This window comes from Agelaius phoeniceus, chromosome 8, assembly GCF_051311805.1.
Source record: "Agelaius phoeniceus isolate bAgePho1 chromosome 8, bAgePho1.hap1, whole genome shotgun sequence".
NCBI lineage: Eukaryota > Metazoa > Chordata > Aves > Passeriformes > Icteridae > Agelaius > Agelaius phoeniceus.
The window spans coordinates 13785570-14046519 of record NC_135272.1 but is presented as its reverse complement, the minus strand read 5'-3'; the positions used below and the strand labels follow the sequence as shown (position 1 = coordinate 14046519).

Sequence of the window (260950 nt, the reverse complement as noted above, 5' to 3'; positions counted from 1 at the left end):
TGCAGTGATACAGAGATGGATCCTCTCACTGGGGCATTAGGAGAGCCACAGGAAGTGGCTCATGGCCTTGCCTGAGACAGCATTTTCTGTTCTCACTTGTCTGAGATGGACCAGTGCCCTAAGGGCACTATATAAATAGGACTGGGATTGCTAAATATGTATCCCAGATATTTGGATTTACTTTACCATTGAGTAGTAAGTAGCCAAAAATCTGTGAACAGACTACTGTGAACATAAACACCAGATAAAACATTGTCAGGAATATTGGGAAACAAACAGCCAGGCACAACAATATCCATTTCAAGTACGTGCTGAGGAGGACTTTACTCTTTCAAGGTCCAGCACTTTTGGTATCAAATAGAATTTGTGCCTTAAAGAGACACTCAGCATTCTTGCTCTGGTTTCCAGGATATTTTTGAGGTGTGGAAAGGAACAGTTTTGTGAGGACTTGCAGAGATCTCTGGAGACTGACTTTCCAGGGGAATGGTATGGCTGTACCATGCAGCCCTTTTTATCTCTTCTGAAGATGCCTGCAGTTAGGCAGAGTGCAGCTTCGATTTTGGCAATTTTTAATGGATCAACATACTCCTCATTTTGTTAAGATACAGCAGTGATTAATGTTGAACCTGTCACCTGTCACCCAATCTACTGCCAATGCATCATTCATGACAGCAAATAAGGTATTTGGGGGACAAAGAACCCCCATTTAAAGATATGAGAGGAGACAGCCTGTATGATTTTTAAAATTTAGGCTCAGATTCCTTTCTGGCTCAGTACGTTTGCTGCATATTGATTTTCCTGGAGTTATATAAGGCCTAAGCCAGCCCTTTGTCACCAAAAGCAGCACAGCTGTTTCCAGGACCACGAGTCATGTGTGACTTCTCTTTTTAGCTTCCCACTGGCTTTTTAAAAATACACTTTCAATCAGTTTTGCTTTTCAACACCAAAGAGAAAAAGCAGTAAGTTTTCCTGAGAACTGGAGATTTGGGCAAAACATTAAGTTTTCATATCTTAAGAAAGTTGTGCTGAGAAGTTGTGTTAAACTCTGGTATTGACCTGATGTTATAGAATATGGGAGATGTACATCTGATTATATGCATCTAAAGTTCATGTTGAAGGTACTAGAATTGTCTTTTTTAATCAATAGTGAAACAAATTAATGTTAGCAGCAGTGGGAAAAATTGAGAAACACAGGCTACACTCTCATTTTTTGGGAATTGTGTTCATTTCTAGTCAATTAATATTAAGGCCTATGAAAGTGGGTAAGCAAAAAAAATAATAAACACAGGTAGAGGGTGCGACTGAAATTCTCATTGAAGTACCTTGTGTAATCCCAGCTGGATCAGCAAAACAACCACTGATGACTAAACCCAGCTTTTCCTTGGCCTCTCTGTGGTGTTTCAGAGCTGTAACAACCTGGTCTCCATGTAGTTGCTTTTGAACCTTGTTTTGTTTTGCTCTGACTTTGTGTGCCAGGATCTAGCCTGGGCCAGCTGTGCCTCCAAAGGGAACTCTGTGTTCTCCTGAAGCGCCATCCTCTCATTCCTCTCCTGGGTCTCTGCCATGATCTCAAGGAGGAGCAGTTGGGCATGAGTGTGTTGTCCCATTTGTGATCCCAGCATCTCCCAGCTGAGCCAGAGCTCTGCATTACACAGAGTGTGGAGAATCCCTGCAAATTGCCCCCAGTCACCTGGCAATGTGTGCCATGCCTGGGGAATTTCAGGAGTTAAGTTTAGGGGTTGAAGTTCGGCCTATTTACCGTCAGGCTTATCAAGTCAGGAATTTATGGCACTTCTCCTCAATCCAGCTCATTCTTATGGATTTAAAGAAGCCACTGCAGTGCTTTGAGTGGCTTCCCACATGTGGTCCCAGCACCCAGGCACTGGACTTGTCTCAGGAGCAATACTGGGAGTCAGGTAACCTGTGTAAAGCACTCTGAAGAGTAAGAGCACCCCAGTTTAGGAAAAATTACTTCATGGAAATGCTGATCAAGTGTTGGAATAGGCTGCCCAGGGAAGTGGTGGAGTCTCTGTCCCAGTGGAGAGTTCAGAACATGTGTGAATGTGACAGGGGTTAGTGGTGGCCTTGTGCTGGGGGAATGATGTTCTTAAAAGAATTTTTCAGCCTGAAGTATTCTCTGACTCTAGCTTCTGGGTCTGTGTGGGATGGTAGCTTTACACCAGTTTGGATGAATTCACATTACTGATTAGATAATATACACATTTCATATCCTATTACAATTGTATTATAGATTTATAAACACTGTATATTTGCACTCATCTCCTCTAAGGCTTTTGGTCTGTTTAATGAGCTGAGAAGCAACAAGCAACCTACTGGCTGCTGTGTCCAAGATCAAATATAAAAATACAGTGAGAATTAATGAACAAAACCTCCAAACATTTCTAGAGTTTTATGCACCTCACACACTTGCATAAATTTCAATGAAAGAGATGCTTTTTAGTAAAAATAATGGCAGAGGCATGACAAGGCAAAAAAGGCTGAGACATTATTTGACAGTTTTTGTATATATTACAAAGCTCTCTGCTTTGTTTCAAAGCTTTTCACTTTTGTGTTTGAAATCTGGCAAGGAACTCAAAAATCTGATGCAAAGTTTTAAAGATGGATTTTTCCAAGGCAAAAATCAGTGGACCAGCTTCATACCACCAGCACACTTAAATTCATGCATTTAAGAAGGCAGTCACTAAGTTTTAAGTTGATTTGTACCAGTGCACCCAGAAATACACACAAGAACAAAAATATAATTTCTTTTTATCTCTCTCACACACAGATATATATGTCTGTGTGTGTTTACACATATATACCCATGTGTCCAAATTTTATCCAAGTCCAAACCAGGACACTGGGAGCTGTACACAGACACAGATTAGTGCATAGGTGGGAGGTATATCCAAGTTCCCTTCCTTGGGGAGGGAGTAGCCAGAAGCACAAGTCAGGGCAGATCAAGCCCTGCCTCTGCCTTTTATAAAGCAATGCTGCTTCTTAGCAACTATTTTCTGCCTGGATGAAAGCAGGAACCTTGCAAATCATAAACAAATATTTAGGTCTAGGAAGAGGCCAAGTTAAATAAAGTATTCTTTACCTTAACTCTGTCTGCTCCTCTTTTTTTTTCATGGTAAAAATTTCCATGAAAAATAAGAGGGAGTGTAGGATGCAGAGCCCTAAAGGAGGGATTTAAAAAGAAATAAATAGGAAATAATATGATAATATGCACAAGAAGAGTTCAGCCACTATAGGAAACAAATAAGATCTGGAGAGGAAGTAAAAATAATTTAATTCAGTCTTTTAGAGCCAAAATTTAAGTTAATTTAAAATTTTCCCTTTTTTTCCTCCATGAGTGGAATTACAAATACATGTTATTTCTTCCACTTAAGGTGGAATGGAGGGGCCTAGGATATATTTTTCAATATATCTATATTATATATATACACATTTCTTTCATAATATATCTCTATAAGGGATTTCAAGGGATATTTCAATATCTTTATTTACAGGTATTTTTGTTCATGTCAGTCAGATGTTGTCATGTACTGAAATGTCTTGAATGCCCAAGGATGAGCTTCCAACAGAGCCACAGCTAGCAGCCTGGAGAGCTCTTGCACTTGCTCACTGACATACCATGTGCTGCCTGGCAAATTAACTGAAGCCAAATTTCCAGAGATTGTTGTATCCCTAGAAATGCAGTTGGCACTCAGACATCACATTTTCAAAGGAAAATCTAAGAAAAAGAAAATGAGATGCCTAAATCTCAGTGCATCTGGATGCTGAATCTATGAAGGTACTTTTGAAAGTCCCATTAGGCATCTAACTGACATCCCAGTTTGTTTTTAGGCTAAATCCCTAGGGACTGATCTCTTTTTGTGGATCTCTCTATATTTTTTGAGTGCAATATACTTCATCATGGCCCAGTATCCATGTAAAGTAGCATAAATTCTCCCCAAATGATGAAGAAGACAGCCAAGCCCCACTATTTGCATATCCTGATGTGGAAATTTTAGGACAAAGAGACTGAACTCTGTGCCTTTTCCAAGGAAAAAGGCTGATGGATAACTTGTGAAAAATAGAGCCCTTTCATAAGCACCTGAAGCTTTTCCTTTTGTTCAAGGCTCAAATACTTCCAAACACCTGGTATTAATGATTTAATTGTAAATAAATCAACTTGGGATGCTAAAATTGTGGCTTTGCTTTGAAAATGCCATCAACAGAATCACAAAATTCCAAACTGGTCTGGGTTGGAAGGGATCTTAAAGATCACCTCACCCAACTCTCCTGCCATGGGCAGGGACACCTTCCATTATCTCTGGTTGCTCCAAGCCCCATCCAGCCTGGCCTTGGACAGTGCCAGGGATCCAGGGGCAGCCACAGCTTCTCTGGGCACCCTGTGCCAGGGCCTGCCCACCCTCACAGCAGAGAATAGGGAATGGATTAGTTTGCTGTACAATTCCAGTAACAAGAATGAAAAGATAAATTGTCTTTCTATTTCCCTTTATGTGCCTCAGGGGTGATTTCCGATATGGTTTGATCACAGGTAACCTACACATGGTGAGCCCAGTGATGTGAGGTGCCCAGACACCCTAATTCCCAAAGCAGGAGGAGCTCAGCAGAGCTGGCCTTGCAGCAATCCATGAACTGGAAGATGAGATCAGGTAACTGAATCCTCAGATCTTCCTGATGCTCTCTGACCCTGCCCATTCCCCAGCAGGCTGGTGTGTCTGATTCCCTCTGCACAGTCTTGTTCATGCAAAGTAAACACAACCAGGTTGGCTTCTCCAGCTACAGCAAGAACAGGAAAAGGGAAACAGCAAAGGTACCTGGCAAATGGACAAGAACAAAATGGAAAATGTTGCAGAGAAGCTTTTGGCAATTGCTGAATCTTTAGGAGCTGGGTGATGATTTTCCTGTAAATCAGCAGGGAATGGAAAACATTTGGAATTCTTAATATAATGATGGTGCTTTTTAACTTCCACTAAGAACAGAGTGACACACTCATATGTTTAAGGCATTTTTCTTGTAGCATTTCCAGCTTTACAACTATCCTGCTCTGGCCCTGAGGGCTGCTCTTGTACAAACGCATGTTGACATAGGCACTAATCTTTGGAGGGCTTTGAGCAAGGAAATTATCTGTAAGATGGAGGCATGTCTGCAGAAAGCAGTCTGTGGACATAATGCCATCAGAAGCAATAAGCAATACAAAACCACATTATATTTGCTGATTCTCTTCCTGTTTTGAACTAGTGATATCAAATGTTGTAAAAACCTTGACAAATTTGTGCTGTTATTTTTAATTAAGGTAGTTTTGTCACTAAATATCAAGTGGGTTTTGATTAGAGGCAGTTCAGTGCTATCACTTCCGTCTAGGAGACGTGGAACACTGCCAGACTTCACGATGATGCTCCTGATACCACTGCCCCTAAAAGATAAATTAAACTTCTAAAAAGTACCTTTAAAAATAATTCTAGTTCAAAGAGAAACATCTGTTTTCTGGGAAACATCTCTTCAGGGAGAAATCACACTGTTGTGTGAAAGGGAGGGAGAGTGTCTGGATTGCTGATGGTGACAGCAGCTTTCAGTTTCATAATGTTTCCCATCACGAGATTGATGCTATCCTTGAGACTCAAAATGGCTGGCAAAAGACTTCTGGCTGACTGGAGGAGACTGTCACACAAATGCCTGTGGGAAGATGCTGTACTCACTCAGGCATAGTAAGTCCCTCTCTAAGACAACTGATCCTTGGCACGTGCAACAGAGCAAACTCGAGTGTAACTATGCTCAGAGTGAAAAATGGAAATCCTATCAATTAACTTTGAATGCATTTTCATCAATATTTATCAAGGGAAATTATTCCCAGGTGAAAGACAACATCAAGTGCAGGGTGTTCAGGAGATCACCACCAAAGCTGAATATTTATGAAAATTTAATGGGGCTTGTAGATTATAACTGGTGTCTTTCAAGGCTGACTGCCATGGAATACACAGGGAAGTCATGTGATGGGAAATGAAGTGTACAACCCCAGTCCATGTGAGCTGATGGAGGCCAGGTGGCAAAATTTAATGTCAACCTTCTTGTGTGTTATACTCTAACTGCAATTAGTAGTTCTGTGTACAGCAAGTCTCTCAGGAATTAGCTTGTTCTGCTTGAGCTTGGGAATGTAGCTCAGATATAACTGCTGAGCAGGAAGAGGTCTCCTAAGTTCAAAAGCAATGTGAGAATCAACTCACACACCTTGTCTGTGGAAAACACAGAATCCAAGAATCATTCAGGTTGGAAAAGGTCTCCAAAGTTATCAAATCCAATCTGTGACTGATCTCCCACCATGTCACCCAGCCCAGAGCACTAAGTGCCACATTCAGATATTTCTTGTACACTTCCATGCTCATAAACTCTTAAGCAAATTCTTCCTGAGAACAAATGCAAAAATAAAATATTCTCCTAAGCCCTAAAAGCATCAGAGTAGCAGGACCTTGACCTTTAGTGTGGTGACAGACTGAGGGGAGCCACCCTTGACTGCCAAACTCCAACTGAGCTTCTCTGCCTCGTATGTAAGGGCATTGTGCAGCCCAAAAGCTAAACTTCATGGAAGCTGCTTAACCTGGATCATCTCACCCTCCCCAGTCAGGCTTTGATGTTTAAATGCTCACCTACATGCTGCTTAGCAGTGGGTCAATAGGCCACAGCCCAGCCACCCCAGGCTCAGACTGTGAAACCTAAATTTTGTGCTGGATTGGGAGGAAGAGCAAGATCTTCCTCACATCTCAGGATCAGTATCCTTCATTTAAACTTTACAAAGCCCTAATAAACCTTGCCCCATCTTTCCACAGAGGAGAGGCTATCAATCTGATGCCATGAGTGCTGACATCTCAGAGATGTGAAGTAACTTGCCCAGCTGAGCTGAATCCCTGGTTTAATCAGCAGGTAGCATCCTCAACATGTAAAGATATTAGTTTTAAATATTAACACTTCACTCTATGAAACCTGTCTCCAGCAGAAAAATAGGTTGTTTAATGAGGAGATAAATACAAGGAATCCCTTTGAAATGCAAAACTGCTTTTGGTTGTAGCAGAGTAAATATTAAAAGTGCTTCTGATGAATAAAACTCAGATGTTCCCTGCTCAGAACTGGATGCACAGCGGTTGATGGGCTCAGTACAACACCAATAAAATGTAATGTAAAATAATAATCCATCAGATTCCTCCAGAAAGGCACTCTGGCCCCTTACTCCAATTCTGTTTGGCTTTTTCCAAATGTCAACTTATTTCTTTGCAGTCCATTCATACCAAAAGACAAGCTAGTTTATGCTAGTGAATTAGTTTGGTTTGATTTGACAGTGACATCTTTCCTCAGGTTAGTGAGGAGTTATTTCCATAACATTTTAAAGTTGAAATTTATATTTTAATGTGGCAGTAGTATTTGACATGCAGCAAAGAGCTAAAATAGGGTCTGGAAAATGTCAACTATTATGGGCAATACTTTATGGAAAGGGATTATTCACTTGCTTGCTTCATTCCAATATTTACAGTTTGAAATGTCACCACTGTGAGGTTTAACTACCTCTCTCATAATTTAGATAATTTTACTTTTTTCAGAATTTGCTCTTATTTCATAGAAATGGCTTCTATAAACAGCCATTATCTCTTTCTCTCTACAGATAATTTACATTATATATGGAGAATTTGAAAATAGGGGAATGTGGTTTCAGATGTTTCATGTTAACTCTTCCTTTATCCCTCTTTATCCTTTCAGAGTTCATTTGGGGTCTTTGGCCACCTGGCAGCAGGCTGTGTCTAAGGAGCCCCAGCAGAAGCTCTGACAGCAGCGTTGGGCTGGCCACCCTTCTCCTGGGAAGGGGGAAAAGGCACAGCACAGCTGGGGAGCACCAGTGCAGCCCTTGGCTTCTCTGCACATGACATCCAGGGGCACAAAATCATTGCCAGCCATAGGCAAGGGGGGAATTCAGAGCACTTTGCTCTTGATACAGGTTTTGTAGGGGGATACAATATAAGAAAATATAGATAGTATAGAAAGTAATCTTACCCCATTAAGGAGCTGCAGCTGAGCCAATCATTAGAGATGGGGAACAGGCCTGATTTTAACAGGTCACAGCTGTAGCCAATAAGAAGAGTGTTATAAAAGAGTGGATTGGTTGGTTGAGGGGAACTGGAGTTAGTTGGGTACTGTGAGGACAAGAAAGAGCCAGTGCCTAGAGGAGCTGCCTACAAGAAACATCAAGGAGGTATGAAATTCTAGCAGTATGGAACCTTTGCAATGTAATGATAATGGAACTCTTGTAACATAATGACAAAAGGTTTGCCTGAGATTGGGCTGATGAGAGTTGGGCAGTAGCAAATCTTCCCTCATCACTGCTGCTTTCCACAACCTCCTGGCAATGTCACAGAATCCCAGAATGGTTTGGGTGGGAAGGGACCTTAAAGATCATCCAGATCATCCACCCCTGCCATAGGCAGAGACACCTTCCACTAGCCCAGGGTGCTCCAAGCCCTGTCCAGCCTGGCCTTGGACACTTCCAGGGATCCAGGGGCAGCCACAGCTTTGTGGGCACCCTGTGCCAGGGTCTCACCAAACTCAGAGGGAAGAATTCCTTCTAATATCCAATCTACCTCATTCAGTTTAAAGTCATTATCCCTCATTCTATCACTACCTACCCCTGGAAAATGCAGGTAAGTGTTCATATATAAAAATACATACAGCTGTAAAACCTGGTAGGGACATGGAGTTATAGTCTTGCTACTCACTTTCTCACCTAGAGCAAGTGGTAAATGCACTCTTTCAGTGGGTGGCAGACAGACCAGACAGCAATTACACTCCCCAGGGTAAAAAATCTCACATTAACCAGGCTCAGGCTGGTGGCTGGGAATTCAGTGAGAGACTGAATCTGGCTCCAGTGGGCTGTAGACTGCAAATATAGAACATTGCATGACCTTAACTTTGCTTTTTAAAAGAGGCTGCTGATACTGAGACTTACATAAGGAAATACATAAATTTACTGTTCAGCATGGTAGTTTGATGCCCTGTGGCAAACACATATTAGAGAAGTACAAAGTAATTAAGGTTACTTAATGCTGGGAAACTGAACATTTCTTGGGTTATTTTGTCATTCCTAATGTATTAATCAAATCCATCTCAGTTATGTTTCCTTACTCACTGTCTTTATTAACAGTGCCTTATTTGCTCTTTCTTCTAAAATTAGTATTTATATTCCATGCTTAATGTATTTTTTGTTTTAATGAAGAGCCTCAGTGTTGAAATGAGCATGGGAATTTTTTTTTCTCTCTTTCCCAGTTATGGAAACTGTCCCACCAAAAAGCAGCTGGGCTTTAACATCCAATACACTTTTTCACTTGCAAAACCAGATCAATTAAACAGACAAAGCATTTCATGTGGCTGGAGGCTCAGCTACTTTATTTTCAGTAGTGGAGGTTACTCATCTGTAAGCCGAATTAGAGGTTGCCCAGAGAAGCTGTGGGTGCCCCTGGATCCCTGGAAATGTCCAAGGCCAGGCTGGACAGGGCTTGGAGCAACCTGGGATAGTGGAAGGTGTCCCTGCCTATGGCAGGGGGTGGAATGACATGACCTTCCAACAGGAACCACTCTATGACTCTGATTTTCCAAAAATCTAGATTCTGTGTGAGTATACAGCTCTTTTTTAAGCATAAAAGAATTTAAAGCTTTTAGAACTGCTACTTCAGCACTTCATCAGTGATGATTGGTCACATCCAAAGGCCAAGCTCTGTTCCAGGGCTGGTGCAGATACACAGGAATTCTCCTACTAGAGATGAATGCTGCCAAGTTTTAGATAAGGAGGGAAGCAGTGGGTGCCCCTTCACTTCACACCCACCAGGTGGTAACAGCTTCAGCCTGGTCCCTGCTCTATGGAAGCCTCCAGAAAGGGTTTCAGAGCTCATTGCAGGAACCCCCAAAAGCCCAGTCACACACAGACTAATTCAGCATTTTCAGCTGCTGTCCTTCACTTGGAAAGATCCAAGAGAGCCCAGGAAGACCTCTGAACCTTGACTGAGGTGGGTAAGCTTGTTTTGCAGGGAACCCTCTCTAGCCCTATGTGAGGTACAGTTTGCAAAAGAAAGCTGTAGTGTAAGAGCTTAAGTTGTCCAGGGGACAGTGCTGCTGCAGTGTCCCACTGGTGCTGGAGCAATCAGGGCAACTCACAGAGTCCCTAAGCTCAGAGTACTGCAGGTTATGGCTGCTAAGAAATCAAGGGCAGGAAACCCAGATGAGATCATAAATGCAAGTATGAAAGGAAAAAGATGAAAATGCTGAGCTGAATATGTGTCATTATGTTCATTAGCACAGCACTGTCTCTATCTTGTGAAATATCTCTATTTTGTGTCTTGGTTTTAACCTGAGGCTGTAACAGCTACTCTGGTTTTGCATCATTCATCAGATTTCATCTGAAAGCAGTTCTATCAGTTTATCTCTGCTGACTTCACTGGAATTATGTCCTTATCTCTCTCCTTCTCTCTAATAAGAGATTCCTGAATTTTCATTCTCTCTTTAAACAGTCAAAGAAATACCTTATTCTGAGTCCATATAAGCAGAGTCTCGCTCTTTGAGGGCCAAAATCAGTTTTCACTAACACAATGTTTTAAATTAATTTCTATGGGAAATGATCAGGCTTCAATAGCACAAACTAAGTTGGGTATCACCTCATAGTAGATACACTGTACATTTATGGGAGATGTCATGGATTTGGGCAGTTTGAAAGGTGGAGCTAAAACAAACCAGACTTAGTGGATGGAGCAAGAACTTCTTACTCAAATTCAATTAAAATGATTTCACATGAGAATAGTCCAGCTCCAAATGATATGCAGGGCATTTCAAAAAGTTAATGATGCCAGTCAGATTTCATATGACACCATGAGAAAGGGGAAAGATAAAGTTGTAAATATTTTCAAGACTGAAGCTGTTGAAGATGTAAGAAACATTATCTGTTAGCACAGTCAGTTGGGAGCATTCTCTTTAGTGAGGGAGTGATATTTTCTGGATGTGCTTCTCTGAAAAATTCTGCCTCTGTGTCTCTCCAGGAAATATTGGACAGCTTATGAATCTATAAGGCAGCAGTAATTAATTGGAGACACTTAAAACCAAGAAATCCCTGGTGTGAGATAAGGGTTATTCAATTCTTAAAAAAAAAAATCTTGGTAGGCTTTTACATCCCTCTTGGGTGATGACAATTATTCATGACCCTACATTTATGAAACTGAGAGCTTATATGAATATGTGAAATTGCCACTAACCTCCTGAGACCAAGCTCGTGAGTATAAATTGAAAAATAAACTGCTATAGTGTGTAAAGAATGAGTGATGATGCATTACTGAATGTGCAGAAGTATTTTCTGATCACTGACTACCATGAAAAGAATTACTTAAGTCACTATAGTTCCACTGAACCCAGTGAAATATAAAGATGTAAGGGTTCTGATTATGTCTTGGGGCATCATTTCTGGAATGTTTTCACTTTGCATGACCCATTTTCAAATCCATATCCATTTTTATAATGACAGTGATGAAAAGGTAACTAACACAGAGATGAAAAGATTTCTGAAGCAAGGAGGATGTTATGTGGTACACATAATTTTGTTCCTGTGGTCAGAGGAGTGAGGTATCTAATTATTAATGGCATTTTATGTTGGTAAAACAGATCTGTTACAGATTGGGTTACAAAAGTTTTAGTTGAGTCCAGGCTATTTTATATTGATGAAGCTGTCAAACTTGCTAGGTTTTTCTGTCAGAGAAAAAGGATTCTGCCTTTTTATAGCAACATTTTTTTTTTTGTTCTTTGAATGTGTTGTGGAGGTTATATTACAAGACAGCAACTCTGGGTAAACCTGAGCATATTTTACTCACAAGGAGTATTAAGTGGCCTCTTGAGGAGGTCAAGTGACTTCACCTGAAGATGAAGGGAACCAGAAGTACTTTATGTCTGCTTCTGACAGAGGGCTCTGCACTTTGTTGTGGCAGAGCAGGTCTTTTCTAGGCAGGCTGTGTGGGATAACTGAATTAACAGAGTCTGTGATCAGCTGTGCTTTTATTTTTAAGTTCCAAAATTCCTAAGTACAATATTTTTCTTGTTTCTCACCACATGCACAGTAACAAGGCTGGGAGACCTCGTGACTGTTATGACAGCACAGTTTGAGAGAGGCATTTGTATTTGGAAAGACATGCTAAGTCCTTATCCTGTGAACTTCCTCAAGGGATTGTTTAGGAATAATGAGCCAGAGCAAAACCAACTCAGAAAGGTATTTAACAGAAAAACATTGCCCAGTAGGACATAATGAACTGGACAAAGGAGTTTGAAATTTAACTTGAACATTTAGCTTAAAGATATTTACCTAGTGACAAGGTTTTGTAATGTTTTTACTCCAAGGATAGTTAATCTGTAATGTAAATACTATCCATGTATTTGGGAAATAGCAGGCCTGATTGAGAATTGTGTATCCAATAGTGAGTACAGTGTACTAAGCCTCCTCTATTTACTCTGCTTTATTCAGCAGTAATTGCAAAGTAAGTATTTTTTTTCTGAGGTAACATTTTTTCTTCTACAAAGGTCCATAATTTTTAGCTGGATTTGGAAATTTTGGAAATTCTTGTGCTGTATCAAGAAGATTTTTGTAGTTTTGACTTGTAAAACAGTAGAATCACAGATCCGCATCAGTGCTACAACCTGAAGATGTTGTGGGCAGATATGTGCAGAACATAATTATTTATTTTTATGTAGCATTCACTGGTAAAGAATCATTGGTTTGAAGGCTGACATTTTATTATTTTCATCTATAAACTTGTCAGTGCACACTCAGGTTTGGATTGGGTTAAAACCTGTGCACTTTGGGCTGGCAGATAGATGTGATTTCTGTTCTATTCCAGACAGACAAGGATTTCTTCTCCCAAAATGTTCAATAGAAAAGACAAGGGTGGAAGACATTTGAAGGCTGAACTCTTCCTGTCTCCCCATAGCCCCTCAATGTGTTTCTTACATCAAAGTTTGGCTGACAGGCAGCTCTCAGTGAGTTCTGAGAAAGTCCTGCCCAGTTCTAGCAAGGCTGCCTCACTTACAGAATCCCAGGATGGTTTGGGTTGGAAGGGACCTTAAAGCCCATCCAGTCCCACCCCTGCCATGGGGCAGGGACACCTTCTGCTATCCCAGGATGCTCCAAGCCCTGTCCAACCTGGCCTTGGACACTGCCAGGGATCCAGGGGCAGCCACAGCTTCTCTGGGCACCGTGTGCCAGGGCCTGCCCACCCTCACAGGGAACAATTCCTTCCCAATATCCCATCTAACCCTGCCCTCTGGCAGTGGGATACCATTCCCTGTGTCCTTTCCCTCCATCCCTTGTCCCAAGTTCCTCTCCAGCTCTCCTGGAGCCCCTTTATGCTCTGGAAGGGGCTCTAGGATGTTCCTGGAGCCTTTTCTTCTTCAGGTGAACTCCCCCAGCTCTCCCAGGCTGGCTCCAGAGCAGAGGGGCTCCAGCCCTGGGATCAACTTTGTGGCCTCCTTTGGACTCATTCCAAGGGGTCTACATCTTCTTGTGTTGGGATCAGACTTCAGGGGTTGCAGCAATGACAACATGAGTGGGACCTCAGCTGGTGCCTGTGGAAAAGTAGAAGTGCAGTGGAGATTATATTTTGAAGAGGAAAGAGTCTGTTGTAGGAGGTTATTTGAGAAAACAAAGCATAAATTATAACACCTACTTGCATGGTAAGGGAGAAATGTATTCAATCTTGCTATCATGGGTAAACAAAGCAAGGAGGTGAAAGTAGTAGGAGTGTCTGGCTGACTAATGAGACCAGCTAGACTGTTCAGGAGCAATGAAGAGATGTTTCAGAGCTGTTTATTTTCCCTTCCAATACCCAACATGCAGAGAGTGCAAATTATAATAATGGGAAATACCAACTGTGCTGCAAGATCTGTTCTTCATTTTTGTTCTGCTTCATGTTTCCCAGGGAAGGGAAGATCTTGAACTTTCCTGGGTGCCTCAGCTTAAGTTTCTGTGACAGCTTTTTAATTTGCCATCTTAAAACCCCATGACATGTCAGTAAATGAAGGTGAGCAAGACATAGGAGCATTTAAATAAAAACACCAGGGCTGAAGAGCAGTATAATTATCCCATTTAGGAAGGATTTCTAGGCAGTCAGTGTGTGAGTAATAAAGGAGGATGCAAGTGTCACTGCATCAGATCTGACCCCTCCCACCCCACCTTCCCCTGGATTTCCATCTGCTTCAGGTGTCTGGGTCGTGCAGGCTTTCACCTGCTGTGAGCATGGAGAGCTGAGGGCCAGCATAGCAGCTTGTGAATATCATTGCATGACTGTCTGCATTTAGGGAAAATCAAGGAATTAAAAGAAAAAAAATATGAGCCTTAAATCCTCCTTAGAAACTGCAAAGAAGGGAGCAGCATGAACAAACTGCTGAGTTAGAATACCAGAGCCAGTCCCCCCTCCCCTCTGGCTTCATCCAAGGATTCTGTCTCCTTTGTTCTCCTATAGCTCTGGCATATCTAGGCCAGCACTTACTAATTACCAGGAAATGGAAACCAGTTGCTGAGAAGTGTTAAAGGAAAATTCTCACACTTAAAGCCCATGTTGATTTAACAGCAGAAAAAAGAGGAACTTTAAGAAAACAAAAAAACTGCATTACTGGATAATTGGAGCTCAAGCTGGGTGCATTATATAATAGCACTTCCCAATGCAGCTGCCTTTCACCCCTTTACTCATTCCTCCAAGCACAAGACACACAAATAGTTACCACAACTTAGAAACTGTCTAGACCACACCTTTCTTAGAAGCCTTAAAAAGGTGTGGTCTATTGTTGTCAGAATTACATCAGGTCTTGAACTTGAATCCACAAGTAGTTGGAACCTGCCAGTAACTACAGCAGAGAGAAAAAAGTTCAGAAGTATAAAAAAAACTGCTGAATGCTTACCTAAATAATCCATTTTGCTTTCTTTTTTTCATATACTCATTTAGGCTGGAATACACCTTTAAGGTTATTTGCAGGCTACTAAAAAAAGATTTGCATAAATGTTTGTTTGGAGAACTGGAAATAGTTGAGGAGAAAGCATACCATCAGCTTCTAGCAGTCTACAGAATGTGTGTCTAAAAGGAAGAATTCCTATGCTTCAGGCAAAGCCATAAAGGACAGGAAGGTGTTTGGGAGCTGGCAGGGTGCATGTGACTGGCAGTGGAATGCAGCCTCCCAAAAACTTGCCACCAGGTCAGATCTGAGCAGACAGGGTCAGACATTACCACTGCCAACAGAGCTGGAATTAACCATACTGTTAGATGGACATTTTATAAGTTAAGGCATGTATTTAATTTCACCTGCTCTGGTGGAAGGTGGGATAAAGGGGGTGGAATGAAATTACATTCAAGGTCCCTTCCAAGCTGACAGAGGCAGCCCAAAGACATGAGTTAGCACTGTTTGGTTCATGTCTGCTTTCTGAGGTGCTTGTCAAATTAGGAAATGCACTGAAATAAAGCTGTCTTCCTAAAGCAACTTATTAAAAGATTTAAAAGGAAAAAAATACTAGTAAATTCAAATTTTCTAAAGAGGAAAAAAATCCCCGAGTAGTAGTCTGCATAAGTTACTGCATAGTTTTATCAGTAGATTTGCAATAAATCCATAGGCTTTTATATAGAAACAGAGCTGTGTTAGCATTCTGTGAGGAAAAGGCTATTTTAGTCTGCTCATCCACTGAGGAGATAAAGCAGACTGTTATGTCAGCCTTGACAGCAACTCAGTTTTCCTGGATATGTTGAAAAAAAGAGTTTTATATCTATTCCCCATATGGAGGTAGAACATGTGATGCAGCCTAAAGCTATTTCCTTTGAAAGCAGAGCTCTGAATTCCTGCAATAAAGCCAGGGATGGGAAGGCTTGTTAACTTGACAGAACAAGGAATCTGGTATGGTTTAATCACAGCACATTTCACCAGATTAAATTTGCAGTTCTCCAGCAGTACCTGCAGTGGGATATAGAATAACCATACATTTTAATTTACCTGGGGTTTTTTTTGCTGGGGACCTCTGGGTAGTTGTGAGTAGCTGGTTAGTCTGTTTGCCAGCCCAAACAGACCCTGGGGCTGTGAGACTTTGCAACCTTATGGGGTGAGATCTGGGCAAGAGTTTGAATCAAAGAGTATTGGCTGAGACCACTGGAATTCTTTGAGCAGAAGGGGATGGTGTGCTGGGCTGCCCTGGAGCTCTGCCAGCTACTCCAGGCACAGGGATTTTCCAGACAGGGGCTTTACTCTATCAAGTGCAGAATTCCTGTTTCCTTCCTGCTAGCACCCATTACATCAATATGTAAAGGTCAGGCAGGTGGGTTTAGTGGAGCAGACATCAGCTGTCCCTTGTCTTCTCCAGAACTTCCATTTACAAGGTCCAGCTGAGAACAGGCTTTAAATCCTCTCAGTGCAAGAATAGCTCTGCTGCTGCTTTTTCTTTATCCCTGTCCTCTCTGCAGGGGAGGGAGCTGCTCTGTGAAGCCTTTCCTCCTCCTTTCTGTCAGAGGCTGCTTGATGGGGAGGCTGCAGCACAGGGGAATAGCTTTTCTTGTGGAACAACCCTGCTGTGAGCTCCTTTGTCCCTGTCCTTGCCTCTCCATGGAGGACAGGCAGTGTGCAGACCACGTGCGCCCACTGGGCCAGGGCAACTCTCCTGCTGTTTGAACTGGTGAGCTGAGGGGAAAATATTCAGCAAAGCAAACATTAAACCAGAGTGGTGGAAAGTATGGCGATCGTTACAGGTCACAACACGAGCAAGAATCTTAGTTGCTACATGTTCTACTCAGAGCTTTGTGTTGGGTTAGAGTAATAGACATTCATATTTAAATTGATGAAGAGACAATAACCAGAGGTGTTTAGCATAAGCAGGTGTACATGTCAGGGCTTAAATTCACTGAAGGATGTGATTAAAACAATTTCTGCCCCCCTTTTTTTTTTGACTGGGAGTACTATCCTACTAATTGTGGGCACAGGTTTGCACAAGATGTCCTGAGTAAGAGCAGAGGTAATCACTGACATCATGCAAAATAATGCTGCCATGAATGGATTTTTTAAATTAACTGTCTTTAGGGGATAAGAATCATGGCCATAATTTTAAAAGCAAGTAAAGGTATTACACATAATCAAAATAAATCTGCTCAACCTCTGGAGCACAGCAGAGAGGAACAAGGATCAGGAACTCAGCCTGAGGAGATAGGTCATTTTTAGAGAGGGATAATCCTCCTAAAGGGGAAGTCTTCCCATAAGCACTTTGGAGAAATCCTAAATATTAGATGTCCATAAATCAATCAGTAGTTCAACACTTTTATTAGACACAACTATTGCCACCAAGACTTCAGCTGGTTTTGTGCAGTGGGATATAGAATAACCACACATTTTAATTTACCTGTGACATTTTTGGCTGGCTGAGGACCTCTAAAAAGGGTTTCATGTAGAAATGATAACTTTTGGAGCACCAATTCTTGTGATTATTTACAATGTGATTATTTCTACTGCTACTACTGTTCAGTTTTTATTTAGAGTCTTACAGTATTTAATGGACACAGGGAATTCAGTGGCAGGATGTACAGTGAATATCTGTGAAACTCACATTCCCACATGGCCCTGTGTCTTTGTCCAAGCAGAATTCAGTGTTTTTAAAGTGATCCAAAGTGGGGATCCTTTGCCTGGCTGCCCTGATACTGGGGACATGATTCCATTCTTGGGATCAGCTTGCAGTAGCTTGATTCAAACCAAGTTTCTTGCTGCAGGTAGGTGAGGACAGGCAATGCTGCAGTGCCACTGCTGTCCCCAGAACAATGGGAACTCTGTGTGTGTGCAAACTGGAGGGCAGACTGAAACCCCAATTTTCCCTTTAATGTTTCAATTTATACTGTCAGTTTTAGGAACCAGGGATCAGTTGGATGAGAGGAGGTGACTCATGATTTCTGTGCCTCATGCAGACACCGTGGACATCCCACAGTGCTGTGAATCAGTTTAAACTGGGCCTTCACTACCATCAGTCATCAGTCCTGCTTTGCTGTGCTGGGACCCTTGCAGTTTTGTAGATATTTGCATATATTACAACATGTATTTAATAATATACATAATTATATATTTTGGTGGGACTCTGGCACAGGGTGCCCAGAGAAGCTGTGGCTGCCCCTGGATCCCTGGCAGTGTCCAAGGCCAGGCTGGACAGAGCTTGGAGCAGCCTGGGATAGTGGAAGGTGTCCTTGCTTATGGCAGGGGGTGGAAAGAAATGAGCTTTAGGGCCCCTTCCAGCCCAAACCTTTCTATAATTCTGTGTTTCTATCATTATGTGGAACAGAGGAACAGGAGGAAAAAAAGTCAGTATCAATTATAAGTACACAAGCAGCTTTGGTGTACTGTGAAAATGGATAATAAAAGCTGTCCCAGCACACTAAACCTTCCCACCATTTCTAATTGCATTTTACATATAATTTTATCTTCCAGTATCCCTGTTCAAGAGTTTGCTTAAAAATAACATGAGGTATAAATTCTGGAACCATGATTCACAGAAGTGGATTGAGAAGTTGTGCTTGTTCATCTTCTTCTCTGTGGAAGGATTGAGAGGCCAGAGCCCAGATCTGCACTGGGGAAGAAAAGTGGTCCAGGTAAAGCTGGGCATATGGAAAAAAGGGAATGCACAAAGTGTATAAACATGTGGAGGGGTAGGAAAGCACTTTAGAAGTTATATACACAGACAAATATAAATATAACCCAAACTCTAACACTGGAGGCTGCTCATGCCAGCTGCAGCCGTGCTAAGGTTTCCATTATACCAGCATGACTCCACCTGCTTCATGTTTTGGGTAGAACTCCTGCCCACCCTGTTGCTGCTTGAAGAATAAGCTTATAAAACCTGAGGAAAAATTCCTTTGCTGCTTCTTGAAAGCACTGCAGAAAAGTAGAATAAAACAGAATAAATATACACTTCTATTGTAAAAACACTTTGGTTATGCTCCTTAAAATGCTAATGCAAAAAGTAGAAAACCAGCTGACAGAAAAGATAAAATTGGAACTATGAATGGCTCCTTTGGGACCCCAGCCTAACCAGAGAAGGCTTATATTTTCTTTTGAAATTGTTCACTACCTGGAAATGTTTATTTAAATCATTTTCCCTGCAAATGTCTAAAGGTATTAATTTCATACTTGTGAATGCTTATTAAGCTCAATGGATGTGAGATCATGGTCTAAGTTCTCCTGAATTACTTCATGTTTAGTTTACTGAATGTAGCATGTCTAGGGCTGTCTGGGTGCTGCTGAGACAATTCATAAGCCTCTCAAAGCATTTTCCAGAAGAATTCAAATACAGCTGCTTTCAAATCTAGGGGTGGCAGGTTGACTGTTTTGTCACAATTAGACCTGGTGCTTCGTGGTTTCAAATCACTCCTGTAGTAAATGGTTTCTGATGTAATAGTCCAAATAATTTCTTTGTTATGTGTAGCTTTCCTGCAAGGACAGTGGGAACAGCGCCCCCTGAATAACCACCCAGCTTTCAATGAATGCTTCCCAGGCTGCTGTCTGTAGCCCTGCAGAAGGAGCTCAGATGTTTTCTGGAGGCAAGGTTTGCGGTAGAACTCCATCAGTACCAAAGAGGCTTCTTAAATTCTAATTGAATTCGTTTCCCCCCTGAATATTTGCTTCTGTTGCTAACCAAGTGGCAGACGTTACCATCTCTTCCAGAATGGTAAATGCCTGCCAGGTAAACCCCTGCACCCCCTGGGAACACCCAGTAATCCACGATTTCCTGAGGGGGAAGGGGAAGGTGGGAGTGTGTCAGTGGTGCAGCTGGGTGAAAAGGTCAGTGTGAATCGGGTGTGCACATAATAATGAGTTTGTGGAGATTAGTGATATGCTAATGACCCAAATTCCAGGAGGTGTTCCTAATGCACACAGAGGGCATGCAGGTGTGCTGGCTTCATGAGCTCAGCAGTACAACAGAAAATAGGGGCTCTAGAAGGAAACCCCTACGAGGGTGAAAGCTACTTTGTATCAGATTTACTTTTCAGGAAACAGGGACTACATTAAACCAGAAAATTTTTTAAAAATCGCTGTGTGGAAGACATAAAATACTCTGAGTAAGCTAAAAAGTGACAAGCCAAATCTTGCATGTGTACATGTGCTCCTGCTTCACACATAATCACTGAAATTATTGAGTTTTCCTGCAGTGATAGAAGCTGCTGGGGGTTGTTTATCTCCCTTATGAATGTCCTGGGATGGATTATCCAGGTGAGTGCCTGTAACCTTGTCACTGAACTGGAGCACGGGGCTGTTCTGTCAGCTCAGCATCCCCAGTGCCCTCCTCCCTCCCTCCTTGGGACACGGCAGGGTGGGGGCACAGGGGAAAGAAATCCCTAAGGATTAAAGCAGTGTCAGAGCATTAACACTTAGTCGATGACAACTGTAAGGATTAATTCAAGCTGGTTAAATCCCTCTTAGCTAGAATAGGAACCAGCAAACCATCTGGTGGAAAGAGCAGTATGACAGGGCTAAAGGGAAATACTGTCTGAGTAGGCAAAGTAAAAATAAACTTTTCCGTATACTTTTGGGAATTGCTGTGTTTCCTAAGTCTCTGACAGCAAGCAACAGTTTTGAATAAAGAGAGTGGGGAAATACTGTATTTTCAGCTCAGGAAAAAATCAGATTTAAGCTTTATGTTTCTATAATAGCACAGGACAGCTGCTTAAAAAAAAAAAAGACTAGTCATGCTTTCTGTGAAAAAAATCTCAAGCCATCCAATGTATTTTCCTGCTAAGGCCTGTTCTGTTGCCAGCCTATGTTGTTCTCTAGCTTCAATGCTGAGAAGCTGAGCATTGAACTTCACAGAGGCTTCACAGCTCCTCCCTCCTGTGAGAGAGCTGCTGTGGGGCTCCTGTGTGCGGAGTCACCGAGGCCAGCCAGGAGTGACCCAAATGCCCAGCTAAGGTCAGTGTCACAGCTCTTGGGCTGGCAGAGCTGGCCTGGCCCACAGAGGCAAGCTGATCAGCCTGGGAACCTGCTCCCAGGTTACCCCTGCAGGAATTCAGAGCGTTTGTGTCTGGAGCAGATCAGACAATGCAAATTGGATTGGAGGTGAAGTCTCTCCTCCGTGATGTCACTCGTGATGTTTATACTCAAAATAAGGTCTTGCTGCTGATGGGCTTAAGGGTTGGTTCAGTTCTTGTAGTGTCCTTATGAATAAAGGGATCTATGAAGCCTTGTAAGGTTTTATGTACTCTTTCTATTTGTTTTCTGAGGTGCTGCTGTTGCCTGGTCCATAGAGGCACCTGGCTGGCTGTGTGTGAACGCTGATGGCTGTGCCTGCAGGCTCACAGACAGGGAACTTCCGAAGGGCAGGCAGCAAAGGCATTTTTCATTTACTTTCATCTGTTAGCTGTTCCCTTTTTAAATCTAGGAATTCTCTTTTGTTTGTCAGTGATGAAATGTAGAAGTGTTATGCAGCTTATGCTGCTGTTCCACAACAGGGTTTACTAACTTCCTGATTACACAGAACTTGTTTGTCTACTGAAAGTTTTCTTCCTGCTGCTCCCCAAATATTGCCTGGCAAAGGAATTTATAAATGCAGCACATTGGCCTGTAATCTGATGTAGCAAATGGCTTTGCAAATATAAGCACTGATTTCTTTTATTTGGGTTCCTGCTAGAAAAACACCAAAGCACTGGTTCACGCTCCTCTTTTGAAGGTGGATATTTTTGGTGTGTAAATAGCAGAGTAAATGTGGACAGGGGAGCCCCAAGGTTTGCCTGATGCTTGAAGTGAAACTTTTCTGTACAGGGAAGGGGGTAAAAAATGTCAATAAGCTTTGAGCCTGTAGTGATACAACAGAGAACCACCTCTTATTAAGAAACAGTAATCCTGTTCTTGAGCCCAGCCTTACCCTCAGAATGCTGCTGGGATTGAAAAATGTTTTCAAAATACAGAGTTTCATCACTACTCAGGAGTTTAATGGGTCTTAAAGGATTGTTTTCTCTCTCAGGAACCTAAAATAAAGATAGATTGGGAATTTTTGGATCCAGATTTGAAATAAGAGGATCAAAGGACTCAAAATACCAACAAAGATAAAAGAGTTTGTTCATCATTGTCTGCTGATACTGGGGGCTCTGCTGAACCCTACAGTATCAAGCAGGAAGCATCTGTGTGTGCTTATCAGCTTTTTATAACACAAAATCCCAGGTTTCTGGCATCCGCCCTATCAAAGATAAGGAGTAAGACGTTTTCACAACATCTGTGTGTCAGAATATTGGACATACTCCAAAATCTGGAGTGACTTGTTTGTGTCTTTAGCTCAGTTTATGGGCATTTTGTGTGATAGCATTAACACTGTGTGAGAGGTTGAAGCCATCCATCCCCTCTGGTTTTGGTTGTGATGAGAATGCATCAGTCTGGCCACTTATTCTCACAAACCAGCTGTGTCCTTAGCATGGAGAATAAATAACAGCACTGAGTCATGGCAGGGAACCTGCAGGAATCCTGAAGGAAAACATTATCCTCACATCTGAGTCATGAGAATGCATCTTCACTAACCATCTTGATAAACAATAAACTCTACAGCAAGATTCACAGTAAGGGTTCACTAGTAATTATTCCTAGCTAATGGTGCTATAAAAATAACAGCTCAAGGCAGAACAACAAATACTGTTTAGTTTTTTATTGGACAAAAGACTACTTATTTTGTTTTTTAAATTTCACTCTGATTTTAACATAGGAACACATATGCTGACTGGGACCAAGTTGGCCACTGCTTTGACTCTGACCCAAGTGGCTAGAAGGAGAGGGATGCCAAGAAAAAAGTAAAAATAGGGTGGGTATCATACCTTTCCCTCTCCCCTTCTTCTCTCTGACTAATCCCATGTGATCTCCCAGCTGTATATTTAGGCATGGCTGATGGGATTTGTCACTTTTATAATTCCAACTACAGCCCTTGTTAAGCATTTGTCCAGTTGCTTTGGGAGCTTTCTGCTTATTAAAAATGGAAAAGGCAGCAAATGGAAAGGCAACAAGGGTGCAGAATAGCATACATGTGAGGTTTGATTGGGCAGAACTCCACAGTCAAAACACAAAGGGAGACATTGTTGTAGCTTGTGGTAGACCTGCAGAACTCTTCACCAAAGGATGTTGTAGATGCACAAAATTTACAGTACTTTGAAAGAGCTGAACGAGTGCTTTGGAAAAACCAACAGCCTTGGTTTGTTCAGAACCCAACTTCTGCTAACTTCCCTTCCTCTTCCAGCACAAGAACTGGTGCATCAGAGGGATAGTTGATTTTTACTCACCTCCTCCAGGCTATTCAAGAATACATACCCTTCTAAAATATCCCCTGTAAGTCAAACCTTTCCTGTGCTGCAGGGTGTCTGCTCAGTCAATCCCCATATGGAAGCTGGTCCATACATTTCATCATTGTCTTTGCTCTATTTTGACCCTTTTCCACTTTGCATGTTTTGTGTTTCACCAAAGCTTCCCAGAGTACTCAGTATGAAAGATCCACAGATGTATATAATGGTATAATCTTCTTACCTGTTTCATGCTGTTCTGCTTCTGTAACCACTCCTGAGACTTTACTTTTTGACAGCTGCCAGCCACTGAGTTGATGATTTTTTGTAAGTCTTCATCTAAGCTCAGCTCTTGCTGTGCCTGTTTTCCTGAAGCTGTTCAAAATGTTGATTTAATAACTCCCAAACTAATGAACACTGTTTTCATTACAACTATTTACAAGATCATACTTGTATATGCATGCTGAATTGAATTTGCTTTAATCATTTGAGTGATTTCAATCTGCATCTTTAGGCATCTGAATATTTTTTTTGCATTAGGCCTGAAATGAGGGTTAAATGTCTCGTTGTGGCAGTTTGGGGTCACTCCAATCATAGTTGTGTAACACAATATGTGAAACAGAGCTGTGCCATCTGCACTTCCACATGCTTTGTAATGGATAAATGAACAAGGTACCTTCAAGTACTGAAAACATCTTCACACACTTACAACCAATCATCAAAATCTGCAGCTGAAAAGTAATATTGGCATTTCTTTTTTTTTTTTTTTGGTCATTCTCTCACAATAGAATTGACCATAATTCCATTACTTCAGCCTCACTAACCCAAGGTCTGGGTCTTTTTTTCCCATAGCAAAATCTTCCTTAGTGGTTTCAGGGAAGGAGTTTTTGCCTTTGGCAAGGCCTTCAGTCAGGGGAGTTGTTCAGTTTTCAGTGTTTGAAATGTGCCTTGCAAGAATGAGATGGAGGGGACCAATGGCAGCAGTCCCCAGCTGAGTGGTGGGAGTTATCAGGGATATGGAAAATAAGGTGTCTGAGGCATCAGGAAATCATTAAGGGTGGAAAAGCCCTTTAAAGATCACCAAGTCCAACCATCAGCCCAATACCACCACCATGTCCACCACTAAACCTTGTCCTCAGGTGTCACATCCGCCTGGTTTTTGAACACTGCCAGGGATGGGCACTCCACCACTGCTCTGGGCAGCCTGTGCCCATGTTTTGCAACCCTTTCTGTGAAGAAAAGCATGAGAAAGGAAAAGGAGACTGCAGAAGAACCTAAGTTTTCAAGGACAAAAAACCTGCAGTAACGGCAAAGATACTACCTTGTTTTTCCTGTCTATGAAATCTATAGTGAATTTCATGATAAAATGAGTTGGCAGCAGATTTTCTGGGCAACTGCCATGTCTCCACCACAGAGCTCTGGAAAGAAAGGTCTGTTATTCCTGTGGTGAGGCCAGGCAGCAGCTGGACAGTCAGAAGTGCAGTCAGAACCTCAGCACACCTGGAATACCCACATCTCCCAGAAATTGAACTAACACCCTGTTGATCCTTGCAGTGGCAATGGTGGCTCCAGGACTGCTGCTGCTGCTCCAGGAGAAGCTCTCATTGTCAAAGAGTTTTGATATGCTCTTCCTAGTGAAAAAGGAACAAGTTTAAAATGTATTAGATGTTGTGGCACCCTTCTGCAGGCTTTCAAGTAGCAAATGCTGTGTGAAGCTTCTTTCATACTTTCCCAGTCCTACCTGTAGCTGGCAAAAGTAGTCAAATAATACTTTCCAAAGATATTTTGTAGGAAAGAAACCCAATTAGAGATCTGGACTTACTGTGCAGAAAGAACATCACTCTTTTTTTCCACTTTATTCTTTGAATATAAAGGAATTATAATTCCTTTATTTCAAAAAGATCTAATTCCATGAACTTTTATTCTACATACAATTTACAGATTGTTCTACAAATCTTGTGGTACTTTGTTCTTTACCAGCTTGATATTGTTAAACCCAGTAGCAAAATGTCTTGAGGAGCTGGAAAAAATTTAGGGCAGGCCAGCTTGAATTAATTTCACTGTCTGGAGCAGAGTGTTCTTAAGGATGTAAATAATCTAATGCTTAGAATATCTTTGAAGTCTTCACAGTTTGTCAGCCTCTGTTAGAATACTCTCACGGACAAGTTCTCAAGACTTTAATAAGGATGAAACAATTGAGCTTCTGTGAGAATCAAGGAGTTTAATGGAAAGTGATGTGCTTTTAAATGGGCTCTTAATGAACCCCTCTAATGCCATGGCAGAGACATACAGCAGAAAATGTGTGGAGCAAGTCTCACTTCCTGTTTGGCTGGAACAATGCACAAGCTCATGCACAGCTTAATTTGGTGTCTTGAGGCACTGGATGTAAAAATATAAATCTTACTACAACCTTTTCTAAAATGCATACTGAAAAAAGGAAAATTCTGTAAGAATCTCTGGAAGTTCCACTGAGTTCTTCCTGGGATCCTGCTGGGGTGGACATTTCCCAATGTTTCAGTGGGTGCATAGTGACCACAGCACTTGTGAGGAAACCCCCATTTTTTAATACCTCTTTTGCCCTTTAGTTTCTGTTGTTGCTTTTATGTGGGAAAGCTGTATCCTCCAGAGTTAGATGATCACAGATATCCAGTACTGGATTCCCTTCTCCCATCCCAATTTAATTTTGCTTTTTGAGGTTTTACCTTTCTTTCTTTATTAGAATCAGCACCTGAGATTCAGTGGCAATAACTATATGGTTTTGTTTCCTGATAATAGGCTCTAAAACTAGACACATGGTGAATTTTCCTATTCCTGCTGGCCTAAACTTGTCTGAATGTGTCAGCTGAGGGCACAGTTAAAATTGCTGGTTTGCAGAGGGTGGAACTGAACTGTGCTTGCCTGTGGTGTTTCAGCTGGGGTAAACTTTGGTTCTAGTGCTGCATTTGTTTTCTACACTTGTGATATGTGATGGACAATGCTCCTACTGCTTACAGGATGATGGTGTTTGTTATCTAACGTGTATGTCAAGCACTTTGGAGAGCCAAAACATCACCTGCCTGCTACATATAAGTGATATTCTTATGGATGGTCATGAAATTGATTTAAATTCTGATCTTGTCCTTTGTGTGGGTCATTTTCAGTTCTTCAGCAGTCAATAGCTAGTGAAGAGCTATTGCCAGAGTAATTTTTATTGGTACAACATCAGAATCAGGCTCTAGAATTGCTTCCTATATAGTGTAAGTCTGTATTTGATTTCCAAATACCTATTACTGTAATTACCTGGAAATTCTAATATTGCCAAGAAATCAGTGCTTCGGGCTTAAAGTATCTCAGTTAAGATGATTAAGGAATTAGAATTGGCCAGCTTTTGTCTGAGGCCAAGTTCTGACAGTGCTGCAGCTCCATTAAAGGCCAGTTGGCATGTTTAACACACCCAGAACAGTGAGGTGTTTGCTAAAGATGTTTATTTTCCATAGTCATGTGGCTAAAATCTATCTTTGTTTGTTTTAAAACTTTGTTTCAAAGAGAATTCCTTGCCAGGCTGGAAAAAGAGGTGCCCTTTAAAATGCACATTAGGGACGGCTGTTTCTCCTTGGGAAAGGCTGCAGCACGCTTGACATACCTCACCTTAGGCTCTGTGCCTGAGCTGAGACGTGGCAAGTGCTGCAATTGTCAGGGGTGGATGAGTCAGAATGGACGTCAGCAGAAAGGCACCTCCTACCAGCAGGGTGAAAACACTGGGAAATAGGAGGGGAAGGTCAGGAAAAGAATGGTTAAAAAAATTAAAAAGCAAAATTCAGCTTCCTCAAAGAACTTGTGGACAAGGTGAAGGGTGCTGCTCTCTCCAGGTATGGAACAGAAGGTCTGTAAGGCAGTGGCAGTGACTCTTCCCAGCTCTACTTGCTGGCCTTTATGTTAAGATTTATTTTTTAATATCCGTTACAGACACTATTTAGAACAGTAAATATCATCACCCCTTCACCTCTTGGCTTTTCAGTAACACCTGGCCAGATGAGGGTCTCAGTGACAGATTGGCATGAATTTTGACCAATGAACATTCCCTTGCTAGACAAAATTCATTGATGGTGTGTCTGAGCTGGTTGTGGAGTTTGTTCCTCAGATAATGATAAGTTTAGCATCCAGTCACTGTTTGCATCTCCTCTTGGAGTATTTTTAATTAGAAATGTTATAATTAGCAGCCTTCCAGTACCTAGAGGGGCTTCAGGAGAGTTGGAAAGGAACTTGGGTCAGGTTGGAAAGGAACAGAAGGCCAGGAGAAGGGGAAATGGCTTCCCACTGCCAGAGGGCAGGGTTAGATGGGATGTTGGGAAGGAATTGTTCTCTGTGAGGGTGGGCAGGCCCTGGCACAGGGTGCCCAGAGCAGCTGTGGCTGCCCCTGGATCCCTGGCAGTGCCCAAGGCCAGGCTGGACAGAGCTTGGAGCACCCTGGGACAGTGGAAGGTGTCCCTGCCCATGGCAGGGGGTGGAATGAGATGGCTCCTTCCAACACAAACCATTCCATAATCCAGGATTCTATGTTTCTATGAATGTCAGCCTCTTCTTGGTGCCTCTTTAAATGCTTTTTTTTTTTTTGCAAGTCTCTTCTGAAAAAAATACCTACTATAGCACCCAGAACTGCTCAGAAATGCCATTTTTATTGTCAGAACTGGTAGTGGACTCTCACTATGGTTTACCATACTAAGGGAACACATGGTAAAAAGAGAATTTGCATTTTAAAATATTGTGGAACTGATGAAAGCTTTTCTCCAGAAATTAATTTGTGAGTGTGCAGTTGTTATTTTTCCCCAGAAGTTGCTCAACCCTGTGGCCAGACTATTACTCAGCTACTTTCCAGGCTGGTCTGTGTGCAAATGTCTTAAGGCTGCTCCATGCCGTGCTCCACATGTAGTTAGGATGGAATATCCTTGGATCTTTTGGAAAACAACTGAAGGGAAAAATGCATCTAGACCTCTGCACTGAGGCTGCTGTCTGGCCTGTTTATGCAACAGGGTCAATAAAAGCTAATTGAGATTGGCCTTTTGTTGCCCCACTTCCTTTTTTCCAACGTGTCCCCTGCCAGATGTAGGTTACATTTATCTCCAGCTGTCAATGCTGGTTTGCCACTGCTGACTCTAAATCAATAAAAACATGCTGGTGTTTTCTGTGTCCCCATTCCCTGGGGTGTTGTGGGGCTTGGAGATCCTGTCACATCAGGAACTATATTGGGAGCTGGTACAGGGCATGGGGCACGTTCAGGGGATGAACAACGACCTGGAGGAGATTAATTCTCAAAGTACCTAATACCATTTATAAAAAACTCCCTTGGATGATTGAAGTCCTATTTGCCCAAAATGCAGCACTGTTTCCCTGTGTGCCATTACAGTAGAACATCAGTCACCAGTCAATGAATATCACATTAATATAAGGATTTTATAATCACAGAATCACAGGATATCCTGAGCTGGAAGGGACTCACAAGAATCATAGAGTTTGATATGTTGATATGTAAAAATCACAGAATCATTGATTCCATTTAATAATCACTTTAATAATCACATTGATTCCATTTAATAGTCACAACCATTTTCAATTTTTTATTTTTTGATAAATTAGTATTTCTTAGTGACAGATTAAACAACATCCCAGTTGCCTTGCTTCCCTCAGAGTCCCTGCTTAAAGCTCTTAAGATACAAGACTGGTGAGCAATTAGTGAGCACGTAGATATCTATAGCACTGTTATTTCCTGATAAATTGTCAGTGGTTCCCTGAGAAATGATTAACATGGATAAACCTTTCCTTGGAATGCTGTCTTTTATTGCTCTTTAATGTTGGATGTTAAAAATAGCAAACTGACTTAGAACTTCCTGAGCTCCACTGATGGGCTTAGACCTGCACTGTACAAGATTATAGGACTAGATTTGCAGTGGGGTTTGTTTCTTTGCCTTGCTTTTCTTCATTCTTGCAGGTGTCCCTGATCAGACATAGGTTGCCCACAGGTCTTGGTGTAAATGCTCATCTATACATTACTCCCCCTAAATCAGGAGCAAAGCTTTTGTATTTTGATTCTATGCACCCCATGTGTTCTGTGGCCACTTAGGGGCTAAATCTCAGTCATTTTCCTAGAGCCTTTTTTCTTCTTTAGTCCCCAGTATTTACTGTGAGCATACTATGAACAGATTTGGTGATTCTTTGCTGCAAGCCCTATGAAACTAAAGATGTGATCTTTGGGAAACATTCAGTGGAAATTTTTGGTTAACTCTGCTGCCTTGAGTGTGCTAAGGCTGAGGAGGAACAAATGCTGAGATGTTGTTCAGATGTTTTATGTAGATGTTCATCTAATTTCCTCTGCAGCCCTCACTTATTTTGTTTTTATTCAAAGAAACATATTTGGATGTAGTTTTTGTACAACTTCAAATGAATATATTTGCAAATCCTGGTAAGTTAGTAGAAATAACAAAAGCTGCTAGAAATGTTGCCATTTCAGTGGAGCTTCTGTAAACATTTCACCACTGGCAAGCACTTCCTGATCTGTACTTTAAGATAATCTCATGATTTTTGTTTGTTTGATTTTAACCTGTGTTTTGTTTTTAACCTTTCCTGGAGTATTTTTAGTAATTTTAATGACTGTTCCTAGATGAAAATCACCTTCTGTCCCCATTTTCCTTAAATAAATTACTTCTGTTCTAAAAGAGCATCATAAAATAGATGAAAACAGGATCCAGTGCCTAAAGACTTAAGGAGAAGTGAAAGATTTGGCAAGGAGGTTGCTATAAAACTGCTTCTTGATTTGTGATTTCTGACTCCTCTCCCAACTCTCCCTTAGTTTTCTATGAGATGCTCTGTGAGCCAATGCCCCTGACTTTGTTCAGTTGAAACAGAACTACAGAATTCTCCTGGCTCCATTTTTATAGGCTCTATTTATTGCCTGATTTCTTATAATGAAGAGGCAGATAAAACCAATAGTTCTTCTTGTTGTCTGCTGTTGATTTCAGATTGTGTGACCCAACCTGAGCAATGGCAGTGCTGCAGGATTTGGAAGCTTCCAAGAAAAAAATTCCAACCTTTAGCTTGTCTGATGGAGTAAGATGGGAGGATTTATTATATGTACTCCCTTCTTGGACATTGCAGTTTGGGGCTAAGGGTCCCTTAAAAATCTGCAGAAGCATGGATGAAGTGCTCCTTTTACTCTCCTATGTAGCTTTTTATGGTAAAACAATTGTTGGAAAGTGAACTGGATTGTCTTATGTGTCTTAGATTCATATATCTGACTTTCTGAATATTCTATTTCTTGCATTCTTGCATTTTTCCTTGCCTTTCCTCTACTTTCTCTACTTTTTTTTGTTTGTTTGTTTTGGAAGAGGCTTGCAGGATGATGTTTAGATCTCTTACATATTTTCCTTTGCATGTTTTCCTTTTGACATCATTACTTTTACAGAAAGTATTGGAAAGACAGTTGGACAAGGACTTTTTGGGAAAAGAGAGGGAAATGAATAAGTGGCAAACTGATATTTTTATTATCTTTGAGGGCAAGAAAAGATTTAAGTAGAAGATTTGCTAACAACTTATTTGATGCAAAACTTGGTGTATTTCACAGTGTCTGGAATCCTGCTTTTCTGGTGGAAAGCTTCCAGCTGAAGCAGCTCTTTCTGTGGTTTACATCACATATTTTCTCTCCACTTTGGCAGCTGGACACAGTTCCCATCCATGGGTGCTTCAGCACGATTTCCATCTCCTCAGCCATCAGTGACTTAGCATGACAGATGTCAGCCAGCAGAGCTCAGTGGGGATTACTGGGAGTGACTGATCCCAGCGCCTTCCTTCTCCTGCAGGATTTGCACTGCCTTTAGTGCTCTCCCTGACAAAAACCCCTCCAGCTGACAGGGGCTGACTTCCCTCTCTACCTGTGACCATAGCAGGGCAATGAGGAAAAGCTTTTGTTCCTCCATGTCACCTTTCCATGGATAAGTGTAGGATTGGAGCCTTGCATGGTCACACTTCCCAAGTGTCTTTAATAACGGATATGGATTTGAAACTGGAGTAGTGGTGGATGACAGCGTGGCTTGGGGGTAGGGGAGAGCTGTTGGGCTATTTTGCCTGCTTATTTATTTCCAATTAAATAGAAATCCCATCTGTAATGGGATTATGGTATTTACTGAGAGTGCCTGTGGGCTTTTAAAGCATTGACTTTCTGACATCACTGAAAATGGGAAATGGGATGCTATGGTGAAAGGAGAATATCTGAATAACTGAATCTTTAATGGGCTGGGCTTAGGATTGTTAGCTGTAGCTGGGATGTATGCTGGGAATGGGCAGGGTGTATAGGAAGGAACACCCTGTGAGGATGGGCAGGCCACAGGTTCCCAGAGAAGCTGTGGCTGCCCCTGGATCCCTGGCAGTGCCCAAGGCCAGGCTGGACAGGGTTTGGAGCAAGCTGGGATAGTGGAAGGTGCCCCTGCCCATGGCAGGGAGTGGAATGAGATTATCTTTAAGGTTCATTCCAACCCAAACCATTCTATTATTCTGTGTACAGGAAGGAAGAGAGAAAGAGGAAGAAAGTGAAAGAGATGAGTAGGGGGGGAAGAAAAGAGGAATTGAAGTACAGGAAAGAAAGACAAAGATCTTGTGCATTCCCTTGCTTGCTCAGGGCCTGGGCAAATGGAGGAAATGCCCCAGCCAGCAGTGCAGTGCCTGAAAAGGAGCCTCCCAATAATGCTCTTGGAAACAACAGCAAAGGAACAGATCTAAAGGTTCAGGTCACCTCAGCTGACCCAGTGACGCAGCGGGTTTGCCAGAGCCCAGAGCTCAGGGATCAAAGGAGGCACTGCCTACACAAAGCACAAAGGTCTGTCTCCCTGCAGGACCCCAGGGGACAGGGCAGGGACTGCAGCCAGGTGACATGCTGGGATTGAATCGAGTTCCTTGGGAAGCAGAGTGTCACTTGTCACTTTGATTCCAACAGGATCAGGATCACTTTTGTGCAGGTGCTAGAAGGAAATATCGTGCCCAAGAAGGTGCTGGGAGGGGGCATCTTGCTGGTCTTGCACTGTCTGCATTTTGGGAAATCAACTCCATGTCACAGTGATGGATCTATGTGTGTAAAACAGAAAACTTCTGCCTGCTGGCATCCAAACCCCAACAGTATTTGCCAATCCTTAAAACATCCAAACTCTGCCACCAACCATGCTCATAATGTCCCTGTCATTTGGCCTTTCCCTGGGAAAATGGAGACATGGATACCTGGCTTTGGAGCCCTCAGCTTCTGGTTTGATTCCAAGAGGTTTAGTTTGACCCTGTGCCCCAAGGCACCTGTTCTGCAGAGAAGGAATTGAGGGGGAGTCTAAAAGCCAATCAATCAAGGGCTGATCAATAATGGTCTGCTGGGATTGAGAAGGTAAATATCATGTGAAGGTGTACAAGAAGGAGCATTATTTGAAAAAGTGTAATCTGTCTGCTCTAGTCAGCATTAGTAGGACCTGGTCCAGCTTTGGATGCTACATTTCAGGAGAGACATGGGCTGACTGGGGAGCACTGGGAGGGAAGCACTGAAGGTGCTCAGAGATCTAAGAAATACAGCTCTCAGGGCAAGGCTAAAAACAACCCCTATTCTAACACTTTAAAAGCAATTGAAAGCAGGAGAGTGGGACATAAATCTGAAGGCCTTAAAGAGCTGCTGCAAAAAGAAAGGAAACAGTATGTCTTCTATGTCCAGAAGCAGACAAGACAAAAAAAAAGACTAATTACAGTAAGGGAGATTTGGGTTGATTTTTGGAAAAGCAGTAAATGTACCTACACCTTGGAAACAAACCCAAAACACAGAGGGAGCATGTGGAATACCACTAGAGGACTTTAAGAGTAAGTTTGACAAATTACTGGAATCAACTGTATTGACAGAACTGATCCTGTGGTCAGAGGGTAGATAAGATAGTCTCTTGAAGGTCCTGTTTCTTTGCTTTTTGACCTAATTTTAATTTTGTCAAGACAACTTTGAGTTTTGATCCTGGCTTCCAGAGCATCTGCAATTGCTTTGCACATTTTGTAAATGAAGTTTCTCTGTTCTCACTGCAGTCACTGCATTAAGATGTAACTTTTAGGCTCACCCTAAATGATACAATCCCACTTGCAACACCCTCAGGGTGTGATAGTGAATCTTCTCTTGATGGCTACATTTGGAGAAAAACTCACATTTTTCAGTGAGTTGCATATCTGTGGTTTGGTAGCTACACTCCAGGTGACAGTTCCTTCCCAGAATGTCCTGTGGGATATTCCAAGGGAAGGGAAGAAGCCTCTGTGGCTTCCCTCCTGCCCCTGGGCCACTCACTGCCCCAAGAACGTGCGTGGCTTTGACATAACTTGCTACCTTCTTGTCTCATATTTGTTTGTGCATGAGTTTCCAAGGGATTAAAGGCTGACCTCAGATTTCCTTCTACCTTTTCTTTTTAAAGACAGTGGTGTATTTCCTCAACACGCCGCAGGTCAAATCCTGTTTTATCAAGCTTAGGTAAACAGCCCATATCCCTGAAGGGACACAGCACATGCTGAACTGGGATGGATTGGAGAGGGCTCATTGAGTGAGCTGTGTGAAATAAAGGAATGGTTCAGAAGGGTCCTAGATGGGAAGGAGCAGAGTCCAAGACTGCACTAATATAACTGCACAGTGGTTGTGCACACTTTTGGGGCAAAGGCAGTAAAACTCGTGTTTTCCATTCTGTTGTAAGTATTTAAAAGGAAATATGAGTGTTTCTGTGTCCTGGGAGTGTCTGGGTGCAATCCTGATTCAGACTGAAAAAAAATCATGAGGTGGAAGGGTGGTGTTTGGGTGTCCTCCTGACTATGTTCCAGAGAACAGGTTTCTGCCTGTCCAGTGTCCCCTCTGGTACTGGGTGTCTGCTCAGCTCTGTGTCAACAAGACACAGCCACTTCTCCCTGGAAACCTGCCAGTGAGACAGAAATTCCTGTCTGTGGATTCCTACCTTCTGTGTCCAAGCAGTTTCTTCTGAACTTGCTGATTTTTGTGGCCAGGTTGACATTGGGACGTGGGTCATTCAAACAAATCAATTTCAGGTGGTTAAAAACAACAACAACAATATTAGCACAAGGAGTAGGTCAAGTGTGAGGCTGAGGGAACACTCTGTGCAGCCTTGAGAAGGGTCACAGAAACAAGCCCTTACTAACACCCCCAAACTCTTGGTACTATTTATCTATTATACACAAAACAAATGGTGGTAGGCAGCATAGGGTAACTGGCATTGAAGCAGATCCAATTTTATTTAGTAATCCATATTTTTCCCATTCATCAGATGTTCAGGACACTTTGCAAGTAGCTAACAACAAACTGCCTAAAACCATGGAAATGCAAGATTTCCATCCATCTCTCTAACTAGCTGGAGAGCTGCTTTATATAAATTTCTAGAAAATAAAATAAACTGGCTAGTGATTTGGAGAAGTTCTTCCATTAAGCAGAAGAAACCATATTTCTGCTTAGTCTGCATGCAAGACACAAGTATTTCAAAAGGGATAATCTATTTGTTCAGAAAGAGAAATTTTCTGATTTCCTCTGAGGACTCTGTGCTCATATATCCCCTTGTCTCTGTATAGATCTATTTATGCTTACTCACTTGATTTAATAGCACTGCTTGCTATAATATGTAGGTGTTTTTATAGGGTTTATTATGTGCTTTTGTACGTGTGGCTTCTTCTCCATTTCTTCCCAGGGTACAACTCCCTAAGGAAAAACCAGGCAGCCTTTCCCCACTGAGGGCTGTGGCGTATCCTTAGGGCCACTCAGTTCTGGCTTCCAGGCTGCCAAAAAGAAACAATTTCCAACTACCCTGGAAAACTCCACCTGCTCCAGGCTGGGAAATGGTGCTGTGTGTCACTGCTGCCTGGAATGAGCTCTGCCTGTCCTCCTTCCCTTCAATTCTTCAGCCTGACTGCCCTTCCTTGGTGTTTCCACCTCTTGGGATAGCAGGAGGTGAGGCAGCCTCTCCACCAACATTTTCACTTGTATCTCATGTACATCAGTAAATCCACTGGGATCAAAGATCCCATCTGCTGCCAGATACCTGAAGAGTTCAGTAGCTTTTCATGTCTGTTACTGTACATGGAGGTGTTTTAGCCCCTGTTTTTTGGGAGCCAAAGTTGACTGTAGGTACATAATCTGTAGAACACTCCTGGATGAGAGGCCTGTGTAGGCACAGTTTGTGGTAATTGGAGCCTCATCCCCAGTGGGTGCAGCTGTGAGCAGCAGGTGAGCAGCACTGACAGCAATGAGCCATGGAGTGCCCAGGGGCACTGAGCAACCACCAAAGGGAGCAGAGGCACACAGGGGCAGGGCATCAACAGGAGGGGATAAAAGGCTGGGCTAAAGAACAAGAAGGGTGGATGCTTGCAGCCTTCTGAAGTGGTAAGGTGGGGTTCTGTATGGGTTGAAGCTTTCTGGGATTGTGTGATGATATTCTGTCTACTGTGGCTGTCTCAGCTGTGACAGGCCTGTGCTCAGGCATGCCTGAAAATCCTCTGAGGAACAGGGACTGGAGTCAGCCTGGATACAGAGAAAATAATGTGGGGCAGAGCTGGCTCTGCCTGCACCAGAGGAGTCTGTGCCAGGTGCTGCCAGGACAGGCAGCTGTTACTGGGTGTGCTTTAGTGTGACCAACTGCTGGCAGCATAGTTCATGTGGAAACACCTCCATGGCTCACTGATCATGTTCTGGAGTGGCTATCAATATGTAAACCAAGCCAGACTCGTACTTTGAATGCTCCAAAGGAGATCACCAAGACTGCAGTGGATTAAAAGTTTACTCTTGTAAAAGGTATGACACATTATATAGGCCATGTGTACAAGTCCAATAAGGCAGGCAGACAAAATCCACAAGACTTTCAGTCTGATGAAATACAGCAATATTTGTTGTGTTAAAGAAAAGCAACTCAGAAAACTTTTCCTTTTTGTGAGGGGAAGTGCAAGAATAGAAATGTAATTAGATATATAAAGATATTCCTTTTATACATAAGTACAAATCTAAAGTACTCTAAGCCTTACAGAGGAAATCCCTTAATTGGCAGATAGAGCCTTTACCATGGTGCTGGATTTAGCTGTTATGGAAATACATTGATAGTAAATCAATGTTAGCAACACCTAATGGAAAGTTTTCTTCACTGTTCCTCTGTCTGAGACACAGCTGGGCATGAGTTCAAACCCATGGCAGTGGGCACTGACAAATGGAAAAGCCCTACAGATGGAAAAGCAGGCTTGGTGTGTGTTTCCTTAGGGTTTGTAAGGCAGGATGGCCTAAAAGCCTTGGGACCTGTTGCCAAGACTTATTCTCAGTACCAGCTATTCCCTATTTACTGGCTCTAAGCCAGCAGAGATGCTGGAAATGAGCCCTGGGCTGGGGATGGAGTGAGGATCAGGCAGGCCCCTGTTGGGAGCTCACTCAGAGTCAAGGCACTGACAGTTTCAGTGGGCTTCTTCTGCAGACCAAGTGCTCAGGATGGAAATGGCCACACTGGAAATGAATCCTCACAGAACACAAGGGAAGCGTTTTGGTGCCCACTCCTGCATTCCTGAGCCTGAAAATTCAGTCTAAGCCTGGCAGCAGTGCCCCTGAAATGGCACAATGAGACATTTGTGCATCTACTTTGAGCAGAGGCAGATGAAAATCCCATTTTAAAAGCCTGCACTTTTTTTTAAAAGGGTAGAAGAGACTTGGAAGTCAGTATCTGTTTCATGTGGTTGATCTGAAGTCAGTAAGTAATGGACTTAAGTCCTGTGTGCAGCCTTATCTTAACTTTTTAGGATTTTTGTCTGTCCCTAAGGAGCTTGGTAAAGTGAGGGATGCCAGCACAGGGCATTCCTGATCAGACCTTTTCTACTTTTAAAGGGTAAATAGAAAGAAATAGAGGTATGTGTGGGAGTTTTAGATCTTACAGCACTAATGTCCTCAGAGGAAGAACAAACAGAGCTCAGGCAAATGTTTGCAGATTTATTTTAGTGGCCTAAATGAAACTAAAATTCCAAGCAACTGGCCCTGATTTATTATGTTCATAATATAGTGAAGGCTTTTTCTCACAGTAAATGTTCTCTTTGTTATATTGATATAAATGACTGTGTTGGTCCCAGAAGGAAAGTATTTTCAGAGGCTGATGGTTTCTCTTGGAACAGTGCATTTCAGTCTCTCAAAGGGTTATTCTGCTGATAAGCCAGGCTGGCTTTGGGGACCAATTGTTTGTGCAGTTAAAGCACAGGTCCAGAAAAATTGTCCATGAACAGTTTCTCTGAAGTGATTGGTTGAATTTAAACACTGTTATCGAGGGAGGAAGGCAAAGAACATTGTGATTCATTGTCTATCAGTTACTTAGAGCTGGGAGGATACACACAGCACAGATTTGGGGAGATTTGTTGTCCTTCTCTTCCTGCAGTAGGAGTTTGCAGTTTCCAGAGAAGCTCAAACTTTAAAGATGCTGGCTAGAGTGTGGGCTGTGCTGATCTTCTCAGGGAGAGCTTTTCATTTGGGATTGCATTTTCCTAACTAGAGATACAAGCAACTCAAAATAGAAAGAAATAACTTAATGTTTAGAGCCTGGGGCTTTTTTAAATGATTGGTTTTGTCCTGGTAAGACCTTTCTGTTCTGCTGTTGATGATTTATTTTATTATGGATTGCAGTGTTAATAATTTGCAAGATTACCTGGCAAATGAAATAGATGGTTCAATTTAACATTTTAGGAAAATATCAAAACAAATCAACATTAGAGACTTTGACACACAGGGTCACTGATTCATCTGCTAAAACTGACAACAAACAAATGACTCATGCTAAAATGCAACAGCTCAATTATTTGGCCAGCTGCTCCAGCAGTGTTACAGGATGGATGACAGTGTCCCTAAATCTGTAGTGGTATCTTCCCCCCTCTCATCCACGCGTAGAGTGTTGTGATTTGGGTGAGAATTACAGCTTTTAGTACTTTAAAAACCAAGTCAAAACCAAAACCCCACTATAAAGCCCAGCACAGGCTGCCCAGGGCAGTGGTGGAGTGCCCATCCCTGGAGGTGTTCAAAAACCGTGTTTATGTTGGACATGGGGGTGGTACTGGCTGGTGGTTGGACTTGGTGCTCTTAAAGGTCTTTTTCAACCTTAACAATTCTATAATTCTATGATTCTCTAAAAAAATGAGATCAAATCCCACTAGAATTGGAAGTGATACTCCTGAATTTTGGCTTCTTTGCAGGCTTATTCTGTGGCATTGATCAAATTTCCCAAAGGGCTGTGTTCCCTTTAGGGTTCACAGCGGTTTGTGTAAATGTGAGTCATGGCTTATGGTCTTACCACTAAAATCCACCTTTGGAGAAGAGGGGAGTGACAGGAATCCAAGAGGAAAAAGCACTTCCTGGCAAGCAGGTGCCTCTGGATGCTTTTGTAGGACTGCAGCTCTCACTTCCACCCTGTTTCTCAGGGGAAGCCCATCAGGGGAAAGTGGCAGCATTGGCACTTTGCTGTTCTCAGGAGAAATATCTCCTGCATCAGGGTGACTGGGCTGGGCAGAGGTGCTGTTTGGGCAGGACTTCTGCCCCTGCTCCTCATCCTCTGCCCAAGAATTGTACCACGATCCTTCATGATGTGTCCTGGGCAAGATGGAATTTCTTTTCCCCCTCTAAACCATTAAAAAGCCTACATTTTCAGGGGGATCTTCCTCATTTGGACATCTATACCTTAGTTTCACTACTGAGGCCAATGTTTCTCTACTAAGGCCAGTGTTTCACCAATCACAAATAGGCTGTGGGTACATGAAACTGTTCTAGAGTCTAATCATCGTTTAGAAAGTGCATCTCTTTGAAAAGAATCCTTAGAATCCTGATCATCACAACACAATGGTAACTGGCTGTTGCATAAAGCTATGGATCCCATCTGGTTTAAGGACAAGTAAACCTGCAACTGCACAGGGAATCCAGCTGAGATGGATATGGACTCTGAATTGAGAAGGGTTTTCCTGCTGCTTGTGCTGAGGCTATGATCCAGTGTTGCCATGGTGGATACTTGTCATTTATAAGCTTGTTGTAGTAGTGATGAGGATTTGTGCCAGATGAATTCCTTCTATGTTCAAATTCCTCAGAAAAAAATGATGTTACATGCCTTGTTACTCATCCCTTTTTGCCCTTGGGTAGGACTGTGCAGCATCAACTGGTTTTTTAGTCCTTGTGGGAATGACTGGGTATGTATCAGTATCTACTATATTTATATATCAGTGTTTGAACTCTGATTCTTCACAGTGATGAGCTAAACCCAAACTTTATACCAGAAGTCCAGCCTAAGTTATTCCTGCAACAGCATTACCTTACAATTCCAAATTCAGCCTCAGGTCACTCTTCTAGTTCCTGTGACTGCAGGAAAACAACTAAAACCCAACCCAGAGGTAAGAGAAAGCCCAGAGAAGGAATTGAACTTATTAGAGAGAATTTCAGTTGAATGGCTGCTTTACAGAGGGCAGAATAATGAAGATAAAGTTGGAGACCTCTGAGGACTCTTTCTGGAATAGTGTTCAGACTTAATCTTGCAAGCCCTGGGACAAGTAAATAATCCTGCCTCACATACAGAGTGTCACCTGACGTCAGTGAATGATTTGCAAGGGAAAGGATTACTCACAGGACTAAGGGTTTGTACATTTACTTTAATTAGTCTCTCTGGTTTTTATTGTTGTTTGTTGGTGGGGTTTTTTTGGTTTTTGTTTTTTAATTGTTTTCAAGTATTAAGAATAACTTCCCCTGTATTTCTGCTTCCACACCAATTTTGGTCAACATAGCAGGTGAAATACATATAGTGGCACACAAATTTATGGTGCATTTAAATTCTGTGCAATTATAACAGCTGTTAAAACCATTCCATAAAAGCACACAGTCTCACAGGCAACAGCCCCAAGTGCTCTCAACATCCTGGATGGAGCAAAACTGAACTTCTGTTGAACAAGTTTATACCTTTTTTCCCCATCTCAAAACTAATTGCAATTCATGCATGTGAAATCAAGAGAACTCCAGTGTAACTAGACAGCATAAGTGAGAGTGATCTCATCTTGATATCTAAGATCTATTAATCAGGAGGAGAAAATTACAAAGGGACCTTTTGTGGACCAGTTTTGGTGTGAATTTTAAACCAGGGACCAGAGAAGGCCTTGCCAAAGGATCAGTCTCTGTTGTGCAGGAGTCTGGTTTACAGACTGAGCCTCTGTCAGCCTGGGGGTACATCTGCATTTGCAACATAACTATTGAGTGGCCTTGGTCCCAGGAATTCCTTATCCCTGTGGGACACTGTCTAAGGCTGTGCTGGTAACATTCAGATGGATACTTTCACTGGAACAGTATGAGCTGATTTTGGATGTTGCTCTGGGTGATTACAGTCACCCTGGCTGGAAGAAAGGGCAGAACAAGACTCCATGCTTTCATATAACTTGTGGGAAACAGATTCCAATCAGGATAGATTGAAGGTGAAATATACTGGTTCTTTAAGGGCATTTAGTTGTTCTACACATGACAAATCATGAAGAACTAGTTCTAAATAATGTTCTGAGGCAGAATGCATGTGTCAGTACTGAAGAAGCTTAATTCTTGAAAGAAGGGAACAAATGCATAACCATACATATTCAAAATTAACTGGAGAAACAGGAACCCTCTGAATGGCTCTGGTATGTGGTCGCCTTAAAGCCACCAAAATCAAACATTGAAGTAGCAATGCCAGGATGAGTGAAAAGAGAAGAAGAAATTACTCTTTATTTCAGAGACCAGCAAGCTACTCAGAGTAATTTAAGCCTTTGTCATATCAAGACTCTACTGTAAAACTGTGGTAGAGGAAGCAACCCTTGGAAAATAACACCAAAACCTATCTGTTCCAATCCAGTCATCCATGCTGGAGGGGAACCACAAGAGCAGTGTGACCACAGGAATCTTGTGCCTTGCACTGACTTCTAACAGACTTCAGGTCCTCTGGATGGATCACCAAATTCCTTCATGATCATGATCCTTGTGTCATGTCACAGTTCATTTTTGTCTTTATCAATAACTGCTTCTTAGTCCTTTAAAAATTGTTTTCCAAAACCTTTCTTGTGGCCTGCCTTAATGTTTTATTTTCAATTTGTGTTTTGCATTTATGCTGCCAGAGTGTGCAGTGCTTCCTGTGGTCTTCATTTGCCCCAATATTTGTGATCTTTCTAAACATGCGGGATGGCAATTGTGCAAATGATGTGAATTTCTGTTGATTTTCTTTCTTCCCTGTCGTGGCTTAACCTCTCTGTGTAGTGCTTATTTGGAGACTATTAAAGGGAAAAAAGGTACATTGAAATTTTGTTTTCAAACAACCTGTAGGACATCAGATATGCTGTTAAACTCCTTGAAAACATGAAGTTTATTAAACAACTTTGAAAACAATAGGTACAGACTGTCACTGTTAGTGTTTTCTTGCTGGTTAAAGTCAGGGGCTCAGAACTTCTAGATCCTTCCTTATCTTTGATGGCTACTCTGCCAGCATCATGCATTTGTATTTAAAAATAAATAAAATTCCTGCTGTAGCAGGAAATGAGTTTTCTTATCAGATCAGGCAGGTGAATAGCCCTGCTTTTAGTATGGTTATGCAAATCCCAGCAAAAACTCAAGGAGTAAAGAAACTAAAGGAGGTCAGAACTGCAGGATGTTGTAAAGAACTATTTTATAAGTATTTGTGGAAGGTATGGTTGTAACCTGTGAACAAAAACACCCTTTGGGCTCAGCAGAAGGAAAGAAGCCTCTAAGTTCATGCTTTGGGTAACTCAGAAGGCTGGAATGATTATACAGAGAGCTTCAGCTCCTGTGTTAAGCTAATAATGGCTGGTTTGTCCAACAAGATGTTCTGTGGGTTTTTGTTCTTCCTATACTGCAGTCCAGAAATGTGATCCATAAATAGGGATTTGAGTTCTCCTAATTTTTCTACTCCTTTAGAAAAGCTTGCACTGGATTCCACCATGGCATAGATTTTATGTTTGGGGTGTTTTTTCCAGCTTAGCTCAACCGCTAAGTAAAATAAAAATAACAATGTTTCTTTTTCGAAACAGGTTCAGGTTCAGAAAATCAACCAATCAATCCTTGGGGCAGGGCATGAAAGGAACAACATACCCTCATGGTTGGAAGAAAGCAAAATCAGGTGAGAGTGATCCATTGCACTCTTTTCCACTCAGGTTAATTTCCACTCTCCATGACTGTTCTTATTGATCCTGGTTGTTCACTGATGTCATTTGCTGCTATTCCTTCCTTTGTTCCAATATTTATACATGTAAATAAGGGAGGATTAGATCTTTTCCAGCCCTTGTTGCTGGCCAGGCTTTGAACTCCCAGCCCAGCCAAGGGCTGAGCCACTGCTGGAGCCCCAGCGTTGATGGCTGCTGTCGATGGCTCTGCTCAGTGTTTGAACACAAATCATTGAGTGGTTTATTAGTCCTTTGCACCCTGCTAAACAAAAGCTGGTGTCTTTGCCAAGCCCTGCAATGCAAGTTGTTGTGTGTGCCCAGTCATCCTTACGTTGGAAAAGCCTTGGGAGTTTTGTGGAAAGGAGGCAGAATGCCCATTGTACCAGCAAGCAGAGTGGCTGCAGTCTGGTTCCTAAAGGGCACCTTGGAGGCTCTCACAGCCCCTGCCTTGGGCCTGCTAAAGGACATGAGCACACAGTGGCTTCTATCTCCTGCTCTCCAGGTGTCCATGGACATCCTTCTGGTTCCTGCAGAGCCTGGGCTGTTAAATTACCCCAGTGTGCTGCTCAGTCCCTTACCCCTTGGTGCTCACCTGTGTCACCTGTGAGCATTGCCCTGCAGCCCCTGGCAGCCAGAGCACCTTCACGTGGGATGCAGCCAGCATCCTTCCCAGGGCACATGGTGTGGGGGACAGGGGAAGCCATTGCTGTTGGCATGAGAGAGAGCTTCAAGCCCTTCCAGTGCCACCCCCTGCCATGTGCAGGGACACCTTCCACTGAATCAGGGTGCTCCCAGCCTTGTCCAGCCTGGCCTCCTGCACTGAGGACCATTACAGGAGGTGCCTTTGCTGTGCTGCTGCCCAGACTGTGCCTTCCTCAGGCTGCCTTTTCTCCCTACACACAGTCAGGGATCAGGTGAACCTGGGCTGCACTTGGACCTTAACCTCTTCAGGGCTTGATAACAGAGCTGAGCCACTGTTAAGAAACTGCAAGTTAATGCCAATTACTTTCTCAGGTATTTACCTTGCCGGAGATAACCAGAGGTTATTACCTGAACTTGCTATTTTGACTTCTCTGCAGAAAGATGGTGCAAGTTGAGCAAGATAAAGAGTGTATTATTGTACTGATAATTCAAAGTACAGCAGTGCCTTTCTTTTTAACCCACTTAGAATTGCATAATAATGCAGCACAGGCAGGAAGTTCCTTTCCTTTTTTTTTTTTTGAAATCTTTCTCACTGCATTGCAATGGAAGTTATTTGTTTTCAAAACTGTAATAGCGACATGTATTTATCAGTTGACCTTGAACTTTTATTTTTAATGAATAACAAAAGTCAACAGAATACTGGCTCTTGATAATCTGTAAGAGACATCAAAAAAAAGAGAAAGGTTAGGTAAGGAAGGCACATAAAATCAGGTAATAATCATTAAAGAATCATGTTATTGCTGTTTACACTGTTACTGGGAGCTAAACAGAATTAATATTGCCTTTCAAACCTTCCAGAGCTAAGTCTTGTGGGGTTTTTCTTAACTAGAGTGAAGGACAAAGATAAGCAAAGTGGAAAAAAGTCAAACTAAGGTCAATAATTTAGGCCAATATAAAAGAAGGTAATTGAGCAGGAGAACAGCTGAACAGCACGTGCTGGGGGAGGAAGAGGATGTGTCAGTGGAGAAAGGAGAAAAACATGGAAACATTATTGGAATTGTTTGCTTTATAAACTTGCTGCCCATTTCTTGCTTCCTTTTCATAATGTAGGTTTGACTGGTTAATCACTGCACATGGTGGTTGCCTGTGGCTTTGTTCCTGTACTTGACTGCATTTTTAATTGTCAAGGGCACCTACAGCAGTGTCCAGGCTGTTGCTGCAAACCCAGATAAAAACGAGTGGAAGTTCCACTTGGAAAAACTCTGTTGCTCACAGAAAGGGAATTTTTAAACTTCACTCTTGACTAAGTCTGAGAAATTATCTCCAAGTTTGCATTCTGCAACATTGCCTACAAGTTACTTATCAAATCAGGGAGCAAGGGACTTGGAACAAAAGGTACTTAATTAATTTTGACTAGAGAGCTGATATGTAAAGCAAGCTTATCAAAGAGTAAAAATACACTTCTTATACAGCCCCCCCCCGGGAAAAATCTCAAGCAGACACATGTCCAGGAGGAGCAATATGTGCAGATGAGCTGTGGCAAGACATTTGCAGAGCCCCTGTGCTGGGCAGTGAGGACACAGCACAGCAGCCCCTGATGTCCCTGTGTGCATGGACATGCTGTGCACTCCCTCTTCTGGATAGCTCGGAGTGCTTGTGCTGGTGGAATTTCCTCCCTTTCCTGAAAGCTCGGCAGGGCTGAGGTTACAGTGCTGCTCCTGGATTGTGGTGAGGAGCAGGGAGGCACAGGGAGCAGTAGGGGCTCTGGGAGCTCCTGGGGGTTCTGATACAGCCACGAGTGTGTGGGTTGTTATCAGTTGTGTGGAGGTTATGGCAACACAAAGGACACCTGACCAAGCCTGAGCAGGGGCTTTCAGAACCAGCATTTCAGTGCTGACCACATCAAAACCGGAAAATCTGGATCTGACTGCTGTGGGCAGCCTCTTCCAGTGCCATGAATGCCCTACATGCCAGGCATCCAAACCTTTGATCACGATTTGAGCTCTGCAGCTCAGACTCATCACTATGGAAATCTGATTTTTGTTTAGGAAAGCGGCTGTGACCTTGCAGTTAGGTCACCTAAAAAAGATGGGGCATGGCCTCGTCCCCACCTGTGCCCCTGGCTGACTCCAGGCATGTCATCTGCTCTTTGCTTCTGTAAAACAAGGCTGACAACATGTCCTGGGAGGAAAATGAAACCACATAAAATCATAGAATCATGGAATGGTTTGGGTTGGGAGTGAGCTTAAAGCCCCTCCCATTCCATCCCCTGCCATGGGCAGGAACACCTTCCCTGATCCCAGGTTGCTCCAAGCCCTGTCCAACCTGGCCTTGGACACTTCCAGAGATGGAGCAGCATAGCTGGGGTAATTTGATATCTGGCATTATGAGCCTTTAGCAGCTTTGTCAGACAGAGAACCTAAACTTCCATATGAAATATTCATTACCTTAATTTATTTTGTTTGCTCTGGTTAGGGAGGGTTCACAGTATCTCTTCTTGTAACCTCTGTGCTGTCCCCCCACCTCTCCAACCTCCACTAAGCAAAAAACCCTGACTTTCCATCTTTGCACTGCTTCTTCCCTGGAGCAGACTGATAAAGATTGCCCAATTCCTTAGGGCTGGAGAATATACCCACCAATTTCTTTCCCATCCAGATAGTTTGAGCCGTTCCCCCCCCAAAACCTTTAGCTTCTTCCACTCTCACACTTCTAGGAATCTTCAGTCTTCAATGAAGAAAACAGAATTTTGGGGAAATCTGTTTGGTCCCTTCCTTCCCACACCCTTTACGGGTGGGTTTACAGCTATACTAAAGCTTATGAATCTTATATGCCCCCAAAATAGCAAACCCATTGGTAGCAATCTATTTTCCAAGTGTAATTAAATCCTCAGTGTCCAATTGGAGCCATGGAATTTCATTGCTAAGCATTGTGCTGCTGACAGAAGAGAATGCTTCAATTTGAAGCCCATGAGATTTACAGGAATAAAGTAAAGCTTTGCTCTAGGTTTTCAAAAGCCCAAACTCTGCCTGTGCATCCATTATACATGAAAGAATGATTAAACTACCAAAAAAAAATCAGATATCCAATCTTTTGTATTTTGGCTGCAGGCAGTTCAGCTCTGTCTGGTTGAGTGCACGTTGTGTGTTCTTCCTTTGGATACACAAAGAGCTCTAGGTTGGGGATGAAAGGGGCTGGGGGCTGGAATCACATCAGGGTGTTTTCCCTCTGTGTTTGGACAAAGCAAGAACAGGCTCTGCACACACAGGAATCTCTGGGGATCATCAGTTGCTGTAGGCAAACTCAGTCCCCCATTGTTCTGATGCAAAGTTAGAAATATTGGTTCATAATGTGTTGAAAGGTTTCTGTGCATCCTGAAAAAATTATGGAATCATCTAACACGTGGGCTTGGTTTTTATTGGGGTATATATTTCCATCCTCTGCAGCTGGCTGTCAGGCCTAGCTAAGCCCAAACAGCTTCCCAGCTCAAGAAATCCATGATTTGGTGAGGGTTACTTTGGTGAAATCAAACTGTTGTTTGCCTGATTAATTTGCCTGCAGTGTTTCTGTACAAGCAGGAGAAGCATTCAGTATTTTTTAGCGTGATAAGGACTTTTACAAGCAGTGAAAGCACCAGGCTCTGAAGAATCAGTGAAATGTTTCTGCCCATATCAGTGCACCTACACTGGTGTTTGCAATGCTTCATGTCCTACAGATAGAACTGATCCAGTGGAGGGTGCATGAGTGGCACAGCTTGGGGTCCTGCACATCAGCTGATGTGTCTGGAGAGATTTGTGATAAAATCACATACTATGGACCAGTGAGTCTCATGTATTTTGTATTCTTGTACTATGCACTAGCAAGGCTGCATCCAGGTATATAAAAATCCCATATTCCAGAGTGCTGAATGATCATTTTCTTGGCTTGTTTTTTCTTTCAGCTGGTCATACTGATCCATAACTCACTGTTCAGCCACTTGTTCATGTCACACTGCAGGCAGTGCTGTGGTTGTGTAAGGCTTCAGTTCCTCATTCCCAAAGCTCTTCTTCCCCAGCCCCTTCCCTTTGTCACGTACATCCCAGCCTTGCACACAGCAGGTATGTGACATGGTTCTGGATGTGCACACCTGTATCCATGTCCAACCAAGCTCATCCCCAGGCTCACATTCCCAAACAGACTTACAGAAGCCTGCAGGGCCTTCTGACATTTATTTCCCCCAGCTACTCCTGCACAAGTGTTTATGGGTGTCTGGCACCAATGGTAAGACAAGGACAAGTGTTACACGTACCAGCCTTGAAAGGGCTTGGAATCTTTTCCAACAGACAGCTGGATTTGTTCCAGATTTACCACTATATCTTGCTTATGGTGTTGCCTGTTATTAAACTGTTTTGAAATATAGTAGCACTCTTTTTTAGTTTTGCTCCTGAGCTGGATTTACTGTGTGCACAGGTAACAAAAGGCAAGGAGAAGAACAACCACAGGTCCTGTCAGTCAGATGTGGGGTCTGGGCTCCCAGTCACACAGGCCATGGTCACAGCTGCACATATCATACTCTGGACTAATTTCTCCTGCATACTCTGTGACTTGAAATTCATTATTTCTCCCCTTCCTGCTCACCCCCAAGGATTTCTGTTTTCTTCACTCAGCTCTGCTCATAGCTCTGCCCCCCTTCCTGAGCATGAGGCAGCTTTGAGCCAGAGCATCACTTGTGCAAGGAAAGGCTCTGTGAATGTGAAACTCTGCTCTGGATCCAGCCTCTCCCCAGTGAAACAGGCTGCAGGTTTTCTCCTGACACCTACAGGACTATCTCTAGAGCTCTTCAGGCTCTCAGCACTCGATTTTTGTGGTTTTTGAAACTCATCTTGAAAACGAGGGAGTTCCCTGCTCCCTAACACAGAGAGGAGCAGTGAGTTTCATCACCCTCAGCTGCCTGAGCACTCAAGTGACCTCTCCTAACATCTGAACAGCTGTGAGAGGAAAAACAAAGCCCTCTTGCTGAGGAAGGAGGAGGAAGTTCAGGCTGTTTATGTGTAGTTATGGTTTCCTCTGTTTTTTCCTATTTTGTGTTGTGCCTGTTAGGTTTTTTTTTTTTTTTTAAGTTGCAGAAAGCAAACTTTGCAGAGCTGGCAATAATACTCACTGAATATGCTGGAAAATACAGTTATTTGTTTTCTCAGGATTCAGACTGTGCTTGCATATTTCTGAAATCCCTTCTATAAGGGGTCTGTGAGAGGCCCAGGACATGTTCTAGAATAGAAATAGAACAGAATTGTACAGCATATAAAATGTTTTAGTTGCTGGAGTGCCCAGAATTGAAAGTGGCTTAAGCCATTTATAATTATCACACCTATTCTCACTTTCATTCTTTTTAAAGGATGACCACAGGAAAATGTCTTCTTGCAGGTACAATCACCAAATCCCTGCATGGAGGAGAAGGAATTCTGCAGCCCCTTGGTGCAGTGAGAGTTGGCTGCTGTCAAGATCAGTGTAAGTCCTGCATCTTATGTTCTTGTTTTCAAGCTCAGGTCGTCAACAATGTGGTTTTGGTGTGGTTTTGTTTGTTTTTTTTTTTTCAATGAAAACAGAGATTCTGTGTTCAAAACCTGGGAACAAGTGAAAAGCAAGAAAGTCTGCAGCAGCTGGAAGGTGTAATAACACTGGGGTGTTGTAATACTGTTTGCAGTGTGTGAGGAGGAGGGTGTTGAGACACTAAAGGGGAAGAGACAGACTTGATCTTGCTGAGAGCAAGAGACAGAGAGGCCTGGTGTGTGTACAGCCAGCACTGCTGAGCAGCCCTGCCAGGGTAAAAACCTCTGCTCTGTGGCTCTCTGTGTTCTGGCTGTAGAAAGGATGTTAGATAAAGAGCTCAGCACTCAGGTGAAAAACCTGAATGGTTTTACAAAACAGTAACTGCAAAACTGCTGCCTGTGGGAAATACAGAAAGCCTTGGGAGATGCCCTTGGGTACTACACCCCCAGTCCTTGTCTGGAGAAATTCCCTCTGTTCTGCCACTGTCTCCTGAGCCAAGGGCTGAGTAAGGATGGCTTGAGGCCCAGCTTTGAGTTCTGGGATGTTGGCACAATGTCAGTGTGGGGGGAGTGCAGGGCAAGTTTGCAAACTTGACCTAAAAGCCATTCTCCTCCACTCATCTATGAAAAATCTGTTTCTTGAGTGATTTGCTTGGATATCAGTTAAGGCAACTAGGATCCCAGTGGTCTATTTCTCTCCTTTTGTAGTGACTGTTGGGGTTTAAGATTCTTCCTTTTGTTTCTTTCTCTTAGGGAATTTTCTCCCATATGTTGCTAGAAGACAATAATGACCCAGACAAAAAGAAGTTGCCCAGCTCAGGGAAGGAGGGCATCTGGCCGCACTTCTCTTATCTGAGGGTTTCTCTCGGTGGAAGGGGGGCAGAGATACCCCGAGAACTGGGCTGGGGAAAAGGGGCTTAGGCAGCTGCCAACTTTCTCTTGAGCTCTCGGCACTGGGAGAGGAAGGAGGCTGCGCTCGCTGTGGGAAGAATTCACCACCACTGCGGGGTTCTGCCTTCTGCTGCCTTCTGCCGTGAATGGAGCTCTGCTCATAGAGCAGCTGCTGCACTGGGACCCTACCTCACCCAACAAAAACCCTTCACCATCTGCCGGGGCGGTTCAGGGGAAATCCCGGGATCCCCTGTCCCCTCTCTCTATGCCCTGTTCCAGACTCGGGCTGTTCCCGCCCAGCATCCCCCGAGTTATTCGCGCCATTGCAGCCATGCAACCCCTGCCTGCCGGATGGTTCCAGCTACAGCTGCGGAGTTTCTGGTACATGTCATCTACCACCCCGGGATTTTGCTCATTCCTGCCATTCCAGCTCGCTGCTCCCAAGGGTCCTGCTGGGGCACCGGGCTCGGTTATCCCGGGGTTTGTGGAGCACAGCCTCTCCTCCATCCCTGCCCGCCATTTCCCGTGTGCTCGCCAAGCAGCGCCCCCTGCAGGCCGGGGGAGCCACCGCCGCCCGTGCCCGGCGGGAGCAGCAGCGCCCCTGCCGGCTGTGCGCGGAACTGCAGCGCAGGGGCATTGCCTACCGAGCGGGAGGAACCTTTTTTGAGTTTCATGCCTTATCCTTGATTTCTTCTCTTTCTTGTTGTCGTTTGTTTGCCTCGTTGTGCACGAACATACTACTAAAGAACTGTTATTCCTTTTTCCATATCTTTGCCTGAAAGCCCCTAAATTTCAAAGTTATGATAACTCAGAGAGAGGGGGGTCGTGTTCTCCATTCCAAGGGAGGTTCCCACCTCCCTTGGCAGACACCTGTCTTTCAAACTGTGACCTAATAACAAACTAGGAGATTTTTTGAGATCACTCAAAAGGATTTTATTAGCCCAGTGCTCATAATAAAGCCTTTTAGCAGAAATGGAAGGAGGCAGGCTAAGTCAGAGCTGTCCCAGGGTCCCTGAGCTGTCCCAGTGTCCCTCAAGTTTACATCTGCAGTGTTAATAAAATCACAGAATCAGAGACTGCTCTGAGCTGTAAGGACCCTAAAGATCATCACATTCCAGCCCTCTGCCATGGGCAGGGACACCTTCCCCCAGAGAGGGGTATGTTTCTTGCACAGGGTAAATGAGTCCCAGTTTCCATGTTTTAGGGTATTGTTTTCTTGAGGTGGATAGCTGGATATGTACTTTTGGAAGGTTTAGGCTATTTAGTGCATATTCTCATGACAATGTGTATCTCTTTGGCTTAGAAGAGAACTGAAACCAGGGTTCACCCTGTGTTGGTTTTGTGCTTGCAGTTGGTTTTGTGCTTGTGCTTTGCTTCCCAGGGAGTGTTGTGTAGGTGTTTACCACAGCTGTGGAGTTGAAACACAGCCTGTCTTTGGATATAAAGCCAGTGACCTGGAGCATTACTGTACTCTTGAAAATGAATCTGCAGGCTCTGAGGACTACTTCTGTAGCACTGATTGTCCTCCTTGTATTACATGTACATGCTCTCAAACAGCATCTGCTTCTGGTCTTGGAGCTCCAAATCAATCTCTGATCCTTTTGAGGGGTGAAGTGCACCTGGAGGGTTGTGGAATTGTACTGGTGTTGGTGTAAACTGGGAATGAAAGCACTGGCTGTAAGGCTGTAACTCTTAAAGCTACAATGGCCAGACTATTATTTCCCTGAGGATAATCTGAAAGAAAATAAGTGTTTATGCTGGCTTTGGAATGTTTCAGTCTGGTCCCAAACCACTGACCTCCTAAAAACAAAATATGCCAACACCTCCCTGAAAAAGGCCATTCCCCAGGCATGTGCTAATACCAGCCAGTTTGCCTGAATGTGCACAAATAACAAATAAAAAGAGCCACATGTCTGGTTGAATCACAGAGCAATTAGGAACCTTGAATGAAGGCTTGCAGATGCTACCTTTGCAATTTATGGTTTTCACATTCCTGTTGCTACACTTCATAAGGACTAAATGAGAGTATGAGGGCTGTCAGCATATCCTGCTGGCAATAATATTCCAATATCCTTACTTTTAAGAGCTCTATTTTGAGTAACTGTTTAAATAGTGAGAGAGAGGAATTTCATGCCTTCTTGTTGAATCAGCAAAGCCTTGAAATCTCCTGTTGCTTTTCTCTTCAGTTATTTATAGCTTGAGTAGTCTCCTCCCCAACACTTCACTCTTGGATCCTGTAAATCCAGCTAAGACTCATGCAAGACAGAAGAATTTGTGATGGTATGAATTATGAAAGCTCCTGAGCTCAAAGGTTTAGACTTGCATTGCCTGTGTCACTTTGTTGCTTCCTCTGGCTCCTGTAGCCTCAGTTCTCTCTCCAGCCTGACCCAAGAGGTTTCCTCTTTCCCTTCACCCTTTCAGGTGTGCTCCTGCTGCTCTGTCCTGCTGCAGCTCCTGGCAGCTTCTCCTGCAAGTCTCCTTGTTTAAGGTAACAAACAGCCATGCATTCTGCTCTGCCCTAGCAGAGTGGGCAGAGAGAATATTAATTGGAGTATTAAAATGTTAGTTGCAGTATTGACAGCTTCAACATATTGGAAAGGAATAGATGTGCAAATGGAGAGGTGCTCTCTGACCTGTGCTTGAATCCTGGTGCTATGGAACTGAGGATGTTTGCTGTCCTGCCAGAGTGCTGAGGAAGGGCTCTGGATTGGATGCCTTCTTCCTGGAGGCTGCAGGAGATGTCAAACCAAAGAAAATGGAAGATAACACAGTCCTCAGAACTGTGTGGCTTTTGTCTCCCCACAGAAAACTATCCCTGGAAAAGCACTTGATGGTTTAAGGCAGCAGCAGGATTGCTGTGGTTGTTTTGCTGCTGCAGTGGAAGGAAAGAAGAGGAGTGTGTAGGGCAGGATCTGCCTCTGCCTTTATAACTATTCCTGGCAGCAGGATCTGCAGTCCAGGTCTGAGCATTTCCTTTTGGTTTTCCATGCCACCTCCCTCTTCCCACCTTATGGTGGAAACAGAGCCATTCCTCAGCCACTGAATACCAAAGTCCAGTTTCCTATTAAGCTTCTGTGGTGGGAAAAAAGGCTTCCAGGAGGGAAGCACAAAGAACCCCCATTGGGAACTGAGGCAAAACTGGCAGTGTGGCTCCAAGGCCTGGAGGGATGGGCATGCTCTGCTCATGGAGATCAAAAGTCAGTACTTCATCTTGGGCTGGATTTGAATGTGCAAATTATTCACTAGCACTTTATTTTGCATTTTCTCACATGGTACTTCTAACAAAACACAGAGCAGCTCCTCTGTGGGTGTAGGAGCTTTGTTTGTGTCTCTCTGATCTCTTGGTTCCTACCTGCAAATAGAGGTTTAGTTACAGATTTTGTATTTCCTTGGCTACTCACAGCATTGTTCCCTAACCCAATGTTTAATGTACTCTCAGGGTGAGACAGCAATAGGCAAATATTTTACCTTAATCCACTAAACTACTAATTTAGAAGTAGAAAAACACCAGCATCTGGGGTTTAGTCACTGCAATTTTCCATCTGTTGTCAATGGTAATTGCAGGGCACATAACATTTGATTGGCAGGGGCAAAAAAGCTGCTCATTCCATTTCTTATTTATCAGAAATTAAAAGCCAGCTTGCCTTTGTGTATGACATTTGTGATGGCACAACTCTGGGGCAGCACCAAGCTCTGAGTCCCCCACCTGGCACAGAGCCCTCTCAAGGAGCTCTGGTGATGCTGATGGAATCCTCACCTTGCAATAGCTGTGCCCCAAACTAGCTGTGCAGCTATTCACATACTCCTACAGATGGGTCTTTTTTCTTGTTTTAAAATGCAAATACATCTCCATTTAAACAGGAGAGAGCCCAAGAGTTTCCCCAGCACTTGGAAACCCCAGGAGTTGGAAACCCCAGCACTTTCCAGTCTGGGAAACTGCATTTACTGACTTAGAAAACTGGGTTTAAGGATGAGATGGCTGGTACCTAACTTAGGTACCTAAAGATTGTTAGTTGGCTTTAGGAAGGGAAACAGCTCTTCACAGAGTGCACCAGGAACTTGTACAACACCCCAGTTCTGCTCCTTTGCAAGTGAGCTGCATTATTCATATTTCTTACAGAGTTACATCCAATGTGTTGGGATAAGCCCTGATGTGTTTGTCTCAAAGGAGGTATTCCTAAGGGAGCAGGGAAAGGAAAGGGGCATTTCCCTGTGCACAGTGTGTGTCCAGGGCTATCCCTGAGGGAAAGGGGCATTTCCCTGTGCACAGTGTGTGTCCAGGGCTATCCCTGGGGAAAGGGGCATTTCCCTGTGCACAGTGTGTGCCCAGGGCTATCCCTGAGGGAAAGGGGCATTTCCCTGTGCACAGTGCACATCCAGGGCTATCCCTGGGGAAAGGGGCATTTCCCTGTGCACAGTGTGTCCAGGGCTATCCCTGAGGGAAAGGGGCATTTCCCTGTGCACAGTGTGTGCCCAGGGCTATCCCTGAGGGAAAGGGGCATTTCCCTGTGCACAGTGCACATCCAGGGCTATCCCTGGGGAAAGGGGCATTTCCCTGTGCACAGTGTGTGCCCAGGGCTATCCCTGAGGGAAAGGGGCATTTCCCTGTGCACAGTGTGTGCCCAGGGCTATCCCTGAGGGAAAGGGGCATTTCCCTGTGCACAGTGCACATCCAGGGCTATCCCTGAGGGAAAGGGGCATTTCCCTGTGCACAGTGCACATCCAGGGCTATCCCTGGGGAAAGGGGCATTTCCCTGTGCACAGTGTGTGCCCAGGGCTATCCCTGGGGGAAAGGGGCATTTCCCTGTGCACAGTGTGTGTCCAGGGCTATCCCTGAGGGAAAGGGGCATTTCCCTGTGCACAGTGCACATCCAGGGCTATCCCTGGGGGAAAGGGGCATTTCCCTGTGCACAGTGTGTGCCCAGGGCTATCCCTGAGGGAAAGAGACATTTCCCTGTGCACAGTGTGTGCCCAGGGCTATCCCTGGGGGAAAGGGGCATTTCCCTGTGCACAGTGCACATCCAGGGCTATCCCTGGGGGAAAGGGGCATTTCCATGTGCACAGTGCACATCCAGGGCTATCCCTGGGGAAAGGGGCATTTCCCTGTGCACAGTGCACATCCAGGGCTATCCCTGGGGGAAAGGGGCATTTCCCTGTGCACAGTGTGTGCCCAGGGCTATCCCTGAGGGAAAGGGGCATTTCCCTGTGCACAGTGTGTCCAGGGCTATCCCTGAGGGAAAGGGGCATTTCCCTGTGCACAGTGCACATCCAGGGCTATCCCTGGGGGAAAGGGGCATTTCCCTGTGCACAGTGTGTGTCCAGGGCTATCCCTGGGGAAAGGGGCATTTCCCTGTGCACAGTGTGTGTCCAGGGCTATCCCTGAGGGAAAGGGGCATTTCCCTATGCACAGTGCACATCCAGGGCTATCCCTGGGGAAAGGGGCATTTCCCTGTGCACAGTGTGTGCCCAGGGCTATCCCTGAGGGAAAGGGGCATTTCCCTGTGCACAGTGTGTGCCCAGGGCTATCCCTGAGGGAAAGGGGCATTTCCCTGTGCACAGTGCACATCCAGGGCTATCCCTGGGGGAAAGGGGCATTTCCCTGTGCACAGTGTGTGTCCAGGGCTATCCCTGGGGAAAGGGGCATTTCCCTGTGCACAGTGTGTGCCCAGGGCTGTCCCTGGGGGAAAGGGGCATTTCCCTGTGCACAGTGTGTGCCCAGGGCTATCCCTGGGGAAAGGGGCATTTCCCTGTGCACAGTGTGTGTCCAGGGCTGTCCCTGGGGGAAAGGGGCCATTTCCCAAGTATTTTTACCTTGGAAGTGGTGTGTACATCTCAAATATTGCACTTCCCACTCTGCACTGCACTTAACATTTCTCTCATATGGCTGACACATATCTTAACAAATCATTCTGTGCTATCTGGGGAAAAGCAGGTCAGTGGAATTGCAGAGATTGAGGATCATTTCCATAATCTTTTAATCCTTTCCTTTGAAGTAAAAATATTCCTAGTGGCAGTAAATGTCCTTACAGGATTTTGGTACCAGCAGCCAGCCTTGGGTGTCTTCACATTCATTGCTGCATAGGAATAGATAGGGGTGAATAATCTGGAGCAGTGGGTTACAGTTCCACAGGGACAACAAATAAGAAAGCAAAACAATGTGTTTCATGAGAGCCTGTTAGGACCCTGTTGGGAAGTTTTCTGTAAATAGTACCTTATTTCTCTCAATCATCTCTACAAAAATATAAAATTCAGCACGGCTGGCATATAAAATCCTGACTAGTGAGAACTATAAAGGATGATGATGATAAATACAGATGCTTTGAGGGCTGGAGCTCCTCTGCTCTGAAGCCAGCCTGGGAGAGCTGGGGGTGTTCACCTGGAGAAGAGAAGGCTCTGGGGAGACCTCAGAGCCCCTTCCAGTGCCTAAAGGGGCTCCAAGAGAGCTGGAGAGGAACCTGTGACAAGGGATGGAGGGACAGGGCACAGGGAATGGCTTCCCACTGCCAGAGGGCAGGGTCAGATGGGACCTTGGGAAGGAATCCCTGTGAGGGAGCCCTGGCCCTAGAGAAGCTGTGGCTGCCCTGGATCCCTGGCAGTGTCCAAGGCCAGGTTGGATGGGGCCTGGAGCAACTTGGGATAGCAGAAGTTGTCCATGCCCATGGAAGGGGTGGAACAAGATGGGCTTTAATGTCCCTTCCAACCCAAGCCAGTCTGGGTTTCTATGATAAATGCAGTTTCTTTCTAGGAATGGGCATAATCAGTAATTAGGGTCATTTAGGGTCTGTGGGATGAGAGGTGCTGTGTTGTGATGGACAGTTGTGCATGTTTTGAATAACTGTGAGAACCCCAGCAGGAGGAAAGGGAGCACCAGCCCTTTGGCAATTGCTGTCTGTGTTCATGATTTAGCTGCAGCTGCCTGCCAGGAAAAGCAAGCAGGGTGTGAAGGGAGGGTCAATATCCTCTGGGACACCAATTACTGTAACTGGTGATTAACAGCCAAAGGGTTGGGCAGCCAGGCCCTCCTGGAGGTGTGATGAGGCAACTCTGCTCATGGCTTTTTGCTCCTTAAAGGCAGTAACTGGCAAGAGGTGCTCCAGGTTGAGCAGTTGTGATTCCGGTTGGACAGTTTACACCTGTAAACAATACCTGGGAGATGCAAAAGGCCTGCAAAAGGCCAGGGAACAGGGGGGAATGAGTTGATGGGTTGCTGTGTCTGTGGGTGATGCTGCATCAGGGGTAGGAGCTGCTGCTGGGAAGCTGGAAGGGAAGAGCAGCTTCTCAGACACCCTGTGAATCCGTTGCTAACAGAGTCAGCCTGAGGGACACTGGAGTTTGTGTCTGCCCAGACTTTTGCCCACTAAAGATAATACCCATGTCTATGGAAATTGGCTGTTGAGACTCAATGGAAATTCAGGTGTTTTTTCCCTTTTCTTTAAGAAGCTGGAGACAGTGAATTTTCATGCTGTTATTGCAAATCATAAGTAATAATTAATTGGGGGTTTGTCCCCTTTTAACCCAGACCATCCTAAGATTCTATGAATTAGTCCATTTGTGTGTAACCCCAGCTGAATTCTCAGGCTGCCTGCAGAAATCCTTGAGCCAGGTGTTTTTACCAACCAGCTCTGAAAATACCTGTCCTTTTTATTCTCCTGAGTAATTTAATCAAACTAACATGGTTTTTCCAATGCAGCCTGACAGGTCTTTTAATGCACTATGCTGAGTAGGTTTCACAATGAAGATGTTATGAAACAAATAGAGAAAGATCAGTTAAATGCAAAACCTCCTTTCTTTTGCTGATTAATATTGTTGAGATTTAGGACTCACCTTTGCAGGAACAATCAAGATATAATTTAAATTAACTAAAAAAGTGATTTTAACATGTATTTGTCAAACTGTATTAAGCCTTTGGGTGGTTAATCATAATCAGAATTAATCTGGTCCTAATTTGATATAGCTGACTTAATTTCCAAGGTCAAATTAAAGTTACTAGACTCCTGAATTTCTGTGAGGAGGTGCTCAAAATGTTTTCTCCCATCTTGAAGATCCTGCTTTTCTTGGGCAGTGAATAATTACCACTATTCTTACTCTGAAAATATTTATAGTCTCTCATGCTGATTTTGGCCAGGGCAGAGTTAATTTTCTTCCCAGTGGCTGGTATGGGGCTGTGCTTTGGACAAGTCTGATTTATTTCTCCTGAGCCACTTGGCAATGTCTGCAGCATCCCTTGGTTCCCAGCTTCCTCCCAACGTGATTTAATTAACGCTGCTGCCCTTGGCTTCCGCCAAACAGCCTTATCAGGGCTGGCCTCAAGGTGCAGGATGCGCCCAAGGTACTGCTGACGGGTGAACCTCACAACTTCCACATTCCCAAAGAGTTTGGATAATCATCACAAGGTCTGGATGTTTATCTGAAATGTATTCAAGCCATTCCAGCCCTCTTGGGTCTGCAGATTTAGGTTAGAAATCTTTGACGTAAGACTCGTGGTATTTCCTGCTCCTGACAGGGCCAGATATGCTCAAGTGTCCCTTTGAGGTGACATTTGTCTCCTGTTTTCACTGCTGCTGTGGGGTTATCAGGGCAGCCCTTCTTGGATTTGGGTGCAGGAAGAGACTTAAACATGTTCTTGGTTTCAAGTATAAAACACAACAACAAAGCCTAGAAAATGGGCTTTAAAGGGATGAGAGGGACAATGGGAAAATTTGTAAGAGACAGGGAGGGATTGTGACAGCAGGGATGCAGGGGCTGTTGTGGGAGGAGAGACATCTGCAGTCATGGGCCTTTGACTGCTTTGTGGGACAAAAGGAAAGTTGGTTATGAAAGATAAGATAAATGAAAAGATTAATTAAGAACATAAATGAACAGGAGAAAGTGCCATCATGTTCAATTTAAGGTTACAATAAGCTTTGCCAATACAGAAGGAGTACAAATAATGTATACAAAGGAGTGGAAATGATAAAAAAATCAATCCAGCTGTGTTGGAGATCAGGAGGGAAGAAATCCCAACTTACAGCACAAAACACAGGAGCTCTAAGGTTACTTATTACCCTCTTTTTCTCTCAAAGAGGCTGTCACTTAATCAGCCTCAGTATTCAGGCTTGGGGGCACTGGGAATATGTTTCGTGCAATTTCTGAAATCACAGACCTACAGCTTAGGACAGGATTTATGTAGGAATCACCTTAGGATCAAAGTGCTGAGGAGCCACAAGGTCAGGCATGTCTAATCATCCCCCAGGATTTAGGAAGCACCTTGAGTGAGGACACTGTCAGGAATTCCTGGTGCAACCATCCTGCCTGAGGCTTGGGGGAAGAAAGATGCAGTTGTAGGGCAAAATATTAATCTCAGCCCAACTGACAACAACAAGGAAAGACATTTCCTTTGTAAATCTAATAAAAATGTTTAAAACCAAGCTAACTATTGAAAAAGCAGCTGAAATTTGCCTTTGAACTAAACCAGCTTTCATGTAAAGGCAACTTAAGTCTTCTGTGTGATAAAGTAAATAACTTTTAACCAAATAGATATTATTTTAATCTAGTCCTTGAAGTTAAAAAGTTAACTTTCTCTGTGATTTCCCCATTTGTGACAGCCCCTGGCTGTGTTTTTACTGTCGTAGCAGCTTCTGGCAGACTGCATATCTCTCACATTCACTACAAAGTAAACAGGATTTTTTTCCAAGGGCAGCTGGCTGGGCTCCAGTGGAAGAATTCAAGTTATTCATAAGTTCTGGTAGGCTCATTTCTGCTTAATATGGTCTGTTTTTATTGTAGATTTTATGAAGAAAAAAAAAAAAAAAGCTGTGATTTTTAAAAATCCCCTGGGATTGTTTTCTTCAAATGTGTGGGAAATGGCCTCCACCCCAAGCCCCAGCACAGAGTTATGTTGCTGTTTGTCCTGATAATGTTCACCTTTTCCCACCTGAGGCCCAGCAGGCTGCCAGGAGGTTCCCAAGATGCAGAGAGCACATGCTGTGCTATTTTGAGGACAGAATTGCTGCTGCAGACTGAGACCCATCAGTGTTCTGGTGAAGGGCTGCAGAGTGTGGCCAGCATGGGCCACCCTGCACACCTTCCATCCCAGGAACAGGCAGGGCAGCAGCAAGGGGCTTCCTTCTGCCTGGATAACCCTGGCAGGAAGGGGAGAAAAGGCCTTTAGGGGTTCAGGCAGCTTCACTACTGAGGAGACACAGCAGGGCCAGGTGAATTTTGCTCAGTGCCATGGCACTGGCAGGTCCCAGGTGCCCATCCACAGAACTGGGCTTTCCCTGCTCTTGCCTGGGCTGGTCTCTGGATTTCCTTTGTGGTTCTTTCAGCTGGAGCTGGGACCTGTGGGAGTCCATGGGATCACTCCTGTCTAAGGAGAGAGCTGGGGGCCTGTGCCAGCAGGGGAAAAGCTGGGAAGCTGGAGGTGAGGCTATCAAAAGGACAAGAGGATATGGATTGTCCAAGCATAAGCTGGAAACTGCAAGGAGGCTTCCAAGCAGTAATGAGGTTCTTAGAAGATTTCCTGGGAGGAGGAGGAGGAGGAGGGAACTTGGTGCATTAAGAAAGGGATTATATCATAATGATACAGAAACACTGATTGTGCCAGCTGGAGAGAGAATTTGATGAACAGGGAGGTCCATTTCCAGCTTAATTTCCTCTTACTTTCCTTCTATAGTTGCAGGAGCACAGCTATGGAAGTAGAGTGTAACTTCTAGGAGGAGCAGATCTTCATTGACTCTCTGAAATGGGTGGGTTGTTAAGCAAAGTGAAAGTGTTATCATGCCTCTAACCTCCATCCTGGATAAATCAGCTGCTGTAATTGGAAACAGCACCACACTCAATGTGGTTTGCATGTTAATGTGTGAAAATTCAGGGCAATTAAACCAAGTAATAAACTGAATATTTTACTTTAAAATTGATAATGTTTCTGTAATACCTTTTAATTCAACATTTCAGGCTGTTTTACCATCCAAACTGTCTTGCAAAGCTCAGAATGTAAATTGTATTTTATCTGGCTGTGTGTATGGGGAGTGCAGAAAAGTGGGTGATTTCTTCCAGGTCACTCCAGGACAGCTGTATAAGGGTGAGCCACAGAACCTTCTAACACTGCATTTTTAGGTGGGAGACATCTATGGAAGTTGCATGCAGGGAATGATGGACACTGGATGTGGCATGTGGCTGGTGAGGGCCTGCTGAGGAGTCTCTTGGGATGTTTGTGGCTCATCAGCTGGGCAGAAAATGGTTTTCTTTATCTGCCCTGTGGTTAGAGTCAAGCAGACAGGTTAACTCAGCCCAATTTGTTCCAATCCCCCTCTCCCCAGTCTCTGTTTTTCCTTTGACTATTCCGTGCCCGCCTTTTGTTTCCACTCTGCTCAGAGAGGACACTTTAATTTCACATGAAAGAGCAGATTGATGTGTGGTGCCAGGGATTTACCCAGCATTGCTGGCATACTCAGCTCTGCATTTTGGCTGCCTGTATGTATTTGGAAATTAGAGTATTAAAAAAAAAGGGGAGACTGTTCCTCATAAAGCTGAGCTTTATGTGACTCTTCTGCATGTTCAGAGCACTGTCTAGACATCATCTAAATCATCTTGTGATCTTTCCAGGGAATGGAAATGTAAACAGAGTTATCTCTTTCCCTCACACTGAAGTAAATTGCTCAAGGCCAGCAGTGGGAAAGGCTCCCCTTCCCTTCCCTTCCCTTCCCTTCCCTTCCCTTCCCTTCCCTTCCCTTCCCTTCCCTTCCCTTCCCTTCCCTTCCCTTCCCTTCCCTTCCCTTCCCTTCCCTTCCCTTCCCTTCCCTTCCCTTCCCTTCCCTTCCCTTCCCTTCCCTTCCCTTCCCTTCCCTTCCCCTTCCCCTTCCCCTTCCCCTTCCCCTTCCCCTTCCCCTTCCCCTCCCCTTCCCTCATTTTGATGCCTGCCTTAATCAGGAGGTGAGTTGTAAAGAAATCCCTTTCCCTTTCCTCATTCCCTGGAAGAGTTGAGGACATGAGTAGATGTGGCATTTCATGAAATGGTTTAGTGGGCACTGTGGGATTGGAAGGATGGACTTGGTGGCCTTGGGGGGTCTTTTCCAACCTCTGTGATTCTGTGAAACCTGGGCATTATTTTTCATATTACTGCAACTGCTGTATCCCACAGAACTGATAGGATTCCTCCTACCAGCAAACTTTGAGAAAGCTGTACTTACTGACTTTTCCTGTTTGCCCCTCAGTTTAACATCTGTGTGTGGAAATGCATTGTACCTGGAGTGCAGAATTTGTCCATGAGGAGGGTCCTGAGCCTGCCTTGGAAGTCACACTGCATCATTTCTGCTCCTAGGGCACTGACTAATCAGCTCCTGCACCAGGGAACAGAGGAAATCCTGCCTTTGGCACCATGATTTTTGTGCCAGAAAGTTTTATCCAAAGGTGGTCACAGGTCAGGCAATTTTCTTTTATTCCTCTCCTTCACTTTACAAAGAACAGCAGGTGGGCAGAACTACTTCTACATGAAGATGTTCCCTTTATAATACTCTTGAAAACAAAATTATTTTTGAGGCAGAATATACCAAAGATGTTCTAATTATGAATGGAGTAGATTTCTTTCCTTCTTGTTAAAATGGAGATTTCTGATACTTTCTCTTGGTAAAAATAATTTCAACTAAATTCAGTAATGGGTCACAATGTGGTAAATGTGTGCCACCTGCTGAGAGCACAACTCAAGTAGCTTGGCTAGTAGAAATGCATTTTTTCAACCTATGCATTTGATGTAGAATCAGCTGTTGAGTTCACCTAGGCATGAATTTTCAGGTGAATTTGGCCTGGAGGTCCTGAAGCAGTTGACTGGGAAGCTCACCAAGCATTCCAGACAGCCCCACTGTCATGGGCTGCTTTTGGTCCTTTCCCTTTTGTGTGCCCCAGCCAGGACTCTTTGCTGATCCTGGCTTGTCTGTAAGCCTTGGGAAGTGTTGGTGTTGGTTCAGTGCTCTGGTTTCTCCATGATGTTCTCTGAAAGGTTTGTACAGGTTTTGTTCATTTTCTCTTGGCTTATTTGCCTTTTCCTCTTTCAGAGATGTTCACTTTTTCCCTCCTACTAAAGCTGAACTACTAGTCCAATACAGGATATATTTAAGCCTTCCTGCTGCTTGGGCAGAACCCATCTCATTTTTCTTTGAGAAAGATTAAAAATTAATTTTAATTATTCAAAAGTCACTGGATTGCCTCTCTTTAAAGCTACCCCACTCTCCCTTTCTCTCTGCTTCTCTTCTTCCCCCCATGATTTTCTTTTCAAAGCACAACAGACTCCTTTCCTTGTTCTGGGTGTTTTCATCCTCCTGTAAAAATCACTAATGAATCCTTTGTGTAAGTATTAGCCTGGTCTTTCAAGCAATAAATGGGAACAGAAAAAAGTGACAAAGCTAGAGTTCAGGGTTCTGTATTTCATATGAAAATGAAATAGCATCCTCTTTAAAGCAAGGTTTTCCTGCAGCTGCTTTGTCATTCCTTTAGGTGTTGCCTGTGAGCTCTTCAAAACTCCAGCCCTGCATTATGCTGTTGGCAGAGGTGGGTCTCTCCAGAGGGAGGTGTAATGTAATAAAAAATGAAGTAATGGCTCATTTTTAACAATTTAAACCACCTCAAAACCTTAGTGGATGCTGATGGTCTGGTCATTTGGGCAGGGAAATTTCCAGCTCTTGTGCTGCCTTGTGTTTCTCCCTTCACAGCATCCAGGGTAAATATGTTGCCCACTCATGAGGATTTTAAATGGTAAGATTTGATGAAGTAATCCTTTCCTTAGCAGATGGATACTCTAACAGGGTCCTGTTATACAGATGGCACACTGCTGTCATAGCTAAGAATTTCTAGTCACAGTAAGAATTAAAATAAGATTTTAAAAAGGTAGGTCCTTCCAGAAACCTCCAAACGGGCCTCACACTCAGCACATTGGCCATTCTCTCAAGACCTGGCACTTGTTCTGTTTCTTCTTTCTTGATCAGTTTTATAATAAAACAATAACCATGGAACCCACTTTTCCTTTAGGGAGTTTTTTAAAAGAAATTACTTATTTTCATCCCTAGAAAGCACATTTTTCCTGTGTGAGGTAGGGGAAATGGAGTTCCTCCTAAATAAAGACATCATCTGTGTGTTTGATGTTCTGGTGTAAATGTTTGAGAAGGGGAGGCCTTCCAGTGCCTGAGGGGAACTTACAGGAATGATGGAGAGGGACTTTGGACAGGGGCCTGGAGGGACAGGACAAGGGGGAATGGCCATAGGCTACCAGAGGCAGGGTTAGATGGGATATTGGAAGGAAATTCTTCCCTCCCTTCTCTGGCACAGGTTGCCCAGAGAAGCTGTGGCTGCCCAGAACTTGTAGAATCCAGTCACTCTGGGCCTCCAAAAATTATCTAAAGCAAATTACAAAACATTTCATGTGGCCTTGAATTGCATTAGAGTTTGCAATGACACAAAATAACACAACTCAAAACCTCACTTGAGAGCAGCATAAACACACTTGCAGAGTTTCTCAATGTGATTTTCCCCAAAAGATAAACACAATAGAAGACAGTGGTGTTTGTTTTCCTGCAGTTTCTGCACAGTTGTTGAATATTTCATTCCCTTTTTCCCTGGGTATGCCATGGAGGAGCAGTTCCCAGAGAGAGTTGAGTTCCTGTTTGGCCTCTGTTTCATTAATATTTGTGTACACAAACACACCGACACACCAGACAATGCTCTCCCTGCAGAGCACTCACACACATCCCTGCTGCCAGAGCATTGTTTTATACATGGCAGGAAACTATTCCAGAAACTACTTTGCAGTTATCTGGCAAGAAGTGAAGAGTTATAGATTCCTCTGCTTCCAGCCTCATCCTTAGGTGGAGTCAGGGAGATATTTCTGACCTGTTTAATTGGACAAATTCATCACTGGGCATGGGGATGGGGGGGTTGGACTCTGGTGCAAATATTTTCTGCTAGGACTGAGGGCTGACCTGTTGCCATGTTTTGACAGCCTGCATTCTCTCCTCTTACCACCTCCTCACCTGGGGAAGAGCTGGAGGCACTCAGCAGCCAGGATCCCCTCTGGCTTCCTCCAGTGGTGGAAGGACAGCTTTCCATGGGCCAGTAAGGGGAATTAGAGCTCCTACCTTTTAGCAGGAGCTCTGGAGTCATTAAAGCAGGGCAAAGAAATGTCATTCAATTTTGAGTCCATCTCCCTCCAAAACTAAGCTAAATTATTCAAATATCATCAAACCTTGGGCAAAATGACTCCAACAGAAGAGGGAGTCTGAAAGGAAAGAGAGGCACAAAGAGAAACTGGAGAGAGGAGATGTCTCTGTTAATCCCCCAAACATTTTGTGCTCAGTGTTTCTTTTCTCACATTTTAATGATTTGGCACAAGTGGGGAGAAAAAATATGTGAGGCATGTTGATGCTCACAGAAAGCAGAGCTGTGTCCTCTCTATATACAGAGCTCATGATAGAGATATGAATGAGAAATTTATCTCTTTCTGGAATGCAAAGGATTTAGTGAACTTTGGGAACCTTCCCAGTTCTTTCTCTTCCTTAATACTCGTAATGCAGCTTTGAATATAGACATGCAGATAATCAGTATTAGCTGCTGGTGATGGGTTCTTTGTTTTCAAAATAATTTGAATTTCATTGAGCTTCTCTTTGTTTGATCAATAACTATTTGCTACTTCACAGCATTTCCTGATGTGCAGCATTTTCCAGAGGACAGAAAACGTTTTCCTGCTGGAAAGAGATACCAAGGAAATTTTGACCGTAGCAGCTTGAGTGATGTAGGCAGGCTGGGAAGGGAACATCCCCAGGGATAGTTGGGGGAAACATTCTGCCTGCTGATGAGCAGAGATGGCAGGAACACTTCTAAGGAAGCAAAGCAGGAGCAAAGCTGCTCCAGTACTGGAACAACATTAACATTTCCTGAAGAGCTGTAGGATTCTCTGTGCCCTGGGAGGGTTGGCTCCTAACCCCCTTCCTGCCCTCCACATCCACAGCCATCCCAAAGTTTTCCTGATTGTTGAGGCAGGTGCCTGTAAAAGAGGAGGAGTGGGCTGAGGAGCGGGGAATTGGATGCGCAGGTTCTATTCTGACAATGAACTGCAAATTGTGACTCCTGCAAGCCATTTGGCTGCATTTTGTATTCAGTATCTTCATGAAAAAAATTAGATCCCTAAATAAAAACATTCCATCATAGATGAAAGTTCTGAAAAGAGAGAGACAATGGAGACTGTTTTAATGTAAAAGTATCATCTGAAAGCTGGGAGACAATAAATTAAATGACCAGTGCACCTTAATCTGAGCCAATTAACAAGCCTGTCTTCTATTTAATGAAGTGCCTATTGTACATTATTATTTTTATTATTATTTTCAGCGTTTGAAAGGTAAAAAATAAGCCTAAATGGTTCTGTTTTCTTTTCCTCTGCATTACTTGTTACTTCGCTTACAAGCGTGGGAGTGTATCTGTAAGTTTGTATTTCTGTCTAGTCATTTGGAGATTACTTGCTGGCATCACTAATGGACAGTGATAGAACAGGTCTGTGTTTCTTTTAGCCAATATTTTAAGTGGTTGATTTCTTTTTTTTTCCTTTTAATTTAAAAGCTTTAATTTTCACTTCATTCGCAAAGTGTGACTCAACCTCACATAAGCAATTTGTATTTTGCTATGCCTCTGGCCTCCCCTTTCCTTTTCTTTTCTGCTTCCAGCCAATATCATGCATTTTGGCCCTTTGATTAAATAAACCCTGAGCCTTGTACATATCAAATCTCCTCATCTTATCAGTTCCTGATTTCAGTATGTGCTGTGAGCATGAACAAGATACTGAGAAAAATCCCTGTGTGCTTAGAATACCAAAGTGTCTTGTACACAAAGCTGATGGTAAAAGGAGAGGAACTGGTTGTGTGCAAACCTCTGCCTTGCTGCTGGTCCAAGACAGGCTCTTGTGGAGCAAGGTTGGTCTTTGGTTTATTAAATTATACACCCAGCACTCAGGAAAAGAACACCTTGCTTAGCACAGACACCCACCTGTCTGCTGGCACAAGCAGCTTGTGGCCACTTCTGAACACTTTACCTGCTCATTTCTGTTCATAAATGGACTTTCATGGATTCCTTTTCTGCTTGCTAGTGAAGGAATCATGGAACAGTCCTTGCTCTCTACAGCAAGTAGGTGAGAATTTGTGCATTTAGGAATCTGGGTCTAATGGAACTTCTGGGAAGAGCCTGATTCTTTACAGCAGTTATACTCATCACACAGCAATGTAGAAGAGTTAATTGGAAAAGTTAATGTAACAAATCTGGCTGTGATTTGGTTTTCCTGCTGACATAATGATTTTACATTGAATTTAAAGTGAAAATACTATTTTCATATCCCTACTATTCATAAACCTAATACTATTTCATATCTAGGCCTGCACTTCATTGAAGGTCAGTGAATACAAAGCTGACTTCTAAGGATGAATATTTTATATTGGAAAACACTTAAAACTAGATAAACACAAGGCATAAATCCAGACTAGTTTCTGTAAAGAGCTGAGTAACTGCTTCATGCATATCTTCTTATCAGAATATTCAGCATTACAGAAAGGTTTGTGCCTCTAAATTACATAAGAGATTTTCTCTCAACGGTTCTATTACTATAAGAGTAGGGCAACACTTGAAATATTAAATTGTAGTCTCAAAACTGCTCTTCATCAGCATATTTGTATTGACTAAAAAAATGGACATTCCAGCCTTTGACTTACCTGCTCAGGAAATCAAAGGCTGTGAGAGGAAATGAACATTCTCTATTGCCCTCTGCTGCAAGTGCCTTCAGGAGGAGCTGGAAGGACTGTCTCTGAGATGTGGCTGCATTTGGATCCCATGATCTATCAGTTGGAAGTACACAGGAAACAAGTAAGTTATGGGTATGTTACAACTATTTTAAAATTGCTTTTTTGCATTTTTTTCTTCTCTGTTGGCCTGGCTTTTTTGGAAGCATATGAATGCTCTCAAGGTAGGAGGTCTTTACAGTCTGGACTCTTTTTTATTTATCAGAGTTTTTATTGTTATGTGATCAATTAAATCTGAGATGTGGAGCCAGTTATAAAACATAAAGAGTTTGCTCAGCCATTGCCAGGGGGGTTAAATAGGAGCAGATGGTGGTGGGGGTTAGGAGGAACAGTAGGTTATTCCCAAAAGAATGGGGCATAGTGATTGACTTTATGGATGTAATGGCCCTGAAGAAGTCACAGCAGGATTTCTGGGGATTGTAGCATAAATAATAATCTCTTGTGCATTACACATACCATATATTTCATAGCCTTTGGAGGAGTTGCCTATTTTGTTTGCCAATTTGTCAACCACTTGTATTGAAAGAGATTATTCCTCTTGAAGGAGACTTTCTGTGTTTAATCAGATTATGGCACAAAGATCTTTAGTCCTTTCCAGCATTTGGGAAAAAATACTATTTCCCACTACATTTATATACTTAATTCTTGAGTCTGCATTAGATCCATGGCCTGTTATTCCCTATATATAGCCTATTTATAATCCCAGTTAGAGATATTACAGCTGCTTCTATGCCAAAGCAAAAAAATCAAACACAAGAGTATTAAATCTAATTTTCTGCCCTTCATGTAAGACAAAAATACAATGTTATTCAAGCTAAGGCAAAAATGTGGGGGAAGTTGAAACCATTCAAGCTGGCTCAGCTGTTTCTAATTTAACCAATAACCTTCTGAAATTCCTCAGAACTGTAGGTTTTGCCTTTTTAAATGGGGAAAACACCAATGGTTTGGAGGTTTGCCATATATTTGAAATGTTTGAAAGGATAAAAAGGTGACCCAGAATGTCTGTGGGCTGTTTGCTCAGTGTCAGTTCTGGTAAGAGTCCCAGGGCAAGGGAGGGCAGAGCATCAGCAAAGTGCTACAGGCTAAAGATGGAGTTGATGCAGTCAGGGAGTTTTGTGGAACACGGGCTTTGTTAATGGCTTTGAGCTGAAGCAGGGCAGGTCTAAACTAGCTATTAGGAAACAATTCTTGGCTGCTGAGGATCATGGGACACTGGCACAGGGTGCCCAGAGGAGCTGTGGCTGCCCTATCCCTGACAGTGTCCCAAGCCAGGTTGGATGGGCTGGAGCAGGCTGGGCTAGTGGAAGGTGTCCCTCCCCTTGGCAGGAGATGGCACTGGATAGGCTTTAAGATCCCTTCCAACCTGAACTAGTTTATCATTCTATGCCTTCAAAAGCAAAGCTTTCAGTCCTATGACATTAATCCCTAAGAATCTCTGTCACAAAAGTGTAAATGTGTCCAGCCACACAGGTGTGTTTGTGAGCACAGGGCACTGTTCTGCCCTGCTGGTGCCACGGCTCTGGCACACCCCTGACCGGGGGACACTGATTACTGCCCCTGACCAGGGGGCACTGATCCCGACTGGGGGACACTGATCACTGCCCCTGACCGGGGGACACTGATCACTCACCCTGACTGGGGGACACTGTCCCTGACCGGGGGACACTGATCCTGACCGGGGGACACTGATCCTGACCGGGGGACACTGATCACTGCCCCTGACTGGGGGACACTGATCACTCACCCTGACTGGGGGACACTGTCCCTGACCGGGGGACACTGTCCCTGACCAGAGGACACTGACTCTGACTGAGGACACTGGCCCTGACCAGGGGGCACTGATCACTGCCCCTGACCGGGGACACTGCCCCTGACCGGGGACCACTGCCCCTGACCGAGGACACTGCCCCTGACCGAGGGACACTGACTCTGACCGGGGGCACTGACCCAGCCCTGCGGGTCACGGTGTCCCCGCTGTGCCACCCCGCGTGTTCTGTGTGCTCCCCGAGGAGCCGGGCCGTGTCCCCCTCACACCGCCCGGGGCTCTCAGGGCAGGTAAAAAGGCTTTTGGGGTAATTGCTATAATTGGACTAAGCGTTGTAAAGGCCTCCACCTCGTGGCTGTGCTGTGCAAGGAGCCGGCAGCACCCGGCATGGCTGGAATTTAACTTACCGGTAATGCTAGGCGCCTTGCACGTTTTGCTTACTTCCCTAATGAGTCTTTTGGGAATCCTAAAACCTAAATCCTAACAATGTGAGGGATGGTGTTAAAGCAGCGGTGTCCTGGGCTGTCCTTTGACCCGGTCACAGAGTCACAGAATATCCTGAGTGGGAAGGGACACACAGGGTTCATGGAGTCTGACCCCTGCCCTGCCCAGGCACCCCAACAATCCCACCCTGTGCATCCCTGGGAGCTTTGTCCAAACCCTCCTGGAGCTCTGGCAGCCTTGGGGCTGTGCCCATGCCCTGGGGAGCCTGGGCAGTGCCAGCACCCTCTGGGGAAGAACCTTTCCCTGATCTCCAGCCTGACCCTGCCCTGGAACAGCTCCAGCCATTCCCTGGGCCCTGTCCCTGGGCACAGAAAACAGAGATTGGAGCTGTCCTTTGGGAAGAGCTGCAGCCAGCTCCTGGTGAGCTCTGCCCTCGGTATCCTCCCACTGAACAAGCCAAATGCCCTCACTTGCTCCTTGTATGGCCCCTCCAGACCCTTCACCATCTTCATGTCCCTCCTCTGGATTTTTCTCAAGGAAATTGAAAGGACAAAGAGGAGGATGCTGCTTGCATTCCTTTGCATGTTGAGCACATTTTGTTTAACCTCTAGCAGACCTTAAGCAGACTCGAGAGACACCAGTCTGGCCTGGCCATGCCCAGGTGCTGTGTGATCCTGTCTCTGTGCCCATGAGACACCTCATAATGCAGATCAGAACTGCATCAGGCTGTGAGACAGGTGGCTTTCTGGTCAGGCAAGGAGTAAAACAGCTGAGATACCTCAGATGGCAGCAAAGAGCTCAGATATAGGCTGGTTTTGTAAACGGCTGTTGGCTGAGAGGAGACACTGAAAACTGCATGTAGAAACCTTTTGACTAGATATGGCTGGCCAAGTTTAGAAGTTTTAGAATATAATAGAGTATTTCAGTTGGAATGGACCACAAGAATCATCAACCCAACTGCCTGAGCACTTCAGGGCCCACCAGTATTACAGTGTGTTGTTAAGGGCATATTGTCCAAATGTCTCACTGACAGGCCTGGGACATCCACCAGTTTATTTGGAAGCCTATTCCAATGTCTGACTACCTGTTCAGTACAGAAATGCTTCCTAATATCCAGTCTGAAGTGCCTCTGGCACATCTTTGAACCACTCCCACCTATCTTGACCCTGGAACCCAGGGAGAAGAGCTCAGCACCTCTCTTTGCACATTCCCTCCTCAGGCTGCTCCTCAACCTCCTCTTCAAACTAGACAAGCCCAGAGCCCTCAGCTGCCTCTCCCAGGACCTGCCTTCAGCCCTGTCACCCTCTGGATGCATCCAAGGACCTCCACATCCTTCCCCAGTGTTGGGGCCAGCCCTGCACATGGAGCTCCAGGTGAGCCCACACTGAGCCCAGCAGGACCATGCCCTTTCTGGATCAGGGCTGTGTGTGATGCCCCCAGGATGGGATTTGCCCTCTGCTCTCTTCTCCCCAGTACTTCAGTGAGATTCTGGCCACCTCATGTGACAGAGGATGATTGAATTCCCACTTCCTTTCCCAGCCCTGCTCAGCCCAACCTTCTGAGGCAGTGATGGTGGTCCCAAAGGTGCTGTTCCCAAGAGGACAAACGCAATGGTGCTGCACAAGGCTACCCCTTGTAAGCAGGGCTTGCTTTTTCTTTCTCACATCCTCCACCTTTGGCCCCTGCCCCCAAGGAAATATGAGCTGCTTCTCCAGGACTGTACACAGCTGTGGTTTAAACAATGCTGTTTGATCCTGAAGGTTGGTATTCCGCAGAGATTAGAAATCTCTATTTGATCATGAGAGCTGGGGTTCTGCTGAGGTTTGTACTAATCCTCATTTCCCACTTAATAAGGTCTTTGAATATATTCTGAAAAGAGAATTTTGTTTAAAAAGTAAAATAAAATTGATCTTTGGAAGTCCCAAGCTACCCATGTCACATGAATATTCTCCACTTGTATGCTTTTCCTGCTCTCTAAAAGAAAAACCACAAGCTTCATCAAGACTCTGAGTGGATTTGACTAGATCAAACCCAAACAGATTCTTTTTCTTTGCCAGGTCACATTTAAAACAATGTGACAAATCTAAGTGCTGTAATTACTAATAATAATTGAAAATAAACTGTGGACCCTTTCTTGATTTTATCCATCCTACAGGTCAAAGTATTTGTTTCAAAAATACCTTTCTTCCAAATCCAGTGAGAGAATGTAAACAACTTAGATATTGAACTAATTTTCATTTTTTGTACAGATAACTCATTTTTCTTCCCAGTTTCTTTTTCAATTCTGTGACAAAATTGTCCTGGTCTGAAGACAGTCAAAGCCCATTCTTTACCCACTATTCCCATTTCAGTGCTCAGGAGAAGAATTCCCAGTGGTTTAATAACTGAGTTGTGCCTTTGGGTTTATGCACACGCTCCTTTGTTCCGGCCCAGGAGCTCCAGGAAATGTCTCTGCCCAAGATAGCAAATCTAATCTCTGCCTTTGTTACCACGGCCTGCCACTGGGAGATAAGCTTTCATTGAAAGCAAAGCTGTCACTGTGCTATGGGAGCAATATTTGGTGCAGCAGCTTCTGCTTGATTAATAAAAATGAATAATTTAGAGAGCCAGTAATCATTACAGCCGTGTCACTTTGAAATCAGAATAGAGGGTAACAGGTGATTCTGAGCCCAAAAGGGCAACCAGGGGAGGTGGGATGGGGCCCTGAGCAAACTGATCCAGTAAGTGGCATCCCTGCCCATGGTAGGGAGTGGAAGCAAATTATGTTTAAGGTCCCTTTCAATCCAAACCATTCTGGAATACTATGAAATAACACAAATGCTTGTGAAGAGGGCAATTGCTTTACCTGAGAGCTCTGTACATCCAAACTCCATTGAATATACAGAGAAACCAGCTCTAAGCACTAACCCAAAAGTTATAGTGGTACCCCTGCAGTTTCTATCTGATGTCTTGCCCTGAAAGCAAAATCTTACTGCCTGCCTTTTTCTGAAGGCTGTCTCGTTAGTCAAATAGTTAAAAACAGTACAGTCCCAGAATGGTTTGGGTTGGAGGGACTTTAAAGCCCATCCAATCCCATCCCCTGCATGGGCAGGGACACCTTCCACTAGCCCAGCTTGCCCCAAAGCCCTGTCCAGCCTGGCCTTGGACACTGCCAGGGATCCAGGGGCAGCCACAGCTTCTCTGGGCACCCTGTGCCAGGGCCTGCCACCCTCACAGGGAAGAGTTTCCTCTGAATATCCTATCTAAACTTACTCTCTTTCAGCTTAAAGCCATTTCCCCTTGTCCTGTAACTCCATCCCCTTGTACAAAGTCTTTCCCCAGCTTTCTTGTAGGTCCTTTCTACAGAACAACTGTGGCATCAGTGAGATAAAACTCCTATGCTTAAAACCAATTACTGAAACCTTAGAATATTTTATTTTGCAAGAGACTGTAAACTTTCTGCTTCCAGATTTTTTTTTTAATTGAAGACCCTCAAGAACAGTCCCTTGATGAGGCCATCTACAGTAGAGCTTCTAAAATACATTTAGGACACTGCCTACTAGTACTTATTTATCTGCAAAGAAGGTCCACCCTCTGCTTCTTGGCTTCCTGATTCTGTGCTGGGAAAGTCACACTGAGCATCATAGAGTGGCACTACCAGAAAAGGTTATTTGGATGCTGAATATTGCAGTTCAGCTGTGTGTTCTCTCTGTTTGTTCTGGTTTTGAGGAGTGGATTTAGAAGTACTTTAACCAGAACAAAAAATACAACAATAAAAACTCTGTAACTGCAAGCAACAGGAACTAAATTAGTGTAACAGGCATTCCAAGAAGTCTGCAGAAATGCTTTGATCAAAACATACCCAAACCCTGTAATACTGGCACTGGTGTTATTAAGCAAGAATACATTTTATCTTGGCATTCAAGAAGTGTAACAGAAAAAATATGATGCATTACCTTCCTGTAAATTATTTTATTGTACACACAGAAGTTTATATTTTAAGTTATTAAAATGTGAGTATCTTAAAAATCTTCACAGCAGCTCAGGAAGGCTGGGAAAAGACAATATGTGTTTTTGAGATGTTCTGTGGCTGGCATACATGGAAAGGGCACTTCCCCTCACCTTCAGCTCATCTACAAGCCATGGAAAGGAGAGGTTTCTCTGTATTATACTGACTGGATTCTAAAACTCATGAAAATTAGTTTAGTACTGTTGTTACATGTTAATTACTGGGCACAGACAGGGGTAGAAAGAAGTCATGCAGAACGTTGCCAGCAGACCCATGGGCTTCAGCAGCAGTCTTGCTAATCTAGGCCCTGCATTTTTGGAATTTCTATACATGCCAATATACTTGGCACCCTAATCAGTGGATTCAGAAAATCTCCCAATGGAAATGACGTACACAGGTAGGAGAAATGGCAAAGTTTATTCTTCTGCTTGTGTCTGGTGTGTGGCCTCTCTTACTGAAGGAGCAGCTTATTCTGGGTCTGAACACATTGCCTGGTTAAACAGGGATGAGCTGATCCAGAGATGGCTGGAAAGGAAGTGCAGGAGTTTGTTCACCTCTTCAGGCCAGGAATGTGTTATTGTTTGTATTTAACTGGAATCAACATTATTTCTGACACCTTTCAGTATAACAGATAACATTTTTCTTTCAGACTTTCAGACCCAGGAGCCTGAAGGCAGGAGGTAAATCTACCTGGGACTGGAGCATTGAAATAGTAATTTGTCTTTTTAAGCATAGCTGTGATCATTCCTTACAGGAGCTGTCCCTGTGCATAGGCCAGATGCTGTAGTTGCAGAAACAATTAGTTTTCCCAGCCCAGTTTATGTCATTTACTAATGATGTGAATTTACCAAGATTCACTGTGGTGCTTCAGAAAGGGCTTGGCATTGATTTACATGAAGTGAATCTGCTGCTCACTCTTTTGGAGCAGAGACAAACCACAGGCAGTGACCAGAGCATCACTTGATGCTCCACTGAGCTGGAGCAGAATGGGCTTGCTTGTCTCACATGCTGCTGTGGCTTGGCTCCAAACCAAATTTCTCTCTTGCAAGTCAGGCTTTGTAAGAGAAGTTCAGCCTGCCACAGGCACTGGCAAAACTCACTTAAGACTGAGGTCTTAGAGTAGTGACAGGAACCACCGCTGTGCTCAGACTGTGACCGAGGGATTTGGTGACCACAGGGGAGTGACCTCTGGTGCTTACAGCTGGCTTTAGCCCCACACTGCTGCTGCATCAACCTCCTGAGGTCCATTCAGGACCTCATTTGACACCCACTAGAGCTGCAGACCAGCAGGTTGGCTTTGGTATGTGTTATAAGGTAAAGCTGAACAGCCTGTCAGGGCTGTGCAGACCGGCTGCAGCCATAGCTGTGGGTATTTGTGCAAACAATTAGATGTTCTCAAGTCTCAGAAAATGAGCTTGAAATCCTGGCAGCATAGACCTGTGGCTCCTGCTCTCCAGTTTGCAGAGCTGCAAGCCTGGCTGTTGCCACCAGCACCAGGCTCAGAGCTTCAGAACTTCACTCGGCTCCATCTCAGAGCCCTGCTCTGTGCTGGGTTCACTATCTGTGACCAAAGAGTCACCACAATCGAAATGGTGTCGGTTGACCTGTGCTGACTCAGGAGCCTGGTCTCAAGTAGTGCCAGGGGACATTCAGATTGGATAGTAGAAAAAATTTCTATATGTAAAGAGTGGTGAAGCACTGTCACAGACTGCCCAGGCAGTGCTGGAGTCACCATTCCTGCAGATCAAAAACTGAGCATCTGTAGCACTTCATGATATGCTTTGCTTGGCATGGTGGGATTTGGTCAGAAGTTGGACTTGATGGTCTTGGATGTCTTTTCCAATCTTCATGACTCTGTGATTCCTTCCATCTTTGATGCAGAGCTCCTGATACTGCTGGTTCCTACTTTGGACACCATTTGGCTCCCTGCACTGTGCTTTGCAAAACCGGTGCAGAGAAGGGTACAGATGGCCTTGTCTGGGGCAGTGAGTGCTCTTGGAAATGCCTGAGTTCTTTCAGTGGAAAGCCAACAAAATCACCTCAAAGCAGACTTTTATCTGGAAAATTTCAAACCAGACCATGAATCTAACAAAACAATAAGGCCCTGAAAGCAGGTTTGGAATGGAAAATGCCAGGTTACCTGATGCCAAATGATGATTAGCCATTTCTGTTGTTGTGTGTGTATGCATTAGCAACTATGTTTTGTAAGAGGAAACCTTTTTTATCACCCTTTCCTATGAAAGGCTTTTTATTCTTATTATGAATAAAGGCTCAAGTCCACTCTTACTTAACTCATCCCTTTAATCCTAGAAAATGCTGTGCCTGACAGAAGGCTCACATTTCACAGCAGGAAGAGAAACAGACAATAATGAAAGAATTTATATGCAAAACATTCCAAGTTTTAAGAATACCTCTGTTATGCCAAGAAGAGTGTGACTGTGGAGAATACAGTCCATATTGGTAGTAAAACTAGCTCTCCACTACCTAGAGGTCTTGGAAATTTATCCTTGTTAACTACTGGGGAGGTGCTAACTTACAGTCTGGCAGGATTTTAAAGGATGCTTTGGTCTTTATGGGCTTAAATGTAAAAACTGAAACTGCAGACTAAAAAAAATGACTCAAAAATTATGAACTCATAAATTGGGGGAACTTGGTTTCTTCAAATGCTGGGAAAACACATCTCACATGCCTGAAGATATTTAGTGCTCTGTGGCTGAAGAAATCTAAAGCAGGATTTTTAATAATGTGAGAAATATTTAAATTAGCCAGGTTGACACACACACAAAAATATAATATTGAGATTGGAACTGTGAGCTAACACTTTCATGCCAGTGAGGATAGGTGGGGAGAGAAGTGCCAAGCAATTTTCATCAGAGTCTCAGCCTGTACAGACAGGTGCCTGGAACCTGGACTTATGTTTGGTTTAAAACAAAATACTTTTCTGACAGGCTTAAAAGGAGCAAAACTACAACTCTGGAGAACTAAATATTTATTTCCTTCTTTACTATGCAAATGGCACAAACACCAAACTCATTCCCGTTCCTGGCAGGGCTCTAGGCCAGGTTGGACAGGGCTTGGAGCAACCTGGGCTAGTGGAAGGTGTCCCTGCCCATGGCAGGGCGTGAAATGGAATGGGCTTTAAGATCCCTTCCACCCCAAACCATTCTAGGATTCTATGGTTTGTCATTCCATGAAGTAGTTTTATTTCATGATTTATGATCAAGGATGCCTGGATCTCTTTCACTTCAGCTTTATCAGAACACACCCAGAGAACAGCTCTATCTAATTTCTGTCATGGGGTGTTGATTTGATGCTGAACCCTAACTCACTCCTCCTGAGAAGTTAAAACTAGAAGAGTTCATTCCAAGGCATGAGGTGCAGTAATTAAGCTCATCTGTCAACTGCATTCCAGAGGATAGCTCCAGGTATGAGAGGAATGGGATGCTTTGTGATTTTATCTATGGTTTGAGTGTCTGTCATTGACTCCAAAACAAGTTTTTGTCTGTAGAGCCAAAGTGGCAAAGCAGCTGCCCTTTGTAACAGGATTATGATACTTGAAGTAATTTCCTCTTCTTTCAGAACCTATTCTGGATGTCAGCCAGGAAATATTGCTGCTTGCCTGGCAGATAAGGGATTGCAGAGCTATGCTCTGGACTAATTCTGTCAGCACCGTAGCAAACATCTAACCTCAGGTCCTTCTGCAGTGTATAGGACTTGCTTTAGTAATAAAATAATTGAGAACAGTTCTGCATATCCGAAATTGCTGTTACATGTTATAGACTGTCATGTGATGGAACTTTTGTAGATTTTTCTGACTATCAAAGTTCATTTTAAGTAATTCAGAACTATTAAGGAGACAACAGAAAGGTATTGAATGCTAGATTTTCTCTGATCAAATTATTAAACAAATCTATCATTGGACCAGTTTTGAAAAAAAATATATTCTAAGTAAATACATTTTCCCCCCCAATATAAAAAGTACTCTTGCTTTTTGAATTCTCCTATCACTAGAATCTCTCTGTGCAACTTAATTTACTTTCCAGAAAACCGTCCTATAGAAAAGACTTATGTAAATATTAAGTACAAAACATTTGGGCATAGCGAGGGTCTGTGTGGATCTGTGGTGTTTGCTGCTATTTTAAGGTTGTTTTCAATCTCACGTGTGAAAAGTAATTTCATCTTTTATTCTCTAACTTTATTAAAAATAATGCTAAAAATCCATCCTTTCTCTAATCCCTTCTCACAACATTTCATTGTGATGTACCAGCAGAGGGAGATCATGTTCTTGTTCTTCCTCTTGCTTTCCTAACACAGCCTGGTTGCCTAATTGTAAATGTATTGATAACTCTGACATGGTCCATACAATATGTTGAAATTCTCCAGAATAGAATCCTTGCCAAGGAAAAAAATTTAAAACACCTTTAAAGATTATTTTTAAAAAAATTCCTATATACAACAGGCAATTACTCCAGTGGTGAAAGCAGTAACTGTGTAGTAATTTTATCTGTTTTCATAGAATCATGGAATTGTTTAGGGTGGAAAAAAGCCATCCAAGACCACTGAGTCCAGCCATTCTCCACTGACCCAAGTGCCACATCCTCACATTATTTGAGCACCTCTAGGGATGGGGACTCCACTACTGTCCTGAGCAATCTGTTCCAATGCCTGAACACTCTTTCCATGAAGAAATTTTCCCAGAAACCTCCAATCTAAATCTCCCTTGGTGGATCTTGAGGCCATTTCCTCTCTTTCTTGTTTTTTTTACATCTATACATCTAATTCTCTATAAATATAATTTGATGTAAAGCTCATGTGTGCAATTTAATGCATGTACATGAGGATTTCTTGGAGAAATCAAGTGGGAGATCTCCATGGACTGGAAAAGGAGCTCCAGGTGTTTAAGGTGGATGTGGGCACCCATGGTCAGTGGAGATAATGATATTTTAGGGGCAATGAACCCCACACTGCCTCATGCACTGCATTTAATACACAACCACATGTAAGGTTTGCATGATGACATGGCTTTGGGTAAAAATAGCTTGGAATAATGGATAATTAGCATGAATTCCCTATGTGCAGAATTAAAAAAAAATAGGTACATGATTTATTGATCTTCTTGGAGCTGATCTTGAAAAATGACCTTTATTGCATGGTTCTTCTTCTGCTTTCAGTCTGTGATAATGTTCCTGGTGTTTTAATAAAGAAATACGTTACTTTTCTCATTAAATATTTAATATATTGAAATCTCCATCTGTCAGTTTATCTTCTCTTTTGTTTTTCCAAGTAAGCAGCAGAGCAGGTCCTAACTTGGTCCTGGTCTTGCTCCATAATTGCATTAATGAAGGCAGCAACTCTGCTTCTGAGCCAGAAACAAAACTTTTGACCCCTGACTTCTATGTCATGATCACAGGATGGCCTGTTGTATAAAACAAATGTTTTATAACCAAAAGCAAAGTGATTTCATCTTGCAGATGAGAGATGATTCAGTGCTACAGCAGGGTGAAATGGTCTCTTGGCTCAGGCACAGGGTTTGTTAAACAAACTACTCCAGTTGCTACAGCTACTTAGGCCTGTGTCTCACTCTTTTTCACTGGGATGTGAGAGTTTGAAATGTGTTGAACTGTGAATCAAACTGACATTTGTATTTCAGCAAACCTCTGTGGAACAGAAAGAAGATTCAAAATGGCAGAAGCGTCTCTGCAGGACTTCTAGATTCTTCACAATGTAGAGCACACAGCATGTTACAATATCCCATTTTTACAACTTTTACATGAAAAAACTGCCTGTCATCAGAAATGTTTGTAAAACACAGGGAATTGCTACCATTCACCTGTCTGCTCTGATTCTGCTGGAAAGCATTAATTGGCAAAGCCATGAAATATTAGAGCAGACTGAGTTTAAAAAGGAAGCAGGAACCATAAAACACAGGAAGGCCAGAATTCAGCCAGACGCTATAGGTGTGAACATTTCAAAACAGATTTCAGTTCCCAGCTTATCTCTTTATAGCTGTAGGGTAGGAGCAGAGAACATAGCCTGTTCAGATTCAAACCTTGTTTCAGATTCAAACCTTTTGGGAGAGTAGAGATCAGAAACTTGCAAGTTCTTCAGCACCTGGATTATGTAATAAAAACATTCATTCCTACTCAGATGTTAGAATCCAAGGGTTTCCTTAACTAGAGCAGGTTGTTTCTAGTCATGTGGATGCTGGAGAAAACTCACAATGTATTACCCTTCTGAAGAGTCAGAAGGCAGAAGTAGAACCAAAGTTACATACATCCCATGTTTATATTAAATCACAGTTTTTATATTGTTGGGAAAAGTAAGGTACCTCACAGGAATCTGTGAATCCTCTGTGACTGAAAGGCCTTGAGATTGTTCAGTATAGAGGCTCTCTGGTTCTGTCTGCAGCACAGCTTTTAACCATCTTCAGTGAGATGCCTTGGTCACAGAGCAGAGAGATGAGTACTAAAAACACACTGTCCACGTGTGACAGCAGCTGCACAGCTGAAACCACAGGGCACAGGCTGGAAAAGGGTCAGGGGTTATTTGATCCCTTCAGAGTCTGAACACTCATCATATAATGGCATTCACATTTCAAAATCTCCCCCAGAAGCTGTGCAGGTCTTTTCATGGTCTCTGTAGATGAATATGAAGATTATAACAATATAACCACAGATTAATCTATCAGCCCTTTCTCTTTTCTGCACCTTGCTTATCTTTCCTTGCAGATCTCTAAGCAGCAGCTCCAGTGAGCTTCATTACCTGCTTTCAGACTCCTGACATACCTGCTAATTCCTGTTGTAGCATTCCTGTCCTGGGATGGCACTTTAACCCTGCCCTTGCCAAAAGCAGCATAGATTCTGCCTGCATGCAAGAATTTGAGACAAAAAAGGTTATTTTTAGTTTTAGAGCAGTGAATTTGCAGCTCTCATATACAGGATCAGAGTGTCTGCATACATAAAATACAAAGACAGGACTAAAGGTTGGCTAAGAAAATACAGTCAGTGAACTGGAGAGATCTGACTCTACAATACACACTCTTCTCACAGGGAGAGCCAAAGCCACCTACCCAAAACAAACAGCACCCATTCCCTCCTTTTCCACAATTAATCAACTTCAAACAGAAAAAACAAAAAAAGGAAAGGAGGGATGGGACTTTTAGGAGGAGTTGGAATAAAAGCTTTAAATGCATAAAAAGCTTTGTGGAGTTCCAGAGGAAACAAAATACTGTCAAATGCCTGTGACAAGGCAGCCCAGAGTATCTGGGATATGTGCAGAACTTGCTGGCCAGGAGAGAGGTGTCGTGAGAAAGAGCTCTGGTGGATGCAGCCTGCTGCGAGTGGTCCATGGGATCCCAGGAGGAGCATCTGTTTTGGGAGCAGCAGTTGCTCTGTAATTAGAGAGCAGCATCAGCTTTAAAAACAATCATTTTGATGTACTCCTTCAGATGGAAACTTGGGTTTTTGAAGAGGAGTCTTGTTTATTATAAATGAGGGTGAAACAGCCAGCTCTTTCCTCATTAGCAGCCACTGGACAGTAACTATTTTTAGCTGCAAATTACAAAATGGAGCAGATTCAGACAGAAGCACAAAGGGTGAAAAGTATTTCCTTCCCAATCTTCTAAGCCAGTATACAAATTTTATTCATTTTAACTGAGATGAGCTAGAAAAAGGAACTAAACAACTTATTTCTTTACTCCACCTCAGCTAATACTTTACAACAGTCCAGGAGAAATACATAGGGAAAGACTCATGGACTGTTTGGGTTGGAAGGGACCTCTAAAGGTCAGCTTTACCCACACTCAGTGTGACAGTACAGGAGTGTGGTGGCAGGGGGTTACACTATTAAGACCACATCTGTTGGATTCTTCCATGCTCCCAAATTACATAAAGAAAATGCTAAATTCCAGCCCCAAAACTGGCACAAAAAGATGATCAAGGTGAAGCTAGAAATGTTCAGAATTAGGAAGTGTGAATACAACTGCAATATCTGTGCATATGAAGGAGACTCCAGTGGACCTTGTGAGGGTGGCACCCGCTGTGGCAGAGCCAGGGCTGCTCCCTCTGGGGTACCCCTGCACCCCTGCATGCCCTGCCCACAGCCCCCACCCTGACAATCCCCAGGTGTTCCTGCCACGGAGCACTCCCACAGTGCCTGACCTCAGAGTGCCTGTGCTTCGCTCTCATTCTGGCATCGTGTCAAAACCTTACTGGAGAGCATGTCAGAAGGAAAACAAGGATTTTTTTTCCAATGGATGAATCTTTGGCAAACTATGAAAACCATTTCATTGGAGAAGAAGAAAAAAAGTTGTTCCTCTTGCTACAGGACTTTCTGCAAATTTCAAAGGCCTGCTGTGAATAATAGTGTCAGAGCTTCCAAGCTGCAAGGCTATTTTATAGTGGAAAGTGTGAGGCAACCAAAATAAGAATCAGTTTCCACTGTTACAATATAAAGGTTTTGCTTTATGTGGTACCTTAAAAGCCATGTTCAGCGATGTGTGTTTTGGGACACAGAAGTAGGTACCCCAGAGGGTTATTTTTTCATACAGCCATTGGGTTTGTTCTTTCTTGTTCACAGCAAATTGGGAAATAATTTGAGACAGAAAGAACACGATGGCTTTCTTTATGATGCAAAACATAACAGGAATTTGTCCTCCTAAAGGACTGAAGGCAATCCTTAAATCCAAATGCTGCCAGTCCTTGGGATGTTCGAAATACATATTCCTATTTAATGGCGTGAGTGCATCTCTCCTTACACAATTTGTGAGTATTTTTGACAAACCTGGTCCTAGTTTTCTGCTAGCAGAGTTACAGATGAGACAAGTTTTCCATGGTTTGGGGTTTTATTGCGAATGCTTCACACAGCTCTGGTTATGTGCTCCCTTCTCATGACATCAGTGCTGAAGGGGAGAAAGAATGTAAACATCTGCTTTTTATAATTCAATTCCAGGCTTATAACTTGATTAGGATAAGCAATGTTTCTACATGATTTATTTTCCAGTCACAACAATGCACAGTTTTAGCAGCAGTTTGAAGATTAGTAAAATAAGGATGGAAACTAATGAGGTAAATCCTGCTTCACGGTCTACCTTTCTGAGCTGCACTGAACATTGTGCAAAGGCTGGGGATTTCCCTCCCATCTGGTTTTTAAAATGATGTCCTGTTACTCCCCACAGTGCAGGAGGCAGCCCATGGCAAGGAAGCTTACACAGCAGCACTGAGGTGAGCTGGAGCAAAGGGAATTTGGCTCATGACTCTCTATGGAGCCCTTCTATGTGGCATTGGGTCAGGACTGAGTTTTCCAAAGATGCCTGCTGGGACATTGCTGCATCCCTAACAACTGAGGCCTGAAATATAAAGCCTCTAATCTCTTTCACTGCCTGAGCAGAGTTAAAACTCCACTCTGGTCACTTCCCTTCCTTTGTTTTCCAGGCTTTTTCTTGCACCAGAAAACTGACAGTCGCTGGTGCCATTGTCCTGGTCACAGTCTGGAGTCTTTTCTACTCCCTTTAAACTATTAAATTTAGGGATATGCTCATGGGCACTGAGGAGGGCTTCAGTAGTAGTAGTGGATGTGTAACTGAAGCCAAGGGACAGCCAGGGTGGTAGCGCATGTCAGAGAGATTTCAGTCTTGTATCACGTTTCCAGTAATAAAACACTAAAAATCACAGAATCCCAGGATGGTTTGGGTTAGAAGAGACCACAGAGCTCATCCAGTCCCACCCTCTGTCATGGGGAGGGACTTCTCCTACTATCCCAGGTTGCTCCAAGCCCCGTCCACCCTGGTCTTGGACACTGCCAGGGATCCAGGGGCAGCCACAGCTTCTCTGGGCACCCTGTGCCAGGGCCTGCCCACCCTCACAGGGAACAATTCCTTCCCAATATCCCATCCGACCCTGCTCTTCTGGGATGAGCTGGCACCGCCACCCTCACCTGCGGCAGGTGCGGACACACAGCCTGGGCCGGGAGGGGCTGGGGAGCGAGAGGACCCCAGGTGAGGGAAGGACCCTGGCGTGAGGGCGGGACCCCAGGTGAGGACGGGACCCCAGGTGAGGGAAGGACCCCAGGTGAGGGAAGGACCCCGGCGTGAGGGAAGGACCCCAGGTGAGGGCGGGACCCCAGGTGAGGGAAGGACCCCAGGTGAGGGAAGGACCCCTGCGTGAGGGCGGGACCCCAGGTGAGGGAAGGACCCCAGGTGAGGGCGGGACCCCAGGTGAGGGAAGGACCCCAGGTGAGGGAAGGACCCTGGCGTGAGGGAGGGACACCAGGTGAGGGAGGGACCCCTGCGTGAGGGCAGGACCTCAGGTGAGGGAAGGACCCCAGGTGAGGGAAGGACCTCTGCGTGAGGGCGGGACCCCAGGTGAGGGAAGGACCCCGGCGTGAGGGAGGGACCCAGGTGAGGGAGGGACCCCAGGTGAGGTGAGGGATGGAAGCCTGGAGTGAGGGCGAGTCCCCAAGGTGAAGGAGGGACCTCGGGGGTGATGAAGGGACCCCCAAGTGAGGGCGGGACCCCAGGTGAGGAAGGGACCCCAGGTGAGGTGAGGGATGGAAGTCCGGAGTGAGGGAGGGACCCCAGGTGAGGTGAGGGGCCCCGGGGGTGATGGAGGGATCCCCAAGTGAAGGCGGGATCCCTGCGTGAGAACGGCGACCACGAGATGCGGGAGGGACCCCAGGTGAGGGAGTGACCCTAGGTAAGGGCGGGACCCCGAGGAGGGGGCGAGACCCCGGCGTAAGGTCGCCGACCCCGAAGTGAGGGGAGACCCCAGGTGAGAGCGGGGGCCGCAGCGGGCCACGGGAGGCGGGACGGGGGCGGGCACCGCCTCAACCCGCAGCCGGTGCTCCCGGGGCGGCAGGCGCAGCTCCATCCCCAGCCTGGCTGGCAGCAGCGGCCCCGCGGCACGGCCGGGGCTCAGCCCTGTCCCTTGGGGCGGCGCTGCCCCAGCCCTGCCCGGTAGGGAAGGCGGAGCGGGGCCGCAGCCGCGCGCAGACAAAAGCGGCGGTGCTTCCTGCGCCGCGCCTGAGGGGAGAGGGCGGTGGGCGACGGGGTCCGCTCTCCCCTCTCGGGCTTTACTCCCCTTGGTCTGTCCCCGCTTTCCCGGTTTATCCCAGCGCTCTCCCGGGTCCGTCCCGGGTCGGTCCCACCACTCTCCCGGGTCCGTCCCGGGTCGGTCCCAGCGCTCTCCTCGCTCCGTCCCGGTTTATCCCCGAGCTCTCCCGGGTCCGTCCGGGCTCCATCCCCGCTCTCTCCGCGGTTCGTCCCGGTCTGTCTCCGTTCCCCCGGCCCGACTGCCCCCGGTGCCGTTCCCGGCCGCCGCGGGGGCCGCCGCAATGGCAGTCGGTGGGAACCCCGGGGCGCCGGGCACGGTGCTGCTGCTGCTGCTGCTCGCCCTGAGCGCCCGCGCCGTGCCCGAGCCCGAGGCGGTGCCCGAGGGAGCCTCCACCCTGGCCTTCGTCTTCGATGTGACCGGCTCCATGTACGACGACTTGGTGCAAGTTATCGAGGGCGCATCCAAGATCCTGGAGACATCGCTGAAGAGACCCAAGCGGCCGCTGTACAACTTCGCGCTGGTGCCGTTCCACGACCCAGGTAGGGCCGGCCGAGCGGGACCTGGCTGGGGCGGGCAGGAGCCGGGAAGGGCAGCAGGGAGCTCCCGAGGGCTGGCAAAAGATTGGGTTGCATGCGCTTGCAGGGACTGGAGCCTAAGTATTCCTGTCCCATCGCAGTCGTTCTTGCCGCACGCGTTTCTCTGCCGAGGGCGAGTAACATTTTGTGACCACCCCCTCCCTATCTCCCTACAAAGCTTCCCAAAGCCTTCAGAATAGACTGGAGTGGGCTCTAAGTGCGCTTTGTGCACCAAGGAGTAGCTTAAGGGATCAAATACTCCCCTTAATTGTCCAGATACGAGCTGAAGTAGCGTCACTGAACTGCACGTGTAGTAGTAACGGTGCTACTGAGTTATTTTCCAATGCCCTTCCAAGGGAGTGCACTTAAGAAGGTGAATAATGCAGTTACATTCTTCCTCTTGTTCTATGATCCCATGTTTGCATTCAGAAACTTGCAGTGAAATGAACATGGTGTGGTGTGTTTGTTGTGTTGTTTTGTTTTGTTTTGTTTGGGGTCTTCTTTCTTCCCCCCCCTTTCTGCTGTACATCGTGTGTTCCTCTCTTTCAGCATCTGTTTTTTGTTCCCTTCCTATCCATTTTCTCTGGCTTTCTTCCTCTTTGCTTGTCAAATTCTTCTGTTGACTTGAAGAGGAAATAGGAACAGGATGCCTCAGGCTGGTGATGTGTGCTGTACTGTGCAGTAAAAACTCTCTTAAAAAAAAGAAAAAAGAATCAGAAAGTGCAAAAAAGCTCTTGAAAATGATCTTTTGGCTTTAGTTCCCATGGAATATCTCAGAATATGCTCAATGCTTAAGAGTTTCATTTTTGCAGGAATGTCAGCAAAAGAAGTGGACATCCTCTCTATTTCCCCCCAGTCACAGATACTTCTGCTTACAAGATATATGTTTGCTATTGGTGTAAATACCTTAAACCAAGTGCTTAGAAAATTAGAGGGAATTGCTTGTATAGGTTCTCTTTTTTATTACAGAGTTCTTCATTGTAATATCAGAGTGTTCTACCACAAAAGGGTCCTTACTGTTTCCACATTTGGTGTCATTTTCTTTTTGTTTTCCCTCTGTTCCCCTTGGCCCCCTGTTTTTTGTTAGTTTATGGAACAAACTTATTATGGGACTTAAAAAGCATCATGCCACAGAAATGAACAAGAAGGAAAAGATTTGGGTCAAGTGTACAACCTAGAACTGTTTTATATCCTTCTGGAAAATCAAGTTCATCTCTTTGGAGCTCTTTTTCCACGGAATGGCCAGAAAAATCAAGGAGGATGGGTTAGGAGTGTTTTGGTTTGATTTTGTTTCAATGATAGCTTATCTTCACTTTAGTGAGCAGAAAGGGGTTCAGGGTAGGAGTTGATAGTTCTCTTTTTCAGAGGGATTGGGTGCATCCACAAGAGCAAGAAGATCTTGTGTGGTGCACTTTTACTGTGCAGGTTTGTGTGATGGTCCTTTGTTCTTGTGTGCACTCAGTAGAAAGAAGTCTCCGCTTTCTCTCATGGGTAGTCCTGTGCTTAGTTTTCATCACAGACACTTGCACTTCATCTGTTTCAATAGCTCCTGTTTTCTTTCTCATCTCATATGTTTTCATTCCATTTTTCTTCTGCACGTTTTCACCTTTTCAGTCCTTTTTTGTATCCTCCTCACTGGCTTTGCTTCCAGTGCCTCTCTAGGTTCTTTCCTTGTGTTCCAGACTGACTCCTTTGACCATGCTTTGCTGTAACCATCCCTCCTTGCTCTGTACAAACCTCACCAGCAACAAATCCACTGCTACCTTCCCCTCCTTGAGTCACATTTTCCCACTCGCTGACTCCTTGCTTCCTTGCCTCCTCCCCCATTCCCTCTCCTTGCACAGGAGATCCCTTTCCTTGGCAACTGTTAGACTTCATTCAGTGGAGTGACTGAAACTTAAACCTGCAGAGAACTGACCTGCAGAGCCCAGAGCTGCTGGCAAACGTGCCTCAGAGTATCCTGTTACACCTCTCTGTGTGGAAGCCCAACTTCCCTGAGGGGGCCTTGCCTCTTAGAGTGATGGATAACTTGTGAGGGCAGGGAGCTCTCTCAAAGTGAGGATGGACAATTTTCAACTTCATTTTGTCCTGGTTTCTGAAAACTACTTTTTTGGTCTTTCTCAGAGTTAGACACACCACAGCCCAATGTCTTGAATTTCATGTAAGGTGCAGATGACTCCTGGTTATCTGTACCGTGCATCTGATGATGACCATGCTGAGGCACTTGAAAAGAAAATGTAAGAAATGTGGTTTTGACCACTTCAGCCTCTTTTTTTTTAATCTATAGAGAAGTAACTTTACTCAAAAACCTCATAAAAATATTGCTTGGCAACTATTTCACGGCATCCAATTTGTTTACCTAGTGTTGTTCTTTCTGAAGGTTGCTCAACTGAATTAATGAGCATGAAGCTCTTTTTTTCACAAGGTGTGTTGTTATTCACTCAATTCTTCTTCCAAAAAAAAAGACCTTTTATGTAGTTGCCTCATAGGCAGATTTTCTGGATGTTTTGGTGAGGAGCTGTGGTCTCTGGGGCAGATGGGATTCTACAGGGGCTACAGGTGCAGTTGGGGTTCAGGTCCAAGGAGCTTCTCCTTGTATAAAGGTGCCCTGATGCAGATACACTATTGATAGGTAATTGCAATTTAAATTGGGTGTGGATTTGGTTTTGAACTCTTGTTTTCCTAGTTTGTATTGCAGAGTGCACTTGGCATCCCACAGGGTACAGCTGGATTGTAAATAATTTAGTATAAATGTAGTCTAGCAGAATATAGGAGCATTTTAAAAATAACTCAAAGTGTGGCATTATTAGTGCTGTATTGAGGCACTGGAGCTTGTCCAAGGAAGGGAATGAAGCTAGGGAGGGGGCTGGGGCTGCAGGAGCAGCTGAGGGAGCTGGGAAAGGGCTCAGCCTGGAGCAAAGGAGGCTCAGGAGGGACCCTGTGGCTCTGCACAGCTCCTGACAGGAGGGGACAGCCGGGGGGGTCGGGCTCTGCTCCCAGGAACAGGGACAGGAGGAGAGGGAACGGCCTCAGGCTGGGCCAGGGCAGGCTCAGGGTGGGCATTAGGGAAAACCTTTTCACAGAAAGGGCTTGTAAAGCATTTGCACAGGCTGCCCTGAGCAGTGGTGGAATCCCCATTTCTGGAGGTGGTCAACAACCAAGTGCATGTGGCACTTGGGGACAAAGTTTAGTGGTGGTGGTGTTGGGTTGATGGTTGGACTTGATGATGTGAAAGGTCTTTTCCAACCTGAATGGTTCAGTGATTCCATGATTGTGATGTGCCAATGCACTGGGGTGTGTGATGGTAGGTTTAAATGTCGTGTTTTCCCTGCTGCAGTGGGATTTTGGTGAAACAGGAATACAAGTATATTTTTAGTGTCAAACCTGAGACTTTTGGCACAGAATTATGGCTTACGGAAAAACTTATCACATTTCTATACCATGTACTATTTGGTGGGATGCAGAGAGCTCAACTCTGGAAAAACCTTTGCTTTGGATTCTACTTTGTGAATAACCATGTCCAGTGCTTTAACAGATTACAGGGAATTTTTTTATTGTGGGCTTTCAATGCCTAAATGTGATCACAGAACTTTTGTAGATAGTGGAAAGGGCTGTTGACTAAGAAAGCTCTTGCCAGATTTGTGTTCAATGGAAAAACTGGCGTGGGGGGTGGAAAATTGTCCCAAATTTAAGAAGAGTTGGCACAGGAAAATTTTGAACTGGAGCTAAAGCTGGAGATCAGCAAATGCTTTTGTAGTTGCGTGCTGTGGGTCCTGATGTCCTACTAACTCCCATTGTATCCTGTGGAAATGGGATTGGACTTGGAATGTCTTTATTTAACATCTGTGGCCAGCTTTGCTATTTTTTCTTTATGCCATTAAGGAATTTTGGAATGCAAAATAAGCCTGAGAGGACTAATTCATCCCTATTATTTTTCTGTAAAGCTAATGGAATTATACCAGTCATAACTCACTCTGTGTGATTTAATCAAGCATTCCTTTAGTGTGAATGGCTATTCTATAGACCAAACTCCAGTAATTAAGACAAAAATGAAGGGAATATGTAATCTCTGGACTTCCTAGGGTAGAGAATGGTGTTTGCCTGTTCATACTCTGCAATATCTAGAGAACTCTGAGCATCTCCTGACCCTTTTCCTACAAATCAAAGAGAAAACACTGTGTGAGAAAAGGGGAAATGTTGATAATGCTTAGTTTAGATGGGAAACAGTATTGAACTTAAGTCACATAGTAAATGTGTAGGAGAACAAGGAATATTTTGTTTTGCCTTGATCCCACTCCTCTCTTTTGAGAGAGTAAAGCTCTTTCCTATCTTGGAGTGAAGTTATGCACGTAGTTATGTTTAACTGGAGTCTCCTTTAACAGACTGGCAGGGCTGTGTCTGTAACATGGTTAGGCTGCTGAACCACATACTAGCTTGGATCAAATTCAGGAGGTCATATGAAAAGTCTGGGAACTTTGGGCTTTGCAGGTTTGATAGTTTTTTTTAGAAGTTATAATGAAGAAGTAATGTTTTTTCCAGAGGAGGAATCCTGTGAAATTAAAATGAGGCTATTAATGGAGTTAAAGTTTTTCATAGTTCCTGACAGAAAAAGGAGTGTGGGTGTGCAGATGGATAATGGAAGGGAGAGGGGAAGGCACTCCTGTGTCCTTGCTGTACCCTCAGCTGGATGGTGTCACAGCTGGTGTCACTGCCTCTGCCTCTCACATCCAGCTCTCCTTCTCCCATCTGCTGCCCTGAACCTTTGCATTCTTCTGTCACTTGAGGTCTTTGATCTTGGGCTTTACTCTCAGATTTATGGATGTCTGAACTTCTCAGGCAGAGGCTGCATGTGTGTAAATCAGTTGGAGAAGATGAAGAATGGCCCTTCTGGTATAGAAGTAGAAGGGGCGTTGTCTTCAGCATTCCCTCTGCTTCTTTTGTGGGGCAGAAGAAGTGCTTCAAGACTTGTTATTAGGAACATGGCTGTGGAGAAACACTACTGCAGCAGTGGTTTTCAAAGCAGGGAGAACAAGTTTAAGGGAAAAGTGTTATTCTGTGCTGGTATCTGAGTTTACCCACACCACGGAAATGGAATGGGAGCAGCATGAGAAAAGATTGGTGTCACAGCAGCTGTGGCTGTCCCTTGGAACAGGATCCCTGGAAGTGTCCAAGGCCAGTTTGGATGGGACTTGGAGCAGCCTGGGAGAGTGGAAGGAAGATCTTAGTGGGCTTTAAGATCCCTGCTGACCGAACCCAGCCTGTGATTTTCTAATTTTAATGAAAAGGGAGACAGCTGAAAGAGGGAGAGGAATATCACCCTGTGTTCCTGTCCACATTCTGGAGGCCTTCTTACCTTCCTTAGTAGGTAAAACTGCTTAAAATTGTTTGAAAACTGTCTTCTGTTTGAACTAGACAAATTATTAGGTTGCCCAGAAAAAATAAACTGCTTACAAGTGAAGTTTCTGTGGGCAAATATTTCTTACTGGGTACTTATCAAAATCCCATAGTTTCTATAGGATAATGTATTGGTTGTTTGGTAGCAGGGGTCTCACAGAGATGGCTCCTGGAAGCTTCCACCATGTCCAGCAGAGCCAATCTCAGATGGCTTTGAAGCTGGACATGCTGCTGGCCAAAACTGGGCCAATGAGAGAGGCTGGTAATGCTTCTGTGATGATTAATTTAAGAAGAAAATTGAAACCAAGTCATGGATTTTTGCTCCTAGTCAGAGAAGAAGAGGAGGTGAGAACATGTGAGGGAAACAACATGGCAACACCAAGGTCAGGGGAGAAGGAGGGGCAGGAGGTGCTCCAGGGGCCAGAGCCGAGATTGCCCTGCAGGCTGTGGTGAGAGCAGGATGAAGCAGCTGTGCCCCTTCATGGGGATCCACAGGGGATGCAGAGATCCACCACAGCCCCTGGGGATCCATGGGGGATGCAGAGACCCACCACAGCCCCTGGGGATCCATGGGGGATGCAGAGATCCACCACAGCCCATGGGGATGCAGAGATCCACCCACAGCCCATGGGGATGCAGGGGGAATGCCGAGATCCACCCACAGCCCCTGGGGATCCAGGGGGGATGCAGAGATCCACCCACAGCCCCTGGGGATCCATGGGGGATGCAGAGACCCACCCACAGCCCCTGGGGGAGGTGCCCATGCTGGAGCAGGTGGATCCCTGGAGGAGGCTGTGCTCCAGTGGGAGACCCAGTGGAGAGATGGATCCTGCTTCCAGGCTGGAGCAGCCTGTCCTTGGAGAGGACTGCACCCCATGGAGAGAGAGAGCCACACGCCGCAGCGGTTTGGGAGGGCTGTGTGCCTGTGAGAGGGACTCGCCTTGTGGCAGGTGTGGTTTGGCTGCTGCTCTTGAGCAGCTGGAGAAGTTCACAGGGAACTGTCTCCCTGTGAGGGAGGGACCCCATGGTCTCACAGGGAAAGGACTCCTCTCCTGAGCAGCAGGAGAAAATCTCGGTGATGAACTGACCAAAACCCCCATGCCCTGTCTCCCTGTGCTGTCAGTGGGAAGGAGGGAAGGGCTGGGGGGAAAAGGTGTTTTAAGGGCTTATTTTACTTCTCATTATCCTCCTCTGATTCTGTTAGTAATAAAGTTCACTTTGCAACCTTAAGTTTGCCCTTGAAGTGTTTTCTCCCAGTCTTTATCTCAATTCACAAAGACTTTGTCAACTTTTTTTTCCTCTCCTTTGCCCAGCTGTGGCAGGGGAGGATGAGCAAGCAACTCTTGTGGGTGCTTGGCATTGGGCCAGTGTCAAACCACAGCAGATAGATAGAGAAGAATTGCCTCAATTCTCTTTGAAAAGAGTAAGGTCAGAAGCCAAGAAAATGATGCTCTCCGCTTAATTCAAGTAGTTGTCTTATTTGAGAGTTGAGTGGCTTTTATATTGCTACCAATGTTGAAAGTGGGAAGAAAAGGTGCTAATTTAGGAAGTCTCATCTCCCTCTTCTTCTGATGGATCACAGAATACCAGATTAAAGCTGGTGACAGCTGATCTGTCAGAGCTCTGTGTTTTGGTGGCCTCAAATTGGTGGACATCCCATCTGAAAACTCAAGGATGTGTAAGGATTTGGGGTTTTTAGGAAGCTGGTTTATCTTGGACTGAGATACACAGTGACAGCAATAATGAGCACATATCCAAATTCTGAGTTTTTTCCAGGTGTTTCAGGAGATGCAGTGTAAAGGTACAGCTGTTCAGTGCAGCCTTGGTATGTCTGAGGGTGAATGATAAGTAGACTTGGGCATAATAACTGGAAATTCTGCTCTTTTGTGCTAAAACTGATGAAGTATTGCTATTAATATTTCACAAGTGACAATTTCAATGGGAAATACTGCTTCCCTAAAGCTCAAAAAGTGCTCAATGTTGTTACCACTATCAAGTGTTATTGTTGCTGTCATGAGGTGAGTGGCTGTCACCAGCACTGTGGAAGTGAAGAGCTCTGGGCTGATAAGGATGAAATCTAAAGCACTTAAAGACATTTTACATCTCTGAGGCTTCTGGGATAACTGGACTAAGCCTGTGGGAAATGAGTGTTTGAAACCTTATTGTCACCCTTAACAGAGACATTGTGATATCTATAAAATGAATTCCCTGTGATTGCATGGATGTTTTCTTGTTCCTCTAGAGGGATTTATCTGGGGTCCCTCTAAAAGTAGCTGCTTATATAGATTAGAGATGACAGTAAGTATTGCCAGTGCCAGAAGCTCCAAAATCTGTGAGGCAGCCAAAATGTTGTGACATGATCCAAAAGCCTGTTAGAGCATCACTTACAACTTATTTTTCTGCTGTCTTAACTCTGCATGTCCAGCCCAGAAGATATGCACAAGGGTGAATTTCCCCTCTGGTTCTTGAATCCTTCTGGCAAGGGGAAGGATTATTCTCCCTGTTTTTATTTGAAGATACAGTAGAGATTCTTTCCTTGGGAAAGAAATGATAATGCCTCAAATACATAATTCTTTTCTGCTTTGAATTACAAATTATTTTTCATGTTACCTTTGAAATTGTTGCCTATGGAACCTAGAAGCTACTTATTCTATGCTTTGCTCTCCTCAGCTCCAAGTGGTTATAATTCCAAGGGAAGCTCTGCAGCTCAATAACAGTGCTATTCTGTCCTTATAATTACTACTGATGTCATTTATCAGGTGAGTCTTGCTGTTTGTTAGCAGTGTGCACCTTTTCCCTGGAGCTTCTGGAATTTGCATAGAGGATACTTCACCTGTTGTGTCCCATGTAAAAGTCACAGGGCCCTTGTTAACTCAGCTTTTAGGTACAATTCACAGAGGGATCTCCTCCCAGTTTCTTAACGACTTTTTAAACAAAGAAACTTCCTCATTCACCTTCCTCTCTTTTCCCTGCACTCTGAATTTATCTCCCAGGGCTTACAGCAGCTTGTATTTCACACAATCACACAGAGAAGCCCAATTAATCCTATTCATGGCAGTAATTGTTTAACACTGGCTATGGGTCTTGATGGGAGCTCTGTGGTGTGGAAAGCAAAGAGCAATTTCTGCTGCTGCATGCATCTCCTGGATTGGTTTAAATGCACACAAATCAAATTCCTACTTCTGTATGAAAAGCAGATATTTGATGCAGATCCTCAAGTACTTTTAAGCTATGAATCAACTGTCCCTCCCTGAGGCTGATCAGTGTCCCATTTTCATCTGTAGAAAAGAACTGTTTTCTGAAAATGCATGGTAATGAAGTGAATAAGGAGCCATGAATATTGTACACATCTTTATTTCACTTTAACTGAGGCAATAGTGTTGATTGTAAAGAGAATTGTCACAAAAATATGACAGGAAAGTTGAAAAGGAGGCCAATCAAAGCATTTCCCTCTTGAAATGCTGAGCTTCCTCTTTTCAAGTGCCAATCCTAGAGGAAAACTAGAAAAAAATGTCTTTGCTGTGGGGAATTAGAATCATGGAATTGTTAAGCGAGGTTACTTGTTAAGAGGTTGGATGAGACTTCTTAAGCTCACTGAGCCCAACCACTAATCCAGTGCTGCCATGTTCACCACTGAAGCATGTTCCCAGGTGCCATATTGACATGTCTTTTGGGCACCTGCTGGGATGGTGACTCCTCCACTGCTCTGGGCAGCCTGTTACAGTGCCTGGTGAAGACATTTTTTCCAATATCAATCTTAACCTCCCCAGGAGCAATTTGAGCCTTTTTCCTCTCATCCTGTCCCTTGTTCCCTGGGAGCAGAGCCCAACCTCCCTGGCTACCACCTCCTGTCAGGGAGTTGTGCAGAGCCAGAAGGTCCCCCCTCAGCCTCCTTTTCTCCAGGCTGAGCCCCTTTCCCAGCTCCCTCAGCCCCTCCTGCTGCTCCAGCCCCTTCCCCCCAGCTCTGTTCCCTCTTCTGGACATGAATTAATAGTGAATGAATGCCTTTAGGGAAGAGAATGAAGTTGAGTTCTCAAGGGAGAACGAAGGAAAAGAACCACCCAAGACCTGAAAACTGGTGAAACTGACACTGTGATCCTTAATCCTTGCTCTGTGTGCTGCACTGCTGTCCAGCAGTACTGCCTTGGTAAGAAGCAGGCATGAGGCCCTGCCCAGGTGCCTTGGAAAGCCCACCAAGGGTGATGCAGACGTGTGCTGTGTGTTACTGCAGAGAGTGAACAGTACCTGTCCTGCAGAGGGGGCGTGGAGTGATGGGACTCCCTGTGCTGGTACAAGTTGTGTTTGAGCTTTTCTTAACCAATGGGGAGAAAAGGGAGTTTGTATTGGGTTGATGACTTTTTTCAATGAATTGTGCAATGTTCATTCTGCATCCTGCTGGACCAACTTGTTAGAAACCTTAGAGCTATTTCCCCTGTACTGTGAAAACAGGGAATGGTCAGGACCCAAAGGCTGCCAGAGCTCCAGGAGCTTTTGGACAATGCTCTCAGGCACAGGATGGGATTGTTGGGGTGTCTTGTGTGGGGCCAGGAATTGGACTGGGTAATCCTTGTGGATCCCTATGAACTCACTTTGTGATTCTATGACTTGAGGTCTTCTCTGTCATCTTTTCTTATGTGTTCTTTATCCTTTGTGTGTGTATCAGAGGCTGCTTGGAATTCATACTAGAGTGGATTCTGCTCAGTGGAGGATCTGGCTAAACCAGATTAAGGACTATGGAAAAGGAGCAGATATTTCATTTAGCTAATGTACTTTGAATATGGCCTAAAGCCTGGTAGGAGGAACCCTTCAGACAGAGAGCCCTCAGATGCCAGTTGGTATATATTTTCCAGTCAATGATTTAATTGTTGGCATATGCTGTGGCTTTGGTTTTGAAGGAGACACATGCATCAGAGGAAATATTGAGAACATATGTTTTTCAGTTTGCAAATGGCAAAACAGTTTCTCTGTTGAGAGTGATGGCGTTACTTGATCAGCTCACCCTGCCTTGGTAATCAGCAGTTTTGTTAGAGGGAATAGGATGGATTCAATGAAATATGCTCTGGGCTGGCTGCTTTTTGTGCTTCATTACTCCAGCCAGGGAGAATGTTCTACCCCTCACTTACATTGTTGAACATAATGTGTTTTTTATAACTGGTGCTGGTGTTTAGGATTTCCTGTTTGAGGTGTGCTGCTCTGAGATCAGATTTACGAGATCCTTCAGCGATGCTGGCAGTGAATTCATGCCGTGCAGTTGTTGTTGGGTGAACTCTGGGTCCAAGATTTGCATTTTGCAAAGGGATTGTTTGCAGTGTTGCATTTTTAAGGGGGATCAAAATGGTTTATGGCAATATCCCCTTGTGGTCTATGGTTAAGCTTCTTTTGTTGCTTTTTGAGGAACATGAGCAACCTACTCTTTGGTAACTGGTTTTGCCAGGGAGAAGCACAATGACTTCATGTTTCTGAAGCACTTGGATGGGATCATGTTATGTCAAGACACATGAAGCCACGGCACTGAGGACAGGATCAATCCCATTTCACTTCAGGCACTTCAGTGATCACTCTCAGCTGAGGGGCTGGTGACCCAGAGGCTCTTTCTATAAATCACAGAATGAAACTGACACCTTAAGGAGCAATTAATCCCCTGTGAATTTTGAAATACTCTTTGGAGATCTCATTTGCTTTCACTGGCTGTAGGGGAAGCAAAGGTTAGTTCAGTCAAAGCCCTGAATTTAGAACACAGGAAGTTAATTGAGGGGCTTTCTGCTTTCTAACATTCTGCACTGGGCTGATTGTCCACATAATAGTCCCTGAGGTTTGTTTCACACCTAGGTTTTCATCCTACCAATGGGTGCCAAGGGCTCTCAGGGGGAATGGGTTATTCCCACATGGCGATTCCCTGGCTCCCATCAGCAGCTAAAGAAGGCCCCTGGCTGGGCAGCCTCAGCACACCCTGAGGGCTCCTGTGAGCCTGCTCTGCCAAGGGCCTTGGTGTGTGTCTGATCACGGGGCTACTCAGCAGCTTATGCACCTCCTTTGCTCTCTCCACAGATTATTGGCAGGGTTTGAACCTTGGGTGTTCAGAGACCCCGTCTGTGTCAGCTAAAGGAGTGACACTGGCAGCTCCAAGGCTGACAGATGGTGCCATGGGACAGTCCCCAAGCAGGGGCTGGGATGCACCTGATGCTGTGTGTGTTCATGTACTGTTCTGTGTCCCTCTACTCCTCCATCTTGATTTGCTTTGGCACCCTTGGTACTCCTCTTCACTCTGACTGCTTTGCCAAGTTGTACCCCTTCTCCTACAACATTCCGAGCCTAGATTTCAGTCTACAAGGCATTACTGGTAAGATGTATGCATTTTTGGAAATGACATATTCCCAGACAGCGAGCCAGCATGTGTCAAACATTGCAAACAACCAGAAAGGGTTGAATTTGCTCTCAGTGATGTGTCCCTGTTAGCAGGCTCACCCATTCTCACTGGAATCGTGGCTTCCTTACCATTTGCTCTTGGGAATAGGCCAGTAAGTGTGTGATATAGGTACAATGAATTAATATTATGCAGCATTAAAAGCCAATTTCATGTAGCCTGATACATAGTGGAGCCAAATATCAACTTTATGGGATAAATTACAACCAGCAGAGCTTGCTCAGCAATGAGAGGTAACCAAAGCAGAACAGTACCCCAGTTCTCAGCCTGGAAAAATGCTGCTGCAGTGGAGTGAGTGGGGGTGGGTTTGCAGCATGGAATGAAAATGAAGGAATGTCTTGTGTTGCTGTAGTCCCTGCTAAATGTCTGGGCTGTTTGCTCGGGATAGCAGCTCTGAGCTGTGACTGTAGGTTACTGCTGGACTCCTGCCAGCTTGTTTAAATTAGATTCCTAGCCCGGGGGCTGGGGTGGTCAGCAGGAAGCCATTGTAATTTTCATGTCTTGGACACCAGTGTATTTTCATGAGCTGAAGTGAAGTGTCTCTGGGGATGCTGAATATCTCTGAAACATTTCCTGAGTTCTCTTAAGCTCTGCAATGGTATGTCCGAGTCTGTTTTCCAAAGGATGGAGCTTTTTGTTTAGTTAGTGAGGTCTTAGTTCACTTGAGTAGTATGCTTTTGCTGTTGGAACTTAGTGAGGAACAGAAGAAGAGGAGGGAAACTGTGCAGGAAAAATGATGGGCTCTGTCTTAGGACAGCTAGGAGTACTGTAATTTCTTTTATGCCCCCATATTAATTTGTATTTCTGTTTACTAAGGTCTTCATGAGATTGTGACTTTAAGCTACTGTGTCAGAGCCATTTTTTAGGCTGTGAATAGGGGAAATGTTTGGACAAGCACACAATTTTAGGTAAAAGAGTAATAGCTGGAGCACCCAGGCAGAGAACCTGTGATTCTGCCCATCTTTGGGCAGATCTTTTCCCATTTTCTGTTACTTATGCCAATACAATAGTGGTGTGATTTTTAATTAGAGATCTTTAGCATCACTGTGCACAGTAATTGCTGTCATGTACCAGAGCCTGAGTACCAGAAACACAACAAGAACCCAGGGTGATGTCCCTGGTGATGCTTGTTGAATTAAGACATGGTGTGCACTGGCTGGGGTAACATTTTGGCTACACTCCTACAGCATTTGGAGAACATAACAAGCAATGTTATGTTCACAATGGTGCTTGGTCAGGATTGTTTACTCCAGATTTAACAGCACACATTTAAACCCTTACATCTCAGTGTCTTAGGATATTTCAGATATCTGTGTGCTTTGCTTTGTTTTGTTGGTTTGATTTCTTTTTTTTTTTTTTTTTGAGTCTTGGGTTTTTTTGTTTGTTTTGTTTTGGTCATGTCTTTCCCTTTTTAAATTTTACATAAGCTGAATCAAATCACAGGGAATTCATGTGACCTACCCCTGAGTCACAGTTCTCTGTGTTAACCACAAAACCACAAATCATTTTTTTCTCCCTGAAATGTTTATTCCCTCTTTTCATTTCTTTCCTAGTCTGTCTGACTCCTCATCTTTTTATCTTTGTCTCTGTATTCAGCCGATCACTTCCTCAAAATTTCCACTGACCCTTTTTCCTCAGAGGTTCAGTGTCCCTTCTCAGTTACTCCCTCCATATCTCAAGATTTCTTGGCAGTCTGGAGTATCTTTTGCATATACACACTGGATCCTGGTGGTGAAGTGTGCTGGTGCTAAAGAGAATATATTCTTGCTCTGAAAGAGGTGCTGTATTACCCACAAAAAGGTTTGTGCAGGGGAACTCAGAACTGTGGAATGGGTTGGGTTAGAAGGGACTTCAAAGACCATCTGGAACTGCCATGAGCAGGGACACCCTGCACTAGTTCAGATTGCTCAAAGCAATCCCTTCTTCTGTCACTCCAAGCCCTTGTCCTAAGTCCCTCTCCAGCTCTCCTGGCCCCTTTAGGCACTGCAAAGGGCTGTAACATCTCCCTGGAGCCTTCTCTTCTCCAGGTGAACACCCCCAGCTCTCCCAGCAGAGGCGCTCCAGCCCCAGCAGCATCTCCATGGCCTCCTCTGGACTCTGTGCAGCAGGTCCATGTCTCCAAGTATTTCTTGTGCTGAGGGTGGAGTCTCACCAGAGCAGAACTGAGGGGAGAATCCCCTCTCTCGACCTGCCAGGCAGTGTTTGCCTCAGCCTGATTGAGGCTGGTAGCTAGGACACATCTCATTCCCACTTCACATGTTGGCTATGGGAGTGAGTACTTTTGTAGATTTTGTTCTGGGTCAAAATTGGACCAACTGACCCTGATATTTTGTTTTCTGAAATTGTGCTGAATCTGTTAAGTTACACTTTCCTAAAGTTGTAAGTGTAGTGGACAAAATAATTGTTCTGCACCGCTTCCTGCTTCCCTCTTCTTTAAGGTCATGGCTTTTTCTGATCCCCAGCCATGAGTGCTGCCTGGCAATCCCAGATTCATTCCCAAACAGTCCAGGTTAGTAGAGGCTGAAGAAGCTCTTCACTTTGGGAGCTTGGTTAGAGTGCATGAGCCACCCTGGGGCTGAGCAGAGGAGGTGATGATGGTTTGTGTTGTGGTGGTTCTGGCCAGCAGGACTGGCAGTGGGCTTAACTGGCAGAGCTGCAGCAGGGAGGGAGCATCCCTAGTGCTAATGAACTGGAAGGATTGAGTTACATGGGATCTGTGTATGAGGGAGAATCTGGACAGTCTCTGTGAATGCTGACAGTGGGGGAAAAATGAGGCTGCTTTGTGTGTCAAGCTTTGTTCTCAATATTCCTGCTGTGGCATATGCTTAGGGTGTGAAAAGTGGGGATCATGTCATTGCTGTAAAACGTTGGTCCTTTCTCTACTTTCCAAAGTTGGTTTGAATGTCATTCTGTTACCCAAATGAGTCGTGGTGTAGGGAGGTGAAAATAATAACTGTTGGCTAAATGGCATTTTGAATAATTGGCAATTTTACCACATCAAGCAAATCTTTTAATGCCTTGGTGGTTTGTCACAGCCACTGATATGATGTGTACCTGTGGCTGGGACTTTGTCTAGAGGGAGGGCACAGAAATACTCCCCAGTCTAGAGGTGTATGGTATGGTCTGGAGCTGGAGCTGCACCTTAGCAAATGGTAAGAGTCTGTATTCCTTTCTGGAAAGGACACAAGGGAGGCAACTGAAGAGATGCTGTTGCATTCCTGCTTTGTGGGGATGAGTCTTGGTTCATTTCAAACTGTCCTTTCTACAAAACAAGCAAATAAGAAAAGCACTGAATAAGTGAAGCATGTTTTGAATTAACTCATTAATTTGCATAAATCTTGCTTAGGGGTAGATTTGAAGTACATAAAACTTTTTGCTCTGTAGAGAATTTTGGCTGTGGGTATTTATAGGATAACTCAAGTCCAAATCACCTTGTGTTGTTTAATGTTAAGCATTAAACACTTGCTTAGTTACTTACAATGAAATGTCCCATTTTGTAGATACAAAGGCCTTTTTTTCCCAGTTTGATATTCTGTCTGTGATTAGGTTTTGATCTCAGTTAACATGGAGTAAATCCAGAGTAATTCCGTTACAGTCAGTGGTGCTAGTTTGGATTTACACCAGTACAACTGAGCTCAGAGTCTGGCTTTGGTTGTCTGCCATCTTATTTTGCTAAATATTACATCCTTCCCAAATAACCTTTCTCATCTTGTCTTCAGACCTTGCTGGCTCCTCCTACTTTACCAAATTCCAAGAGTAACAACATAGGTGAAGTTTACTTGATGAAAGATTGTTTGAGCAGGGTCTGGTTTTTATTAGCTCAGCTGGTTTTCATTTTTTCAGCCCTGTTTGAAGTCTGATTGTGCTCAGGCTGGGATCTGGATCCATCCTGCTTTTCCTACTTGACTCAATTTTGTCCATTAGAAGTGCAGTGTTTTAAATTACAGGGTGCTCCCCGACATTATCGTTCAGTAAGAATTATGTGCCTCAGTGATGTTTTAAAGCAGTTTTTAACTCCAAAGATCAGAAAAAAGGAAAAAAGAGTACCTTAAGGCATTACTGCTAATCAGCAACATAACATGTTTGGAAGGGCTCAGTAAATGTGAGATGTGACTTTGGAGGATGAAATGAATTAAATTTTTCCTGGTTTTGTTGATATTTCCTTTGTAGAAGTGTACACTGAACTTTCTTACAGAGTATTTTAATTTATCATGTGTGAAGGACAGCTGGAATTTCATCTAGGCTATTCTGTTAGTTAATAGGGTTTATTATTCAGGTTTGCAGTTTGGACAGTTTTATCTGTGTTTATATAGTTTAGCTGGACACTGGGGTCTCGGGCCTCGTAATAATTCCAGAATTAATCCATAACATTTGTCTTAACATTTTTACAGTTGGGTTTATGCTGGTATAGTATTGCTACATTCATGTGATGATAAATAATCCTGCCCAGGATATCCAGCCCCAGCTCTAGGGATAAAGAAGGGATAGGAGATGGGAAACGCCACCTCATTTAGTTTGGAGACCTCAGGCACAAAGTTAAGCAAAACACTTTGGAATGTTTTTATATATATTCTGTTGATTTTGATACCCTTTTCGCATATCCTTAAGTGTTTTCCTGAGTGAGGCCTGAAGATTTTCCTCTGGCTGCAAAGGGGATGTTTGGCAGAACTGATGATTTAAACCTGAGCCATCCTGCCATAATCATTTGGATACCATTTTGTACTGCAGACACCTGAACAAGATCTTCAGGAGAGGCTGGATGACTCTCCATGTCTGTACCTGAATAGCTCCTGAATTCCATGAAATGACAAGTCTTCGCTGTGACCATTCCAGTGGGCAGTTGGTACAAAAAAATGGTGCCATGAGCCTGCCCAACAGGCTGTTGTTTAAAGAATTTTAGTGATGCCCTTGCAATCTTTGTTCCTTAGCCTTCATGTTCAGGAAAATTGCCTTGACTCCCAATGTATGCAGGAATTCCATGTTGGTTTGTGAATGTCTTAAAGACACTGGAGGGGAGGCCTGAGAGAGTTTGCAGCTCGAGCACTGAGAAGCACAGCAGGGCAAAGACAGGACCAGTCTCTAAGGGAAGGATTGAAGACAGGCTGGGAGAGCTGTGGGAGTTCACCTAGAGAAGAGAGGTTTCTGGGGAGACCTGAGAGCCCCTTCCAGTGCCTAAAGGGGGTTCCAAGAGAGCTGGAGAGGGGCTTGGGACAAGGGCCTGGAGGGGGAATGGCTTCCCATGGCCAGAAGGCAGGGTTAGATGGGATACTGGGGAGAAGTTATTCCTTGTGAAGGTGGGGAGGTCCTAGCACAGGGTGCCCAGAGAAGCTGTGACTGCCCCTGGCTCCCTGGAAGTGTCCAAGGCCATGTTGGAGGGGCTTGGAATAACCTAGTGGAAGGTGTCTCTGCCCATGGCAGGGGGTGGAATGAGATGAGCTTTAAGGTCCCTTCCAAACCCAAGCCATTCCATGATTCCATGCCATTCACTGGTGGCATCCTCAGTGACTGTACTTGCTGCAGCAGCTCAGGAATTAGCACTCACCCTTCACTTGTGTTGACTCATGAGGGGAGTCAACTCCTCTCAACCACTTCAAATATTCAGTGTGAGCTGTCAGACTGTATTTGAAAGGACCTGCCAGTTCAGGGAGTGGGTTTTCTTCCAGACACAATGCAGACCCTGAGAAAATATACTTTAGATTGACCTACACAAACAGTGCAAGTCAGGTGGTAACATTGATTTTTGGAGCTTGATGGCTTTATGGTCATAGATCCAAATTCCCCAGAGAAGATATCTTTGTTCTCTGTGTTGTATAAACAGGCTGAACTAGTTTAGTGAAAACAATCATCATGGTAAATGCTTCCGTTTTTAAACTGTAATCATTCTTTTAGAATAAGTTTGGTAATTATTTAGCAATTGATTATTTCATTGCCCTGTGAGAGTTCCATGTTTTTCCAGTAGTCAGCTGAGTACATTCCAGTCTGTTTGGGCTAGGCCAGATGGAGAGTAAAACTGGGAAATACAAGGTTCAAGACAAATGAGTTAGTCTAAATTAATTTCTATTGAAACATAAATAGTGGCATTATTTCAAACAAATTTTACAAGATGACTGAACAGAAAAAAAGGTTTTGCCTAATGTATTCCTGTTTAGCTGATTAGGACAAAAAAGTTAATGTTCTCATCCTCTTTCCCTCTTCCCTCTCTGTTCACATCTGCTTTTTGAGTTAGTTTGGAGCATGCTTGCATTTTTACACCAGTAAAACTCCGTGGAATTTTACAACCCACAGATAATATTTAGTTTTTCCCTCTCTTCCACAGCTTCCTAAAAACTACTGAGCACTGAAACCTGCATCAAGAGCAGAAATATTCTGATGCCTTTTTTCTTCTTCTTCCAAAGCCCTGAAACAGCTTTCTTCTAGGGAGGTGTCCCAGTGCTCCTGTGGGCTGTGCTGTGTCTGTGTGTCAGTGCAGGGGCACTGGGCCCGTGTGGGGAGGTGATAGAGATCTGCACAGCTGGGATTCTGCTGCTGGGCAGACAAGGCTGGGCAAAGCTGCCCGGATTAGCAGCTCCCCAGTTAAGCTCTCGTGGATCCTGCTGTAACGAGCTTCCCGGAGTTCTTGCTTGTGTAGAGGAGCTGGCAGAAGGCAGCGTGGTTGTAAGGGAGCTTGTTATAAACGACTCAGACCCTGAGTGGGGATGAGTTATAAAAAGTTTTATTGAGAACTAATAAAAAAACACAAAGCAAAAGGGACAGCACTGGGAGTGTGGTTCGATGCCAGGGGCTCGTTCACAAAATGGCGGCTACGCCTTTTGCACACCTGGGAATTGCATCAGCAACATGAATATTTATGAGTGGTCATACATATTTTAATATTTTTCTTAGATGTAGTTGGCCTCTCCCAAAGTCTGCCAGCTGACCCTGCTCCATCATCCATTGGTGGAGTCCTTCTCACAGCTTGATTGGAGGTGAGGGGTTACCATGCAGTTCCACCAGGGACAAATGTCCCCCATCCCCGGCTGTCCCATGCAAAGGGCACAGCCCGGCCTTGGACACTTCCAGGAATGGGGCAGCCATGGCCTCTCAGGGCAAGTCCTTCAGCTTGCTGGGGCAGGTCATCTGCTTTGAAAACTTCTCATAGCCTTGAGGGTTTAGGTAGACTCTGAAGGATGATGAAGAAAGGACCTGATGAGCTTTTTAGGGTTCTGTGTCCTGCAGGGATCCAGGTCACACTGAGACAGTGACATGCTCTGAGTTCTTGGCTGAGCTGCTGGTGATGAACCCTCAGAGCTGCTGTTTCAGAGCTGGAGAAGCTGAAATTCTGAACCTGAAATTCTTCCTGAAGAAGTGCATGGCTCTTCTTGCTTTGGGCTTCTTTCTGGTCTTTTCTCAGTTGACATTTAAAGCTATATTGTTATATAAGACAGGAGGAAACAGCTTCAGGTTGCTCCAGGGGAGCTTTAAATTGATATTAAGAAAATGTCTTCCCTGAAAGAGTTGACAAGCATTGGAATAGGTTGCCCAGGGAAGTGTCACCGTCCTTGGAGGGATTTAAAAGCTGTGTGGATGTGTCACTTGTGGACGTGGTTGGTGGTGGCCTTGGCAGTGCTGGATCAATGGTTTGACTCCATGATCTTAGAGGGCTTTTCCATCCTAAATGATTCCATGATTCTCTATTATAAGGTGTTTTGCTCTCTGACTGAGATGTCAATTTTATATGACAAATGACTGTGGGCAGAAATGATGCTTAGACATGGATTGAGGGATTGTTTACATACCACACAGTTTACATAAGTCAGTGAATGTGCAGATTGTCTTTCCAAAATGACAACTAAAGATGTGTGTCTTGCAGCCAGACCCTCAGCAGCACTGAGTGTGAGACTTCTGTGCAACAGGATTCATTTACCAAATTGTCATTCTCAGGGCTTGTGTGACTGCTGTGGGGAGAAGTTCTGGTTTTCAGTTCTCCTGGCAGATGAAAACCATGAAATGAGTGCAGTGCTGCAGAGAGAGGAGAAGAGCCTCTGTGCCTCTGTGTAAATGGCTCCTAGCAGCCCAGCTCCAGGGACTGCAGCCTGTCCCAGGGAGGAGAGCTGTGTGCGCTGCTGGGCCAGACTCAGAGCTGGGAAGAGCCAGAGGCAAGGCATTCTGACTGCTGTGGCCCATGGAGAGCAGGAGGCACATGAGACCACTGTCACCACTGAGCTATTCTGGCAGTGTGGAGACACTGCTCAGCCTGGCCCGGCTCCTTTCCCCTTCCCCTGGGTTGTGGTGAGCGTTCCAGTTTCTCAGCCTTGGTTCTCTAGACTTCCGCAAGAAGTTTATCCCTTACTTGAATGGTTTTCGCTTAAAAATGTTTTTCTTGGTGCCATTTAGAAAATGACACAATTACAAATGATGCAGGCAAAAGTGAAGGGATGGGAGAGAGCTGCTTCCAGCTGACTCGCCAGTTACCAAAGTAAACAGTGCTGTAATGAAGCTTTTGAGAGCTCATCTGGCCATGAAAAACTTGCTATATCTTTCTTTTGAAATCGGCATTTCAATCCAAACCACATATTTTTAAAAATAGAACGAAAATGTTTCAGTATCCTCTTTTTCCTGGGTTGGCTCTGTCAGATAAGTTATTTTGCAGTCTTATTTTCTGCTTCTTTTTCCCACTGCTTTCTTGTATAATAGAGTCCTGCAACAGCCCAGGTTAGAAGGCACCTTGAAAAAATCGTCTGATCCAACTTCTCAAACAGAGCCTCACCAGGAGTAAGAAATGTGTCTGATAGGTAGAAATTGAAAATGGATTATTTAGAGTCTTCACTGTTTAAGTTAGTAATAGATTTTTAAAAAGAGCAGAAAGTCCATGTTAACCTGGAACACCAGTAACAGCCCTTCTTTGAACATCCTTAAAATGAGTGTTTTAATTTCAACTAATCGATGCCTCTTTATTCACAGCAGTATTGGAGGCATCACTGGACCCTTGTTAGAGCCCTAGGGATAATATTCCCAATTGGATATTGTCAGAGTGAATAATTGGTGTACAGGGACAGTGTTATCTGCTGTAACATTCCGTGTTCTGTCAGCTGTACATGGATTAGTTCTGTGAAGTGGAGACTTGTCTGGAATGATACAGAGATTTGAATTTACAGTTGTAATGCCTGAAAGGACAGGGTTGAGGTTTCTAATGGTTTTACTCTGGTAATCCTTTAGCAATTCACTTTATAGTGGAATACTTGGACGGGAGCTGGGGTCTGTTCTGACTGAAATCAATAAAAACTCTGTCAGTTACTTGGAAAGAAGGCAGATGCATTTCTAGTAGTAAAAAGGAAAAAAAGAATATTTTAGGTACAGAGTAACCTCATGCAGAATATCTGAATTTTGTACTGAATGTGACACTTCTTTCTCCCAGCAGCTGGCGTCAGATTACGTGATTTTTGTTATGTCTGGAAATATGCATTCTCAAAGGATGGCAGCTGGATATATCCTAAAGCCTTTTTGAGTATCTAAATGATGATGTTCATGCACATGTATGTATATGTGTGCAGGCAGACACAGGTCATGTCCTAGAACCTTGGTTTTATTCTCCTAGGATTTTCAAAATTGAACTTTTTTCTTTCTTCCTTGTGTTCTATTGAGAGACAGGTAGCTTGGTATGAAAACTGAGGGGCTCTATTTAGTAGTGCTTGAATTATTCAAGTAGGTAGGTCTGTGTTTAGTGTCTATCTTTTCCCTTTGTTTAGGGCCAATTGAGTAATGACGTGGTTTGCTGATACTTTGCTGAGCAAAGTTTAATTAGTGTTTCAAGGATTGTGTCTGGCATCTGAAGGAATTCTAGCTCAGTCTTTACTTTTTTGTGTTTCTTTTAGGGAAAAAAACCTAAAACTTACGACAATGTGTTTGAGCTTCATATCCAACAGTGGTGTTTTTGTCCCAGGCCATGTAACTCCTTCCAGCCAAACTTCCAGAGACCCATTTAAACCTAATGGACCATAGTGTATCCATGGTCAGATGGAGAGCCACCAAGGGGATCGGGGCATGGAGCCCCTCTCCTATGGGGAAAGGCTGAGAACATTGGGATTGGTCAGCCTGGAGATGAGAAGCTCTGTGGTGACCTCACTGTGGCCTTCCAGTGCCTGAGGGGAGCCCACAGGAAAGATAGAGAGAGACTTTTTACATGGGATGGAGGGACAGGACAAGGGGGAATGGCTTCCCACTGACAGAGGGCAGCATTGATTCAGTGTTAGGAAGGAATTGTTCCCTGTGAGGGTGGGCAAGCCCTGGCACAGGGTGCCCTGAGAAGCTGTAGCTATACCCCATCCCTGGAAGTGTCCAAGGCCAGGCTGGACAGGGCTTGGAGCAACCTGGGATAGTGGAATGTCCCTGCCCAGGGGATGGAACTAGATGAGCTTTAAGATCCCTTCCTACTTAAGCCTATGATTCTATGATGATTTAAAATAAAATGAACTTTTACCATGTGAAAGCAACCCCCAACATAAGCTTGTTAAAGAGCAGGATAGGGTTAATATGGGAACATACACTGGGAGGTCCTTATGTTCCCATGGTCTTTTGGCACTTTTAAGGACTGATGGATTAGTGCCATGGTCTCCATAAAGCTTGTTAGGAGAATGGCTTCTTGAAGAAAACACTGACTGCTGCTTTATTAATAACTGGGGGGTAATTACCCCTGTTAAGTACTGTTCCTGCCTTGGGACTTTGGTTTATGCTACATGATGGGGATGTAGAATCTTTCCCCTCATACCAGACTGAGCAGGACTGGGTTATCCTGCTCCCAGGATGCTTGGGTTGCTGGTGGTGACTTATTTGCTTACAGGGTCTGCTTTTGTGTAGCTGTGGGTTCTGAGTGCATTAGTAGTTCGTTATCCTTTGGGAAAGCAATGCAGCTGCACTTTCAGCAGGAAAGAGCCAGTTGCTTTTCAGTTTGCTGATGTCTCAAGATCAAAAAGCTGACTTGGCTTCAGTAAGGTAGCTCTCTCCAAGGATCTTCCAAATCTCTTTGAAGGAAGTAATCTGGGAATATAATCTTCCAAGCAGAAGAAGCTTTTAATTAGCCATTATAATTGAATTAATCTATCCTGCCAATAAAAGAAGCAGTCACTTTTTTTGCCAGTCAGCAACTGAACCCCTCTTATGGTGAGGTACATTTGGGGACACAGTGGGAGCCTGAGTTCCATGAAGAAGGAGAAGGAGCTTTATGGATGAGGCTGTGGTACCCTGCAGTGCCAGGAGGCTCCCGACGGTGGAGCTCGGACATTCCCGCCAGACAGCGGCGCGGACAGCAGCTCAAAATCAATCATGCTAGATGTCACAGTAAATAAGTTCATCTTGTAATGCAATATTAAGTATAAATTGTGAGTTAAAAATTGTGTTTTAAATCCTTCTTGATTTGACTTCAGCATGGTAAGGTAATTAATCACAAAGCAGCACTGTGAAATGAGTAGTTGCATTTGTTCCTGCCCAATTCCTCAGTGCACGTTTTTATCCGGTGCCATTACAAGTGCAGAAGGAGCAGTGCCAAAATACACAGACCCAGAGATGAGACAGAAATAGACCTGGACTGAACTGGAGTTCAGTCTGGAGAAAGAATTTAAAGAGCATTATGAACTGAGTTTTACTCTGCTCAGCCTGTTGTTAACAAGGGGAAATAAACACAAACAGAAAGTGAGCTGATGACCTTCTCAGATGTTCAGTGGGAGTTGGGAGCACGGGCCAGCCCTGGGATCCAGCACTGCTCCCAGGCTGGACAGTAAGGAAGCTGTGTCTGCAGTCCTTATCAGCTGTTTGTCCTTTACTGTAGGCTGAGTGAAGCAAATTGCTCAAAGCTTTTTCCCCTTGTGTCTGCTTGTGCCTTTTGTTGTTGGAAAAGCAAAGCAGCCCCATGAACGCCAAGCACAAACCCCAAGCTCTGGGCACACAGGAGATGCAGGAGAGCACAGGCTGCAGTCCTGGACATAGTCAGTGCTGGGATGGAGCTCAAGCTCAAGGCTTGCATGTCAGGGACCACCTAGTTGTAAGAGCTTCCCATAATGTCCGTGGCTCGCTCGGCCCTTGGCCTCTCTCAGGGCCTGTCAGCCGAGCTGCCAGCCGTGGCTGGGCTGGGAGCTGGGCAGCCATCCACAGAGGGCTGGCCAGAGGCAGCACAGCCAGCTCACACACGGCACTGTGGCCCCGCTGGGAACGGACCTCCAGGCTGTGCAAAAGGCTGAGGCAGGGAGGAGGAAGGTGGGGCTGCTCCAGATTTCAGCATTCAGTGTGTTTGCTTGTCCCCAGAAAGGAAAAAACCTTGATTTGTGTCCTTTTTTTGGGACATTTATTAGCCAGTAAAGTCGTTACTTTAAATCTGAAGCACATGGACTCAAGTGTTCTTTGCTCATAGTTGTGCACCAGCAATAGACAAAAACTTCTGACCTTGCAGTGGAGCTAGAGGGGATGTTCAGATGGATTGCTTCTTCAGAACAATAATCAACCTGTGTTTCTATTGCATTGAAGCTATCTTTTTCTCATTTCCAGCCTAAGGGAGTAGTTTATTTAATTAGGATTCCTTGGTTAATGGGATGTGCCACTCATGCAAAGGGTTTGAGAAGTTCCAAGACTGTTTAGTGCATCACCTATTTAAGAGAGCTTTTGTAGCAAACCTGGATTTATTTTAACTATTTCTGGGTACAGGAGGTTACTCTCCACACCCTGTGGTTTGTGACTGTAGTTCTGAGAAGGTGGAGTTAACAATGTGCTGGGCAAATCTGTCCCTGATTTTTATTGTTTCTTACTGCATGTGGTTAATAACTTTTAGACAGCTACACTTGAGGCTCATAAGCTAAACTTAGTGCTTGTTGCAATAGACAAAAGATGAGAATAATACATTTTATACACTGTGGGTCTCCAAGTGAGCTTTCTTTTCCAAGAAATGAAGCATGTATAATGCTTTTTTTTTTGTCATTGTTATTTTTATTTAAAAAAAAAGTCATGAGCTCATAACTATTAAAACAATGGGAAATAACATCACAAACGTGGCACTTGCTAAGGCACATTGCTAGTAAAGCTTGTGTTAGATCTTTGGTCACTGAGTTTCAGCCAGGCTCTGGCCACTGTCCTGAGGTGAAGAGTTTGATGCATGAGGGTGGTGGCCCTTGCCATCCATGAGGATGGAGCTTCATCAGTTTCACTGGTGCTGGGTTGGACTGCTTAGCAGGCCTCTGCAGTTCCCAGGATAATCTATCTGGTTTGTCTGTGAACAGCCAACTCAAGAAAAACTGGGTGAAAAACTGTGAGCAGTCTGACTCCTTCCTGTCTGCTGTTACACTTACTTGTCATAAGTCATGAGGCTGAAAAATGATTTTAGAAATAAAAAAGTGAATGTGTTAAGGAAATGTGGGCTTGCTGGGCTGGTTTGGCTCATTTCTCTCTGGTTAAGAATCTGGTAAAAGTTGATTGCTGCAGTTTCTGGGCTCTTCAAAAATTCATTATAGCCAGGTTAGAATCTGAAAGCAGCTGAGTCATGAGGAAATATCATTTAGGAGGAAACTTTAAATACCCTGTTACAGGTTCTAGTGCTAAGCATCTTGGCTTACTCAGTGCTCCCTGAATCCATTGGGATGGTCATTCCCATGGGATGTGTGTTAGTCATTGGGGGGGCTCACGGCTGTAGGCAGCATCTCCAGTGCTGCCTTATGCTCCTGGAAAAATTCATCAAGGTTTCTATCCACAGCTTCCATCATCTGAACGGGAGCTGGGGCTGTCCTTCACTTCAGAGCACAAAGCACAAGGCTTTAAGTTTGGTCTTTTTTACTCCATGGTGGAGTCAGCTTCTTGGTTTGGTAGTCTACAACAGAAATTTGCAATCAGTTAAAATGGAGCAGCATTTTTTGGTGCATTAAAACACAATGCTATGAAACAGCTTCTGATCCTGTGTGCATGTACTTGTCAGCTGTGTGAGGAACAAAACCATTCACTATAATTTGAGATGTCAGTTACAAGTGGTTTTCTTCTATGTAGTTTCACCTGTGTGATGACTCTCTCTTTAAGGGGAAGGAGAGCCCTGTGAAGCACTTCCAGTGGCAGCCCATGAGGGATCTGTAGAGGGAAGAGCCTGCAGGACCCAATTTGCTGTTGGAAAATTGCAGGTTTCTGCTTCTGTGCCCTCAGGATGGACAGCTGGCTGGAGCAGCTCTACCATTGTTCTTATTCTCTGAATTGTTGGCAGTGGCTGCTCCTAAAGGTCTTCAGAGACATTATAAGCAGAGCTTTGCAATGGATTGGATACAATTCTCTTCTTTCTCTGAGAAGAACATTAAATCAGATAAAAATCAGTTCTCAGCACTCTTAGGAAATGGCTCTTAGGGAATAATTGTACACCAGTTCTTCTGGCAAGGATCTTGGTTTAGGCATTTCAGCTGTTTAATCTGATTACTCGTAATCCTTGAGCATCGCTTCATTTGTGGTGAAAATTATTTGATATACGTGTACTCATAACACACACATATATCAGTGGCCAGGTGAGGATTTGTATATATGGGTATGGGAAACCCATAGTAATCCTCTGATCTCAAAAACTGTCAGAATTGCCCAGTGCTAGACTTGTCAGTCCACTTCAAAAATAAAAAAGAATGTGGAAGATAAATGTCACACAGGTTTTTGCTGTGCATACTGTGTTATGAAGAGATAACTAAATCTACTAATAACTATAGAGATAACTATAATATTAGTTTTTGTTAGTATATAATTTATGTAGTTATATAATGTAACAGTATAATTATTTTGGTATATATATTATATAATATTAATATTGATATTGGAATATCAGGGATTTGTTGCTATTCTGTGGTAGGCTTTGAGGTTTTGTTTTTTTCTATTTTACTTTTTCATTTGTAGTGTCATTGCTTTGAAATTTATATTTTTTTGGAAGTATTCAAAGGTGTGGAGGACTTTTGGGGAGATATCCTTGCTTTATTTATTTAGTTAGTTAGTTTTAATTCTGGATGTGGCTTTGCATCAGGAGAACATCCTTGCTGTGAATTAGAAGAAGGAATTCTGTGGGTGAGAGCACTCCACAAGGTTTAGTATCTCTGCCAAAATTCCTTCAGCTACCATGTATCACTTACAGCTTTCTTATTCCTTCTGGAATAAACAAATCCAGTGTTCTGAGTTGATGAGAGGTAGCCAAAAGACTTCCATATTCCTTTGCTAGATCTCCTAAAGCACCCAGCTGTCCAGAGCAGACATTTGGTGCAGATGTGTTCCGTGGTCAGGACTAGGGGAGTGCCAAATTTGCAATCACCGTCAGTGCTAATTATGTGCGATTGTGTGTCATGGGGAAATCTGTGGTTTTCCCAACATGCTTGCTGCTCAGCTTGCACATAAGCATGTGGCCATTTGAGGTGTGGCAGAAAGCCATGGAAAAACAGCAGGGCCTTTTGGAATGGCCAGTTTCTCAGGTTGCTGCAGGCTTTTCTCCTTATTTACCAGTGGGATGGTTTTTACAAGACTTTCCCCAGAAAGGAAGCATCAAAATCCTTGATTTCTGTGTTACTCAGTCATGTGTTGTCATAGTTTAATTGCTTAGGTACAAGCTTAGATGCCACAGTGGCTACATTGACTTTTGTGATTCCAGTTTCAGAAGTCCAGGCTTTGCTCAGGGATGTGCAGCCATTCCTTTAAAACGTTTCCTTTTGGCTGGTACCAGTTTGGGTGTGTGCAAATCTGACTCTTAATTCCCAAGTCAGTCTGGAAGAGCTGACATTTACACTGTGAGGCCAGAGGATTGGGTTGGTGCCTCAAAAAGACTTGCTGCCATTCTTGGGCTGTGTCAGCTTTTTTACCTTTGCACAGCTCCCTCTGGGTGACCATGAAAGTTTTGGAGTAGTGAGCAGTGGAGAGACCCCCACAACAAACCAGTTCCAAATAATCCCATATCAGTCTCTAAAAATGGATTCAGATTGCAGCATGAGAATGGAAAACCACACCTCCCCATCACTGGAAATGTCCAAGGCCAGGTTGGATGGAGCTTGGAGCATCCTGGGCTAGTGGAAGGTGTCCCTGCCCATGGCAGAGGGTGGGACTCTAAGGTCCCTTCCAACCCAAACCATTCTGTGATTCTGTGTTCTGTTAGAGTATTCCATGTGTCAAGCTTCACCTAAAGAGCTAATGAAGTTAAAAAGCTTATTATTTTCTTCTGCTTGGTGTGTTTACAGGATGTAGTTTCTGAGTTTCTGAGAATATTTTGTTTAAACTCTGCTTGTTAAGTAAATTTAAATTGCTTCCCATAATGCCCTTTCTTTTTTTATATTCTGGACACTTTGAAGGCCTGTGTTCACCTGTCTTGGTGAAACAGCCTTATTTGGGCTGTACTTGGAGGTCACCAAATGAGGAAGAAAGAAAGTGAAGCTGGTGAAGGCTATTAAAGCTCCTCTGGCAGGCAGGTGACACAAGCTGGTGGCACAGCAGTATGTGAAGGACAGCTGCTGGGTATTTTGGGACGAGCTGGTGAGTGTTCAGGTGGTGAGGAGGAGCACCATCACCACTCAGACATGGCCTTGGCTGTGGAATCAGCTGAGGGCATCTGCCCTGCATGGCTCCTGTGGGGCTCTCTGCTCTGTCCTGCCCACAGCACTTGATGCTGACTGACCATGCCTGGCTCTTGTGGCCTGGGTGCCATTTCCCAGCTGAGCTCTCAGCAGAGGGCAGCTGGAGCCCTGATCCTGCAGGAAACTGGCCAGGCTCTGCTTGGCATCGGCACTGCTGGAGCCAGCCTGTGCTGCCTATGGGGGAATAAGGCCAAGTTCTCAGCCCAGCTGACCTGATGGGCTGTTTTAGCATAGCTGAAGGAGTCTTGCCTTTCAGATCTTTATTTTATAGGGGAAGAAAGCCTTTCCAAAGGATTTACTGCTCTAGACTGAAACACTGAATCCCTCAAGGATGGGAATAATGAAGCTAGTGGGGTTACTGTATGGATAAACTCCAGTCAGTGATGTGCTTTAGACAGTGCTTGGCAAGGGAAAGATTGGAAGCAAAACAATTTGGAGGTAGCTTTATTGCAGGTGTTGGCTGTAAAGGATACCCAAAGGAGAATAGTGCCAGGGGGAGCAGGAGCGCAGCAGGATGAGGTATGTGAAGGAACAGAGTCCTTATAATGGCTCTTTTAATGGTAGTGCAGCATTTGAGTACATGGCATTCACAGATAAATGACTCACAGCCATACAAAAAATCCCCAAGGACAGTTTAATATTCTAGGAAAGGTTTTGTGTGATCTCGTGGGTGACTTTCAAAGAAATTAAACCAAAAGACATCCATAAATAGAGCTTGCCCAGCAAATACTAGTGTGATTAGAGTAGAACTTAGTGATGGCAGTTGTTGTAACTCCAGTGAAATAAAACTTTGGATTGTTTAAAAAAGAAAAATGTCTGTATTATATGGAAGATAAGTGCGTATTAACTTTTATAGAGCTTGGAAAGTGTTGTGAGGTCTGCTGAGGCAGCACTTCCCTGTAAGCTGCAGCTGTATTAAATTGGCACCGTTGCAGTTTCATGCTTGGCTTTTACCCTGACAGCAGAATTGTGCCCCATTTGCTCTGTTGGGACTCAGCTGATCTCTTTGAGTGCTTTGGAGCACTCAGCTGGCAGAAATCTCTTCATTTGTGTGTGTGTGTTTATTTATTGATTTTTGGCATAGCACCCTGACTGCGCTTGCTGAGCTGGGTGAGTGCCCATGGCCAGGGCAGCAATGCCTGCCCGGGCCAGGCAGAGAATGGAGGGCACTGGTGCTAAGGCAGATTGAGGTGAACAGGCAGGAAATCACAGCATAGGAACCAGCTGGCTGGAATCACATGTGATACCAGTCAGGAAGGCAGCTGTGTGAGGAGCAGAGGGACAGCTCCATGGGACTGGGAGATGCTCACGTGTGCTGCTGTTACACACCCCAGGCAACTTCACTTGGATGTCCTGCCCTTCCTCAGTAGCCAGACATGGCAAATGCCATGAATAAAGTTGTTTCTGCTTTGGTTCTTTCTGACAGCTCCTGCTAGATGTGCTGGATTGGGGATAGGGCTCACACTGGGATATTTCTAGAGGTAGATTTTTTTTTTTTCAGGGAAGAGATGTGGCATATGTCTTTTTTTTTCTTTATTTTTTTTACACGAGTAAAATTGCAAAGCCAAGTATGTGTGTTCTGTCCAAAGAGGTCTTTACATGTTTACCTAGAATCACATAGTTGTGGAATGGTTTAGGTTGGAAGGGACCTTAAATTCATCTTGTTTCACCCACAGCCATGGGCAGGGATACCTTCCACTACCCAGGTTACTCCATGCCCCATCCAGCCTGATCTTGGACACTTCCAGGGATCCAGGGGCAGCCACAGCTTCTCTGAGCACCCTGTGCCAGGGCCTGCCCTCCCTCACAGGGAAGAGCTGCTTCCCAAGTATCTAATATCTGCTAAGTCTGAAGCCATTTCCCTTGTCCTTTTCCTCCAGGCCATTGTCCAAAGTCCCTCTCCAACTCTCCTTGAGCACCTTTAGGCACTGGAAGGCTGCTATAAGGTTTTCCTGAAGCCTCGTTTACTCCAGTCTGAAGAGGCTCTTTCTGGAAAAATACATTATTTCTTGGTCCAGCAACATTTGTTCTGGGAATTTTTGTTCCTTTTTTATTACTGAGAACAATTAAATGCTTGATCAGAATCAAAGGTGAAAGGCTTTATGTGCCTATGAATGTTTAAGGCACATAGAGGTTGGTAATACTTGAATATTGAAGTTACCAGATTTGAAATCACAGGTTTCAGTACTGGAGATATCATTCTCTACTATTTTGAGTGCTTTTAGTTTCAATTTTTTTTACTACCGTGTGTCTTTGGATAACTTTGTTTTTTTTGTATTTCATTCTAGAAATTGGTCCTGTGACAATAACCACAGATCCCAAGAAATTTCAATTTGAACTTAGGGAACTTTATGTTCAGGTGAGTAACTTGTTTCCTATGCAGTTCTGGCAAAGACTGTTTCCTCACACCAGCTTTCCTCTTGTGCTGATATTCCTGCTGCAGGAATTCATGAGGATGTAGATCACTTACCTCTGTCATTTTGCTTGCACAAACTGTCAACTTCCTGCTCATCCTAATTTAGGGTTACGAGTCATTCCTTTGTCTTATCATTGTGTGGAGACTCAGTTCAATAACACAAGAAGGAATAGTTAGGTAATGCTAACATTTAGTTGGCATTTCCATTAGTCCTGCCACTTGTCCACAGACACATTTATGGACTTTTGCTGTATTATGGATATTACATTCCATGAACACCATTCAAACGGGAGGTCTGTAAGATCCATCAGGTTTTCCATAGGTGCTGCCTTCCCTGCCGTGTGTTACTTGGCACTTACTTATTCAAAGGCTTCTGAGAATCACAGAATATCCTGAGTGGGAAGGGACCCACAGGACCAACCCCTGTGCCTGCCCAAATAACCCAGCAATCCCACCCTGTGCATCCCTGAGAGTGTTGCCCAGATGCTCCTGGAGCTCTGGCAGCCTCAGGGCTGTGCCCATGCCCTGGGGAGCCTGGGCAGTGCCCAGCACCCTCTGGGGAAGAACCTTCTCCTGAGATCCAACCTGACTCTGCCCTGCCTCTGCTCCAGCTGTTCCTCCAGCTGATAGAAAGGAAGGAGGAAGTACTGGAGTGGAGTTATCCTTACTGACAGAACATGTGCTCCTATTGTCCTGTCTTTAACCAAGGAAAATGCTTCTGACCTGTGGTGAACTTTGCTGGAGTTAGTGGTGCCAGACAGGCTCTCCCTCAGAAACTGGCACATGATATAATCCCTGTAAAAGCAGATTGCTTGAAGATTACTTCAAAAGTTGGCAGGAGGTTTGAAATCCAGAGAAAACAATAGCTATTGCAGTTTTCTCCTTCATAGGGAAATTTAAGCTTTAAAACTCCATCCAGTTTTCATGTTTTGTTTCCTCAATAGTTGTACTGGACAGTAATTGCAGCTGTTTCTAAAAGGTGGATTATTTAGGTAAAGCTTTTGGGAATTTCAAACTCTTAATTTCTAATCAAGTTGTTTAAAAGTTTCTGTCTAAATCATTTTAAGTTTCATTTTTTAATGCTGGTTGATCGCATATTTCATAATTACTTTCAAGATATGCTCATTCTGCTATATAGAGGCTCTCATTGACTTGTATTCATCCACTGTAGTGGTGAAGGGCCAAAACAGAAATCAAAAAATGATTAGAACAGGACTGATAGGTCATATTGCAGTAGAGAAAACATAAACACTTTCTACAGGTTTGTTACTGGTATTTTTCCAAAACAACTGATAAAAGATGCAAGAGTGAATGTTGTGGAGGTAGAGAAAATTTCAAGCTGGGTTCATTTTGAGAAAGAGCATGGACCAAATACTCTCATTAGTGAACAAAGCTAAAATTAAGGTGAAGATAAATATTTCAAGGAATCTTGTGTATAAAACATATTATATCAAAATATGCTCAACTTTCCTCCCTGAACATCAGGGTAAGTCCAGCTCTTGTTTTCCATTCATCTGTCACAGAATAGTTGAAGGGTCTTTTGGCTGCCATTTGACATGAGGTAAAATTTAGGCTGTGTACATTTCACTGCAGAAACTGGGCCCTGTTCCTTTTACATTCATTGTGATAAAAGACATCCTTGGATACAGGATCACCTTAGGGGGTATCACCTATATTTCATCTGTAGTTACCTTTGAATCATTCTTACAGACAATATGATAAGAATGTGTACTTGGGCAGCAATGGCTCCTTAGTGTTGTTTTTGGTTTTTTGGTGGTTTTTTGGGTTGTTTTTTTTTAAGCAGATTTTTTATGCATTTCTGTGGGCCTGTTTAAACTGAAGGGAAAATGAAGCTTCCTGAGCTTCACTCACCTCAGCTTTTCCAGAAAGTTTCATGAGGTAGTTGTATTTAATTTCAATTTGGAGAGAAAGGCAGGAAATACTGAATGTACTGAATGGAAAATTTTCTACTTTTTAAAATTTAAGTAAAGACAATACTAATGTTAAATGTTAGGCAGCAATTCTGCCTGTGAAGGGGGGGTGAGGCCCTGGCACAGGGTGCTCAGGGAAACTGTGGCTGCCCCTGGATCCCTGGCAGTGCCCAAGCCAGGTTGGATGGGGCTTGAAACAGCCTGGGATAGTGGAAGGTGCCCCTGCCCATGGCAGGGGTGACACTGGATGGGCTTTAAGGTCCTTCCAATCCAAACCATTCCATGATCATGATGTTTTGTTGTTCTACCAGCTGACTTTTAACAGTATTATTCTACATTATAGGAATAAAAAAGTCCATGCTAGTTCTCAGAGCAACCATTTTGCTCAGTAGTGCTTTTCGTGTTCTATGTAGAAAACAGATGCTGCCATACAGAATAATATGAGATGATAATCAAGTAGACTTGAAGTGGGAATAGAAATTTTCCTGTTCCAAGTAGATGTCTGTATAAATTAGCTATTATTTTGACTTTGCCCACAAATTAAAGCTTTATGTGGAAGAGTCTTCTGCTGAAAGAATTTGGAAATACTGATGTGTCCCATTGGACTGTATAGGCATTGCCAAGATAAAGTTCTGACATGTGTCAAAAATCTTTTTGGAGTTCTCTGTTGAATTTCAGGCTGTCTGGAGCCTACCACTTGCTTTTCCCATAAAACTAAGGCTACATTTAGGAGAACTGACTTTGAAAAAGAACAGGGGTTCTTATATGACTTACAGAAAAACAGTGACCATATGCTTATTCTTTAGCATAGATGAGAAACTTATTAATATTCTTGCTTTGAAATTGGATTGAGGATACTGATAGATTAAACTTGTTCCCAACATGAACATTTCTCTGAGGACAAACAAAATTCTTAAGTATGAGGGACTGCTCTCTTTTTGCCTTCTTCTTTCCCAGCATGTGTAGATTTGTACATATGTTTGTGTGAAGGCATGTTGATTGTAAAAATAAAAGAAATCAATTTTATATTTAATACTTAGTATGCAGAGATCTATTGTAGATGACAGGGCAAGTTTTACAGTTTGTATCAGCTCTTTGGAAAGTTCTGTCTTCAATATGCCAAGTTAATTTTTATGTAAGTTAGCTTTTATTTAAACAGTATTTTCCCCAAATTCTTCATTCAGTGAGAAAAATGAATCCTTTCCTATAAAGATAAAGTCATACTTGGAAGCATTTTGATTGAACACATGGCCTGAAAAACCTCCAGCTCTGCAGCAGCTGCAGTGCAGAGCTGTGGGAGCACAGCACCTGTGCCCTCTGCTGAGCTCCCTGTCCCAGGGTGGAGTCCAGGGCAGGTTCTGCCTGCTCTGGTGTGCAGAGATGCTCCTGGAGCTTGGCCCTGCCTGCCTGGGACCATTTCCCATCTGTGTGTGCCCCTGGCCTTCTGCAGCTGCTGTGTGCTACCGGAGCAGGGGAGCTGTCAGCCAGGAAGGGAGCATGTCAGTGTGGGAAATGGAACTGTCACAAAAGCTGGAGCTGAGCAGGACGTGGATAGGAGTGACCGTGACACCAGCCAACATCAGGGCTCTTCCTTTGACTTTATTTCCCTTTTGGAATTCTTGCAGTTGCTGGTTGTGAGTGTGTTACAGCACTCTGAAGAAACCATAAAATCCTTAGGGTAGAAAAGGTGAATAAATGGTTAGAGGCTGAGGAACTATCTGTTGAATGTCCCAAAAAGAAGTAACTTATTTGGTATGGTTTTTTTTCTTAAAAGAAAATAAGTTATGTTTTATTTCTATTTGTGAACAGGGTGGTGGAGACTGTCCAGAGATGAGCATTGGGGCAATAAAGATTGCTCTAGAAATTTCCCTGCCTGGCTCTTTCATCTATGTTTTTACTGATGCCCGATCCAAGGATTACAGACTGACCCATGAAGTGCTTCAACTCATCCAACAGAAACAGTCACAGGTACTGAGGGGATTTGCATTCCCAGCTGGGTTGTGTGTTTAATTCTCTGTTTTCTTGATGACTAAGGGTAGAATTCTCCTGTGTGAAACTTGGTGAAATCTTTTTACAGAAGGGACCATAATACTGCATTCTAAGTTTTTTTTGTTTTTAATAGAGTTAACTGATCTGGGTAAGGAAAAACTTAGTGGAAATTCTTTTATTATTGTGAATTAAATAATGTAACCGAATCTTCTACCAGTATATGTGGTTTTGGAAGCTTATCACTTATGTGGACTTTTTTGTTGTTGTTCTAAAAGAGGAATTATGTGAATGACAGAGCTGATTCATTTTTAAAGGGATTTTTTTCTATTCCTTTTCTTCTGCATTGCTTTTTCCATCATTACTGAGTGCAATGCCTCAGTAACTCATGCAGAGTAACAAACCCATCTCAACTGACATATTCTTCTGTTGTCTTGCCTTAATGCTGCCATGGCAGTGTTTTCCTCACCTATGCACCATGTGTCCAATGATTCACTGCTTTTTCTTAAATCCAGGTGGTGTTTGTGCTGACTGGAGACTGTGATGACAGGGATCATATTGGTTACAAGGTCTATGAAGAAATTGCTTCAACAAGTTCTGGTCAAATTTTTCACTTGGACAAAAAACAAGTTAATGAGGTAACTTTGCTTGAGTTTTACAATTGATAAAGAAAATGAGGCAAGAGTTACACTGTAAATCTTTAAGAGACCTGGCGGTGGGTTAGAGAGCAGAAGGGGAACTTCTGAATGTTCTGGTCTTAGTATGTGGACTCTCTTCCACTTATTCTTTCCTTCCTTTCTCCATCTTCTGTATCAGGATGCAATTCTGTGTCTTCTGTTGACAACAGGGAAGTGTGAAGTGGCATATCATACTATAACCTCCCCAACTTCCCTCTGCCTGTGCCAGAAGGCTTCCAGGAGAAGAGCCTTTAAAAAAAGGAGCAGTTCTGGGCTCTGTGTAACGTAGTGGCTTTTCTGCTCAAAACAAGAGCACACATTTAGCTTTAAATGACTATTTTGTGAACAAGCAAAGGACTGTTACTCAGCCTAAACAGAAATGTTCCCCACATAGGGTAGATAGTGTGAACTCTCAGGTTTGCATTGTTCACAGAGTCATGGAAGTAACTTTTTAATTGAGGTTATCACTGCAATACTTTTGCCACCTCTGCTGCCCTCCTGCTAACTGTGGTTCCTGACCCACAGCCATGAATGACTATTTGCTTTGGGAACTTCGGTGAGTCTCAGACAGGAATGAAACTTCAGAAGTGCGTGAGAAAACAGTTTGGAGAGGGGTGAAATCACATTGTATTTATCTGGAGAGCTGGAATTGTTTATAAATGTTGTAAACATTCTCCTTTGAATTCCCAGTGTAGGCAATAGCTAGCTGAAGTTATTTAATAAAAATTTACCCTGGTTTGTTCCTTCTTCTTTATGTTCTGAAATTTTGACAATGATAAATGTTGGAGATAAATTGCATTTTTTCTACAGCTGTTGCCTAGAAAAATTGAAGTTCTCATTGGGAATGATCGAAGCTATTGGCAGTAATGTGAAGGTGATCAAAAGCAGAAACTTCCCAGAAGATTTATCCTCCAAAAATTAGGTTAAAATTTGGAAGGAAAGAAATTACCTGTTTGGTCTGTTCCTGGCCTGCATTTTGCTGTTATGTATAAAGCGTAAAACTTCTCTGTGACACTCCATGAAATCCCTTATACAGAAGGGATCATCATGGAACGAGATGGTCTTTAAGGGCCCTTCCAACCTAACCAATTCTGCCACCCTCTGATACTGCCAGTGGGGAATGCTCTTTGCCAGGACTGTAGTTTTAGGGTAAAGGTTTGGTTGGAATGTTGTGCTTTTGTTTTCTTCTACTTTTGAGAGGTAGAAGTGAGCAGATAAAGCCATTTGTAGGTGCACTGTATTCTGGAGTGGAGCTGGCATGAGCTGCTTTCCTGAGTGCCTGCTGCTGCTTTCTGAACTTGGCACTTCCCTGTTTCTAAAATCACCAGCTTCTGCCTGTAAGGATAGACTGCCTTGGAGTTTTGGGTAAGGTTTTAAGCAGGGGATTTTAGTAGCTGCTTTCACCCCCTTCCAGCTTCATTGCAACATTTCTTTTGAGTAAATAATTGTAGAATTGTCAAGTCGTAAGGTGTCCTGTGTTGCAAGATATCTTGAGGATCATCTCATTCTACCCCCTGTCATGGGCAGGGACACCTTCCACTAGCCCAGGGTGCTCCAAGGCTCATCCAGCCTGGCCTTGGACACTTCCAGGAATCCATGGACAGCCACAACTTCTCTGGGCACGCTGTGCCAGGGCCTCACCACCTCTGCACAAGAGCAGAGGGTGAAATTAGTAGGTGAAATTTTTGCAGTGTTTTTTTGAGAGAGAGGGAAAAATACAGCCTATGGCCACTGGAAAGAGATGCTTAAACAGTGTAAGAGTTTGCCTAAGGTGGAAAAAAAGCAAACCCTAAATAACTTTCAGAAGTCTTCCACAATAACTGCTGAACAATTTGTGTCAAAGCCAAACCCAAAAGACTCTGCAATTTTAGTGATTGTTGGCATTACATAAATCTGTGTCTGGGCCAAGTGACTGTGAAAATGAGTTGACCAAATTGCTGCCATCCCAAATAAAACCTCTGTGGTGTCAGTTCTGGATCAGCATTGATTCCAAGAAGCACATCCACCAGTGGGTGGATGCAAACAAACATCTCACAGAGATCTGATCAGCTGTTTGTGGGATACCCCTCAGGCAGGATTCAGCTGCAATCAAGCAATCATGCTTGCCCTCCTTTTTCTCTGAGGAGTCAATGATGTGTAAAGAATGCAGTTTATAAACGCTGAAGCACACTCACCGTTGTGGGCCTAGAGACAGCCAGTGCTCGACTGGGGATTAGGGAATGGCTACAAGTCCCTGCCGAGTACCCTGCCAAACCAACGACTTGTTTTGTTAAAACATTTTGATTATTCTACCCCCCAAAAACTCAAACAAAGCTATTTTTAGTATATAAAGTTTCAAACCATTCCTCTTGTTCTTGCCCTTTGAGCATTAAGTGCAGAATGAAGCAATATTCTAAGCTAGATACAAGGAAACACAGCAAAACAGTACTTGATACACATCCAATGCTTGTGTACTGAGAAGACTGTGAAAACTTCGTGCCTCTTTTTTACTCTGAAAAACATGTTCTGATTTCAAATACTACAATTAACTTGGGCAAAATTATTGATGATTGACAAAGTTGTGTTGGGTTCAGTCCAGCAAAGCATGAAATACTTTTGTATCTCCACTTACCTGCTGAAGGTAGCTCATCTAAGAGTCTGGGATGAAGGTCCTATTTTTACAAACTCACAGTGATTTCTGTGCATTAGATAAATGAGAATATTTATCTAGTTAGAGTATCAAGGCCCATCCCTGGGAGTGTTCAAGGCCCATGTTGTGGGGCTGTGAAAAACCTGGCCTATTGGAAGGTGTCCCTGCCTATGGCAGGGGGTGAGACAAGGTGGGCTTTAATGTCCCTTCCAACACAAACCATTACAGGATCATAATATTCTGAAATGTTGTCCCCCATGTCTTGGAAAGCCTTTATCAAAGTGCTTTATCAAAGCATTGAAGTCCTGGTTTTGAAAAGTGTTTCTTTAGGTGAGATTTCTCTGGTTGCTTTTGTAGACTCTGGGCTTAATTTACAATAATTGCTTGAAATTTAAATGAATCACAGACTATCCTGAGCTGGAGAGGATCCTTGGAATCTGCAAGGATTGAGTCCAACCCCTGTCGCTGCCCAGACACCCCAACAATCCTGGGCTCTGCATCCCTGGGAGCTTTGTCCAAACCCTTCTGGAGCTCTGGCAGCCTTGGGGCTGTGCCCATGCCCTGGGGAGCCTGGGCAGTGCCAGCACCCTCTGGGGAAGAACCTTTCCCTGAGCTCCAGCCTGACCCTGCCCTGGCACAGCTCCAGCCATCCCCTCAGGTTCTGTTCTCATGGCATTGAGAATATTCATCAAGCATGGGTTAAATTCCCTGTTAGGAGCACATTCTCTATTTTCCTAACTGTGCCCAGTTTCCAAAAGGTACTAATTTTGACATGAACTGAAGTTACATTCCACCACACCTAATTATCCTTCTGTAAGGAAATTCCTGTAAATGGTTGTGATGCCCAAAGGTTTGTACTGGTGCCAGAGGGGGTGTTGAGATGAACTGTGATGATCAGCAGAGTGTGAATATGGTGCTGTAGAAAATAGTGGAGATTTATTAGTAATTGGCAGTTCAGGTCATGTCTTCCAGTCGTTTTGATTGTTTGTGGCAAAAATGAGTCATTCCTATGTCTGATGAACTGGATTGATCAGTGTAGAGCTAGGAGTTCACAAGGACTGAGCTGGTGAGTGGTTTTTTTTTTTCCATTTCTTTTAGTGTTGAAGCACTTGATTTTTCTTACTTCTAACCTTTCTGTAAGAAGGGAAGAATTCCTGTCCTTAAACTGCCTAAAAATACATATTTCTTCCTGATTTTTAAAATAAGTAGAAATGGATCTTCCATATACAGAATATTGATGGGAGGAGAACTGAGAATGACATGGGGGCACAGCTTGGACGTTGATGGAAGAAGGGGGTGTTGTTGAGTGACTTGAAATCTGGATGAACCTATATGGGAAAACCAGGAGAGTTTGGAATTGGATGAGAAGCCTGTGAATTAAAGTGCTGCTGTGGATGAGATGAGATTAAGGGGGGACTGAAGACAAGACTGGTGACAGAACATTTGGAAAGGATGGTGCAAAAGGGGTTGTTGTTGTGGGGAAAGTATCATCTGTAAGGTCACAGGGAATGGGGTCTGGTGGTGTTCACTCACAAGTGCTCTGGTGTTAGATAGAGGTCCCTAAACCCACTGGAGAACATCCCATTTCTGCTGGCTCTTAGTCCTCCCAGGGGATGGCAATGCAAGGGTAATACCAACACAGCTGGGGTTGGTGTTACAGGTCCCTGCTGTGTATGACCAGTGTGTGTTTGGATGATGCTGCAGAGGAAGCAGTTTGAAATCTTGTTTCCCTCAGTTAAAGGTGTAAAAAGCCCCTCCACTGCTTTTCAAGGATACAATGCAGGTGACAAAGTCAGCAGTTCAAAATTACATTATAGAATGAAGGTTTCTTGCATACCTCTGTTTCGCCTTTTCTCCTCCCTGGTCCCAAACAGGTATTATCCATTTTCATAGAAAAAGGAGGAATGGTTTCATGGGAGAAGCAGCTGAATGCTTCTATTCTGAAGATACATAATGTACAGTGAATGCCAAACAAAGAAAGGAAAAACAAATAGTTACAGCTGGTCTTTCTCTGTTTTCTATGGAATTTGGAGTCTGTGGAAAAAATAAACCATGATCATGTACCTAAGGCTTTTTGTCATAAAGCAACTGCAGAAGGGCTTTTGAAAGCAGACAGGCTTAGTTTTTGTGGTTCCTAACTTTGAAGAGCTTGAGATCCAGCACTAAAACTTTTCAGTCATGTGGTTTTCATACATGTTATATATATAATTCATGGTTTATTTTTACAGTATTGTTCTCTCATGCACTGTCTCAGTTATATTTTTGATGTGCATTTGAAAACATTATTAGAACATTTTTCTTCTTTGGGTATAAGTATGAACCTAAATTTACTTCAGCAATGAAACAGTTAATCTGAAATCCTGTTGCTTTGACTGCTTGAGAAATATTCTTGAGTCCCAGAATAAACAAATGGGAATAGAGGCCATGCTCCACAGATTTTCCAGGTTTCAGTATGCATTCCAAGAAATGACCTGACAGCAGGGCAGGTTGCAAGAGCAAATTTTTTGGGGAAAAGTTATAAATCATTGCTCTATTTGCCCTTCCCTCTCTAATAAAATTCATCACGTCACATTTTGGCAGAACAACAAAAGCTGCTGTTCTTTTGGGGGCTTTCTGTAAAGCTCCTGGATGAGAAAAAACCTACTTCTAAACCAGTGTTACAGCATTATTGCAAAGCTCTTTGGAATGACAGGGTTGGGAAATGGATCTCCCAGAATTGAACTTACACAAGCAAGCTGCTGCCAGACTGCAGACAGCTGGGTTGTTTTGTTGCCTTCCATTTTCAGTTTTGATCTTGAAAAACTCTCAGAAACTGAAGTTTGTATGGGTTCATTGAATTTTACAATCCATTAAAAAACTTACCTGTGGAGGTGAGATCCTGGAATTAAATGGGAACTTTTCCATATGCCTCATAGAAAAAAGTGTTGGGTTCACCTCACTGGTAGTAGAACATTGAAATTTCTTTGGAAGCATTTTTGGACCCAGATGTATAATTTCTAAAGTAGAACTTGAATGAGTTGGATCTTTTTGAAGCCTTGTGATTCCTGTTCCAGGCTTGTCTAAAGCAAACACAAGTTGCTCCCTAGCTGGTGTTACCAGCTGTTGCACAAGCCCCAGTTCTCTCTTGGGCCACGTTGCTGCAGGGCTTTGAGCAGCCCAGGCAGTTTTACTGTGGTTTTTTGGGTATGTTGTTTTGCAGACATGCCCAAGCAGCTCGTTTGTGCACACCCTTGGTGAGGGGACACCTGGTCAGTGCTGTCTCACCCTGTGCTGGGAGCACTCAGCATAGCTCAGGTGGGACATTCCTAAGAGTGGAAGGGGAATGGTTGATGAAAACCTGCCCCCACCATTTCAAATGTATTTTCAATGATGTTTATTTAAACTTATTTCATCCTTATACAAAGGTTGCTGGGCATTCATACTGTAACATATGAAAACAAGTACACTTTTATAGGAGGCTGGAATCTAGTTTCTACCCCAAAGTCATCTCACACACAAACCTATGGCATATTTCCATTTTTTAAATGATAAAGTTAGCAAATAATGTGGGATAAGCCAGGGGAATGAGGTTCTTTTGGAAATGAGGTTCTTTTGGGCAATGTGTTGAATTGGGTCCTAGCTTGAAGGACTTGCCCTGGAGATCCCCAGTCCTGAGGGGTAACATATCAGGTTAATTTCTTGCTGGTTTCCAAGTCTTGAACTGACATAACCTAATGATGGCTCTCCTTTACAAGATGTTTCCCAATGCCCCCATGGTCAACTGCAGCTTAAAACCACAGTTCAGCATTACTGTGTCTCACATTCACATTGTTACACAAACCCAATATTACTTCAGTGGGATTTTAAAAATATGCTGCAGCTCTATGATGTGCAGAGGTGATGCAAAATCATATAGTTTGACAAACCAGGTGTGTTTCTGAGGAGGCTGGGTTGGTTGTGGTGGGTTTCCCTTAGCTGATTGTCAGGCTCTCTCTCAGCCACTCACTCATCCCTTGCAGAGGAGGATGCGTTGAGGAAGCTTCTGGGTTGAGATAAAGGCAGGGACGTCACCAGTTGTTGAGGGCAAGACAAAGTTGGCTTAAGGAAAATGAATTTGTTGCCAATTAAAATAGATATTCAATTATCCCTTCAGGCAGTGGGAAGCAAAGACAGGTAGAGGCACCTTTGCCTCCACTTGCCCAACTCAACTCTTCCCCTGATTCCTTCTCCCTCCCCCGGTGCCATCAGGAATGGGGTTGTGGTCAATATTTACAGGTTTCTCCTGGCTGCTCTTCCTCCTCACACTCTTCCTTTCCCTCACTGTGGGCTCTCCTATGGGCTGCTGTCCTGTCCCTGGTGTGGGAGCATCTGTGCCCTCCAGGGACATACTATCCAAAACTGTGTTCTCTTCCAGCCCCAGCTCTGTTCTGTGCCTAACAATAATTTGTATTAGGTGTTTTAGGGGAAAAAAAACCTGGAGAAGTCCAGAGATATCAATTACTCAGTACATCTGGATGAGAATATTTTCTTTGTTGCTTCATGCAACTAATAATTGATGAGCAGAAATGCTTACAGGTTTGTATCCCTAATTCCTTTAAAAATTTACCTGTGGTTGTTGTGTAGAGATGAATCCAGGTGTGCTGGTGAACTCCTTTAAACATCATGCTGACCATGGCTTTGCTAGTATCTTCTATTAAAGTTGCATTTCCTTTAAGTATTCACATTTTTTTAAAAAATAAACCAATATGGAATCTCTACAAGACAGTAGAGAGAGGCATTTCAGCAGAAAATATTTCAACAGCCAGTACTGCTGATAGTATAGTTACTGTTCTTTTCTCTTCTAGGTGTTAAAATGGGTTGAAGAAGCAGTTCAAGCCTCCAAAGTGCATCTCTTGTCTACAGACCATCTATCCATGGCTGTAAATACTTGGCAGATCCCTTTTGATCCCAGTCTGAAGGAAGTTACAGTGTCCTTGAGTGGTCCTTCACCAGCAATGGAGATTCATAATCCTCTAGGTGAAGTACTTTATACTTTCTTTTGTGGTATAGAAAAAAGGGAAGGAAAAATTCCTTCTGGTATTTTATTTTTTTTCCAATATTCCATGGGGTTTTTTCACTTGGGGGAAACTGGAAAAAACTTCCTTATTCTGCCCACTTCGTCTCACCTCCATCTTCTTTGTTACAATTTTACCTTGCATTCCAGATTACTGGACACTTTAGTCTTTCATCTGTTTTTATATTCCCTGAACCATCATTTAAGGGTTGTACATGATGGTTGGGTTTTATGTGAGGAAAGTTCAACCATGGTCTAGCTTTTTTGAACTGAGAACATTCAGAACCAAACCTGTCTCCCCTGCCCATCTCCAGCTGAGCAGTGTGTGATGGAGAATGCAATGACAGACTTGGAGCTAATTTGTAATAAAAGCTATTTTGAACAAATCTGTTGTTTATTATTAAGTTGATGCCCTAGGAACTTGGAACAGCACTTCAGAAATAAATTTGGATCATATTTTGTATTCTCTGAATGACTTTTGCCTAAGGATATAGCTTGAGTAGCTGGGAAATATTTTCTGCCCAGGATGAGTTCCCTGCAATGTGGTCTGGTCTGTCCTGCACTGAAGCATTCTTGTTTACAGGAAAGAGATTTGCTCAATGTCTGTGTTCAAGCCATGGCAACACACAGCCCTGGGTGCAAGTGTCAGGCTTCCCTGAAGCTGTGACCCCACCTCTTTTTGGCCTTTCTCATGGATCAGCTCCATGATCAGGGTTCACTGAAATTACTCAAGGCAAATCTAGTAGGTTTTGAAAAGGGGCACTGGGACATCCCAGTCTCCACTTCTTTTTTCCCTTTAGTGCTGTGAAGGAGCCAGATGAGTTTTAGTGCTGATGATTCTTCAGGGTCAGCCTTTAGGGAGCAAAATCCCTCTCTAGAGGGCCAATTCCTGCACACAACCACCCACATATAAATGAACATTTTCAGTATTCTGTCAAAGAATTATAGGGAATTTTGACTGTTGTAAATGTGATTGACTACTAAGTAGTGAGTAAGTCAAGTATCAGAAATACATTGGTCCAAAACAAAAATATTGTATTTACTCTCTGTTTTTTAAAAGCAATGCTGTGTTTACTCCATCCTGTATTTAGTTCCTGTTTCTGTTTTTTCAGGGAAGCAGCTCAGTAAGGCATCAGGACTGAATGAATTGCTAAATATCCAAAACTCTGCAAAGGTAGTAAATGTCAAAGATCCAGAGCCTGGAACATGGACAATTAAGGTAAAGTTATTGCAGAACTTCTGAGTGATTGTCCTGTAACATATAAGTGGGTTGTATAATGATTTGCTATGTTATTTATCATAGATACTTACAGCTGAGTCTGTGTTACAGTAAATGTCCTGTGATCTTGTATTTAATATTGTTGTATACCTCTTTATGTAGGTAAAGCTGCATGATCCCAGCTTTCCTAAATAGATGTGGAAACAATCCTACTGGTGTAGATCCTTTCTGACTGAACTATTCCATTGTAGCAGTGTAAATACTCTATAGTCATTTTTGGAGGGGAAGGCACCCGGGTGAGGCACTTTATAGGCAGTGCTGAATGGATCCTGCTGTGCATTGTCCCTGCCCTAAGCACAGAGGTGCTTTGAAAAGGGCCATTAATTCACACACAGCCCTGGGGGAAGCTGTTGATCCTGCTGCAGAACTGCAGCTACAAAGGCATGTTGAGCTCAGCAGCTCTGGGTAGAATTGTTTGAATGTCTGTCTAGGACTGGGGGCTTACCAAATGAGGGACAGGGACTTTTTATATGGGCAGATATATGGGACAAGAGGGAAAGGATTTTAACTGCCAGAGGGGAGGGCTGGATGGGCTCTTGGGAAGGAATTGTTCCCTGTGAGGGTGGGGAGGCCCTGGCACAGGGTGCCCAGAGCAGCTGTGGCTGCCCCTGGATCCCTGGCAGTGTCCAAGGCCAGGCTGGATGGGGCTTGGAGCAACCTGGGACAGTGGAAGGTGTCCCTGCCTGTGGCAGGGGGTGGCACTGGGTGACTTTTTAAGGTCATTTCCAATTCCATGATTCTGTGACCAAAAGTGCTGAAAACCAGTACAGAGACAATCTGGTGGGCTATTGAAAGTGAAAAAGGTTTGGGTCCTGCTGGACATGATAATGTGATCCACATTGGGTCCTGAGACCTTTTCCTACAAGTCAGTGCAGTAGGATTCACTTCTGTCACTTGTTGGAGGCTTCTAGGGAGAGGGATCAGTGCAGCAAGTATCCAGTGCCCTGCAGCGCAGAGGGGGAGTGCAGGAAGAGCCCTGTGTGCTCCTGGCTGTGTGATGGGAGCTGAGCCACTGCTGTGTGTCAGCACCAAGTGCTGGCTGCTGGGGACGAGTCCTGGCCTCAGGGTGGGACCCCTGCAGGGCCAACAGTCCCCTCATGCCCAGGCTGCCACTGGTGGCATGCACTCCTGGCAGCAGGACAGCAGCCCTGTTGAGCCATCAGGCTGCTCCTGCAGGCAGGGCCTGCGAGCTTTTTGGGGGTTGGGAGGTTTTTTTGGTTTTTTTTTCCTAATCTCAGCATAATGCTGTCTCCAGCTCTATGGAGAGCATGGATGAAACATTCAAATTTATATATTTTGGGCTAAAAAAGAAATGAAGAAAAATCTCTTGAATATATAGTTGAAATATTTAAATATAAATTCTATGAGCAAGCCAGGTCATGCATTTTTTCATAAGATACCTGTATTTTGGGCAATTTTTTGATGTTGTTTGCAAGACAGGAAAGCATCTTTCACAAATATGTATTTGCTCTTTTGGTTATACTCATCCAACCTGGGATGGCAAACACTAAAGTACAGTCTCTGTAATCCATGTTCAACTACAAATAATGAGAAAAGACCTAAAGCTAATAATCGGAAAGCAGTCCTGTGTGATAAAACTAATTCCTTCTGTTTACCTAAACACCTCCAGCTCCTAGACATGACAGTGAGAGATGTGTTTATTGTTATTAGGAAATGGTAAAATTTTATAAGGTTATTCCGGCCTTAAAAGTTGCAAATAACCAAAGGTCTGAGTAATTCATAAAGAGAAATGATTTCCCAGTATATTTTTCTGTGGATTGTTTACTTGGCTTTAGTGACTGGCTTGGTTTATTTACACAAAGATTTTAAGACTTAAGTTTTGTGAAAATTTTATTCACACCATAAACTCCTTATACAGATGCACCAAGCTATAAAAACAGAACTTTATCACTGAATTTATCTAATGAAATTTTAACTGGCAATTAACGCTTGATACCTTGAGTTGTTTGGCACAATTAAATATTTCTTTATATTGTTAACAGCTGGCTTATATAAAAAAGGCTTTAGTGGTTCTGTTTCTGAGGTGAAAGGCTAACTAAATAGAAGGAAATGTGTTGTTTTAATCAGATAGACATTGATTTGTCATGGTGTCTAATGCCTGTCCAAAGGCTGTTAGTTAGAAGAAACAACTGTTTAATTTGATATTCACATGCAGTGGTGGCAGAGGGGGTTACTCTGGAGGAACCTCTCCCAGAGAGCTGCAGGAATTTGAGAATGGATGAGGTAAAACTCCAGGGAAGCTCAATGGAAGCTTCCAGACACCTGAAGGGTGTAGAAGTAGGTGAGGAGGAAAAGCCATGGGTTCCTGTGCACCTTTGGCAAGTAGCCCCTGACCTTTCTTTCTCTGCATAGAATCATAGGAAGTAAATTATAATTACTTTGATTTGTCTTCTTTAAGATGAAAGATGTGCATCAAAGCAGCTGTACTCTCCAGAACATGATGCTCAGGCTGTTCAAGGATAATGGATGGGGGGGGGGGGGGGGGGGGGGTTGTTCTGATTTGTTTTTTGCTGGTTGAAGCAGAATGACAAGGTGAGAGTACAAGGGTACAGACCAGAGGGGAGAGGTACCTGTGCACCCCCTGTTCCCCCTTGGCCAGGGAAGAGAAGCACCTTTAATGCATAGATTTTTCTGTTGAGTTCTGATTCACTCACCATTTTCTAGTGGAGTTTGTAATGGTCAGGTCCTAACTCCCAGACCAGTGCCATTGCAGGCACTAGCATGTGGCAAGGAGTTGTGGATTTGTTGGTGTGATTTCCTTCCAAGACAAACTGGCTGTCTTTGCTGACACCAGCGATTGTAGGGCTGGGTGTGAAAGCAAAGCTTTATTCAAGGTGCTTTTCCTTACCACCTGAGCCATGAGGCTCCTGTCTGTGCTGCTGTGAGCCATGCTGGAGTCAGTCCCTGAGCTCAGGGCTGGCTCAGCTCTGTGCAGTGCCTGCAGTGCTGGTTCCATGTGCTGGCTGTTTTGCAGACCTCGAGCAGCGGGAGGCACTCTGTGCGCATCACGGGGCTCAGCACCATCGACTTCAGGGCTGGCTTCTCCAGAAGGCCCACCTTGGACTTCAAAAAAACATCCAGCAGGCCAGTGCAAGGTTTGTTTCCACTTCAATCCATATTAGATACCTTCAGGTCCCCAAAGTCGAGTAGAGCTCTAAGATGAGCCTTGTGATAACTCTGGGGATGCTGTGGGTTGGTTCCTGGAAGGGGCTTTGTATCTGTGTGACATAAATACAGATATTCTTAACTATGCCTCAAAATTGCAGTGCTGTTCCTGTTATTTTTGAAGCTTCAGAAAAAGCCTTTGACCTAGAGGCATGGTGAGGAGTTAATAAAGAAACTGCTTTTTTCAGAAACACCTGTTGGAAATCAGTAATTTAAACTCTCCCCAGCTGGGTCTACTCACGGCTAATAAGCAGAGCTCAGCTGAGCCCAATTTAGTCTTTCCCTACTCAGTAGGTAAGGGTTGGAGCTGAATGCTGCATTCATGGGGTAGTGAGCAATGCAGATGGAATTTAATCTTTCATGTTTTAATTATCTGTTTTCTTTAGCACTTAAAATAGTGTGTTTATGTTTTTCTAGGGATTCCTACCTTCATGCTGCTGAATACCACAGGTATCCTGCTTCCAGCTAGAGTAGACCGACTGGAACTTCTGAGTATTACAGGGGAACTCCTTAAGACCTTGCCTGTGAAATACTATCCTGACAGAAAACCCTATGGACTATGGAATATTTCTGACTTCATTCCACCAGATGAAGCTTTTTTTGTTAAAATAATGGGCTATGACAAGGATGGTTATCTTTTTCAGAGAGTTTCAAGTGTTTTGTTTTCTAGTATTATTCCTGGTAAGTGACTTTAACTTGAAATGACTGTTCATTTGTCTCATCTGAGTCAGTTGAAATTGAGGTCTTGTATGCTTTTATAACTTCTGCAAGTACTTTCTGTGCTGTTTCCTTCCAAAGTTTTGTCTCTAGTTCATAATGGTCAATACCTACTAAGTGGAGCTTTATCAGAAATTGAGCTTTCTTTTAATAAAAGGAAAGGATAGGATTTGTGTTAGTAGCTGTTAACATACGTTCTGGGCAATGTTTTCTTTCTTCAGATGCCCCCAAAGTTACAATGCCCATGAAGACTCCAGGATATTATTTACAGCCAGGCTCTGTTCCTTGCCATGTTGATAGCCTTATACCTTTTACTCAGCGTTTTACTAAAAATGGAGTGAAACTGGGAGTGGATCAGTTCTTCAAGTAAGTAGTAGCCTTTTTTCAGAGGGCTGCTTCATTTCCTATTTATAGCTTATGCTCTCTATTATTATTTACTGCTGTGTGCTGTCTACATCCTGCTACTTCTAGTCTATTATTTTTGGTGCTCTTCATCAGGAAAGCTGTATTTTATGGAGATATTGATAATATTTATATACAGAGAGATATATCTATATATGATGTATAGGAGGATGTACACTCTGCATATGATGGGATTTTTAAGGTTCTGGCCTAAATTCCCCTCAAATGTGTGCTCTGAAATTATGATAAACTGGGTCTAAAAGTCTAGAAGGCAAATGGTTTTAATTTATATTTTTAAATATTATGCAAAATCGGTAACTAGCTTTGTTTATTAAACACACCCCTCACTCTGGCCCCAGTGATATGTAGATGACTAGGCATACATTAAGTTTTGATTTTTGATGCCTTTCATGGAGGCCCTAGAAGTATGTCCTATGACTTGCCCTAGAAATCTTCATCTTCAGAAAATCTCTGAAAGAGCAAAATTTATGTGGGATATACCAGAAAGCTCTTCAGATTTCTGTATAGAAAAAGAATTGTTTGCCCTTTCTTTGTAGGGTGAGAGAATAATAAAAAAAAAAAAAGGTTAATTAGTTAAAATACTCATAAAGTGCCCCTTTTAATTCTGTTTGTTAAAACCAAAAGGTAAGTGTGCCCTAGGAAACAGCGTCAGCAGCCTCCTGTGCAGCCCAAAGCACCTCAGGAGCAGACTGTAGACTAAATTCTGCATTCCCCAGCAGGTACAGCATACCCAAGTGAACGCATCCTGCAGCTCCCTTGTGCACTGCTGGCAGTGGGAAATGCTGCAGCTTGGTGTAGTTTGGGTTTTAATGAGGTGCCACTGACACACAGTCAGCCCCAGCACAGCACATACTTGGGCTGCTGTGTAATGTTTTCCATTCCTTAGGTATCAAACCCCATGCTTCTCCTTGTTCTTCACACATCCAGCACCGCTGATTCGACCGCATTTCTCTTTTTTCTGTTACAGAGCAGATGAATGAACACATCATCCAAGTTAATTTAACAAAACATATCTCAAGCCAGATATTGTTAGTCACAGTTAAATAGGATCTAATTCAGCTTGGCTTGTTTGCTTCTTATTTGTAGTGAAGTTCCAGGCAGGGTTTGTCCAGCTTAGTAGTTCAGTGCAGATTTGAACTGTAGTATTCCTCTGCATTGAATGAGTTTTGTTTCGGTGTTGAGATGTCTTCACTCAACTGTTTTAATATTTATTTTAAAACCTAAATGGTTTATGAGTTGAATATTGTATTTCTATTGTGACAGTTTCTATGTGAAAATACCCTTAGAATGACTACAGGCTTAAGGTTCATGAGGAGAACAGACTTTGAAATATGAATTTTTTTTTTTTTTACTTCCAGAGGTACTATCAGCTCCAGTATTTAAATTTAAATTAATAACTTATGTTAGGAAGAAGAAATTTTTTCAAATTGTAACAGCTTTGTCTTTCTACATTTCTGCATCCTGTGGTACTGTAGTAAGAAAATTTGTGTTTTGCTTAATATCCCAGTGCAGTTTTTACCAGCCTGATAAAGGAGGTCAAGAGCAGGAGTTGAGCACCTCATTCCAGTGGGCAGTGGGAGCTGAGCTGTCCATTCTGAATTATAAATAGCAGATCCCACCAATCCTGCAGAGATTAGAACCAGCAAAAATAAGACATTAAATTCTGACAAGGAAGGCAATTCATGTAGTTAATCAAAATAACAATCATGATAATTAAAAAATTCACTGATAATCAATTGCTATTTGTGGTTCCTATTCAAGTCTAGTAAACTATGCAGAATATATCCCTCCAAACCATGTGCTAGGAAGTGAAATGATAGGTTTCATTTCTGCCTGTGAGCTGTAGCCTTCTGCTGGTGAGCTCCCAGCTGGGTCTCGAGCAGCATGGTGGGGATGTCCAGGCGGTGAGGTCTGACACAACCCAAGCACCACCGTGCTCTCTGCATGACTGAGAGCCAGGGGTTCATCTGGGCTGTGGAGTGTGAGTGTTTGTAGTTGCCCAGCTGCCCACACAAACAGCCCAGTCAGCAGATTGCATGTACAGTAAAATGAATTTGGTAGATAAGGGTGGTGCTGGAAGGTGCTGAATTATCCCATGACATGTGCTGTGATTTGTGTGCAGTTACAGCTCCTCACCCAGTGCCCATGTGTGGAGCAGATGCCCTGAGCTGTGTGTTAGTCCTTGCTGCCAGTGTTGGTTTGATTTCTAAATTTTTCTTTAATAGTCCACCACTGGTCTTTGTTTTGCCAAGCTGTTCCATGCCCCTGGGCACATTTCCCTTTGTGCTTCTGTTCTCAAGGCTTCCATGTTTGACATCTGGCATGTAGCACAAGTCAGGAAGGAAGCAGAACAGGATTGCCTAACCTCACTTTTAACATACTTTCCATGAAATAAAGGAGTTTCTCACTCGTTATTTGGAAGAAACACCACCTTATTCTTTAGTGCTGGCAGTTGCTGCCATGTCCATGTGCCAGCATTGCAGTGGGAAATGTCATAGATTTGAAGTATGATATATTAGGTTATCTAGAGTAAGTATGAAGTAAGAGGGAACAAGTAGAAAGCCATTTAAGGTCACTGTACACTGTTTTCATTTGTGGTGTGCTTGGATTGTCTGTCTCATGGTGCTACAGCATTGACCTTCCATGCATATTCCAAGTCTCTTGTTCCTTCTGTATCCTTTAAGGGCTGATAAATCAATCTATTCAGACAAACAAAGGGGTCATTAATGTAGTGTTTTCCTGTAATGTGGCAATGACTTGCCAAAGCTCTCACAGATATTTTGGTGCTTATCAGTTTTGTTTATGTGCCATAGCAACAGGCCATGGGGAGCACTGGGATACTGCAGAACCACTGGTTTGCTCATTTATGTTGTCCTGTGTGTCTGTAGCACCAGAAGTTTATAAAATGTGGTTTTGTATCATAAGAGACCGAGAATGTTTGTTTTGAAGCACGTGTAAGCAGCCTACATAGCTACAATTTTATTCCCTTCTTGCTTTCACGTTGTGTGTGATACCAATGTGGTGTTACTGCCCAGCAGCCTTGGCCTTGCTGGGATCTAGAAAATACCTGCAGTGGTTCTCTGGATTGTTGTACCTGTGAGTTTGGGAAGCTCAGGTGGGAGGATGAGACCTTGTTGCCTTTGCTGGTAAGAGGCTTGGGTTTGGTACCACACACTGGTTCTGCACAGAAACTTGCTGGCATCAAGGAATGTGTCTCCTCAGGTGTTGAATACAACAGAACACAAGCAGCAAATATACTGCCTTTGGGTATTGTGTGACAACTGCTGACTTGTTAAAGGTTTATTTTTTGATGTACAAGTGGGACATTCTGCAAAATCTTAGGAGAAAATAGCATCCGTAAAATGTCATCCAATTTGATTCATCAGAGGGTCTGTCTTGCCTCTTAATGATTGTGAAACTCTCCTGTGCCTGCAGTCAGGAAACCAAGCTGGTGTAGCTCTTGGCTCTTTGAGGGATTCAGTGGGTGCCCTTTTCTCCTGCAGGGAATCATCCAGCATGAGCTGGGACATTGCCCAGGTGTCCGTGTCCGACGAGGGCTTCTATGAGTGCGTGGCCAGCAGCACTGCGGGGACAGGACGCGCGCAGACGTTCCTCGACGTGTCAGGTGCGTCCCAGCCGCCCCTCTGGGGTGGGTTACTTGGGCTACAACACTTAGGAAAGGCACATGGCGCTGATAAAATACATTCCCAGTTTTAAGTGTGTTTTTAATTACTGTGTTTTTTCCTCACCCGTGTCCACAAGTGAGCTGAGGTTTATTCAACAAACCTGCTTTAAATATCAGAGTTGGTTTGGTTTTGGTTCCTGCTATGAGTTGGACTTGCAGAATAGATCTGACCTGTAAAATCCAAAACCTAAATCTCAGATTTCAACTGTTCTCATTTTTATTTCACTTTGTACCAATTATATGTTGGCTTGATTGTATGCATGTGTTATCTGATAGACAAGGAAGTATGAAAGTTTGTGTTCAAATTTCTGCTTTTTTACAATACAAAATTCAGTAAATTGTTGGAAATCTCATCTATTACCTTGAATTTCTTAAAAGTGGTAATAAATTTGAGGAAGTAAAATGAATGAGGTGAAAAATAGGGCTTATCACAAAGATAGTTTTGAATAAACAGTATGCTTATTTCTGTCTGTGGGTGGATGGATGAGAACCCTGCCCATACTATAGCAAATTTTGTCACTTAATTTTTCACAGTTGCAGTGTAGACAGAGTGAGAGGGAAAAATAATTTCTGGTTTGTAGTAAAGATCCATTCTATACAGCCTTGTGTTGGTGTTGATCAGATATGAGTCTTGGAGCAAGTGAAAGCTGTTGCTGGTGAGCTGGAAAAACACTGGAGCAGGTAAACTGTGACAGGGAGGAATGGGAGAACTCAGAACATTTTCAACTCAGGGTTTCATTTAATGGCTTGAAATTAAAGTTGTCTTGCCTCTTAACTCTTGCAGTAGCTACTCCAGGTAGCCACTCCAGGTGGATTATGAATCACAGAATCACAAAACAATTCAGGCTGGAGGCACCTTTAGGAGTCATCTAGTCCAATTCACAGCTCAAAGGGAATTAGCTTCCAGGCGTGATTATGTTTTTCAGGAACTTGTCCAGTCAGTTTTTGAATGTCCCCAAGGGTGGAGATTTCACAAGTTCGTGGGCAGCCTTCAGTGCTTAACTACCCCCACTAGGAAAATATTTTGTATATCTGGTCAGAATTTCCCCTGCTGCATGTTAGGAACAAAGACTCTCATCTTTTCTTCCCCCTCTCCTGTGCCCTGAGAACACTCTAATTGTGTATTCCCTAAAACAACTCTCTCAGTAGCTGAAGAGAGTGGCTCCATAACCCTTCACCTTCCCTCTTCCAGGCAAAGGTGTTCCTTTCATTGTACTATGAGCAAATTCTAAGAAACCAGTGTGATAGCATTGATTTTATGCAAGGCAAAGTTTGTAGAGAAAGAGTCCTTTTAGACCAAAGGATGCATTTGAGGAGAGGAACATCCTTTTATTCACATGAAGTAGTGAATAGAAGGGAACAGTAACATCTGTCCTAACCCAAGTCCTGGTTCTAGAGCACTAGTTTATATTTTAGCCACAAAAATCCTTCAAGCAGAAAGGATATTCCCAGATGCTTGTTTCCAACCATGGCTTAGAGGGCAAGCAGTTGTGGGCATAAAGATTCTCACTCTGGAAGTTGCAACCATTCTCCTCATCAAAGAGAAACGTGAAGGAGAATCCTGACCTTTTTCTTGTGATGTTGGTAGCACTTGAAAGCCAAGAGTAATAAGGGGGAATATCCCATATCCCCTCGTTTACAAAGCACAAGAGATGGCCTGGAACTGAGTCACTGTGTAAACATAACAATTTGTTCTGTTCAGAGCCCTGCAGAGGATTAATGGGAGGGAGATGCTTTGAAATCCTTGTGTACAAATATTTGCAAGAAAATTACTTGAAATTTCTTCTTGAAGCAAAGTAAACAATCTTTTCAAGTGTTCTTGGTTTACCCAGCTGACAGACAGTATAGCACAGATAATCCATTCTGGCAACTGTTGTGTGAAAGGTGCTGGAGCTGTGCCAACATTTTCTCATTTCACAGAAAGCGAGCACTTGAGTTTGACTTTTACTCCTATTAAATCTCTAAAATGTCAAATGGTTCGTTAGCCCGTGCAGCACCCTAATTGAAGGGCCCTGAAGTGCTGGGGGATGGCTGAGTGTGAGCACTGCTGTGGGCAGTGGCTGGGGTAGTCCAAAACTTGTGTTGTCCCACTAGACTGGCAGTCAAAAGATGAGGATTCCAGTCCTGTACTGGCCTCATCTCTCTCTCCTGAGTTTAGGTAACATATTTGCTGATAAGCCCGTGGAAAGCAGTAGATTTATTGTTTCTCTCAAACACCACAAACATACAAGTACAGGGGAGACATTCCCTTCAGTAAGCAAGTGTAGCTTTCCATGACTCTCCTCTGCATGGGTTAAAGTCTATGGATTTGGCAATGGAGTGATTGCGGTCAGGACTTTGTTTGTAGGGAGGCAGAGCTGCACACCCAGCACACAGTGCTGTGCAGGGATCCAGCACTGAGCTTGTGAACCTCATCTGAGCCCCCCCAGGAGACCTTGAGGAGGAGGATTTATGGCTGGTTCTGGGCTTAGGAGTAACTTTAACCCTTAATAAATACAGATTCTTTTTAAGAATTTCCTGTTATCCTTGCTTTTTTAGGATAGTTGTGTTTTAGTGTGTACTGATAAAGATTTGGTCTTGCTCTTCCAGCTGTCTCATTTCTGCACAAGCATCCCTCTCCCAAGTATTATTTATTGCAGAGTTTTCTTTGTTCAAGAACCAGTCTGGGGAAAACCAAATGGGAAAACATGTGATATTTTTAATGGGAATGCATAAAGTCATAAATAATTCATTTTCTTTCTTGAAATGTTGCCTCCTTGATCAATAATATCTCAAGGAGGAGCAGAATGACTGCTGCTATTTTAACCATCTGTGATTTCAAAGTTTAATTTCAGTAGAATATTACTGCATCTTCTTTTTTCTGGGAGCATGATAGAACTGTACAGATGGGTCAGGTAGAAAGAAGGTAACACATACTGGGAGTTACAACATAAAATATGTACAGGAGACGATAATGAAATTCCCAGAGATTTGAGTGGAAGTGAGAGTTGAAGGATGTTGTACATAGCTGCAGGAATTCCTCCTCCCTGGCTGTCAGAGCTCACCCATGTACCCAGGGACACCTGGTGTGCAGCAGCACAGCACTGCACAAGGTTCCTGTGGGCTCCAAGAGCTGGGGCTGGGACCCCAGGCCCCCAGGAGTGGTGCCACTGACATGGGGTTCCTAAACCCCTGGTGTGACTCCAGCAGCTGGCACCCAGTCTACTCACACCAGTCCCCCAGTAGCTGGCACTTAATATTTGCAGGGATACGGAGAAGGAACAGGGACTGAGGTTACCCTGGGAGACTTAAAGAAGGGATTTACTAGTGAGAGAGGACAAGCTGTGCTGGCCAGGCTGGGGCTGGGGCAGACAGGGCACTGGCTGGTGGTGCTTTGCAGGGGACAGGCCTGTTTTATGCCCCTTCCTGCCTATTCCTCCCTTTTCTCCTCTCTGATTCACTTCCCTGCATATTCCTTCATGAGTTTGCCAGCTGCCCCTCAGCCCCATCATAGCAGGGACCTCGGGTTTGTGTCCTTACCAGCTGCACAGCCTGGGCTGGCCCCTCTGTGCAATGATGCTGGTAACTTTTGGTGCCCTTCAGTCAGCATGAGGAGGAGTGGCTGTTGGCATTGTGTCTGCTGTCTGTCTGTGTGTGTACTGTTTATTACCTCCCCTTTTCTTACCCTATTTCATGAGGTCCTTAATCAGAGTATGGATGCTTTCTCCTTTCACCTTTTTTATAGAATCCATCATGAAAATAGCTCACTAACAGTGCTAATACTAATGGTGTTAACTTGGTTCCGTTGTTGCTCTTGGAAGAATTTCCTACTAACATATTTTTTTTCCATATACAACCTGTAAAAATCTACTACACAGTTCAGATGCCACCAGGTGGGGTCACACCTGGGGCAGAGATGAGACTCAGAGGCCTGTGGTGGTCCTGTCTCCTTCCCTCCTGTTGCTGTCACACTGATCCCTTGTTGGCTGGGTTCAGAAAACACAGAGTTGCCTCTTCTCATACAGGATGTAATTTTTCATTCCACAGGTTGTGGTAGTTTGGCTCTAGACCAAGTGTGTCCTTGTGATGTGAGCTCCTGGCAGGTAGCTCAGCATCAGAGAATGAGGCTGCTGCCTTGGGTTCTATTCGTGGCTTCAGAATGGGAGATGAAACTAATATTAAACCAGAATTATTAAATAACTCAATTTATTAAATTATTTAACACCTAACGTATTAGATAAATATTTTAATATTTAAATGTTACTTTTTGTTCTGTAGTGTGCCTAGAGTTGTTTATCAGGAATGCAAATGCTGAAAGGTCGCATATTGTATTTGCTGGGAATGCCCCGACCAAGGCAGGAGCAATGCACCTGACTCCATGTTCTCAGAAGGCTAATTTATTACTTTATAGTACTATATTATATTAAAGAATACTATACTATACTAAAGAATACAGAAAGGATACTTAATGCTAAAAAGATAATGAAAACTTGTGACTCTTTCCAGAGTCTCAACACAGCTTGGCTGTAAATGGTCAATAAGTCAAAACAACTCACACCAGAATCCAATTATCAATTCCCTTCAGGTAGACAATCTTCCACAATGCATTCCACTTGTGAACAACACAGGCACAGCAAATGGGATAAGAACTGTTTTTCTTTTTCTCTGAGGCCTCTCAGCTTCCCAGGAGAAAAATCCTAGGTGAAGGAGTTTTTTCAGAGAATGTGAACGCCACAGTTGCTGAAGTTGTCTCTGACCCTGTTGCTCTTGTTCCCACAGAGCCCCCGCCCGTGCTGCAGGTGCCCGCTAACGTGACGGTGCTGCCTGGGGCCGGGGCGGTGCTGAGCTGCCTGGTGCTGAGCGCGGGCCGCTACAACCTCACCTGGCAGCGGCACGGGCGCGACGCGCGCCTGCAGGACCCGCTGCGCCTCCGCGTCCTGGCCAACCTGTCCCTGGAGCTGAGGCCAGCCCGGCTCTCGGACGCGGGCAGCTACAGCTGCACTGCTGCCAACGAGGGCGGATCCGCCACAGCTTCTGTCTTCCTCACCGTGCAAGGTAAGGATGGGATACCGCACACGCGGCTCACTTGGCACGGCTCCTGGTGGAACAGGCTGCACACAGCCTTGGACAGGCCCATCCCTGCGAGTGTCCAAGGCTGGATGGAACTCAGAGCGACCTGGGATGGTGGAACGTGTCCCAGCCCACAGCAGGGGGTGGAACGAGAGGGGCTTTAATATCCCTTCCAACCCAAACCATTGTGTGATTTCATAAAAAATTAGTCAGAACTAAAAAAGGCAGCATGAGCGGTACCAAACAAATCTAGGTCTGGGCTTTCGCTGTATACCAGGAACAAATATGTATAAATGCAATATTTGGTATTGGAGCAAATATTTTTAAAATTTGGAAGTACTGCAGGATTTTTTTTTCTATTTGCCTTGATTGCGTGGAGGTTTGAACCTTGGTTCTTTAGTGCCTGATTATGGGTGAGGAGAGACAGAGCTCAAAATCTTACAGAGAGAAAATTATTGTCACTTATAGGTGATTCCAACAGATTTCTGCTGGGCCATGTTCTGTGCAGAGAGGGGTACTGTCATTAATTAACTTTTCTGCTCTAATTTTAGTAATTTGTTAGCTAATGGAAAACTTAGAATTATGGAAAAAATAAATTTTGAATGATATAGCTTGACTTGAGGTGCTCCAAAACAGAGGTTGAAAGTGGAGTTGTAAAAGTTATTAAAGGGATGTTTTCCCCATATTGGTTACCAAGGTTGAGCAAACTAGGTGTGGAACCACTTGTGTAGGGTCTAGTACAAAATGCAGCAGAATGAAGTGTGGTTTTTCAATATCTGTTTGAATTACCTTAGATTGCTACAGCAGAGTTATACTTAAGTTCTAACTAACTTAGATTTCTCTAACCTAAATTTTTAACAAAGCTGAAAGGAAAAAAGTAATGAAAAAACCTCAACTCCCATCCATTTGGAAAACTTAGTTTTGAATTGTACAGTATTTTTCCATCAAGATACTCATTCAAGCATGTCAAAGGCATCAAGAGAAATGCTTCTCCCTCGTTCTTCTCTTCCTGGGATTTAGGTTTTCCTCCCTAACGTCTGTCGCTCAGCTGGGAGCTTTAATACACTGACCAAATTGCTTCTGGTGTTTTTTTTTCTAGTAAATCTAACAGAGTTTTACTGCTGCCACAACAGAATATTAGGTTTCAAATCCCTTATATATGTGGAAAGATTGTATCAAATGGTTGGGAATTACATTTTGGCTGGTCCTGGTAGTGCTAACAGCTTTCAAACATGTTTGAGGAGAGCCCTCTTGGGCAGCTCAGACAGCCTTAGCTGAGAGTCGGAGTTGAGTTTTCTTTATTTTTTTGTAAAGGATGCTTAGAAAAGAATAAATACATAGGAAACACTAAGCTGCAGCTGAATTCGGCTTTCTGCAGTAGTGCCTGCCTCTTTTGTTTGGAAAAAGTAATCTACTGCCAGCTTTCCCAATGGCTGCATACAGAAGCTGAATGGTATCTGAAGGGTTTGCAAGTACTGTTACTTGTGATCCTTTTAATTTGCCTGAAAAAAATTATTTCCATCAAGCTGCAACATAGTCCTCTAGGCACCTGAAAAAGTAAGGAATCCCCTCATAAATTCATTTATGTTTCCATACAAGACCAATCTGATGGGAGGACTTGAGCAACTCACACTACATAGCCACTCTTGCACAACTCTGAATTTGAGCACATACTTTTTAGTCCTAGCACTCCATGGGCTTTATCAAACTGCATTCCAGGACCTTCCAGAGTGCTCTGGGCAGCACCCCCAGCCGACAGAGAGGCCCAAGTTTCACACAGGGCTATGCCCTACCTGTGTCCTGGTCGTGGGGAGCAGTGAGAGATGGGGACAGTGTGTTCTCCTGAGCACAGAGCACACAACTGGGGCACAAAGTCAGCCCCACGAAGGCTCCAGGCTGTACTTGCACAGATGCTGGCACAGGAGTCACATTAATGTTCCATTTCAGAAAAAGCATCATCAAACCCAACACTTTCAAAACAAGGGTTTACTACAACCCCCTTCAGCAGGAAAAGCAGATGCTGGGTTATTTTTAGAGCCACCAGTATTTGTTCTCTGCCTTAACTCACCCCAGAGAGAAAATGGGGATGAAAGCAGTGTTTATTTTCTTATGATCTGAAATTCAGAGATCTACATGGAGCTGGTCCAACAATAATAAAGGGCTTCAGGATGAATTTAATTTGACCTTCTGAATTACTTACAACTACACAAAGCACAGACCCATCTCCATCAATAAACAAGACTTCAAATTTCCCTCTTTGGCATGTTAATAATGACAAGCCCATAAAGCTGTAGCTCTTACATCTGGCCACCCTTTACTCTTAACTGCCAAATAAAAACTGGTTTTGAAAACTACTCCAGGCCATAACAAGGACTGCAAGCTGTACATGACAATCACACACTGAGTACCCCCAGAAATCTGATGGAAATAATTTTTTCCAGGCAAATTAAAATGATCACAAGTAACAGTACTTGCAAACCCTTCAGATACCGTTCAGCTTCTGTATGCAGCCACTGGGAAAGCTGGCAGTCGATTACTTTTTCCCAATGGAAAATTTTTCTGCTCCTTTCTCTGAAAAGATACAATACAGAAATAAACATCCTGGTCTTTCAGATCTCTCTCTAACTGATGGTGTGAATATTGCTTACTTAGGTCTGTGGATGCACACTGTGATAATGGGCAGAGAGGAACTGGTTATACTGCTCTGAGATCTTTAGCACAGTGAAAATGGGCCTCCCCACCCTCACAGGTATCCCATCACCCTTGCCAGTATCCCATCTGACCCTGCCCTCTGGCAGTGGAAGCCATTCCCCCCTTTTTCCTGTCCCTCCAGGCCCTTGTGCCAAGTTCCTCTCCAGCTCTCCTGGAGCCTCTTTAGGCACTGGAAGGGGCTCAAGGTCTCCCTGGAGGCTTGCCCTCTCCAGGTGAGCACCCCCAGTTCTCTCAGGTTGGCTTCAGAGCAGAGGGGCTCCAGCCCTGGGAGCATCTCCATGGCCTCCTCTGGAGTTGCTCTGTCAGCTCCTTGTCCTTCTGATGTTGGAGGCCCAGAGCTGGAGGCAGCTCTGTAGTTGGGGTCTCTTGAGAAGCTTTGCACATGATCTGTGTTCTTTAAAAGGTTTCATTGTGCAGCCTTGAATGAGGTGGGCACTGTAACGAGCTTGTGCTTCTCCTTTCATCTACAAATCTTCACCTCTGAGATACAGAGAACAACACAAAGAAATTAAATGGACCTGACATACAAGACAGCCCTTCTGTGTGCCTGCCTGATCCCTGGCATTTGGGCAAGAAGACAAGATGGTTAAATGGTGGCAAATGGGGCCTCACTGATCTTAGTCAATATCTTGATTATTACAGCTGTGTATATTGATTTTTTTCTAATAATTTTATTACAAATATAATACAAGTTAAAATTTCTTTCCTGTTCTGCTTACCTGTTAATACCATGTGAAAATACTGGCATGGACAGTAGTGTGTTACCAAAGCCTGATGTGTAATTGCCATCAGAGCCAGTTTCCTAATCCCAATAGGAGAAGAGACCTTCCTGTGACCAGAGCATGCAGAATACCCCCAGCATCTCTTGGCAGGATTTCAAACCAAATAAAAATAGGTGAGCCAGCTGTGCATATCATGAATCACTGGGGAACAGTTCTGTAACATGGAACCATTTCTGGCCCCTTCCTGCCACTCGTGCTGTGTGCTGGCTCTTGCACACACTGCTCTTTAGCAGCCACTGAAACATGTCAAGTGTCCCCTGGGCCAGTGGGATGGGGTAATTCCTCCTGGAACACAGAAAGAAGGGCTGTGCAGAGCAGCCCTAGATGTGAGGTACCTCTACATTCCATGTGTTCAGCCTCTTGGACTTTCACAAAGGGGAGTTGGACTTAGGCTTTTGTCCTCTGGTTTGTCCAGGAATTCATAAATACAGAGTGATGAGTAAAAGACAAAGCTCCAAAGATGAAGGTTGATTCTACTTATTTCGTAGCAGCCAGTTACACTGGTCTTGACTAACTTCATCCATGGGTATGGATCTTCTTGCCCCTGTAAGATAAAGTCATACCTACCATAGAAAGTGTCTGTTGTCCAAGTGAACTGCTTTGGTGGTCATTTTTACAGAGGATTATGGAATCACAGAATGGTTTGTGCTGCAGACACCTTAAAGCCCATTCAGTGTCACCCTCTGCCATGGGCAGGGACACTTTCCACTACCCCAGGTTGCTCTAAGCCCTCTCCAAGCTGATCTTGGACACTTCCAGGAGTGGGGAGTCCACAACCTCTCTGGGTTAAAAATGAACTAATTCTATTGAGTTCACCAATTGCTTTTCTAGTGAAAACACCTCTGAAATCCATAACATCCTTTACAATTGTTAACACTGCAGATTTACTTCTCTTGCACTTGTGTGTCTGCACGTCTATTGTGACTTTCATTCTTATCCCTCAGGTTGCATTCTGACAGTTGACCCACATGAAGGTTTTGTGGGCTTTAGTGTCCAGTAGTCTGAATAAATTTCATAGAATCAAAGAATGGTGTGTGTTGGAAGGTACCTCAAATCTCATTTTGTTCTGACTCCTGCCATGGGCAGGGACACCTTCCATGTTGCTTGTTGTCTGGTGTTTATCAAAGTTGACTCTTTTGCTGCCTTTTTAACCCCATCTCAGGAAGGCCAATGCCTGAATTTTGACCTAATGCCCCTTATAAAGGTGTTTTAGTCTGAGACTTGGACTGTGCCAGTGGAAACAAGTGATTGCTTTCTCACCATGTAGCTATTTGAAAGTGGCAATGAAGTTCTTATCATAACCTGTCCTTTTAACAAGACATTTTTAAATGCTGTTTTTAATTTCTTTTGGTAGAACCTCCGAAGCTTGTAATTTCACCCAAAAACCAGACTTTTACAGAAGGTTCTGAAGTGTCCATCAGGTGTTCTGCCACAGGTTACCCAAAGCCAACGGTTGTGTGGACACTCAATGATATGTTTATCATTGGCTCCAGCAGGTGGGACTTGAAGTTGTCTCCATTTATTTTAATATCATATGTGAGAAAGAAGGTTTGAATAGTGCCAATATATTTTACTCCTTCAACAGGAGTCTGTCAGTTTTGGAAACAGTACCTCAGTCTTTACTTCGATAACTCTTTAATTGCATTACCTCCTCTCTAACAGAGAAACACTTTAGTTCTATTTTCCAGGTTTTTTTACAAGATTAATTTATGTACTTTTCACAAAATGTAGTACTAGATATAATAGTACTAATAGTGTTTATCATGGGGAAAAAAACCCAGAAACATTTATATTTATAAACCATCTGCTCATGCTGCTGTGGCTGCTTGCAATGTGGATATAACATTGTTCTTTCTAATCATTTTGCTTGGTCCCTTGTGTGTTCCCAGGTACAGAATGACCCCAGAAGGCACCTTAATCATAAGAAAGGCAACTCCCAGAGATGCAGGAATTTATGGTTGTTTGGCAAGTAACTCAGCTGGGACAGAGAAACAGACATCCATCCTCACATACATCGGTAAGTGAGAAAGTGAGGAAAACTATGTATTAAAATTTAAAAAATAAACTAATTCATTATCAGGGAGGAGGAGCTGTTAAAATGAGTAGAACCCTGCAGAACATTCTGGTAGAAATTTCAAAAACCTCAGAAGATACGTTGAACAGCTCACAGATGTCCCTTTTGCTTATGATTCAAACCTGAGTAGTATTGTTAGGTAGTATTTGGAGGTTGATGCTCTTTCTAAAAAGAAAACTTTTTAGGGTAAAAAACCCCCTAAAATAGGGTCTTACTATGAGATAGACTGGGAAGCCTGAGTCCTTTAGAAAAGAAATTGTGTTTCTGTATCAAAATACTGTGTTAAAATATTGATAGCAGAGTATTAAACTATTTTATGACTAGCATCTAGCTGGAGGAGGAGAATGATTTCATGTTACTACTTTCTATATGGTGAAACTTTTCTGATCTTGTCCTTATATTTCATGTACATTTTGCATATGATTCAGGTGCTCTGGACCAGACTTTACTTTTCCTTGTTTCCCAGTGTTTATCTTCCACTTTAAGGTCTGTTTGACTTTTAATGCAAACATTCTTCCATATAACAAGAGAAAATTAGAGTCTTTCATGCTTTAGATCTTAAAAATTACCTGTACTTTGGGTTCAGAGCTTATTTTTTTCTGTCTCGTTTCTTTTTAGAGGGCCCAACATTGACCGTAGTTCAGAGCGAAATTCTGGTTGGTCTTGGAGACACGACTGTTATGGAGTGTAAAACAACTGGAATCCCACCTCCTCAAGTGAAATGGTTTAAAGGTGTGCTCATTTCTTGGTGATTGAGTCATTTATTTAGCAGCAATATTTTAAACAATGATCAGGAAGTGACTTCATTTCTGTCAAGAGCATTATGTTGTATTCAACCAGTGACAAGACCTGTGAAATTCTCTAAATCTAGAAGAAATGGCATTGACCTCTAGGGCATAAATTCCTGCTTCTATTTAAATATGGTGAATTAACACACTGTAGCATAAGTAATAATAATAGTAAAACAAAGCTGAGCCTCCTGCCTGCTTACATAAGGTTTGTTCTTTCAATAAACATTTAGCTTTATGCTACAAAAATCAGAAAATATTTTTCTCTAGCCCTTATTATTGTGTTTTCATGTAGCCTCTAATTAGGGAAGAAGTACAGCCTGACACACTGTCCTAATGCTGATCTCTGCCCAGAGATACTTGAATTTGTCTTTGCCTTGTGGAACCAATAAATTTAAAAAAGATGTATTTAATATAGTAATGAACGTTTCCCCTCAGTTGAGTGGGAGTCAGAGTTCTCATCTGCTGAGTTCGTGCAGCTGCTATGTTGTGAACTAACGCAGACTTGGACACTGTTTAGTGGGGATAATTTTGATAAATATAGGCATATATTTGATATGAAGAGTTATATTGCCTTTTTTCTATCTGGACTTAGGTGACTTAGAGTTGAGGGCATCAGCATTTCTCGTTATTGATACTCATCGGGGTCTTCTGAAGATCCAGGAAACACAAGACCTGGATGCTGGTGACTACACGTGCGTGGCCACCAATGAGGCAGGGAGAGCTGCTGGCAAGATAACTCTGGATGTTGGGTGTAAGTAGTTAAAACCTGCATGGGGCACACTCAGATTGCTGAGTTGCTGTACTGGTCAGGGAGTGGTGCCTTGGCTCTTCAGTTCTTTCTAACAGATCTGTGTGTGTGCTAGGAACACCTTTTGGTGGTGTTGGTTAAGCAGCTTCCTTGTCCCATTTGGACTCCAGCTTGGAATCATTGAATAGTTTGGGTTGGAAGGGACCTTAAAACCCATCTGTTTTCAGCCCAGTCTTACGTCTTTTGCAAAGTAAAGAGGTTATGGGGAGGAAGAGAGGCACAGGAGGAGGAAGCTGTTAAAACCTCAACCTAACAAAATTCTCAAACAGAATTAATTACAGAAACTTGAGTTACTATGTGAGGTTATTGTAATTTAGCCCTTCCTCTCCTCTTTTCCTAATTCTTTCCATCTGCCTGTGGCCTGACACATTGTATCCTGTTAAATGTTCCTGTTAGGCACATCTGCTTTCTGAACGCATGGCACTGCTTGCAGAAGACAAGGAATTTAGCAACACTGATATTTAAAATCAGCGTTTCTAGAGTTGGGAATGTTAGAAGAAAACCTATGCACAGTGGGACATAAATTGAGGTCATCAGTGGTGCTAGAGCATGGGATGGCTGTGTTACAGTGCTCACTTTCTGTGCTCTCTCCCCAGCTCCCCCTGTTTTCACGCAGGAGCCGGGTGACGAATCTGCGGATCTGGGCTCCAACGTGACGCTGCCGTGCTACGTGCAGGGCTACCCTGAGCCCAGGGTCACCTGGAGGAGGCTGGATGGGGCTCCCCTCTTCTCCCGGCCCTTCGTGCTCAGCTCCAGCAGCCAGCTCAGGACGGGCGCACTGGCCATCCAGAGTAGGTAGACTCAACGTTTAAAGAACAGACTCCATGAGGAACTAAGACATTTGCAAGGCGTTTAAGTTACTGTATGACTACATTAAGTTAACTGTGTAAAGAGACTGGATTTCTATCACAGATCGTGTTTGTGATAGTGACATCAATGCTGTTGACATGCGGTTCATTTTGCTCTGAGTTGTGTTTGGTCATTGCCTTCACTCTTCATGTAAATTATTATTAATCTTTGTTGAAGTACACATGGGCGCTGTGGTCTCTGATCCTGAGGAGCCACAAATTTTCATTTTTGGTGGGTTTTCTTTTGTTTTGGTGCAGTTGTTTTTTGGTTTTTTTTTTTTGTTTTGTGGGTTTTTTGGTTGGTTTTTTGGTTGTTTTTTTTTTTTTTTTTTTTGGTAGAGAATTGGTTCCAAACTCAGTGTTTTAGATCTGTCCTAATTTGGGTAATAATCAAAAACTTTGCAAGTGGCTTTGTAATTTTGATTATTTTGCAGCATTTCAGTCGCTCTTATGCTAAGCGGTATTATTGTGTTTTCTTAATTAGCTTTTAATTCCTTTCTATATTTTCATTGCTTCTGTACTTGGTGACTGGTGGAAAGGAGTGCTTTGTTTCAAGCTGAGTGTGTGAAGGTGGTGGGAGAGACAGGGACATGGTGTCCATGTGGAGAGGGAGGGGCAGCATTATTTCAGATACTGCAGTCAGTTCTTTTCTTCCCCTGTAGATCTGTGGGTCAGTGATGAAGGGACTTATGTGTGTGAAGCTGAGAACCAGTTTGGAAGGATTCAGTCCCGGCCAGCCACGGTCACAGTGACAGGACTGGGTAAGAGCAGTGCGTGGCAGTGGGAACTGTTGGTGTTTGGGCAGCAGGCAGGATGCCTGAGGATTATGTCTATACATGCTGACCTATCTGTGTGCTGTATTTCTGTGTCATCTATACAAACTGAATAAGAAACATTTACATGGAATATTGTAATTTATTTCAGTGGATTTTGCTTGTTAGAACATTTTTTTGACTGGCTACACTAACTGTGTAGTTAGAATCAATTCCACCTGCACTTTTATCTAGGACCTTAAAGAAGTGATTTATCCTATGTATTTTTTCTTATTCCTAAGTACATTTACTGAGGAATGAAAAATGACTATAATGATGGATGCTAATGATGGAGTTCCTGCTATTTAATTAATCTTAAAACAAACAAACAAAAAAGGCAGCAATAAATGTGGTTGTGTCAGTGTTGAGATAAGTGGGAAGGAATCTTGGTGATCCAAGAAGACAATAGATGTCTGGACTTCACCACAGATTCCCACAACGTGATTTGAGTTGGAAGGGACCTTAAAGCCCATCCAGTGCCACCCCCTGCCATGGGCACAGACACCTTACACTGTCCCAGGTTGCTCCAAGCCCTGTCCAGCCTGGCCTTGGACACTGCCAGGGATCCAGGGGCAGCCACAGCTGCTCTGGGCACCCTGGCCAGGGCCTGCCCACCCTCCCAGGGAACAATTCCTTCCCAAAATCCCATTTAACCCTACTCTCTTTCAAATATCCATGCTGTTAGAGGCTTGCTTGTTATCTCAGTTTGACATCTGGCAATAAAAAGAAAAAATAATGCAATGGAATGTGTACATTTGCATGAGGCAAAGAACAGTGTCTCTCTGCCATCAAAGAAACCATTTGTTAGCTTCAAACTTATTGCAAGAGCCAGTAATACTGGTAGGGTTTAATAGACATGTTTTTACCTGTTTAGAAGTATTATTTAATTCCCAGTACTTAATTTAATTTCTCAGCCATGTGTCCAGTCATGTTTGCTGTTGGCTTTTCACAGAATGTGCAGGTTTTCTGCTGGGCTGTGACCTCTCTTCTGATCCTTCACAATTTTATGCCCAATGAAAATTACAAATTACTTTTTGTCCTCTCCAAACCCACTACATCTATTCTTCAGTATTTTGCCCAAGTAAGGAAAAATGATGAATCAACTTGGTGCCAGAGGAGCAGGAGTTCACAGGGAAACCCTTGATTGGATCCAGTTTCAGCTGAATAGCATCTTCCATTTGCTCCCATTCCTTAGACTAAGGATCACTGTTGGTGTATTTCCCCAGCTTCCCATCTCTCCTGTGCTACCCCTACATTTGTTTCTCTTTTTCTCATGTCTTCAATTTAATACTGATTTAATTTAATATTTTACATGAATATATAAGAATTCCTAGTAATTTCTTCTCGTTCTCCTTTTTTGCTCAAGTCACTCCTCTGATTGGAGCAAGCCCAGCCACAGCCAATGTCATTGAGGGCCAGCAGCTCACTTTGCCTTGTGTTTTGCTCGCTGGGAACCCCATTCCAGAGAGGAGGTGGATTAAAAACAATGTGGTGGTAAGACTACTTTGTTTCCTGTAAGATTTATTGGCAGAGGAAAGCTACAACTGACATCTCAAGGCATGATAACAGCTTGGTTTAATTTAGAAAAGTTAATGTGATTGCTGCCTGTGCCAGGAAATTTCTGACCCTGATGTAGAGATGAGGGAATAGGAGATGGCAGTGAGGGATGTGGAGGTCTAGAAAAGAACTTGGAACCAAAGTATTTGTGAGTTATCCTTTTATCTTCTCTTTTGCTTCCTTTCAAAGAAGTTTTATGCATTTTTGTAGCTCATGAACTTCAGCCTTGGACTCTGAATATGTGAATGCTAGTGAAATATACCTACTAGAATGACAAAAGTGGGTTTTTTAAAATAAAGGTACCAGAAAATTTCTGTAGATTTAGGATGTTTTAACATCCTGACTTTTCCTGTTGCTGATGGGCTGAATTAAATACCAGTATCCCTGTTCCATATCCTCCTTTCCTGTACTCAGAGCATGAATGAGTGTGTTTTCTTTCCCCCTTGGGAACATACCATTGCCAGTTTATACCTCCTGCAGACACAGCTAGGTCATCTTTATGGTCCCTTACCAAATCACTCTGAGATTTTAGAAGGATGCTGTAGGCACCACACCTGGCTTGGTTGTGTGAATGAAACTTCAGTTCTTTAATACTAAAATTTCTGACTTTACCCTATGAAGCTGCTTTTTATCTTTGTTCCTAATTTCTCCCTAAAACCCTTTCTACACAACTGGAATTAAAATACTCTAGCAAAATGCCTAATGTATTGTAACAAGGCAGAACCTGGTGCTACCTGACCCCTGTTCAGTTTTCCAGCTCAGTTTAGGTGTCTCTGGGAATCACTGGCTTTTCCTTAGGCTGTGCAAGGAGCACAGGCTGTAAAGCTCTGTGAGAAATACTGGCAGGATCCTCCTTGTTGAGTTGCTAATTCCTCTCTCTAGTAGTGCTGGTTTCCTGTCATTGTAAACTGCTGGGAAATGCTGTGCTCCAAGGAAAGTGTTGGAGTTAGTTATATTTAGAGAAGAATTCAGCTGCTTCTGAGTGTGACTGGAACAGATTTGCTTTCTAACAACTCTTTATGAGGGAGGGCTATGCTGCCAAGCTCAGGGTGTTTGATGTTGCTGTAGGATACATAACTCTTCAAGGGTTACTCCTTGGTGAAAGTTACAATTCTCTTTCACAATGGCTTGCTTCAGGGCCAATCTATTTGATGGATATGGAAGTTAGAAGGTTTTGATAACTGTAAAGGAAAATAGTCTGCTTGTGGAAGAAGAACAAGTCATTGCACTTATCAATTACTGGAATAACCAATAAAAATACAGTGAAGTAATTGAGCTAAATTTGGGTTTGCTTCATTAAAAGCAGGAGTGGCAGAACAGGATATGCTGTGGCAGTGTCTCTTGCAGTTCTTACTCTCACTCCAGCAGTAAATACGAGGTGCTACTGAAACTCTTAAGTAAAATTAGCTTTGTATGAAAGATGGAAAGTAGGAAAAGCTCTAGTAAAATTCTGCAGGAACACAGTTTTTAACAATGTGACATAGCCAAGCAGAGCCACACAGCATCCCCAAGTGCACACCATCAGGAGTATTTCCCAGTGAAAGGTTCCGTCTCTCCTTTGGCAGCTGGTTCCCAATCCCTACGTGAGCGTGCGCAGCGACGGCAGCCTGCACCTGGAGCGGGTTCGGCTGCAGGACGGGGGGGATTACACCTGCATGGCCAGCAGCGTGGCGGGCACCAGCAACAGCACCACCACTGTCCACGTCTTCGGTGAGCAGCAGCCTGCCCTTCCAGCCTGGGGCAGGAGGGGCAGCACTGACCGCAGCAGCTCTCGCTGCTTCGCTGCACTTACAGTGCCCACGGTGCCTCTTCTGGCATGGTGCTGCTTTGTAAAGTGGCACAGGGGAGACTGGGTCCACTGTGCACGGAAGAGCTGAGTGATCAAGACTGTTTTTGAAGTAAAATCAAATAAAACTATTTTGTGTTTGCAAAAGATCATCATTCAGAGGCTGGGCTGTGCAGTCTTCATCTGGTTTAATTAACAAGCAGGTGCAAGTGGGAGTTGGCTGGAAAACCATGAGAAGTGCTGTCTGAATGTTTCATAACTGGTGTAAGGAAGCACAGCTCATGGGAGAACTAGAATGAAAGAAAATGAATTATGAGTTTGGCAAAAGTCATAATTTGTTTGTTGTTTTTGGTGTCATCCCCATTCTCCTCCTGCTTATTTTTTTCCCTTTAATTAAAACATACCAAAAACTGCACTGACAGCAAGACAAAGTGTTAGCATTTTGGGTAACCCATCTGTATTTCAGCTGAGCATATTTGTGTTAACTTTGTGAGGCTACAATCACTTCATAGTTTCACACATGTTAAATTTTCTCACATGTTAAGTTAATCATGGGAGATTTATTTTGAGCTTCACTGAAGATGCTGAAACCTCCTTTTATATAAAGAATGACTATAAATTTTTAGTACAGGCAAGTATTCATAAGATTTTCCATGTCAACACTATTTTCTTGGATGTTTCAGAGCTTGAGAACAAAAAGGAATATCTTTGTACGTGCTTAGAAATATCTAGGTTTTCGTATTGTACCCTTAAATCTTACCTTATTTTTTGTTAGTTCAAAGGCAGCTCAACTGAGTGAGAGAATTCAGGTTTTTCTTGTCTTCCTGATACTGATTTTGCAAAGCAAAGCCTAAAATGTTATCAGAGGATAATGTGACAAAGCCATTCTGAAGTAATTTCAGTCAGTGGAATACCTGCAGTTGATCTAAAACTGTGTGTACATAATGCAGTGATGAGCCTATGGCTGGCAGGCTCTGTAGTGAACAGGGATTTATTCTGTCCTGAAAGGCTGAAAAGCAGCTCCTTGTCCATGTTAGGGTTGGAGAAGAGGCCAAAAGGTCCCAAACCCTCCTTGCCTGTAGGAAGTAGTAATTCAATATAAGGATTTTATCATAATAGTTGTTCCATGTTGAAATGTGTTCTGCGTGTTTTTAATATTTGCCTGTGTTTGTAGTCGTGCCTGTCATTCAGCATGGACAGCAGATATTCAGCACCATCGAAGGAATCCCAGTGACACTGCCCTGCAAAGCAAGTGGAGTTCCCAAGCCATCCATTGTCTGGTCCAAGGTAACTCCTCACCCTTGAGGTGATCATGCTGAAAAATGGGTTGAACACATAATTTAGTTGCCATAAACACTATATTCAAAGAACATGGCTGAAAACTGCACTTGTGAGGAACCTGGAAATCTCTGTTTGTTCAGAGCTGCTTTTGTTTCTTAGAGCAGAGCTTTTGGCCGTGGTCCTGCCGCAGCTCAATGTTCCATTATTTGGCAGGGCTTAGGTTATCGCTGTATCTTTATGGGGTTTACACTTTAGAAATTGTTCCTGTTCCTGTTGTGAGTTGATAATTTGATTTTAGGCAGCCTGCCACAGGCTGAGAGTTCATTTTTCTTGTGGAGCTCTGACTTTTTTCTCTGAGAAAAGTGTATTTAATAATGGCATTGTTAACCCATGACTTTTCGGTCATGGCCTTGGCAAGATGTGCACTGAGGAGGACCTCAGCCTTTGAGGGAATTTGTCTTAAAGCCAGTTTTAGGTTTTTTCCTCCTTGAACAGGATAATTTCGGATAGTAATAGGTATTTGGGTTATGTTACAGCTCACATGATATGGTGTGGAGGTACTTTTGGGTCTCAAAAGTTGTGCAGATGTAACTGATTGGGACCTTGGGAACAACTTTGTTTCAAAGAAGAAATAGAACATGGTTAACTGTTGGTTTGGTAGGGAAGAGAATATTGGAGGATTTCTTTTTATTTTATCACTTACTCAACCGCAGACATGGAGGAGGCAGCTGACCAAGAACAAGTTTCTGTAATGTATACAAGATTCATTTTGACATCAGAAATCAATGTCAAAATTAACTCAGTTAAAATCTTGATTATTATTCTTCACTATTATTTTTTAAATTTTCTTTTAAGCCTTTGGGTCTGTAAAATGTATTAAGTTTTCTGCATAAGAATCCCTGTGCATCTGTTCTTGTTACTGTTTAGAAAGTGATACTCAAGGACTGTGAAAAGTTAATTGTAGTTAATTAGTTTGTGTAAATGGAATTTTACGGCCAAGTTTCTTTGCTGATATGAGATATTTTGTCCATCTCAGCCTTGAAAAAATAAAAGCAGCTTTTATTGAATTAAATAATTGTAATTTGGATTAAATGATTACAATTAAATAATTGTATTTTATTTTGGAAAATCCAGGCACTGTGGACTTTGATTATTTTTCTTTCCACAGAAAGGAGAGGTAATCCTTCCCAGCAACGTGAGGTTCTCGGCAGGGTCGGATGGAAGCCTGTATGTGGTGTCCCCAGGGGGAGAAGAGAGCGGGGAATACGTGTGCACTGCCACCAATGCTGCTGGCTATGCCACCAGGAAGGTGCAGCTGACTGTCTATGGTGGGTGTCACCTCAGCTCAGCTGCACTACCCCTGCCACCCAGCCAGTGCTTTGGGAGAAAGACACACCCAGAACACATGGCATGGGAACTCTTCTCTAGGTAGTGCTTTTGGATCCCCAAACCAGGCAGTTCTGTACATGGCTGATCCCAAAAGGCCTGTCCCTCAGTCATTATAATTCCCTTAAAGCCTCCTTATCCCTCTTACCTCAGGGTCACAGACCTTGGGCTGAGCATAATTTCAGCTTTATGGAAGTGGATAGGAAGCATCTGTACAGGAGTAGAATTTCCTGCTGGGAGAGGAATGAAGATCCCTTAATCCCACCAGTCTGAAGCCTTCCTGTCATCATCAATCCAATGTTATTAAAATTTGGTTCAGGTGTAGGTGTGCTTTGCAAGGCCTTTATGGCTTGGAGTTACTGGGGCTGTTGTGTAACAGTCCAGGGAGTGGTTGCTAACTACCTATGCAGTACAGAGCTCAGCACACACAGGAATTACAGCCATTTGTTGTGTCCATCTTTTTGAATGGATAGTCCAGGCTTTCTGGTGTTTGTGGTGTTCCATGTGGGCATCAGCCTGTGTCTGAGCTACAGGCACAGTACAGCAGCATGTCAGGGATTTATCTCTATTGCAGGCAGGTCATTAAAACAGGATTGTAATGTTTTATACCTGATAAAAGAGAGATGTTGTATGTGTTACATTTGTACAAATATGTATATTCATTGCAGCTTCTTAATGTGTTCCATGTTATAGTGAAACCCAGAGTGTCCAGGCCTGGAGACCAGCAAGGAAATGCGCATGATAAACCCATAGAGGTCTCAGTAACTGCAGGGGAAGATGTCACACTTCCATGTGAAGTGAGGAGCTTGCCACCCCCCATAATTACCTGGGCCAAAGAAATGCAGCTCATATCTCCATTCTCTCCAAGGTAACAATGTTTGACGAAAAACTAAAGAAAACTGAAACTGCCTCTTAACTGTCAGGATTTTGGAAGGGTGTGTGATTTCTGACTGCCACAGGATCGCTCAGAAGGTGTTGCTGTGTTACTTTGTCCCAGCTGATCTCTTGTACTGGGTCTTGAAACCCTCTTTCCCAAGCCTGCTAAGCCTGTGCATGGTTGCACAGCTCCCATTCCAGCATGTGCTTATATACAATCTCAGGGGGCCAGGGGGAAAGAGATCCTGGGTATTTGTACTGTGGTGGAGCCCAGAGACCCACATCATCTGTGCATGGTTATAATTGTTTAAAAACCTTGTTTCTTTTCTTATGTACTTCACATTTATGTCAGGGGAGCACTGTCTGTGATTTACATGAAGCCTGGGCTGCCAGTAGGATACAGATGATGATGATAAATGTTTGGGTGTGCTGACAAGGGCATGTTGTGTGCTGTATTTTGGATCGAAAAACTCACCAGAGACTTTTGAACATGTGAAAGCAGAGTTAAATACTTGTAAAATGTTGAGCTGACAGCCTTAGAGAATGAAGATCTGGGGACTGTGTTGGACAGTGTTGGAGTTCTCCCTTATTATTTAATGTTGCACAGAACAAGAGGGAGATGAGCTGGTGGCTATTCCCTGGACACTCCCCATTGGAGTGCCAGATAGTGTCACCAGCTGTGCTGCTGCTTTCTGCTCCTCAGGGTCCCTCAGAAGGGCCAGGCACCAGTTGTGTCCATAAAACAGGGAATGGCAAGGCTGCCCACAGGCACACTGTGCTTGCTGGTGTCTCCCAGTGATCCCATGGATGGAATCAGCCAGTGTCTGACCTAAGGAGTTGTACTGGAGGTCCTCTTTGCCTTGTGGCCAAACCTGCACCTTGGAGACGTTCCAGGGAGCCTGTGACAGCCTCAGCAGATCTTTTGCCACTATGTCTGCTGAAGGAGGCTCATGTGCAGGGATTTGGCTTGTTGTCAGTAATCCATGAGGGATTTTCTGCTGTGTCCTGTGAGCATGTTGCATGTGCTAACAAATCTGCGTTCTTCGTCTCTAAGTTGTCCTCATTTTACCTCAGGAGACACTGATAAATTAGGGTACTTGCTCATGGCTGTTGTGGTGAGATCCAAGTTGTCCAGAGGAACAGAAGTCCAGCTCAGCCCATTCCATAAAATTGTTTACAGATGTCAGCAAAAGTTACAGATTAGTCCAAACAGAACTGTTTGAGACCACCCAAAGATCTTGTTAGAAATGTGAACGTTAAACAAAGGGAGAGGGAAATCAGATATGAAGGAACTTTTATCAGAAAGCAAATGTAATTACTGGACAAAATCAAGGAGAAGAAGTTGCCTCAGAAATTTATCTTTTGGGCTTATTAAAAAAGTGCCAAAAAGTTTGGAAAGATACAGGCAGCAGAGGAGGAATTGTAGTCTCAGACAGATTTTACACTGGAGAAAATACATTTCACTTTCATTCATCTCTCCAGCCTTACAATCCCCATTGATGTCCTTGTGATAACGTTGACCTAATTAGTGCCAAGAAAAGAGAACAGATGATCCACCAGTTCTGGAGTGGCAGGCTTGGATTTCTTCTTGTCAATCCTTAGCTGTGATTTTTCTTTCCTCCTCACTTATTTTCTCTGTCTCTATTACCTTTGACTCTTAGAGAAGATTTTGGCTTAGCTGGCCAAAGTAGCTTCTGGTGTTTCAGATCTGTGACCAGAACTGTGGGAGAACTTAATGCTGTGTAGTTAATTATTTACTGGGGAATAATGGCAATTCCTATAAACACCAGAACTGGCAGTTCTGAATCAAAATCCTGTTTTCCATTTTGAATCACTGTAGCATCACTTTTTTTGCCAGGATGAAGCAGTAATAAAAGTTTTAACTTTCTGACCCTACTCACCTGAGCTAAACAAAAAATTTTAACAAGAGGGTGAAGAGCTCGAGTTCTCTGCCTTTATCACATTTAATAAGTCATATGAAATAGCTAGAACCAAATTATATAATTTGGATCTTAAATTTTAGATATTTGCTGTGTATTCTGAATATGGGGGCTTCATAAAGAGTTAGAAAAAAGAGGAGTAAATATAAGTCATAGTTGCGTAATATGGTCAGAGTGGTGTTATTTCAGCTCATAGCAAACATTAGCAGCGTGCAGGGAGAGGTCGTTCACCTTTACGTCCATATTTATACAGTTTATCTGCTTCTTCTTTTTCCAGACACACTTTCCTCCCCTCAGGGTCGATGAAGATCAGTGAGACCCAAGTCTCAGACAGTGGAACGTATGTCTGTGTCGCCACAAACATTGCTGGGAACGTGACTCAGTCAGTGAAGCTCAGCGTACATGGTGAGTTGGAACTCCAGGGTTCATTGTCTGCAAATTTCCACATGGAACTGAGCATCTTTAAGAGGTTTCTAAAGTTTTTTCCTAATTGACAATAAATCCTCTCAGCTGTTTTTCTTTCAGGTTGTATTATCTTCATATGTGAGTTATTGATTTTGTGGAAAGTAAATATTGTATAAACACCCACAAATACATAGACATGTGTAAAGGTGTCCAGTGGCTCCAGTCAGGACCTGTGTCCCTCTCTTTCCTTACCTTTATCTCATATTACTCCTTAGTCTCTCTCCTGCTCTTCCCACACTGGGGCCCAATCACTGTCTCTTAAACACTCACACAATGTCAAGTGTGGAAAAATGTCACTTGTTATTGTTTCAGGCATTTTTTTCAAGTCTTTTTATTGCCAGTGATCCTTAGGAAAAAAAATATTGTGGCAAAAGACTTATGGTGAATTGATATTATTCTGTAGGACCAGCAAAATCACTTCCAGTCATATTTTGTCTCTCTTGTCTGAACTTGTGTTTGGAAACATACAAAGATCAGGGATTAGGGAGAGGAAATTAAAATTCCAAAAGGAAAATGTGATTACCTCTATCATAAAAGCTTTTGAATTGTTTTGTGTTATGAAGAGCCAGTACCCGCAGCTCTTCCAGTGTGCTCAGAATATGACAGTGCTCATGGGAGTTGTGCAGTGTGGCTTGTTCAAATAAATTCAGCACCAAGGATCTCCCATCCTGTTCTGTGCAGAGAACATGCAGGGCTGCTCTTGTAGTCACCTGAGGGCATTTGATTTCAGTAAATAAGGAACGTTTTGTAAAATGATAAAAATAGAAAAGAATTTCATAGGATCATAAAATGATTTGAGTTGAAAGAGACTTTTAAAAAGACATCCAGTGCCACCCCTGCCATGGGCAGTGACACCTCCCACTATCCCAGGGTGCTCCAAGCCCTGTCCAGCCTGGCCTTGGACCCTTCCAGGGATCCAGGGGCAGCCACAGCTGCTCTGGGCACCCTGTGCCAATTCCTCACCACCCTCAGCATAAAAAATTTCTTTCTTATACCTGGTCGGAATCTCCCCTCTCTTAGTTTAAAATAGTTCTCCCTTGTCTTGTCCCTCCAGCTCTCCCGGAGCCCCTTCAGGCACTGGAAGGTGCTCTGGGGTCTCCCTGGAGCCTTCTCTTCACCAGGCTGAACACCCCAGCTCTCCTAGCTTGTAGAATGATCCTGTATGTTGTTTCTTTAACATTTCTGTGGACTGAAATTGTCTTCCTCAGTTCCTCCAAGGATCCAGCGTGGGCCTCGAGTTCTGAAAGTGCAGGCTGGGCAGCGAGTGGAGCTTCCCTGCAGTGCCCAGGGCGTCCCTGCCCCCTCGGTCTCTTGGTTCCGAGGCACAAGTGCCGTGCCCACAGACGGGGGGAAGTTCCTGAAGAGCCCAGATGGAGCTTTGGCCATCAGCAGTGTCCAGCTCCCTGATGCTGGTATCTACACCTGTGTGGCCACCAACAATGCTGGCAGTGACACGGCAGAGGTCACAGTACAAGTGCAAGGTACTCGTTTGGGGCCATGCTTCTTCCCTGGCCCAGACTGGTGTGGGGTGGGGCCTTGCAGGGCAGGGCTTTCTCTCACCCACTGTTACGTGATGCAAAAGCCACATCTGGTTTAGATGTTATGTTCTGATGGTAATTGAGGAGAGTTAGAATGAGCAACTAGTCTTTGGAGAGGTTACAGAAATAAAAAAAAAAGTGTGCACACACTCTCTCTATATTTAAATTCAAAAATGATGTTGAAATGGTAAAAGGGTAAGTGGTCAATGTGCCAATTTAAATACGTAGTGCAGCTCCTCACCTGAGGGCTGACAGATGTCAATGGAGCATGACTGACTTAAACTAAGCAGGAATTGTTTCTTCTTTGCAAAAGTCTAAAGGCAATGTTCTAATCCCTTTGGATTAGAGATGCTGAGAAATGCTTCCTACAGGCAACAAAGAACTCTCAGTAACGGTTTAATTATAAAGAATATGCTTCATATACTCTCAGTCTGCACAGGAGTTTAAAATGAGACTTGAGAACAAAGGATGGCAGTAGCACTAAAATATGTGGTGTGGGGGAAAAAACAGTTAAAATATTTTTGAAAAAAACAGTTAAAATAATATTTTTCAGATTATGCAGAAACATTGCTTTGAAAATAAATTTAGCAAGATTTCAAGAGAACTATTTTCTGTCAAGTTTGAAAGCCTCTTTGTCTTGCTTACTTCCTAAATATTCCCACTGAAATGGAAACTACTTTTGCAGTACGCATTCCAGTCAATGTAAAGAGGGTTATTGGAATGTGACCTCGTGTGAATGAGAGAGACTTAGTGTTATGTAATGTCAAACTGTATTTTTCTATTTGGAGCAGAGATCAAACAGTTTTTTGGGTCTAATTTTCTTTCAGAGCCTCCCACTATTGAGGACCTGGACCCTCCATTCAATAGCCCTTTCCAAGAAAGAGTGGCCAACCAGCACATTGCATTCCCATGCCCTGCAAAAGGTGAATGTCTTGGTGATAAAAAGATCTTTATCTGCACATTACAATGCTGCTGTAAAAATGTCCAATTCACACAGTATTTTCCATGTACACTTTATATGGAAAAATTCAAACTAACAGTGTTTTAAATCAGCACTGTGTGTGGAAGTCCTGTGGAAAGTCATTGCTAGCCAAAAAGGATTTTATAGTGTTTAGGATGAAGATTTTTAATGTTAAAATCATCCTGTAACAGCTGGAGCTTCCTCTTGGAAGCTTCTGGCCTCCCTGTGTGTTGTCCTTCCAGCAAGCAGCAGGAGTTGTTTGAATCAATCTTGTTCTGAGCTGAGGGAAGCATTTGTGGTCGTTTCCCCTTTTCCTTGCAGGTATTCCCAAACCTGCCATCAAATGGCTGCGGAACGGGCGGGAGCTGAGCGGGGCTGAGCCGGGGCTCTCGGTGCTGGAGGACGGGACCCTGCTGGTCATAGCTGCCCTCACACCCTCAGACAGTGGGGACTATGTCTGCGTGGCAGCCAACGAGGCTGGGAGCACACAGAGGAGATACAGCCTCAAAGTCCATGGTAAATAATACACACAGCCCTTGGGGAGCTGCCTTGGGAAAGTATCTTCTGTTTTCTTCTTGCAAATTGCATGGCCCAAATCTGCCCTTGTGCTGTTGAATTATAAAATCTGAGTACTTCCTATTTTTCTGAGTTTTTTATACTCTCTATAGTTTTTCTTTTATCCTGTTTTTTCTGTTCTCTGTGGCTTTATGCACAAACCATCCTTGTTTTGCTCAAGGATCTTATTTGATAGAAACTCCAGTTTTACTTGAAAATTTTAATGCAAATAGCAAATGAAGCTTTGTACTGTAGAAGTTACAGATTGGGGGCTAGATCTGCATTTCAAATGAGAGAAGAGTCATCAGATTGAACATAGACTAGGAGATTTTCTATTTCCTGGTATCCTTCCTCTTCCAGAATCCTAGTTAGTAAATAGAAACCGTACAAACTACTTTTATTCCAGACTTGTTCGCTTCCCATGACAGTAAGTTCTAATACCTGAGAAGGACTATATCCTTATTTTGAGAAGGGCAGGAATTCCATCTTGTACCAGCAGGGCTCCTCAGTGGGGTTGGAACTTTCTAATCCACAATTTAAGGCCATTCTCTCTGCATTCATAGTGGGACAAATGATAGATGGGGTTCTTGGGCATGACTGGACCAGTGAAGAGGAAGGATAACTCTGGAATACGCTACCTTCATATGCTAAACAAATAATACTAGATTTCAAAATTAAATTTCAGATTAATTTTAAGATTATTCTTTTAAAATGTTGATGGTGCTTGTGTTTGAGTGAATTTCCCTGGGAGTCTGTTATTGAGCAAGAGAAGACTGTTTTTGGCAAAGAGAAGAAAGGATGCAGGGAGATATGTCCAGACCTAAAGACAAATGGAAATGTTGGGAAGGGAATGAGGAGGGTTTCAGAAAATTTGATTTTTAGTGGTCCTTGTCTGGGATGGAAAGGAAGAAAGGGGAAAGCACTGGAATAAGAAGACTTAAGTCATGATGTTGAGCTTTCTTGCAGTTCCTCCTGAAATTAGAGATCAAGATAAGGTGACAAATACATCTGTGGTTGTTCATCACCCTGTAAGTCTCTTCTGTGAAGTAACTGGTAACCCCTCTCCAGTCATCTCCTGGTATAAGGATGATATCCAGGTATGTTGAATTAATCTAACTGTGGACTTTTGAGGGTTTGGTATGAGAATTCATTCAAAATAAATACAGATAAATGCCTTTATGTAAGTTTAAGCGCTCTAAGAAGACCCCTGCAAAAAGGCAGCTAAATACGGTTCATCCATTAATTCTGTAAGTCAAATGTAAACTCTTTATTTTCAGTATTCCCTTAGAAATCGACCTTGGCAATCCCCCAGTATTGTAGATTCTAATCCTTGCAGAGGGGACCGATATTGCCATTTTTTTCATTCTGTAGATGGAGAAATAAGAACTTTTGGAGGTGAATTGAATTCCTCAGGATTATCCTTGAGTCCTCTGTTTCCACTTGTAGCTGATAAGTCGTAGCTTAAGATGAGGACAGGTCCCTTTATGCACTCCTGGGACTGCCCATTGCTGCCTGTTGGAGTTCCCCACTCCCTGCCCTAGGCTGAGCTATAAACCATATTGAATACATTGCAGCAGGGCAGGAGATTAGTGCTGAAACTGAAAGGGGAAACAGATTATCCTTCCACTAAAACTACCATTTTCTTATAAAAATCCAGCTGTGATACTTGGCTGCTGTAGCTTGGATCACATAAGGCTAATGTCTCGGGTTCCTCTAAGGTTGTGGAAAGCAGTGCTCTCCAGATTTTGCACAATGGGAAGATACTGAAGCTCCTGAAAGCTACTACCGAGGACACAGGACAGTATTCATGCAAAGCCATAAACGTAGCCGGAAGTTCTGAGAAGCTGTTTAACCTCCATATACTTGGTTAGTTCCATGGCTTTGGGGTTGGTTTTTGTTTGGTTTGGGTTTTAGTTGGTGATTGGAAAAACAGTTGATATTTAAGAAGCCAATAAATTTCAACTCATTATAAATAGATTCTTCTACTCACTGCCCACGAATTATTGGCTGCTGAAGCACTGAGTGCTTAAACTTTGCCATTTTTGTAGCAACACAGACAAAATATTACTTTTGATTTCTGGGCTTTGGTGCTTTGTTTTGTATTTGGGGTGTGCAGTGTGATGTAGGGATGTTCCCTGGTACAGTTCACCAGTGCAGGTGTGGAAGTGCTTGTCACTATAGACACGCTGTTGTGATCTGCAGAATTCCCTCTGCAGTAAACACTAAAGGTGTTTTAAGGGAATAGTAAAATCCAGCTGCATTCCCTTCAGTCACAGGGCACAGGTTCCCTGGCTAAATACCAGTCTTTCCTTAATGTTTGTCTTTTTGAAGTTCCACCGAGCATAATAGGTGCCGATAGCCCTGGTGAAGTGGCAGTCATCCTCAACCAGGAAATCCGTCTGGAATGCAGAGCCAAAGGCTTCCCTGATCCTGACATTCACTGGTTCAAGGATGGCAAGTGAGTATATTGCAGCTTTTGTGGTTTGTGTCAGGCTCTTCCTCTCCTAGAGCAGAGAGGAAGGAGGTGCAATGTTTAACTACTTCGTGTTAACTTAATGTCACAGAATTTGGGATGGTGTGAGGTAGTAAATTCTTTAATCAAAACTTAACATCCCACTTTCCTTTCTGAACTCACCCATTATTGGCATTTGCAGAGCAGATTTTGGGTTTTTGGAGAGAGATGATGGTTGAAGCAAGATAAGCAGAACCATTTCTTTGAGTTTTTTCTGTGAGTTATTCTACCTGGATTATTTTTCAAACATTATTAATTAAAAATGTAGTTGTTTAGCTGAGGTGATTTTTTCAGTGGTAGATAGAACTCATATCAGATGTTTCGCTGGCTAGTGCATCGTGCAGTTCTGCATATATACATTAAAGGTCTGAAAGGTTATATGTACATATATATATGTTTGAAAGCATTTATAGCCTGCATGTTTTCTGTTCTTCATCTCATCTTCCAGGAAAGCACAGCAGAAGAATTCTTAAACATTACCTTAAAACCCAGCTGGGCTGGGTGTTTTTGGTGTTTAACCAAGGTGGTTTAGTATAGGCATTGCTCAGGACTCACAGATACTCTGCTGTGAGAGTTCCTTACCCTTTGCTGTGGATGTTGCTGTTCTTGTGTAGTACTTGACATTTCGTTATCAGCAAAAGCCTGGCCTGACTAAATAAATTAGGAAAAGGAGCTGAAGTCAGGTGTGTGACTCTGGCTCTGGCATCCTGGAGGTCTGAGAAAAGTTTTTGTGGTTTGGTTTCTTTTAGAAGTCAGGAGTAGAGTTAATCATAATAGCTTGTCACTGCATGTTGGTTCTTGTGATTAAAGCTATTAATTTAGTCTAAATGGCACTCTGGAATGGTACAATTATTGCCACCAAAGGACCTCTTCTTCTTACTGTCAGTTTAAATCAGTGCTGAAAGGGTGGGGACAGAATTCTGTGAAGCAAAATGGTCTCTGTTTCAGGCCCTTGTTTTTGGGTGATCCCAATGTTGAGCTTCTGGACAGGGACCAAGTTCTCCAGATCAAGAGTGCTCGCAGGGTTGACAAGGGTCGCTACCAGTGCAGTGCCACCAACACTGCTGGCAAACAAGTGAAGGAGGTCAGGCTCATTGTCCATGGTAAGTTTATGGAATGCCTGATCCCAGAAAATCCTCTTGTTCTACTCTTAAGGTTTCTGTTTGAATGGAGATACTCAGGCAAATGCAAATTAAGTCTCTGATGCTACAAAGTTTGTGTGTAAATTTAATTTAATAGTCATGTGTTCACAAAACGACCTTTTTAAGTATTTTTATGTATGAAGTTAAGTAGGGATGTAGTTTTTGCAGCGTTGGAAAAATGCCCTGAAATGTTGCTTATACGCTTCTTTTTCTAATTAGTGAAAGTAAAAAATCTTGAAGGTGTTCTCAGCTTCTGCTGCTAGTTTCAACTGAATTTTTATTATCACATTGTCTTCATTGTTTTGATCTTAGGGAGGGGAAAATTATTAAGATTTTGATTTTAATACACATTTGGTCTTATTTTTCTTAACCTGGTGCCAGGATGACACCCTGTACTTCATGGGACTCACAAATTCTTGTGCCTGGAGTGTGAAGGGTAGGGATTTGAGTCTGTTAGCTCTCGAGTCTTCCCTTGCTATGGATTTGTTCCTGAACATTGTGTGTGTTTTTCTGAACTTGATGTGCGTTATTTCCCTCATCTGGGACATTTGTAAAACACAGAGCACCCATAGGCACAGGAATGTGGCTGCACACCAGTCTTGGTGAGACCTTTTTCTATCAGGAACAAAGAGACTCTCCTGGGAGGACTTTCAGGGGATTGTGGCTGTTCTGAGATTAGAGGAGTAAAACAGCTACCCCCACTTCCCCACAGGTAAAATCCTTGCAGATGAGTAGATTTATTTCAGGTTCTTCAGGAAAGATGAATTTGTGACAGCAGAATGGAACTTCTCTTTACTTCTGTATTTCTCATTAGTCACTAGACAAACAGAAGCCCACAGAATAAGTGAGGAACCTCAGTGCTAATTCTTGCTAGTTCTTACTTTGTTTCAGCTGTTTAGCCCTGCTTTTGGCTTTGATATTTTCCCAAAACACCATATTAAAATCATTCCTCATCTCTAATAGAGAAGTGCAGTTGCCTTTGAACTGGGCGCGTTTCAGGATATTCAGTGGATTTGGGGTTTTTGATACAAAACATGTTTAATTAGTAAATATTTCATTGTGTTTTGGTAACTGCAGGACCTGTCTCAGGTGGGGATCCATCCCTTAACAGACACTTTGCATTTCTGCAGTGGTGTTCTCAATGACCACTGTGGAAGTCAGAGGAATCTGTGGATGAACTGAGCATGTTTGGCAGCAGAGGAGTCAATGTGTCTGCCAGATGTGTCTGGTCCTTTCAGCAGCCATAAATTTAGTCGTTGCCAATTGCACTGTGTTTTTATTGCTTCTATAGAGATTTACGGACTCTTTATATTGGCTGATTTACACAAGAGCTTGTTTGCTAGAAAAATCCAAGTCCTGCTGCCTAGAGAACGAGGGAAATGACTATGGGCCAAAAAGCTTCAAAAATAGGAACATAAAGCAAGACTATTAAGCTCATACTTAGTCTCAAAGTAACTGACTTCATCCTCAAAAGTTTGAAGCATGGAGCAGTTCCCACTGACGTTGTGGAGGCTCTTGGGTGTGTTTGGTATTTTCAATAGCAGGATCCTTGCTGGGAAGATGCACCTCCCAAGGCATCCAGGGATTGCTCTTTCTTTGGAGACAGGGAAAAGGGCTACCCAACTGCATTGCAGGAGGCATGGAGGCCCAGCTGTCCTCACCTGCCTCATGTTGGAGCCTGGTGGCCTTTTTTTTGTGTTCTCTTCATGCTTTCTACCCCGTGTGCCTTGAAGGACTGTACAGGTGATAGATGAGCTCTGCTGGGCAAAGAACCAAACAAAGCACAGCAAGAAGAGTTGGAAGGCTGATAAAGATCTTTTATTCTTACAGCATTCTAATGTTTTGTTTAAATCTGCACATAGTTTGTAGTCTAAGGCTTTAATGTTGTTGTTTTTGTCTTTTGAATTAGTCCCCCCCAGTATTAAAGGAGGAAACATTACCACAGAGGTATCTGTGCTCCTCAACAACCTGATAAATCTGGAATGTGAAACCAAGGGAATCCCTGTGCCCACCATCACCTGGTACAAGGATGGGCAGCGTGTGATTTCCAGCCCCCAGGCTCTGTATGTGGACAGAGGGCAGTTCCTGCAGATCCCGCGGGCACAGGTGTCAGACTCTGCCCAGTACTCGTGTCGTGCCAGCAGCACTGCGGGGGCCGCAGAGAAGCTCTTCCACGTGGATGTCTATGGTGAGGGACAGCTCCTGGGCTGCCTTACTGCTCCTGCAGAACGGCTGAGGAAGAGATCTTCAGCCTCTGCTGCCTGGCAGTGGCTGTGGTTAAATTCTGGCCTCTGTTGGCAGGGCTGTGTAGAGGGAGATTTAGACCTTTGGCTTTAGACCTCTCTGACAGCTCTTGACTTCATGGAATCATAAAATGGTGTGGGTTGAAAGGGACCTTAAAGCCCATCCAGTGCCACCCCTGCCATGGGTAGGGACACCTTCCACTGTCCCAGATTTGCTCCAAGCCCCATCCAACCTGGCCTTGGACACTTTCAGAGATCCAGGAACAGCTACAGCTTCTCTGGGCACCTTGTGCCAGGGCCTTCTCACCCTCACAGGGAGTGATTCCTTCCCTATATGCCATCTAACCCTGCCCTCCCTTCACTGGGCTTGGTGCCATGCTTTCTTCTACTCAGCTATTTCTCTTCCATGTATTTCCATTCTCTATCTCACATCTGCATGCTAAGCAATACTTAGTTGAAAGAACCATTCTGGATGGGATCTGTACTGTACTCCTTTAAGTCCTTCTTGTCTAGTTCTTCCCTCTTAAAGTACTGCATATCCTCTGTTTTATACAGCTGGTCAATTTTGAGCTACATCATCTGACTTCTCTGGTTTGCCTTGCCCCAGCAGCAAATTTTCACGTGAAATTGTGCGTGACGTGATGGCAGATGGAGCCAGAGTGGGTGGAACAAAACCATTTTCTCTTAATACATTTTCTGGCTACAGAATTAATGGCTTGCAATATATTTCTTCCTTTCTGCAGTTCCTCCAGTAATTGAGGGCGATGCTGACACAGCCCAGAGCAGGCAGGTGGTTGCTGGGAATTCCCTGACATTGGAGTGTAAGGCTGCTGGCAACCCTCCCCCTCTCCTGACCTGGTTAAAAGATAGAGTTCCTGTGAAAGCAAGTGACAAGCTCCGTGTCCTGGCTGGGGGGAAGCAGCTGGAGATCCTGAACGCTGTCGAGGCTGACCAGGGCCAGTACTGGTGTGTGGCCACAAGCATAGCTGGAGAACAAGAAATCAAGTATGACGTTGAAATCTTAGGTGTGTGAGCTGAAGATTTATCAGGTTCCCATAAACCTAAAGTGAAAAAATGTCCATAAAATCTATAGTTTTATTTCTGTTGGTATTAATATTTTAAGTTGAGTTAGTCATGCTCTGTGTCTAGCTGAACTAGCACTGCACAAGTTTTCTGTCCAGGGCTACAGGGTAGTTTAAGACTTGTACTTTCAAGTTAGTTCTTGAAGGATTTTTGTGCATGTGGTAGGTAAATATTCTCAGCAACCTCTAAAATTCTTACTTGCCTTCAGAGAAGAACATCACAGAAATCCATTAGAAATATCACCTAGCAGCTGCCTCTGGTAGAGGACATTTTTCTCTGAATTTGTGTTGTGCAAGTTTTGAACCTTATACTGAAAAAAAAATACTTTTTCTTCTGTATATCTTGAATCCGTTACACAGTCTGTATCTCAGCAGTCCCTTCTGAATGTCTTGAGGTCTTCTCCTGACATGGAAGAGAACTGTAAAGAACTGATTTTTAGGTTTTGCTCACTTGAACATAATACTGAATGCAGATGCAGAGCATCCCTTCTGCTTCTGCAGGTAAATGTCACTGGTTGTTATCGTAGAGGAGCTGTGTGGCAGTGCTCCCTTCCCAGAGAGGATGAGACAGGGTGAAGAGGACCTGGAAGACAATCCTCTGCATCTTTGTTTTGCTGACAAAGGGTGCCAAAAGCACCCTCCCTTCCCTTCCTTTCACAAGGCTGTTTTGACAGAATCTGGAAAACACAACCAAACAAGAAAGTAAAAAAGTGAGAGCAGTGATTTGCAGCCACAGAATGTCACTAGGCAGATGTTTCCCTTCAGAAAGGAACAGTGGTTCATAATGAATCAGTGTGTGTTTAACAGTGCTATTTGAGAGAGACTTGTTTGAAATTTCTGATGTGTAAATGTTTCTCTTGGTGGATTTTCCTCTGTTACAGTGCCACCATTTGTGGAAGGTGGGGATGAGCTCTTGGGCTACATTGTGATTCTCCACAGCCCTTTGGAGCTGGATTGTTCAGCAAGAGGGACACCCTCACCAACTATCACGTAAGGGCACTGGTATGACAGTAGAAAAACAGAAATAAATCTGCTGGTTGGTTAGGTGAGCTTAATGAGCCACCTGTGTTAATCAATGGTGGTTAATGAGTAGAAGACAAACTCCTGGCTCCAGTGATAGCACCATCAGGCACTCACTTGGCAACATCAGGATTTCATTTTAAAGTAGTTTGGTTTGTTGTGCCAATATTCATGTCCTGGAGATGAGGATAGAAAAGAAGAGCAGAGAAAACTTTGTCCTTTGCTAATGCAACTTAATGTCCCCTTTGTTCTGCCACCCATGATTGCTTTTGCTTTGGGAATTCCTCTCTGCCTCTGGTGGTATCTGCTGTCACCTTTCTGGCACTGTTTTTAGTGGCCATTCCCTAATACTCCCTTCTGATAAACCCTACAATTTATGGCACTCAGACATGAGGAATACAACCTGATGCTTCCAGACTTCTCTAGAAATGCAAACAGAGTTACTGAGACATTCAGTTTAATAGAATTGTGCCTATTTTAAGATTGTTGTTGATCTTACTTTCAATGACTACTGAAATGGAACTTTCTTTTTGGTAGATGGTTCAAAGATGGTCAGCCAGTTGGAGAGGAGGCTGGACACAAGGTCTTACTAAATGGACAGAAACTTGTCATCTCTCAAGCTCAAGTGTCAGACAGCGGCCGCTATAAATGTGTGGCTGCAAACAAGGCGGGAGAACATGAAAAGGAATTTGATGTTACAGTGCATGGTAGGTTACTCAAGGTGGGCCGGAAGCAGCAGACTGCTTTTGTTTCAAATTGCTGGCAAGAAGGTGCTCAAGCTTTTTATAAAAGTTTATTTGCATTAGCAGGTTGTAAAACTGGAGAGGAGATTAGATGAAATAGAATCATAGAATGGTTTGAGTTGGACACCAGCCATGGCAAGGGACACCTTCCACTAGATCTGGAAGTAGAAGTAAAGCTACACTTACCTCTGGGACACTGCTTCTCTATATTTAAATGTGCATATTTAAATGAGGCAATGTTTTTTTCTGGTGCTTTTTGCAGTTCCTCCAACCATTAAATCGGCTGGGCCTTCCGAGAGAGCAGTTGTACTCCACAAGCCTGTGACACTGCAGTGCATAGCCAGTGGCATCCCCAGCCCTTCCATAACCTGGTTAAAAGATGGACAGCCAGTAAACACAGCCAGGGGAAATATCAGAGTAAGCATGATTCTTTTATGGGATCCAAACCATGGAAGATAATTGCTGTAAGTTATGCATGTTAGTGCTTCCTTTCTTTTTGCTTCTCTCACACTGTAATGCAAAAGTGCTCAAGAGCCATCCTGCAGAGTGAGGGGCTTTCTGCCTGATTAGGGTGGTGTCTCAGGTAATAGCAGTGTTCAGTAGACTGAATCCCACTAGACACCTCATATCAGAAGAGTCCATGACTGGAAATTCAGAATCTGTCTCCTTTCAGTTGTACTTAGCCCTTCAAGGTCAAATGCTTATCTGCTGATTGTGAGGTGGCTCTAGCCACTCATCCCTGGGATTAGCAGAGCTGTTCTGTGGTCACTGAAGCAGCTACCTGTAATTCCCTTTTCCTGGTGAGATCCTGCCTTTCCATGAAGAGCCCTCCCCAGTGCTTGCATGTTCTGGAGGTGAGTGCTTGCAGTGGCTTTGATTCCCTATGGCTGGAGCAGTTTTTGGTACCTTGCCTGCAGTCTCCTCTGCCTGTCTGCCCCTCACCAGCCAGGTCTCCTCACACCTGTACAGCTCCTGATGCTGCTGTCCCAGGGAAATCTCTGACCAAGCAATCCTTGTTCCATGGTTGGGAGGGGATGAGCCTGGCCATGTCCGCTCACCCCGAGCGGCTGTGCTGGGGGCAGGGGTGTCACACGGCTCCTCTCTGTGTTTGGGAACAGCTGGAGGCCTCGGGCCGTGTCCTGCAGCTTGGCAAGGCCCTGCCCGGAGATGCCGCCCGCTACACCTGCGTGGCCACCAACGCTGCGGGGGAGGCCCAGCAGCACACCCGGCTCCACGTGCACGGTAACGCGCCCAAACGGGGCTGTCCACGCGGCTCTTGCACCTGGGCTCACCTTGCTCTGGCTTTTCTCCTGGCTCTGCACGTCCACCTCTCAGTTCTCTCTCTGTCCCACTCCATTAGTAAGGAGTGAGGGCAAAAACTGGCTTTTGTGGAGTTTGGCCTCTCTCCTGTAAAGGATACAGAAATGAATGAATGTCTTTCCAGGTACCTCTGCTGCTCAGAGGTATCCCAAAAAGTCAAACACATTCCTACTAACCCACCCCTCAGAAGGGCACTCTGTGTTTCTGAATCAATGTGTGATATACCACCGCTGTCATTACTAATTTCATCCAAGGTTTTTGTGGATATTGGTATTCCCCGTGACCCTGGGAAATGGGAAATTTTTACAGGAATAACTTTTCTGAGAAACGAACATTTTCTTGTGCGGGGATTTTTCACCTTGTTTAAGAGAATTTTCTTTTGCAGCTAAAAACAATAGAAGAAGAATCAGGGAAACTTGAGAAGCTGTGAATTTAATAAATGCTCTCACCATGATTTACATATATTTGGCTTAGAAGCGGTCATGAAGTGTTGTGCATTGCTGATGTGACCCAGTCCTCAAAGGAGGGGTGGGAATCCTCAGGAGGTGCAGGAATAGACTGTGGCAATATTTTCACAGAGTATGGCTACGTTGACTTTTATTGCCAAACCAAGCCAGTAACTGGAAGGCGTTAAATTGGAGCGAGGAGAGGTTGCAGAGTCTCTGTGGGTGGGACTTAGAAAGAGGAGCCACATTCAGACTGTGATAATTGCATCACAACTAACTTCAGTGTCAATCCCATGCTCATAAAGCTCTCCTTTGCTCTCAGTCTTCATGTTCAAACTGTTACTATCTGGTGTTTCTGTCATGTTTCAGATTTTGGAACTTCAGGAAGGTAAAAGCTGTCTGCACTACTCAGTTTACTATCACCAGCTGAAGTGAGAGGAGCTTGCCACGAGAAAGAATTACTGTTCTGTGTTGTGTACCCATTACTTGCAAATCTTAAGTTCCATTTTTCCTGGAAAAAAGATTAAAATTAGCAAAAATAATGTTTTATTCCTCTTACCACTAATGAGATTATATAATTAGAGAGTATTCCCATTTCAGAGATGAAATTTCTGGAGAAATTCCTTGGTCACCCAGCAGTTGAAGCTTGTGCAACTCATTGCCCAAAGTTTCTCCACAGTAGATGACTTTGTGATCATATGCTCTGCTAGCTGGGTGGCTGAATTAATGGAAACCTGCTGCTTTTGTCTCTTCCCAGAACCACCCAGTTTGAAAGATGCAGGAAAAATATTAAATGAAACAGTGGTGGTGAACAATCCAATCCATCTTGAATGCAGAGCATCTGGGAACCCTCTGCCAGGTATCCATGTGCACCTCAGGGAACATCTCATCAGGGGTTTCACTTTCATGTGTCTTTGGAAAGTAATGGATACGCTGAATGTGGAGCTAATTGTGTGATTTTAAACCAGCTAAAAACTGTGTGATGGGAAATGTCAATGTATGGGCTGACATGGAGGGAGGATTGAAGAATTCAGTGATCCCCACTGATAAATGAGTGAAAACACATCACAAGGATAATCTATTCCCTTGTGATGCCCTGTCCACAGGCAAGAGCACTATTTGATTTCTACTGAACACATTCACTTTCATCTCCTGTCAGTTCAGTATTTGTTAGTGTAAGGCAGACCTGAAATACTTTGTGGATTGAGTGTGCCTGTCAAGTGTGCTCATGTCTAGGACTTCTTTACCTGGCAAGATATAAAAAGACATATTATTATGAGAGCAACTTGCTGTATTAATTAATGTAGGGCAAAACAGGGGGAATTGTTAATAAGAGCTTATATCTAATATAGCAAATTATTCTCATGCTGATTATAGCAATGTTTTCAGATGAAAGGTGTTATTACATTTCAGATGTGCATCCAGCTTCTCCTTTTCTGCCTTTTTAAGAATTAATTCACAGCAAAGTATTAGTTTGTAGAATAATTTATTCTTACATTAAAGAAGTTAAAATATTGAGGAAGTAAAATGTTATAAAAGCATAAGAATTTTATGTCTATTTTACGCTTCTTTTAAATTTTTTCTCTTTTACCTTCCAAATTTTCAGTTATTTTAGTTATCAACAACTAAAACAATGGATTTCAGATAATTTATGCAATAAGAACAGTTTGGTCACCCCTGGTGTGATGCAATGGCACATCCTATTGTCAAGATATAACATGAGTCAGGAAAGTCAGAGCACAGCATCCCACTGGAAAAGAGAGAAGCTGTGTGCAAGTCTTATCTGTCAGTCAGGCCAGAGCACTTAGTGGGTGTGAGTCTTTCCCCAAAACCCCTTTGTGTATTATTGATAATCCTTCCATGAGCACTAATTTCATCTGAGTAGTGAAGTGGTGCCCCCAAAGTCTCAATGACCCATTCTCCTGATGGATGGTGCCATCTTTTGGCTGAGATACAAAATCTGCAGATTTTCTTGGTTGTCAACTTCCTATAAAATTTTCTTCTCCAGTAATACCAAGTTTTCTGCTCTTTATTTTCAGATTTTTGATCTGACAGTTGCACTTTGATTTGGTTGCTTATGTTTTGATTCTTTGTCCAGGTAGTTCAGTTTAATGTAGTGATAATTTAAGGTAAAAGGTAAAAAAAATTGATATGTGTTATAGAATCCCTGGATGGATCCTCTATCTATACCCTATTATATATATCTATAATACATAGGGATATTATAGTATCCCTGAATGGTTTGGGTTGGAAGGGACCTGAAAGCTCATCTCCTTCCATCCGTCTGCCATGGGCAGGGACAACTTCATATTTTTGTGTGGTTTTAAACAGCTGCTCTTTACCTTAGTATAAAATAGGTACATTTCCTATAATTTGCTTTGTACGATAATTTCTCAATTTCAGAACAGTTTTCCATAAATATATGGGGGGTGTGGATGATGGTGTCAGATTTGCTGTTAAATTGTGGGGCATAGTCAGCAAATCTTATTTGTTCCATTTTATTATTCTTAAGCACGCCTAACGCTGCCATTGACTGTTAAACGTTGGTGTGTGCATGAAAGCTGAGGTGGCCAGTGTCACAGCTGTGTGGTGCCACATGTTTTGGGGCTGTCAGTGATTTGTCCCCGCTCTCCCCCGCAGCCGTGTCGTGGTCCAAGGACGGGCGCGCTCTGGGTGACCGGGGACAGGTGCTGCGCATCGAGGGCGCGCAGGTGGCCGACTCCGGCCTCTACAGGTGCCTGGCTGCCAACGCCGCGGGCACGGCCGAGCTGCTCTACAGCCTTCAGGTTCATGGTGAGTGCACAGCCAGGGAGCTGCCACTCCTGGGGCTCGGGGAACACTTCTGAGAGACTTGAGTCCCAATGAGCACTGAGCATTGCCCAGTGCTGCTAAGGCCACCACTGATCCGTGTCCCCAAGTGCTACATCCACGTGGCTTTTAAACCCCACCAGGGATGGGGACCCCACCACTGCCCCAGGCAGCTGTGCCAGTTGCTGCCTACCCTATCCATGAAGAAACTTGTGCTAATATCCAAATTAACCTCCCTACCACCAGCACAACTTGAGGCTGCTTCCTCTTGCCCTGTATTGTGACACTTAGGAAGAATACATGCAAGCTCCACCTTTGCTTTCCTCCTTTTCCAGTCTGCTTAACAGACTTGGTGTCACTCATCGCATGATTGCAGAATTCCAGGGTGGTTTGGGTTGAAAGGGACCTTTCAGCCCATCCAGTGCCAGCCCCTGCTGTAGGCAGAGACACCTCCCACTAGCCCAGGTTGCTCCAAGCCCTGTCCAGCCTGGCCTTGGACACAACCATAGTGGGGCAGCCACAGCCTGAGTTACAGGTTCTTAGAAGTTGCTAAATTCATTAATGAATCTTATTTTCAGTGCAGAATTTTAAACGTTTTCTCTCCTCACACAGGGCTATAGGTATGAGTAGCTCACACCATTCTCATCTCTTTGCAGGAGTGACTTTAAGCATTAAGTTTTTATCTGATACTGACTTTTAAACTTTATTGCTAAGTTATTAATGATAGGAGCAAACGGAATAGTTTTGATTCTCCTAGTGCATGAAACATCTTCCTTTTTTAATGATTCTTGTCTCCCTTTCTACCAGAGCCCTACAACATTTGCTAGACTGTGTGCCTAGAGTAAGTGCTTTAGATGTTCCATTGCAATGTTTTGTGTCATCAGAGTGGCAGATGTTTTCCAGTCTAATCTGATAAACGTTTCCATATGCTCTGCCAGGCCAATTTATCACTCTGTGTATGGATTTGCTTTATGTGGTTTATATGGTAAACTCCTTTCTTTAATCCCACCACTCCTAAAGTCTTTCACAAGGTCTAAATGGAATAGTAGAAGAGTTTGAGGGAATATTTTCTGGCTTTATGGTGTGGTTCCTGGGTTTCACAGCTGTCCTCTGGGCTGTGGGCCCAGTCCTACATACCTTGCTCACAGTAGTTTCGCTGCAGTTATCTGCCTGCTCATGCTAGGGAAGAGCAGGATTTGGCACAGAGCAAAGACATTACAAGAGTTCAGCAGGAATAACATGAGAAAAGAGAAATAACATCCAAAACTATGCAGCCTATTTAATGTTGTTGTGATTAGTACTCTTATGTAGCTGTTACAGCCCTTTTTTCTGTGTATGTTTTTTTCAGTCCCCCCATCCATCTCTGGCAGCAGTGACATGGTGACAGTAGTGGTCAATAATGCAGTGAGACTGGAGTGTGAAGCCAGAGGCATCCCTGCCCCTATCCTGACGTGGCTGAAGGATGGGAGCCCTGTGTCCAGCGTCAGCAACGGCCTCCAGGTACCAGGGACAGATCCTGCTCTATGGTGTTCCCTCTTGTGGAAGGAGGCTTTTAAGTCAGGGCAGTTTAATGGAAGAGAATAAGATGGAGGATTTGGAATAATAATGTAAGGCCTTTTGCTCTGGGTTGTTTGTGTGAGTTTAGCTCCACTTACTGTGTGAAGTGGAAGATAGAGATACATTGAAATAAATGTCATATAGCTGATGTCATACTGAGAAAATTTGCATCAACAAATTTTCCACTTATGGGCAGAAGAGGAAACTAGACCAAATTTCTCTGGTGTAGAGATCTGGAAAGCTCATTACATACAGCAGTAATTCAGAAAAGAAAACCAGCCTCTGATATAAGGAGATATTTCAGAGGTAAAATGAGAGGCTGTGGTTGGTTTTTGGAAGTTGATTTTATAATCTGAAAGGGAAGAGGGAGAATTTGTGTTCTGTGGGACCAGCTCAGGGCACAGATAAAAGGTGTGACAGCATGTTTGAAGCTGGTGGGAGGGAGCGGTGTCCAGATCCTGCAATGTCTTGACAATGCCAGGAATTCCTTGGGGACTGGCATGAAGTTGGAGTTCTGCTTTTCAAGTCTGGATTGGAGGAGAACACTGGAGTGCAGGGAGATGGTGGGGAAGCAGTGGCAAAACAAGTGTTCCATTTTGAAAGGAGCCCTAGGAGTTCCCCCACCTGTGTTTGGCACTGGGGTGTGCCTGAAGGTGCTGTGCTCCCGTTGCAGGTCCTGTCGGGGGGCCGGGTGCTGGCACTGCCCAGTGCCCAGCTCAGTGACACGGGGACATACACGTGTGTGGCAGTCAACGCTGCGGGGGAGAGCCAGAGGGACATCGACCTCCGCGTGTATGGTGAGTGACAAACGCCTTCCTTTTGGCTCTGAGAGCTTTTCTTCAAGCGTTAATGTAATGCTGTGGGCCCAGACCCTGAGCAGCACTGAGTAAAAATAGTCTAAACCTGTAATGGAAGGCCAAGTGAGGAGGAGTGGTTTGTGTATGGAAGTTAAAATGTATATATGCACATCCACCATCATTTACTAAAGTGGGTAGGTGTGTCCTTCTGCGTATCCTTGAAGAAATGTTACTACATTGAATTTATAAACTACATTGAATTTACAGGTCTAATGCATAAAAGCTCCTTTACAAATGATAAAAGAAAACATGTGTTTGTGTAAACCAGATAGGTCTGCCAGGTGAGAGATATTCTTGGACCCAGTGCTCTGTTGTGTTTATTGCATCAGAAGGAAGTAGTGGGATATCCCCATCCAGCTCTGCAGTTCCCAAGCCACTCTCAAGCCTTGCTCTGCCTGCCTAAATGGAGGGGACTCTTCTAGTGCTAAATAGTGACACTGTATTGAGTCCAGCCAGTCAGCTCTGTCTCCTTCAAGGAGCAGGAAAGAAGTGTTTTTTCAGTTAGTCAGTTTTCCAGATTGTCAGTGAGTTAATTCTGATTTCATTTTTTTTGCCTGAACATGTGTAAATTCCTCCTCCCTTCTGATTTGGGCAATGCTCTCAGATGCCTACTGGCATTATTGGGACTGTCCTATGGAGGATTTTGGTGAACCCTGTGGGTCTCTTCCAACTCAGGATATTCTGTGATTCTGTGCTTTCTTGTAACTTGTATGAATTTCATCCTGTATTTATTGTAACTTGCATCAGATGCCTTTTCATATTCATAGAATGGTTTGGGTTGGAAGGGAGCTTAAAGCCCATCCAGTCCCACCCCTGCCATGGGTAGGGACACCTCCCACTATCCCAGCTTGCTCCAAGCACCCTCCACTCTGGTCTTGGATATTTCCAGGGATCCAGGGGAAGCCACAGCTTCTCTGGGAACCCTGTGCCAGGGCCTCCCCACCCTCACAGGGAAGGATTCTTCCCAATATCCCATCTAACCCTGCCCTCTGGAAGGCATTTTAATTGTCCTGTCCCTCCAGGCCCTTATCCAGAGTCTCTCTCCAGTTCTCTTGGAGCCTCCTCAGGCACTGGAATGGTCCCTAAGGTCACCCATGTTATGTTCTCAGAGCCCTTGGATGCTGTGCCAGCAGGGATGCCAGGGAGTGTGACTGTAGCAGGTTTTGAGTTCTCTTGGACATCTCAGAGGATTTGTCCAGCAGCAAAATGAGGATGAACAATAATCTGACATTTGTTTTAGAAATGTTACAGTTCCAGATGTGTAGAGAGGCATTTGGAATTGAGGCACCTTTGGGGTTTTGCTTCTGCTTTCAGAAGGTCAGTGGACTCTGCCAGTCTCCAGCATTATGGCAGTCCCCTGTGGAAAACCTTGCAAGAAAAGTTAGGAGTTTGGATGAGTTCTAAGAAGGGGCAGCTGGCCAAATTATTTGCTCCTGAGTTTGGCTTTCAGAATTGTCTCCCTTGGTTAGGGTACCCCTGACTGAAGTCCTGGTGACTTTTGCATCTGGAAGGTGCAGTTAGAAACCCAGGACTCTGCTGTGGAAAGTGAGCCAAAGTTAATATACGCCAAAACATTTCATTTCATTTTTCCTAGAGCAAGGAATATCAGGGTCTCCTTTGGACTTTGAGGACAGGTGTGTATGTCTGTGTAATGTGACATAGGTATATTTATTATTCCTCTTTTATTTTCTGGAACCTCTGTCCATTTTAGCTGGAGGAAATGAAAAGAGTTAGGAGTTGTGTATGTTTAAAATTAATGTTGTATTAGATGCTGGCCAGGGTTGAGCTCAGCTGCAGGACCAGCTTGAGTGAGGCTGTCACCAAAAAGTAATATTGCTCTTCAGACTTGCCTCATAAGGGCAATCTAATTAAGAAGCCACAGGAGGAAAATTATTTGGAGTAGAGTTGGAGCTGGGTTGGTTGGAAATGTGCACTGAGCCAGGAATTGGAACAAGCTCAGTTACTTACAGTTACTATGAGCATAATTAGATTAATTTTAAACCCCTTCAGATTTCCTTCAGAAATTTCCTTCAGAAATAAGTGCTTTAGTGTCTGTGTCATAAACTCAGTTTCCTTTTGAGCACATTTCAACTCATTGAGCTGAGAGGAAAAGTAAATGGTTGAAAAGTCTTTGGAAATAAATTTGCCTTCTGCAGGAATGGATCAGCTTCCAAGTCTCAGTTCCACAATACTCATAAAGAATCTGGACCTTTGTGAGTTCTAGAAAGATAAAAAGATAAACAGATTTTTTTTCACTTACTATATTCTTATCCACAGGGACCAGGCTTTTCCCTAAATTATTTCCAAACTGTGAAATCAGCAGCTCTGCTCTGTACTTCCTGGGCATGAAACACCAAGCTTGATTGTTCCTGGTCTTTCAGGCCACCTCAAGAGCTGTCTTGCTGTCCCCTGAGTGCCACTTCGGGACACATTCTGCTCTCCCATGTGTGATTAACCTACTGTGCTTGTTCTCACAGATGGTCCCACTGCCTCCCTTCTCACCCCAAAGTTCTGTGCACTCAGACTCTCAGTGTTTGGGGTCATGGATCCCAAAACTAAAGGACAAAGGAAATGTGACAATAAAGGTTCTTATATATGGTCCTGGCCAACTTCTTGGGGGCAGTATTATGTCTGTGTTCTTTTTGACTCCCGCCATGAACACTTTGCCTGTGGAAAATTTCTGATTTGCTGTGTTCAAGGTTTAGTTCTTAATTGCCTTCTCAGTTACTTTTGTTTTTCTGCTTGTGGAAACACAGAATTAAAAAATAGGGGGGAAAATGTGTTTTCTTAAATTCTGGCACTGTTCAAGAACAGCTAATGGGTTTCAGTTGAAGTGTCCAGTGTTCTGGTGTTTTTTATTTCTACAAAGAAAACTTTGCTTTCAAAAGGGGATTTTTCTAATGTCTGATTTGGAAATAATAGTGTAATAATGAGGTTATCACTGAACTGCAGGACAAACGTAAATATAGCGCTCAGTGCCAACAGCGGCATTAATTGATAGATCCAAAAAAAATGGATCTACCAAAAAAACCTGATACATGAGCTAATTGTAGCTTATTATTAGATTATTATTATTTGTTGATTAAGTCATTAACCTATTGACTTGCTTGCCGATCATGAATTCTGTATATGACTTATTCAGTCAGCTGTATTTGGCCATCTCTGGACAGCTTATCTGTAGGTCAGAGTTTTCCTTAAAGCTAAGTATCCTTCTTGGCACTGTCTGGAACAGCTTAAGACATTTTCAGCTTCTGGGGCTGATTGTTATCTCATGAGCTTTTTCACTCAGCAGCTCTTTTTCTTTCTTGCAGGAATGCATTCCCCCATTTGTATATACTGGGGATTTTCCTTTCTAGCTACATTTAAAGGGTTTTTTTTTTTGCTAATCTTTGCTTCTCCTTATGATTCCTCTGTAGCTGATACCTCACTAGTGTGTATTTTGTGTGGAACATATTGTGTAAGTAACAAAAATTATTCTTGTGGGTTTTGTGGTAAAAAGGAGACTGAAGTTGTGTGTAACTGAAGGTGTAAGTGTCATTTTATCTTTGTGCAGTAAAGTCCCTTAACTCCACATTATGTTTGCTCTGTGAAATCTTCAGTGCCCAAAGGTCCCTTGGTTTGAACAATAGGACAAAAGAGCCTCAGGTCATGCCAGGGGAGGTTCAGATTGGATATTAGGAAAAATTCTTCACAGGAGGGATGGTCAGGCACTGGCACATCTGCCCAGGGCAGGGGTGCAGTTGCCATCCCTGGAGGGGATGTTGCCTCTGGGGACAGTGCTGGGGAGTGGTTAGCCTGGATGGTCTCAGAGGGCTTTTCCAAGGTAACCAAGTGTGTGATTGTGTTGGTGCAGTCCCTCCTGACATCGTGGGCGAGGAGCAGAACGTGTCAGTGCTGCTGGGGCAGGCCCTGGAGCTGCGGTGCCAGGGCAGCGCCGTGCCCCCGCCCCGCCTTGCCTGGCTCAGGGACGGGCGGCCCTTGCTGGAGAAGCCAGGCCTGAGCATCTCTGCAGATGGCAGCCTGCTGAAGGTAAGCTGGGCAGGCAGGGCAGGCTGGGGCTCACCCTGGGGAGCTGCACCCTGGAGGAGGTGGGACAGCAGAGTAGTGTGTGAGGAGGGAGGGATGGCAGAGATGTACCCCAGCTGTCTGGGTACAGAGCTTGCTGAATTCATGCTCTTTTATTAATATTATGGACACATATGTAAAAATAAAATTGAAACCTGAGCCCCCTCTCCCTGCACATTTAATGAATAATTATGTGGGAAGAAGAAACCCAGGTTTTGCTTTTGTCCCCAGATTGAAGGAGCTCAAGTGCAGGACACTGGACGCTACACTTGTGAAGCGACAAATGTTGCTGGGAAAACTGAGAAGAACTATAATGTCAATATTTGGGGTAAGATTTATTAAGCTTGTTCCAGAAAGGGGAATGAGGCTCAGAGCTGAATTATGATGTGAGACACTGAAATCTTCTGTAGTTCATCAACACTCAGTTGCTGAGGCTCGTACAGGATATATTGTTGTATTTGCTGTAGTTGAATGGGCCCAAGACAGTGCACACATTTTTCAAATTGCTTTAATTTAGTTCTAAATTAACACCAGTTACTCTGCAGGCCTTTGTTGAGCTTGCAGGAATGTGAGTAGTGAGAACTATAACTAGTGAGTGGAATCCCTTTTCATGGCAGGGACTTGAAACAAGATGATCTTTAAGGTCCCTTCCAGCCCACACCATTCTGTGATCATGATTCTATGATAAATACCTGGGTTTGGATCCGTAGCTTTAATGCCATTTAAAGTAACATACCAACTTTCCACTTAGTGAAATGCTGAAGCATTGGAAATTCAGATAAATAAAAGCTGCCTTACAAACTTATTAGTGCTGAATCATAAAACCAGCTTTAATATTTTTTTCTATGGCTCTGTGATGAATGTGGCTTAGAACATTATTTTAGTAATTGCTTTTGAGGGGGTCTTCTGTACCATCATTTTCTTCTCATGTTCAAACTCCAACTGCTTTGGAGTCACAAGACTAGAGTTACAGACGAGGGTTTGTAACACTAAAATGACATTTTTCAGTTCAGATTTCAAGTCTGTCAATATTAAAAGACCCATTCATGGCATTTAAGTTAGAAGTGGGTGTTGTAGTACTGTGCCATTTTCCCATGCTGAAGTAAATACCATTTACTGTGCAGGTCAGCCTCTGCTCTCCTCTCTCTCTCCCAGACTTTTACACAGGACCTTTGCTGGAGGGATTTAGATTTGTTCCTTTGTGCAGTAGGACCATTCCAGTAGGATTTGAATGGAGGGATAATTCTTTGCTAGTTAGCAGCTTTGATGGGATAAGCTTGATGGAAACCACAGGCTGTCTGTGAAAGCCATCTGTGGGTAATTGTTTTGAATTATAGCTTTCATTTATGCCCCAGCATCCAAAGTGCTCCTTGCTATATTTTGAGATTTTAAATCCAGGAAATGTATCCTTCTGAGGATTTGTGAGAACTAAGTGTGGATCCAGGAGCCAGCCTATGAGTTAAATGAAGAGAACAGCACAGGCTTGTCCTGGCTGGAAGCAGGACAAATAAAGGGTAAAGCAGACAGTACCATAAGGCCTTTGTTGTTTAAACCCCACACATCTGGTTGCTGCTGGAGAGCTGGAGGTGTCAGAAGGAGAAGCTGGCTATTGTCACATGCATTAAAAAGTACTGCATAAGTTGCTCACCTGGGAGGTTCTATTTGCCAAGTTCAACCTACATTCTCCTCTGCTTTTTCTTGGTCTCTACCTGCTCTGTTTTCATTGGATGAAAATGATTCCCTGATTCCTGAGAGGCAATTAGCCCTTCCCTAGCAATTGAACCAAAGTTTTTTAAGACTTTGAGAATCAGAGTAAAACACTGGTCCCTTTTGTCTGCAGCTGTAAAGCAAAGTGATCCTTCTGTTGCAGGAGGGTGATCAGAGGGGTGGGATCCATAGCTTTGGATGTGGCAGCCAGCATGCTGATGTAGGAAACATTCAAAGGAAAAATGTAGGATGAATTTTAAAAGTCAGTGATGATGATGATCTCTGTGGGTTTATTAGCTGAGGCCATGAATGAGGCAGGCTCTTAGAGTTGGAGTCACTTGACAAAGTTCCCCAAACCAGCTTTGTTCAGTGAAGTCCATTAAAGGCAGCACAAATTAAAGCCTGTGCACGCAGCAGCCCTTAGAGCACAGGAAGGATGGATGCAGTCATTCCCAAGTGTACTTTTTCCCTACCCAGGGTCTGGTTAGCATTGAGGAGACAATCCTTGCATTGCTGCAGAGCTGAATGGGAGAGATTTGCATGGAGGTCATTTGAGGTTTACTGCTGGCTGATAATATGTTGTTTCAAAGACTGCACTTATTTGGCTTTTCTTTGCAGTGTCACCAAGTATTTCTGGCTCAGATGACAGCTCTCAGCTGACAGTCACTGAAGGGAACTTGATTAGCCTGATCTGTGAGTCCAGTGGCATCCCACCACCCAGTCTTACCTGGAAAAAGAATGGTGGGTAACTGCCAATTGCCTGTTTTATAAAGCAGATGGGATAACTCTGACCTGCTGGGTTTGCTTTTCATCTTGTGTAGATTTTGGATGGTGTGTTCTGAGGAGTTCAGATGTGCAGATATATCTGCATAATCCTGGCATTAAATAATGTGGGCTCCAGGAGCAGATTATTCCCTTCTCTCTATCTCACCTCTGCTTGGATTAGGTGTTTCTAAAGGTGTAAGAGAAATGCGGTGCTGAGATTGCTCAGCTGACAAAAATGAACTGTGGAGTACTTAAAATGCTTATTTACCATGGGTGCAGCAGGACAGCAGCACAGTGCCCCACAGACCAGGGTAGCTGTCTTCTGAGCAAGTGGAAGGTGTCTGGGCCCATAGCAGAGAGTTGGAACAAGATGATCTTTACGGTCCCTTCCAGTCCCATTCTGGGATTGTAAGACTTGTTTGTGGATCCCAGATGTCAGGGCCAGGGTCACTGGGAGTCCCTTGGTGTGAAGTTGAGTTTCTGCCCTGTGATCCACTGCATAACACAGATTCTCTGAGCTGGTTTTAAATCTACAGCCATGGCATCCTGCCAAGTGGTGAAGATAGGTGTAGTTGTAGTCATTGCTTTGGGGATTCACCAAACCCTTTCTCTCCTCCCATCTTGTTCAAGAGTAGTCTGCACACCTCGTGCTTTAGGGGTCAAAGTTACATTGCCAAACACCTCTTTAGGAGTTGGCAGACAAAGCCAGCTATTTTCAGCACCTTCCTTTAGCATTGCTGGAGAGAGAATACAGGACAGAATAAGATAATTTACTTTTCCAGTGTGGTAATTCTTGTGTTATTAATCAATCTTACTTATATTTGTGTTTTTCTAAGCAGAACAATTCAATATGGTATGTACTTGTTTTAATTAATTTTGGCTCATGGAAAGAGCAGTTTTTAATTACAGAACACTTTTTCCAATGCATAACATTTTCAGAGAACAGGAAGTTCTTTTTAAACCCTTTCTCTTGGAAGCTAGAAAGGCCTTGTATGACATGTAAATGCACTGCAAGGCTAATGTGTGTACACTTAATGGCAGGAAGGAGACTTAAACCTGCTAGAAAGTCTAGAAAAGCAGTTAGAAAGGAAGAGTATATTTTTCAGCATGTTTGACATTTGGTGCACTTTGTAGAGAGGACTGTAAATGCACAAGAGGGAAATGAAGATTAAGCTTCTTAGAAGTATCCATGGCAGGTGCATTCCTTCTGTCAGGAAGTCTCCTTGCAGTTTGGAAAGATGAAAATGGACAACCTGAGGTCTCCAAGACTGAAGAATCTGCTCAAAGAATGCAGTGGGAGTTTGCTGTCACGTTTCTGCTACTGATTTCCTGAGAAGAAGCCTGTGACACACAGCACATAGTGTGAAACCTAAACTATATATTTCTATATATATTTCTGGGTGAGACAATTATACACTGAAAAATGAGTCACCTTTTACTGCAAGTGCTGAGCTTTCTGCTCAGTGGCATTCCAAACTGCATGGATGTGAGGGAGAGTCAGTGTGCTTTGGCTCAGGGTATGCCATGAAATCAGTGGTTAATACAAAAAGTCCTCAGGATCTGCTTGTGCCAAGTTCCTGCTCTCTGGAAAAACTCTGACAGAGTACTTCTAAAATGGGCAAATGTGCAACTCAGTCCTTTTGAATGAGCTAGTGGACTTCACACCACATGACTTTCATTTGCTCCTGGCTGCTTGTGTTGTTTTATGTGACAGAAGGTGTCTTGCAGGCTCTCCTGTGGTGCCGGAGTCATCGGGAAGGGTGCGGGTGCTGTCTGGGGGCAGACAGCTCCAGGTTGCAGTTGCTGACAGATCTGATGCTGCATCTTACACCTGTATTGCTTCAAACGTGGCTGGGAGTGCCACCAAGGAGTACAGCCTGCAAGTGTACAGTAAGTGCCAGGAAAACTCTGATCACAATTTACCAGTTGTGCAGTAATGTTAGGGGAGTGTGAGCTGGGCAGTGATGTTGAGCTGCAGGGTCTCCAGAGGTGGAGTGCTGGCTGTAGGACTATTTAGAGGTAGTTCAAGGAGAGTGTTATGTCATTAAAATTTTGGCAATTTGGACCTGTAGCTTGACCAAGACATTGCACATCCCTGTTGAAAGTGCACAGTCCACTGATGTAACCCCTTTAGTCTTGTCCCCAAGCTGCAGTAGTGATGACAACTGAATGAACTTAGATTTCTCTTAATTCCCTTAGACTTTACTATATTTTTGTTGGGAATAAAAGGATGTATTTTTAAACAATCCTACAGAGAAGAAAATCTTCCAAAATCTGTAGGGATTGATAAGGCGGGGACAGTCTTTTCTAATTTAATTTTTTCTCGTTTGTATTTTAAAAATTGCCCATAAGTTAACATTTTAAAAAACATTTTTACTTTATGATGTGGGAGAGGGGGAAAGGAGCTGATTTGCCTTTTACTGACCCTGCTGCTCTGGAAAATTGACTCAGCAGCAGGTGAAGATTCTGAAGGGCAGCTCCCGGTTGACTCCTGCACTGACTGTGTCCCTTGTTCTTCCCTAGCTCGACCAACTATATCCAACAGTGGTCCCCACCCATCAGAGGTTGTTGTCACCCAGGGAAGCGAAATATCCCTGGAGTGTGAGGCTCAGGGCATTCCTGAGCCAGCAGTGATGTGGCTGAAGGACGGGCGGGCGCTGGCCAGTGGCAGGGAGGTGGCAGTGCTGGCCGGGGGCCGTGTCCTGCGGCTGCAGCGCGCCCGGGTGTCCGACACCGGCCGCTACGTCTGCGTGGCCACCAACGCCGCCGGGCTGGCCGACAGGAAATACGACCTCAGCGTGCACGGTGAGTGGGGCCACCTGGGACACGTGGAGATTGGGCACTGGGGGGCCGAGCAGTGGTGGGCAGCTCAGTGCACCTCCTGCATCTGCTGCCGGGGATGCAGCTCTAGTTGCGCCGTTAGGAAAAGCCCAAATGCTGGTTTATAACTCCTGAATATTTTAAAATTGTAGCCCTCTTTCTGTTAATATCAATCTACCACAAGTTGCTTCATCTCCCAAGATAACCAGGATATGGTACAATTTTACATTATACTGGGGTGAATGTCATGGTGGGAAATATTCTGTTGTTGGAGAGAGAAATTAAGGTTTAACCAAGACCACCCTGCTACTCACCCTCAGTAAACTAATATTTGGGTGACACAATTTTTTGTGAGCAAAATAAATTTGTATTTGCTCTGAAGTATGGCTTTTCTTTACTCTTTGCTGTAGTTCCCCCAAGTATTGGTGGTTACCTGCAGCTGCCTGAAAACATCAGCACTGTGGAGAAGAATCCCATCTCCCTGGTTTGTGAAGCCTCAGGAATCCCCTTGCCAGCAATCACGTGGCTCAAGAATGGGTTGCCCATCACCTTGAACAGCTCAGTGCAAATCCTCTCAGGTACAGAAGTTGGAGGGCACATGGCAACATCTCACTTTGTCATGCCCAGAAATACTCTTCATTATCTCTCCTATTTATTTTTCGCCACCTCTTCCTCTTCACAGTTGTTTTACCATTTAAAGAGGAAAAATCTTTGAAAGAACAAATGACAAAAACCAAAGCACATCTCTAATTTCTATGGGTCTGTATATGAAACGAAAGAGAGCCTCAGAAATGAGTGCATGTAAAAGCATTTCTGGCTGTGTTGTTTCTTTGACCTTGGATTTGCCACTGGCAAGTAGAAATCTCATGACAATAACTTGTTATGAAGCTTTATGATAGCCACCATGCAAAGCCTGCATCACGAACCTAAAAAACTATCAGACAGGTAAAGAGCTGGAAGATGTTTAAGAGCTCAGATAAGACTGCATTTGAAGCTGATCAGCTTCAGGATATTTTAATGAGTGCAGCTTTTAATGTTACAGATAGTCCTGTCCTATGCTTTCCCATTTTTGCATATGGTGTATGGAAAAAGGAGTGGGTGTCTGATTATTTCCCAGTATGAACCTGGCTCTGGGAGTGCTCTGCATTCCCTTCTGTTTCAAGTTGCCATCAACAAAAATAACATCTTCTGGGCTTGATTGTTTCTGTCCTGCCTGTTGCTTTCTACACCCACACTAATCTCACCTCCCGGATCAAGAGTCAGGAAGGGAGAGACAAAAAGATGTTTATTGTCTCTGGATGTTGGCTGTGTGGGAGGGGAAACACGCCAGGGCTCAGGGCTTTGTTTTCCTCCAGACTTTGTGCTTCAGAAAGATACATGTTGTGGTAGTGAACTGTAGCCAGCATGGCACTTGGAGCTTTATTTCTGCTTATAAAGCTGTAAAAAACAACAACAACAACAAAAATCCTCCTCTAATTTTGGATTTAAATACTTTGCCAAAGCAAGATTTTGGTTCTGTTGACTGAAAACATACTTGGCATTGTGGATAATTTCAGTGTGTGGACACACTGCTGGCAGCTTTTAGTCAGTTAATTCAGATCATGGAATCACAGAATATCCTGATCTGGAAGGGACCCACAAGGACCACCAGTCCAGCTCCTGGCCCTGCACATGGGCTTTAGGAAGGAGAAGAGCTTTTGTTTAGTCAAATGTAGAAAATCTGTCCTGCCTCAGCACTGGAGGGCTTGGTGTGTGATACCAGGGAAGGTCACAGTCAATGTCCTGCAGTCCGGTTTCTGCCTCTGCTTTGGCCTTGTGCAGGGCTGGATGGGAGAAGGGATCAGGGAGACACGAGGCTGGCAGACCTGAGCCTCCCTCAGTGTCCCAGTGCTCCCTCTGGCAGGGCAGGATTCCTTGGGCAGAGGCACATCCAGTAACCAGCTCAGCAGTTTGTTCCTCCAAATGCATGACCAGGGTCATCACTTTCTGGGCTGTGTCCCAACTGTGATAGCCACAGGCAGGAGCTGCCCAGGGCTGGTGTGGTGTGGGTTAGAGAATGCTGCTAACCAGAAACTGGGAAAAGCTGCAGGCTGGCTGCTGCCTTTGGCTTCACACTGAAATGCTCCCTAATGTCTGTTCTGCCAAAAAGTAAGAAAAGAGGAGTTACTCTGTGATGGCAAAGCAGGGAGATTCCTCATCCTTGGTCAAACATACTTGCAAATCTTCCTTTTAAATGAACGTGTCTGTGCAGGTGTGACTTGACTACTACAGAGTCAAGAAGAATCTGTTCTTTCAAACCATTGTATGTAAACCAGTGCTATTATCAGCTGTTACTCTTATTATTGATGGTACAATTAATGCAAATGCTGGAAGGGAGAGGTGGAATTTTATTCCTTATCAATGAAAATACCTTAAGGGTATTTATATTACAAGGTACTTATAGAGTTAAGCTTATTTTTGTGTATACACACATAAAAAGCACTGATGAGACATTATTAATTTTCATGAATATTCATCTAGAATCTCAATACAGCAAAGCACCCTTCTCAGTGAAAACCCTGCTGTCTGAAGCACTGTGTGCTGTCCCAGTTTCCTGCCCAGTAGTGTGTGTTACAAGCACAGTGTTCCTGCCACGTCCTAAGTGCCAATCCATGAATCCCATGTAGTGAAGCAGGGTGTGTGTGCCCTGTCCAGCCTGGGATGGTGCTGGGTAGCAGGGCAGGGTGTGTGTGCCCTGCCCAGCCTGGGATGGTGCGGGGTGGAGAGCAGGGTGTGTGTGCCCTTCCCAGCCCTGAGATATAGGGTGTGTGTGCCCTCCCCAGCCTGGGATGGTGCGGGGTGGCAGAGCAGGACTCTGATGCTGTTTTGGCTGTCTCAGGGGGCCGGACACTGCGGCTCAGCCCTGTGGGTGTGGCAGATGAGGGACATTACACCTGTGTGGTGACCAACGCTGCAGGAGAGGCCAGGAAGGACTTCCACCTCTCTGTCCTGGGTGAGTACCTGCTAGGGTTTGGGGCAGCACAAGAGAGGGGTTTATACACTAAGGGGGGGGGCATTCTGTACACTTTGCTGGTATTTTTAAAAATATTACGCCAAAAACACACATCCTTAGGGGGAAAAAAGTGAATTTGTTACCACAGACTGAAAATTGGGCTGTAAAGAGAAGCTTCTTCTACATAGAATCATAGAAACCTAGAAGGGTTTAGATTGGAAGGGACTTCCTTAAAGCACGTCTCATTCTAAACTTCCCCCACCTCCTCCCCATGAGCACCACTATCCCAGCTTGCTCCAAGCCCTGTCCAGCCTGGCCTTGGGTACTTTCAGGGATGGCAATCTGTGCCACAACCTCCCCACCCTCAAAGGGAAAAATTCCTTCCCAATATCCCATCTGACCCTGCCCTCTGGCTGTAGGAGACCATTCCCCCTTATCCTGTCCCTCCAGATCCTTGTCCAAAGTCCCTCTCCAGCTCTGCTGGAGCCCGTTGAGGTCCTAGAAGGGTCTCCAGAGTCTCCCCAGAGTCTTCTCTTCTCCATAGTCAGCAATCCCAACTCCAGTACAGTGGAAACCTTTAGTCAGCAGAGCATTTACTATGACAGAGGATATAAACCAATGTGGTAGGGGGTGATCCTGCTGATGTACTTAGACCAGGAGTTGTCCAGCAGGCTCTTTAGATGCTATTTGGAACCATTAATGTATTATTCTATCACATTGCTTAGTTTCGCAAATCAGTGTTTTCCCCAGAAACACTACTTTTTGTTTTAGTAACTGTTATTTTTATCAATAACTGTCAGGCCTGGCACAGTGGAAGTTTTCTTTCAGGATTTCTGAGTAGAATTTTGTTCTTAGTTTCCTTTCTCTGAGTGCTGAGCACCCTCATCTTCCTTTGCCTCCAGCTGATTTGGGCATATTCAGCTGGTAAATGATAACTCCCATTCAAGTCAGTTCATGTTTATTTGATGAGCTCATGGAAGTGTAAGTGTGGTAGAATGGAAGAGATGGATAAACACTGGAAAGCATTCATTGTCTCACTGTTTTCTTTGGAGGGTTTTAGTAGCAGGGTGTTCTCGAGGGTTCTGGGAATCTCTATTGCATAGGCTTTGTTTTCCTTGAAGAAAAATGCTCAGTGAAGCTGATTTCAAGTGGAAAATTCCATTGTTCAGTCTTCTCTTCCCTCCCCCCAATAATTTCTTTGTCTTTCTAGAGGAAAGTTACTGGAATGGGTCCTGACAGTGGCACAGAATCCTCACCAGTTGCTGTCAGTGGGAACTGTACACACACATGCCAGGGTTTTTCTGGGTTATTGTAGGAGGCGCAGCAGTCTGCAGGCAGAACTTGGTGTAATAAGCACAATATTTATATATTTGAAAAGGGTTTGGTGTGGCTTTGCCATATTTTTGAAATTAAGATGTGTTGACGACTTACTGTATTCTTTTGGAGTCAAAGCAATGAGTTGCTGTCTTTGTTTATGAATAGTAGTAACTTTTGGCCTGACTTAAGTCCTGAACTTTATGATATTAAGTTTTGTTTTCCCCCATCTGTTTCCTTCACTCAAGTTTTAACCCTTCATTAGTTCTCAGAAATCTGGTGTAACATTCTTGTCTCTGTTGACAATGAATTCTGCATATTTCCATGATTCTTACTTTTGTTTGTTTCCAGCAGTGAGCTAGAACACAAACAAGCTGTTAAATATATTAAATATATTTTAATTCCTTTCTTCTTAGGTCTTCTATCTAGGCTGAAAGTTTGCATTTTGCAGGATTATTAAAATATAAATCAGGCTCCTTACTCTGATTCTTTTGTTACAAAATGTCCTCTATCTCCTGGAGATGGAGCACCTTTCTAATAACTACAGGTCTCCTTTCCAGCCTGTTACACTCCATGCCTACTTCAACTTGTAGTGCCAATTTCTTTTGGCCTGATCTACAAATGCCTCTACCTTGAAAGAAATAATTGATCACAACTTTTAACCAGCACAGCTACTCCCCAACATGCTCATAATCTTCCCTCCACATCCAAAAGCACAAGTTGATCAGGATAATTTGGAAACATGTCAGCCACATCAGCCATACAGTAGGAGTTTCCTTGCCTTGGGTTGGCTGTTTGGGGGGGGGGGAGTGTGATATGTATTTTAAGGATTTTATCTTCTACTTCCCTAGAGAAATGTAATTTGTACCACAGCCAGGTGCCTTTAGACTGATGTAGTGGTTCATTCCCATATGGAATTAGCTGTATTTGCAGAGAACACTGATCAGCTGTAGCACAGCATCCACTTGTTCAGAATCTGTTGTATTGCTCTTGGTTTTTTATGGCAGTTACTGTGTAACCAAACACAAACAGTGGTGAATTTGTTCTCCTAGTCTTGTGTTCCCGGACTCATCCCTCCTAGCAGCAGCATCAAGCAGCCTGTTGTATTTCAGTGTTGCAAGGAATCCATGCTGATGTTGTGTCCTTGCCTGTTGCAGTGCCTCCAGGGATTGCGGGGGAAAATGCTCTGGAAGATGTGAAAGTGAAGGAGAAGCATGGAGTTACCCTGACGTGTGAGGTGACAGGTAAAAGAGCAGGTTATGATTTCCCTTTGCTCATCAAAGCCATGGTCAGATCACTACTGGTGCTGCACAACCTGTTTTTAAGGGGATTTCAGCTCAGCAGGATTTTTAAATCTCAGATTTAACTGTGGTGCTTAGAGCAGGACTAAGCACTCCTTGTAAAGGTTGGACGAGATGAGCCCAGAGGGATGTTGCTATGAAATTTCTTCTCCAAAGGCCTATGGAATTTCAGAGGAGATGTATGCATTCAGGAGGTTCAGAGACTTCAGAATGCATTTTCCAAAACTTCCCTCCTTGAATATACATGAAAAGGACACCTGAAACTGTATTTTCCTGTTTCTCAGCAATCTTGGTATATCCTAGAGGTTATGCACAGCTCATGTTTGCCATTTTCCCGACTCCATCAAGGGAACCCTGTGCCACGGGTCACGTGGCTGAAGGATGGGCAGGCTCTGGCTGAGGCTGGAGATCCCAGGATCGTGTCCAGCGGGCGATCCCTGCACATCTCCGAGGCGCAGCTCCTGGACATGGGGCGCTACACCTGCGTGGCATCCAACTCTGCTGGGGACAGGAGCAAAACCTACAGCCTCAACGTGCTTGGTGAGCAGCTGGGCTGCCTCTGCCACAGGAACAGGCAGCTCAGAAAGAGTCCTGTTGGAATCCTGTAGGGCTTTTTTGGCAGCAGTGCGCAGGTTGCCTGTCTGTGATTAGGATTTTACATCTTAGTAATTGATAGGTGGTAGTGGTTTAATAGAAATGCCAGTGCTGTGCTTTAGACAACAGAGCTGGAACACAAGGAACCTTCACAGGGTATACTCCCTATGGAATGGGCAGGACAGCACTTTGGCTTGTTGTGATTCAAGCAAGGAGCATCTGAAGAGCATTTCAGATTGTGATCTCTTCAGAAAAGCTGAAACCATCTGCACTCCTCATTTTTTTTTTTTTTTTTTTTTCATGAGGGTTATTGCACAACGAAGTGCAAACAATGGTGAGTTTGTTTTCCACAGCCTTGTTCCTAGGCTCAACCCTCCTTCCAGGATCATCAAGCAGCAGCTCTGCTCAAGGAGTGGTGGCTGGCTTCCTGGGGAGCTGTGCTTGACAAAGGCACGAGTGGGAGTGAATTCCACTGGTTTGGGATCACTGCTGACTTTAGGACAAAACATAAAACCAGCTGAGTGTTATCTGGGTCTGGGTTCTGGTGCTTCTTGTAGGACTGCCCCCCAGCTAGCTGAGGCTGCAGCCAGATTTCTGGACTAAACAGGGACCAGAAAATAGGCTTTTCAGAGAGGGGCCTTCCTCCCTGTGGTTACTGATTTTGTTGTTCCCAGTGGCTCCAAGCATTGTGGGAGCAGACAGCCAAGGGAATGCAGAGGATATCACCGTTATCCTCAACAGCCCCACCTCACTGGTCTGTGAAGCTTACTCCTACCCCCCAGCCACCATCACCTGGCTGAAAGATGGGAATCCCTTAGAGTCCAGCAGAAACATCCGCATTCTGCCAGGTAAACTCGGTTTGTATTGAGAAATAACACCTGATTACTTTATTGCATGTTTTTCTGTTACAGACTTCTTTTAAAAAAATCAAAGGATATATTTCTGTTAAGTGCAATGCACTGGCACAGGTTGCCCAGAGAAGTTGTGGCTGTCCCATCCCTGGAGGTGTCCAAGGCTAGGCTGGACAGGGCTTGGAGCAACCTGGGACAGTGGAAGGTGCCCCTACCCATGAATGGGCCTTAAGTTCCTTCCAGCCCAAAACCATTCTGGGATTCTTTGTACTTCTCTAGCACTCCCTATTCCAATATTTTTAAGTGCTTCACATTAACTGATTGTTTATTTGTGTTTTATTATGTATTTATCATTTTGTACCATCAAGCAAAATGATGGGAAAATTCATATGAGTTAATGATGAATATAAATGACTTGCAGTTAAATGTGGAAATTAGATGGAGAGAGATAAAAATTAATAAAGAGAATAAGGTGGGATTTTTCTAGATCATTAGTAGTTTGCCATTTTTAGTTAGTAGAATAATTTCTCCCTAGTATCTGTGGAGGTGGAAAATGGGAACAAGCTTCAGAGGGAACACTGGAGTACTGTAGATGTATGAGTAGATTACCTTGTTAACTGCAAGTGTTCAGAGAAAGAATGAGTCTTGGTTAAATATCTTCGAGAAATTCCCTGCACAAATTTCTTGATGGAATTTGTTAACAAATTTCTCAAGAATCCATATCCAACAGGAGTTGTGATCCACTGCACTGCCATGAATCATGCACTCATTTGTTACACATGGTAGTAAGCATAGTAAGCAGTCAGGTTTTCTGCTCTCCAAAGGGCAGATTTTGGACCAAAGGGTTGGAAATATGCTGCAGGAAGTATTTAAATAACTGGGAAGCAAGAGTGTGGTGTGAGTGCCATTCAAGGTTGTGTCTTTGGCAGGTGGGCGGACCCTGCAGATCCTGAATGCCCAGCAGGACAGCGCTGGAAGATACACCTGCATCGCCACAAACGAGGCTGGGGAGACACTGAGGCACTACGAAGTGAAAGTCTACAGTATGGCAATGCTTTCAGTTTTTGAAATTCTAGTTTTGCATTCTTCCATTTTCCCCATTGCAGTGTTATCTGTCCTGGTGAATACAAGATTTCCTATTAGTGGCTTTGCTGAGCAGACATCTGTATTAGCTTTGGCATTGCTGGAGGAAAGACACCAGAAAAGTTGATTGTTGCATACTTTGCAATGCTACAGTTGTGCTAAAAGCCTTTATGTGACTAAGGGGAGGACATCTAAGAAACACTGAACTCCAGTTTCCTCTGAAATGCTACTTTTGGTGCTGATTTTCTGGTCAAATGAGTGCAGCACAATGAGAGATGAGAGCAGAGAATCTCCTGAAACCATTTTAGAAAAACAGGAGAGGGCCTCTAATATCTAATGGGACACTTTATTGAGGAAGGCAAAACAGAAGGATACTATTTTTATATCCTTCCATAAGATCCCATATGCACAAAAGTTTTCCTGTTCAAATCTTTCTGTCAGCACATTTTCCTTTGAGAATCTCTACCTACTCAATTTTAATGCTCAAACGCTTCATTATGGGCTCAATCAAGTGTGATTTTTACCTTTTTTTTAAATTTCCCAGTCTGATTTGGAATTGGTTTGCTCCCTTACAGTACCCATACTGTTATTTAATTGCACCAAGTCCTTAATAAGTCCCCTCTGGATTTGGAATAATGAGAAGGTGACAAATGAGTTTATTACTAATGCATGGCTATGTGGGAATGTAATGCCCTCCACCCCCAAATGCCATTGCAACTGTCAGTTGTTATTAGGATACTGTAAGTATTAGGGGAAATTTTAAAAATTCCCAGTGGAAAAGAAGAGTAGAAGATTCTCTGAAAGCATTTTACATAATTTCAAAAATATTATGAGACCAAGCTGGGGGGCAGCTGAAGAATTTTGAAACATTCTATTTTCCTTCTGATTCAGAAAGAAACAAGGATTTTGCAACACTGGGATTTCAGTGGAAATGTTGAGTTTTGACTAGTTACCCTGAGTGCAGACTTGTGATCAAACATATGTTTCTGGGAATATTAGTTTCCATTAAAATGCTCTTTAATGACTACAATACCCTGAACTTTATAGAATTGAAGCCAGGCACGTAATAATGAAGTGCTGTAGTTAGGTAGGGCTGTAGTCAGGTTTGCATGCTTAAAAACCTGCATGTTTAAAAGTGTTGAACACAGTTTTATATATTTTTGTACATAATAACTGTACTAAAAATAGCTGAAAATACATATATGTAAGTAATAACTTGGCATTTGACTGTGGGCAGGAGGCAGTTTATTGGGGGAATGCACTTTCCAGTAGGTTATCATCTTAGTTAATGTTGAAATGCTGCAGCAGCCAGTAAGCCATGACAGTCTGTCTCCTCTCTGCCTTTGTCTGTGTGCAGTTCCACCCACCATTGCCAAAGGGGATGTCTCAGGGACAGGGCTGTCCCCCAAGGAGGTGAAGATCAAAGTGAACCACAGCCTGACCCTGGAGTGTGAAGCCCATGCCATTCCTGCTGCTGCCATCAGCTGGTACAAGGATGGACAGGCCAGTCACAAACTCAATTCCTTCCTCTGAGGAGATGTGGGACAGGGACAGCTGTGTGTTCCCTGTCCCTGGAAATAGCATCCATACAGGGAGAGGAGTCACTGTCACTCCCTGCTGCTGGCAGAAGCATTGCCCAGCAGTTTGGGGTGTTTGCTGGCACCCAGACCTCTGCAAATCAACATCCAGGCTTTTGCTGGGTGCCTGGCAGTGCCTGGGACTCAGGGGCTGGAGTTTCCAGGCCTGGCACTGGCCTGTGCTGGGAGAGGGAGTGCCCTTCTTGGCAGGAGCATCCCATGGTGTGACCACAGGGCTGTGGCTGTTGTGTAAAACCCCCAAAGGCCCTGTTATTTACAGATGGTTCTCTCAAGTGCTGCCCTTGCAGAAGTTGCAGAGCCTCCCCCTTGGTCCTGGCAGAGCTCAGAAAGCCACAAGAGCATCTGGCTGCTCCGGGGGGGGCAGGGGTGAGGCACAAGTCCTGCCACACACAGCGCTCCATGAATCTGTCTGGGGAGCTGGGAAGGGCAGGGCCACGCGGACACACTGAAATACAGCACAGGGGATGAATAAAAAAGGACCTGTGCTGCTTCCCTGTAAGACAGGAGAATAGACTCTCTTGCTTGAGTTGTTCCTGGTAGGGCAGTCATTGTGGAACAGCTCTTCCTGGATTTAAGGGCATGTGGGAGTAACGTGGATGATCACCCGCTGACTGTTTCAGGTGTGCCCTGCTGTTCTGGGATCCCTGGGAGTCCTGGCTGTATTGCCAAAGAAAAACTCAGTTTGAGGAGTTAAGAGGTCCCCAAAGGCAGTGACCGTGCACACCTGACTGCCCCTGGCACAGCAGCTGCTGCTCCCTAGGCTGCCCTGGGTGAAAGGCTCTCACTCCTGTCCATGGACTGAATGAATTCTCCCCTGCAGGACTGGAGTTCAGTGCTGACTCCCTAATCATGGAAGCATGGGCTCATGGCATGGTGTGGGTTGGAAGGGACCTCAAAGCCCATCCAGTTCCACCCCTGCCATGGGCAGAGACCACTAGACCAGGCTGCTGATGTAGATGAGCACATGTAATGTATTCTGGGCACACAGGCTGTGTCACTGCAGCCTCTGCTGCCACCTGTGAGCCACATTTGGGCACAGGAATATCTAATCCTGTGTCTCTCTGTGCTGCTGCTTTGTCTATTCTATGTTCACACCATGTCCTTGCTGGCAGCAGATCTGTAGGATGGGTTAGATCCATTTGTTCACCTCACAGAAAGCTGGGAATTTTCCAGGTATTGGAAGCTTGGCCTGTGAGTCAGGCATTGGATCAACCCGATTGGATCCAATGCCACAAAAGCACTGGCCTGATGGGAATGGCATTGCTCCTCTCAGGAGCATCCTGGGGCTAGGAGTGATGGAAAATCACATCCTTGAGCAGACCAGCCACCACGATTGGAAGGATGAAGATGCAGAGTTTCTGACAACCGTGAAAAGAAAATTGTCTCCAGGAACTTGGAGCTTGATTGAGTTTACTCTATATCACTACCACAAATCTGGCTATTTCTGGTGTGTTCTTTGCTGAGTATTAATTTTCATTTGAATTGACATTGCAGCCAGTGCAGGCAGATGAGCATGTCCTGATCCAGGGCAGTGGCCACACCCTGCACATCAAGGAGGCCCAGGTGTCAGACACGGGGCGCTACACTTGTCTGGCCTCCAACATTGCTGGGGAGGATGAGCTGGAATTTGATGTAAATATACAAGGTAAAAGGGTAATAAAACTCTCCTGGTAGCCTGCTTTTTTAGTGTTCTGGGATGTTGGAATTCGTAATTTTAGGTCCTTTACCCTTGCATGGTCAAACCCAATGCTTTTGTGTTTTTAGGGATATTTTGCTCATTGCTGACATGTAGTATTTGATTGTTCTTTTTTATGATGTGTTTATGAAATCAGTGCAAGGACATAGGAACTCTGATCTTCCTTTAAATGCCATGAAAAATTTTAATTTGTTTTGAACTAAGACATACTTCACTTTTCTGTTTCAAGTAGTATTTAGAGGCCGCAGACATAAGCACCCTATTGCCCTACTGTGTGTAAATACAAGGAACCAGTCATGAATAATTTCTGAAAATTTAGACAAAATGAGAGCTTGAGTGAAACCAGATACCACATTGTTTAAGTATTTTTGTTGATGAATACCCTCTGTGTTTGTTACCAGGTCATCTTACACTGTTATTTATTACTCTTCAAAAAATACTTAGTAAATTGCTCAATTGTTTCTTCTAGGAGAACTAGAGTTTTCCTGAGTAACTTAATGTGGGGGAGGAGTTTATTTAATACACTTAATTTTTATTGCTGCTATTGAACATTACAATACCTTCTTATGTCTTGACTTCAAAATGAGCTACTTGTGCTGCAAAATGCTAACATTATTCCTCTTCTTTGTTGTAGTTCCTCCTAGCTTCCAAAAGTCTTACAGGGAATGGGAAGCTGGGAACATGGTGGATGCAGAAAGAGGTGGAGAAAGGAAAGATGTGATTGTCAACAACCCCCTCTCACTGTACTGTGAGACCAACGCTGTTCCTCCCCCTGTGCTCACGTGGTTTAAGGATGGGCATCCCCTGAGCTCCAGTGACAGAGTGCTCATCCTGCCAGGTGGGTGTGCATCTGGCACTCTCTGGCCCTGCACTGAGGTGATCAGAGGGATGGAGCCCCTCTCCTGTGAGAAAAGGCTGGGAGAGTTGGGATTGTTCGGGCTGGAAGCTTCAGGCTGACCTCATTGTGGCCTCCAGTGCCTGAAGGGGCTGACAGGAAACATGGAGAGAGGCTGTTTACAAGGGATGGAGGGACAGGACAAGGGGGTATGGACTCAAAAGAAAATGGGTTTAGATGGGTTATTGGGAAGAAGTTCTTCCCTGTGAGAGTGGGGAGGCCCTGGGTCCATGGCAGTGTCCAAGGCCAGGCTGGATGGGGCTTGGAGCAACCTGGGACAGTGGAAGGTGTCTCTGCCCATGGCAGGGGGTTGCATTGGATGGACTCTAAGGTCCTTTCCAACCCAAACAGTTCTATGATTCTATGATTAAGAAGTGGCCTTAGTGCTGGTATTTGTGTAGTGATGAGACACTTTTCTCCTTCAGAACACTTCTTTAATGTTTTTTTCAGACTTCATTAGCTGGAAATGTTTCTCTCCAGTCCTTGGCCTTAAGTTGTTTTCTTTAATTTAAGAAGTAGTCCCTAAAATTGTGTGAATGTCACCATTGAACTCTCACAGTGAATCATGGAATTGCAGAACAGTTTGGTTTGAAGGAATCTTAAGGCCCATCTCATTCTACCCTCTGCCATGGGCAGGGACACTTTCCACTATCCCAGGTTGCTCCAGGCCCCATCCAACCTGGCCTTGGACACTTCATTGTGTTGCAAGATGAAATGCAGCAACGATACCTTCTCTCTGATGTGTTCCTGATTTATTTCCTTATTAAATTTGCTTTGACAAAAAGATAATTGGAGTAGAAAAGCCTCTTAACCAAGGGATGAGGCATGGAAAGCATGTCTGCAGCAGAAAAATGGCCATAATCCCCTTCTTAAGCTTGTGGGGCAGGAAAAGAGCTGCCTGCAGTCATGAGTGTTGCTATGCAGAGATGGTTTGGGATGGAGTGTTTAAGGAATGGCAGTGGTAAAAGGGGAGCACTTGCTTGTCCATCTTGTTCATCTCTTGAGAAAGCAATGACAAGTACTCCCAAAGTGTATTCCTAAGATCTCCTCTCCTTTTGAAGGTATGTACATGGCTATGCTTTTATGAAGAATAGAGTGAAAAGTTCCTCTCAGCCTCAGAAGTGAATCTGTTCAGTTTGGAACAGAATATTCTGTGCTTATATTTCCTTTTGCCTATTAGTGTTGTGCCATCTTACTGAGAAATATTTCTATTTTTGATGGAAGAGTAATGCCTGGCTACATATTGCTGCAGCATGATCTTCCTTTATGTGGAATTAATTGCTCTTTTCTAACATTTCAGTATGAGCATGGCTACACTCCAACTATCCGCCTGTAGAAAAAGTAGCCAGGAAATAAAAACCTTCAGCTACTTATAATTCAGACCAAATGCTGACCATTCATAAATTTGCTTGCTCAGGTCTCTGGTGGGATGTGGTGTGGAGATGATGGAGAGTGCTTGATGCTGCCTTGGCCTTTTGTTTGCAGGAGGCCGGGTGCTGCAGATCGCGCGGGCGCGCGCGGCCGACGCCGGCAGATACGCGTGCGTGGCAGTCAACGAGGCCGGGCAGGACTCCATCCACTACGACGTCCAAGTGCTCTGTGAGCTTCCCTTCTCCTCTGAGTGCCAAAAAAAGGGTTCTGTGCAAAATAACCAACCGTTACAGCCCAGGAGTCCATAGTGTTTTTAATGATTGTTTGTAAGCGATGACATTAATGTGTTCAGGGTGCTGGAGCTGTACAGATTTGTGTGAACAGTGTTGATGTTTTTAGTTCCATGTGTGTAGGTCATTGTTACAGGAACTCAGTTGTGTTACAGCTCTCACCATTCACCAGAAAGAAAAGCATAGGTAAAAATCCAGGTTTTGTCTTGGTATCTCTTGTTCTCTCTTCAGCTTCCTGTTGAGAATTGTGACCAAGACTTTTCTCTCTTTCTTTATTTTGGCCATCTTTTTCTACAATTCCTGCAGAACTCCCAAAGCCTGAAGGGAACTGAAGATTTAGATTAATGAATGCCTCCTCAGCCATTTGGATGACCTTTTGTGTCTGTTGATCTGTCAGTGCTTTAGCCTTGGGAAACACTTCTTTGCTTTTATGGTGGCGTTATACCACTGAAAATACTGATTTATTGTTACAAAGGGGTCATGTCTTGGAAATTATTTTCTATTTTGATGGCAAAGAACACAGTGGAATAATTGGAAAATGGGTTTTCACCTCTCCTTCTCTCTGTGTGCTGTGAATAAGTGTAGTTCTGCTACAGTCCTTGGAGGTAGGCTGAGTTGTTCCAGCTGAACTACTCATGGGATGGCTTTATCTGTCACTGGATTCACAGGAGGTTGAACTCTTTCCTCCTGCAAACCCAGTCTAATCTCACAACCACCTGAGAGGTGCTGAGTGAGTGTTCTCCTCGCTTTTGCTCCCTGCAGCTCCCCCATCCATCAGTGGGGCTGATGGGGATGTGCCCGAGGAGGTGACTGTGCTGGTGAGCAAGGAGGCAGCCATGGACTGCATTCCCACTGGGAGCCCTTCCCCAAGGATCACCTGGCAGAAGGATGGCCAGCTCCTGGCAGAGGATGACAAACACACATTGCTGTCCAATGGAAGGAGGTTACAGGTAGTGTCCTCTTTTTTGTAGTGGAAAAACTGGGTTTTGGCAACAAAAATCTGTCTGGTTTTGCTGAGTAGAGAGTATTTTCTTTCTCCTACAAGTTGTTGCAAATAGCACCTTAGGAGTTTTTGTCCTTTGTTCCTGTCCCTCACCTGCTGCTTCTCACTCCCATGTAATTCCTCAGATCTAACCATTTGTGGGGTCATGCTGTGAACCACATCAGTTGAAATCACTTAAATATTATTAATTTTTTTTTTGAGCAAATAGTGAAAACAGTGTATTCTGAAGAACTTTCTTCCCTATTGATGAATGAAAATGGAATGAAACAATGAAAGCAGAGAGCTGGGCTTAATCCTCTCCACTTGATTCTTTGGCAATGAATTGTCTATATATTAGCTCCAAAGCCATATTTTGTCTTTTTCTGCCTTAGATTTTGAATTCCCAAATAACAGATACTGGCAGGTATGTCTGCATTGCAGAAAATGTAGCTGGAAGTGCCAAGAAGTATTTTAACCTCAATGTTCATGGTAAGTACTGTCATCCATAACTTCTGTGTTCTGTCAAATGCTGGTTCAGCTTGGGTGTGTTATTTTTAGCAGACTGCCTAGACCCCCTCAGTATCATTCATGTGAGCCCTACTGGGTTTGATGGAGATTCTGACAGACCAGAACTCAAATACCAGTTTAAAGTACATTGACAACATATGGCTTTTGATACCACCTGGTTTTGGCTCCTCATATGTGTTCCAGAAAGGTGGAAATTGTAATTGAGGGAACCTTGTGTGGTGGCTGTCTTTACCCAGTTGGGGTTGCTGAGCCCTGGAATCATGAATTATAAGTAGGTTGGATTGTAGCCTGTTTTGATTTATTCAGAAAATGCATTTTTTCAATGAAATGACTGATAGAAAGCATCAAACAAAGGTACATAGCTTGTAAAAGCTTGGTTTTTAGAAATGTGCCCTTTGAGGTTCCTTTCTGTTCTCTATTTTTGGTTTTCTTGTGGAGTTACAATAGGGTTAAAGTAAATGTTGGCTTTAGGCATCAGAAGTCTAAGACAAATACAATCAAGACATTTTTCATGAAGCAGTTTTCACTACCTCCCCTTCCCTCTCCTGATAACTTCAGAAAATCAAGACATCTCTAATTAACATTTCAGAGAAAACCCAGACTTCCCCTTCTATTTCTGCCCACTTTCAGCTTTCCATCCTGAAGAGAAAAGAAGTATCATTCCCACTAATTCTTCTGTACCATTCCATGTTTCAACCTGACAAGGAGTACTGGCAGCTACATTTTTTTCTGCTTTATCTGATAGAAAACAAGGGCTGTCCTTTCTCCCATCTAAAGACAGTACCAGCATCCCAGGAAAGTGAGGAGTCAGCTTATTAAACCCAGAATAATTGCTTTTTTTCCTCTGTCACACGTGCAGCAAATTTACCTACTACATGGCACAGATTTATAGCAATTTTTCCTGCTCAGTAATGCACTTAGCCAAAAATAGTGTTGTCGTGGGAAGAATTTGCCCTAAAGTTGTTCTCTGAGAAATTAGTTTCTGGTCAGACAGTGGAGTCTGCCCAGATTTCCTGATGTGTGAGGTTTGCATTTAAATCAAAATATTTCACTTTTCCTGACATTCGTGTTTAAATTTAAACTTCTGTCTTAAAAACATCTGGTTTTAGTGACTATGGCTAAATACTATTCTCTTAAAAGAAATATTTTCATGAAGTTTCAGTTCTAACTCAACAGTATTACCAACTTAGATCTATTTTTCTCAATGCAGTTTAATTTGAAAAATTAGAATGTAGCTCTTCAGGAAAAGACCACACAGGGTGAAGCACTAAGGAAAATGCATTATCAGTAAGCACCAGGATCTGTGTTTTGTCAATGTCACAAAAAAGGCTGTTTCCCAGCATTTTTATGTGTTTCTAATAGAACTGCTTTCATAAATTTAAATAAAATACTAAAGATGATCTGAGTAATAAAACTAATATAACACCTTTTAAACCATAGGAAATAAGCACCCAGATTTAAAATAGTAGGGAAATAATAGGTATTTTTCGTGCTGAGTGCTGTATTTGAGCCCCTGCCTGTGTCTTTATGCACATACAGATACATTTGCATATGCAGATTACCTGTGGTACATTTGAGGGTGCTTTTTGCTGCAGAAATTGAAATCAACCACTGACACAATTTAAGCAAGTTTCATTTAAGACAGCTGAGATTTGGCCCTGTACATTAAATTACCCACCGCCAATAATCACATCTGTGGAAGATGAACTGTAAAAGTAAATAAATATAAATAACTAACAAATGCCGTCAGATCCGAATTCTCCACTTGCTCTAGTGAACCATTTTATCCTCTTTATCAGGGAAATATTCTTCAGTTATTCCAAGCTGAAAAATACAGACTGAATTCCCCATTTACATGGACTGCTCTTGTTTGTGCAGTGCCCAGAGGAGCCATAAAGTTGCCTTAATGACTGGTTTGTGTCACTCAAGTGGCAGCAAACAGCTGGAGCTTTTCAGGGGAAGATGGGCCAAAATACTTCAGCGTTTCTGTCTTTGAAGAGGAGGATTCCATGTGTTCTTTGGAATGATTTTTCCACCCAATAAAGCCAAGAACATGCTTTTGCCTTCCTCTTAAGTGTTTTATATATCCCCACTGCAAAAACATGGCAACTAGAGCTTGGGGGTTATTAAAAGGAAGAGATTTACAGTTCTTTCATTCTAAATCGTTCTTGTAGAAAGGTCACATGTCAAACTATTCTTGATTTAAAAATTCTGGGACTTGTAAGCTTAAGGAATGCACCCCTTGGAGCAATGCTGCATGCCAGGATTTTCCAGTGCTTAGCTCACTGCTAAGCAACAGGTTTGTCTGGTTGACAGAGCCACTCTGAACTGTGTTGGGAGGAATAAGTTTGGGGTCTCTGTAGGTGGAAAATGGATTGTTCCAGAGAGAGCAGGAGCAACAAGGAATCAGGAAGAAGTGATAGTCATCCTACATATCCTGAAAATGGGAATTTGCTCTGTTCTGCCTCACACAGCAAATGTCCGTGAGCAGTGTTAGAAAATTGACAGTGCATTGTCAGGGTCTTGTGTAGGTTCATTAGCCCTCCCAAACCTCCAGCACAGAAGGACTGCAAATGGAGTAATTGACATTGCTGTGAAGTACAGGAGCAAGAATGACCATTAGATTGTTTCAGTCTCGTTTCCAGATGCATCCAAAGAGCAGTAGATCCGTTCATAGGATGTGAAAGATTTTTTGCAACCTGGCCCTTTGGCAAAATGCAGCAATTCAGATTTAATATAGTAAATCATGATCTTGTGGGAAATCCTTTGCTGATGCAGTAATAGGTGCTATTAATGTATTTCTCTCTCCACAGTTCCTCCAAGTGTTGTTGGGACTAACCCTGAGAATCTGACTGTGGTGGTGAATAATTTCATCTCTCTGACTTGTGAGGTCACAGGCTTTCCACCTCCTGATCTCATCTGGCTCAAGAATGGAAAGCCTATCAGTTCAAATTCCAACACTTTTATTGTGCCCGGTGAGGAATCTCAACTATTCTGCAGCCTTTGGGCTCAGCTTCTGTCTGGTTTGTCCTGACAGGGCCCATGGCCACTCTTCATGGGGCACAGTGCCTGTGCTCAGCCTGTTGCACCTGCAATTCTAAACCAGCCTCTGGGATTGACACAGTCAGCACAGAGCAAACCTCCAGCCTTCTCTCCTTGCTCCAGGTGCTCGGACGCTGCAGATTCCCCGAGCCAGGCTGTCAGATGGTGGAGAATACACTTGTACTGCCAGGAACCAAGCTGGGGAGAGTCAGAAGAAGAGCTTCCTGACTGTCCTTGGTTCGTGTTTTACTGTTTTCTGAAATAGGATCTATTGCCTGGGAAGTGTGGGGAGGCCTATCTGCTTTATGGGGTTGTTTCAGCGCAGTGCAGAACTGACTGTGGGCTCCTTCCGCAGTGCCCCCGAGCATCAAGGCGCAGGGGGGAGCGTCGGTGACAGCGCTGACCGTGCGCGTGGGCACCCCGGTGACCCTGGACTGCGAGTCCAACGCCATCCCTGCGCCCGTCATCACCTGGTACAAGAACGGCCGCCTTATCCCCGACTCCGCTGCCCTGGAGGTCCTGGCAGACGGGCAGACCCTGCGGATAAAGGCTGCAGAGGTGGGCCAGGCTGGGGGGAGGCTGCGTCTGCCACTGCTCTGCCTCTGCCTGGCAATTATTTCAGTCTTTAGTGGTGTGTTTCAGTTGCTGTACATGGGAGGTGTGTTTCCTGGAGGCTTTACATCCTGTGAGAAGCACTTTGAGTTGGCAGAGGCACAGAGGCACACTTACTTTAATGCTCTAAACTGTAGCATTAAAATAAGAATCCATAATGATTTCTTTTAAAACTTGTTTTTATTTCAGGTTTCTGACACAGGACAGTATGTGTGCAAAGCCATAAATATTGCAGGACGAGATGATAAAAATTTCCATCTCAATGTTTATGGTAAGCAGACCCTCTGCATCATCTACAATAGTTATTGTAATAACATAAACTTAGCAGATCAGGCACTCCAAAATCAGTTTACATAACATTCTTACTGCTTCCATTCCATTCACAGTGCCTCCAAATATAGAGGGCCCTGAACAAGAGCTGGTCAGTGAATCCATCAGTAATCCTGTCACCTTTGTGTGTGATGCCACTGGAATTCCTCCACCCACGTTAGTGTGGCTTAAGAATGGAAAACCTATAGGTAACATTGTCTCATGCTTTTCACTACTCTTCTTCCCCTCTTAGAGGCAACTTTGCTGTCTGGTTTGTGTTTCTTCTTTATTTGTCTCTAGACACTCTTATGAGAACTGATTGGAATCTTTGTTTTGAAACTTTGATGGAACAATTTCTCCCAAAAGAGATGTTTGCTCCCTGTAGCTGGTTTGGAATGATGACTTGTTTATGTATTTCAGAAAACTTGGATTCTCTTGAAGTTCATATTTTATCTGGTGGAAGCAAGCTTCAGATCGCTCGCTCTCAGCTCCTGGACAGTGGCACCTACACTTGTATTGCCTCCAATCCAGAGGGGAAAGCTCAGAAAACCTATGTGCTTTCCATCCAAGGTAAGGAATGGGGGAAGATGCAGGGAGCAGAACTGGTTGAACATTGGGTAAATGTGAAACTGTCTGTGCTGGGGACACTGAGATCACATAACCACATAGAAAAGTGGAGAATTTGGACGGTTACTTCTGGAACCAGAGGGGAGAGTGGTTGGAGAGTTCCATAATTGTAGTCCAAAATTTGCACGGAAAAGAATATCCTTAATCCCTGACTGTGGAACTTGAAGAGAGTTGTGCAGCTCGTGTGTGTCTGCTGTTGGTCACATCCCTGCTCCTGCTGAGCACTGGAGCTGCCTTGGTTGGCTGTGAATCAGCACACAGAGATGGATTCAGGAGCAGTGTCACCTGTTGTGCCATGGCAGGAGTTAGCAAAGACCTACTGCCAGAATTTCCACCCCCACCTCAAATGACAAACCCTTATTTGCTATGGAATTGCCTCCTGCCTCGCTGTGAATCACTCTTAGCCTGTGATTGTTGTGTTTTCCTCTGTTCCTAATGACTCATCCCCGCTAATTGCACTGGTGTACCCCTGCCTGCCAGTTTTCCCCCAAGTTCAGGAATGGAATGTCAAGCTGGTTGTTTGATCAAATGTGTCTGAAATTGCTTGAAACACTCAGGACTTATTAGTGGAACTGACAGTCTTGACTTCATGGATAGCAGGACTTTCATCCTTGTTCCTTGGGAATGCAGGCTGGAAATGGCTTTGACTAGGATGGAATTATTAGTGTGACTGTTCACAGGGCTATGATGGTGTTGGTCACAGAATCCCAGACTGGTTTGGGCTACAAGAGACCTTAAAGCCCATCCAGTGCCACCCCCTGCCGTTGGCTGGGACCTTCCACTATCCAAACCCCATCCATCCTGGCCTTGGACACTTCCATGGGTCCAGGGGCAGCCACAGCTGCTGGGAGCCTGCCCCAGGTGCTGTACTCACTGCTGGTGCTCATGAGCTACTGCAGTGGGGCTGTTTCTAGTTCAGGTTACATTTCTTGCTGCTGAATCTCATCCTTCCATGGTGCATTTCCAGTTCCTCCCAGTATTGCTGGCTCTGAGATGCCGAGCGAGGTCAGTGTCCTCCTGGGGGAGAGTGTCCAGCTGCTCTGCAATGCCACTGGAGTGCCCACCCCGGATGTGCAGTGGCTGAAGGATGGAAAAACAGTTGCCAGCGATGATTTACAGAGGATAAGGCAAGAAAAACTAGCAGACACTGCTAGTATAGATTCTCTTCTATAATTTTAAGGGCCCTAAGGGGGGAATGGGAGGAGAGCCTGAACTGGAGCTTAGCCAGGTTAAGAACATCATCTCCCTCCTTAGCTTCTATAAATCAAGTATAATTTGTTAGTCCTTTGATTTTTAAAAACTTCATTTTCTTAACAGAGATAAGTTTATGATACTTATGTCTTTCTCAGTTAATAAATTCCATAAATGTTTATCAGCTTCATGAAAGTTTATTAAGGTCATTTAGTTCCTTTGGGGGGGAAAGATCTGAGGCATGGAAATATTTTACTTAATGCTTATCATTATGGGTCCTTCAAAAGCCTGGCTGGAGTTGAATCTTAAAACCAAGTTAAGCAGGACATCTCTAGGAAAAACTTCTAAGCCTGTCTCTAACAGAAATATTTTGCAAAACACAATGCTTCTCTCATCAAGCTCCCAGGAGGATAGAGGTAGTTACTGAAATGTCCAGACCAGATTGTTTATTTGCTGTGTCAGAGGAGCACTAAACAAACTCCCAGTGCTTTGTGATGGTCCTTGTAGAGTGACTCCAGATGGCAGCACATTAAACATCTCCAGAGCTCTCACCTCAGACACAGGAAAATACACTTGTGTGGCTACTAACCCTGCAGGAGAGGAGGACAGGATTTTCAACCTGAATGTATATGGTGAGTTCTGCCAGATGTGAAACCCAAGGCTGCTCCATAATCCTATCCTTGGGAGTGCTCCCAAGGGAGAGCCCAGAGAGGAATGCCTGTCTGCAGTGGAATCCTGCATGCACATGTTTCCAATTGCCTGTGCTGTAGATATTACACAGGATGCTCTGTCAATGACAAAAGGGTTGAAATTGCTGGTAAATGTGTTTTGGGATAAACAGGAATTAATTCTTGGGTGGATTTCATAATAGAGGGATTCTGCTTGTGGTGATTTTTTATTTCTTGTGGGGAAGATTATATTGGGGCTGATTTCCTGTGACCCTGCTGTTTTGTTGTATTATCTTCCCTAATTCCAATCAAAGCACATCAGCTATGAACAGAGTGGTATGAAGGGAGCTGATAGTTAAAGGTCCCAAGAGTTTAGAAATGAGGGAGTGTTGGAGGAAATTGCACAGTTTGACATCCAGTGGCTAGTTAGTGTAATCCTTTAGCAGTATAGAGAGTGGATATTTTAAGTTGTGGAAAATGTGGTCATTAAGTGGAGGGAGGAGAGGAGAGTTCTGTCCAGGTAGGGTTTCACTGCAGGGTAGGTGTCTGTCCCACTTACACAGAGTCACTGGGAACACAGGCACAAGGAGAGCAATAAGAGATGACCTTTGGTATCATAAAAAACAGTGCTGAATGATCACAGCACATCTTTTTGGCACAGAATGGCTCTGCACAACAGCAGGGAGTTTGTGCTCAGTTTGCATTGGCTGAAGTTCAAGCAATAACCAACTTAAAAGTCTTATTGGTGTCACTGTCACAGTGAGTGATGGGATCCTCACTGAGCCAGTGCCTGGAGCTGCACCTGGCTGGGCTTCTTTATGTAGTGAACCCCCCAAGGCCATGGCTTTCAAACTAACCTGTAACCCCAAAGAGCCCCAAAGCAGCAGTTTGTGTCATCATCCAGAATACTTACCTAGGCATTTTGAACTTTCTCCATTTAAGAATGAAATAAGCAGATGCATCCAGACATCAACAAATTAACTTTCCTCCTCTGTGATTTCACTGTGTTTAAGATTTATTGAAGGCCATGAGTTTGAGTGGTCCCTTCTGGCCCTGGGTTCAGCCCATCCCTTCCTGCACTGTCCTTCTCTCCCCAAGAATTTAAGGCCCTAAGCTCCGTCTTGCTTGCTGCAGGCTGGCAAATCAAAGAGAAGTCTGCTGTCATTGTACAGTGCCTCTGATTTGAAATATATAAGTGGATAATTTTTAGTGCTCAGTATTATTGTCTGAGGATTTGCTCTACCAAAAATGGGATCCTGTTAGTGAATTGCCAGTGGGGCATTGGGGGCAGGATTTCCTGCAGGATGAAATGGTTTCAAGAGCCTGTTTTAATGCATTCCTTTCCATCATCTGCAAAATGCAGTTCCTCCAATGATAGCCAATAGTAAAGATGAAGCAGAGGAGCTCACTGCCCTTTTGGACACCTCCCTAAATATTGAATGTGCTGCTGCTGGGACCCCCCCACCACAGCTCCACTGGCTGAAGAATGGCCTTCCTCTGTCTGTCTCCTCCCAGATCAAGCTCCTCTCAGCTGGGCAGATCCTCAGGTTGGTTTTCTTTTCTTTTAACTGGCTGACTTTCTGTTCTTTTTTGCAGTATCAGCATAATTCTGCTGTATTTTTGGAAGCAAGAGTAAAATTTGGTCCAAACCACTTACAATAAAGGTAATGTGTTCCATGTATTCCATTTACAGCTTGCTTGAATTGCTTTTTTCCTTAGGCTTACCCGAGTGCAGATATCTGATACTGGAGTGTACACTTGTGTAGCATCTAACAGGGCTGGAGTGCACAACAAACATTACAACCTGCAAGTTTTGGGTGAGTGTTTCTGAAATGTTTTATGTAAAGAATCTTATTTCTTGATTTCTTAAACCTACTCTTTAATTTTCTTTCTCACCAACACCTTATTGCAGATAGCCACAATTACATCTTAGAGATGATCACTGGGAAAATACTAACTTGCAAAATGTTGGAGTTTTTTTAAATGAGAAGTGTTTTAACCCTACAAAAGTCCTTACTTGAATTGTCACTCATAACCATAAAATCACATAGTGGTTTGGGTTGAAAGGGACCTTAAAGCTCATCTAGTTCCAACTCCCATAATGTGTCACAGGTTTTTTTAGAAAGAATAATATTCAATTTGTAAGCAAAGTTTAGCATAGCTGTGTAATTGGGGAAGTGCAGAAGGGGCAGCTTGTTCCAGCTCTTCTGTTCCTGGAATACCCCTGTGATATGTGTGACAGAGCATTGTCCTTGCAGTGCCCCTGTGCTGTGTGTGACAGAGCTCTGTCCCTGTGCTGTGTGTGACTGAGATCTGTCCCCATAGTGCCTCTCTCCTGTGTGTGACAGAGCTCTGTCCCTGTGCTGTGTGTGACTGAGATCTGTCCCCATAGTGCCTCTCTCCTGTGTGTGACTGAGCTCTGTCCCTGTGCTGTGTGTGACTGAGATCTGTCCCCATAGTGCCTCTCTCCTGTGTGTGACTGAGCTCTGTCCCCTATCCCTGTGCTGTGTGTGACTGAGCTCTGTCCCCTGTCCCTGTCCCGTGTGTGACTGAGCTCTGTCCCCTGTCCCTGTGCTGTGTGTGACTGAGCTCTGTCCCTGCAGTGCCTCTCTCCTGTGTGTGACTGAGCTCTGTCCCCTGTCCCTGTCCCATGTGTGACTGATCTGTGTCCCTGCAGTGCCTCTGTCCTGTGTGTGACTGATCTGTGTCCCCGCAGTGCCGCCCAGCCTGGACAGCGCGGGGAGCACGGAGGAGGTGCTGGTGCTGCGGGGTGACACGGCCACGCTGGGCTGTGTGAGCGATGGCTCCCCTGTCCCCAGCGTGTCGTGGCTCAAGGATGGCCTGGCCCTGTCCCCGCCCCTGGGGGCCCGCCTGAGCTCAGGCAGGCGCGGGATGGTGCTGCAGGTGCTGCGGGCAGAGCCTGCAGACACGGGCAGATACACCTGTGTGGCCTCCAACGCCGCTGGGCACAGCAGCAAGCACTTCGTCCTAAAGGTGCTGGGTGAGTGCTCACCTGTCAGCATGACACTTTAAACACCTCCAGGGATAAGGAGTGTTCCCATAGGCTCACAGAATCCCAGAGTGGTTTGGGTTGGGAGGGACCTTAAAGCCCATCCAGTTCCACCCCCTGCCATGAGCAGGGACACCTTCCACTATCCCAGGCTGCTGCAAGCCTGTCCAACCTGGTCATTTCCATTATGATAAATGAGAGGAATAAGGAAATGAAAGTTACCTAAAGATGTGTGAATGTGCAATACACTATGTATTTCCCAAGTACTGAAATGTGCTATAATTAATATAATTATATGCTATAAATTAGTAACTCTGCTTAGCAGAAACTCAGCTTGACAGGAAGATGAACAGCTGAAAGCACAGCAGTAAAAAGGCTGATAAATATAATTGCTGAAATCATACAGTGTTTTATGTGTGTTTTTTAAAACATTTTTTAACTTAAAATTCTAAATAATAAAATAGGAAAATTAATAGGCAGAGTCAGATAGAAATTACCTGAGTTCCTCAGTGAGTTCATGATACAGTCAGAAATAATTAAATGTAGACTAATTCTACAGACTCTACCCACAAGATCAATTAGTTTTTACAGGTGTTTTGAGTCCATAAAGAACTGGAATGTTTTTCTTTCTGCAGAGCCTCCTCATATCAATGGTTCAGATGAACCAGAAGAGCTCTCTGTCATTGTTAACAACCCACTTGAGCTTCTCTGCATCTCCTCTGGCATCCCAGTGCCCAAAATCTCATGGATGAAGGATGGGCGCCCACTGCTGCAGACTGACAATATTCATGTGCTAAGAGAAGCCCTCCGAATTACCAGTGCTCAGGTATAGTGTTTGTTTCAAAATAATCTCAGTTCTGCAATCCCTAAAATGGTTCCTGCCTTAGGACCATCCTCAGAGGTGTCCTAAAAGCCTCTGAAATTCACCCACCTGCATTTGTAGTTAGAGAAGGGTCCAGGTCAAACAACCTTTAAAAACTTGCATCAATAACCTAAGGCTGGGTCCAGCTGTGGATGCCCAGGTGAAGTTCCCCAGACAGAAGTGGGATAGAGCTTGGGATTGATTACTGCTTGTTTTGTTTGTAAAAGAAACACTTCTGGGCTGTACAATGAGGAGTTCATAGGAAGGAGAAACCATAAAGATGTTAATGACTGTGTGCACAAAAGGATTTCCTCAGTACCCAAACCTGAGCCTTCCTTAGGTGGATCCCTATAGCCAGTTCCATCTTCAGTGCTGGACACACATTATCCAGTGGGATTTTAGGAAGTCCTGAAACTCCTGAGCCATCTCTGAATAACCCCATCAAAGTGAAATAAAGACATATTCAACAACTTCATTACTTTCTTTCTGTGTCTCCTGTCCTTGTGTTCTAGTGCTGCCTGTTGTATGTTGTTACTGTGTTTGTATTTCTTGGTTTTGCTGAATTTCTCCCATAATCTGGAGTTTCTGCTGAAATTGTTCCTGTGTTTCCAGGTGGAGGACACAGGAAGATACACATGTTTAGCATCTAGCCCGGCAGGAGATGATGACAAGGAGTATTTAGTACGAGTGCATGGTAAGTTTAATTTAGGGAAAAAAAAAATTCCTCAAACTGTAAACTGTTAAGATACATGTCAGCATCTCATTTAAAAAACACATATTCCTAAAGATGAAATATTCTATGATATGATCATAATAGTGTTTCTCATTAAAGATGGTTATTCTGAATGTGATACACAATGTGGTGTTTGTGAGGGTCCCCAGGATGAGGGAAGAGATGAATCTGACTCCATGTCTCAGATGGAGATTTATTATTTTATGATATTATACTATATTATATTAAAAGAATGCTTTACTAAAACTATGCTAAAGAAAGAGAAAGTAGACATCAGAAAGCTTAACAAGAGTGATAAAGAAAAACCTGTGACTCCTCAGAGCCTGGACACAGCTGGACCATGATTGGTCATTAAATTAAAACAATTCGCATGGAACCAATCAAACATTCACCTGTTGGTAAACAGTGTCCAAGCCACATTCCAAAGCAGCAAACACAGGAGCAGCAATCAGATAATTATTGTTTTCATTCCTCTCTGAAGCTTCTCAGCTTCCCAGGAGAAAATCTGGGGCAATGAGGATTTTTCAGAAAATATCATGGTGACAACACAATAAGAAGGGAAGTTCCACCTGATTTCTGTTACAATTCCAAGTCTTATTTTGAATATCCAGGAAGCTCACAGATGTCAGTATTGGTTGGATCAAGTTTGCTGTGCTCACTCTATAGAGATGTGAAATACACTGCTATATTTAACACAGCTGTTGAGAGGAAGAACTAATTAATGATACCCCAGCTTTGCATTTATTTTCAACTTGAGATAAACTGGAAATTTTCAATCACTGCTGTTCTTGACAGTTCATATGTGTGGTGTTGATTTTGTTCTCTGTTTTTTGTCCCAGTCCCCCCCAACATCGCCGGCACCGGAGGGCCCCAGGAGCTGGCAGTGCTGCAGAACAGCCAGGCTATTCTGGAGTGCAGGTCGGATGCTGTGCCCCCTCCCACCATCTCCTGGCTGAAGAATGGAGAGCTGCTGGAGGTACTGAGCTTGCAGCCTTGGTGCTGGCCTTCTGCTCGCTGCAGTTGTCACAGCAGTGCTCCAGGTCTCCTGCTCTGCTCACTCACCCCTCAGCCCGAGTCACATACCCCCAGCTCAGAGCAGCTGGGTAGCCCCAGTGCCTCTGCAGTCAGCCCCAATGAGGCCCAGAGCCAGTGGGTGGAGTGGCCATCCCGCTGTTACTTGTTCTTTTTTCCTTTAGGGGGATCCCTTGCTCCTCCTGGATCCTCTGAGCAATGCTAGAAGCCTTCGGTAAACTCCTGAATGGCTTCCCAGGAAAGGTAGCTGAGACAAGACTGCACTCTATGTTTCCTTTGGCTATATTATGCATCCTCCTACTCTAGTAGCATTTAGAAAGGAATTCAAAGTTATTTAAAAGAAAATGGGTTGCTAATCACCAGGTTTTGTACCAAGTGCATCTTTCCCACTCAGAATTCCATAGTGCCATGGCAAGGCATACAGTCTTTTCTGGTTGAGGATAATTACCAAGATGAGGATGGTTTATAAAGAAGGGATTTTTTCCTTCCCACCCTTGGGACCACTCACAAAACAGGTCCTTCTTAACTGAACATTAAAGTTCAGTTACAAATTAAAATTTTTCTCTCAACCTTTGTTCATTTATAAAGAAACAAATACAGATTATGAATTTTCTCCTTTAGCTGTGACCCATCACTAAATCTTCACCCAAGTTTCAGCTTGTTTGCTTTCCTCTGACATGTCATTCCTCAGACTCTTTCTCTGTAGTTGATTTAGAAGAATTAAATGTAACTGGAAGAAAGATCTGGTGGGTGAACATGTCTTAAAAAGTGCTGCTAGGGACCATGATCTTAATATAGCCCAGGAACCAACTGGAAACAAATTTAACAGGACCATTCTACTTCTGGACAGTTGATTCTCTAATTGGGTGGTGAGGTTTTTAAATGAAAACAAGGTTGAACAAAGCTTGGAAATAAAATACAGGAATGCTTTTTGCCTTGGCCTTCATTGGAAAGCTTGTGTTTGGAAAGCAGTGCTTAAGGAACATAAACCATGAAAAGGAGCTCCTGTTAAAAATATTCACTAGAAAACAAAAGTAGAGGAACATTGTGACAGCCAGAGGTGCTCAGATGGTAACCTGGGAATTATCTTTGCACTGTTAGTTCTTCTCCTGCCTCATGAACTCATGCCAGAATGTGGGGGCTGAAGCTTCTTGGGACTTCAAAGCCCATCCAATGCCACCCTCTGCTGTGGGCAGGGACACCTTCCCCTATACCAGGTTGCTCTGAGCCCTGTCCAGCCTGGCCTTGGACACTTCCAGGGATCCAGGGGCAGCCACAGCTTCTCTGGGCACCCTGTGCCAGGGCCTGCCCACCCATGAGCTCATATGCTGGACATCAGGAGAAATCAGTGTCCTCCCCAGTGTTCAGCTGCTTTCTCAACTCCAAAGAAATGTAACAGCTGACTAATCCTGAGCAGCTGGAAATGGGTGTCCTTGGGTGTGGGAGGAGAGGTGAGGAGCTCCTTGGCAAATCATCCTCCTTTCCTGGAAAAGTGGAGGTGCTGCAGTGACAGGAGAGGGCTGGAGAAAGGCAGGTTCTCAGCCCACAGTGTTATTTCAATTTAAATATCACTGGTTTTGTGAAGCAGCCTTGTGGAGTTTGTCATTCCTCCCACTTTTGTTGTCTTCCACTGGGCAGATTTTGAGGTGAGGCCTGACCTAGTCCATCTCTGTGTGCTGACTGATGGAATTGTGCAGCATCACCTTCTCTAGCAGCAGAACTATGGAAAGATCTGGCCTTCAGCAGCTTTGAAGTTGTGGCACTCTTGAGGGATTTTGGAAATGCACATTGAGTTAAGAAAAGAATAGGAGCCTCCTGGCCTAACCTGGCTTTTTTCAAACACTAAAAGACTTGCTGAGTTTGTATTTTTTTTCCAACATCAGTTTTCTGGCTTACTTTGAGTAGAGCCTAAGGATTAAGTTATAGCTTCATTGCCTGTCTTCTGTTACCTCTAGGTTTCTGTTAGAAGCAATCACATAGGTTGTGTTCTCCACAGGAAAGGCCAGTGATAGCCCAGAATCTGCCAGTAACCCACCCTGGTGGTGAATTGTGTCACCTCAGAGCTCCAGCCCTGCACTGCAGCCTTGGAGCTGGTGCCTGGTGTGAGAGCAGAGTACCAGGGTGCTGGTGCAGAGCCAGTGGAGTTTCATCTCTCTGGGGTGCCCTTCTCAGACCCTCTAACCAGAAGAGTAGATGGGAATGTCAGCTTTGAGTTCCATCCAGAGGATAGGTAGCACATACTGGAAAAGCTAAGTTTGTGCTCTTTTTCCTGCTGTTACTTATCCAGTCACGTCTCTGAGCACTTGTAGCTGATGTTGCTGTCAGTGATTGATGCAGACACAGCCCAGGCTGGGTGTGGTGAAGCTCTCACTGAATTGGCTCCTGGCAGGGGCTGTGGAGTCACTGCAGGGCTGGGAAGAGGGGCAGCCTGTGCCCAGAACTGCTGGCTGGTGAATTCCTGGCTGGTAAACTGAGCTGGCTAAGCCTGTGCTGCCTCCCAGCTGAGCCAGACTGTGATGCTGGAAGTGTAGAGAAACTTTGATTCCTTCTGCCTGTGGTGTGCATAGACAACCAGATAAATTAAATTAATCTTGTGCTGTTAGGTGCCCCTTTCCATAAAAGCTCCAAAGCCTTTTGGCTCTGTAACAGGTGCCTCCTTCAGGCACAAGCCTCAGTAGGGGTTTCAATGGAGAACCAGTAACCAATGCTAAGTTTTAGAAGTTTTCTTCACCCTCTTCTCTTCAGGGATGTAAAGGAACAGTGAATTCAGTCCCTGGTTCATTGGTGCCCTTCTCTGCTGGCTCTTAGTGCAGTGCAGATGTTGTGTGCAGAGGCCAGCAGAGAAGGGCTAAAGCCCTGCCTGTGTCTGTGTGCCCGCAGGGAGGGCCCCGGCTGCGGATCCTGTCCGGCGGGAGGTACCTGCAGATCAACAACGCCGAGCTGGGGGACAGTGCCACATACACCTGTGTGGCCAGGAACGTGGCAGGGGAGACCACCAGGGAGTTCCTGCTGGCAGTGCACGGTAACCTCACGCAGCAGCCTCGGGCACCTTGGGCTTTGCAGCAGTTCAGGCAGCAGGAACTGAGCATTTGTGGTCACTCTCCAGCCGTGTGTTGGCCTCTCAAGCCATGCCCAAACTGTGCGGCCATGTGCATGGCCTCATGTCCCACTGCTGAGCCCACAGCTGGCCCCCAGACTAAGGGACCTGCTGGGCACTTGCAATGTGCACACAGTCACATCTGTGTGCTTCACTCACCATCTGTGGCTGCATCCAGCCATCATCCTGACAGGGAGTCATGGTACATCCAGAGTGAGCACCCATATCCAGGACTGACAAATGCTCTCAAACAGAGCAATTCCCAGAGCAAAACCCAGAGCAATTCTTTGAAGCATTTGACTGGCACCCTTGGGACAAGGTTTCACAGCTGGCTTGACAGGTTACTTGAGAGCTGTGGCAGCTTCTCTGCACCTGCAGAGGACAGGGCTTGAGGGGCCTTATGCTTCATACTTGTCCTGTGCTACCATAGCCCTGAGCTGCATTTTAAACCTTTTTATTTTCTCACCTCTATTCTGATGAGAAGTTATTCTACTCTCACACTCAGGTGACTGGAAGGAACTTTCCCCCCTGTTTTCTATTCTGTTTACAGCCCAGTCATGTGGGCCCTGCCTTACCCTGTGCCCCCAAAGACTGGCCTTACCTGGTCCAGCTAAAGTCCTTTTTTCTCCTTAGTGTGTGATCAGGAAGCAAGGATTCAGCAGCCTTAGCTTGCTGAATTCCCTGTGCTGAACTGCTGCTGTTTTAGCTCAGTGGTACCCTTTGCAGTAACTTGCAGAACTGACCTTTGCAATGCATTTCAGCCAAAATTTCTTTCTCCTTTCCTGCTGCACCTTGGCAATTACCGTCACCCAGAATGGTAAGAAACTTGTTCCTGTCTTTGCAGTGAGCCCAAACCCACTGCTGCACCTCTTTTCATGTGTTCAGTTTCAATCACTGCACTGTACAGTTACTTCTTTTGTGTCATCAGCAATTTTCCCTTGCAGTGGCTCCCACGATCCGGAGCAGCCCCCAGACTGTCATGGTGCACATCAACACCTCTGCCCTGCTGGAGTGTGCTGCAGAAGGAGTTCCAGCCCCCAGGATCACCTGGAGGAAGGATGGGGCTGTTTTTACTGGAAATAATTCCAGGTATTGCCCAGAATTTTTAGCATAAATAGTCTTCATTGCTACTTAAGAATCTATTTATTACAGAAACTTAATTATACATGAGATTGTTCTAGAGAAAAGTGGCAGCACCAAAGGTTTCACCTTTTTGTTGTTAAGAAGGATAAAAAATTCCTTTGGCAACCAAATATACTCATTCTGACATTAGAGATTTTGAAGAGTAAATGTAAAAAATTTTAGATTTTTATATATACACAGAGTTTTGGGATGAAGCCAAGCAATTTCATGTAGACCAAAAGCGATTCTGCATTTTCTAATACCTGAAACTTTTTATACATATTCTAGTACCAACTTTTACCATAGTGAATGGTTTCTGTCTCCTGATTGTTTTAGAAGGAAGAAGTTTGGCATTTTTGAGAACTGAGCCAAATGCTAAGGAATTCTGTTATATCTCAAAGAAAAAGTACAGGCATTAATTCAGATTTTTAAGGTTAAATGAGAAACCATAAAAAAGGGGGTTAGCTGTTTTCTGTAAATCCAGTATCTCTTATGTGAAATCACCATGTCAGCCAGATTTCATCATTTCTTTGGGAAATGCACATGCTGGGAAAGAGTGAAATCAGTGAGAAAACTCTGTGCCCCAATTAATGCATGCTTCATTTGGGCTGTTGGTTGTGTCCCCTGAGTCATCTCTTCTGTGCTCTGGCAGGGTGCCCTGTGGATGGCTGGAGGGCAGCCCCGTTTGCTCTGTTGCAGGTATTTGGTGCTGGAGGATGGCTCCCTGCACATCCCCTGGGCTCAGGTGGCTGACACGGGCAGATACGTGTGCATGGCCACCAACGCCGCGGGCAGCGAGCGCCAGCGCCTCGACCTGCACGTCCTCGGTACGGCTGCTCAGTCCACTGTCTGCAGGCTTCTTCTGACACAGGCAGTCTCAGTTTAGCCCCTTCCTAGCTGCTCTGGTTAAAAAAAACAGGGGAGAAGTTGCTGGAAAATCCCAGCTTTACAGAGATGGGGCAACTGAGAGGTGTTTTAAAAGATTTTATTCTCAGTCTCATTGAAGGGTGAGACATAAGAGATATAAAACTCAATGCCATTCTATCAGAAGCCAACCTATTTCCTGATTACAGTACCTTAGAAATGCTTTTCTGCCTGTTAGCTTTGTCACACAACGCTGCTAATACTTCTAACACCAATCACCTATTATTTTACCCCATGTGGTCTTGCTACAATGCATCTTTCACAGCTCTAATTCTCCAAAATATCTGGTCTTTTTGCAAGGCCATCTTTTGAAACTTGTTTCTAGTTCAGTCTCTCTCAACAATGTCATCTCTGTTCCATGGCCTTTCTAAGTCACCACGCCTTATCTCAGAGTTTGCATACAAATGTACAAGATTATGTGAACTTTCAGGCAGGTTTTGAGAATCCTTTACAAATCCATTTCTCACAAGAAATGTGTATATATATATACACATATATATAATTATTCTAAATAATTAGGCTTTGTTTGTCCTTAGTTCCTCCAACTATTGCTCCTGGGCAGACGAATATCACAGTTACTGTAAATGTGCAAACCACTTTGCCTTGTGAAGCCACTGGAATTCCCAGACCAGCAATTAGCTGGAAAAAGAATGGGCATCTGCTTAGTGTTGATCAAAACCAGAATACATACAGGTGAGTGGTGTTTTCTTTTTCATTGTGGGTTTCAAGTTTTCAGGGATGATTTTGGCACTTGAAAAATCTGTCTGTGCTTAAACATTACATTGCCTAGCCAGCAAATTCAGTGGGCTGATCACCTGAGAAGGAAAGAAGTATTTCAATGGCTTTTACTTTCTTTTTTCTTTGTTCAGACTTCTGTCTTCAGGTTCCTTAGTAATCATTTCTCCCACTGTGGATGACACTGCTGTCTATGAGTGCTTTGTGTCAAATGATGCAGGAGAAGATCAAAGGGCAATTGATCTCACTGTTCAAGGTAGACGGGATATTGCTACTATATGTGTGTGCCACCCAGAACTGCTTTGGGTTGTTCTGGTGTTGAGATGAGATTTTTATTTCATTCCTCTTTGATACTGATATTCATGAGTCTCTGGTATTTTCAAGAATTTGTAACAAATGAACGTGGACAAGTAACCTTTGCCCTGCTCTTGATTTTCAGTGCCCCCATCCATAGCAGATGAAGCCACAGAGCTCCTGGTGACAAAGCTCTCTCCAGTTGTGGTTTCCTGCACTGCCTCTGGTGTTCCCGTCCCCTCAGTTCATTGGACCAAAAATGGCATCAAGTTGCTTCCTAGAGGAGATGGCTACAGAATTCTCTCTTCAGGTAATGTGCTGCAGGAGATCAGTGCAATCAGACACATCCATAAGTAATGCAAACAATCAGAAATGCAAACAATCCCCCAGAGATCCTCTCTCTGATGGCTTGGAATGAAATAAGGGATGCTGTAAGGGAGCACCTGTGCCTGGAGGATGCTCTGCATGTTGTGGTGCTCTCTCTGCTCCAGGAGCTGTGGAGATCCCCTCTGCCCAGCTGGCCCATGGGGGCAGGTACACCTGCGTGGCCCGGAACGCCGCGGGCTCTGCCCACAGGCACGTCACTCTGCACGTGCAGGGTAAGCTGGAGGCTGATGAGCAAGGCTGGCAGCCAGCATTGCTACTTCAGCCTGCTCAGGTTGTACAGTTGTAGTGCTCTTCTGTATTGTCCTAGCCTTGAATGTTTGCTTTTCCCTTTTTCTTTCATTCCACAGAGCCACCCGTTATCCAGGCCCAGCCAGGGGCGTTGGATGTCATCGTGAACAATCCCATTGTGCTGCCCTGTGAGGCCACGGGCACTCCTCAGCCTGTGATCACGTGGCAGAAGGAGGGCATCAACATCATCACCACAGGTATCCTCCCAAAGCCTGGGACCTTGCCTGCTCCTGCGACACAGACACCCAGTTTCATTCCTGGAACTTGGGTTTCTCTTCTCCTCTAGTTCACCAAACCAGAAGTGTCATCCTTTGATTACATCTGTTTTAGGGAACAGTTACATGGTCCAGCCAAGTGGCAGTTTACAGATTGCCAGAGCAGCTGTGGAAGATGCTGGCACTTATATGTGTGTTGCTCAGAATCCAGCAGGCACCGCTCTGGGGAAGATCAAGCTGAAAGTTCAAGGTAAATCACCCCTTAAACTCCTCCTCTTGGTCCAAATACAATTCTGAGCAACAGAAAGGGACCTGGTGCTTTCCTGTTTGATGTGATACTGAACAGAGCTCAGGAGGTGTATTCCCTTTAGTTCAATGTCTGCTTTAAGGCATGCTTTTACAGTTATTTTCACCAATAACAAAAGAGTTCCTTGCTTCTTACAGCATCTAATTCTTTCAATAATTGTCTTTCTTCCTTTCAGTTCCTCCTGTTATCAAGTCCCACGTGGAGGAATATGTTGTTGCTGTTGATCAGTCTGTCACTCTGCAGTGTGAGGCTGAAGGCTACCCTGGGCCAGAGGTCAGCTGGCACAAGGATGGGCAGCAGATAACAGAGTCCATGAGAAGGAGAATGCTGAGCACGGGAGCTCTGCAGATCCTGTTTGTGCAGCCTGGGGACAGCGGCCGCTACACCTGCACCGCGGTGAATCCCGCAGGATCCAGCACCTCCAGCACAGAGCTGGCTGTGCATGGTAAGGAGCTCTTCCTAGGAGCATGAGGGCACTGCAACAGCTGCTCCAGACAGGCTGAGGACTCCCCATCCCTGGAGTGTCCAAGGCCGGGTTGGACAGGGCTTGGGACAACCTGGGATGGTCAAAGATGTCCCTGTGCACAGCAGGGAGTTGGAATGAGATGGGCTCTAAGGTTCCTTCCGGCCCAAACCATCCTGTGATTCCATGATAAGTGGGACTGTAGGGAAATTATGTGTGTTACCAGTGTGACCCTACAGAGAATAAGGAGCTAGGGATGTACAGGGAGGAGTTCAGGAAAATTGTGCTACTTAATATAGGGGAGTGTTATTAAGTTGTAATATTGGCCAGTTGCTTGAACTTTGGCACACAGTCATTGATGGAAATGGACAATCCAGGTGGTCCAGGCAAGGGATTTCTTCAGTCCAGTGTTGTGCTTGGATAATGCCCAGAGGAAATGTTTCAAATGATCTCCCCACAGTCCCACCCAGGATCCGCAGCACGGATACGCAGTACACGGTCACAGAGAGCTCCCAGGCTGTTCTGTCCTGTGGGGCTGAGGGGATCCCAGCACCAACAATTAACTGGAGGAAGGACAACATGCTGTTAAAAGACACAGTGGGAAAATACCAGACTGTGCCTGGTGGAGACCTCATTTTGGACAGTGTTGTGGTAAGCTCCTTGAATCTAAGCTATTACTGGACACAGTTGGCAGTGATAAGGTCCACTTCTGGGTTAGTCATTGTTTTATTTTGATTTCTTGTTCTTAATGTTCCAAAATAATTACAGAAGTTTCATTTTCCACTGGGGAGTAAAATCTGTGAAGAATTTGTAGTGGTAAATCCTCAGGAAGGGTAAAAAGTGTTAGTCATCCTTGAAATTTAGGGATGTAGAAGAGCTCAGCTGAGCATTTCTGCTGAATGCTTGTTCCAAGCCTTTCAAGATCATCTTGCTGATATGAGTGGCATGTGCTGTAGGATATATCCCAGCTGTGGGATATATCCCAGCTGAAATTTCCCCACCATGTTTCCTTCCAGCCTGAAGACTCTGGCAGTTACACCTGCATTGCCACCAACGCTGCTGGGGAGGACACACACACAGTCACCCTGACAGTTCACGTGCTCCCAGCCTTCACTGAACTGCCTGGAGACGTAGCCTTGGCCAAAGGAGAACAGCTGAGGTTAACCTGCAAAGCAACTGGGGTACCTGTCCCCAGAATAACGTGGACCTTTAACAATAACATCATTCCAGGTAGGTCCCTGATGGCCATTTGGCTGCAGATTTTTTTTCCCCTGTGCAGCATTGCAGTTTAGGGCAGGGAAGAAGAAAACTCTAGCTAGAATAAACTGTTAGTGATTGTGTGAGGAATATCTTTAGTGTTATGCAATCATGTAATTAAACTGCCTCTGAGACAGAGCTGTAAGGTGATTAAAAGATGATCCCTCTTCTGTAGCCAATCATGTAGCACATTAAAAACATTCCTAGCTTATGGTATTTACTCAGCATCCAGGAGCAATTGATGCTCAAAATCACGGGGTAGCTGAAGTGAACAGGTGCATGTGGGCAAAGGTCACAGCAGTGACTTTCTGTGCATTCCTGGAGTGTCTCAGGGATGCACAGGACCCCATGGCTGAGCTGCAAAGAGTGCACAGATCCAAGCACTCCTGTGAGCTGTGTACATTTCAATCCCTGCAATGACTCTTTCCCTGCTCTCCCTCCAGCACAGTACGACGATGTCAACGGGCACAGTGAGCTGCTCATCGAGAGGGTGTCCAAGGAGGACTCTGGGACTTATGTGTGCTCTGCAGAGAACACAGTGGGCTCCATCAAGGCCATTGGCTTCGTGTATGTCAAAGGTACATGAAATTCAGCAGTTGTGCTTGTTGCTGGACAGCTCCAGCAACCACTATCCTGGGTTTGGATAGTGGAGTTGGAATGGGAGGCAGGGGAAGGGAGACTTAAACCTCATCCAGTGCCACCCCCTGCCATGGGCAGGGACACCTCCACTAGCCCAGGTTGCTCCAAGCCCCATCCAGCCTGAGCTTGGACACTTCCAGGGATCCAGGGGCAGCCACAGCTTTCCTGGGCAACCTGGGCTAGGGCCTGCCCACCCTCACAGGGAACAATTTCTCCCTAATATCCAACTTGAATCTACCTGCTGTCAGGTAGATTCAGTTTAAAGCTGTTCCCCCTAGTATATAATACCTTGCCAATGGCTAAATGGGAAAAATCTGAACAGATAGAAATTCCCCCTTCAGAAAGTCAGAGGTGAGTGATCCCTGCCAACTGTTCTCAATTAGGCACACTTTATTTTGGCTCTACTATTTCTCTGCCATCTCTTGTTTTTTAAGAGCCTCCAGTCTTCAAAGGGGATTATCACTCCAGCAGAATTGAGCCCTTGGGTGGCAATGCCATGTTGAATTGTGAAGTCAGAGGAGATCCCCCTCCAACCATCCAGTGGAGCAGAAAAGGAGTAGGAGTTCAGATTAGTAACAGGATCCGACAGCTTGGGAATGGTTCCCTTGCTATCTATGGCACCGTGGTGAGTCCTGCCCCTATACTGTGAGTGTCTGCTTTGAACTTGATTGATAAAGATGTTCTTGATCATATTGGTTTGAAGGAGTCAGGCTAGACATTTACCCTTCTTTGCTTTCAACTTTAAAAAATGTTTTAATTCAGACTGGAATTAGATTCAAATTATTCAGGCAAAAATCCCCACGGGGTCAGAGTTCTCCCTGCTAGTCAGAAGGACTGACATTACATACTAATTGTTGGTGTGTGAGATCCTGGTCATGACCAGTTAAATGGGACCTTTGCTCCTGGCCTTAAGAGAGCCTGGCTTCTTTCTACAGGTCAGCTGAAAAGCAATTGCATTCTCCTTGTGCAAATCTCTTATTCCAAATCTAAAATCCTAATCTGAACAGCAAGACTCCTATTTCTCCCCATGTAGTCATGTCTGTATTTTGAATTGGGATTAAAATTCACTGCCAGAAGGAGCCCTGTAGACTGAGCCCCTGTTTTGTTCCTCAGAATGAAGATGCTGGTGACTACAAGTGCGTGGCGACCAATGACGTGGGTGTGGTGGAGCGCAGCCTGACACTGACCCTGCAGAGTAAGGCTCAAAGGGAGGCCCCTTAAGGGAGTGTAAACTGCCTGTGGGGAGGTGCAGGCAGCTCCTGGGGGAGTGTTTCAGGTTGGGCACTGCCCTGGAGGTTTGGACTCATCTCCTCTTTCATGGAGTTGTAGAAGGGGCTTGGGTTGGAAGGGACTTTAAAGATCACCTGCTGTGGGCAGGGATACCTTCCACTAGAGCTGGTTGGTCCTTGAACACTTCAGGGATGAGGCAGCCAAGAGCTTCTCTGGGCATCTTTCATTATGAACATGTGAGAGTCTGATCTAAGCTGTGATTGACATCAAAGAAGAGAGAGGGATCTAAAGAGTGGTTGAGCCTCATCATAGAAAGTAGTGTGGAACGAGCTGAACTACTTTCTGCAAGGGCTTGTTTCTCTTAGTTCACTCAATACAACTGGAATAAACTAGACTCTCAACTTATATGAGGTGAATTCTAATTCTCATTGACAGTATTTTAGTTTTGGCAAAAATAATCCGTTAGAGGTTTTCTTTGCTACTGGGATAATTTCTAAGCATGCCTCTCCTACTGTAGCCTCAAGCATTGTGGGTCTGTTCCTTACCTCTCAGTTGTCTCTGCACATGAATAATATCATCTTCTTGTGGGTTTTATGAAAAACAAACCATTTTAGCAATAAAGAAGAGCATGGGCTCTTATAGCTGGGCCTTAATCTCAGCTTTAGTCCTCAGATTGCTGCATGTTCATGTTCAGCTTGTTGGCATTGTAACGTGCCTGTTTGGTGGCACTGGGGAACGTGGTTTACGGGTGAACATCGGTGGTGGTGTTGGGTCGATAGTTGGACTTGATGATCTGTTTTCCAACCTTAAGGATTCTGTGTTTCTGTTTAGCCAGCAGGGGATCAGCAATAATGATTTTAGTCAAAGTAACCTGAGTTGGGATTTCTCTGCACTCACTTTAGCACTAAATCAATCAGGCCTGTGCCCATGTGCTGTCACCCAAAGGACCCTTTCTCTTCAGGCCCCCCAGTGATCACTGTGGAACCGGTGGGCACCGTGCTGGAGGCCGGTGCCACGGCAGTGCTGGACTGCCAGGCCAGGGGAGAGCCCCCTCCTGCCATCAGCTGGTCCCGGCAGGGCCAGCCCCTGCTGGACAGTGACAGAGTGACCCTGCTGCCCAACGGCTCCCTGCGCATCGCCGCGCTGCAGAGGGAGGACACCTCCCAGTACGAGTGTGTGGCCAGGAACCTCCTGGGCTCTGTCCTCGTCACAGTGCCCCTCACTGTGCAGGGTAAGTGCACAAAACAGCAGAGTCACTTTGAAGCTGGTAGATGACAGCATTAATCTGGATCAAATGTGGTCAATATTCATCTTGCCCATGTTTATGGATGAGATGTTTGGTCTTATCTTCTTTATTAGCATTAGGTCTCGGGTAAGCCTGGTCTGAAGTGTCAGTGGGGTTCTCTTTCATGATTTTATTTTATTCTATTCATCCAGCTGGGAGAGATAGAGGCTGTGAAGGGTGAGAGACAAAAATTATAATGAAAGGATCTTGAATCAGATCCTGTCCTCAGAACATGTCATAACTGAACTGTGTCTCTAAAGAAAAGCATTTAGGAGCATACACAGTAATTGTCTTTGAACTGTGGTCAGAGATTTGTGCACAGTAATGACATGAAGTGAGGTGGATTTCCAGGGGTCAGGAGGTGCAGTTTTCCCTTCTCTGTGCCTGCCTAAGGGAGCTGCAGGCCCCGGCAGTGCCCAGCAGCCTCCCTGCTCCCGTTGCAGTGCACGGCGGGTTCTCCAGCTGGCTGGAATGGCGGGCGTGCAGCGTCACCTGTGGCCAGGGTGTGCAGGAGCGCGTCCGGCAGTGCGACAGCCCCGTGCCGGCCAACGGGGGCCGCGGCTGCCAGGGGCCCCACAGCGACCGGCGCAGCTGCCACCGCCAGCCCTGCCCAGGTACTGCTGCTGACACTGTCCCACACGGGTCTGGGTTGGAGGCACCCCAAAGCCCATCCAGTGCCACCCCTGCCATGGGCAGGGACACCTTCCATAGCCCAGGGTGCTCCAAGCCCCATCCATCCCTTGGACACTTCCAGGGATCCAGGGGCAGCCACAGCTGCTCTGGGCACCCTGTGCCAGGGCCTGCCCACCCTCACAGAGAGCAATTCCTTCCAAATACCTAATCTAAATATCTCATCTTCTAATTTAAAACCTTTGCCCCGTGTCCTATTGCTGTCTGCCCATCTAAGTCTCCCTCCCTCTATTTTGTAAACACTGTTTAAGTACTGAAAAGCCACAATGAATTGACAGTTTTAATGTGCCTTGCATTAAGTGCCCAAACAATGAACTTTTATCACCATGGATCTTGATGGCAGATTAATTTTTCTAAGTAGTTGTAATTAGTTTTGGAAGGGAATAGGAAATTTCAATAAATACTGCAAAAATAATGTTTAATGAAAACTGGGCTTTTTCTGGTCCTTAGTGGATGGGAGCTGGTCAGAGTGGGGGCTGTGGGAAGAGTGTTCAAGGAGCTGTGGCCAAGGGAACAGGACAAGAAGCAGGACCTGCAGCAACCCCCCAGCTCAGCACGGAGGGAAGCCCTGTGAGGGCAGCGCTCTGGAGTCAGTCATGTGCAACCTTAAGCCTTGCCCAGGTAAGAGAAGAGTAATTTAACCTTATTTGCATGAGAGGCTTCACATACAGGTCTCTTTGTTTCTCCAAACCCAAATTATCTCAGCTTATTTTTAGTTGTTCATTACTTATTTTTTTCAAATTGAATGGCACGAGTTCTTGGAAATAGGAATCACAAAAGTAAGTGTAAGAAATCTTAGCAATTTCTTTTTTTTTTATTTTTACACCAATAAAAATACTAATTTGTATTTTAGTTTTCCAGTACTTGTTACCCACATCCTCACAGTGTAAATTTTCTCTATCCTGCAAAGCCAGTTAAAATAAGAAAAGAACCAAACCCAAACCACCAACTATTTAAAGCTATGTAAAAATGATTGTTAGTAATTTAAGACCTTATCTGTGTATTTTCCTCTGTTGTTATAATTTTTAGCCATATTTTGCTCCCAGCTACCTAAATGTTCAAGTTTCCTTCCTGTACCATGAGTATTTCCCACATTTGACAGCTTGTAGTTTATTCAGAGCCTTCACCACTTCATGTTCCCTTCTGCACAATTTGCAGTGTTTGATTTTTCCATTTTTCCCTGGCTCTGCTGCCACTGTGATGCCAAATACTCATCCATAGGCCTGAGACTCATTTCTCTAGGTTTTGGCAGGAAAATCAGCTCTGGCTGCTGCTCTCTGGCAGCTTTTAGCCAGGCTGCCTTGGCCCTGCTCAGGCCTCCATCCTACCCAGGGAATTGGGAAACTCCAGATTTGATTAAGTGTTCACGATGTTCCACGATGGTGGTGAGGTGATGTAGCTAAAAAACAGAAAGGGAAGAGTCAATCTTTGCTTGTCAAAGTGCTGTTTGGGCCACTGCTCATGGCATTTTGTGGGGGGTCTGGGATATCCCAGGTGTGTGTCAGTTCTGGGGCAGTGTGTGTGTGATCAGGGATATCCCAGGTGTGTGCCCGTTCTGGGGCAGTGTGTGTGGGATCAGGGATATCCCAGGTGTGTGCCCGTTCTGGGGCAGTGTGTGTGGGATCAGGGATATCCCAGCTGTGTGTCTGTTCTAGGCAGTGTGTGTGTGATCAGGGATATCCCGGCTGTGTGCCCGTTCTGGGGCAGTGTGTGTGATCAGGGATATCCCTATGGCTGTGTGCCCGTTCTAGGGCAGTGTGTGGGATCAGGGATATCCCGGCTGTGTGCCCGTTCTGGGGCAGTGTGTGTGGGATCAGGGATATCCCAGGTGTGTGCCCGTTCTGGGGCAGTGTGTGGGATCAGGGATATCCCAGCTGTGTGCCCGTTCTGGGGCAGTGTTTAAGCGGTGCTGCCCTTGCAGTGGCCGGCGAGTGGAGCCCCTGGGGCCCCTGGGGGCCGTGCAGCACCACGTGCGGGAAGGGCAGCCAGACGCGGCCGCGGCTCTGCACCAGCCCGGCCCCGGCGCACGGCGGCCCCCGCTGCCAGGGCCCCGACACGCAGCTCCAGCTCTGCTTCCGCCGCCGCTGCCCAGGTGAGACCAAACTTCTCCTTCCCTCCCCGCGTTCTGCTTTGCTCGTGGTTAACGCTTTCTGGTTCTAAAAGTCTAATCCCTGAAAAAACTCCCCTTCAAGCTTTTTATTGTCACTGACTCTGTCACTACATAGCATCTGCTATATACCCTGCAAGTGGACCCCATTTCTTCTCTAGATGAACACCCTTAGCTCTCCCAGAGACAGAGCTTTGATGTCCCTTCCAACCCTAAACTGGCTCCAGTGGAGAGGGTCTCCAGCCCTGAGAGCAGCTCTGGAGGCTCCTCTGGACCCTCTCCAGCAGCTCCATTCCTTTGCTTCTGGCCCCAGGGCTGGAGCAGCTCTGCAGGTGGGGTCTCACCTGAGAAGGGCAGACAGGAATCCCTCTCCCCTGCTGCCCACACGGGGTCAGCCCAGGGCATGGGGAGTTCTGGTCCCACCTCACATGGCCAGGGCTGGTCCAGCTCTCACCTACCCCCAGGTCCCTGGGGAGAAATCCCCGAGTAGCTGAGATGCTATAGAGAGGCAGAGCCATCCATGTTCAGTTTTCCCCGATGCGGCACTCCTGTGCTGTGTTGCTGCTGGAGTCTGGGGCTGTAACTGCTGTGCCTCTCTCCCCAGTGGATGGGAAGTGGTCCCCATGGAGCAGCTGGAGCTCCTGCAGCGTGTCCTGCGGGGGAGGTAGCAGGCAGAGGACGCGCCACTGCTCTGACCCAGCCCCACAGTTTGGGGGACACAAGTGTGAGGGGAGTGACATACAAATGGATTTTTGCAACAGTGATCCTTGCCCAGGTGAGTGCTGTGGGTTGGGCTGTTTGCCCACCCTCTGAGTCTGGTTGTTTTCTTTTGGGAGGAAAAAAACCAAAGAAGTTACTCTCCAACAAAAGTACTTTCCCAGCTTGACTGTCTGGTTGTAAATCCCTGAGGAGGATCAAATCTGACTTATTCCTGCAGTTCATGGCAACTGGGGCCCATGGAGCAGTTGGGGAACTTGCAGTCGGACGTGCAACGGGGGCCAGACGAGGCGGTACCGGAGCTGTGACAACCCACGGCCGGCCAGCGGCGGCAGGGCCTGTGCTGGGGCTGACGTGCAGATCCAGAGGTGCAGCACGGACCTGTGCCCAGGTCAGTGCTCACAACAGCAGTGGCAATGCAGCTTTCCCTGGAAGACATCAGGGTATCTGCCACATGAGGAATGCAGACCACCTTCCTAGACACCACCTGGCCTAGGAAGTGTCCAAGGCCAGGTTGGACTGGGCTTGGAGCAGCCTGGGACAGTGAAAGGTGTCCTTGCCTGTGGTAGGAGTGGGACTGAATGAGCTTTAAGGTCCCTCCAACCCAAACCAGTCTGGGATTCTGTGTTTCTGATGGCAGGAGCGTTCACACCTGCCTGTTACAATGGTTTTGTTGTCCTTTAAGCTATTCCTTTAGAATCTTGGTTCCTCCAGGAAGGAATTGACTTCAGCATGATCAATGTGGCCTGAAGCATTTAAATTGAAAAATTGCTTTCTTCATTCTTTATTCTGCAGTGGATGGAAACTGGGGGCAGTGGCAGTCATGGAGCCAGTGCTCTGCTTCCTGTGGAGGAGGAGAGCAGACCCGGGTGCGCCTGTGCAGCAGCCCGGCCCCATTGAATCGTGGCCGTCCTTGCCCTGGGGACTCCTCCCAGATATCCAGGTGCAACACCCAAGCATGTCCTGGTGAGTATTTACAGCCTGCATGCAGTGACAGTGTGCTGAAAGTCTGTGGCAATCCTGATTTCACTGGTGCTATCTCTCATCTTGGCCAGTTGACTGGGTAATTTAAGTTTTTGGGCTTAAATCTGCCCTGCAACTAAAGCCCAGTTCTCTCTTCCCTAAAATACCCAACAGCGCTTATCACATGGGGTTGTGCTTTGCCTCTCCCCCATCCCCTGCACAGGTGGGCCTGCACGTGCCAAGGGCAGCATCATTGGCAATATCAATGATGTGGAATTTGGGATTGCTTTCCTGAATGCCACAGTAACGGACAGCCCGGATTCTGACACCAGAGTGATACAGGCAAAGATCACGAACGTCCCTCGGACCCTTGGTAGGTCTCTTTGACTTTGATCAATTTTTTCTCTGAATACACCAATACTTATGGTCTTCTGGTTTAAATCTGAAGGGTTACACTAGTTCTAGATCTTCATATTCAGCTCCTGTGCATGTGGGTCTGTGATGAGATCAAAGCTCCCCGATTTTCTGTGGTGTTTCCTTCAGGCCCAGCGATGAGAAAGCTCGTTTCCATACTCAGCCCAGTTTACTGGACAACTGCCAAAGAAATTGGGGAAGCAATGAATGGGTTTACACTCACTGATGCTGTCTTCAAGAGAGAAACTCAAGTGGAGTTTGCAACTGGTGAGTTGCCTGGGATGGATCAGCTCTGTATCCAGTAAGTCAGATGGAGGCTGCATTTCTGAAAAGATAGCAGAGGATCATTTGGGTCTTGTGCTTACACTAATGTTTTCAGACTGACTGTAGCCTTCTGAGCCTTTATTCCACCTTTTAGAGCTGTAGTTTGAAATATGTCATGTTTTTTCTCATGGGCATGGTACAGCTTACAAAATATAAGTATAAATTACTGGTCAGGGAACTCCAGTTTCGATTCCATGTGGCTGTTGGGAGTCACTGTTGGGAATGTGTGCCAAATGAGTGTGCTGTTAAACTGCCAGGTGAGATCTTGCGCATGACGCACGTTGCCCGGGGCCTGGACACGGACGGGGCCCTGCTGCTGGATGTTGTTGTGAGTGGCCACGTGCTGCAGCTCCAGTCGGTGGCTGATGTCAGTGTCAAGGTAAAGCTGCTTCAGGTACCACCCCTGCTCTCGTGCATCTGTACTTCTCTCACCCAGAGGAAAGCAGGAAACACTGAGTCCTGCAACCTGCTGTACTGCATGTGACTTCTTTTGTGCTTGGTTGAACTGATGATGCTGATGTTGCCTTTGAAAGCAGAAAGTTCTCATTAGGAGGGCGGTGTTGGTCTCTCAAGAGTTTCAGGTGTTGGCAGGTAGTGTTGAGGAGGGTCTTCAGGGTAGTTATTGATGGCTGGCATGTCAGGGTTGCTTTGGGCAGAGCTAGAAAGATGCATCTTTAACCTCTCATAGTAATTAGTAACTACTTTACTGTATTAATCTACCACGCAATAAATATACCTGAAGTTGTTGATATTTTGGAAAACCGCAATTTGTAGTATGTCCAATATTTATACCCCTCTTGAGTGGCAGAATGTTTCTCCACCACTTATTTATTTAGCACATTTGTCAGCATCTGACTTCAAATAAAAGCCAAATATTTAGACCTCAAAAGATTGTTATTGAGGAGTAAGATATTTTTTAGAAATCCCCTGCTGTGGCTTCCATCATCAGGATCCTCAGTACATCAGTCTGAATTGTTTTTTAAAGTAATAGACCAGGCAGTGTTAAGATTCAACAGTTAAAATAACAGTGAAAAAGACCTGTGCTTGTGCAATACTCTTTGTTCAGCAGTTAAGATAAGCCCCTTTCCCTAAGCACATCTCCCAGCTCTGAAGCACAGCCCAGGTGGTGCTGGTGTGGGAGCAGCTGAAGGCCAGGTTGTGTTGCAGGATTACACAGAGGATTACATCCAGACGGGCCCTGGGCAGCTGCACGCGCACTCCACGCGGCTCTTTGCGGCAGACGGGGTCAGCGTTCCCTACACGTGGAACCACTCCATCACCTACGAGCCCTCCAAGGGCAGGATGCCCTTCCTGGTGCAGACACTGCGTGCTGCCTCCATCACCACAGAGTACCACCCGCTGCAGGAGGCCGTGGCTTTCAAAATCCAGGCTTCCATTGCAAAAGGTATTGTTCTAGGCCTTCCCAGGAATCAAACAACAGGGAAAACTGTCCTCTCTGCCTAGAATTCATTGAGTCACCTGTAGTCTCAAAAGGAAGTTCTGTGAAACTTGGGTAGCTTTAGTGTAGATCCCAGGACCTTGTTGATGTAACCCTTAATTAACTATTAGTTAGCATTGCTAACTGCTGGCTTTTATGAACCTGAGTGACCAAAGGGGACAGGCATGGATTTAGGTGAGCACATTTTCCTTTGAGAAACTCTAATAAATGAGCAAACTGGCCTGTTACTTCTTTAAGCTATTTGGGCTTTTCTTTTAATGTGGTAGGGAAATTACTCTGGTTTGGAAGTAAATGAAACAGAGGGATTGGCTGTCTCAGTCTTTCTTTTTCAGTAACAAGATTCTAAATTAAGTAAAATAAGGTTTTTCCCACTTGCCAGACTATGGACTCATTGTACAATTTGAAAACCAAATACATTTTATTCTAATTTAAAAAGAGATCTGATAAAAGGGAATCTCTGGATGAAGATATGCCTGTGATTAAATCTGGCTAAGCCTTTACTGAACTAGCATTTATTTTCTCCAACAATTAAGATACTGGTCCTTGGGATTTTTTTTAAATTTCAGTTTTCAAGCAGCCAAAGCCCTGTCTCCTTTGAGGAGTCTCTCCCTGAGTTTCTCATTGCAGTTTGTAGTACATGGTTGTCTTCTACAGTGACCTCCTAAGATTTTTGACATGGTGACATTTGTTTGGTTTGGGTCTACTGTTCTCCTGTTACGTGAAGTAAAACTGAATGCTCTTTATTCTTTCAATAAGAAACTTTCCAGGGTGTATTAGGCTGGGATGGGACTTGCAGCTCACTCTGAGGGGACCCCCACACACCTGTTCAGTGTTACTAAAACCAGCACAAGCCATGCAATTCTGACTTTTGATGCCAAAGTAGAAAAACCACTAAAGGCTGGATTTAAAAGTGTCTGGTTTGGTGTTGAAATATAGTAAAGACTGTAAAATTGCTGGGCTGCAGTTCTTACTGTTAAAGTAGTGAAATGGCCATATTTTTATCCACAAGTGATGTGTGCTTCCTTTATCATACAGGGGATCGGAGCAACCAGTGCCCTGCAGGGTTTGCTTTGGACTCGTCTGGGCCTTACTGCTCAGGTAAGGACTGACATGGCTGGGTGTGACCATGGACTCCTGGACTGCTTTGGGTGGGAAGGGGCCTTAAAGATCCCCTATTTCCACCCCTGCCATGGGCAAGGACACCTTCCACTAGCCTAGAGTGCTCCAAGCCCTGTCCAGCCTGGCCTTGGACACTTCTTGGACAGCTTCTCTGGGCACCCTGTGCCAGGGCCTCCCCACCATCTCAGAGAACAATTCCTTCCCAGTATCCCATCTATCCCTGCCCTCTGGCAGTGGTTATCCATTCCCCTTCTCCTGTGACTCCAGGCCCCTGTAAACAGTCCCTCTCCAGCTCTCCTGGAGCTACTTTAGGCACAGGAAGGGGCTTTAAAGTTTCCATGAAGCCTTCCCTTCTCCAGGTGAACACCTCCAGCTCTCCCAAGCTGGCTTCAGAGCAGAGGGGTTCCAGCCCTTGGCGCATCTCCATGGTGTCCTCTGGACCTGATCTAAGAGGTCCATGTCCACCTTGTGCTGAGGGCTCCAGAGCTGGGCACATTATTAAACCACCAGGACCTACATCCCCCTTATGTGTGCACTTCTAAAAGTGTGACTTATCCTTGCTAAAAGGTTGTAGATCCAAGGGAAGCTGAAGATGTTACTTCTGTCCTCACCTACAATAGGAGTAGTGCCCAGACAGCTTTTAAATCAGTACTTCATGTACACCTGGAGGACAATGAACCTGCAGAGCAATGAAGGACTTGGGTGACCTGTGTGGAGGAAAGGCTGAGTGTTGGCACCTCAGACAGGAGCCCACATGTTCCTGCTTGGGGGATGGAGGTGGAGAGAAGCACATGAGTACTGTCTCTCTGTCTCTCTAAGAGTTGGGGTTGTTTTAGGGAGAAATAATCTGAGATGATTTTGTGGATTTATTTCATTACTTCTTGAAAGATTGCAGATGAAGGAAATTACTGGATCTGGTTTTTCCCTGTGGGGTTTACTAGTTGCACACCTCTGAGGAAGGATCGGATTGGAGTAGTTTGACTGATTGGGAAGTCTCACTGGTTTTTCAAACATTTTCTTGTTCCAGATGAAGACGAATGTGCTGTGGGAAATCCTTGTTCCCACATCTGTCATAATGCTGTGGGATCCTACTACTGCTCCTGTCCCAAAGGCTTCACCATCTCTGCTGATGGCAGAACATGTCAGGGTAAGGAAGGTGCTGGGGACAGCTTGGATACAAATGCCCTTTAGATAATTGAAGGCCTTAAAATGCCTTAAGAGGCACTTAAATTGCTAAGGAGAGGTTTTATTCGGGCCGTTTTCTCATTAAAAGAACACAATTTATTGGTGGTATTCTATTTCATAGCTGAATGTATTTGCAGTCACGTGTTTCTAGTTGCTGGTGCTGAAGGCACAGGTTGGTGTGTCCCCTGTGCTGGCTGGGCAGGGTTTGCAGCTCGTTTCCCATTGCAGACATCGACGAGTGTGCTCTGGGGGGACAGAGCTGCCATGCAGGACAGGACTGTGAGAACCTGCCCGGCTCCTTCCGCTGCGTGCTGCGCTGCGGGAGCGGCTTCCGACGGACGCCCGACGGCTTCAGCTGCCAAGGTACACCTCGGCCACCAGCTCTCTGCAGCTGAAACTCACTGTAGAGGGAGCCTCCAAGTACCTGTCTATACATTTTCATTCTTAAGGTTGTGGAGTTTTGGGGGTTTGGTCTTTAGGTTTGTTTTGTTTTTTAATCTTTTGCTTCTTCTGTCTTCAGAAAATTTAAAATCCTGTCAGGGAAGAAATTAGTGTTCTTGGGTTTGTGTCCCATGTGAATTTTCTTGTACAAAGATGGGAGAGCAGCAAACTCCTGAGCAGAACTCAGCCAAAGCCTGCTCAGGTAGTGCCCACAGGGTAACTGCCAGCCCTGGTGCCAAGGATTTGTGTTGTTCCACAGACATTAACGAGTGTCAAGAGTCCAACTCCTGCCATCAGCGTTGCTTCAATACCATAGGAAGTTTCCACTGTGGCTGTGACCCAGGATTCCAGCTGAAGGGCAGAAAATGTGTGGGTAGGGATGAAGTTCTGAATGTCCATTCCCTCTTTCCAACAGACAGAGTTCAACATTTATTTGTTGCTCTCTTATGAAAGAAAATGCTGCTATGGATGATATACTTGATGTACATTTTGGAATCTGTCAAGCAGTACTGAAAGCCAGAGGCAGCAGGAATTGGGCTGACTGATCCATGTGCATGAAATGATTCAATGTGTGTACACAGGGTAATTTCATTACATAATTGAGTCCAATCTTGCTTTTTTTTTTTTTTGGCTTTTGTTTGAATAAGATGTCAATGAGTGCAGGCAGAATGTGTGCAGGCCTGATCAGCTCTGCAAGAACACCCGTGGTGGCTATAAGTGCATCGATCTCTGTCCCAGTGGAATGACCAAAGCAGAGAACGGGACTTGCATTGGTGAGTAGAAGCATTAATGCACTGTGTGGCTCTGGGAAACAGAGGGACAATGATGATATTTATTTTTATAAATAATCCTGAAGATTGTCCATCTCCAGTTACTAATATTTGTACATACTAAAGCACCAACTTGTTTTTGCTTATGGAGCATCTCTATTTAACTTTCTTTGTAGTTGGTATTAAAAAGCAGATGCATCCTTGCTACCTCTAGTTTTCCACTGTTCTTAAGCAAGAACAGTAAGATTTCCCTTGGTGGTCTTTTCTGTGTTGGAACCTTGATTTCTCTCAGTTATTCATTGACTGAAATATTTTGCTTTGTGTGTGCATGATTTCTTAAGAGTTTGGCTCAAGAGCTCTCAATCTAGATCACAGGTCCCTGCTGCTTATCAGGGAGGGTTTTAAGCACAGCGGATGTTGTAGGTGGTACCAAAGCTTTTGTTCTAGTGGAATCATGGGATGATTCGGGCTGGAAGGGACCTTAAAAATCACCTATTTCTACCTCTTGTTGTGAGCAAGGACACCATCCACCATCCTGGGTTGCTCCAAGCCCCATGCAGCCTGTCCTCGGACACCTGCAGGGATGGAGCAGCCCCGGGTTCCTCCCGCGGTGGGGCTGTTGCAGAGCTGTGACTGTTGCCTTGCCGTGTGCTGCAGATGTTGACGAGTGCCGCTCGGGGTCGCACCAGTGCCGCTACAACCAGCTGTGCGAGAATACCCGCGGCAGCTACCGCTGCGTGTGCCCGCGAGGATTCCGCGCCCAGGGCACCGCCAGGCCCTGCGTGGGTAAGCTGCACTCGCTCCTGTGCTCTGCTTTGCCTGGCTTTCTGCTGCAACACACCAGCAGTGCTGGCCCTGGGCGACACCACGCTGTAGAGACACCTTCGCTCTGTGTTTCCAAATTGGCTGTCTAAAACAAAGTGTTCTGTTCTAAACAAACAGAGCTAAATGGTTCTAAACAAACAGTCGGAGCTAAATGGTACCAAACAGAGATTGGTTTGGGGCTGTGCTTTGAAAACAAAGTGTAAGAGGGACTCAGAGCACTGTGTCATGGATGACCACTCCACAGGAGGCTTCAGTTATAAAAATCAGGTGGGGTTTGTTGATGTGCCTGGCTGTGCTCATCTCTGGTTCATCATGCCCTGGCCCACCCCTGAAGGCAGTCACACAGGGAGTCATGTGGGTTGCCCTAGGAGCACACCCCAAGGAGCTGCAAGAAGCCCAACAGACCCAGAACTGAGTTTGGCTCCTGAACATCTCAAGTACACCTATCCCCCCGATCAGGACTGCCAGGGGTGTTCCTCAACAGACAGAGCACAAGGACCTGATCTGCATTTCTCCCTCAGTGCTCCACTCCTGGCATGGGTGGCTCCCAGCAGGGAAGGAATAGGATCCCTGGCACTCACAGGAATGCCAGCCATGCAGTCACTCCCTGTCCATCTTGGCATAAAGCCACCCAGGGTTTTCTCCCATGTCTCAGGAGGCTCTGGAGCTCTGACGTGGGGAGCAGGAGAGTTTAATGTGTGAGGCCAGGGCAAGTGGATAAGCATAAGCACTTCCCCTGGCATTTAAGAGACTTCAGGAAGGCAGTAGGATCATTTAGCATCACCTTTACTGCATTTATGTCAAATATTTAAAATGTAACAGCTGACCTATCCTGATAGTGAGGATTTCTGAATGTGAGTTTGTGACACCAAGTGAGGCTGGTTTCTGGTTTTGGTTGCTGTTACGTATCATGTCAGAAGAGCATTTCTCCTTGATGACTACTTCAAGATTAGCTTTCCTAAGTGATAAATAGTTTTTTCTTTTTTTTTTTTTTTAAACAACCTAAGATTTTTGATTGTCAAAAGCCAGAAGTGCTCATCTATGGAGCACTTAAGGAAAAACCCCCATTACTAAGAGAGTATTGAGCAGTTGAGGCTGAAACAAGGCTTCAGCAGGGCTCCTGTCCTGGTGAGCACAGTCACATCAGCCTGTGGGAGAATGAAGGTCTCTTACAGTCCAGGACAGTGGACCTGCCTGCTTGGCCTAGTGTTCTCCATGTTTTAGTGCCTCCAAACCTCGCTTTTATATCTTCAGCTTGTTCCTGACACTGAGATAAGTATCTGTGTGTATATATACGTATAGTTATGTGTTGTTTGTTTGTTTTCTCTCCTTTCCACATGGTTTGGGGCTCTGGATCATGTCACATGAGCAGACATTAATGAATGTGAACAAGTGCCTAAACCCTGTGCACTTCACTGCACCAACACCCCTGGCAGCTTCAAGTGTTTCTGTCCACCTGGGCAACAGTTACTGGGTGATGGGAAATCTTGCGCCGGATTGGAGAGGGTGCCAAATTCGGGTGCCTTTTACAGTAGCTATAACTATGCTCAGTTCTCCCCTGGGAGAGACAACCAGCAACTGCAGCACTATTACAGGCACTCCTCAAATCTCTACAGCTCCTTCTCAGAGTATAGGAACAGCAGAATACCTTTCTCCAGGACTAGAAGGAACCTTAGAGAAACTTGTCCTGAAGGCTATGAGGCAAGAAATGCCAGATGTGTAGGTAAATGTCAGTCCTATCTATGCAACTCTGTTTTGGGCCTTATTCTTAGGTTACTGTGTGATATATACCAGGGCTGAGGGTTTGTGGTGCTGGGGTTGTGTTTTCTATTACCCTGGTCAATATTCAGAGGGTTCTGCATGTTCTGGTCTCTGCTGTCTTGGCTCACATTGTAGCAAAAATGTTCTCAAACCTCCTTATAACCTCTTTTTTTAATTGTGCTGCTTATTACCTGTGGCAAAGTATTACCCTCTGTTACTGTCTTTCTGCTGATCATGGTAGCTCACCTTGGTGAATCTTCTCACACTCCAAAAGCCACCAGAAGCCCCGACCTAGTTACAGTGCTTCTGTCAGACTCCCACTGGCAGCAGTAATCCGTGTCAGAAAGGTTTGGAATGAACATTTTAGACTCAATCACACTGGGGCCACTGCCAGCACTGCCACTGTCACACAGGCAACAGGCAGAGAGGCTTTTAAATTATTATGATTATTATTATTTTATGTAAGAAAACAGGTTGCAGTGTAATTCAGTGAGCATGGAGAAGACATCAAACCTTGTATTTAAGCTACAGAGAGGTTTTGATAGTCACATCCATGTGGATTGTTATGGTATAGGAGTTTGAGAGACCCAGTATACAACTCTGAAGGAAGGAAGGGTTTGTTTCCAATTTTGATCTTCATCTCAGCTTCCAGTTGGAATTAGTTAATATGCCATGAATATTAATAATATTAATATTACATGAAACTTGCATTTCATTGAATAAACATCTAAATTTTAAAATTATTGTTTAATGTGAAAAATACTCCCAAGTGATGCTTTTGTTAAAGAAAATCTTTTCAATAGGCAACCATCAGGATTTGCTAACAGCACAAATGTTTGTAGTCACATGTGTTTCTCTTTTCTGTTTGCATTTTGATCTAATGCAACCCCTGCCAGTCAGACAGGGGAAGCAAAGACCTTCCTTCCACTATTTAACCATGCAAATCTGAACTCCTGCTTGAGATTACTTTGCTGCTGTTCTGAACTAGGCACATGTTTTAAAAGCCATTATAATTACAAATTATCTGTGTCTAAACCATGCTAATGTGCTCTAAAAACTTTACATAAGGAGCCCCTCAAAGCTGCCTTTAGTGCCTGCAGAGTTACAAGAATGGCACAGGTAAGGGAAGAGGACACTCTGGTCTTAGATGTTCAACTCCATCAGAAAAAGAGATCCAGACAACTCCCACCAGCTCTGTACACTTGCAGTACATAAATAGGGGAGAAGTACCTGTGTTCGTGGCAGGCTCAGGGAATGCTGAGGTGTTGGTGCTTCTCTCCACAGACATTGATGAGTGTGAGAGCAGAGACACGTGTCAGCACGAGTGCAGGAACAGCCTGGGCAGCTTCCAGTGTGTCTGTCCCGCCGGATACCGCCTCATGCCCAACGGCAAAACCTGCCAAGGTAGGAGAGCCGTCCCTGCAGGGCTCTGGGGGAGCTCTGCAGAGAAACCTGACACTAGCCAGGCCCAGCACATGGCTGAGCCACCTCTCTGGATTGGCTATGTGAGTGTCAGCATCCCAAATTTCAGGTTTCAGAAGTTTTTACATGCCACACTTTATTGTTTCATAAAACATCAGCAAACTGGACAATTGCAACTTCTGATTCTCTGCAGTTCCCCTGTGACTTTCTCATTACACACTGAGCTTCAAGCTCTAGGGTCAAACAGAGGCACATTCTGAGCCCTGCTCAACCTTTACCCACTTTGATTTTCACCCTTAAATTCTTCTACCAGCAGTTGATCCCTTGCATGTTTTTCCATCCAGATATTGATGAGTGTCTTGAAGAGGACATAAATTGTGGATCAAATCAGATGTGTTTCAACATGAGGGGAAGCTACCAGTGCATAGACACCCCTTGTCCTCCCAACTACCAGCGAGAGCCACATTCTGGGTATGTTTTATTCTCAGCCCCTTCTCACCTGTCCCAAGCTCAGCTCCTTAATTTGTGCTTGTTAAAGGAAAAAATTTAAGTTTGCCTGACACCAGTAGAGCTCACAGTAGCTAAAGGTAAGGCATTGCCATTGGAGGTCATAGAGTCAGAGTCCTGGGATGGTTTGGGTTGGAAAGGACCTTAACAGAACATCCAGTCCCACCCTCTGCTGTGGGCAGGGACACCTTCCACTGTCCCAGGGTGCTCCAAGCCTTGTCCAGACTAGCCTTGGACACTTCCAATGGATGGGGGCAGCAACAATTTCTCTGGGCAATCTGTGCTACTGCCTCAACTGCCAGGGAAGAATTCCTTCCTAACATCTAATCTGAATCTCTCTAATGGCTTGACTTGCTATCAGCTTCAAAGCATCAAATACTTTCTTTTAGTAATGAAAATAACTCTAAGTTCCTGTTAAGCTTTGTTATTTCCCTGTTCTGGGAAGAAATCCCATATTGATTTCTTTTAATCTTTCAATATCCTCAAAGAAAAATAGCTTTTTTCATAGTCAGAAACCATCTTTTGGTATCAAACTCAACCTGCAGTGACATCTATGCTGACATGGAGGTCATGTCCTTTGACCTCCATTAGCACTGGCAAACTGCACTAGCAGAGATTTAATGTTTTAACTTTTGATTAATAAAAGTAAATTTTATTCTGCCCATCATTCCAAATTCTTTATTTTATGACCTAACAGACACATACCTCAAATGCTGCCCAGAACATTTTAAACTATTCTAATGTTTAAGAACACAGTCACTAAAACTTACCCTATGGACATCAATGACATCAGTACAGCCAACATCTCTCTGAAATGATCCTGTTGAGGCAAAAAGGGACATTAAACTGGGCTGCAGTGGCTAAGGAAACGGTGGATAAAGAATGCATGAGCACTTCTAGAGAACTTCTAATCTGCAGCAGGGTAAACAGGGGAAGAATTTCTCCTCTACGACCTATCTCAGTACTTAAGATACTGCGCCTTCTCTCTGGGCTAAAGTCTTCTGCTCCTTCCTAGGTTCTGTCTCAAGAGCTGCCCGGCCAACGACCTGGAGTGTGACCTGAGCACCTACGCCCTGGAGTACAAGCTGCTGTCGCTGCCCTTTGGCATTGCTGCGGGGCAGGATCTGATCCGGCTGGTGGCCTACACTCATGACCAAGTCATGCACCCCAGGACCACCTTCCTGATGGCGGAGGAGGACCCTGCAGTGCCGTTTGCCCTGCGGGACGAGAACTGGAAGGGGGTGGTGTTCACCACGCGGGCGCTGCGGGAGCCCCGGACGTACCGCATGGGCGTGCGGGCCCTGTCCTACAGCGCCGACGGCAGCGTCGAGTACCGCACCACCTTCATCATCTACATCGCCGTGTCCGCCTTCCCCTACTGAGCTCAGCCTCCTGCCCAGGGCCAGGGCTGCTCCTGCCTGCTCTGCTGCCTGCCCCACACGGGCAACCACCACACTTCAAAGGTGCTGTGCTCTTTTCTCCTCCCCTGCTTCCCGGAGGCTGCCTCTCCAGTTCCGTTGTTCCAATTCAAGGGGAAGATCCATGGCTTTGAGGACCTGTTACCACTTGCTTTATTTATTACACTGGAATAGTCACTTTCCACAGTACGTTCTGAAAAGCAGCAGAGAAATCCATGTAGGCAAAGCAAGTAAGCAAGGAGCAGCCTCCACTGAAAGAAACTGAAGAAAATAAACCCATAATTTCAAGTGGTCTACATATTTTAAAGGTTGCTAAGTGTTTTAAATTTTATATCTATTAGATTTTTTTCCTTATCAATTACCCAATAGAATTAGGGCTGTGCTATACTATGTTGTGTGCTCCAACCCACCAAATGCCACTGTGCCCAAGGGTTGCAAATGCTGAAACAAACTACGTTAAAGTTTGTTTGCAGCTAATGAATCTACAGGAGAATTTGGAACTGGTATCTTTGGTTTCCATGCAAGTGTAGAGATGTTGCTATTTCTTGGAAGAAAAAACCAAAATGGCTTCTTCTACTTTATAGAGCAGGTATTTTGTAACTTGTTTTTACTCTGCCATTCTGGTATAGCCATTTATTTAACCCAAACCCATATCCACTGCCATATTCCCAGCTCAGTAAATGGTCTGGGGTTTTACGCACATGGAACATTTTTCTCCAAAGGTGATGTAAGTTTGGTTCAATAATGTCAATACACTGTACACAAGTAATTTTGCCAAGATGTATTCTATTTTTATGGACATGTATATATGTGGTTTTTCTTATGTGTATTTTCTATGCAGTATCTCAAGAGTGTTTTACAGTTAAGTTTGCATAAAAGGACAATGTCAGTACAATGAAAATAATCAAAATAAAGGTTCCCATCAACTTTGAGACTGCTGGGAGTTTTATCTTTGAAAAAAATCTTCTCCCTTTCTAAAGCTCTCACCCTAAGTGCCAGGGGACAATGCAGAAGGTACCATGCCCAGCAAACCAGGGAGCAGCTGCAGCTCTTTTCCCTCTTCCTGGCACTTCGGGGTAGTAAGAGACTATCACCAGCTTTAAAGTAGATTTTCAGCCACAAGAACAAATGGTCTCTCATAGATTATTCTTGTATATTATTAACTAATGTTAGACATCCCTATCCCCACTTGTTGTCCCCTTGTTTTTTCTTCCCTTTCCAGTGCACTAAGTGAAGTAGTCCTGTGTTGTTGTCATCTTATAGCAGGGGTTCTATACTGCTGTCTCCTTATCACAAAAGTTTCATACCTGCTTGGTGTTTCTCGTGGGCTGCTCCTCAGAGCACTGACTCTTTCTTCTTCACAAAGCAGCCACTGACTCCAGTTCCCCTCTCACCCAGCCACCCCCACTCTTCTATAGCATCTTCTTCTCATTGCTCACAGCTGTGGCCTGTTAAAGTCAGGCGTGTTTGTAATCTTTGATAACTGGCCCAGCTGCAACTCCTTAGGGGTAAGATTACTTTCTACACTATCTTTATTTTCTTATATTCCATCCCCCTACAGGCCTGCAAAACCAGGATGACTTAAAATTGCTTTGCACTTTATACAGATTTATCTGAGTTACAGACTTTAAACTGAACAGGCTTGCTTCTTGGAAACCTGACTTGAAAAATAAAAGCAGCTCAAAGATGATAAATCCCATAAAAAAGACATGAGGGAAGGAGAAATGAGAGTAAGTTATAATAGGTACAGGTAATTACCTCAGTGTCTTTTAAGAATGAGACTCAGACTGAAAGTGATGAACTTAAGGGAATCTAATTCCACTCCCAGAACACAAAAATTTCTACTGTGACATATTTTGTGAGAAGGGAAAAAAACCCAACAGAGTTGACAAGCTTTTCTGACCAATCTGACCCAAAAAGTAACAGTCACTTACCAGATGGAAGGCACTTAATCAGAGCCATGGCTCCAAGTTTGCCTTCTCATCCAGGCTTTCCAGGAGCCAGCTCAAGGAGGAGCTGCTTGTCCATGTGGAAGGTGTTCCTTACCCTGAGATGATGCCAGGACTGAGGGACCAGTGAGATGTGGTCACTGTGGGTGTGGTGGTTTTCACTCTGGGACTCAGAAGGGAAGTGCTGAGTAAAGGAGAACTTGTGCCATGGCCTTCTCTTCTTTGGCCATCTTGAGCTGTGTTACAAATTTCATTTCTGTGCTATTAAAAAGGTTGCAAGTATGTTAAATTAGATCTCAGAGCAACTGTATCTGCTGCTGCTCTACCTCCATAGGCCTGTTGCTGACAGGCTGGAAAAGCAGCTGCTTATCATTACTTTTCCTAGTCTAACTTGAGAGGCAGATTAGTACATGTTTATGTGCCCACATGAAATTGGGTGTTTGCTAAAGGTTAAAAATCCTGCTTTCAAAAATTCAACTTTTAAATACAACAAATATTCCACTGTACATATTGCCACTTTGGATAAGGCTTCCCAACCCTTAGATTCAATTTTCAGTGTCTCAGGGCTGTACAGTCACTTTGTCCAAGCCCCTCTATTAGTCTGCAGCAGTATTTGCACAGTTAAATGTTCCCATAAAAGGCTGATATGATCACCATAATCATTTGTCACAAAACTATTTTTAAATGCCCTCTTATCACAAACAACTTACTCTCTAATAACAGCATCCTAAGAGCAATGGCACCAGAAAAATACTTCTTCAAAAATAAAGGGAGGTCTTAGGGAGAGCAGTTAATGAACAGATAGTCAATGCTGCACTGCTACCTCAGGCCTGTGCTTACCTTCCTTCTGCATAAGCCTATTGTTCCCCCAGCTTATTGGATTTCCTGGAGCAGCATTTTCTCCTGGCGCGTTTATCCCTGGAACACTGTCCTGTGCCACAGGCTCCTGCCTCTGTTCCTGGCCCTCACTGCTGTGCAAACATAGCAACATTTCATTAACTACACTTACCAGGATCAAACAAATCCTCTTTTGCCATCTTCCATGGTGTATCTCCCATAGTGAGGAATTGGTACATAGGGGTGGTTTCAGGGTGACATCTGGTGGCACAAGTCTCCTGAAGCTCACCTCCTTGTGGGCACACCTTGGATCCCAGCCACCTGCTGCTGCAGCAGTGCCCAGAGCACTCAGCCCATGCCTGTATTCCAGGAGAACACCTGCTAAACCCCAGCCTTTGAAAGAACACAAGCAGACTCACTCTTCCTCCCAAAAACAATTCTTTCTTGGTAAAGCCTAAAGGAAACTGCATGTTAAATACAGCCCTTTGGAAAAACCCATATGATTCCTTCCAAATCTAAGGTCTAGGAGAGGAGCAAGGCAGGAAGAGGAGTTCAGGGATGAAACCAGGGCCAACTGGGGCCAGAAAGGATGGAAAATTCACAACCAACATCTGTTAAAGGTGACTGATGCCCTAATGCCAGCCCTACCACAGCATCAGGTATCTCACACCCACCATAAAAGGCAGGTGTTCAGGAACCAGAGGCAGGTAAGGAATCCCCATCATACCTTCTGTAGAGATCTATCTTGCCAGCCCCAGGAGAGAGGAAATGCACTGAGGTTTTGTTTTCCTTCACACACTGGCTGAAGTGAAAAGCTACTGCATGGGTACAGTAATGAGCTTGTGCTGAATGCACAGCGCTGTTGGCTAAAGGGAAAACATGTCATCAGGTGAGATGGATGCTCAGCAAAGACCAGAGCAGCTGTGCCTGACTGGAAATGTCCACTTCCAAGTCAGATCCAGACAGTGGGTGCGAAACGCAGGCGGATGCTGAGTAATGCAGCCGTCACTGCCCACATCGGCGGAGCACTTCCAGGCAGGACACTGCTCCCAGGGTCCAGGGGGGAGTTCTGGAGCCCTTTGCCTTCAGAGGCGTTTCTAGTTCTGGCAGCTCAAATACAAGGCTGCTGCCAATAAAAACTTGGCCCAGTGCAACAGTTGAAATCCATGGATTATTTTACAAGGCTGGAATCCCAGCGCCTGCGCCGCTGTCACCCACGAGTGGGAGCAGCACACACAGCACTGGCTGTGGGATCCCCCAGCAGGGGTGCAGAGGAGGCACCTGGCACATTTCCACTTACCTGTCAGGATATGGGATGTACAAATGCATGGATGGGTGAGGGCTGCTGTGCTTTGTTCCTGTGGAGAATCCTGCAGGCAGATAAGGCTCCTCTGGCCTTGTGGGCTTCAGTCTCTGATCCAGGGGAGAGCTTTGATTCAGCCCAAAACCAAACGGATCTCACTGCCATCACTCAGCACCACAATGAAGTCTGGAAACCTAAAGCACCTTCTTCACCAACTTCCATTAATGCTGGAGAGTCTGAATGGCTTAAGTGCAGCTCCTGAGGAGAAATCAGAGACATTTTCAGCTCCTGCACATGCAGAAGCCCTGCATTCATGCAGAGCTGCTGCTCCACAGGGACTACAAGAACTCTTTGTGAATTACTTCATTTGCCCCTTGTAAGCCTGGTCAAACTGAGAGGCACAGGCCTCTGGGTGAGAGCTGGGACAGCAAGGAAACACCAGAGAGTGCCAGCTGATGGCCAGAGCTAAATGGGGCCTCAGACACCACACCTTCAGCAGCATTGCTCTAATCATCTCAACATCCAAGCAGTACATCCAGCCAGGTCCTCTGAATAGGGTTAAATGTAATCCCTAGCTGGCTGCAGATTTTTATAAACAAATTTGCATGTCTGGACACACTTAACACAACTCCAATTGTTGTTCTTCTATTATTTCTAGAGTCCCATATTGTTGTTATTAGATTTCTAAAGTCCATACCTCTTTGGCATATTCTCATGGCTGCAGATCTTCGCTGCACGGACTCCTTCTTCTGCATGCTGTTCTCTCAGCTCAGGGCTCCTCCAAGGCTCTCCCTGACTGGCTATCCCACCCCCTTTTATCCTGGTCATCTTCATTGGTTACAGCTGCAGCCCAATTAAGGACATGGCAGCTGCAGCCCATCGAGGGCAACCGGGACCTCTGGGGCAAAGCCTCTATACAGATATTCTAATACAATTCCTCTACTAGATCCAATCACTTCTCAGATCATTGGGTTCAATGTTCAAATCTTCGTGGCACAACTGGTGCCAGATTATTCTGCTTTGATAAAGTTTAGTGTTAGAAAGGGAAGCAAAGGAGACTTGCTTACAGATAAAGGCATATGGATAAAAAAGGTGCACTTCAGCACTAACAGATTCAAATTATAGTTTATGAATAGCTAAATAATAGGGCCATCATAAATATCACCAAGCCAAGGGGCTGTTCAGAGTACACAGCAAAGGTTAGGAAGTGCACTGAAGTAATGCTGTGAAAGGAGAAGAGGATCTGTTTTTTTTCCCTGTCTGTATCCAGAACCACTGCACAGCTCCTGTGGTTCTGGATAGCTTCAGTAGTCTTGCAATGCAGTGAGATGCAGCTGGCTTCCTTATTAATATTCTCATTGCTAAGGACTGAGACAAGCTCCCCTCCATACCTTTGAATAGCTCACTGCACAGCAGTCACACAAATCAAGTCCTGCCCTCCTGCTCCATCACAAGAAGTGTCTCAAGGACTCCACTTATAGAGAGCACCTGAGAGGTATCAAGAGATCTGCACTGCACAGCCCATAACTCAAGCAAGGCAAACTCTTGCTATTCAAAACTGTAGCAGAACCACTGGCAAACACAAAGCTGTATGTAAAAACTTCAAAAAAAGCAATGTATCTAATTTGGGATCTCCAGCTTCAGAAGCAAAGCCCACCAGCATCCCTGAAGTAAAGAATCCCATGAGTATTCCCCATTACCACTGTCCCTGATAAACACAGTGGCACGTGAAAAAGTCCAGTTCCAAACAGCATCAAGGTTCCTTCACAACTGCCCCTTCACATGAAGCAGGCAAAGGAACAGGATTTCCCCATGTCCAGAGAAGAAAATGCAGAGGTCTCTGGTGCCACTGCATGCCTAACTGAAATGGAAGAAGCAAAAATAACATAAGAAAACAACATTAAAACATACACTGAAGGGACTGCAGGACCCCCAGTGATAAGCAGGGGAGGACAAAGCTTCCTTGCACCAGAACCAGATGGTTTTTGCTGAGATGTCCTAGCAAGTCCCATGCTTGAGAGCTTATGGGAAAGAGATGGGCTGAAAAAATCTGCAACAAAACCATCACTTCAATTTCTCTTTCACTTAAAAGAACTGGACTTTAAATATAAACCTTGTAAATAACTCTGATTGCATCAAATTTATTCATCCTTCCTCATCTGTCTCATCCTTCCTCATCTGTCTGCAAGCAGAATTAGCTCACCAGTATTCACTATTTACCAACCCCTCAGGCCAGCCTGCTTTTCTCAGCTGCTGGGGCCTTGTTGAAAAGGAAATATTGGTGGTTTTCTTACTGGTTACTCTGCAGTGCTCTCAGTGATGCAGAGACTGATAGAGAACCTCAAGTTGGGTGTAACCCTGCAAACCCATTCCAAAATATTACCGCTAACATTTCACAGCTCGTGTTTTGAAAATTTTTTGGATGCATAAACAATGTTGTCCTTTAAAAGATGAGGCTCTAAGACAGAAGTGGTTTGTGTTCACCAGCCCAAATGCACAGCAAGGTAATATCATGGTGTTTTTACCACCTGTAGTAGCTTTACTACAGACAAGCAAAGATCCATCAGCAATTACCAAAAAGCCACTTCTAATGAAAGCCAGTCACGACCTTGCTAAAAACCTCCAAATGCCTTCAAATTGGGCACCTCAGCTAATCAAAATCTCTCTTAATCATAGAAAAGGTCTCAGCAGATAGTACAAGTAATAGCAAAGCTAGGTTTTACTTAGAGCTGATATAACCCAAATGGTCTTGATATAGATTTGAAACTGATAAACAGGACAGAAGAGCCCATTGCAAAATGAATTACCACAGTATGTAAAAACACACCAGCAGAGCAGCTAATGGCAACAGGCTGAACCCAGCTGAGAATCAGCTTTTTGGAGAAGAAAAGCTGTTTTTTGGGCAGTGAGGTTCAGCAGTGAAGTTCAGCACCACCAGATTAGCCCCTGTTTGCTTACAAAGCCCTGCTGGTTATCTAAATAAATCACACAGCACTGGTTTTGCTCCCACCTTGTGTACTAGAAAGAAATCAATAGAAAATAACAATCAACAAATCTCCAGCCTCAAACTGGAATTTAAACCAGCCATGCTAAAGTCTGAGACATTTTCATGATTTAGAGCTGCATGAGTCAATTTCCCATTTCCACAGATTTTTTCAGTATTTTGACAAAGTCCCTTGATCACCTAAAGCTGAACTGGGAAAAACACAACGGATGCTTGTTCCACTCGGCAAGCCCCAATCTCTTCCACTTCTCTGTCATCATTTGTGTCTTTCAGCAAATGCTTCTGACACTCAGATACACATTCAGACAACATATTCAAATTAGGTATTTGGTCCCAATTATACTGAAGTCAAGGTCTGAGCTTCATGTACCTATGCATCAACTTCTCAACCACCTCTCAATTACAGCAATAACCTCTCCTGTGACTACAGCAAATCCTTTCCCCTCACTTACAATAACTCTGAGTAGTGGTACAAAGACTTTGATCTTAGTCTACAAACACAAGCACTACTTCTTTCCTTTCAAGTTCAGCCTGTCTTTACTGCCAGGAATCAGCCTTGCTACACTTCCAGATCTGTTTGCCCTTCCTCTCAAATTGGCCTTTTTTCCCTTGGCAAGAGTTTGCTCCTTGCACAGAACAACTTCATTTTGCTCTTTCAACTCTTTCTTCAGAGTCCTCCTCTGTGGGCTGTCATTGGAGATAAATACAAGATAGTGAAATGCGTAACTACAGGAAATGAGTCCAACACCATTTTTTGTACAAGTTATCTAAAAAATTAGTTTTGGAAGCTATTAAACACCTTCCAGTACACCATCATGTTGGTAAACAGCGCTTTCACAATTATTTCCCTTACGAGAGGGTTGGTTTTTGAGCTGTTTTTTCCAGTTTTACAAACTCTGTCCAGATAAACTCCATTTAAACTCTAACTAATTAATTAATAAAATGAGAGTTAATGTTCTCACATAGAGATGGAAAAAGCTCCTTACACATACCTGAAAAAAGCATTGCCTACATGCCATTCATTCTTATTTTTCATTAGTTACTATACAATTTCACCTGGAGTGTTATATTCTGTGTCCCCAGGTTCCAAGTGAGCTGTAGATCCCTTTTGAGAGAGACTGACATGAAAACTAACCATTGCTATTGCCTGAATGGTCACAGGTTAGATAGCCCTCTTCTACTGATAGATGTTCTCAGAAGACTGAGATTTTAGATTAAATCTGTTGTATTTTAACAACAACAACAAAAAAAATCAAATATTTTGAGAGTTGTAATTTCTGTGTCTGTAGCAGAACTGATATGTCAGTTATTCAGTCCATTTCCTATTTCAGTTTTCCATAAACAGATTTTGTAAGTAAAGATAATCTTTGTTTGCATTTATTTATTTTGCAGTCATTGTTTATTTTTAAGCTGTTCTGGTCTTGCATTAAATACATTTATTTTAATAAGATGAGCAACAGTACTTGTAAATCAGAACATCTGTAAATGCCTGCAATCTGCCAGACAGTCTTGTGCAAGAGTAATCACTCCAAATAAATGTTGTTTGTAATGCTCTTTAATATTATGCCAGATAAAGTGATAATAAAAATGTAAAAAGCCTAAAAGGATAAGAGTAACATCATATCCCTGAAATCATCACCAAGTGTCCCTGTTTTCTGAAGTTCACATATGAATCACAAGCAAACTACTGTCTTGGCAGGACAGTAAAGATCCCAGAAGGGGAATATGCACAATGTTCATGAAGGAAAGAAAAGAGAAAAATGGAGCAAAACCTACCGATTATCATGTTCTATGGACAACTCAATGGTTCAAGGGAGTGTTCATAGATTAACTGAGACAATTAAGGGTGATGCTTTTGAATTAAACTGCTTTCATTAACAAATGCAAAGTTGGAATGGACTTCCAAAGATCATCATAATCTTATTTATCATTAGGCCAATACCAATATTTCCTTTCATTAGTACATAAGTTATAAGGTTATAAGGAGGAATTAATGGCAAATATCCACACTTTCTCATTCTTCACTATTTAATGATGTGATTTTGCGACAAACTAGGCAAGCTGCTTTTAAATTATCTTGCATTAACCTAAAGTAGTCTTTCAGAGAGATCGTCTTTGTCATTGGGGTATAAGTTTAAATTTTAGCTTTGGTTTCAAAACGGGGTTAAAAGGCAAACTAGTACTGTGATCTAAATGCTCTAACAGCAGCTACAATTATCTACTTAAACATTGCTTCTGAAAGTGAAAACCCCCAAAACAAACCACTGGTTGGGAAACTGTTGAGCAGCAGGAATGAATATTTTTCACAATTTCATACACAGAAAGCTGCAGATGCTACACACCTTATCTTTTACAACCACTGAGTGATTTTTCTGTCTCTTATTCTCGTCAAAATTTGCTTAAATTTCACAGTTAGCAAGAGAAACCAATAATTGAATGACAGAGTTCACAGACATGGAAGGACAAATTTCGGAAGGGTGACTGAGGCATTCTCCCCTCTCACCCCAAGCCACTGAGAAAGCAGAAATTACCCTAGCAGAGAAAGGACTGAAGTAAAATTTTGGGGTCATTGGCAGTTGCTCTGCAGCAGCAGGAAGCTGGGAAATGAGTGTTGTTGCCTCTTCATTAATGATGAAATGGCAAGGTTTTACTGGCTGCCCAAAGAAGACTGACAGACGGCTGTGATAGACGACTTAGTGAATGGAAAAACATCAGATCCGTTTACATTGAAGTAATGTCTCCAAAATAACTGTCCCTGCTCTACTGTCTCACAGCAAGAGCCTTCCAAAATCACCTCAGGTTCCAGCCTCAGCTTCACTGCACCCTTACAGCAATGCAGCCAGGGAGGGACACTGGGAAGGAACTCCTGCCACCAAGATCCTTCTCCCACCTCATTCAAAAATGCATCCAACTCCATCTTAAAATTCATTTAGTCAGCAGGCTGTTACCAAGTTTCAGTGATATAATGCTTAAGAACATTGTTCTAACTTCCTGCAATCTTACTTACAAAGTGCTTAAAATGACTGGGCTTTGGCTGCTGTTGCTAAAGGCTTTATTAAACTAAAGGTTCAAATAATCCTCTTCTCTTGGTGTCCCATACCCTTATTGCCTGGAGGTATTTACACACAGAAATAAAGCCCTTCTTTGCTGGAATTAACAAACTGAACTCCTCCGTGCTTTCCTCTTGCATCTTTCCATTACTTTATTTATTATTGCAGCCTCTTCTCATTTGTCTTACTTTCAGTACCTTGTGCTCAGGCAGCCAAAGCTGCTCACAGTATCCCATATCAGTATAAAAATATTAACCAAGCCCCATGGTCTGCTTTCACTGAATCCAGGCCCCTGGATTTCTGAACTGTGCTGGTCTAAATGTCACTAGAACAGCGTGTCACAATAATGGGGCAGTTTTATCTGGCCACACAGTGAAGTTCACTGAGTAACCTGAGCCCTGAGGAGCAGAGCACCAGGGCGTTGCCATGAGGTAAGGCAGAGTCATCAGCCCCAGCCAGAGCCCTGGAACAGAATGTTATGAATATAACATCAACCCAAAAATGGTGCCAAACTTCTGCAATCCTTGCAAATTCCACAGCCATCTCCCCCATCCCTCAGGATTCCCAAAGACAAAAACACTTTAGCCTATCTGCTGTCAGGGAGGGCTATTCCCAGCCCCTCCATCAGTGAGAATTCCAGGCAGTGCTGGCTGCCCATGGCCTGGTAGCTGCTCACTGACGCCAAATCCTCCTTCTGCTCTCATGTCCTGTGTCTGCAGCCCAGCCCATTCCCATCAACGCCCCGCTGGCCAAACAAGCCAGCACATCATCTCCACCAACACTGAGGGACTCATTGAGTGCCCAGAGCCTCTCGGTCTCTGCTTATGCCTTCCAGAGTCCCCTTGATCTTCACTGCCCAGGTTCAACCTGCCTCCTGCTAAGTTCTCATTAAAGCCATATTTAAAATTCTCCTGAACTGGCCCCATTTCTCACTGGATCTAACAATGCAGCTGGTTAAAACCCCTGTCACAGTGCACCCTCTAGCCATCTGTAATTCAGTAAACTTGAGGTGAAATAAAAAGGTTCATCCCATATGGACACTACCTACAAACCAAGATAGCCCAATACTAGTCTGCCCTTCATGTTTTCCACATCAGGAATACTGCAAAGGAACACCACAACCATCTCAGCAAAGCCTCAAGGCAATATTCAGGATTTGTACATATTCTGAAACCACTGTGAAACTGGGAATTTAAAACCACTGTAAACTGGGAATTTAAAAGCATCCTAAGGTTTAAAATTTATTAGATACAGATGGGAAAAAAACCCTTGGATGTTTTGTGGTTTTTCACTTAGAGGTAATAGGCTGGAATACATTCCAATAACATCTATTATTTTATGTATATATTTTACTGACATAAATAATTAATTTATGAAATTTTCCTAGTTAAATGATCCTTTCTTAGGATCATTTAAGTAACTACTTGTTGCAAGGGCCTAAAGGAAACATTTATCATCACATTTATAAAGTACTGCAAATAACTGAGTTTTTCTGTTTGGTCTTCACTCTGGGCAAAATAGGCACAATTAATATTCAAGCTTCATCAGAGCTTGATATAAGCTTGGAAAAATATCCTATATTATCTATGTTCTATTTCAGAAATAAACCCCTTTAACCTAGCCTATGCTCACAGCTCTAGTATTTGTATATAAAAATCACTGTAATGTATTAAAAGTAAACCTAAAATAGATTTGGAATTTAAACACTTATGTCTGATATCTGGAACACTTAGCTTATAAAACTAATTTCACTCAAGCCAAATATAAATTTATCTTTTTCTAGGCTTAATGGAGCTAAAAAATATTCATAGAAAGAGATGAGACTATGTAGCACATTAACCCAACTAAAAAGATCAAACATGCCCAAAACACAAGGAGAAGCACCTTATCTCTATAATTTAGTTCTGTCTTGTTTAAACTCATCTCATATTTTCACATGACAACAGTTTTATATAAGATACAGTGTCTTCACAGGAACTCTTTATCTGAAAACAGAAGTTGCATCTTTTTAGGCATTCTGAAATAAATTTCCTAGAATTTGACAGACAGCCTGCAGTCCCACTGCTTTACCTTCTCCATCCTTAAACCTTTTCTAGCAATTCTTCCTCTAGTAGATGTCCACTGCATGGATTCTAAGGATCATTTTGAAAATGTGGTGTTCATATCACAGTCACATCAAATTACTTTAATCTAAGAGTTATGCTAAACACTTAGAAGGACTTGCTATTCTCCTGAACACACTGGTGAGTTTGGAGCACATCCTTAGTTGAAATGTATGTGATATTCCTTAAGAATTAAGGAAAAAAAAAATTAAAACATCAAGAGATCTGAATTTCCACTAAGCTTAGCATAAGAGGCTGAGCAAAATGCTTCCCTTTCCAGCTTCTTTTTCCTTTCAGTGTACTCAGGACAACCAAGAACCCATGATCAGGTACCAGGAAAAGACCATGGTAGGATCTTGGGCTGTTCTTCCTCATGTGCCCCCCACATTCATGTGAGAGTTCATTTTCACTGCTATTTGACATCACAGTGTAGTCACTAAGCTCCTGTGGGATTGGCTTTGGCATGCTGTTACACTGAGCTTTCCCATAAATTGTGTCTCTCCATCCTGCTCATTTCTCACGTCCCGCATTGAACAGCAGCAAGAATTGGCCTGAATCATTTACTAAAGCACAGGCAGAGCAGGGGCTCCCATGTTCATTGTCAGTACATGCACCTCCATCTCCACCCCATGCTCAAGGTTTTCACTCCTCAGCAGAAAATGAAGCAATTAGCAATGTAATTTTGTTACTGACAGGATTTCTGGAGGGCCATGCTTTTAAGCAGCAGTTATTGTATATTATCATAGTTATGCAAATTCTTTTCTTTCCAGTCTGATTGAGCCTTTATGATATTTGTTTCTCAGGCACAGCACCCATAAACACAGGATAAATTGTGTTCTCTTGTAAGAATATGCTTATGTCAACCAATATTCTTTACCAGCACCCCTAGGATTTTCTCTTATTTTCTGAAAAATAACTTTGAGCAAAGAATGTTGCCAGTACCCTGAGCTCAATCTTTCAGGGATAGAATTGTCTTAAGGGTGGTGCATTATTTATAATTTTCATCTTCAAATCAACTGCTTTGGTCACAAAAACATATGACTCATTCCAAAGTGAATAAAAGAAGGCTGACTGTAAAAAGTCCCATCCTCCAGATACATCTCTGATGATGTACTGAAACAAGATTGTTAAGTGCTGAGGGAAAGGACTTTTTCTTGTTTGGTCTGCAAAGCACCTTCCTTTTCCTTTGGGAGAAGTTTTTAAGGATGACCTTCTACTTCCCTTAAACACCCTCTCCTAGGATGTCCTTTACAAATGCATCTCCCTCCTCACGTCAGAATCTGACATCCTGTTCTAATCTTTTGGGATAAGAGGAAAAAAAAAACAGATAAAAAGAGGGTCCTTCCCACTGTCTGTGCTAGAAAGGGAATCTTCACAGTCCAGCCAAGGGAAATAGTCTTTCTTCAAACCAGGCTTTTATTACAGGCAGGTATTATCTATCAACCTGTCAGCCCATCAGAGAGTGATGCAGACTGCTCGATTCTCTGCTGCAGAGATTTTATTTTCCTTTTAAGTCCTCATTACAACTCAGAGTCCCTCAAAAAGTTGAGTTCAAGAGCCATCAGCACAGAGAACACTGTGACAGAAACAGAGCAGACCATGTTTGGTGACACCAACTCATTCTCAGGTGTCAGTCACAGAAAATACAGAATACTGTTGCCAGACTTTGGTGTTCCTTTTTCCTTGACAGTGATGCCAATCAAGGTACAAAATCCTGGCAGATGCACCTGCACTCCCATGCTGTGCCATGGGGAAGGGAAAGGTGTCTTTTTCTGCTGCTGACTGGTGATTAAACATGTCCTAGAGCACAGCAGTTGATAGCCCACATTCTTCTAGACATGCTTCATGTTCATACACTCTATATGGGGATGAGTGAGCTGGGATGGAGAGATGCTTCTGTTTTCTCTTTCTGGGAACACGACAAGGATTTGCTCCCTGGCTGTTATTAAGGCTACAGTTTGTGATGGGTTTAGTCTAAGTCCTGGTAGGATAAGTATTTACCAATAACAGCAATCAATAAAATGGGTTTCTGACACTGTAGTTTCCTAAATGGCAAACCAGACTATAACATACCCATCTATGCAGTAAAAAAATATTATTACATGTTTAAATACCACATATTTGCACCCAAAGGTTGGTATCAGTACAAATTATAGCTCTGTAAAGTACACCAGAAAAGCAGTTCTGGGAACTCCAGACTCTAAATACAAAGGCAATCCCCACTAAAAACATAGACATGTCAAAGGCCAAAAACCTATACTACATAGGGCTCCAAATTTCATAATCCTAATTTGAAATCCTCTAAACCCTGATCTTAAGTACCAGATTAGATTTCTCCTAACTCTAATCCTATCTCTGCAATCCCCAGATAATGTATATATTGATGTGCTGAATTGATAAATCCAGTCTTCCTTATAGGCAGAGGTTAGTGCCTCTATAAAAGTAAAATGCATGGCTGTGAATCATGTCTGCTGACATCTTTTGGGCTGTAGAAGCCTAAATATTAACCCCAGCCTACCTCCTTAGGCTAACCTCAATAAGGCAAATCCCTACAGTAACATGTGAAGCAACTGAAACACACAAATCTCTGAAAATTTAAACCAAACCTGAAATATATAAATTGAATTTCAATTAAATAGGCTGAAATGCTATTACTAAGAACATACTGAAAGTTAGCCATAAATTTTAGTATCATGAAAACCCCAAATTGAGTTTTACTGTGGAGCTCAATTCCTGTGATAATGCAGAAGGCTGGCCTTTGTCAGCCCTCAGCCCTCCTTTTAACCTCCTGGTGCCAGAGCTCCAACACCAGAAGCCCTGGCTGTGAGCCCAAATAAATGCTTAGTAATATCAGTATATTGATCAATCCCTACAGTAAATGAGAGCAGCAGGGCCATGCCAGGCACCTCCCTAAAACTGAACACCACAAAGTTGAATCACTGACTTATAATCTAACTTTAATTGAAACCATAAAATTAATTTGAAGTCTAGAAGGGGGATGAATCATTTTAACAGAAAAGCTGCCAGCCCTCTTAACTCCTTGAGCTTTTAAATTCCACAGAGGCTCATCTTTCCAAAACTTGACCTTGACCCCAGCCTCCAGCACAGTCACCCCTCAGGAAGGATATGGGGACGAGTTCATATCCCCAGCACCAACAGCTGTGAGTGCTGGCAGCCCATGCTGTGAAGGAGAACTGCTCAGGACAGGTAAGGAACTCCCTGCCAGAAGGGAGCTCCCAGCACCCATGCTGGTGCCCTTGAGAAACAGGGAATTACAGGGGCTTTCAGTTTTAGATTTCTAAAACCTAATGCTCAGCTCTAACCCCAGACTTAATTAAAGACAAACAAAAGCCAATGCCTAGAAATTTCCTGATATATCAGAAAGATATCTGGATAACAACTACAGCTTGGGAGATTTTTTGAATTTTATTTTCCCTCATCAGTTAAGGTCAAGAATTTTGCCTTTGCTGCAGATCATTCCTACTTCAGATCAACACTGCATAACCTCTGATATAACATAGCATTGCTGAATAATTTACATATTTGCCATAGTTTCATTTGTAGACAGAAAATTCCTGTTATATTTGAAGTACAAACTCAGAGCTGCTGAGCCTCAGTGCCCTGCTTGGAGCTGCTGCAATCATGCTGTGCTTGTGCAACTCTTGCAGGAGGTCTGAGACGAAAACTGATTTTTTAGAGGCAGAGTTCATATTGAAAGTATTTAAAAGAGAATACAACAATTTCAAAGGTCACTGAAACTGAAGGGGAAATGAACATTTTCTCATGTTTTAAATACCTTTGCCTCTGCCAAAGAAAAGGGGATTTATCATGCTGAGACAATTCACTCTGCCAAACACCCAGGCAGCCCTTGTTCACTGTA

At 44.0% G+C, this 260950-nt stretch overlaps 1 protein-coding gene and 1 long non-coding RNA gene across 2 annotated transcripts; both read left to right on the top strand.

Moving 5' to 3' along the window:
• Positions 1-22760: 22760 nt before the first annotated feature.
• Positions 22761-50535, top strand: LOC143694697 (uncharacterized). Its single transcript, XR_013183352.1, has 4 exons — positions 22761-22858; positions 42396-42484; positions 48570-48653; positions 49448-50535. It is a non-coding gene; the product is annotated as an uncharacterized LOC143694697 (long non-coding RNA).
• A 33963-nt stretch (positions 50536-84498) lies between these two features.
• Positions 84499-245757, top strand: HMCN1 (hemicentin 1). Its single transcript, XM_054638146.2, has 107 exons — positions 84499-85173; positions 115899-115969; positions 119767-119925; positions 120459-120581; positions 128073-128244; positions 129394-129500; positions 132556-132676; positions 133164-133427; positions 133685-133829; positions 137390-137511; positions 142330-142605; positions 147469-147610; positions 148004-148131; positions 148807-148920; positions 149572-149730; positions 150384-150578; positions 151298-151396; positions 152814-152941; positions 154570-154714; positions 155965-156077; positions 157240-157399; positions 158151-158325; positions 160551-160678; positions 161947-162219; positions 163104-163199; positions 163559-163753; positions 164759-164889; positions 165511-165658; positions 166124-166250; positions 167253-167407; positions 169356-169634; positions 170433-170714; positions 171653-171761; positions 172329-172498; positions 172797-172951; positions 173653-173776; positions 175058-175159; positions 176941-177093; positions 178457-178608; positions 179339-179462; positions 183376-183551; positions 183819-183915; positions 185913-186035; positions 187788-187949; positions 188583-188864; positions 189290-189457; positions 191758-191871; positions 194343-194429; positions 194835-195026; positions 195755-195928; positions 196861-196974; positions 198372-198517; positions 200107-200257; positions 200943-201146; positions 202689-202802; positions 203627-203814; positions 204239-204335; positions 207188-207349; positions 207540-207653; positions 207772-207974; positions 208218-208299; positions 208415-208546; positions 208758-208907; positions 209932-210091; positions 210663-210787; positions 212187-212370; positions 212543-212640; positions 213540-213824; positions 214469-214659; positions 215308-215389; positions 216268-216404; positions 219341-219482; positions 220502-220646; positions 221379-221506; positions 222140-222296; positions 222473-222594; positions 222778-222942; positions 223124-223231; positions 223367-223504; positions 223638-223772; positions 224005-224274; positions 224753-224943; positions 225309-225522; positions 225993-226127; positions 226623-226813; positions 227302-227383; positions 228380-228649; positions 229147-229317; positions 229844-230014; positions 231315-231485; positions 232105-232275; positions 232438-232608; positions 233013-233183; positions 233404-233553; positions 233724-233861; positions 234176-234297; positions 235086-235323; positions 236413-236475; positions 237524-237643; positions 237910-238044; positions 238382-238495; positions 238770-238895; positions 239550-239678; positions 241090-241440; positions 242763-242882; positions 243245-243371; positions 244423-245757. Exons 1-107 carry the CDS (start codon positions 84915-84917, stop codon positions 244787-244789), a joined length of 16893 nt encoding a protein of 5630 aa, XP_054494121.2. The 5' UTR covers positions 84499-84914; the 3' UTR covers positions 244790-245757.
• Positions 245758-260950: the final 15193 nt, after the last annotated feature.

Bases quoted from the DNA above. Each gene is read 5' to 3' on its own strand.
- HMCN1 (XM_054638146.2), top strand. From the start codon at position 84,915: ATGGCAGTCGGTGGGAACCCCGGGGCGCCGGGCACGGTGCTGCTGCTG. The intron at 148,921-149,571 runs GTGTGCTCATTT...ATCTGGACTTAG, and splicing joins TCAAGTGAAATGGTTTAAAG to GTGACTTAGAGTTGAGGGCA. The intron at 156,078-157,239 runs GTAACTCCTCAC...TTCTTTCCACAG, and splicing joins CATCCATTGTCTGGTCCAAG to AAAGGAGAGGTAATCCTTCC.